We start from the raw sequence: 285,959 nt of genomic DNA on the forward strand, positions 1-285,959 counted from the left end.
TGACTTTTATTTTGCTCTATACACCTTTATTCATATTCAGTTGAACTTTGAACAACTCAGGGATCCAGGGTGCTGACCCTCCGCACAGTCAAAAATCTGAGTCACCGCTCCATATCCTCGGGGTCAACCAGCCTTGGACTGTGTGTTGTAGTGTGTGCATTTACTGAAGAAACTCTGTGTAAAAGTGGACCCATTCAGTGCAAACCCATGTCGTTCAAGAATCAACTGCATTATCTTCATAATCGGGGGGGGGGGGCGGGTGAAGAACCAGTAACTTAAAAAAAAATTATGCAAAAGCATTCTTTGATCATCTTAAAATCTGAAGTGGCAAGCCCATGTGTGGATTTAGGAATTCCTCACCTAAAGTCAGGGACATGTTCCTTGTCCTAGTTTGGTGTTGATTTACCTAAGCTATGATATTTTTCTTTTGCTAAAGGGCGGCAAAGAAGAACCTGGATGTAATAGATACTTGCTGTTTTGTTTGTTTATTTGTTTGTTTGGGGAGGGAGGCTGCTGCATTTTTGGTTACCCAGCACCTATGCTGTCTCTTCTTTTCCTTTCAGAGAACCAGCTCTCCTCTGGAAAAGCAATCTCCACACTCCACACTCAGCCCGTAGGCTTTGGGTGAAAGTGACTCCAGCACTGGCTCCAAGGCTGTGCATGTGACCCAGATATGTCCAGTCAGAGCATACCATTCCCATGGCCTAATAATCTGCCCAGATAAGAGAATGAGGTGGAATTCTGACCAATGAAAATCAGATCATGGATTTTTCCAGGTCAATAAAAGACTCTGTTGGGCTAGAACCTGGGAGGATATGTCTGGAGCTACTAGCCATCTTACCATCATCCACAGTCAACGTGGACAGCAGAATTACATTAAGAGGGATGAAAAAATGTTACCTCCTGGATCATACTGGACTTGGAGCCCAATTTTTTAAAAGAGTAACAAGTAACATACTATGGATCTTAGACTTATCTTGAATTTTCCAGCACAGGCTCTGGATAATTTAATTGATATAGGAATTAAATTAATTGAGTCTAATAGCACTAGCTAAAAACACTACTTATAGGTATGGGTAGAATTTCATGGGTGGAAATACCCTAAACAAGAGGAGGGTTGCTAGGCATCCTGTGTATTTGGGACATGTTCTATATTTAATGATTTTGTCTTGCTTCTTGTATTGGCCTAAGGACAGCCCAAATGTCTCATAGTCAGCTTTTTTCAATACATTACAAAAATTCAGCAGTTAGAGCTATTCATTAAATTATCTGGGCGTCCTGTACTTTCATTTGCTAAATTCGGTAAAATTCATTTGTTAAATGACTACTAAAGAGTCATTCGACCCCTACAACTTTCCACGCTTTGGCCTGTTCTATGGTATCCTGCTAAAGGAAGCCCAGTTTTAAATGAAGTTTTATGAGTTAATAGGTTTCCCTTTTTGATTAAATTGGTTTGAGCCAGGGTTTTAGTCTCTTGTAACCAAAAGAAAGCTAACTGTCCCCATTTAATTATAGAACCACCAACATCTAAGTTCTATAGCCTAATTAAAATAATAACTATACTTTATTCATCACTTCCTGTGTTCAAGATATTTTAAATACATTATCTCATGAATAAGCCTACCCATCCTTTGAGACAGACATTATTTTCTCTATTTCACAAATAAGGAATCTGAGGCTCCATGAGGTTAAATAATTATCCCAAATCACACAGCAAGATGGATAGAACCAGGATACCAAAACACCAGCCCTACATTCCGCCACTGTACCACACTACCTTCTGGTCTAGACTTAGAGTTCTGAATTTTGGTCTCACATCACAGACAGAACTCTTTTGTTGGGCTTGGGTTCACTACTAGTTGAGCTAAAATAACCCCCAGAAAGTCTAACTTCCCACAGATAGCTCTGGTTGAAGCCAAGCATAGGAAAAGCTCACAGATAGAGCCTCATTTAAAGTGGGTGGAGGAAGTCTCCTCGGTGCTACCATTTTCCTCTAACTTCCCAGAAGCTATCAAGATCTGACAGCAAGTTTGGGGCTCACTTGAGTCGTGTCAAATGCCCATCAGCATCATGCAACCTCCAAAGCATTAATCAAAGCTGACTCCATTGGTGAAACTGGCTGGATAACTGCAAATTTTCCACTTTATAAGCACACTGTCTTACGCTGTCTAAGATGGACATGAGCTATCACCAGATTTCCAATAAATCATTTCTGTTTCTTATACTTATATGAATATATAATAAAATGGTTCGTGTGCATGTACCCGTGAGATGACATTCAATATGCAGTTCATCTCGTTTGTTATTTCTCACAGTAACCCAACATCCCTCCCAAGCGGCTGGGCCCGTGAGCCATGGCCGCTGGGCCTGCGCATCTGCAGCCTGTGCTCCGCAATGGGAGAGGCCACAGCAGTGAGAGGCCTGTGTGTGTACTGCAAAAAAAAAAAGAGTAAGTGGGTACAAGACACCGAATAGGGTGCTTCCTCCACACCCTACTGATTCCCAGCCCCGCTGCCATCCCCTGCCCTGCATCTTTGCCCCCAGAATCTCAATTTTGTTTGAGTTTCTAAAAGCCAAATGCTCCAAAGAGGTTGGGTCCCTGTCCAGCCCTACAGGTGACTCTGGCTGAGCCTAAATCAATCATGGCAATCTTACCCACCTCTGCCAAGATTGGTTTGGGCATGTGTCCGAACCACAGCTAAGAGAGGCTGGTAGGAAGGTTTCCTCATTCTTAGGAAGGTTCTTCCCTTCTTGCCTTTGGACATGGGGGTGTGAAGATGTGATGCCTGGAACTGATGCAGGCTTCTGTGAACACGAGGTGAGGGGAGCCAAGTGAGCTTCGGAGAGCCGAACCCCCTGAGCCCTGCACCATGGCCGCGGGTGGCTGACTGCAAAAGTGGTTCAAACTTCCAGCCCTGCCCTTTACAATGTGATATTGAAGCTCCTCCTACCACAAGGCAGAGTCTATTTCCCCATTTCTTGCGTCTGGGCTGGGCTCGTGATTTATTAACATCTTACGGAAAAACCCAAACGAACTTTTTGGCCAAGCCAATAACCAATAGTATGCAGCAGAAGTAATGCCCCAATTCTGAACCTTGACCTCAAGAAGCCATGATGCTCCCACTCTTGCTCTTGGGCCCCTGCGTCCACCATGAGAAAAAGCCCAGACCACCTGCTAGAGGGATGGGAAAGACAGGCACAGAGACCTCAGGCTCCCTGGCCAACAGCCAGCCAGTCCCCCAAAGCAGAGCCACCTGATGAACCAGAGCTGACCACAGCGGCAGGAGAGGCACAGGGCAGGCGGGACCAGAAGAGCTGCCTGGCTGAGCCCAGCCTAACCTGCTGAACTGCTGACTTAGGAGCTAAAAATATCAGCTAATGTTTCAACCCCTAAGTTTTGAAGTTAGTTACAGAGCAATAGCCCTCCCTCCTCAAAACCCCGAGTTCTATGAGATGATAAATGTTCTTTGTTTTTTTGCTTTTAAATGCCACTGTTAGGGCTTCCCTGGTGGCGCAGTGGTTAAGAATCCACCTGCCGATGCAGGCGACATGGGTTCGAGCCCTGGTCCGGGAAGATCCCACATGCTGTGGAGCAACTAAGCCCGTGGGCTACAACTACTGAAGCCCACATGCCTAGAGCCCGTGCTCCACTACAAGAGAAGCCACCGCAATGAGAAGCCCGAGCACCACAATGAAGACAACAGCAACTAGAGAAAAGTCCACGCGCAGCAACGAAGACCCAACGCAGCCAAAAATAAATCAAAATTTAAAAAAAAATGCACTGTTATATGCAGCCAATAGCTTCCCGATACAGTGCTGTGAGGAAAAGCTGAGACAAGGCCCCTGCCCTCAATGAAATTATAAGCCAGTTGAACTTAAGACATACTTTTCAACGAGGCTCTTTGAGGTGAGGGGCTGATGCCCTGTGTTTTTGTAGAAGGGATTTGAACATGAAGATGTGCATAGCAGTACAAGGTCACCTCCACTAAAGACACAGTGAGTGGACCCGTCCCTAGGAAGGCTTCATGAAGGAAGTAGGGCAAGTGCGAGGTGGGCCTTGAAGGAGGTTTGGGGTTTAGAGAGATGGGGATATGAAGGGAGGTAGAGAGAAGCAGGATCCTATCTGACCCTGGGAAGATGGATGTTCCATAGGGACCTGTTGTGGGAAGAGGTGAATGACCAGGAATGGAGCTCAGATGTGGTGCTTTAGGGCCTGAAGGACACACACCAGAAGAATAGCTTTCTCAGTGCAGGGCCAGGAAAGGTTCATGCTATGAGGTCACAAGGCGGACCTGGCACAAGCCATTGTCCCCTGTAGCCACCCTCAGAAGAGTTTCAGGGGTCATCCAGCCAATGCCCATGACCTCAGAAGTGACCGGGCCTGAAGAATGTCTATCTACCTATTCATCCCTGGGCCCTTTACTTCCTCTTACCCAGGGGGCTTACTGCCAGCCTAGGGTGGGGTCACAGAGTTAGGCCTTTAACAAAGGTTGCATTGTAGGCTGAATGGATTTCACAAGCCTAGAGAGAAAGTAAGAGAAGTCCCTGCTTCTTTTGAGTTGCCAAGGTCTGTCTCATCTCCTTCTATGTCTGGGCTGCCTGGGTCTGAGAGGCATGACCTCAGGCTGCAGGGTGACACCCAGCTCTTTGCAGGGTCATCCCCCTCGGGGCCTGGAGAGGAGACAAAAAGGCCACCCCTCCCCCGTTCCCTGCTCCCAACTGCAAGCATGAAGGCACTAAATAATCCCCAAACCAAACCAGCTTCAGAATTAGAACCCAGGGGAAGAGGGCAAGTATTATTTATTTTGCCCAAGGACATTTCTTTCTTTTATGGAGCAATGATTATGTGCTAAATATATATTATCTCCATTAGAAAGCCCTCATGGTAGTTCTATAAAATAAGTGCAATGATCCCCATGTTATATGATGATCCTCATGGGGCACCAGGCCCCAAGAGAGAAAGAAAGGTGCCCAAGACCTCAACGCTAGCGAGTAGGAGAGGCAGGATTTGAACCCACCAGGTCTGAGGCTGCATCCGTTCTCTCCCCGCGAAGCCCTCACACGGTGCCAGGCGACCATGGCCCCTCAGAGTCGGAGCTACCACACGCTTTCATAGGAGATTCGTTGTAGAGGCGTTGTGTCTTAGGTAAGAGAGAACGTGAGTTCGCACTTTAGACTTCAGACCCAGCTCTCTTACAAAGTAGCCGCCAAAGCCGTGTGGCCTTGGGCTGATCAAGTAATATCTCTGGACCTCAATAGACATTTCTTCAAAGAAGATATACAGAGAGCCAACAAACACATGAAGGAATGCTCAGCATCACTAATCATCAGAGAAATGCAAATCAAAACTACAATGAGGTATCACCTCACACCAGTCAGAATGGCCATCATCAAAAAATCTACAGACAATAAATGCTGGAGAGGGTGTGGAGAAAAGGGAACCCTCTTGCACTGTTGGTGGGAATGTAAACTGATACAGCCACTATGGAGAACACTATGGAGGTTCCTTAAAAAACTAAAAATAGAACTACCATACGACCCAGCAATCCCACTACTGGGCATATACTCTGGGAAAAACATAATTCAAAAAGAGTCACGTACCACAATATTCATTGCAGCTCTATTTACAATAGCCAGGACATGGAAGCAACCTAAGCATCCATCGACAGATGAATGGATAAAGAAGATGTGGCACATATATACAATGGAATATTACTCGCCATAAAAAGAAACAAAACTGAGTTATTTGTAGTGAGGTAGATGGACCTAGAGTCTGTCATGCAGAGTGAACTAAGTCAGAAAGAGAAAAACAAATACCGTATGCTAGCACATATATATGGAATATAAAAAAAATGGTTCTGAAGAACCTAGGGGCAGCACAGGAGTAAAGACGCAGATGGACAGAATGGACTTGAGGACACGGGGAGGGGGAAGGGGAAGCTGGGACGAAGTGAGAGAGTGGCATGGACATATATACACTACCAAATGTAAAACAGATAGCTAGTGGGAAGCAGCCACATAGCACAGGGAGATCAGCTCGGTGCTTTGTGACCACCTAGAGGGGTGGGATAGGGAGGGTGGGAGGGAGGGAGACGCAAGAGGGAGGAGATATGGGGATGTATGTATATGTACAGCTGATTCACTTTGTTATACAGCAGAAACTAACACACCACTGTAAAGCAATGATACTCCAATAAAGATGTTTTAAAAAAAAACATGAGAAAGGGAAGCTGGAGGATGGATCAGACCCCTTCCCGCTCTCGTGGTTGGGAGGTTTTCCATCTCTTCCACCGAGAGACTAGCCCAGACCAAACTAGGAACTTCTGTCCCAACTCACGGCTTCTTGGAAAGAGGCTCAGGGGGGTAAGAGTGACGGGCCCTTGGACCCACTAATAACCCTTCTCTCTGATGACACCCAACCAGAACGGTAAAGATTCACCAAGCCAGCCATTCCAGGCCCTGGGAAACTACACCTTTGCTTGCTTTGTTCTGGGAAAGGAGAACCCGTCATCCACCTCTTCCCTCCTTCCAAATCCTCTCTCCTCTCCCCTGGCAGAAAAAGCTGCACAGAGTTGTTGTATTAGAGCAGCAGGCCAGAGCGGGGGCCCAGCCTTGAGAGCACAGGACATGCCTTTCCTGAAAGTTGGTCCTTGGGGATCAAAAGTCATGAGGACATTAACTGACCCTCCACACCAACCCTCCAAAGCAGTTAACCTGCGGTGGGCAGGCCGGGGAGAGAGAAAGAAGGGCACTCCGAGGACGTCTGCCAGGTGGTGGTGTCACGTGTCACAAGGCTGCTGAGCAGGTGAAAGGAAGGAGGGGACCTGCACCTGCACCTCCTCCTCCTCCGGGGCAGCACTGCAGCCTGCAGCGTCCAGAAGCCAAACCCCGCCTCCCGCCCGCCCCACCCTCCTCCCTGCATCCCAGGGACCAAGGAGGCAGGATTCTGACACAGAGAGCCTGCGGTCCCTGGGAGCCGGTCCAGGGTACAGCCTGCGCGAGGGAAAAGCTTTGAACAAGGAGAGGAAGAGGAACGAGAAACAGAGGTCGTTGCTTTGAGTCGGGGAGAGTTTGAGCCAGTAGAGTTGGTGTGCTGGGCAGAGGATGGCGGCAGGCCTGTGCAGGTGCCTACTTCGGTCTTCCTCTCCCTGGTCCACCTTGGTAAGCGCCAGTCCATCCCAGATGTCCAGAGAGGAGACCCACCACGGCAGGGGCTCACAGGAAGGGCTCAGGTGGGCCTGAAGGTTGTTCTGGGGGCGGGATGGGAAGGGAGTGGGTGCAGGAGAGAAGCTCGGGTGGTGAAGGCAGAACTGGGATGGGAGGTGAGAGATAGGGAGACGCAAAGGGGGGCCCTGGGCGGCTGCTGTGCTGGAGGTAGCTCTGCTCACTCCCGCCAAGCGCTAATGCAGAGGATCAGCCGTGAAGGGTGAGGTCTGGGGCTGGGCGTCAGACCCCTGTGTCCCTCGGGGTGTTGTCTGTTACGGGGGGTGGAGCTTGCGGAAAAGATGTGTTGGCACATTTCATGAGGAGGCTTTCCGGGGAGGAAGAGGGGCTGCGGTAGAAAGGATTCAGATGAGAATGAAAAGAAAGAGCTTCCACGCTAGAGAGGCAGCTGGTGGAGGCTAAGATGATTCTCTCCTGGAAGGTCCTCTGGGAGGGGAGGCTGCCCTTTCCCAAAGGGCCTGGCAGGACTGGCCTGGGCTGGGCAGGGAACCTCCACTGGGACTGAGGGAGAAGCTGTGCAACCTTGGCCAACTCAGTAAACCTCTGTGGGCCACGGGAAGTTATAAAAATGCCCGCTCTACTGACCTTAGTGGACTGTTGTGATATTCAGTTGTGAAAGAGCTTTGTAAAATGTCAAGGGCACTTAAATGTGAAGGTGTCAATCATTATCGCCAGAACCTCTTAGACTAGCGGTCCCCAACTGTGGCTGCACCCTACAATCTCTTGAGAAGCTCTTTTAAAAACGTTGCTCCTGGACCCCATCCAAGATGAATGATTCAAATGGGGCTGGAGCAGGAAGGAGTTAAGACAACAGAGGGGGCAGGAAGTGATACTTTTTAAAAAGTTTCTCAGGTGATTCTGAAGCCCTGGAAAGGTGGAGACCCACCACCTAAGCCCTCCCCAGGCTTCCTGAAGATTATCACGTAGTGCACACGTATTAGAGAGGCTGATCCTCGGCTTCTCCCAGATCTCCTGCATCAGAATTTCTGGGAGGACAGGCAATCTCTGTATTGGACACGCAGTAAGGCAGCCTGGACCCTCATTCTAGGATAAGTCTGTCGATTCCCCCCTTCCCTGCAGATTGAATAATCACACCGGCGGGTATCACACTGCTCCAGACAGCGTGGGCGGAGCTGCTCTGGGAGGGGAGGTGCCCTCCTCGAGGCATATGTACGGACATGTGTTTCTGGGACAGGGTCGTGCTAGACAGCACATCCCATCCCATTCCTGCTCCACTGAGATGACAGCCCAATTATAACGTGACAAATTTCCCAGCCATAGAGGCTGGGAACCTTAAGCAGAGGAGGATGCCATGATGAGTTATCCATGATAATTACAGCCGTTAGCAGGGTTTTATTGTTTTGTCAATAGATGTCCAGGCTTTTCTGGTCCACTCTCTCTGCTGCCTCTGTTCCATTCCTAAGATCATACAAGCGTGTGCGCGCACACACATGCAGGGGTGAAGAGGATTCAAGGAGCGGGGGACTCACACCAGGCAACCGTGTTACTTGGGAACGTGGCTGGTGTAGAATCACGTGATAAAGATGACCTTAGGACCAGTGGCTCTCTGGGGATTGTTCCCCATCTCACGGGGGCAGTATTAGCATCACGGTCGAGAGCAAGGATGCTGGAGCCAGACTGCCTGGGGTGCAATCCTACCCCCCACTTTCTAGCCGTGCGATCCTGGGCCAGTGGCTCCCCTGGGCTGGGGATGCTCACAGCGCTGCTGGGAGAGTAACTGAGTCAGTACACGTGAAGCTCATAGAAATGTGGCTGCACACACTACGCTGGGGAAGTGTCTGCTGTTCTTTTTTTTTTTTTTTTTTGCGGTACGTGGGCCTCTCACTGTCGTGGCCTCTCCCGTTGCGCAGCACAGGCTCCAGACGTGCAGGCTCAGTGGCCGTGGCTCACGGGCCCAGCCGCTCCGCAGCATGTGGGATCTTCCCGAACCGGGGCACGAACCCGTGTCCCCTGCATCGGCAGGCGGACTCTCAATCACTGCGCCACCAGGGAAGCCCTGCTGCTCTTAATTATTGTTGTTTCTGCTGTTGTCTTATGATAGGTGAGGAAGCTGAGGCCAAGAAAATAATTGGCTCCATTTATTCATGACGCTTGACCCTTGTGGGAACACAACCTAAGGAGACAGTCATAAATGCGAATACTTATCTACAGGGAGAATGTTCATTGAAGCATCATTTAGAACAAAAAGCTAGAAAACAACCTGAATGCCCCACAGTAAGGGATAGATTACCAAAATGATGGTGCACCTATGTGCTGGTTATATAATAATTGCATGAGAGGGGCTTCCCTGGTGGCGCAGTGGTTAAGAATCCGCCTGCCAATGCAGGGGACATGGGTTTGAGCCCTGGTCCAGGAAGATCCCACATGCCACAGAGCAACTAAGCCCGTGCGTCACAACTACTGAGCCTGCGCTCTGGAACCCGTGCTCCACAACAAGGGAAGCCACCACAATGAGAAGCCCGTGCACCGCAACAAAGAGTAGCCCCCACTCGCCACAACTAGAGAAAGCCCGTGCACAGCAACGAAGACCCAAAGCAGCCAAAAATAAATAAATAAATTTATAAAAAAAATAATTGCATGAGAAAATTAGAGACATAACATGGAGGTTGTTTTTTAATGAAACACAAAATGGTCTCACCAGAGATACAGATGCAGAGATAGAGCTAGTCTGGAAGAAAAACCCAGTAAAATACCGACACTGAACGTCTCTGGTTGTGGGATTTGGGATACTTTCATTTTCTTCCTTATATTTTTCTGAATTATACTCATTTTCCATAATGAGCAGATACTACTTTTAAAGTCAGTAAATAAAATGTTTGTTTCAAGCCATTTGCTCAAGGTCAGACAGTATACTCGGAGCCCACGTGGGCTTTCTCTATCCACGGCCAGGGTTCTGCTGCTTCGTCAGGCTGCACCAGCAGTAGGAAAGGAGACTAAATGGATGAGGATGATGAACAAACACCAAAAGGCACCAGGACCTGGTGTGCCCGTGCAGGACTGGGACCCGGCTCGGGGGGACCCTGGCCCCGATGTGCAGCCCCAGCTCCCGGGGCTGAGCTGGACAGGCCTTACTATTCAGACCACTGCACAGCTCAGTGGGACCATCCCAGCATACAACCCAACGCCTGCCCTTGGGGTTTCCCAGAAATGGAAAGAGCCAGCTTCTACTTTGAAGATACCAGAGAATTGTACCAACTTTGCTTTGCTTTGTCTTTTCTACAGGCTCCCTCTGCAACTGGGGAGCCAGAGACCCAGAGGATATAGGTCGGCATCCCTGCTGGTCTGCATCCCCTGCTTTTCCATAATATAGAAGCATATCTCTGTGCCCAATGTTTTTCCAGTCATAAAGCCAAGGTGCTGACGCAGCCAACACCGAGGAATGTTCATCTGATACTTTGAAATTTAAAAGATCTGGAAATCCCTGAATAACTAAGATAGACTTCATCTAAGAAAAATGGGAAAGCAGGGAGGGAAGGAGGGAAGAGGGAGAGAGAAAAAGTAAGAAAAAAGCAGAAGGAAGAGATTTATCATACTTGGTATCACATAAAAAAATAAGACATTGTTTTCAAAACTTTGCTATAACCTGCTCAGTATATGTTTAAGTGTTAAGTTCTGATCTTGTAAAATAAGAGACTGGAGTAGATAGCCTCTGAAATTAAATAATTCTATATAAAGTTGAAATTTTAAGTTAACTCCAACTCTCTTTTTAAAAGATCGCTCTGGTGGTAAAAGCCAAGCAATAAAGTTTGCCAAGTTATGGAGGGAACCAGCTGTACATTTAATGAACCGGCTTGAGCAACCACAGAATTTTCAAGCAAAAGCCCAAAAATTGTCTAATGCAACCACCTTACGATACAGATGAAGACACCAGGACACAGGATAATACCGACAGCGAATACCAGCCCAGTGCCAGGCACGCAACTTGCTCAGGGTCACAGCAAGTTAGTGACAGACCCAGAATTAAATGATTCCCGCCTTCCCCGCAGTCCAATTGTTCTGACTCTCGGTGGATTTAAAGATGAAAGAAACAATCAGTTATCAGAAACTCCTCCTCACGGCCCAAGATATCCAGAGAAGGAGCAGATACAGAGGTGACCGCAGGTCAAGAGCAACCATATCCTGTTTCCTTTTGCCTCTGAGCACACAGGGAAAGCATGGAAGATTCTCATCCTGGACTGGCTGGTAGAGGAGCAGACAAGAGCATCAGACCTCTCCTGCGATGAGCAGAGATGAGTCAGAGGTAAGGAGCCCTCGGGAACAAAGAACACCTAGCAGAAAGAGCTTCCCAGAGGACTTACGTGCCAGCACCAGAGGAACCCAGTCCAACTGGGAGGGACCGACGCCTGCAGTACCTCGGGAGACAGCAAGTGTGTGTCGAACTTGAAAACGGTATTTAGGAAAATGGAAGAGAAGCCTCTAACCCTGGTTACTTAGAGCTCACTGCTAGGGTTTCTTTGTGTCTTGCTCAGATGGCGAATAAGATTTCATAAATAGGATAAGTAGTAAAGGCTATACTTGGAAGTTTCCATTAAAAGGCCTGGTTTAGTTGGAAAAGTGCTTGTGAATAGAAATGCATGTCCGAGAAGAGCTGGGACCTGAACTCATGACTTCCTACCACAGGCAAAGGCCTGTTCCTCTTCCTGAAAAAACTCAGGATCTTTCCAGAGTGCCTCCTGCATGTTGGAAGCATCACGCAGAGAAGGAAACATTTCCTGAGTCTTCGTTATGCCAGGCACTAAACCCTGAATATACATCTTGTCTCCTTCACTTCTAGCTGTGGGGTTGTAGGCAGGTTACTTCACCTCTCTGAGCCTCGGTTTCCTCATCTGTAAAATGGGGATAATGATGACCACCTCATAGGGTCAGTTGTGCACAGTGATGTCATTTGGGGAAAAAAAGGAAATGTATGTCCTAATCTTTGGTTTGGTTCACAACATGCATGGAAATCAGGCTGCTAGCACCATAAGACAGCACTGTTAACTCAGTCATCCATCTGGCGAAGTGTATCTGAAGTATGGACACTTGCAGGCAAAGTAGAACAGAAATTCCAAATCTAACAAACAAGAACAACCCTTACAGTTATTTTTCTCAAAGACTTCTACTTGAGAAGAAGGTCAGCAGGGGAGAGAATGTCTTCTTCCACAGTATTCAGAGCCTTATCGAATCACTGATTCTAGAAGCCTCTTCACAAACTCAAGAGGCGTGGGGAAAACTTTAAGAGGGTTGATAAGAAGCTACACAACAGTCCATTTGAGAAAACGTTTAAGGGCTGAGGTTTCATGGACTCCAATGCATCACCATGAGCGTTAGATCTCTGAGTTTCTCAAAATATATTCCTTGGATTACAGTTTTTGTGGGACATGAAGAGAAGTTCCCCACCCCACCCCTGCAAAAGAGGTGGAGCTTCCATAGTAAAAAAATAATAATAATAATAATTTAACAGTACTGGTTTAAGAAGTGAAATACGTTTATTTGCTGCAGGACTTCTCAGAGCCTTTAATCTGCACATATGCCTTGTGTATCTCTAAGAGGCAGCATTTCTGAAGCAGACGTAGTGCCCAGGGATTCTTTTCCCACAGGAATGTCATTGAGGACTAGTGCTCTATAGATCACAGTGCGAGGAAGTGGCAAAAGATGCTATTCTAGGTAATATGGGCAGTATTCATTTCAGTAGAAGACAAAATGGAAGGAAGGAAGCTTAAAGTACCACAGGAGATGTGTAACTGAGATAGGAGAAAAACTTCCCGACAACAAAGGTTGTGAAGCTCAAACACATGTCCTTGAGGGGGTCTAGGTTACGGATCCTCTTTGGGGATGTTTCAGAAGAGGCCTGGGATAATTAAGAACTCACTCTAATGCAGGGCAGAGTAGTGGATTCCCTAACTTTTGGAAGTCTCTTCCTGCTCAATGATTCCATGTCATTTTGTCTTATTCTCTACTTATTCGTCATTAAATGAGTTCAGCTGACTTCTCTGTAAATGAAACACATTCCTGAAATGCTGTGTGTAAAAAAATACATTCTCTGAAAACTGAGTCATATTTTCCACCTGCTTGTGTTGTAGTTCCAAAGAAGAATGTCGCTCGACCCCAAACATTTCACTAAAGGCATATTTATGAGCTGCTGGGCACTCAAGGAAGCATCCACCTGGGCCCAGAAGCCAGGCAAGTAACGAGCTGAGATACACGATCTTTCCACACTCACATCACACGTTCAGTTAATTCCTAAGTGAGTTAGAAGTTCCCACTGCTCCCAGGGATTCTGGATGGATAAGTCACCTCATTGCTTATGTTCTTTTAAAAGGAATTTATCAGAATCCTTGGATATTCTTTCGCTGGCTTTTTTAGCATGGAAGCAGTTTTCAACTCTAACATGGCATTAAGCCCCTTTACGTGAGTCACCTCTGTGATAGTCAAGTATCTGATGATTGAATGGCTGAATCGTGGTCAGGGTTAGGTCAGGAAGTCTAAATCTGCAAAGTGAGAGAAACTATGATATATCTCCCAAAGGACTGCTGTACGAAAGCTTTGAGTGGTTTCCACTGTTTCTAAAGGTTGGACAATTTTCAGAGGCTTGTTGCTGCCTTGGCACCCCACTGAACAAGGGGAAGAAGAAAGAGACCATGGAAATAATAACCCTCTCTGATTGGGTGCTTGCTACATGCCAAGCCGTGTGATGCACCTCGCTTAGCTTTATCTCATGAAATTCCACTAGCCACCATGAGGGAGGCCACCACATTCACGGTCCAATTTTACAGAGAAGGAAACCAAAGCTCAGAGAGGTTCCCAAAGTCCCCAAGGCCACAGAGCTGCACAACCAGAGGGTGATGGCAGCAGTGGGTGCTGACTCCCAGGTTGGCCGACATCCCCGCTTCCTACTTAGTTAGAGAAAACAAGAGAAACTAGGGGCTCGGAACTGTGTCATCTCTCCCATCCCGCCTCTCCTGACACAGTGATAGGCATGGAAAGCGCAGTGCTGCACCTGGCAGGTTCAGTACCTCGAGAGCCAAAATGCAGTAAGAAAGAGAGGAAAATGGTAAAGAGTCTCTTAGAGTTCTCACTTTTGAACATACATTTTGAAAACTATACCCTACTTCTGCTAACGAACAAAAAGGCTCTTTCTTTCTCAGATCTGGTCAGCGATCCCCACCCTTTCTAATACCAGAGCATTCCTTTTCCCACCACTGCAGGAAGGAATTAGGATGGTAAGTAGTATGCCACAAACTAGCTGAGGTTCATTTTTCTATAGACTAGGTATTCTCATGTAAATTTAGCTATATTGTGATTTTTTTTAATGTGAAAAGGCCCTCTTCTACTGAAAACATCTCTGATAGGATGTGAGTCTATTATTATTTTTTTAATTTTATTTACTTTTATTTTTGGTTGCATTGGGTCTTCATTGCTGTGCACGGCATTTATCTAGTTGTGGCGAGCGGGGGCTACTCTTTGTTGCGATGCACAGGCTTCTTATTTTGGTGGCTTCTCTTGTTGCGTTGCGGAGCACAGGCTCTAGGCTCAAGGGCTTCAGTAGTTGTGGCATGCAGGCTCAGTAGTTGTGGCGCACGGGCTCTAGAGCACAGGCTCAGTAGTTGTGGCACACGGGCTCAGTTGCTCCGCGGCAAGTGGGATCTTCCCAGAGCAGGGCTTGAACCCATGTCCCCTTCTTTGGCAGGCGAATTCTTTTTTTTTTTTTTTTTTTTTTTTTTTGCGGTACGCGGGCCTCTCACTGTTGTGGCTTCTCCTGTTGTGGAGCACAGGCTCCGGACGCGCAGGCTCAGCGGCCATGGCTCACGGGCCCAGCCGCTCCGCGGCATGTGGGATCTTCCCGGCCCGGGGCACGAACCCATGTCCCCTGCATCGGCAGGTGGACTCCCAACCGCTACATCACCAGGGAAGCCCGGCAGGCGAATTCTTAACCACTGCGCCACCAGGGAAGCCCCGAGTCTATTATTTTTATACGTGTGTGCATGCGCACGCACACACACACACTCGTGGCAAAAACAGCAACTTTTTAGAAGTGCGTCTATTGGAAAAAGTGAGGCAGACAAGCATTAAATGGAAGCCATGATGGGTTTCCTTTAAGCCTAACCTGATTTCATTTTTTCCACACTCCTGGAAACGGTAAATATTTGGGGGGAAGGGGAAGGAAAAGGGTTACAGCATCCTTTTAAACTTGGGTTTTCAGCAGTGAAAGCTCTCCCGGTGAAGGAGGACCAGCGTGAAATCTACCCCTCTCTTGGAATCCTGAGGATTTGGGGCTGACGGTAACTCAGAATGCTTTTGAGAATCTCCACTTGAATTCTAGCCCTGAGATACTGTAATGAAATTATACTCATAAAGCAGTGAGAAGAGGAGAGACGTTCTTATCTGTCTCCCAAAGCGATAATGCTGGACATGATTCCAACTCTACAATTATTTAACTTTCGGCCAGTAAATCTCACAGACATGAGCGTTCCCCTGGGAGCTGAAACTCGCTGGGAAGAATCTCAGAAGAGGGGCAAGAAGGGAACTGGGGCTGACCGTGGGGCCGTGATGTCGCAGACAGCTGACAGAGGCAGAGCCCGTGCTGCGGGGCCTATGTTGACCCAGGAAAGCCACGTGGTCCCACTTTAGGAATGCCTGCTCTCAATTCTCTCCAGTCCCAGCCAGCAGGCATGGGGGACGCCTAGTGATCTGACATCAGGAAGTCATCTTCAGATCGGAGATATCTAAACACCGCAGTTTGTCTTTTTCTCATTTTAGACGGAAATCCTTAATTGTTTCACACATCTCCCTGCTTACGTAATTGGACAGAGCACATAACTTTTTTTTTCTTCCAGATTGAATGGTTTTATTGCAATAATGCTAACATCGGGTGCTGAGCGCCTACACAAAGGTGATGGCGGGGAGCCCCAGGGGACAGAGGCGGTGTCGTATTTATACGTTGCCCTAGTGTGTACTTGATCGCTGCGAGGCCCCCTGCTCTCCTGCAGCCACGTGACTGTCTCTCGTCTGGAGCTGTGACTGTCTCCTCTCCCGCTGCCAGCCCTCGCCTCCATTCCCACTGTCTATGTCTGACAGCCACCCTCCTCCCACCCCGACCTAACAGTCCGCTGTGACTCAGTCCAAAGCGATCCCACAGGAGGGCTTCCAAGAGCGGCCACACACGCCAGAGTCCACCGGTCACCAGATGAAGGAGGCCGGGTGCCACCTGTCCCTGCACAGGGCACCCGTTCCATCTCTGATGTTCCCACCTGCGGTGGAAATGCACACATAGGGAGAGGTCTTCCTCCTACAAGGAACCCAAGGTTGTGGGCACAGTGCAAGCGACAGGGGCCCCAGCCTCCATAGGCACCTGGCAAGAGCACCCGGCCCTTCCAAAGGGACTGAGGTTGAAAAACTGAAACACAGGACCAAGGAGACCAGACCTATTGTTTTTCAGAAGAAAACAAATATCCAGGTCTGCATGTGAAATCTTCCAACTTTTCTTGTATTTTGTTTTATTTTTTTATTCTTCACATCTTTATGGAAATGTAATTGTCATGTCCAATATTTCTTAGTGTCTCATCATATTTGGCCCACACATTACCGATTTAAGACATCTGGTCAGGAGTAACCTGCAGAGTCTCAGGTAAGGCGCTTTGTGATAGCTGTCTGGAATGCTGTACAAACATTTAGCATGACCTGCCCTCTAAAGCAGACAGCAGTCCTGCATGGGCCACAAGCTTTTTTTCCCCAGCACACCAGACTTTTGTCTCTTCCCAGAAATGCCAAATTGCCCTAAAGCAGCCGGCAAGCATCTGTCTGATTTATGGCTCAGCTACCATGGCCTCTGGAAACTTGGTTCTTTCTGCCCCTAGTCCTGTGATTTATAAGTGATCTGTAACCCAACAGTAACTTCTCTTTCTCTCCCAGGGCAACAAAAGGCAGAGAAGGGCCTAGAAGCGGATTTCTGTTTCCCAGGGCATCAGAAGTCGGCACTGCTGGGTAAGAGGCCAACCTTCTGTATTCCTTCCTTCCTCTATAAAATACAGAAGTCTCAAATAACCTCCAGCTTTCCTGGTTTCTAACCTAAGACAGTTTCCTGCAGCCCAGTCACTAAATTTAACGGAAAAAGTGAAGCCCTAAAAGGTTAAAGAACCTCTGACTCAGTGAGATTAGATGCCAGAGACTGTACACAAACCTCTTTTTCCCTGCACAAAAGTACCTTTGGTCTGCACTAGGGTAACACTTACAGGTCCTTCCTTCAAAATCGAGGAACTGGTTGTCTGATTAAGGATTTCTTAGCTTGGCCTGCTGCCTGTGCCCCCTGGAAAGTCAGGGGAGAGAAATGAAATTAAAACGCACTAATTCCGTGTCCTCCTGGACAGCTCTGCTGAGGAGTTTGGTTGGGTAGGAAATGAATAAAGGTTTTTTTTAACGTTTAAATAATCCTTAGGTTTCCATTTTCCATAGAAAAATATACTTGCATTGGAGTCAGAAAACATTGAGCTCTAGGCTCAGCTCTGCCCCGATTGCCTGTGTGACCATGGGTCCGCCACTCCTCTTGTCCACATCAGACCCCTCCTTCATGAAGGGGGGCATTTATGACCACTCCCAGCTCTCTCATCTGTCCATCTGTGACCCTGGATACTGCCCTACCCAATAGGCCGATGCTCATGGGACGGGGTTGAGTGAGACTCTGCATCGTATTTGGCTGGAAACCAACCAAAAAGATTACCGGTATATCCACCATATTCTTACAAGACATATTCAGATTACTTTCTCTATATTAAGTGATGTCTTAAGTATAATTTATTTAAAGAGATTCTGCTGTGAATCCTTTAGGAAAAGAGCCTTCTAGTTAAAAAGCTTGCTATCCTGAGTCTATTTTTATGTCATATTTCATTTCAGTGTTGGTTTCAGAGAACAAAACTGCAGTCAACTGGGACCCCCTTTCTTTGAGGTGCAGGTGGCTGGTCACCCCAGGTTGCTGGTCAGTGTCACTGAGGCCCCCTAGGCTGCCTGGCAGAGGGGAGAACGGGGCTCTGCTGAGAGCGTCTGGCCTGCTAACCCTTTCCCTTGCAGCCTCACGACAACCAAGTGGGGCAAGTGGAATCTGCTTCCTTATTTTGCAGATGGCAAAGCAGAAGCCTGGAGAGGTTTAAGCGAGGTGCAGCTAACAGACAGTGATTCAGACCCAAGTTCTCTGACTCCAAAAGCAAGGCAGCTCTGAATCCAGGATGGGGAAGGCAGTGTCGCACGGGACACTGTGGTGGCTGTGGGAATGAGCTGAGGGTGCATACGGCGTTCTGGCCCGAGTCAGGACCCCCAGTGCAGCAGTGGCCCTTCCGTCACAGCAGAAGCAAACGGAGACCCACAGGAGTCAAGGGAGCAGCGTCTTCCGACTCCGGGGTCTCCTGTACCCTCTGCCTGAAAGGAAGAAAGGGCAGCTGGAAAACAGCTGAGGAATGTCAGCGGGTACCCCACCGGCAAAGGGGAAAGGGCGCAGTGGGACATGAAAGAGGGATGCTGAGGGCGAGGACCGGGGGAAGTGGGAGTTTGAAAGCCGCTACAATGGATGAAAACTCTGAGCCGGGTCCAGCTTCTGGGTTCTGTCCCGAGGATTAACTGTGAGACCCTGCATTTGTCCCAAGGAAGAGGACACGAAGAAGTGTGGGAGGAAGGCTGTAGGAGAGTCACCCGCCGAGGTTGCTAAAATGTGAGGGGAGGAGAAGAGTGATGGAGTGAGGAAAGGCCCTCTAGAAAGATGTAGATGCAGCTCCGTGCCTTCAAAGCCCCAGAAAGAAAAGAGCATACGATGCTTGCTGGTTTTCCATCAAAAAGACAAACTGGCATGTACATAAAAGCCTATGGGGGACTTCCCTGGTGGTCCAGTGGTTAAGACTTCGCGTTTCCAATGCAGGGGGCCCAGGTTCAGTCCCTGGTCGGGGAACTAAGATCCTACATGTCGCACGGCATGGCCAAAAAAAAAACCAACCAACCAACGAACAAACAAAAAACAGCCTATGTACACATTTAGGAACCACGAATTCATTCTCTCTTCTTGTTTAGTACCAATCAGACCCTCACTGCATTCTGTTCATTACATCTCCCCTGAGGGCGATGGACCACAAGGAAGCCGGGTGCCCTTGAACCTGCCCTCTGAGCCTCAACTGTCTGATCTGCCAAAGAGGAAAACAATGCCTAGCCTTCCCACTGCATCTAGCTGTTGAAGGATAACAGCATTGATAATACCAACCTCTGGATCGTGCTCACATATGGCTGTCTATCACACTGTGTACACAGTGTTACATGGTGTCACATATTACATATGGCTGTCTATCACACTGTGTACACAGTGTTACATGGTGTCACATATTACATAAACATTGTACCTATACTAGCTCATCTAACCCTCAAAACAGCCCTGTGAGACTGGCCCCATTATGCCCCCATTTTACAGAGAAGGAAACTGAGGCACAGAAGGTTTCAGAACTTGGTCTACATCACCCAGCAGGTGAGTGGCAGAGGTGAGATTTGAACCCAGACGATCTGGCTCCAGAGTCCAGGCTCCCAACCTCTGTTACACGACACGATGTCTGAAAGGACTGAACGTGTTCAAGATGCTTTTTTAAGTGAATGGCGCCATTCTCATTCCTGTTAGGACCACTCCCATGGGAGAGGATGGATTCCCCCGGTGGAAGTGGCACTGCAGCCTCAGATCCACAACGTCGCCAGCCAGCGCCAGCCTCCGGGAAGAGAAAGAAGGCACGGCCCCGGCCCCTCCTGGCCACGGGACTGTCCTCCTTTTTTTTTTTTTTTTTTCCAAAGCACAATGTCTGTGCTGCCAAGAGCGGGTTTGTCTCCTGGAAACCGCGGTTGTCAAGTCCTCGGAGCAAGAGCAAGCGTGTCAAAAATAGCAGCGTCGCAGACAGCGCGGCTGCAGTCTCCTTTGAGATGTTGGTTTCACTCTCGCCAAAGAGACGGGGTCTGTCTGCGTTTCCCTGCACCTGTGACAGAGGCTGCTTAAGGCTCCAGGATTTTTCTAGGGCCGGGCAAAGAGTGTCCGCCAGGCGCAGGACAGACTAAAGGAAAAGCCCCTCCACAGTAACAAGGATGAGGTTGGAGGTGTGCTCAAAAAGAAGAAAAAATTGTCACAGATAAACCATAATGGAAAAGAATATGAAAAAGAATATATATGTATAACTGACTCACTTTGCTGTGCAGCAGAAATCAACGCAACTCTACTTCAATAAAATATATTTTTTAAAAATTGTCATAAACCCCATCAGGGCTAGGCCACCAACAGGTTAGGTGACAGCCAAGGTGAGACCAGTCTTGATGGTACTTACTATGGTGTCTGCCTCTTTTTTCTCTCTTGTTCTGGGAACGAGCAGTCACTCGTTTTGCATAACCTTTCCCAAGTGGTCACTGAGAGGCTTCCACTCCTTCTTTAGGGAACCAAGGGGATGAGGACCAAGATAGCTAATGAGGACCTGCTGTAGAGCACAGGGAACTCTACTCAGTATTCTGTGATGACCTATATGGGAAAGGAATCTAAAAAAGAGTGGATCTATGTATATGTATAACTGATTCACTTTGCTGTACACCTGAAACTAACACAACATTGTAAATCCACTAGACTCCAATAAAAAATTTTAAAAATATATGGGGCCAAGGGGTGGTATGAATGTCTTTCTCTAGGAGTTCAGAGCAAAAGGAAGGGAAAGAAATGACCCTCTCCAACCCCACAAGGACCTCGAGCCCAGAACAGGAAAGAGGTTCATCGGGGCAATGTGGTAACACGAGAACTAAGAGCTCATCTGTCCTCGTCCCCAGCGGTCTGCATCCAGAGGTTCCCTTTCCCGACAAGCCCTAGGCTCCAGTCTTATTCTGGTCCAAGAGAGCCACGCACCCCGGGAAGCCCAGAGTCAAGTGGGTTGGAGAGAGGAAATCTTTTGGTTTAAAGAATGGATTTCTTTTCCTTCCCTAAGTGACCTTGACAAGCTAGAATTAGACCAAACTTTGCTTCCCGGGGCAATAACGCACAGTCAAAGCCAATCAGAGCCAGCCCGGAAGGTCCCAGCCAGATTGTCCCAGGAGGACAGTGTTCTCTGGAAATCGATCTTGGCATTTATGGAGAGATGCCGGGGGACAAAACACTGCCAAAAGCGAGGGCTCAGCCAGCGGAGAGGAGGCATGATAAACAGCAGGACTGGACGGTGTCATGTGAGGAAGAGCATCCTGGGCAGGGGTCGGGGGGTCGTGGTGAAGGAAGGGATTAGCGAGCAGAAGGCAAGAAGGAGCAAGAGAGGAATGACAGGGACTTCCCTGGTGGGCCAGTGGCTAAGACTCCGTGCTCCCAACGCAGGGGGCCCGGGTTCGATCCCTGGTCAGCGAACTAGATCCCACATGCTGCAACTAAGACCTGGCCCAGCCAAATAAATAAATACTTTTTAAAAAGAGAGAGAGAGAGAGAGAGAGAGGACTGACACCCGATGAGCACTCCTGGAGGAGGACGAGCTAAGGGAAGACTCTCACCCCTACTTCTTCTGTTTCCTGGAAGCACCACAGCCTGCGGGGCCCCATCAGCGGCTGGAGGGTGGGGACCAGGCCAGGAGAAAAACACCTTGACTCCTGTGTAATTTCTTAAGGAATTCTGAGTTTCCAGGTACAGAGATAAGGTAGAGGTTTCTGCATTTGGTTCAGTACATGCTAACCAGGCTCTGCACGGACTAGGAATGGCTTGGCCCGTCTTCAGAGCAAAAAGAAAGGGGCATGTCAATCCCACAAAGGTTTCATTGTCAAAATTCAAAACAAAAGAAAACAAACAGTCCTTGGCACTGGAAGGGAGGAGCAGGCAGCAACTGCATGAAAGCTCTAAAGTGTCCCCGTGTGGCAGAGAGAAAAAACTGTCACTCCATCCTGAATATGCAGTCTGGTCCATCTTTAGAGAGGCTTAACCTCTAGATTTATAAAACCAAATCATCTCCCAGACAAGAGGTGAAACTCTGAGGTTATTAGTCTCATGTCACTTTTTTTTTTAACAATTCAGTGACTTTTTGGGGTTGCCTTATAGAGCTGTACAACTGTCACCACAATCCTCTTTTAGAAAATGTCCCTTACCCTCCAAAAGCCACCTGATATCCTGATGCAGGTGAGACCCAGCCTACACGACCTCCAGCAAGGAGATGCACAAGCCTCCCTAGGGACCGGTTGGTGAATCTTATCCCATCATGCCAAGGAGTGTCCCCCGCACCCTGCACCAATGACATTTATGTCCTTTGCTTTTCTTCTACCTTCAGTGGACAAGAGAGACAGCTCTGAGACCCTTCGAGTGAATTAAGGGCAGTCAGAAGGTCGCCCTTGAATTAAGACTTTTTCCAGTCTAATTCCACTCTATGCCTTCCTCCTAAGCCCTCTTTTCTGTGTTCATTTCACTTTTTCCACTGTGCCATTGTCTTGAACCTTTCTGTGAGCTTCTTAAGGTTGGGGGACCCTGAGGTGAGCATAGTCCAGTGCTACGCAATCAAAGTATTTCTCTGAAATGTATTGCTATCAGGTTCCTTCTCTCTCTCTCTCTCTCCTCTCTATTTTATCCTTGCAGATTCAAGAAATTTTGTCCGAGACATTTTCTAAACCCACAGCAATCTCACCTTGCTCCAGAAGCTCAGGACTCTGCCCACAGAGGTGAGTACCCTAGGAAAGGATGCTGTACCAAGATGACAGGAAAAAGGGAGTCCTCCAGCTGGAGAACAACCTTCTGAGCAAACACCCTAGGTCATAGCCATCCTAGAGTCCAAAGAGCAATCTCAACTGAAATGCCCCAAGGTGCTCCCAGCCCCTGAGAATGTAAGAGAGAGACAGAGAGAAAGATACACAGAGGAGGAAGAAGAGATTCAAACAGCAGATGGGGGAAAATCAGAGATGTGAGAACGAAACAAAAGGCAGAGAAAGTGACACTGAATAGAAGAAGGAAGGGGAAAATACAGAGAAAGGGGGTGATCAGAAGGGGATGAGGGGTACTTCCCTGGTGGTCCAGTGGGTAAGACTCTATGCTTCCAGTGCAGGAGGCTTGGGTTCAATCCCTGGTCGGGGAACTCGATCCCACCCGCATGCCGCAACAAAGATCCGGCGCAGCCAAAACAGACACATAAATGATATATATATATACGAAGGGGATGAAAGAGGGAAGTAGCAGTGTGGGAACAGAAACAGAGAAGGAGAGTACAGTAGATGCACACAAAAACACACAGAGAGCGAGGTGGCCGCTGAGGAAAGGAAACCAAAGCCTTCATCCTCCCCCAGACACGCTCTCTCCCACCCTCTCTCTGCCCCTTCCCACCCCTGTTCTCATTTGGCCTGAAGGACTGAGCCAGAACGAAATTCCCCAACAGGAGAACCTACCTCGGGTGCAAAGACGGCCAGCTGTCCCCTTCTCTCCTGGGGCTGATCTGGCAGGAGGCACCTCTCACGTCTCAGCTGAGCTTCACAGATCCAGGAAGACCTCTGGGTGCTCCTGTGGGCCCGAGTCAGGTGTAACGATGACCTGAACCCCTCTGCTGGCAGCTGCGAAATCGCCACCCCAGCTGTCACAGCAACACGGGGCACAGATTGTCACGGCGCTCAGGGAGCAAAATCCACATCAAGAGGCTCAGAGTCAGAGGGGGGCACTTGGCAGAATCCTTCACAGCAACTAGGTCAGGTCACAGCCTCTCAGTTTTCCTTCGACATCTTAAGATGAACCACCTATGAGATTCCTCCCAAGAGCTAGACTGTTCCTTGGGAAACAGGAGCATCATTTCTCTGTCTCTCTCAGCGCTGGGAGGAGCCTCTCTCTGAGGACGTGAGTGCTCCACAGTGCTATTATGAACTAAAACTAGTAGGACCCTTGGCGAGGCCCAGCTTGACTGCCTCTGGAGAAGCTAGTCCCCTCCGAGGCCATTTCAAAAACAATAATATGGACATTGGTTTAACTGGCAGTTGCTTAGCATTCAAGTTTCTGAAGACTCGGGTGGGATGAGGCAGCTTCAATGACTGGGTGGGGAAACCAGGAAGAAAGGTCCAGATAGGAAGCTTTGGGGACCTGCTTTCCCCTTCATTTTCTGAAGGTCACGCATCCCTGTCCCAGCCCTACCAGCCCCTAAACCCGTATGTGAGAGGCGTCCCCCTTTCAGAAGCTGGGAATACGTAGTCTCCTGTTCTCCCTGGCTGCCCAAATCAGAAGATAGAGAGAACAGTCTGGAAGGTTGCTACGGCAACCAGAGTCCCTGGAGAGCCCAGCACTCCATAAACCCTTTACTTTCGGGCCTGCTCTGACTTGAAAAGGAAGTGGTGATGAGGATGACACATACATACATACAGAGACACATGCATACGTGTTCCAACGTTACCCTCGCTGGGAGCATCCCTTTTGCCTCTGGGTGGGCCTTCTCTTTCCCCCGAATTGCCAGGAGTCATATTCCAAAAGACATTTGGAAACCTGGCACTTTATGGCCTCAGAGCAAGTGTCTGAATCATGAGCATCTCCTACTGCATTCCAGGTTTGGAGAAGCCAAGCTCCCAATCAAGATGATGTGTCTGGCCCTAAAAGGATCCCACTGGATCGCTCCAAAAGGAGCATCTTCCTTGCCAAAGGGTAAGAAGAAAGACCAAGGCCCAGTTCAAGAGGCTAGGGAGGGATTTAAAGAGCTAATGGCCCAGAATGGCGTGTGCATGGGCTCTGGATCCAAGGCAGGAACTCTCAGGGGAGGCCTTGCCTATGGGGCATGGGGAAATGTGGTAATGAACTAGAAACCATTACGGAAGTTCACACATTTGCATAGCATCATCCCCAGCCTCCCAGATGAGTTCACGGGCCATTCCCCATGAGGTGGGGGTGGGGGGAAGACATGAATGTTCCCATTGAATGGGTGGGGAAACTGAGGCACAACGAGGGACTGTGGCACCCAAGTGACCCTGTAAAATGTGGCAACATCCGGACAGTGTCTCTCAAGAAAACCCTCAAGAGGCCGTCCCTCATAAGTTTGCTCTTTGAGAAAAGATTTTTTAAAAAATTCTTATCAAGCAGCCTTAAAGCCTAGTTTATAAAATTAAAAACTCATTAACAGTCCTTCCGGTTTCTGAACTGTACCCAGGAGAGCTCAGAACAGTGCATCACAGTTGATCAAGGCAACAAATGAATGACAATGTGATGAGGGGACAGAAACAGGGGTTCACAGCGGAAGAAGACGACTTGGTCCAGGTGGCACCTTACCCGTGAGAGCTGTGGGCTGCAGCTCCAGGGCCAGAGCAGGAGAATGTTTGCTTGACTCAGCAAATACCTCTAACAGTGAGGCTGTCAGCAAAGGAATAATGCTTCTTCCTTACTCTAAACCACCTGTCTCATTGCCCACAAAATGGAAAAAAAAGCCCACGCTAGCATCCAATGTGTGCTTTTACCTGTCTGTGGGTTTAGGCTGGAGTCTGCTTTAGAGAGCCTTCAACAGCAATCCTAAGTCAGACTCCCAGGAAGAAGGGTGGAGGGCTAGAGAGGGTCGGGGGACGTGAGGGAGAGAAATTGGCTCTCTGCAGAAGACTCCTCTGCCCTCCAGATGGCACTGTCTCCGTGGCACCTCTCTTCTGATAAGCGGTCAAGCCAGGTGCTTGATTATATGCAGCCATTTCTCCCAGCTCTGTGGGTTCCCCTTTGCCAGTTCCTCTGCACAGGAAGAGTATTTGGCTCTGAAGGAGCCTTCCTGGAAGCTCGAGAGAGTCAGGGGATCAGAGTGGGGAGAACGAAGTGGAGACCAAAGACTGATGTCTACTGTGCCAGATCGCACCTGGAAGAATCCATTGGCCCCTTTGGTCCAGGACTGACTCTCACATCCTCCAAATGGCCACGTGTAATTGTAGTTTCTCTAATTCCATCCAAGATTAGAGATGTAAAGCATATTATTAGGCTGGGCAGCTGAAGGCTCTCCCAGGGGTCCTCTTCAGGAGGACCAGCCGGTGTTACAGGGCGCTGGAGGAAAACAACAGGAGAAGTACTGTTTCTGTCCACCCGTTTCTGCCAGTTACCATGTGGCCAGAAGCTAAGACAGGTGCATGCCCCAAAGCCACAGATGCTAAGGAGAAAAAGGACCCAGGTGTGCCTGGTTTCCATCTTGTCAACATCGCTCTTCCTAGAGATACTACAAGTCCCAGACATGAAAAATCAGAATCTTGAGGGAGGAAGGTCAGATGGAAATCTCATCCATGTGACAGGAGATGGGCACGAATGGGTGGCACCGTTAGAGTTTGGAAAATGTCACTTAGATGGAGAAACCTTGGATGCTGCAGGGGTCAAGTAACAAGATTGAGAGTCCAGGTGTGTGGTCCTGGCGCCAGCCACTGGGTGTAGGGGAGGGAGTCAGGAAGTCACCTGGAGCTGGGGTGCGAGTAGTGGAGGATGACAAGGAGCCCTAAGGGATGGTTTGCTCAGTGTCCTTCCTTCCGTGCAGGCCCGGCCTGCATCCATCACACTTCCGTGAGCATCCTTTTCTCTGCATATGCCCGATGTGGAGTGGGAAGGTAGCTGGGTCTCCGCTCCCGGGTGGCCTCCGAGAACTCAGGCTTGCCGAGTCCATTGTCAGCTGCCTTCAGGTCCGGGGCAGGCTGCCCACAAGTGACATGGGTGTACTGGCCTTGCTCTTCCTGCTCGGTCTCCCGGTGGTAGAAGTAGTTGAAGTTGGAGACGATGACGGGCACGGGCAGGGCGATGGTGAGGACCCCGGCGATGGCACACAGCGAGCCCACGATCTTGCCCCCCACCGTCATGGGGTACATGTCCCCGTAACCTACTGTGGTCATGGTAACCACCGCCCACCAGAAGGCATCCGGGATGCTGGGAAAGAGCGAATCGTCATCGTCAGCCTCTGCGAAGTAGACGGCGCTGGAGAAGAGGATGACTCCGATGAAGAGGAAGAAGATAAGCAGGCCCAGCTCCCGCATGGAGGCCTGCAGGGTCTTGCCCAGGATCTGCAGCCCCTTGGAGTGGCGGGACAGCTTGAAGATGCGGAACACCCGGACCAGGCGGATCACTCTGAGGATGGCCAGGGACATGGCCTGCTGCCCGTTCTGGCCGCCGCCTCCGCTGGCTGACTGCTGTCCCTGCTGCTGCACCAGCTCGGTGCCCAGGGTGATGAAGTAGGGGATGATGGCCACGATGTCGATGAAGTTCATGATGTTTTTGAAGAAGTCCGTCTTGCTGGGGCAGGCGGAGAAGCGCACCAGCAGCTCGAAGGTGAACCAGACGATGCACAGCGTCTCCACCAGGAAAAAGGGGTCGGTGAAGAAGGAGCCCCCAAAGGTACTTAGTGGGGATGAGCCCCCTGCCCCCATCCCCCCGGGGGTGATGCCAGGGTGAAACGTATAGGAATCGTCTTCATCCTCCTCTTCCTCCTGGCTGCCCCTGGACACCGGGGAGACACCACCACCATTGCTTCCGCCTCGACCATCTGCGCGGAACTGCGGCAGCGTCTCCAGGCAAAAGATGACAATAGAGATGAGGATGACCAGGACCGAGACGATGGCGATGCCCCGGGCGGGCCCCGAGCTCTCCGGGTACTCGAAGAGCAGCCACACCTGGCGCTGGAAGGGCTGGGAGGGCAGTGGCTTCTCGTCCACGCCACCCTCGGGCAGGCAGCCCTCGTCCTCGCGGAAGGCAGCCAGGGCCTCGTCCCCGAGCTGGTAGAAGCGGATCTCCTCCAGGAAGATGTCCAGCGGCACGTTGACCGGCCTCCGCAGCCGGCCCCCCGACTGGTAGTAGTAGAGGATGGCGTCGAAGCTGGGCCGGTTGCGGTCGAAGAAGTACTCGTTCCTCAGCGGGTCGAAGAAGCGGACGCGGCGGCCGGGGTCCCCCAGGAGCGTGTCGGGGAACAGCGACAGGGTGCGCAGCTGCGTCTCGAAGCGCAGCCCGGAGATGTTGATGACCAGCCGCTCGCTACTACAGCAGCCGCCGCCGCCGCCGGCCTCCGGGAAGTCTCCGGCATCCTGTTGCTCCCCCTCCGGCCCACGGACCTCCCCCGGCGCCGCCAACGTAAGGGATTTCTCCGATCGCATGTCCCCTCCGCGGTGCGCTCCCCGCCACTAGGACGGCGCCCACGACACGACCTCCCGGGCGCGGCGCCGCCTCCCAGCTCTCGGCGGCGCCTTCTTTTCGGGGTGGGGCTCGCGGTACGACCGACGTCGGGTCCCTAAGCCCCGAAGCCCCGGTCTTCGCCGGGCTAGGTCTGGGCAGGTGACCTGGGCGCGGAGGGTTCGACTCCGCGCCCCTAGTTATCTGCGCCCGATGCTAGATAGAGCTTGTGGTACCTGGAACCGCAGCCTGGCGCGTGTGCAGCTGGACGCCAGGAAAGGAGCGTGGCTTCGCGCCCCCGCCTTCCCCAGACTGGGCTCCGGGACGCGGGGGTCCGCCCTCCAGGCCGGTCAGCACGTCCCAGCTCCCGCGGCGCTCCTCCAGCAGCTCCAGACCCCCGGCCGCCGCTGGGACCCGAGCGCCAGATGCGCCTCCCTCCGGCTCGGCCAAGACGCCTGGCGGGGCTCGGCCTCCGCCCTACGGCCACCGCGGACTCCGCTGGCCAAGGTCGCCGTTCCCGCCGCCGCGGCCGCCACCGCCTCCCTCCGAGCCGCGCCGCTGGCCTGCGAGAGGGCCCTGGGGCCGCCCCGGCGCCGGGGCGCGCGGACCCACCTCCCCAGCCCTTGTGCCTTCGCTGCAGCCGCCGCAGCTGCAGCGGCTCGGCTCTCCGCTCTGCCCTTCCTTCCCAGCACACTCTCTCCAAGTGACGTGGCAGGCCCCGCCTGCTGCCCCCTCCCACCCCACTCGCGCATCACACCCCTTGCCCGGCCAGGGGCCGCGCGAGCCAGGGCGCGGCGAGCGGACGCACCCTCACCTCTCCAGTACGCTTTCCCGCGCTCTCCTGGCACGCCTCTCCCTCCCGCACGTCCACATCCACGGCCCTCTAAACAGGCGCAGGTACCCTAATGCCACACCCCCCCGCCCCTGCAAGTCGCTCTTCTCTCTTCGGTTTAGGGAGCTGACCTGCGCAGTGCATCTCATCAATAAGAAAACACCCCTCACCGCCCCCCCCGCCCCCGCCCCATGGCACAGAGTTCTGTGCCTCCACTCACCCAGAAATTTAATGAAAGAAATCAAATTATATGTTGTCCTTCCGTATTTACGAAGACCTATTTGCCAGCTTCTCCAATCTCTACTTAAAAAAAAAAAAATTGAGGAAGCATGTTTTGATGTCTTGAGAGCTTCCAATTTAAATTGTACTCCAACGTCAGTCCCCAGAGAATCCCATACCTCCCTTTGCAAACCCGGCAGGGCGAGGCCACCATTCTCCCAGGATTGCAAAGTGATAGCAGGGAAAAGGATAGGAAGTCGTTGGTTGCCTTTTCCAACAGAAGTTTTCCAAGGGAGTCCTGGGAGTTTGGGCAGCAGCCCCAGTGAAGAAAGAACCAGAAGATGGTGGCATCTCAGAGGTAGCATAGCCCAGGGAAGTACATCCTGGAATTCATAAGCTCCCAGCCTCCCTGGGAACGAAGGAGTGAATGAGAAAAGGGGGAAGGGGGGAGTGGAAAGGGCCTGCTGATTAAACTAACAGCTGCACTTCCTGAGCACTTAATACGTACCGGCCACCTTCCAGGTGCTTCACCTGCACCACCTCACTCCCTCTTCACAAAACTATGAGAAAGATGGCCTCTGTTCCTAAGTAATGTTACAGCGAAGACCCACGTGGCAGTATTTGGGTAGGGACCCAAGTTTGTTGTAGAGACTCTTCCCCTAACTCTCCAGGAGGGAGGAGGTGAGAATGGTTTTCCATCCATTTCTACCAGAGGCCCTATCGTCTTCCATCACTGGATCACACAGGTTGGGGTCTGCTGGGGGAGCTTTGGTCTGATCTTTTCACACTACCACTGCCAGGTAGGGTTGACGTTTGCTTCTCTGTGCTTCATTTTCCCCCTTTTGGGGTGGCTGTGGACAAAATAGTTGCTGACAACCAGAAGGTGTTTGTGTGTAGCTTCTTGTGCTCTTAGATCATTGGTAAGAGTTCATGGATGATACTGATGGGAATGATACATAAGGTTACTCTCAAACCACAAGATTCATGTGAGAGTTCTTTGTATTGCATGGAGTGTTTGAAAACCACAGTGATTCACTCCCAGCGCAGTGGGGGCGGGGGTGGGGGGGTGGGAAGGGGGGTAGGGAACTAAGTGTCCTGGACGTTTAGGGCAGAGGTCAAGTGGTGAGTGGGTAGGAGACAGGCTGCCACATCACTGCTTCATCCTCCAGTGTGGTCCCTCACCAGGCCCGCAGGGCAATTGTTCTTCCGCTTCTTTTCTTTGCTTATCCTGTTCATTTCCACTCCCTCCTCTCAGCTTGCATGTTTCAGTGAATGGCCAGAGAGCAAGTGTACCCAGTCACTCAGTCAATATTTTTCCTATTCACAGGCTCTATAATTAATCAATTTAAACTTTGCACTATTAAGTTGCTCCATTAAAAAAAAAGAAATATTTTAAGGAAAGAAAGGGAACCTACATATAAGCTATGTTATATGATATAAGTATATCATATATTATATGATATACTTATAACATAAGTATTATATAACATAGAAGATACTCTTTTTTACCCATGTCCAATTATCTGTAATTCTTTTCTGGGTGGTAAATTGACTCACTCATGATCCCTTTTGTCATCTTTTGTGGTCAGTTTTTACAGTGAAATATTCATTTGCATGTTTGTTTTCATCATTTCCATTTTTATCCACGAGGTTATCAACTAGGTCAGTAACTCTTCCAAACAAACCTTGGAGAAACGTGGGGAGGAACCTGCATTCTGCCAGGAGGGTGCACAGTCTAACGTGGTGGCGGGAATAGCCCTTTGAATACCACTTGGGTTAAGGCTGCCAAGCTACAGGCAGAGCTGATGCTCCATGGTTACTTTGACATGCACCCCACAAGGCTCTGCCCCAAGACAGGTTTCACTGTGCTTGAGGAGTTTCCCCTGGAGGGAAAACCCATTAACAAGTTCATGAATCAGAGTTCTGTTTTTAGTTCTTTTGTGAAAGAGACTGTTTCTTAGCTTTAGAAAAGCCCTTTTTTCTAGATCTTTCCTCTCAAGCAAATATTAAGGGTGAGTAAAATCACACCTTTGGAAGTGCCAGTTCCTATGTGAAGGAAGACAGGAGGAATAACCCCATCCATAGACTGCAACGCCACCTCCAGTGACTGGTGAACATTTCCCCAGAGTTCACTGAGCCCCAATTTCATGAAACCATAGGCTTTTCTAATTGTATCTAAATCCAGACATTTTCGCTAATGGTAGGAACCATTCATTTATTTAACAAGCTTTCATTGAGAAGCTACTGGGTGCCCACTATGTGCCAGGTGCTGGGGATTTAGAAGTGACCTGGACAACCCACCTGCTCTTATGAGCTTACATTTTCGTGCAATAAGTACATGACATTCTAGATAGAAAATGTTAACAGTAAACAATCAAGAAGATATTTACATATTGTAGTAAATGCTCTGACGAAAATAAATGGGATGCTGAGTCAGAAATGAACCTGGGGATTCTGCTTTGAAGAGGGTGGTTGGGAAATTTCCCTCTGAAGAGGTAATATTTCAACTGAGAAATCAAAGATGAGAATGAGCCGGACTTGCTAAAAGCACGGAAGAGCATTCCGGGCAGACAAGTTCAAAAGCTCTGAGCTAGACAGGTCATGGGTGTTCAAGATGCTAACCAAAGCCATATGCTGGGAGGAGAATGAGCAGCAGGGAGAGATGTACAAGATGAGGCTGAAGAAGGAGCGAGGGGTAGGTCTTACAGGGGGCAGTGTTCAGGTGTTATCTTAGGATGTTGGTTGTGAAGCCAGTGATGTTTCTCAAGAGGAGAAGAGACATGACATGATCTACATAGAGGCTGTGGGGGAATGAATTACAAAGCCACAAAAGAAAAAATCGGGGGACCAGGAAATTGCAGTGATTTGGAGAAAAGATGATGATGACTTGGACTAGAGAAAAGGTAGGGTGTATAGAGATACAGAGGGAGGGAGTGGGGTTGGGGAGATATTTAGGAGATAGAATTAGCAGGAACTGGTGATGGATAGGACATGAGAAGTAAACAGTGGATGCCAGGTTTGGGATTTGAGCAACCAGGTGGGTTGGTGGTGCCATTTATTGAGAAAGGGAAGATGAGAGACTAAACAGCTTGGGATCAATCAAGACCCATGTCGTTTTTAGACATATTCATGTGGAGAAGCAAATTACACATGTGAACAAAGACATCAAGGAGGCTATTGTTCATCCAGGTCTAGAATATGGTAGAGAAATGTATGATTTACGAATTTAAAATATTTAGCAGTGTTTAAACCCCTGGCATTAAAGTCTCCTAGAGAAACAGAATATGGACGATGAAGAGAAACATAATCAAGACCAAGTCCTTCACAGCAGTCTACGATTTACCATTCAAGTTCAGGAAGAAGAGGAGCCAGCAAAGAAGACCAAGGGGTTTTCAGTGGAAAGGAAAGGAAACCAAGAGAAAGGATTGTCCTGGAAACCAACACCTGGGACCAGACCCCAGGGGTCCCAGCCTCCCAGACCCATGCAGACCTCCCAGCTGAAAACATATCTACATCAAATTAGGGGTGCATGGTGGGAATAAAATGGTGCCAATAGGGAGGAACCACCTAAAAATGGACGTATGTACCAAGATGAGCAGATAAAATGTGGCAGATAATTTGATAACCATTTACATTTTTATCTTTGCCTGAAAATGTACTTATCCCAGGTATATAAATGATCATTCTACTCTATTTTAGAGGTTTCTTTTTTTTTTTTTTTTTTTTTTTTTTTTTTTGCAGTATGCGGGCCTCTCACTGTTGTGGCCTCTCCCGTTGCGGAGCACAGGCTCCGGATGCGCAGGCTCAGCGGCCATGGCTCACGGGCCCAGCCGCTCCGCGGCACATGGGATCCTCCCAGACCGGGGCACGAACCCGTATCCCCTGCATTGGCAGGCGGACTCTCAACCACTGCGCCACCAGGGAGGCCCTAGAGGTTTCTTTTATTACATTTTCTACTTTGCTCTGTGTGTGCATGTGTGTGCTTATCATTACCCCAGGAATAAGATCCTTGTAGTTTTCCTTTGGGGAGACTTAGCCTTGTTTCTCTGAGTAATCTCTGCAAATGGTCCTTCTCACTGCCCTATCTCTCACAGACACCTGTGGAAGGAAAGAATGGTAAGTGGTCAGCTTCCTCAGTTCCTACCTGTGCACAAGTATGTATACACACACCCTCCCTAAGAAGAATCACCCCCCTCTCTAGGTTTCCACTGCAGATGGCTTGGGAAAGGGATGATGAGTCAGACAATGTGTCTCATGACCATTTCCCTCCTTCTGGGCTTTCGCTGGGACTAAACTGACAAGGGGAAGGACAAATGTAAACACATAGCTTGTAGATAAGCATCATTTATAATTAGCTGCTTAGCCAAAGTTTTTGATGATGATGATGATGATGATAATGATGATGATGATGATGACTGTGATGATGATGATCCCAACTACAAAGTGTGATGGAGATAATGATGCTCCAGAATCCACTAGAGAAAAATCTAACAGATTTTACTTGAGTGAAGCTGTATATTGGGAAAAGAATGCATTAGACATCTGTGTCTTGCAAATCAACAGCCCTAGGAAATGAGTAACCATGCCAAAAAATAAATCTATAAAGAACGTTTGGGACTTTCCTGGTGGTCCAGTGGTAAAGAATTCACCTTCCAATGCAGGGGACCTGGGTTTGATCCCTGGTTGGGGAACTAAGATCCCACATGCCACGGGGCAACTAAGCCCATGTGCCACAACTACTGAGCTCATGTGCCTCAAGGAGAGAGCCCGCATGCTGCAAACTACAGAGCCCACCCGCCCTGGAGCCCACACACCACAACTAGAGAGAGAAAACCCTCACGCCACAACTAGAGAGAAGCCCGCGAGCTGCAGCGAAAGATCCCACATGCCGCAGCTAAGACCCGACGCAGCCAAAAAAAAAAGAAGAAAGAATGCTTTACCAGTCAGGGAGGATCCAAGAGCACGTGTCAGTATTACAAGTTTGCAGCTGCTTCTTCATCCCGTTCCCCTACTGTGGTATCACTAGCGCTATTTTCCAAATGTCTCCAGCTCTCTCCCTTTCAGGAAGGTGGGGAACCGTACACTCTAGCTCAACTGTGGCTGGACCAGTCCAGTAGTTCTAACCCATGAGTTGTAAGCAGAAGCGATGCATGTCATTTCTGGACCCAAATATTTAATTAAAGCCTCTAGAGCTTTCTTTATCCCAGCCACAATGGCCAGAATCACCCATGATGGTGGCTGCTCTGGCAGAGTGAAGTCGGTTCCAGAGTGAGGTGACCTGGGACAGGGCCCCCAGACAAAGCAGCAGGAACATAGCATGAGTAAGAAAAAAATCTTTTGTTGGGCTTCCCTGGTGGCGCAGTGGTTGAGAGTCCGCCTGCCGATGCAGGGGACGCGGGTTCGTGCCCCGGTCCGGGAGGATCCCACATGCCGCGGAGCGGCTGGGCCCGTGAGCCATGGCCGCTGAGCCTGCGCGTCCGGAGCCTGTGCTCCGCAACGGGAGAGGCCACAACAGTGAGAGGCCCACATACCGCAAAAAAAAAAAAAAAAAAAAAAAAATCTTTTGTTGTTCTAACTCTCTGATATTTGGGGATGGATTTGGTACCATGACATAATCTAGTCTATCCAAACTGATCCACAATGATACCCAGAATCGAGAAGGTGCTGTAACCAAAAGCTAAAATTTGTGTCATTGGTTCAGGGGCCAGATAATGGACAGTAAGGACACTTTATTGGAGGCTGTTATGGACTATCTATGTTCTGAGTGGCAAAATATTTGAAAAATTGTTGCCTGTGATAACTTAGAAGGCAGATAATGTACCTAAAAACTGGCACATCTATGAAGAGGTTAGAAAACAGACTGTTAGTATCACATGGTGGCTACCATTGGCAGACAGAGCTGAAATGGACAAGAGAGAGTCCAGAAATGTGGGGATCTTCAGGGTTGGCAGAGGCAACTGCTGCTCATTCCCAATCAGATGTAAACAGAAATTGAAAGCCCTCTGTGGCAGAAGGGCTGATGAGGACTCAGCCTTGCTTCATGGAACAAATCCATCGTAGAGCAGTCGCGCCCGTTGTTAATACCTCTGAAGGAAATAAGATGTTGTACAAAAACATAATTAAAGTTGTGACTTCCAAAAAATTATTATTTGAATTAAACAAAGTGGCTTGTGGGGAGGGGAAGAAACTAGAGATGTGTAACCTCCCACAGAAAACTAATAGGCTCAAATTATCCACTGTTAGGTTGAGCTCAAGAAGAACCATGGGTGTGGTTATTGACTAGGGGCACTGCCTGGACAGATAGAAGAAAGTCTAAGATGATTTACATCAGACATACCACCAAGGGAACCACGACATGGACTAAACCATTCAGGACTGTTCAAGACTTGAAACAACTTTTAGGCCCCGGGCCTCTCACTGTTGTGGCCTCTCCCGTTGCGGAGCACAGGCTCCGGACGCGCAGGCTCAGCGGCCATGGCTCACGGGGCCAGCCGCTCCGCGGCATGTGGGATCTTCCCGGACCGGGGCACGAACCCGCGTCCCCTGCATCAGCAGGCGGATTCCCAACCACTGCGCCACCAGGGAAGCCCAGGCCCCTAAATTTTTATGGTCAGGAAGCAGACAGAGAAACCTGCTCAGTCCTCAAGAAACATATCATCAGCAACGTCCATCTCAGACAGGACCAAGATGACAGAGAAAAAGAGGTGTTCCAGAGGGAGAAGCCAGGGGATCGAGAACAGTGAGCTGGGAATCCCTCCCAAGGAGCCACATGAGCTCCTAATTCTGCTAAGTGGAGTTCAGAACCACAGCAGTCCAGTGATGGCCGCAATGCTTCCATCTCTCCCCCTTCTGAACAGGAATATTTATTAAGGTTATCTTATTCCAAATCAACCCTTGTCCATCATGTTGTGAGAGAGGGAAAGATAACATGTCTTTGGTTCTCTGAGTTTCTGAACTAGGAGGTGCCACGTCTGTAACTGATGTAGAGACCAGAACATGTCCCTCTGAACACAGAGACTACTACCCGCCGCTGGAGGTCCTAGACTTTGAGCTTGGTACCTGGAATGGATAGGACTTTCGTGTTGTCTCCCTTAGAGAGTGAGTAAGTGTATTTTGCCTGTGAGGGTCAAACATTTCATGATCAGGAGGGCAGACGATAGTAGGCATTGCTGTTATTTACCAAATATTTCCATCTCTCTACCTTCTGAGCACATGGTAGGTTTGTGTCCTTCCTGGTCCACGTATGGCGGGCCAGGGTCACGTGACTAGCTCCAGCCGATGCATTGTGATATGTGTCATATCTGGCCTGCAGCACTGAGTTTCCCAAACTCTTTTCCTCTGCCATAACAATCCAGAGCCCTTGAGACAGTGGCCGCTCCATCAACCTAGGGCTGCCAAGAATGCCAGTGAAGCATGTGTAGTCTGAGAAATAAATAATCCTTCAATAGAACCCACTGAGAGGTATGGGATGTTTATTACTACAGCTAACCTAGCCTCTCCTGACTGATACACCTACTTGTTTTCCTGCTCGGAGATACATACAACAGAGGTCATTAATGTTCTATTTTCTATGACCACAAGAAAAAAATTGAACATAAATCATGAAATTCATTACAAAAGCTTAATTTTGGTCAACTCTTTTGTTTTTGTTGTTGGCTACTTCTCCCCCCACCATATCATGCTGTAGAGGGTATGCTCAGAAAAGATAGAGAAAATATTTTCTGGCTTCTTCCACCACTGGAGTGAAGTACAAGTCCACGAAGAGATTGATCTGGAACCTTTGACACAGTTGGAGAAATTGTATCTCTTGTTGATTCTGCTAACTGCGGACTCCGTGAAGTAAAAAAGTTCTCTTAGTTCTGACGGCAAATGAAAGGACTTTATGGTTATAAGAAAAATAAAGCCCAGGATACAGTTTGTGATGGAAGCTAAAGGCAAAGGAAGTTCAATTGCTTTGCATCAAAACAGAAGTAAAATGATTTTCCGTATTCCCCCCAGGGTCAGGAATTGCAGGAACCTAAAAAGGAAGAAATTGCGAATTCCCTGGCGGTCCAGTGGTGAGGACTCGGCCCTTTCACTGCCGAGGGCACAGATTCGATCCCTGGTGGGGGAACTAAGATTCCACAAGCTACTTGGGGATCTAAGATTCCACAAGTCGCATGGCATGGCCAAAAATTTTTAAAGAAAGAAAGAAAGGAGCACAACATTGTAAAGCAATTATACTCCAATAAAGATGATTTTAAAAAAGGAAGAAATGAAGAAAGGAGAGAAAGAAAGGAAGAAAGAAAGAAAGAAAGAAAAAGAAAGAAAGAAAGAAAGAAAGAAAGAAAGAAAGAAAGAAAGAAAGAAAGAAAGAAAGAAAGAAAGAAAGAGGGAGGGAGAAGGAGGGAGGAAAGTAGGGAAGAAAAAGAAAAGAAAAAAATAAAAAGGAAGAAATTAGAGAAGGTTGTCTGTCGAGTAGGACAGGTCCCCAAAACAAGTGGGAAGGCAAGGTCTCAAAGACCTCGTGAGGTAGCCTGTCAGATGCAGAAATTGGAACTGGCATGTCTAATGTGCACTTTTAGGCTGTTTTCTCTTCTGGGCTTGGCTTCCCTTTACAGTCTTGGAGAATGAAGGGGCTGCTTTGGAAGAAAAGATGGGGGAGGTTAGGGAGGATTCTACAGAAAGAGGAGACCCCACTAGCATCCCCCACTCCCCTCTCCCCTTTGGATGCAAATAGACAGATGGGAGCAGTAGGGTGAGGCTGGGGCAGCTTTGTGCCTGGTCCTTTCCAAAGCGTTTATGCTTCCCTCCCCCCAGGCACACTGGAAACAGAGAGCCACTGTCCCTTGCCCAGTGAGTCTAAGCTGGATGTAGCGGGGCCTCCAAGGTGCTGCTTCCCTTTCTGAGGAGCTAAGAGGGTGATTTTCATGTTCTGGTTCTTCTGCTTTCCCGATGGAATGAAATAGCTGGGGCTAAATAATGCAACATTCCCAGTCCACTGATGGTAGCTTCTCTCTTTTTTTAACTACAGCCTCTACTTCGCTCTGAAGAACAAATTATGTTTTATGGCCTTTTATAAAATATTCATCCTTCATCCCAGTGCTCTCGGTGGTTCAGGAAGCCTGGCAATGGCCTGGGGTAAGGAGGACCTCATTTCCCCCAAGACACAATTCCCAGAGGCAGGTGGGCTCTGACCACATGGACCACAATGCTGGCTGCCAGGTTGGGAGCAAGGATTACAGCATCCCGTTCCACAGAGCTGGACTTTCAGGACACCTGGAAGTCGGGGGCCTTGGGGGCTGGAGGGGAGGAGGGTGCAAGGGAGTCGTGCTGCTCTTCCTGGTGTCCCCACGCTTCGTGCCTTCCTTCTGAAGATGCTGAAGGCTCACCAAGCATCACACAATTCCTTCTCCTCTGCACCCTCTTTTCTGAAATGCATGTGTTGCTCCCCCCCAGGCCTGGGTCCAGGACACCAGCAAGGGAGTCAGAGTCCAGAGGAGGGGAGGCGGCCGTGTTCGGAGGGTGTGGTCGGGGTGCAGGGGGGAAGAGGGAGAGGTGACAGCTGTTTTCTCTCCATGTACGTTTCCCATCCAAGTGACCAAGGGACACGGGTTCATCATAACATGAAGAACGCCCTCAGTTGATCACAGTGTGCAAAGGACTGTCACATCCAGACTTTACAGTGTGCAAAGGACTGTCACATCCAGAGCCTTGAGCACTGAAGTTGGAGTTGGGGAGCCCGACTTCCAGGCCTGGGTTGTCCAGTGATCAGCCCACATCACTGCACTTCCCTGGGCCTTGGTTTCCTCACTTGCACAGTGAGGGGTTTATACAAGAGGACTCTGGGGTCTAAGGTAAATTATAATCCTGGTTCTGCAACCCTCAGACTCTGGATGTGTGCTTCTAACCTTAGGTTGGTACCATTTCAGAGGGTCTCCAGACATCTGCCACTGTAGGTAGAAAGAACCCCATTTTCTCCAAAAGCAACAGCATCAGCAACTCCCGAGTAGAGCGGTTTTCCAACGCTGGTCTCACACGGCTACCCCAGGTGTCACCCACCAGGCCCTTCCCACAGCAGAGCGAGGAGTGGGCTCTAGGCAGCCCTTCCCGTTGGCCCAAGACCTGATTCCTGGAGGTGATGCCCAGGAGGACGTGTGTCACCAGCTGCAGGAACAAGACCACAGAGGCAGCAAGAGGATGCACACACCCTCATCACCCAGATGCCACTTCCCCCCATCTTCGCACGCATCCCTGCACCACTCCCTACGGAGACATGCTCATCTGAGGATAAGATGAAGGCTCTTACACTAACAGCCCAAATTGGAGAGATGAAAATTACAGGAAAGGACATTTCCAATGGATTTGTCATCACAGAGTCTCAAAGTACTCCGTGTCTCTCATTTATCCCAGAACCTATCCATCTGAAAAGCGCAAATTAGTTAATGCGCACATTTTCTATTAGCCAAGGCAACCGTAGGGCTCCTCAAGCTGTATTAGCTGCTAAATAGAATTCTCCCCTCAGTCCAGGGTGACCTGAGCAGTATTTATGAGTGGGGAGAGGACAAGAAGGCAGCTCCTTGAGAGGGCTATCTCTGTGCTGACTCATCTTGTTTTCATCACCTGCTGTCCTGGCAATGCATGCTGGTGACCTGAGAGGTAGTCATTCATCTACTTAACAGTCTATCTAATGGGGGGGGGGAAAGTATATACATACAGACATAAGTGTATAGACACATGTGCACACACACACACGTATTTAGAGAGACAGACTCCTCAAGCAGCCCTAGCTGTTTTGGGATTCAGCCATTCAAATCATTCTAGCTGAGACCCCAGACATCACAGAGAAGATAACAGGACATCCCTGCTGCAACTTGTCTGAATTCCCGAGCCCCAGAATTGTGAGCTGTAATGATACCAAACTGATATTTGAAGACAGTAGGTGTCGGGTAACTTGCCTTGCAGCAAGAGATAACCAAACCCCTCGGAGAAGCCAAGTAACCTGCAGAGAGTATATCAGCTAAGAAGTTTTACAGTGGAGGTTGCAACCCAGCTGAGCTGTGAGGACAGACAACCTCCTGGGAAGTGAGTGGGATGGTAGAGCTCAGGGGAGCCCAGAACTTTCCCGAATGCAGAGTTAACCCCCTGCACTTTCTCTTCACACACACATATACATCCACCCCCACCCCCACACCCACATACACACACACATATACACACACCCCCATATACACACATGTACACACACCCACACCCACATATACACACAACCATATACACACATATACACACACACCCATATACACACATATACACACACACACATACACACAAACACTCACACACACACACGCACCCCTGGGCATCGTATTTCACTATCTCATCACCAGAAGGGAATCCTTACAGGAAAAGGACAGGCATGAAGTCCCTTATTTAGGGAGAAAGCATCAGCTTAGCTAATCCAAGTCAGCAGACTTTCGGAATCCGGGTCTGGCTGATGTAGGCCACACTCTAGCCACGCTCTGCGGCACAGAGAAACCAGACATAAGGTTCCAATTTGAATTCCATTTCCATGAAAAACACGTCCAGCCGAATCCTCCCAAAGCCAGGAAGGGGCCCTGCACTAGGGAAGAGCCCTGCATCCTTACAGAACAGGTCAAAAACAAGGAGATGGAGAATGGGGAATGGGGGGCAGGCGGGGGGCGGGCGCCATGCTGTCCGGAAGCTCTGCGCTTTTCCTGTAAGTTTTCTCCATGTCGTCGGCTCAGGAATTGGCAGGGGAAGGGGCAAAGTGATGTTTTGGAAACAGGAAAGGGAAGTCACAACTTCTTTTTTTCTGGGGGGGGGGCACTGTGTGGCACATGGGATCTTAGTTCCCCATCCAGGGATCGAACCCGCGGCTCCTGCAGTGGAAGCGTGGAGTCTTAGTCACTGGACCACCAGGGAAGTCCCGGGAAGTTGCGATTTTTGATACCTTCCATGTGTCCTGATTCTATTCTCACTTGGGGAAATAGCAGACCACGTGAGCATCCTGGGTTCCCTTAGAACCCTGGGTAGATTGGGACCCAGCCTTTGGGACTTGCACCACGAATAGTAAAGAGGATCCAAGAGGATTGTGGAGTAATTTACAAGGTCAGAGAGAAGGCCTCTGACATTCTAACTGCAGCCGCCATACCTAACTGGGTGGCTGGTACATAACAGACACTCAATGTTTGTTGAATAAGTGAAAAAAATAAATGATCTCCATACAACTGCCCTGATGTCAAGTTCCTAAAATATTAGGAAGTGGGCAGCCTGCTCCCCATCCAGACGCCTCTGATCTTCTGAGGAAGGCGGGATGCACCACAAGGGCGGGGCTCCTTTGCCCACTGGTAGAGCACAACCTCGAGGGAGGTGAGGTGGAAGGAGCACAGGCCAGGTGCCACTCCCCAGCTGTGTGACCCTGGGTGTGTTTCCCAACCTCTCTGAGCCTCCGTGTTCTCATTTTTTAAAATGAAGCTAAAATGTCTTTTGGTCCCAAATTAACGTGAAGAAGTTTGGGATGCTTTTCATCAAGTAGAAACTTAATAACTATAGTTCCTTTCACTTTCCCTTGGGTTGGGACAACTCCAGGGATATAATTTTACTGTAAAAATCTATAGCCCTAGGTTTCTTACTCTTCCTTCCACCTCCTTGCCCTTGCAATCTGGGTACCTGACAGCCCAGGTGTGAAGATTCACTTTGGGGGTGAGGCTGTACGTTGGACTGATATCTCATCTCCCCCACTGCAGGCAAGTTACTTACCTAATACGGACTGCCAATTCCTCACCTACGAAAAGGGAGTCCTGACAGTACCTCTGTCACTGTAGTTCAAAGGATGTCTTCGTGAATTGGTGGGTTGTACCCCATATGGGCTAGCCTGCACTCCATACCCAGCACCATGCACCCTGGCGTGGCTGCTCATCAAATAATGAGGAAGGGGCGTCTTTTTTTGATTTGTGCAAAGGTTCTCTATGGGCTAAAGCTGGCCCTGAGCTAGTATAAAGATTAAATGAGATATAGCAAGAATGTCACTCACCCTTGTTCATAATAGGAGGAAGCTTTAAAAATATATCCCAACTCTGATTACTTTTGCTCACTGCTTCAGAGCTCTAGAAGTCTCTCTGTTGGTCTCCTGCCAGTGATGTGCTGGAGCTCATGCTGACTCACAAGAGCTGACTGCTAGCAACCCAAGTGTCTATCAACAGAGGAATGGAGAAAGAAGATGTGGTACATCTACACAATGGAGTACTACTCAGCCATGAAAAAGAATGAAAGAATGCCATTTGCAGGAGCATGAAGGCATCTAGAGATGATCCTACTAAGTGAAGTGAGTCAGAGAGAGAAAGACAAATATGATAGGATATCACTTATATGTGGAATCTCAAAAAAGCACAAATGAACTTATTTACAAAACAGAAACAGATTCACAGACATAGAAAACAATCTTAGGGTTACCACAGCTTCTAGCACTTTCTCTCCCACTCTCTGCCCTCTCCCCACTTCTTCCTCTCACTCCCTAGTCATCTTGCCTCTGCTTCTGGGGATCACTCACCAATGACCCCCATGTTTGCCTAGACTCTTGCCTCTCACGAGGTGTTTCCAGTTTGCCTGATGAACCCTAAGGGAACCCCGTGTAGCAGGCCAAGCAATCAGCATCATCCATATTTCTAACACGAGGACCTGCTCCTGAAATCCTTACTTGAGCTGCCTGCAGGTCCTGCAGCTCGTTAACGGCGGCGCCATGACTAGGACCCAGGTCTTTGGCCTCCAAATGGGGGCAAACCTCATGAAAAAGGCCTTCCGATTTGCGTCTGCATGAGGACAGCTTTATCATGCTGTCTGGGATGCCTTCCCCAGATTTCCAGTCATCTCCTTGAACAAACTAAGCACTTTTCACAGCATCAGTTAACTTTGACAAACGATTGCTATGAGCCGGACACTGCAGGGGTTTTACATACATTATCCTTTTTTTTTTTTTTTTTTTTTTTTTTTTTGCGGTATGCGGGCCTCTCACTGTTGTGGCCTCCCCCGCCGCGGAGCACAGGCTCCGGACGCGCAGGCCCAGCGGCCATGGCTCACGGGCCCAGCCGCTCCACGGCATATGGGATCCTCCCAGACCGGGGCACGAACCCGTATCCCCTGCATCGGCAGGCGGACTCTCAACCACTGCGCCACCAGGGAGGCCCACATTATCCTTTTAATCCTCACCATTCTCTGAAGCTCAGAGAGGTTAACAAACTTCTCCAATTCACCAAATAGACAAATGGTGGAGTTGGAATTCAAACCCAGGTTTTTAACACACAGTGCAACCCTCTTCCTGAAGGAGATCCACCATAAGGAAAAGCAAAATAATCCAACAGAAGGGCAGTCAGAGCTCTTCTCCATCCAACGTCTTCACTGATCGACTCTGAATGGTCCTCATCCCTCTCCTTCCTGGAACAGGGACCCTACGGGCTCTAGGACCGGGATCCTGAATCCCAGGTTCTCTGTCCTCACAGCCAGGCTCCTCCTCTGACTCCTCCTCCTCTAGCTGTCCTCTGGCTCCTGGGCCAAGCTTTAACCTCCTCTCTGCCCACTCAGCCCCAGACCAGCCTCCTCTTCACGTTCACATCCTCACTCTGAAGCAGAAGCAGCCTACAGCCCTCCCTCCCGCAAGCAGACCAAGAATAGCTCGTGGCTGGATAAAAGCTCTGAGTCCCGAGCCACAGGCATGATTTCGCTTTCACGTGTCATGTCCTTCCTTTCAAATGACCCCCATTCATCACTCTCAGCCCTCATGCACACGGCTCACCAGCTCTCTTTGGCTGACGCTGTCTTGGGGATCATCAGAGAGGGACTTGCTTCCCAAGCCACCCTTAGAGGCCCCTCCCAACCAGCCCCCCCGCCTTCAGATCGCAGAGTTCATTACCGAGCCCACTGCATCTCTCAAAAACTGGACACTTAATGGAGATGGATCTGTCCCCCGGGCTGGCTCTGAAAGCAGCATGCTCACTAAAGAGTTTCTTCTTGTTGTTTTTTCCAAGGTAGGGCTTGAACTGATAGAAAGGGAGAAGAAATAATCTTCTTATTATGTCTTAAAAAAATAAAGACTTGCTCTAATAAAATCACCAGCCCTGAAATATGCAGGCAGGGAGATGGAATATCTTCCATTCCTAATTAAGTTCCCATAATGAGGAGGAGGCAAAGCAGGACAGCGGATTGGAAAGGCATCAGGGCCCTAACACTTGGAAGAAACACTGTCTTACTTCATTACAAGACGTTTCCATGAGCAGTCTCTCTCTTCTCTGTTCAAGTGATTTGCATACTCCCTTACATAAGCGTCTGAATTAATCTGGACCTTTCTCCTAGGTCACATGGCATTTAATTCTCCTTTCGATGACCTAGGTTGCCTTATTTATTCTTCTAAATTATCTTGTCCAACTTAACCCACTCCTCTCCTACTTATCACTCCTGAGTCAGCTTCTATTATCCCTCCATGAGGGGAATTAGTGTGTGTGAGTTTAAGGATGGGGGGAGGGGGGGCAAGTAATCGGAAAAGAAGCAGCGAAGGAAGATGAGGAAGGCCAGGGACTCTGCTACTATCCGATCAGACAGGAAGCAGCACCTCCTGGCAGAAAGCTGCTCTGTCCTAAGTGTGCCGGCGCTAATGCACTATTTTCTTTTGAAGTGTGTTTTGCCGCTGCTAATGGACTGTTTCTTACTGAATCTTGTTTCCTGATACATTTAAAGAAACCATGAAGGAGGGGTGCTCTCACAACCCACAACTCACGTTTCCTTCCTGGAGTGTTTGTTGTCTTCTGAGGCACTCTTCCCAAGGCTCAAAAGACCACATTCAGCCCTCACATGTACGAGGCACTGCTCTCAGCGCTAGAGAGGCACGGATCTAATTTAACTTTCGAAACTGTTTTATCCTTATAGTCAGATAGTTGGGGAAAGACTGACCAGGTGTGCAGTGAACCATCTCCTTTTCATCCTGGGTACGCAGCCGGACTACATTTCCCAGCTTCCCTTGCAACTAAGTGGATGCAGCACCATGTGACCACATTCCGCCCAGTGGAATGTGGGCAGAAGGGATGTGGGTCCCTTCCCGGGCTAGCTCATAAAACTATGCAAACCTGAACACTCTCTCTCCTTTCCCCATCTTTTGACCAGATAAGGAGGATGCCGAGGACTGCAGGGTGGAGGGGGTTGAAGGAGCCATAAGTTGGAGGGATTCTGAGTCCCTGAGTCACAAAGTGGAGCAGAGATAAGCAGAACACCTGTGTTGCTGTTGTATGAATAAGACATAAACTTTTATAGTGTTAATCTAACTAAAATGTTGGATACAGCAGTTAGCCTACCCTGGCTAACACATCCCCCATTCTGTAGACTGTGAAATTGAATTATGACTGAATTTCTGTGACTTCCTCCAGTTCTAATGCTATTCAGTGGCAGAGCTGGGATTCACAGGCAGATTTTCTGGCTAAAACCAGTGCTTTTGCTGCTGTCCCACAGCTGCTTCATCATCGCTCTGACACTGCTTTCAGAGAAGCAACAAATCTGCTGAGAGAGGCGATCATCTCATACAGATGCACTTACAGCTCATTGATGCTGTCCTAATTAGGACCGTAATGAAGATGACTCTGGGGGAAAAAGAGACACGGAAAGCAGGGAAGTAATCAGAGCCACGTCCTGGGCATAATATGTGGAGAGATTCTGCAAAGTCACCTTTGAGGACCTCAAAGCAGCCTTAGCAACAGCAGGCACCAGGGTTAGCCCAGGGAGGTTGGCAACAAGGGTATTAAATGGCTGCAGTGTGCTCATTTGAGAAAAAGGTAGACCATGTGTATTCCCTGGGAGGAAGGAAGCCCCAAGCACGCAAGGAAGAATCCCTGGAATGTCACCCTGCATGGCCGGCACATCAGCACCATGGCTCCTCTGTTTGAAATCCTTCAGTGGCTTACTTGTGGCTACAACATAGAGTCCAGCACCTTAACTGCACCCAGGGTCCACCATGATTTTCCCATTCTTACCTATCCAGCCTCAACTCCCTTCCTTAAGGACGGCACAGGCAGAGTGTGGGCAAGCACCTTATGCTCCAGCAATTTAGACTATTCTTAACTCCCATGCCTTCCAGGTCTTTGTAAACGCTGTTCCTTCTGCATGGCCCCTCAGTCCCAGCCGCAGCCCCCTTAAAGCTCAGGCCGGGTGTCCTCTCTTTCTCCAGCCTGGGGTGATGCCCCTGCTCTGTACCCCACAGCCCCCCTTTGCACACCCACATTACAGGGCTTGTCAGATTGCTGTGCAGTTGCTCACTCTTGTCTCTTACCAGACTATGCATTGTGCACCCCTGATCTCCCAGCTCCCAGCAGAGCACATGGAACATAGTAAGAGCTCCACAAATGCGAGGTGAGTGCAGGGGTGGATGGCTGAATAAACAGGATCCTTAAATAAATTTACTTGGCCCCATAGTAGATAGAATAATAGCCCCTGCAAAGGTGTCCACATCCTAACCCCTGTAACCTGTCACTATGATATGTTACACGGCAAAATGGAATTAAGTGTGCTGATCAACTGACTTCAAGAAAGATGATTCTGGAGTCCAGAGGGGCCCAATGTCATCACAAGGTCCTTTAAATTTGGCAGGACAGTCAGTGGTGCAGTGACACAATGTGAGAAAGATTTGATCAGCCACCGCTGACTTTGAAGGTGGAAGAAGCCACAAGCCCAGGAGTGCAGGCAGCCCCTAGAAGATGGAAAAGACAAAACCAAAACCAGAAAACAAACAGAAAAGAAGGAATGTCCCCCTCGGACTTCCAGAGGAACACAGCCCTGCTAACACCTTGATTTTAGCCCAGTGAGACCCATTTCAGACTTCTGACCTCCAGAACTGTGAGATAATATATTTATGTTGTTTTCAGCCACGTTTGTGCTAATTTTGTTTCACAAACCAGAGAAAACAAACACAGACACTTTTAAATGGCATGCAAAGTTCCAAAAGAGAAAACAGCTATTCATCTGTCCACATTATTTGATCATCTATGCACAAGGCACCGTGTTAAGATCTAGAGGCGTGCAGAGCTGAATTGGAACAAATCCTACCCGTTCGGGGAATGTGGGTGTGGGGAGGAGTGGAGTGGGTCTTGACCTGCCACTGAAAGACACCTGAAAGCATGAAAAGAGGAAGGGAGCTGAAAGTGGGAAGGAAATATCCCAGACCTGGATCTGAGACCAGATCTCTCCTTGCGCAACACAAGCAAATGTGCAGACGGGGTCACTGCAAGAGAAGAGGCTTCGAAGGCAGCCATGTAATGGGAGCTCTGCAGCACGCTGTCTGGGAACACATATGTAACTCACATGTAGTTTCCTATTTATGGGAAAGAGCTGTCCTTGGTGACAACCCTGTGGAAGATAAGGGAATGAAAATCACGGAATGCCAAAGCCACAAGTCACTCTTGTCCAGTTCCTTCATTTAACAGGTGAAATAACCAAGGCTCAAAGTGGGAAACACCACCTTCATTCTGAAGCCTTCCTTGACTCTGGCCAGACAGGTGTAATCCTCCTCTCGTGGATGTTTCCTCAGCCCTGGGTTCAGATCTCGATGGCAGTAATCATTACAGGTGTTATAGTGTGTGTGTGGCTGCCACATCCCGTTGTCCTGTCTATTTCTTGAAGGCAGGGTCTAAGCCATATGCGTTATTTTATTCCCCTTATCAGTGACTAAACATAGTAATTGAAAAATAAATGTTTGTTGAATGACTTAATGTAAGATCCCAACAGGGAAAATCAGATAAGCAGAGACTTCCCAAATCAAGTGACCAGAGATAGAAAGACATTGGTAGCAACGTTCTTCAATAAATACATATCACTTCTGAGCCTAAAGGAAAGTTGTATTTTAACAAAAGTGATTCAAATTCATGTTTTCTGTTTGTTTCAACGCCTATATTTTTCTATCCTGCTACCCTCTTGGATATGCAAGTTGTAGTCCTCATTCAGTCACTCACCGGTTGTGTGACCAGGAACTGGTAAATTAATCTCTGAGAGCCTTCGTTTCTGCCTTTGTAAAGTGTGGATAATGATGCTTATTTGTTCAAGTTGTTTGGAGGATGACGAAGGGCATTTGCACAGCCCCCAATGCCAAACGCCTAGTAGCTGCTCAATAAATGTCAGCTATAAGGAGCATCCTCCAAGGTGGGGAATCCCTTTGTACTCAGCTGGGAGGCACTGACCCCATCATTACAGACCAGACCCAGCCCTGCAGGCTCCCTCCCACCACACCTGGGAGAACAGAACTCTTTTTTCTAACACACCTCCCTCTGCCTTCTTCCTTTTTCCTTCTCGGAACAGCAGCCCTTATGGTGAGCTGGCCAGCTGAGGAAGTGCTCTATGCCACCTAAAACTTGTGCCCCAAAGAGACTCACCCACACCATCGTTCCAGAGTCATCTTCTAAAGCCTGTATGAGAAACTTCTGTCTTTCAGCAGATAACTCCTCTATATCCAGAGATAATGAAAAATGCTGGATTTCTTGGTAAAATATTAAATTAAAAAAATCAAGCTACAACTGTATATAAAATAAGGTCCTAATTTTATAAAATGTATAAATAGATTCAAAGAAAAAAGATGGGAAGGAAATAAGGAGAAATCTATAATTATTACTTCAAAGTGATAAGCTGATGCAGGCTTTTGTAGCTGTTTGTTTATTTGTTTGGCTTTGCCTTTATGTGTTTTGGAAATTTTTACAACGAAAAATAAAATGTGAGTATTATTTATTCATTTGTTTCTCTATGCATACCTGAGGGAGAAGGCAGGATAAAGGACGTTTCTGTTGGCTGCTGTGTTCCTCGCAGGTCTACACTGTCTCTCCCCCAGGGTGGGCCCCCATCTCTCCTTTGCCCTTTCATGCCGTCCAGGCAAATTCATTTTTGGCATTTTTGCTCCCAGTTCCATGTCTCTGTTCATTTGCCATCACATCCCTGGGACCATGTCAGGCTCTGGAGCAGAAAGAGTCCCCCTCTCCTCACTCGCCTCCTCCAACCCCATCTTCCTTGGAAGGCCTCCTGAGCCTGAGGCAGGACTGAGAGCCTCCTCCACCACCACCCCCGCCCACCCTGTTAGCCCCCTCCCCAATCCACATGGGCCTGCTTCCCTTTCTGCTCCAATTATATTGATTCAACCAAGTGTCAGAGAAGTAGAAGTAAAAGTTACGACAGAAGGTGGGAAGGGTGGGGGAAATGGATGAAAACCATAAAATCCTAAAAAAGCATGATTAAGTTTGCATAACCCTGGTGAATCTAGGCCACACAACTGGCAGCTACAGAGTCTCAAAAAGACACAACCAAAAGGGATTCAAATGGTCCTTTTTCTCTGACTCCTAGTAGGAGACAGGAAAACGTGTATCCAAAACAGAGGAAACAGATGTCCCTTCCATGAGGACACATGTTCTCCAAAGAAAAGCATTGCATTACAAGGTCCCTTACAGACCAGAGAAGAAAAACACCCCGTCTCAGGGTACGCAGAGCCCTGTCCCAGAGCCATCCCTGCAGGGACCTTATTTACCTTGGCTTTTCTGTTCTCTAACTCACAGACTTACTTAATTAAGCACTCTCTCTCTCTGGCTATGTGTCTTTTTGTTATTATTCAATGTATTTAACTAAAATAAAACAAAAACAGTTCATCCATTTCTCCCATCCCCCCCAACCCCCTGCCTCTGACAACCACCAATTTGTACCTATGAGCCTAGTTTTATACGTGTTTATATATGTATATTATATAAATACATATAATATCATATATATATGGATTCTACATATAAGAGAGATCATACAGTATTTGCCTTTCTCTGTCTGACTTATTTCTTATAGCATAATGCCCTCGAAGTCCATCCATGTTGTCACAAATGGCAGGATTATATTCTTTTTTATGACTGAATAATATTCCACCACATGTATGCACACACACACACACACACCTTATTTTATATATATATATATGGAATTTATCCATTTTTTCTAGGCTGTCCAATTTGTCAGCATATAATTTTTCATAGTAGCTTCTTGTGAACCTTTGCATTTCTGTGGTATCAGTTATAAAATCTCCTTTTTCGGGGCTTCCCTGGTGGCACAGTGGTTGAGAGTCCGCCTGCCGATGCAGGGGACACGGGTCCGTGCCCCGGTCCAGGAAGATCCCACATGCCACGGAGCGGCTAGGCCCATGAGCCACGGCCGCTGAGCCTGCATGTCCGGAGCCTGTGCTCCGCAACGGGAGAGGCCACAACAGTGAGAGGCCCGCATACCGCAAAAAAAAAAAAAAAAAAAAAAAAAAAAAATCTCCTTTTTCATCTCTGATTTTATTTATTTGAGTCTTCTCTCTTTTTTTTCTTGGTGAGTCTAGCTAAAGTTTTGTCAATTTTTTTTACCTTTCCAAAGAAGCAGCTCTTAGTTTCTTTGATCTTTTCTATTATCTTTTTAGTCTCTTTAGTTTCTTTGATATTTTCTATTATCTTTTAAGTCTCTAATTCATTTATTTCTGCCCTAATCTTTGTTATTTCCTGCCTTCTACTAATTTTGGGCTTTGTTTGTTCTTCTTTTTCTAGTTCCTTGAGGTGTAAAGTTAGGTTGTTTGAGACATTTCTTGTTTCTTGAGGTAGATATTTATCACTATGAGCTTCCCTCTTAGAACTGTTTTTACTTCATCCCATAAATTTTGGTATGTTATATTTCCATTTTCATTTGTCTCAAGGTATTTTTTTATTTCTCTTTTGATTTCTCCTTTGAACCATTGCTTGTTCAGTAGCATGTTGTTTAATCTCCACATGTTTGTGAATTTTCCAGCTGACTTTGTGTGATTAATTTCTAGTTTCATACTGTTGTCAGAAGAGATGTTTGATATAATTTTAATCCTCTTAAGTTGATTAAGACTTGCTTTGTGACCTAATATATGATCTATCTCAGAAAATGTTCTGTCACATGAGAAGAATATGTATTCTGTTGCTTTTGGATGGAATATTCTGTAAATATCTGTTAAGTCCATCTGGTCTGATGTGTCCTTTAAGGTTGATGTTTCCTTATCAATTTTCTGTTTTGATGATCTATCAATTGATGTAAGTGGGATATTAAAATCCCCTACTATTATTGTATTGCTGTCTATTTCTCCCTTTAGATCTGATATTATTTTTTATATTTAGGTGCCTCTATATTGGGTGCATAAATATTTACAAATATTATATCTTCTTGTTGGATTGACCCTTTTGTTATTATGTAATGCCCTTTCTTTGTCTCTTATTACAGTCTTTGTGTTAAAGTCTATTTTGTCTGATGTAAGTATAGCTACTCTAGCTTTCTTTTGGTTTCCATCTGATGTTGTCCCATAAGTCCCTTAAGCTATTTTCTCTTTTTTTTCATTCTTTTTTTCTTTTTGCTGCTCTGATTGGGTGAGTTCCACTGTCTTGTCTTCAAGTCCACCGATCCTTTCTTCTGCTTCATCTAGTCTGCTTTTGCACCCCTATAGAGTATTTATTCAGTTTAGTTATTGAGTTCTTCAACTCTGTGACTTCTATTTGATACTTTTGTATATCTTCCATCTCTTTGTTGAAGTTCTCACTGTGTTCATCCATTCTTCTCCCCAGTTCAGGGAGAATATTCATGACCATTAGTTTGAACTCTTTATCAGATAAATTACTTATCTCCATTTCATTAAGGTTTCTTTTCCCCCTGAGGTTTTATCTTGTCCTTTCATTTGGAACATATTCCTCTGTTTCTTTGTTTTGCTTCCTCTGTGTTGGTTTCTACAGAAGATGAAACAACCGCCCCTTCCAGTCTTGAAAGAGTGGTCTCATGTAAGAGATGAACATTTTCCTTCAGCCCTACCTCAACTCCTGGTTGTCTTTTAAGCCTCTGTGCTCGTCCAAGCAGCCTATTATATTTTTAATAGCTCCCAGTAGTTGAGGGTGTGCCAAGACCTCTGAGTGTCCCAAAGGGGAGGATCACAGTCACCACCTAGATCCAGGCTAACTGGAAGCCAGACTCTCAGGCATCCGCTTTTAAACATATGCAAATACATACAGTCTCCTGGGACCACAAGCATAAGCCTCACTGTCCAACAGGTCCAGGTGATCTGGAGGTGTCCCCTGTGTGGCAGTCACAGGTATCAGGGCTCAAGATGAGTGTATAAACTCTCTTCTGCGTGATACCTGTGAGCTGCAGCAAAGCAGAGGAAGAAAGCCAAGATGGCATCCACAGCCTATATTCCTTGAGAGTGGTTCCATAGGCCTCTAAATGTGTGTCAAACCTGAAAACTGCCTTTCAGGCCAAAGGACAAGCAAATAGTCCTTCTTCATAGAAAGACTGTGGTGTATGCCTCAGTCCACAGCCTGAGTACCCTGGGGGTGGTAACCTGCCAAGAATCATCTCTTCAATCATCACAGTCCCATGGGACTCAGGAACACAAGCCCCCTGGCCACGAGAGACAGGCAGTCTAAGGGTGTACCCTGGGTGGCAACTGCAAAATCCGAGATTCCAGGCACAGAAACCAGGGCACTGGATGCATGCAAAGCTCCCCTCCAGGAGACACTGGCCTCTGGAGCACAGCAGAGGATGAGTGCAAAGATAACGTCACCCTCCGAGGTCTCAGGAAATGTTTACAGTCAGCCCTTAGCTGTGTGTTTAATCAGAAGGCTGCCCCTCTGGCTGCAGTTATAATAATCAGCTAATAGGTCTCCAAGCTCCAAGGGGCCTGTTGCCTCTTGCTATGCTCTGGGGGTGGCAGCTGTTTAAGAACTCTTTCTCTCTCAGTCACCATCCTGGGGGACCCAAGATTGTAAGCCCCACTGGCCGCCAGAGCCAGGTGATGTGGAGGAGTCCTCTGGCACCAGTCACAAAAATCAGGGTGCCAGCCTGGGTTGTGAGCTCCTTTCTGGTGACACCAATTATTACAGTCTCTTGGCCTCCAGGGCCAGGTGATCAAGAGGTGTGCCCCAGGCAGCAGCCACAAAAATTCGGACATGGACGTGTGCAAAAGCATCCATCCTGGAGACACTGATGTTCAGGGAGCACAGCAAAGGGAGAGCGGAAGACCGCACCCACCCATCAGCATCTTGGAGAGCAGTCCAGCAGACTCCTAGATGAGATGCTAAATTAGATGCTAGCCCCTCCAGCCAATGCTTTAATATAAGCAGGAGAGTGTTCTTCCTTTAAGTCTGGAGGCAATGGGCTGCTCTGAGCTGGGCCATGGGATGGGCAAGTCTAAGTGTGGGAGCCCTTTAAGAGCCATCTCACAGATTGCTAGTCTTGTGGGTCTCAGGACCCAAGACCCGTGGGTTTTCAAAGCCAGAGGTTTTGGGGGGTTCATGTGTCCCACATGTCAGGATGCCTGATGTGGGGTCAAAACCCCTCATTCCTCAGGGAGAAACTCTGGGTTCTGAGTTCCCTCCCAGCTGTGAGATGCACACCAGGGGTGGGGTTTGTGTGAGATTGTGTCCCAGCCTCTCCTACCTGCCTCGATGTGGTTTTCTTGTTTGCCAAATGTGACGTTATCACTCAGCCAGTCTTTAGGATTTTTAAGAGGAAATGGTTCCATGTGTACCTGTAGACTCAGTGTATTCATGGGAGGAGGCGAGTTCAGCATCTTCCGGCATTGCCATCTTGAACCAGTCATGCAAGCACTTTTAATACAGTGGTTTCATTTATTCCAGCTGCGGTTTCAGAGCTGACTTGCATCCCCAGTCTAGAGGTCATTTATAGTCACAAATATCAGGAGTGATGACAAAGTTGAAGGTATTACTTATTAGAATACGAGTACAAGAGAATGCCTGATTCAGTCTAAAGTTTTCTCAAGTTGAAGGTATTACTTATTAGAATACGAGTACAAGAGAATGCCTGATTCAGTCTAAAGTTTTCTCAGGTTGAAGGTATTACTTATTAGAATACGAGTACAAGAGAATGCCTGATTCAGTCTAAAGTTTTCTCAGGTTGAAGGTATTACTTATTAGAATACGAGTACAAGAGAATGCCTGATTCAGTCTAAAGTTTTCTCAAGTTGAAGGTATTACTTATTAGAATACGAGTACAAGAGAATGCCTGATTCAGTCTAAAGTTTTCTCAAGTTGAAGGTATTACTTATTAGAATACGAGTACAAGAGAATGCCTGATTCAGTCTAAAGTTTTCTCAAGTTGAAGGTATTACTTATTAGAATACGAGTACAAGAGAATGCCTGATTCAGTCTAAAGTTTTCTCAAGTTGAAGGTATTACTTATTAGAATACGAGTACAAGAGAATGCCTGATTCAGTCTAAAGTTTTCTCAAGTTGAAGGTATTACTTATTAGAATACGAGTACAAGAGAATGCCTGATTCAGTCTAAAGTTTTCTCAAGTTGAAGGTATTACTTATTAGAATACGAGTACAAGAGAATGCCTGATTCAGTCTAAAGTTTTCTCAAGTTGAAGGTATTACTTATTAGAATACGAGTACAAGAGAATGCCTGATTCAGTCTAAAGTTTTCTCAAGTTGAAGGTATTACTTATTAGAATACGAGTACAAGAGAATGCCTGATTCAGTCTAAAGTTTTCTCAAGTTGAAGGTATTACTTATTAGAATACGAGTACAAGAGAATGCCTGATTCAGTCTAAAGTTTTCTCAAGTTGAAGGTATTACTTATTAGAATACGAGTACAAGAGAATGCCTGATTCAGTCTAAAGTTTTCTCAAGTTGAAGGTATTACTTATTAGAATACGAGTACAAGAGAATGCCTGATTCAGTCTAAAGTTTTCTCAAGTTGAAGGTATTACTTATTAGAATACGAGTACAAGAGAATGCCTGATTCAGTCTAAAGTTTTCTCAAGTTGAAGGTATTACTTATTAGAATACGAGTACAAGAGAATGCCTGATTCAGTCTAAAGTTTTCTCAAGTTGAAGGTATTACTTATTAGAATACGAGTACAAGAGAATGCCTGATTCAGTCTAAAGTTTTCTCAAGTTGAAGGTATTACTTATTAGAATACGAGTACAAGGGAATGCCTGATTCAGTCTAAAGTTTTCTCAAGTTGAAGGTATTACTTATTAGAATACGAGTACAAGAGAATGCCTGATTCAGTCTAAAGTTTTCTCAAGTTGAAGGTATTACTTATTAGAATACGAGTACAAGGGAATGCCTGATTCAGTCTAAAGTTTTCTCAAGTTGAAGGTATTACTTATTAGAATACGAGTACAAGAGAATGCCTGATTCAGTCTAAAGTTTTCTCTTTTTAAACTTAGGTTAGTTGTCTCTCTTCTTGCTGCTATTTCAGGGGAAAGCACTGCCAAATCGAGTTTTTCCATATTTGACTCACAGGGATTGACAGTAGAAGTTGATCCTTTTATAACAGTGGTGCCAACAGTTGGCCTAGTATAAGCGTTCGCAGCCAGATTTTCAAATTCCAGTAACCAAGAGCCCATAATGAAAAGACTCTCTCACTGAGGCCTCTGGCCAAGGAAAGCAGGAACCTTTGATATCCTCTGGAGCCAAAAGGATCTGAGGATGGAGTGCAGACAGACAAGAGTCCTGGCAAAGAACTCAACTGGGTCCACTTATTCAAAGCATGTCTGAGATGAAGTCTCTCCACTGCTGGGTTTGCCAGACCACTCCAGCCTAGGGCCAGGGCAAGCTGGATTTCAGAACAGTTGCCTGTTTATTCTACCACATTGCACTCTGTGAGTGACCGGCCAGCTGGTCTCTTTGCCCAAAGAGGCCCAACCCAGCCACAGCCAGGACCACCGCTCCCCCAGGGGCCTTGGCTGTTCCATTAAGAATCTCTCTTCCTTGCCTTCTGGGTGGAACTGGTCCTGGATTGCTTTTATATTTTCAAACCTCTCTGTACATAAGCAGGACGTTTAGAAACACTCAAGATGGCCAGGGAGCTGCTGTGTTGGCCATTGATTCTCACTTGGAGAGCAGTTCTGATCAGTATCAGTGGACCTGCTTCTGCCATGGCTCTGGATATAGCCCAGGACAGCCGAAACCTCCCTCTCTCTATCTCTAAGAAAACTTGGCTACAGGGAGTTCACACTGGTAGGGGTGAGGTAAAAGAGATGCCTTCACTTTTTAGGGGTGTCTCTTATTACAGTCTTAAGAAATCTTCCCTGATCCCAGAGTGTCCAAGGGAGAAAGGTGAGTCTCATAGGTGGGGACATTATTCCCTTTGGAGAGTTCTTCTCAGCCTCCTAAGGGCTGGGGTAGGATCCAAAAAAGAGTCCTCTATGGAAAACAGCCTGTCTGTGATTAAAGATCTGTTGGGCAAAGTGTTCATGAGTAAAGACCCCCTACTGTTCCCTCTAGACTGAACAGAAAGATGCACAACAGCAGGGTTGCCCTTGATCAATAGAGCCAGTGCCTGCTCCCCTGGAGCTGAGTTCATCCCAGATGCAAAGGTCTTAACATCTGAGGATGGAGACTGGAAAACCTCAGGCACATTGAGAAAGCCAGAGTCCTCCTGCAGGGAAGGGACTAAGGGCAGAGGCAGCCACACTTAGAGGCCCCTTCTCCTGGCTCTTTCACACATTCCTGCTTGGTCGATCCCCAGGCTCAGCTACCAACATTTCACTACTTGCCATTTCCAGAGCTCCCTGAGGGCTACCCAGCACCGCGGGGCCTCCTGCAGCTGCTACTGCAGGCAAGACTAGCCCCCTGCCCACCCCGCCACTTCCATCCCCTGCAAGATCTGCTGCCCTGTTAACCCTAGGGCAAGCAAGTACCACTGCTGGTACCCACACAGCCACACCCGTCCCGCAGGGTCCTCCATCACCCAAATTGGCTGTGCAGTGGCCACACCCCTTTTGCCCCCGAGTCAATTCCTTTCCGTCCCTTCAGTCTATCTTCCCTGTTCCCTAAGCCATGATGGGCAACTCCGGGTGTGCAGTGTTCTAGCCCAGTGCAGCAAAGCGAGGCTCGGCAGGTAGCCAGTCCCTAGAGCAGTAGCCCTCCCAGGACCCAGCGTCTGGCTCCAACTGGGGAAGGGAAGCCCTCATGAGAGTGGCAGGATCCATGGCTTAGAAAGCAGAGCATCTGTCCTAGAGCCTCTTCACAGAATCTGTGGCACCTCTGCTGCACCCTCTACAAATCTGTGCAGAAAGACTCCAGCAGGTGGTGAAGAGGTTCCATGATGGGGTTTGGGGTGGGACTTTTGGAAGAAAGGGGTTCCCCAGATTATGATGCTGGAGCTTTTTGCCACTGTCGTCGTAACCCATGGTCCTAGATTTTGACCTTTCCCACACGGATCAGAGGAAAGTGGGGAGATACACTTTACTCCACCTTCAGCAGAACTCTCCTGCCCTTGAGAGAAGCGCTTGATTAAAAAGTCACTGGGAACAAATTGTTGAAGATACTTATAATCGTGAGAACCACTGTGCCCCAGCAGGAGCCCTCCAAGCACTGTGTCCAAGCTGCTGTCCACGCAGCCATAGCTCTCCCGGCCAACCACAGCCCAGGTACACACAGACTTGAGAAGAAAAGACCACTGGGAAACTCGTTTGTCAAAGGCAATTTTAAAAGCTTGGCAAATGTGTGACAACATGGATAGACCCGGAGGACATTATGCTAAGTGAGAAGCCAGACACAGAAGGACAAACACCATGTGATCTCATTTACATATGGAATCTAAAAATAGTCAAATGCATAGAGGCAGAGAATAGAACGGCAGTTGCCAGGGGTCGGAGAAGGAGGAAATAGGGAAATAATGGTCAAAGGGTATAAAGTTTTAATTATGCAAGATGAGTAAGTTCTGGGGATCTACTATACAGTCTAGTGCCTATAGCTTACTATTCTGTATCTTATACTTAAAATTTTCCTAAGAGGAAAAATCTTATGGTGAATGTGCTAGTAATAATAATAATATTAATAATAATAATGGCAAAAGAAAACCTTGGGAGGTAATGGATGTCTGTAGCCTTGAAGGTAGTGATGGTTTCCCGGGTTATACTTACCCCAAACTCGTTAAATTGGGTGCATTAATTGTGTACATGTCACTCATACCTCAATGAAGTGGCTTTAAAAATTTTGGCAAAAAAGAAAAAAAGAAAAAGGACAAAGTTTTTATAAGGAAATCCTGAAAGAAACTTGTTTGATTGCTTAATGGAAAACCCAGGGCAATACATTGGGGGAGACCACCCTGTAGGTTCCAGCAATGTTAAGGTAGTATTCCCAGTAGTTTACCAACAGATACTATCTTTGGGTTTCAGGAACAAAAATTAGAACTCTTGAGAATTTTCAGGAATTCCCCAAATCATAAGTTATTCTTTAAGTGTTTCTAAAATTAATTATACTCTTTACTCATGGATATCTAAAAAGTTGTATAATAAAGAAGAAATATTAAGCTTAGTAGTATTTATGAAAACTATAGTCTTAGCAAATATTCAAACACTAGCAAACATTACTGTGTATTATTTAAATAATGTAACATTCAGATCTCCTAGTGAGAGGTTAACTAGTTAACAGCACTAGTCAGAATAATACGTTGAAATTGCTCAAGACATATTTTGCTCCCCAAATTTATTATTTCTTGGAACACCATTCCAAGATTTGTATAAAGTACACAGTGCATAAAAATGTATCAGAAATTAGTAAAATTCATTAATTATTATTTTATTTGCGACAATTACTCACCATTAGAGACAGGCAGGTCACAGACACTTACAACATGGCTATAGTTTATGGATGACAAACTGGTTAGATCATCACTGCTTTTCTTCTGAGTGTTCCTGTCCTGGTCTCAGAAACTATCACCCTTAACCTTGGACTCTATGTGTCAGTGGTTCCTGCACTCATGTTCCATTGCACTTCAATGGATTCCTTCAAATCAGTAACATCTCTATGTCACTTATAAAGCTTTAATTCTTGCAGGAGAATTATAGAGTTTTTTCTTGTTTTCCTAACTTTTCAACTGGTTTTCTTCTTGAAATTTGAAATTTGGAAAAACACAGAAATTTCCCAAGCAATGCTGGGAAAGAATTCTCACATGGAAACACTAGTCAAGATGAGCTGCAAGCCTGGTGGGGAAGGCCCATCAGCAGGGCCCCTGGAGAGGAAGTAGAGAGCTTGGTGGGGGTTGGGGGGAGAAGCTGGGACTTGGGGGTTACAGCCAGCCTCAGGACAAAGCACCTGCGAAACCAGGAAAACATAAGCCCATCTTCTGCAATTTAGCCTTGGCTAGAAACTATATTGGAAACAGAAACCACCAGCCTCATTTAGTAGTTAATGAAGAACCTTTAAAGAATGAAGAACATTGACAAGGTACTTGGAAAAGACAAGTCCTGCCCTTATGGTAATGACTTCTCAGAGAAAGAAGGAAAATATTGGGAATACTGAGGCAACCTCTTACATCAATTAAAAGGGAAAACTACACCTATTTCTTATCTTGTTGTCATAAAGTTGAGTTTCTGCCTAGGGCTTTTTGTTAAGAAGGCCAAACACCCTTCTGGTAATATTGAGAGATTTGATTTTTATAGTTCCATGGACAGTGGACTTGAAATCTTGAGACAGGTTTGTTCCTTGAAACTACACTTATCAAAATGTTTGCAGGAAAAAAAAAACTGTTTGTTAAAATTATAACAACTTAAAGTCATGAGAAGTTGATTTATTCACCAAGCTTAGTGATAATTTTCCCCAGGACATTACTAGCCTAACTCTATTTCACTTAACCTCTATAAAAGGACTTTGCAAGTTTCCTTAAAATTAGGAAATTAGCTAAAAGCACATTTCCTATTGTAAAAATGGATTACAAGGAAAATAAAAAGACTCTATAAGAGATTAAATTTAGAACTTCTAGAATCTCAATTTGTTATGACTCAGCCCTCAGCCCTTTATCTGTTAGGTTTTGCACAAATGAGGAAGGTGCTTGTTCTAAAGAGCATTGGGATGTTTGAGGCTGGTATGGATGATGCTTGGGGCCTGGAGAAAAGGGACCACCAGGCCCAGGATACATGACCACAGTCTCAGGCGCATCTCTCTTGAAAAAAGTGCCAGAATTCAAGAGAAACAGCAGTGCAAACACGAGAAGTAAATCAGGACACCTGTCCTGTCTCTTTAATCTCCTTTACTCGGGGGCAGTTCCTCAGTCCATCTTTTTTTATGACTGACGCTTATGAAGCATAAAGACCATTTATTTTGAAGAATGTCCCTCAGTTTGGGTTTAACTGATATTTCCTCAAGATTATAGATTCAGGTTCTGTACTGTGGGCAGGAATACCACAGAAATGATGTATTCTTCTGGGAGCATCATATCAGGAGGCACATGATATCCATTTTTGCTGTAACTGATGATGTTACAGCATTAATTATCTTGTTAAGATGGTGTATGCCCGGTTTCTCCACCATGAAATTATTATTTTCCCTTTGTAGTTAATGAATATCTTTTGGGTAGTTACTTTGATACTATGTATGTATCCTGTTTCTCATCACCCACTAGTTTTAACATCCATTGATAATTCTTGCCTGAAACAATTTTAATTATGGGGGTTGCCAAATAAATTTCTAATTCCATAATTTCTCCTACATTTATTAGTTGGCTTTCTACTATCAAAAAGAGCTTTACCTTTTTCCCCATTCATTCATTTATTCGTCCATCTATCTATCCATCCATTTATCCAATCACTCATCGGTATGGACTCATGGATTCTTGTTTTATTCTATGGCTTATAGTCTATATAATAAAATCATTGTTTAGTTTAATGCTCAAGTTGTCTTAGATTTGACCAGTGGGAGCCCCTGGAACCTGGCTGCTGTAGTCTGTGACTTGTTCCCATCACTCTTTGAGAAGTTCCTTATTTCCCAACACGGGAAAATGTCCCAGTCCCCAAGCCCTAAAATCAGCTATTTCTCCAGGGAGCCCTAATTCCTTTTACTGGAAAATGTTAAGAAACCAAGATCTGGATGCTAGATGCTAAGTGTTCTCAGAGGGTATGTGCATTCAGTTAAAATATCAAAATACAGTTAAGTTCACTTGTTTTTATTTGTACTCCATTTTGGGTTTCCTCTAACCTTATTGGTTTTACCATATGTGTGTTTTGAGCATATGAAATATGACGTGGTTCTAAAAGGCTACAATTATAATTGTAGTTTGAAAAGTGTCACTCCCCTGCCACACTCCTTCTATCCTGTTCCTATGCCCAATCCTTTCCACCCTATTTCCAACTACCACCACTCATTTGTAACCAATCTCATTAGTTTCTGGTTTATCATGCAGATTAACCAGAAAGGAACAGTTACATGTATCTTTCCCCCTCATTTCTTACCTAAAAAACCCATACTCTAGACTGTTTTTCTTCTTTCACACTGGAAATCACTCCATATCCATTCAAAAAATGGTCCTCATTCTTTTTTATAGCTGCACCTCATTGGATGGACCACTCTCTGATGTTTGAGCATATGGTTTGTTTCCCACATTTTGCAATTACAATCAATACTGCAAAGAATTATTTTGTACGTAAGTATTTTCTTGTTTTTGGAGCTGTAAATACCTGAGGTGGAATTACCGGCACAAATAGAAAATGCACATATAGTATTTTTAGATATTGTCAAATATCCCTCCCAAAAGGACTGTACCAGTTTGCATCCCTACCATCAAAGTATGAGATTGCCTGTTTCCCACAGCCCTGCCAACCAGAACGTGCCATCATTTTTTTTTTTTTTTTTCTTTTTGCGGTACACGGGCCTCTCACTGTTGTGGCCTCTCCCGCCGTGGAGCACAGGCTCTGGACGCGCAGGCTCAGCGGCCATGGCTCACGGGCCCAGCCGCTCCGCGGCATGTGGGATCCTCCCGGACCAGGGTATGAACCCGTGTCCGCTGCATCGGCAGGCGGACTCTCAACCACTGCGCCACCAGGGAAGCCCCCTCATATTTTTTAATTTTCACCAAGTTAAGTAAAAAATGATCTCAGTACAGTTTACATTTGCATTACTCTATGAATGAGGTTAAACATTTTTTCTTTTGCTTAAGAATATTGTGTCTTTTGCCCATTTTTCTGTGGGGCACATGCTTTTATTAAAACTTGGCTATGAATTGCATTTTCCCTTCAACATGCTGGGCAGAAGCTAGAAGTTCTACATTTGCTTAACATGTATCCTCTTCCTTAATTTTTGCACCATAAAATCTTAAATTGTGGTAACGTTTTAGTCCTTGATATGAGCGTGGTCACTGCGAAAATTTTATCAAACTGTATGTTTATGACTTGTACATTTCTTATCTGAAAAACTCTTAGCTGATTTAATTCTGCACTAAATTATCAATGTCTTGTCTGCCTAATGCTTAAAGGAAGCCTGGTAATTCCCAGAATCATACCCAAGTAACCCTGACGTGAAACTAAGAGGAAAAGGTGACCCTCTGGAGAAAGGACATACTTGAAAGGTGAACCCAACAACACAGCACACACAGGGTCATCCTACTTCCCCTCCCACCGTGATGCTCACTCCCACCAGCCCCTAAGACCTTGCCAAAGCTGGCACCCCTAGACAGATCCTCCTAACTCACCACTTACAAGAAAGGATTTGTCCAGTGGGCAGCTGTAAGGACCCCTGGTCTTTAGTACTTACCTACAATCCCTTCTTTGTTTCCCAACGAGTGATGCCTCTCTGTTTCAAGCCTCATTTTCTCCATAATTTTCAGGGATGGTAGAAGGAAACAGGCAATCAAGCCTATTAAATGTTATAAGCTCCTTAGAGAAAGACTTGGAAGGACTTGGATTTTTCCACCATTCTCATGTACTAGGCAGAGTGGAATTGGTTCGTTAGGTGTGTTCTCTCCTATCCTCAGCCCCTGGAGTCTCTGTTATGGGAGAGATGGGGTAATCCAAAGAAAGCTGCTGTGAGGGGATGGATGGAGGCATTTTTTTAAAGATTACGCATCGATTTGCTGCACCTTTCAGGACAGTCCTGGCTGAAGTCACAGTAAACACACACACACACACACACACACCCCTTCTTTCTCTCCCTCTCCTCCACTTTGAGCAGCATTGGGAACAGAGCCCATTCCTGTGACAAGAACCCAGGCTCTCTGAGGATCACTGGGCGTTGGTTTGACCCCCAGTTTCCAACAGTGTACTGGAGCGTCCACACTTGTGTGGTGCAGGTCTGGAGAGCAAACATGTAGCCACCTGAAGTGTCCCTCTTTGTCTCCAGACATCGTTTGGTGGTTCTGTTTAGGACGGCTCTTCCCTGGATGGAAGGAGAAGAAGTGAAGGTATTGAAGCGCCCTGGTAGAGCATCATCTCCCTGCTGTGCTCAGAGAAAAGCCCAAGGGCTCCCTCAATCCTCTGCGAGTCATCCAGTGGAGAAACGAAGCCAAGTGCTGAGTTAGATCACCCAGTGCTTTCTCTCCTAGTCCCACCGCAAACTAACCCCAGACCCGGGAGTAAAAATGCTGTGCTGGGTTCCTATGTTCTCATCCATATCTCCTGAGCTGGAAGCATCAGGTCAGCATGGCTGGCAAGACAGGATGCAGCTTGAAGAGCCGTGGCCCTTCTCCACTTGACCTCCTTTCTATGTCTTCATCCCTGAGCCCGTGACATCCATCAGAACTCTCCCCAACTCCACCGCCTCCTCAGCAAGGGACTCCAGTGATGGGACTGGAGTGGAAGCTCTGTTCAGGATTCTCAGCCTATTTTCTCCACCTGTTTTCTCTGGGGAGGGAGGCAGTTCCTGCCTCCCCTGTTGTGGGAGCTTCACCAAGGTTTACTGCTGGAAACAGTAAGGGCGTTAAAGCCAAAGAGTCTGGGTTGGATCTCTGCTCCACTGTGAAGAGAGAGATGTGGGCAAATTACCTATGCTAAGTCTCAAGTTCCTCATCTCTAAAATGGGTCTAGAGTTGATATCCGGGTTAACGTTGGGGTTAATATTTATTGAGCTCTGTGCCTGACGTGGAAGATGTGCCATGGATATTAGTTCATCTCCATCTCTCCCCATCCTAATGGGGAACAGGGGAGGGAGGGCATCCTTCTCTGTGCTCCCTTGTGCCACCTCCAACGCCCCCGACCTCTTTGCTCCTGCTCACCTTGACACTGACGGTCATGCCATCTGTCCTGTTCCGTTCTCCTAACTCTTCCCTCCCCATGCCCCTCTCCACCCCTTTGCAGGAATCTACCTTAGTATCTGGGTGAAGTGGTCCCCTTTACCCTCAGAGCTCACAGCATCCATGTGGACGTCTGGTGAGAAGCCCGGATCTCACTGCTCCACCTCGATGACCTGTCCCCACCTCTTGTTTGCTTAACACCAAGCAGGGCTTCAGCTCTACATCCAAATCTCTGCTCCCTCTCTGACCCCGCCTCCTGTCCTCTCATCTCTTCCAATCGCCAACGGCCCCCACCAACCCTGCTCCCCCAATCTCACCTGCCCCCGTCCCTGGCCACCTTGGACTCCCTCTGGCTACCACCTCCCACCTCCCTGGGTGCATCCATCCAGCATCGGTCATTCAGGGCTGCCCTCCTATTCTTTTCTATTTTTTTTTAACATCTTTATTGGAGTATAATTGCTGTACAATAGTGTGTTAGTTTCTGCTTTATAACAAAGTGAATCAGCTATATGTATACATTTATCCCCATATCCCCTCCCTCTTGCGTCTCCCTCCCTCCCACCCTCCCTATCCCACCCCTCTAGGTGGTCACAAAGCACCGAGCTGATGTCCCTGTGCTATGTGGCTGCTTCCCACTAGCTAGCTGTTTTACATTTGGTAGTGTATATATGTCCATGACACTCTCTCACTTCGTCCCAGCTTCCCCTTCCCCCTCCCCGTGTCCTCAGGTCCATTCTCTACGTCTGCATCTTTATTCCTGTCCTGCCCCTAGGTGCTTCAGAACCTTTTTTTTTTTTTAGTTCCATATATATGTGTTAGCATACGGTATTTGTTTTTCTCTTTCTGACTGACTTCACTCTGTATGACAGACTCTAGGTCCATCCACCTCACTACAAATAACTCAGTTTCGTTTCCTTTTATGACTGAGTAATATTCCACTGTATATATGTGCCACATCTTCTTTATCCATTCATCTGTCGATGGACACTTAGGTTGTTTCCATGTCCTGGCTATTGTAAATAGAGTGGCAATGAACACTGTGGTACATGACTCTTCTGGAATTATGCCCTCCTATTCTTGAACTGCCTGCATCACTCCCACCGCTCCTTTCTCTGGGCCCCGTTCCCAGACCACAGAGCGCTCCTGGAGAAGGTCCACCGACCGAGCAGGCCTGGCCCCTAAAAGGTGCTTAGAACAGTCTGGCCTCAGAGCTTGGCTCGCTCCATAGGGCTGCTCTTCCAAGCCTCCTTAGCACGCTTTGTCCTGCTGCCCCAGCCCCTGTCCCTCACTTTCACTAAATGCCTTTATTTTTCCCTTTGTCAAGAAGACCTTGCTTCCAGCCAATCTAGCCCCTCCCAAATGCCATGAGCAATCTCGGGGTACTGCTCAGGGGTCATCTCAAAGGAGCGGCCCTGCCTCTGGCTCTACGATCAGCCCCCTGTGCTTGGAGCCCAGCCATCTTCGATGCCAGAGAAACAAACACCCTTCCTGTCTAACATCCTTCTCTTATTTCTCCCTCTTGGCAGATTCCTTTTCTATGACTTTAAATATATCCAAATGTCCCAATATTCGAGGGGAAAAACAGTTCCTTAACTCTATCATCTTTTTCAACCAGCATTCAGTGTTTTTCTCCCTTTCAGAATCAAACTTCCCAAGCAGTGAGGCAAAAACAGTGGATAAGATTCTGTGTTTGAACCCTGGATATTTACTACGCTATGTGACCTTGGAATATTATTCGACTTCTCTGTGTTTTAGTTACTTCATAGGTAAAGTAGAGTTAATGGTAATACTTCTCATAAGATTTGAGTAAGGACTAAATTAGGTAATGTTTAACCCAATGTCTGGTACATAATATGTACTCAATAAATATTGGCAATAACAATTTATTGTGACCTTGCAGATGAAATCAATGGTCTTTTTTTTTTCCTATTTTCTCTCCACTTCCATGTGACACGTACTTTGGCAATATTCCTATATGTCTTCAGACTCTTCCCCTCTGGTTTCTCTTACATGTGTTCATCTGGATCTTATACATTTTTGGTTTGGTTTTTATTTAAGAGGTATGGCCTGCCCCTTTTAAAAAGATTTTTTGATTCTTTTTCACTTGTACAAAAAGAATATGTGCTCATTTTTTTAGCTTAAGATAACATTGTCTATATGACTTTTATACCCTGTTTTTGAAATTTAACATTATATCATGTGCATTTTCCAGTGTCATTCACTTTTTAGAAAACACACTTTTTGAGAATATAATTTGAATGACTATATAATATTCAGTTCAAGGGATGAACAAAAATTTCCCCTACTGTTGGACATTTAATCTTTCCTAATATTTTGCTATAACTATTAACATATTTTCTATATTAATCTTGATCTACATTCTATATTATTCCTTAAATTAAAATATTGTCTTAAAAGAGAATCAGCGGGCTTCCCTGGTGGCGCAGTGGTTGAGAATCTGCCTGCCAATGCAGGGGACATGGGTTCGAGCCCTGGTCTGGGAAGATCCCACATGCCGCGGAGCAACTGGGCCCATGAGCCATGGCCGCTGAGCCTGCGGGTCCAGAGCCTGTGTTCCGCAATGGGAGAGGCCGCGACAGTGAGAGGCCCGTGCACCGCGATGAAGAGTGGCCCCCGCTGGCCGCAACTAGAGAAAGCCCTTGCACAGAAATGAAGACCCAACACAGCCAAAATAAATAAATTTATTTTTTTTAAAAAGGGAGGACTTCCCTGGTGGTGCAGTGGTTGAGAGTCCGCCTGCCGATGCAGGGGACATGGGTTCGTGCCCCGGTCCGGGAGGATCCCACATGCCGTGGAGCGGCTAGGCCCGTGAGCCATGGCCGCTGAGCCTGCACGTCCGGAGCCTGTGCTCTGCAATGGGAGAGGCCACAACAGTGAGAGGCCCGCGTACCGCAAAAAAAAAACAACAAAAAAAGGGAATTAGCACCTTAAAAGGGGGCCTAATCAATTTGGGGGTTCTGGTTAGTGTCAGACCTTTCTGGAGCTGTGCACTCCAGCACGCATGAGGGCCCTCCCTCAGGGATCTCTTCCTGGTCACTTCTCAGACCCAACTACGAGTGGCTGCCTCCTTCCCACGACCTCTCCCAGAGATCCTCTGCCATCACTCTGTCCAAAAGACTTCTGAACGATGACTGTCACTCAAATTCTCCATTATATCAGCTTCGTCTCTCCTCTCCCCTCCATGCTCCTCATGTGAAAGGCCAGATACCTCAAACTGACCTTCTCTCTCCAAACAAGCCCCTTCTCATCGCTGGCACCATCTCTCCTGTGGTTTTCAGAGGTCAGAACCTCTTCTGGTTGACTCAAAACATTAATCATGGAATTGGAAGACAACAAAGGAATTATCGAGCCTTCCCTCCCTCTCAGTTCTGGGAAACTTCTTTGGTAACTTTTTAGTAGAATGAATGTGCGATGTGTGTCTACAAAGAAAGTAGAGCACAAAAGGGACCCAAGATTCCATCAAACATCATTTTCACATCTGAAAGAGCTGTGGTCCTAAGAGATAAGATGGGTATGGAGAGAGTACATGGAATGAAGGGACTTAAACCTGACTTGAAATCAGGCAATGCACCATGAGCGACATCAGTGTCTCCCTCTTTAACTTTTGGAATTCTTGACATAGTGATCATACCAAGGGACCCAGCCTGGACATCAGAGTGGTGGGCTGGATTCCCCTGCATGTCCCGCAGATCCAGATCTCACACCAGCCAAGATCTCTATTCTATCAGCAACTTCAACCCACTAAGAAAGTAAGTGATCTTCCAAAATTCTCTTGGAAAGACAACCTTCAAAATGTTTGGGATGTCATCATCGTTTCTTTAGCATAAGTACTATCTGGAGATTTAAGATAAAGTTGAGATGTGAAAGGAATCAAACACATAATAATTGCTAAAGATTCTGTGTACATTTACTATATTAAGTACTTACTATGTTTAAGAAAAACGGTCTTACAGATTAACCTTTTGATACCAATTTTATAATGTGTAATTAAATAAATCTGTGATTGTATGTTAAAATTTTACTGGATTGAAAACACTTTTGAAACATTTAACAGAACTTAAGAAATCATTCAGTTTAAAGTCAAGATCACTGAAGTTCTTAAAAAAAGAAAATTTAATGTATTAAATTTATAAATACAGTCTGTAATGTTTAAGGGAATTTATTAAATTGAAAAACCCCTTTAAAGTTCTCATCACAAGAAAAAAACTTGTAACTGTGTGTGATGATGACCATTAACTAGACTTACTGTGGTGCTTATTTTGCAATATACATATAAATCATGTTATTATGCTGTGCACCTGAAATTAATATAATGTTATATGTCCATTATATCTAAATAAAAATAAGTAAATAAATCAAATACTACAAATAACTTTATACTCATAAATTTGAAGAAGTGGAACAGTTCCTCAGAAACCATAAACCACCAAACTCAATCAAGACAAAATAATCTGAATAGCCCTATATCATTTTTTAAAAATTCAACTCATAATTTAAAAGGTCCTGAAAAAAAATCCAGGTCCATATGGTTTCCCTAAAGAATTCTGGCAAAAATTTAAAGATGGAATAACACCAATTAAAGACAATCTCTTCCAGAAAATCTCTTCCAGACAATGTCTCTTCCAGAAATTTGTCTCTTCTGTAATATTTGTCAACATGACTAATTTTATCAACAGAAAGAAGGAACACTTCCCAATGCCCTTTATGAGACAAGTATCAACCTGATACTAAAAACAAAGACAGTATCAAAACAAAAACAAAAAAACTGCAGACTGTTATCTCTAATGAACTTAGACCAAAAAAAAAAAAAAAAACTTCAACAAAACATTAGCACAATTGTTCACATAGGTGCCTATATATGTTTTCCTGGAGACAGTCCATAGCATTCCTCAAGGGGTTATTAGCTTTAAGTGAGCAATTACTGTTAGACTGTCCATGTCTCTTACAATGTGAACTTAAGGTAACACAGCACCAAGATGCTCAGAGATACATTCACAAACAAAGCATTATCCCCCTCTCTCCCTCAGGACATCCCATTCCTGCCAACGTGGCTTAGGAATGCAGCTCCGACACATAGTTAATTCACATGTAGACATGGTCAGCCATGTCTCTCATGCCACTGTCATGTGACTTCTGCTGGATTCCCTCCACCCTGTTCTTAGTCAATTGATGATGATGTTAACAGGGCTTTTACATCATTGCCTGTCGAATTGCATCCTAGTGCTCCAGACTCTCTGATTATCATTAAGAATAAGGCTAATCACACAGCTAATAGTATTGAACGCTTTCTATGTGCCAGGCACCATGCTAAATACTTTAAATATATTATCCCATTTAATCATCTGCACAGGCTCGTAAAGTAGAAACTATCATCTCCACTTTAGAGATGAAGAAACTGAGTCTCAGAGAGGATAAGAAAATAGCTAAAAGTGACTGAACTAGGATTTGAAGGCAAACTCTTAACTTAAGTTACACCACATTCCAATATCTTTTCCCCTTGGCTACCCCGCCTTAGTCAACAGACTCAGTATTTCATGCCCAGACTAGAAAATTTTCTAGTCTTTTCCCTATACACTGCTACAAAATTAATCTTTCTAAAACACTACTAGATCAAATCTGAACCTCTCAGACTATATTTTAATATATCCATCTTTAAAAAAAAAAAACATTTGACTCACCGGTTTAAAATCCCAGTGTATGTGCAGTCTATTTTTGACTGCCTTGGAACATGGCTCTAAAGTAGGTTTCTCCTCTTTGCCAGGGTGTGTCAGACAGCAGTCATCAATGTCTGTCTCAGCAATCAGTGGTCCCACATAGACTTCCCCAGTTGGGTGGTAGTAGACATTCTGCAAGAGGACAAGGGGATTTGCCATGGAGACTCAGTGGGGATGCCCTTGACATTACAGAGGGCATAAAGACTGCTCTTGGTTCCCTAGACACCCAGTCACCACGGGGGGACCACTGAACTTCCGTGGGTAACAAAGAGTCACCTCTGCACCCTTCTCTGACCACCCCTCATCCCCAGCTGATTCTAGAAAGAAGACCAGGAATGAGGGAGGGACACTGACCTGCTTCCTTCCATACAAAGGCTCCAATAGAGTCAATTCCTGCATAGATGAGGGAGCTTATCTTTGAAAACAAAAACACAACACAACTGAACTTCAGAAGCTGTCATTATAAGTCCCAGCTAAGGGCTTGTTGTCAGGAAACCTTTCAAATTCTCAGTCTCTCACTGCCTTGCTCAGTGAGCTTGGACAAATAGGTTGTTTCTGTGTCTCCATTGTTTTCTTTTCTCAAATGGAAATTCAATCTGTCCTGCAGACCTCAAAAAGTTCCTGTGAGGGCAACATGCAAAGTAATGTGATAGGCGGAAAAAGTCCCCTGGGTGCACCCTCCACGCGGTGCCAGTCCTCTCCTACCCCATGGAGAGACTTCCATTCAGCCTCTCTCTTCTCTAGCCCTCTGTTTCCTTCTCTATGGAAGGAACCACAGGTAGCATCACCTGTCCACCTTCCAGGGCATACAAGGGGGAAGTGGGTGGATAGGAGGGGCGGTGGGAGGAGGGGAAAAGGAAGAGATTGGAGGGTTTTTTCCGATGAAGATATGACCACGGAGAATGAACGTGCCAGAGCACAGCCTTTCTTTCTATCCTCCCTGTATCTGAAACGCAATGACTGCTCACATGAACTTGGAAGTGCTTGGTTACCCATTACCAGGGATGCTCAGCACCTGCTTCCCCATCATCTAACACCAAGTCCAAATCTGGCAAAGGCTACCAGGGGGTGAGCCACAACAGACTCACCCTGCCGGGGCATGGAAGATACCTGGGAACTGTACTGATGGCAATAATACATGATCAGCTGTTGCCTGGAATAGCTCCCTGGTCCAGGCAGACACTTTCATCCAATGGGTTTTTCATCTGAAGGAGCAAAACACAAGACAACACTGTTGGAAAGAGGCAGAGAAGGAGGGTCCCCAAGCCTCCCCAGGCCCTGCATTTTGCCCAGTACTCTAAGGACGCCAAGGGGTGTGGGAATTTGGGATCCTGGCAGCTACTTTCTAAGCTGAAGTGAGGCTCTGCTGTGATGTCCACTTCCTGGGAACACACACACCCTCAGAGCATCAGAGCATATATAAAGAAGGGGCTCCTACACCTGCAGTCAGGTGGGTGAGGCCACACGCCCTGACTGGCTGAGAAACTGTGAGGGTCAGAGCAAGGGCTGTAGTTTGCAAAGTAAGTAACCAGAGGCGGAGAGAAGGAATAGATGGGGACTGGGGAGCAAGAGAGGAAGGGAAACTGAGAGGGTTCAAGGGCAAAAAGTTGAGGAAGGAGTTGGGGGTAGGTAGGGAATCGGGGAGGATGGGTTTTGGAAACCCTTGTCCAGGCAGTCATGCGATGATTCAGGTCTCATGGTCTTTTATATCCAAACATTTAAAATCTGAAAGCAATTTCATGAAACCTACTCTTCCGTAGCCCGCAGTGCTGTGGATTGGCTTCAGGACTGGATAAACATTTTTCAGATACCAGTCAAAAGTTTTGCATTTCAGTTTCTTCTGGAGTGCCATTCTGGAAGAAACGTCTCCAAAATCAATTCCAGAGTTCTGCAAATAAAACACGGAACATGTCTGCACCTTGCAACACCCTTGACTCCACCAAAGGGTAGGGATAATGCACGAGGGAATTGAGTGTTTCCCTGCTTCCCTGTAAGATATCCTTAATCATTTATAGTTTTCCAGGGAATGTGGAAGAAGCTTGACCCCTAGGAATATCTGCTAGTTTCAAAGGCACTTGCAAGGCCTGCATAGCGGGGTTTACGTCTCATCATTAGCAAGCTGATGCAGACTGCTCCTGTTTGAGATAATATTCACATCAACCAGGCACAAAGTACTCCTCATGATGTCCAGAAAAGGCTTCCAAAAGGAATATTCTGGCAGCAAGATTTGGAGGTTAAAGGAGATTTTCTAGAAGTGGTATCTGTGGCCAGTGAAAGTGGAAGAATGCTTCAGCCCAGAGCCACAGCTCGGGAACAGAGACGACATGTCATGCCGACCTCGGGGACTAGGGCTAATGATGTGGCCTTAGCCAAGAAGGTCATCTTCGTTCACGTGCATCCAACAGGATTCCGGTGCCTGCTCCCACCATCCCACACCCCACCTGCCATGTTTATGTCCCCTTTAGACAGTGGATCCATGCCCAACCCTGCCCCACAAGGAATCCCCCAGTATAGATGACGGATGAAGGACATGGAATCTAGAAGTTTCCTTGGTTTGAATCCTATCTCTGCTCTTACGACCTTATTACCTTAAGCAACTTCCTTTCCACTCTGTGCTTCAGTTTCTTCATCTGAAAACTTAAAATAATAAAAATAAGCCTTACACAAGAGGTACATTGTGACGAGTCATGAGTGCCTGGAACTTAGTCCTGGGACATAAATGCTAATGTCATTATCCTCACCCTATCGGGACTTGACTTTAATTCTGTAGGGCTGGGATGGCACTTCTGCTTTATCCCTTCCCATTTCCCGCCTTGACCACCACCTCTTCCTCCTTCATCCATCTCTGCTTCTGTTCAAGTCCAAGACGAACCTGGAGAGGTATGTTCCAGGTCATGTAGACCATGTCTTTGTACTCACCCATCCAGATTTCAGCCACTCTCGTGGCGTTATGCTTCAAGGGAATACTCAGGTCCAAGGAGTAGGGCTTGTGGTGTCTCTCCAGGTGGGCAACCCGAGAGCAGGGCAAGACCTTGACTCTCCCACTGCATTGCCACACCTGCAAGAGAAGAAAAAAGCAAAATCGCCTGGGCAGGCTGGACCCATGGCCAGAAAGTGCACAGCCTGTGGACTCAGAGACCACACTCTGGAGCCACTTTTTAAAGAGTGTACATTCAGTCCTCCTACTCCCATCTCTACGCACCCCCAAACTATTCATATAAAATAATCTTCCTTAGACGTCTACCAAACTGCTTCTCTCCTGTCGCTCAGACAGCGCCGGAAGTCCTACCTCCTTCAGGAAGTCCTCCTGAAGGAACCAGAGGAGGGCCCCTGCTCCTTTATCCCCAGGGAAAATGCAGAAGTCCTGAGGTACGCCATGGCCTGGGCCAGTCTCGCTGGACTTAGCTTCGCATGACTGCTCTCTGCCCTGGTGCTGGATGTAAGGCAATGTGGTGGACAGACTCTCAGGGGCCCCCATGAGGCCTGACTCCTGGCATTCACGTCTCCCTAATCCCCTCCCCTGAGGGTGGGCTTGAAACCTCCTTCTAACCAATAGGCTATGACAAAGAGGACAGCATATGCACGACTACATGTGTGTCATTACGTTACATAAGCAGGTAGTGTCCATCTTGCTGGGAGATGCACTGTCTTGCTGGCTTTGAAGAATCAAGCCGCCAAAGGGAGAGGTCACATGGCAAGACACTGAGGGCGGCTCCCACTGAGAGCCAGAAAAAGCTGAATGCTTCCTCAGTCTGGAAGACTTGACGGAACTGATTGCTGTTAGCAACCACACGAGCTTGGAAGCAGACCTATCCCCAGCCAACCCTAGATGAGAACCCAGCCTTGGCCAACGCCCTGACTGCAGCCTTACAGAAGACCCGGCTGAGCCAGGCATGGGCTCCCAACCCACAGGAACCATGAGATGATATTGCTTTGAGCCACTAAGTTTGTGATGATTTTTTTTTTTTTTTTTTTTTTTTTTGCGGTACACGGGCCTCCCACTGTTGTGGCCTCTCCCGTTGCGGAGCACAGGCTCTGGACGCACAGGCTCAGCGGCCATGGCTCACGGGCCCAGCCGCTCCGCAGCGTGTGGGATCTTCCCAGACCGGGGCACGAACCCGTGTCCCCTGCATCAGCAGGCGGACTCTCAACCACTGCGCCACCAGGGAAGCCCTGTGATGATTTTATTACACAGCAATTGGTAACTAATCCAAGTAATTCTTGACCAAGAGATCCCATGACTTCTTATGATCTAATTATAAAATTTGTCATCCTGATGGATACAAACATGCTTGGCAGCCCACACATTCTAATATGTGGCTTAAAATGTATTCTTTATGCCAGTAGATGACTGAACTGTCTAGTGGTATTATATCGATACAATGGCTCCTGTGTGTTCTCTTCATGGTTGCCCAAGTGAGTTGCATTTTCTGGGAGCTATTAGCCCATCCAGCAGTGGTTAGCAACCTACCACACTCATGTCTGTGGGACCCCCAGAGCAACTCAGGTCCTGCTGGTTCAGTTAACACCCGGGGTGGGGGGGGATGGTCAGTCCCCTTATCTGACTTTCAATTTTTTTTCACCCCTTCCTCTACTTCTGAACCCACAGCTTCCCCTCCCTCACCATCTCTACAATCCAGAATAGCAAAGTGAAAAATAGCCAGGCTTTGAAATCAAAATGACCTGTATCAAATCCATCACTGCACACCTGGCAGCGAGGGGGGGGAAACCTGCCCCCTCCCTGAGCCTCAAGGGGCTCAGCCACAAAAGGGCTGCCAGGAGGACTAAATGGCACCATCTTCTAAGATGATAAACTTGAAGCACATCTTTGCTTCATCCTCCTCCTCCATTTCACCCCATTGGTTCCCAGCCTCATGGAGAGGTTCCATCTAGCTTGTTTTCAGACTTTATTTTCTGTAGATAAACATTTAAAAATCCCAATACAACTTTCCTTCCATTTTCCTAAAAGAGTTTTCCAATCCACAGGCATTTCAGGGAGAAAAATGAACAGTGGGCACAAGAAACCTTAAATTCAAGTGAAAAGATAAAAGTCAGAATTGTCATCGATGAAGCAACTTTAACTCTTATCCTGAAACAATAGGTTTCAGATTTTTCTCTCTCAATTTATTCCCACTTGCCAACTGCCCCCTCCTCATTCTCTCTGTCTGTCTGTCTGTCTCTCTCTCGCTCTCAAACACACAGAGACATGGAGCTTCTGCTTATAGTTACAATGGCTTACTTTGTATCACAAACTATCCTGATGTTTCAGGAATTTAACCCTCACCATGTAAGTATTATGATTACCCCCATTAAAGTAATGTGTCCACATTTACCAGCTAAGAAATGACAGAGCCTGATTCTGATCTCAGACAGTGTCAAGCTCTGGTACACTGCCAGTAATACACAGGGTGCCGGACCAGTGCTGAGGGCATCAGCCTGACTCTCCATCTCTATTTATACGCATTCATGTGCACCATCACTGCGTGGCCTCTAGATGTCAGAATAAAACACCCAGTGCATCTCTGATGTTCTCCAAGGTCTACTACTGTTAGGAGAAATATATATCCTAACAAGTGCTTAGAGGTTTGAAAAGGCAAATGGCCACACACACAAACAAAGGAAACTGGATACGGGTAAACCATTTTATCAAGGAAAGGAAAAGAACGACCCTTCCCTGACACTCCCTCTATTTCCAGCAAAATCTATTTTTCTGAATCACAAAGTATTAAAAGAAATAGCATTTCTTGCAGAAGATGAAATGAGATGCAGAAGGGAGAGCAGAGAAAAGCGTGATGAACTCAGAAATGATATGAAGGGCTTTGGGTCCTAAGTTGGAGAATTGAGGTTCCAGGCAAATTCATGGGATGCTCTGGTGGGTAGGAAAACCCAGCCACAAGGAACTTGGGTCATCCTCAGGACTTTGCTAAGTACCGTGCATAAAATAATGATTTCTGCATTTACGTTTTTTGTGCTGGAGACTAATTGTACCCCCAATGTCTACTCCCCGCCCCCTACATTTATAGTTATAGAAGGAATAACTGGGCACATAGCCAACTAGCTGAAATCTACATTTCCCAGACTCTTTTGCACACAGGCATGTCCGTGTGACTTGTCGTGGCCAATGGGATGTAGGAGAAATACAACTTTCGGGGAGTGACCTTAAAAACAAACAGCGTGCTCTCTCTTTCCCCTCTTTTCTCTTCGTACTGATGAGAATACGGATGTGGTGCTGAGGGTAGCAGAGCCATGTGATGGAAGAGGCTTGGTTCCCATCACCCTGGAGCTGCCCTCTCAGTCCTGAACTGCTCGTGTTCAAACTGTTATAGGAAATCAATATCTACCTTGTTCAAACCTTTGTTATTTTGGCCTCTGTCACAGAAACCAAACGAGGATTCTAATTAATATGTTTATAAATCATTTTAAATTACTTGCCACGTTTGAACTGCACTGTCATCCTTAGGAGGAAGATGAAACAAGGATGCTTCTCTTCATTTCACAAATGGGAAAACTGGTCAAGACTGCTATGCAAACAAATTAGTTTTCTCTGCCAAGGAATGATTGTGGCTTAAGGTAGAACCCAGAGGGGGACTCAAAGTTTATTTGTTAACATACAAATGTGGAGTCCTCATTGGGTGCTAACTGGGTACGATATATGGCTGTAGGGTCATCAGTCTCAAGCTGAAAGACCTGACTAAGCTTTAGACAGGAAATTATCTTGTTCCTCCAGAGTCCACAATGGACCAGAGGTCACCTGGCCTCAAGCACAGAATTTTTAATCTGGGGGAAGGGAAAAAAAAGCCATGTTATAGAAGCTCAGTCCACAGGGTGTTAGCAGAGCCAGAATTAGAACCCATGTTCAGCATTTTTCACAGTGCAACCCTGACATACTTACTATAATTTTTATTGTCAGTAACCACTTACTGAATGTAAGCCACGTGTCACTAGCCATGCTAGCTGCCTGATGTAGCAGGTATGCTGCTTTGGCTGTCCATACAGGGGCAGGTTGGCTGCCCACACATCTGTATCCTCTGGTCCCTCTCCCCATTCTAGTTTCTCTTTGACTGGTCTTGTAGAGAGCCATCTGTCCCAAAGTTGGTTTATCTCAGGAGATGCTTGGAAAATGCCTGGAGTCCTCAGGGAAATAGGGACACCATCTTTCCACCCATATCACCCAGATTATACAGACCTATACCAGAAAGCTCCACTCCAGAAGCTCCACAGCCCCTCCCTAGTGACTTGGAAACATGAGAATTTGCCTGCCTCTTGAGCCAATGGCATTCATCCTTGTTCCAGGGTTCCACAGATCCTACTACCTTCCTATTATTTCCCCTTCTGCTTTGTCCCATAACGAGAATGGAAATGCACCCACCCTCAGTCTAAGTTCCACGTTCTCCCCTCTATAGGTCAGCATCCCACCATCCAGAGATCCAATCTCTCCCAAGAAGAGCCTGTTGGAAGCCAGGATGCCCATGATGGAAGGACTCCTGCAGAGCACACAGCAAGAGAGTCACTAACCCCTCGACGAGGAATGGGTCAGGATGACGGTGAGGGCTAGGAAGCCCAGTGATGGCTTAGCCTTCAAAATTCTCTCTACCCAAGCTTCTTCTTATCCTGAAGGCTCTCCCCAAACCCTTAGGCTGAACTAAGTGCATGGAGCCTTCCCTTCTCAAATTATATTGAAATGACATCTTTTTCATCTTGGTATCCCTGCTTCATAGCCTGATAAATGCTTGAAGTGGCCAAGATATTTTCTAAAACATTATACTCTTTGCTTTATTTTGCTTGAAATTCCTTAAATAGACAAAGTATCTGTGATTTCTTATCTGGGATCAGCTTCTTTTTGCTCTATCCCCTGTCCTTCTCCCCATCTCCTCCAACTCCTCCCACCCCACTCCCATGACTACCACCAAAAACAAACAAAGCCCAGACTGCCCATTCCTGACTTCCCATGTGCTAATCAAGCTCCCTGAGCCCACAAAGACTTACTTCACAGGAGCGGTGACATCATGCAGATCAATCCAGGCCTTTGGCAGTGAATCATAGTGGCACCATCGTTCCCAATTAAACCTGTCAACTGCTAATGCATACTTAATCCAGTTTAAAGGTGTCAAAAAGAATGTTGTCAAACACAGGAGACACGACCACGGTGCGGTCTTCCTGAATCTGCGCCAAGATGGGTTCTGCCCTAAAAGAACAGTGTGTAACCCAGGCTGGATGTGAGGATAAACAGCAGAAGCAAGCAGACAAAGCTGCTCCAAGCACCTTGCCCTGACACTGAGCACCTTCTTCATTCAGGCTGCCCTGGGTGGTGAGCAGAACTCCCCAGAGTCCAGAGAATCTGCAGTTTGGGGGATAGCTGGGGTGGCTAGCTGCTGACCCAGGTCAAGAACAGATTTGAAATTAGTACCCAAATATCACCCCCAAGCCATTGTGAACAGGACCATCAGTATCTGCCTGAATGTACATTACCTCTTGGGTCTTCCTGCTTCCAAAATAATGTCTCTTTACTATCTGATTCCCCACATTCTCCAAAGAACACAGCTCTCTTTGTATCAGGTAACTTCATGGGAAAAACCTTAGGAATTACCAGAAGATAACCTCTTCATTTTACAGATAAGGATAATCTCTTCATTTTACATAAATGTCTAGTTTGGTGAAGTGACTCACTGAAAGTCACAAAGTATTTGGCAAAATCAGGGTTGGTATCCAGTTGTCCATATGCCAAGTCCATTGCTCTTGGGTTTTTTTTTTGTTTGTTTGTTTGTTTTTGCGGTACACTGGCCTCTCACTGTTGTGGCCTCTCCCGTTGTGGAGCACAGGCTCCGGACACGCAGGCTCAGTGGCCATGGCTCACGGGCCTAGCATGTGGGATCTTCCCGGACCGGGGCATGAACCCATGTCCCCTGCATCGGCAGGCGGACTCTCAACCACTGTGCCACCAGGGAAGCCCCAAGTCCATTGCTTTTTTGCTAGCACTAAACTACTTCTCCTAGCCAACCAAAAGCATCCTGTCTTTGGAGCTTCCTTTTGCTTGAGGTCTGGTGTTGACTTTCCCTACTTCCACAATATCCTGTCTTATACTCATCGTATGTACAATATTTCCTCTCTTCCCTTTCCCAGAAGGAGTCCCCTGGAGCCTTGCCATCCAACGTTCACTTCAACATGAGCATCCAAGATGGCAAGCACGTCAGCCGTGGCCACCTCTCTGCCGGTGTTGCGAGCAGCAGCAAGACCTTTTCTCTCGGTGTGCCGTATTATTTTCAGTAGTCCTGGAGACTTCTGGTTGTAAAGCTTAATCTTCTCATCCAAGTATGCCTTTAATTCTCATGCCAACCAAATGCACACCTATAGAAATTCTAAATGCAATAATCAATGCGGTGCAAAAATTTTATACTATTGTAGAGTAGTGGTTGGACTGCCTCCAGCACAGGATGGACAGTTGTACAGCCTTGCCTGAGAAAATAGTGTTTCCCTACCCCTGCTTCTCCTCTCCCTTCCATCCACAGGATTAATGTTCCCAATCCTAATTTTTCCATTGAAGTTAAACTATCTTAGCATCATAATACTGCTATTTGCCAGGCACTGTTACATGTGCTCTACGTGTATTGAGAAATTCTTACAGGAATGAATGCAGGACTTCCTTGGTGGTGCAGTGGTTAAGAATCTGCCTGCCAATGCCGGGGATATTAGTTCGAGCCCTGGTCCGGGAAGATCCCACATGCCATGGCGCAACTAAGCCCCTGCACCACAACTACTGAGCCTGTGCTCTAGAGCCCATGAGCTGCAACCACTGAGCCCACACACTGCAACTCCTGAAGCCCACCTGCTCAAGGGCCTGCGTGCTGCAACTACTGAAGCCCACATGCCTAGAGCCCTCTTTCTGCAACAAAGGAAGCCATCACAATGAGAAGCCCATGAACCACAACGAAGAGTAGCCCCCGCTCGCCGCAACTAGAGAAAGCCCGTGCACAGCAACAAAGACCCAAGGCAGCCAAAAATAAATAAATAAAATAAATACATTTTTTAAAAAAAGAATGAATGGGACACACCTGACCTAACTAAGGTAGAGGTGCTGATGGACAGACATTGCTGAGACAACCTGGAACTTCTTCTCCACAGCTAAACTCTCAAGGTTTTCTGGAGAGTACATAAACAACTGAAATTGTTTTGTCTTGTTTTAGGTATTCCTACTTGACCTACTCAAGGACCAACTGGGACAGAATACCCAGACGAATCTCCTTGCCAGCTTCTAGCTAATAAGTTTATCCCCAACATTATGCAAATAAGATTCGCTATTTCCAGATTGTTTACAGTTTCTTCTTCTCTCTCTCTCCTCTCTTTTATAAAGCCTGTCTATGCATTCATATCATTTTTGAAGTACTTGGATTAAATCTGTTGACACTTGATATATTTGACCTGATGCAAATGAGGCTTCACATCTAGGGGGAAAAAAGGAAGGGGGTACATCTCTAACATCGATTTGTGGCATTTCAATCTTACTACCAATGATACTGAAGTAAACAAGGAGGATAACCCTAGCTAACATTTACTATGGGCAAGCCCTAGGCTGAGGACTCTACATGTATGATTTAATCCCCAAAACAGTCCTATCAGGAAGCACTATTATCTGTCCCATGTCACAGATGAGGAAATGGAGGCAAGAGGTAGCTGAGAGACACCCCCCAAAGTCACGTGAACAGTAAGTTTCTCTTGTGGCCTGCATGGTAGAGACGTCCAAACATTTTCCTCAGTTTAACAAAAAAAAGATTTTAACACAATACATAATTCAGTGTAGGCCCAAACTGGCTGATATTTCCATGGTTACTGAGAGAGAAGGTGATTCTTGCTCCAGTGACACCCGTCAAAGAATGACCAACGGGCCTCCCTGGTGGCGCAGTGGTTGAGAGTCCGCCTGCCGATGCGGGGGATACGGGTTCGTGCCCCGGTCTGGGAGGATCCCATATGCCGCGGAGCGGCTGGGCCCGTGAGCCATGGCCGCTGGGCCTGCGCGTCCGGAGCCTGTGCTCCGCAACGGGAGAGGCCACAACAGTGAGAGGCCCGCATACCGCAAAAAGAAAAAAAAAAAAAAAAAAAAAGAATGACCAACAATTCCCTCTGCTGTGCCTATCCAAACAAATTATCTCTATGAATGGGTTCCTGACCCAAGTAAGTGGGATGTTATATGATAGGGTCCAGAGCAGCTGAGAACCTTCTCTGGCTTCTCTTTGTGTGTCCACTCTGTGTTTGTAAACTTGTTATCTTTCAGTTTCATTGCTCCACAGGAAGGAGTCTTGAATTAACTCATCTATTTCCGTGGAATGTGGAATTATAGAACCATTGCTGTTGGGGTTTTTTTATCCACAGAAAAAGACATCTTCCAGCTCAGCACTTGCATTGGCCCCCTGACGAAGGTGAGTCCCAGAGAAATGTAACGTTTGCCTCACATCATGTCAGAAGCAGGGAGTGGAGCCAGGATCTCTTCAGACTCTAGAACAGAGGTCTTTCTAATCAAGCTCCTATTTCTTGCTTGAAAACCAAGTGTGAAACTTGGTATCAGCCTCCATGCCCAAAATGGAATGAAATCTGCCATCCTCTTTTCTTTGGTTTTCAGTGGAATTTTGCTAAAGAAGTGGACCTATGTTTTGTGCAGTTATATTGGAAGGACAAAAGAGAAAGGTATTTAAAAGCAAGAAAGGGGGTATTTTCAGTGTCTGGAAATCCAAAAGGGAAGGTTAAAGAGGTCATTTGTCTCTTCTCCTTTGGCCAAACTGCCCTTAATTTGATACTGCAATAATCCATCTGGTACTTAAAGATCACCCAGAGAAGGAACAAATTCTGCCTCACATGGGCTGCCACTTCACAGCCCTTATTATTAGAAATGTCTTCCTTATTGCTAGCCCAAATCTCTGGCTTGTGACTCAGTTCTAGTTTCTTTTATTTGATGCCCAAATTTAATAAAATGAAGAGCTAACACTTGCTGAGAGGTTACTATGCGCTCAGTGCTATTCGTAATCCATGTATTATGTCAGTGAACATAGTGGCTAAAGCTAGGGCTCTGGACTCTAAAGTTTACAGTCAAATTTCAGTTCTGACACTTACCAGCCATTTGACATTGAGCAAGTTTCTTGACCAGACTATGCCTTAGCTTTTTGCATCTGTGAAATAGGCAAAAAAAAGTGGTTCCTTCCTCATAGGTTGTTGTCAAAATTCAAATAGTTAACATACATAAGGTATTTAGAACAAATGATGTTAGCTGCCATTATTATCTCTTTAATTCTCGCTCTAGTCCATAAACTCATGATTATTCTCTACATTCATGCTTTGCAGGTAAGGAAACGAGCACAGAGAAGTTAAGTTACTCAAGGAATCAAGCTTTTAAGGGAGGAACCAAGACTCTGAAATCCATAAAGTGAAGACTCAAGTGTACTACCACCCACTTCACCACGTGTTGTCCTTGGTGGGCTGGACCAGCCTGGGGAGAAGGGCAGGACGGGAGCAAGAGACCCTGCCACCTCCAAAGAGTCTTAGCACCCAGAGCTCCCTTTTCTCCGGGCTTAATTACCCAGGAAGATTGGGGTTTCCTCCGAGGGAACAATTCCAAATCCTTTCTTGGTGTCTGGGGTCTTCCTTTGGACCCACTTCGCTCCCTTGGGTCTCCCTCATGGTGCACAGGACGGGCACAGGTGGCTTTGGAGTCACACAGCCCTGGGCCTGACTCAATGCAGACTCGCCACGCAATTGGATCACACTGTGTCACCTCTCTTGGTTTCCTCTTCTGTGTGAACAAAAGGATGATCCTCTGTCTTGACTTGGGAAGATTAATGTACCCAGCACAAAATGATCCCTCAACAAATGACCCCTTTCTTTTCCCTCCATGAGAAGTCCAACTTCTTGTCCTAAACTCTAAAACCCCTTTCAGCCTAGCACAGTCCATAAACGGTCATTTTTACTACTATTCCTTGATCAAGTTGCTCACCATTTGAGCTAAAATCGTCCACTAAGATGATCTCCTTCAACAATTGAGAGGGTGTCCAGTTGATGATGCTGGTGATGGCTCCTTGTATAACAGAGAGAGCTTCATCCATGAATATGAGAATGACACTGAGAGATGGGCGTTGTGAAGGATATCTCTTCTGAAGACACCTCTAAGAGATTTTTTATAACCATATTACTCTTTTTAATTACTTAAACATTACTCTCAAAGTCCCTCTTCTCTACGTATGATGTTATAATCTATCAATCAACTCACCAACCCCCAAACTCATGAGGAAGGGGAACTCTCAGTTGCTTATCACAGTAGCAAGAAGATTTTGTATTTGTTTGTCCAAAATTCTCCTGTTATGGGGATAAAATGCATTTCTTTTTGATCAACCTTCAGTAGACGCTTCCACTTGAACATTCAACGCGTCCCACAAAGAATCCCTATTCTTCCCTGTCCCCAAATTATCGTCCTTGCCAGAGGGCCTCCTTCTGCCATTGCCACCACTCTTTCTCCAAGTTCTCAGACCTTCCGTCATTTTTGACACAATCCTCTCCTTCACCACTAAAGAGAGGCGGCCAACTGTCCAGAGATGTGTGCTTAACACATTTTTTAAGTGTCAGAGTTTATATGTATTAAATGCTTTACCGTATGCTAGGCACTGACCTACTCTTCTTTTTTTTTAACATCCTCATCAAGATATATTTCACATACAATAAAATTCACCCATTTAAAAGTGTATGGGGGCCTCCCTGGTGGCGCAGTGGTTGAGAGTCCGCCTGCCGATGCAGGGGATACGGGTTTGTGCCCCGGTCTGGGAGGATCCCATATGCCGCGGAGCGGCTGGGCCCGTGAGCCATGGCCGCTGGGCCTGCGCGTCTGGAGCCTGTGCTCCGCAACGGGAGAGGCCACAACAGTGAGAGGCCCGCATACCGCAAAAAGAAAAAAAAAAAAAAAGTGTATGGGATGGGGGGCTTCCCTGGTGGTGCAGTGGTTGAGAGTCCGCCTGCCGATGCAGGGGATGCAGGTTCATGTCCCGGTCCAGGAGGATCCCACGTGCCGCAGAGCGGCTGGGCCCGTGAGCCATGGCCGCTGAGCCTGCGCGTCCGGAGCCTGTGTTCCGCAGCGGGAGAGGCCACAACAGTGAGAGGCCTGCGTACCGCAAAAAAAAAAAAAAAAAAAAAGACAGAAAACGTGGAGCTTCTGGAAGGAAGGAGATAAGGGAAGGGATGGAGAAGAAGGCCACCTCATTTAGGGTTGGTTGACCTGAAGTGAAACCCAAAACAGCCACCCACTGAAAGCTTGGTTATTGTGCTAACTTTGTGGCAAACGATGAACAGGAAGTCCATGCTTTAATTTACCAGCTAAGTTAGCACTCAGAGATGGACAGATACGACGGTGGCCTTTTGCATTTTGAACCTCAAGTGCGTCCTCTATTGAAGAGTGTGCTGTTGGGGAGAAGATCAGACGTAAAGAGGGAAGGCTGGCTGGACTACGGGGTGCCCTGGGCCCGACAGAAAAGCCAACAGAGCCGTGTGCCGTGTTGTACAGCTGGCAGCAAGTCAGGGGAATACCACACTCTGCTCAAATGGTGTTTCAGACGTTTACCATGGTTTACCATTAAAGCATGGTCACCTTCCTACCGTACAGCACGGGGAACTCTACTCAATACTCTGTAATGACCTATATGGGAAAAGAATCTAAAAAAAGAGTGGATCTATGTGTATGTATAACTGATTCACTTCGCTGTACACCTGAAACGAACACATTGTAAATCACCTATAGCCCAATAAAATTTAAAATACTTTTTAAAAATTTTAAACAAAACCAAACCATGGTCACCTTGCCTAAACCCAGCTCCCAAGACACAATGGCAACACACCTTCAAAGGTGTCCCCAGCAGGGGTCACAGTGGTCATTCTCAGCAGGCGTGACACAGCCCCTGGAGGGCACCCCGGAAATCTGTGGGTGCAACCTGTTTATCACAATGATGGTGGGGGACTATGGGCATTTAGTGGGGGTGGACATAGCACAGTAAGTCAGAACACACAAATCAAGACTTGAAACATCTCACGTGACTTAAAACCCCATTTACACTCACCTGAACTGAAAATTTAACTGTTTGACAGATATAAGGGATTTCTGGTACGGGGTTAATATATGTTGAGTTTTCTAAGAATGTGATTTACTATATAAATCTAGGGCAAATTAGATTTTGTTTTGTTCTGAACTTTACAAGAAGCTGCTCACTAATTCAGAAGCTGACATCAGGAAGAGCAATGAAACTCTCGGCAGTTAAGTGGCCAAGAGAGACGGACCCTCTCTGCAGCCCTGAAGTCAGGGAGCCTGGGTTCAGCCTTCACCCCAACACTCCCTGGCTGTGTGAACTTGACCTTGATTTAACCCTTTTGGGTCGCCACAGGTTGTGGTAAGGATTTCGTGAGATGGTGCAGGTAAAGCACACATCCCAGTCCTGGCATTTAGTGACCAATAAATATTAGCTGCTAGTGTATCATGCATGGGTGACCTACTCCTCTGGCCACATCAGGCCAGTGTACCTGTGTGCCTATGGTGACTGCCCACAGGAATGCAAGCAGTTGACCACGTCACTATGCCCTTCAGTGCAACTGTGCTCACATCACCACTGGAGTACGTGTTATTTTATTATGGGTGTATTATTCTCCTTTAATGCCTTGTTTATATGAGATAAGCCATTATGTTTTGATTACATGTTAGATAGGTTATAATAATAACAACTTTCATAAAAGAATAACTAATAAAGGCTGTATTACAAAATACAAAAAGGGGGCATCGGGTGTGACAGGAAAGAACCATCTTGGGTACATTATGGTTTTAGAGAAAGCAAGCATGCAACAGCATGGGTTAGGATACAAACCAGTGAGAAATAGCATTGCTAGAACACACGGATACTGTACATCACACAATTATCATTTGTTTCCAAATCAAATCCACCCATCTGTGTGCCTGCTGGCTGGCTTGTGGCTGGCAGAAGTATCCTCCAAACCAACAAGAGATCTCTTAACTGAGGAAAAAAAGTGAAGCAGGGTTGGACTCCTTTCCCTAGAGCCCTGATTCTCACGTATTAGTGTGCGTGAGGATAAACCGGCACGTTTAATGAAGATAAAACTCCTGGGCCCTTTCATCAGACTCTTTTTTTTTTTTCAGATTTATCATGTAATATTGTTTTATTTTTTTCCTCCAGGTTTACTGAGATTTAATTGACATGCATCACTGTCTCTAGAGATTCTGACTCAGCAGGTCTGGGGTGGGGCTCCGCCGCTTGAATTAGTAACAGGAGTCACATTCCTGAGATGCAGCGTTTTCACACCACTGTGCACAAAAATCTCCCAGGGACGTTTTAAAAATGCAGATCCTGATTCAACAGGTCAGGGAGGGCCTGGGACCCTGCATTCCCAACAAGCTCCCAGGGGATGCTGACGCTTCTGGTCCAGAAATCACACTTTGCATGGCACACTTTTGTCCATCTGGGGACAAAAGATTCTGGAGCATGCAGAGGGGCCAGGGAGAGAAGGCACTTCAGCACTCACGTTCCTCACTCCGCAAGGCTGAGACGGGCGTTACTATAAACGAACAGGGCTTCCACTGACCTTCCCACCCCACAGGTTGAGGCGCCGCACTGCAGTGGGCTGCGTGACCAATCCTGGGCCGCCTAGGAAGGGGGTGCGTGAGCTTCACCACAAACCCTGGGATTTTTTCATCATACCGTCCTGAGGGACTTGCCGACACTGAACCAACTGTGCATCTGGATCTTGGCCGTGTGGTTGACAACTTACACAAACAGTCCTAATTCCTTAGTGCTGGCACTCCTTTACGCGGCAGAGGATCCCTGTACACCCACGTGTCTGAAACCATCTAGAGGCTGTCCTAACCGCAGGCAGGTAGAGGCCTCGGCAAGTTCAGATCTGGGCAGAGGACTGTAGAATTATTGCAGGTAGTCGGAGGATCCATGGCTACAGACAACGGTTTTCCATGTACGTACTATATTTTAAATGTGTGTAGAGATCATTAAGATAAATGTTTAAAAATACCCAAAGTGGGGCCTCCCTGGTGGCGCAGTGGTTGAGAGTCCGCCTGCCGATGCAGGGGATGCGGGTTCGTGCCCCGGTCTGGGGGGATCCCATATGCCGCGGAGCGGCTGGGCCCGTGAGCCATGGCCGCTGGGCCTGCGCGTCCGGAGCCTGTGCTCCGCGACGGGAGAGGCCACAGCAGTGAGAGGCCCGCATACCGCAAAAAAAAAAAAAAAAAAAAAAAAAAAAAATACCCAAAGTGTGGATAAATTCAGATTAGTTATGGGACATTCATTGTGTCTTTTCTCAATTAGTGTTTATTAAAAGGCATCATATATCACACGGGGGCTTCACAATATTCTGACCTTAAAAAGCGGTTCTCATCTTCCGGAACATTCACAAGGAGTGGCCTGACAGAAGGGCATTCAAATCTTCCAGGATTTCAGAGAATAAGATATATATGTGTCACTATTAAATATATAAATTTAAAGAAAATAATGCTCAAATTCTAGATGGCTGAATCTCTCCCTTTGTAAATCAAGAAAGAAAATGTTGGCAAAGAATTTGATCTCAGATGTTTTAATAGGGGCTCTTACGCACGATGCACAGGATTCTCTGCCAAAGGTGGTCTGGTCGCTAGTGACCCGAATGACACCAAAAACCAAGGGCAGCTCAGGGGCCACTAAACAGTGACTGTCTTGGCTGGCTTCACATCTTCAATCTCAGAAGACAGCCAGCGGTACGTGCGGTGACGCCGCAGCACCTCAATGGCCTTGAGCTCCAGGGGCGTGGCCTGAATACCCAGGTCTTCCAAGCCGGGCAGGTGAGGCAGGGTCATGTCTGTGATGTGCACCTGTGAGTAAACAAGACGCGCAGAGAGCGCTGAAAAGCGGCCAAGGACCTGGAGCGCTGGCCTCGCAAACACTCCAACCCGCAGGCCGGCCTGAGTCCCGCGGCTGAGACTTCACTGGTTTCAAAGGATACGGGGCAGGGGTTGATGCCCAGAACCACCGAAAGCAGACCACAGAAAAGGGCTCGTGGAGGGAAAGGCAAGTGTCAGCTCAGGGTCTATCCGCGAGTACAAAACCCAGGCTCCGGTGAGGGTTAAACAGCAGTCAGTCTGGGTTGGAGCAGACAGGTCATCACATCTGTGAGGCTCGGTAGAGAAACAGGCTGAGGCAAAACCAGCCCATCGTGAGGATCCCCTGGGCCTGTTCTCCGAGCACAGCTTTCTGCCTCAGTTTTGCTGAATCAAGATTATTCAGCGACAATCCAAGAACCTTTGTCTCCAGCTCTACTTAAGCTGGCTGACTAATGCTGACTATAGATCTCAAAATCCAAACCCACCTTGTTTGCAGGGAAGGAGGGTGAGCCCTGACATTCCAAAGACCCCGGCTCATCCTCAAGCAAACGAACAGGCTCGGTCTCCACCCAGAGCAGCGTGCACCCCCATCCTCCCACCTGAGCACGTCTGCCATCCTTCCACGGAAGAGCGGTCAAGCTGTCTCCCCAGATCAAATCCGGAACCCAGCAGCCCGCTGCCCCAACACTTCCTCAGTGACAAATGTAAGAGGCGCATCCGTCAGACACGCTGAAGCGTCCTGGCCATCAGTTCTCCCGCCCGATCTTTCCTGAACATAGAAAGGACGCCTTGGGATAACAGCTGCCTGTTCACGTCTGTTCCCCAAGGACTATGCTTCCATCTTGTGAATATCTTAGCTTTCAAGTAACATTCAGAGGACACCCTGGCTGTTGCCTGTTGGTAAAAGGCCAATAGGTTTTCACAGGCAGAGACGGCAGAGTGTGTGTATTTTATTTTGTACCCTCCCTGGAAATACTTCTACATAAACACTTCTACACGCAGCGGGCAGGCGATCAGTGAGGGAGACCAGCTTGGAGACAGCGAGACAGGAAGGGGTCAGCGCACTACAGGGGCCAAGAGGCAGCGGGAGCTGGTCCAGAGGCTACGGAAGGGATGAGCTACCCTCCTGGATCAGAGTGCGTAGAGTGATTTCCTCTACCCTTCTGGAAGTGGAAAACTTTCAATGCTATTATAAACATTTGCATAATAAAAAGCTGAATAAAAAGGTAGGAAGAGGGAGGTGAGATCTAGCATACAGTTGGTTTCCCATCAATACCTGCTGATGGGCCAGACCTGTGCTGTCCAATACGAATTTAATAAAGCTCAAATCTTATTTCTGCAGTCACACTAGCCATGTTTCAGGCGTTCCACAGTCACTGTTGCCAGTGGCTACTTTCTGAACACTAGAGATGACAGAACATTTCCATCACAGCAGGAAGGATGGGACAGTACTGTTTACATGGGGAAGGAAAGGAAGAAATCATGGAGGACTTCCAGATTTTTGGCTTGAGCAACAGAGAGAACAGTGATATCCGTAACTGAGCTGAGAGGGGCTAGGAGAGAAGCGGGTTTGCCATTGTACTCTCGGACGAGCCGTGTTTCGGGTAACTATTACACAGCTAAACAGATGTGAGGCCTGCAGCTGGGTGGGCAGGGAGGCCATCCAGGGCTGGAGTTGAAGCCGCTGCCAGGAGCTCACAGACAGCAGCCGGAGCCCGGGGCGAGATGAAGGTCGCTCAGAGAAAGAGCAAGGACAGGAAAGGGCTGAGGACAGAGCCCTTGGTCCCCACCTTCAGAGACCAGGGACAGAGGGTGAACCAGGGAGACCGAGTGAGCACGAGAAGCAAGAGAATGTGGAGAGCGCAGGTGGAAACCGGGGTTTCAAGAGGACAGGAGCGGCGCCTCTGACCAATGCGGCTCACAGATGGGGTGAGGGCAGGGCAGAGTGCTGACCGTGGAGTTGACGGCACAGAGCCCACAGGTGACCGGGAACAGAGCCGGGCTGGGGGAGACACGGAAATAAAAGCCAGGAGTGCGTTAAAGCAAGAAGGAGGTAAGAGGCTGTCAACCACAGGTAGAGACAGCTCTTCTGACGAGTCTGATGCACACGGACGCAGACAAACAGGGCAGCGGCCAGACACGATGGGCCCAGGGAGGGACTTCGGCCTTTAAAAAAACACAGAGCTAGTGTTAAGGCATGTCTGTCTGTATGTGGATGGAGATGATCCAGCGGAGAAAGGAAAATTGAAAATGTCAAAGATAGGACCCCGGAGAGGCTGGGCGTGGGTGCATTTTGTGCACGAGGGAGGGGCTGACCTCAGACACGAGGAAGGCAGACAAGCACGTGGCAAGCTCGACACTCACTCACCCATCTCCGCGGCTCTCTGCCCGGCATTCGCCCGGGCAAGTGTTCATCACCCTCATACTCACCCGCTTCACTTTGTCCCTCGTGGTCCAGGGCTCAAACGGACTCATTTCAAAGAGTCGACCTAGCCATCTGGAAAGAAGAATGAACAAGGCACATGTGGTGAGCGTCTCTGCTCGATGTTCAAGCCAAGCAAACAAGGGAGGCTGCCGGGGAGCCAGGAAGTCACTGCAGGTTTTTAAAGAAACGAACAAACATCCGAACCTCCTGGCCCCAGTGCCTGGGAGGTGGCCTCGCCTTTCAAGCCAACAGCCTGATCGCCTCACCGTGGCTCTCCTAGGCTCCCACCAAAGGGACAGTGGATCGGAAAAACTTACAGTACAGCTGCCTCAGCAACAAGACAAACAAAAAAGATCCAACGTTCAGTGACACCTGTCACATTCAATCAAAGTTAAGCCCCAGACGCTCAAACAGGCTTCTGTCAAGGACACAGGGCGAGCCAGGCAGTATGCAAGATAGAAAGCGTGAGCCTTAAAAGTAGGGGACCCGAGAGAACCAAAAAACCCAAAAGTTAGGAGATGCCTAAGATCTACGGTTCAAATGAGGAAGCCAAGAGAAAACCCGGACAAGAGGGGCCACCTGCCTCCTCAGCACCATCTCTTCACCCTACTGAAACCCGGGCGTCTCCTTATCTGCCACCTGAGTTCCTGTCTCACGTGTCTTCAGGACAGGGAGGTCCCTAGGAATTCCTCGGGGTCCCCACAGAGGACTGGAGGCAGAGCGGGGAGTGTGTGCTTTGAGCAGCAACCACCCCTCCGGCCAGGCCGGCTCTGCTTTTATCTGATTGTCCTAATGGGCCTTTAGGTCAAAAGTCATCAAACCCAGGGCTCCGCAGCTTTTTAAAAACCTGAAAAACATTCCAAAGGGAGGTATAAAAAAATGAAAAAGGAAGCTGAAGATTGGTCAGAATTTCTCCAGGAACCTATGTTCAAGCCTCAGATTCCAGCCAACCTGTTCCAATGGCAACAAAAGGACACTTCACTGACTTAAAAAAACAAAACAAAACATACCGCTTACAATCCTCTGCTCTGGTTCTACGCTAACACATCACCTCCAGTCTGTATTTTCGGGTCCTCGGGGGCCACGCCATGGGCATATGCCAGCTCCAAGATAAGCCTCAGGTGTAGGCACAACCGCGAAAGCAGCTCCCTGCAAACTGGCTGATACCCTTCCACTGTCCCGAGGCCCGCACCACAAATGACCTCACCGCTAGCTCCAGTGGATGCCCTTTTGTCTTTATCTTACCTGACTTTTCTACAGCATTTCATTCCATAAACGTTAACAAAAGGCCTACTGTGTGCCTAACACTGTTCTAGGTGCTGAAGACACAGATGTGAACAAAATAGCAATGCTCCTCTCCTTAAAAGGCATTCCCTCCTTGAAGCACCCCCTTTCCTTTGGTGCCCAGGAGGCCAAAGTCTCTCCATTTCTCACTTGAGCCTCTGATTACCCTCTTCTAGCTCCCCTGACAAACTGCTCTTGCTCTGCTGGTCCTTTAAATGGAGATACTCCTCAGCCCTGATCTTCCACTCTGCCCCACTCACCTCGGAGTCACTGGGAGTGTTAAATGAGATGAAGAAGGCAGCCTGAAAGACGGAACACTCCCAGTAAATATTACCATCACACTGCTTTCTGTCTATCTCTCTGATACTTCTGTTAGGTCAGAAGCTTTTTTGAGGGTTTACTGTAACATCCTGAGTGCCTGGTACGTTGCCTAAGACACAGCTGGCAACAAGAAATGTTTGTTGAATGACTGAATGACCAAATGAATGAAGAAGTGAGCTGCTGTGTTGCTTCATCAGTCAATCTCTGGCAAACTGGATGTGAAAGTCTCCCTGACCAGGACCGCAGTGTGTGATCATTCCAAGATGCTAAACCTACAGAGGGGAGAAGTGAAGCAAGAAGCAGGAAAAGCAAATAAGGCAACTGTAGGAAGCGGCTGAATTGACCTGGCTCCTTTCCCCAACCCCGGGATCAGACGGCCTTAATGAAGGAAGGCCCCTTTCCCCCTCCTGGGTGAGTGGATGAAACAGAGGGAAACGTGATTGCTCCTTCACATGACCTGCCAAGCAAGACGCTGCCAATTAAACTCAGTGGCTTCTAACAGGAGAATCTGAAGACCTGTAGATTCAACCTTCCAACACAGTGTTTTTCTCACCCACAAATCAACATTCCCTTTCTTAAACTCCTCTGGCTCTGTCCTAGATGAATGTCAAGATATCAGAAGCACCTCCTGGTTAGAGATTCCCAGATTTCACCGCAACGGACGTACTCCCTCTAACCCCTGGGTGGGAGCATTACAAACGAAGTCTCTAGTTAGCTCTTTTCTAGAAGGCACAAAAAGCAGCACTTTACTTACTGATATACAAAATGTGGCAGAGGGTATGCCAGGAAGGGTCTGTGAGCCACGGCAAAGATGTACTGCACCAGGTCAAAGAGGACGTACCGACTGGGCCTACAAACAGAAAATTCACAGTTCTTCAGATTATTTGCTCCCCACAAACTTTCGTTCTTAGTTTTACAAAATAACATCTTTCTTATGAAAAAGGAAACACATACGCACTATAGGAAATACAGATTAGCACAAAGAAAGATGAAGTTAATAAACTTAATATATAATAATAAACTTAACTTCTCATCCCCTTATATTTATATTTTAATTTATTTTAAAATTTTATTTATTTCTTTTTTGGCTGCATTAGGTCTTCGCTGCTGTGTGTGGTCTTTCTCTAGTTGCAGCAAGCGGGGGCTACTCTTCATTGCTGTGTGCGGGCTTCTCATTGTGGTGGCTTCTCTTGTTGCGGAGCATGGGCTCTAGGCACGCAGGCTTCAGTAGTTGTGGCACACGGGCTTTGCTGCTCCGCGGCATGTGGGATCTTCCTGGACCAGGGCTCGAACCTGTGTCCCCTGCACTGGCAGGCAGATTCTTAACCACTGCGCCACCAGGGAAGCCCGGGTCTTAGTGTTTTAGTTTTAATTAATTCAGTAAAAAGGTCTTAAACCTAGCTGTGACATGATTGAATAATTTCAGGTAAGTCACATAGCTTAACTGTGCCCCATTTCTCCTGAGAGCGAATTTCAACAAAGAGAGCATACAACAAATGATCAGTCTTGCAAAGCACTAGAAACTGTACCCTAAGCCAGCCATTTCCAACCTTTTGGGGCATCGTGATAATCTAGCAAAATTAATTTGATTTTGCAACTGTACTTACTCCCTAAAAGTGTTTTGTTTGATTATCCTTTGATATATTAAAAACATCACTGGAGTAGCACAAAACCATCCTTGGGGGTCACTGGACTATGGCTACATAATAGTCTAGGGCAGGGGTTCTCAGACTTTGGTGACAGAAGAATCATTTACTCAAGCAGATTCCTAGGTTCCCTCAATTCGGATTTAATATAAGCATTCAGGAGCTTCTGATAATGATGGCCTTTGGATGGTTCTTTGAGATATACTGGCCTCAGGGCCAAGACAGTAAGGTTTCTGGAATAAATATCATCCAAGAAAGGCACTGAAAAATGCAACCAACAGACCTGTGAGCACCATGTTTAGAAATTATTGTTGTTGTAAATCACGGTTCTTTCATTTTAACAGGCTGCGCTATTTTAAAGTCAAACTCCAGCCACCTACCCAACAAAGGCAAAAGTTTTCCCTCTGGCATCTGGATCCTTAATTGCATTAACAATTCCTTTGGTGACATCCACAATCTACAAGAAATTATAACACATGTTTATGTAACTGTTGAAAGAGAGAGAAACAGAGAGAGATGGGGGAGAGAAAGGAAGAGAGGGAGGAGGGGAGGGAGGGAGGAAGGAAAGCAGGCCACATGGATCACAACAACAGAATGATGACGTCATTGTTTTCAGAACGCTCCTAAAAGAACCCACCTCTCAAGAGCTCAGGTAACCTCCACATGGGAGGGTCACCTGAATACCTTCTCCAGTCGGAGCACGTTAGCTTCTCGGGCATCCTGGCCTCTCCCACCGGCTCCAACCTCACCCCCCCACCCTCCTCCTCTCGCTGTCACTGTGCTATCACAAACCATTAGTCCAAACCACACAGAACTGCCAATATTCTACCATTTCAACTTTTAAAAATAATAATAATCTTACATGATTTCAGACCCCATGGTTTTCACTAGGGGTGATTTTGGCCCCCAAGGGACATTGGCAAATGACTGGAGGCAGTTTTAGTTGTCACAGCTTGGGGTTGCTACTGCCACCTGGTGGCTGGAGGCCAGGAATGCGGCCACACATTTCACAGCAGCCGCCATGGCAAAGCGTTACCGGCCCAGGAAGTCCACAGTGCCCCAGCTGAGAGACCCTGGTGCAACACAATGTGGACTCCAACATGCTCTCTCACCTCTGGGCCCCCGTACACACCGCTCCCTCTGCATGTGAATCATCTTTAGGGTCTCACGTAAGATGTCATTTCCTTGGAGGCCTTCCCTGACCCTCAAGTCTGGAGTAGGTGTCCTCTGACATATTTACGTAAAACCCTCTCCTGTCATAGCACTTATGCTTTATGACAATTGTTTTGCTGACCTGCCTCTGACCATCTTGAGGACAGCAATGTGTGTCTGTGTCGTTAGCATCTCAATATTCCCAGTGAAGTGCGGTGTGCCTAGCACATTAAGGGCTCAATACAGTTTTCTTAAATGAATGAACAAGTGAAGACAGAGAATATATGTACCTCTTAGGTAAACTGAGAGGCAACTAGTCAAAGCAAGCTGACAAAGATGAAAATGATGGAATTACAGGATTAGGATAAAACTGGAAAACCGATCACCTGACTCTTGAATTCAGAGAAAGCTCCTTTATCCAGGGTACTTACATATACTGGTTGTTTCACTGTCTTCTTGCCCAAGGCAATAAGAGGGACACCACCAAACCATCGAATACCTGGCAGAAGAAAGACAACATTCTTAGAAGGCCTAGGCTGCCTGAAGACCCACGCATCTCCAGGTGCCCCAAGCTGGCATAACCATTTTGTGTAGTAAAAATAATGAAATAAATGTAGCTAACTCTGAGGCAGTTAATGATCCTACAAGGGGCAGCCATTTGTTTTTCACACAACAAACATAGAAAGTAAAAGGGCCAAATGCTTAGGGACACAGAGAACAAGGGAACGCAGTCAGGCGGCTTGTCTACCTGTCTTCCACTCTGCAGTGCTAAGCTCATGGCCACTCCCAAGACTGCACTCTACTTGCACCCTATTCTAATCAACAGATCAGCAATACAACTAACCCAGAGAAAGACGTAGGTGGAAATAGGAATTTAGTGTATGACGAATGCAGTACCACAAATACGTAGAGAATGGAAGTATTTAATAGATGACGCTGAGATAATCATTCTACTCTTTGAAGGAAAAAAACAAAAAAAGAAAGAAATGGCTCACATCTTGCCATAAGCCAAAACAAAATCCCAAGTGGCTTAAATGTAAAGGTAAAAAAAGATTTTCTTAAAAAAACTTTTTTTTTTTTTTTTTTGGCCACACCACGCGGCTTCTGGGATCTTAGTTCCCAGACCAGGGGTTGAACCTGTGCCCCCTGCAGTGAAAGCGTGGAGTCCTCACCATTGGACCACCAGGAAGTCCCTTAAAAAAAACTTTTAAAAGTAGAAATTATTTATAAGAGCATCCAAAAGGACAAAATACTTAGGGAAAGACTAAACCAAGTTGGTTAAAGACTTGCACACTAAAAACTACAAAACATTGCTGAAAGAAATTTAAAAAGACACAAATGGAAAGACATCCCATGTTCATGGATTGGAAAACTTAATATTGTTAAGATGTCAATACTACCCAAAGCAGTCTACAGATTTAATGCAACCCCTATCCAAATCCCAATGGTGTTTTTTGCAGAAAGACAGGAAACTCCATTCTAAAATTCATATGGAATATTAAGACACCCCAAATAGCCAAAACAATCTTGAAAAAGAAAAGAAAAAGAGTTGGAGGTTTCACACTTCCTGATTTCAAAACTTACTACAAAGCTACAGTAATCAGAACAGTGTATAGTGATCAAAACAGTGGCATAAAGACAGACATAGACCAATGGAATGGAATAGAGAGATATAATCATTGCACATCTGGCCAAAAACTTTTTGACAAGGTGCCAGCACCATTCAAAGGAGAAATGATAGTCTTTTCAACAAATGATGCTGGGAAAACTGAATATCCATAGGCTAAAGAATGAAAGTGAACTTTACCTCACACCATACACAAAAACTGGATCAAAGACCGAAACCTAAGAGCTAAAAGTACAAAACCCTTAGAAGAAAACACAGGGGAAAAGCTTCATGACAACGGATTTAGCAATGACTTCTTAGCTATGACACCGAAAGCACAGGCAACAAAAGTAAAAATAGACAAACTGGATTACATCAGAATTAAAAATTTCTGTGAAACAAAGGACACAATTAACAGTGTAAAAATGCAACCTACAGAATGAGAGGAAATGTTTGCAAATCATACGTCTGATAGGAAGGGGGTTACTATCCAAAATGATTCAACAATAACAAAAAACCACCCAATTAAAATATGAGCAAGGACATGAGTAGACATTTCTCCAAATAAGATATACAAATGGACAACAAGCACATGAAAAGATGCTCAACATCACTAATCATTAGGGCAAAACCATCAGATATTACCTCATACCCATGAGGATGGCTACTATCAAAAAAACAGAAAATAACAAGTGTTGACGGGGACATGGAAAAATTGGAACCTTGTGCACTGTTGGTGGAAATGTAAAATGGTACAGACATTAAGGAAAAACACATGGTAGTTCCAAAAATTAAAAATAGAACGATATGCTCCAGCATTTTCACTTCTGGATATATATCCCAGAGAACTGAAAGTCGGGTCTCAAAGAGATATTTGTACACCCATGTTCATAGCAGCATTATTCAGATAAAATAATGCAAAGGTGGAAGCAACCCAAGTGTCCACTGACAGACGAACGGATAAACAAAATGTGGTCTATACAGACAATGGATTATTATTCAGCTTAAAAGGAAGGGAATCCTGTCACATGCTACAACATGGATGGACCTTGAAGACATTATACTAAGTGAAATAAGCTAGTCACAAAAAAGACAAACATTGTCTGATTCCACTTATATGAAGTACCTACAGTAGTCAAATTCACAGACAGAAAGTAGAACGGTGTTGCCAGGGGCTGGGGGGAGGGGGGAATGGGAAGTTGTGTGATGGATACAGAGCTTCAGTTTTGCATGATGGAAAGAGGTCTGGAGATTGTTTGCAGTACAATGTGAATACACATAACGGTACTGAACTGTACACTTAGAAATGGCTAAGACTGTGTGGTCTGCTCGGGCTGCCACAATAAAATACCACAGACTGAGTGGCTTATTTAAACAAGAGAAATTTATTTCTCTCATACCTCTGGACACAGCAAAGTCCAAGATCAAGGTATCGGCGGAGCTGGTTCCTGGTGAGAGCTCTCTTCCTGGCTTACAGGCAGCCGGCTACGTTCTCACATGGCTTTTCCTCAGGGCACACAGGGAGGGAGAGAATGATCTCTCTCTTCCTCTTTTTCTGAGGCCACTAATCCTGCAGGTTAGGACCCCACTCTTATGACCTATCACGTGTGTCTGACAAAGTAGGATGCTACCTCTTTGTCTTTCAAAACCAACACCTAAGTGACTTGGAAAACAGACTGAAAGTGAGGCGCCACTAAGAAAACTGGGGCTTCGTAGGCCAAGTATAAATGAGGCACTGACCCCACGCCAGGTGCTGTAACATAAGCTAGCTACCCCATTAACCAGCACACTGGACCTCAGGTAGACATCATCATGTTCATCTTAACGGATGAAGAAGCTGCTATATTCAAAGACCTGCCAGAGTCCCAGAGCTGGTTAGTCCCAGGACCCAATTCACAGTCAGGTCTCGAACTCCCAAGTCCATGCTCCTTCCAGGCATCTAAGCTGCTTCTTTGGATACAGAGTGACGAAGATCACGAGAGGGACCATGCTGACTGGAGAAGGAGAAACTTTGGGGAGAAAAAGGCAACTCGAGGAGAAAAAAATACAACCTCCATCTTCCAGTCAGAGAACATAGTTTGCTTGTGATTAACTTCAACCTGGTTAACCAGCATTCCCCCTCCAACTATTAAGGAAGAAGACATACTTGCAAAATAATTGAGGAATCGATCCTCTCTTCCAAAGATGTCCGATGGCTTTATGATGGTAGCTTCTGGAAATGTGTCTCTCACTTCTTTCTCTCCAGCAGCCTAAACAACCAAACACAACAGAGCTCTGCGGTGAGTTAACGAAGCTCCCACTCCTTCCACTATGGGGACGCTACGCGTATTTCAAGGTCGTATTTCCTCCAGGTTAAGGGAATCATATTATTCGTAACACTCAGCTACGGTCACCCCCCGTCCCCACCCTTATATTCAGTTTCGCTTGCCACAATTTCAGTTACCCGCGGTCAACTGCGGTCCAAAAATATTAAACAGAAAATTCCAGAAATAATTCATGAGTTTTAAATTGTGTGCTGTTCTGAGCGGCGTGATGAAATCTCATGTCATCCTGCTCGGGCCTGCTGGCACGGGAATCTCATATCGTCACAAGAAGAAGGGTGAGTACAGTCAGCAGATATTGAGTGAGAGAACGGGGGACCACATTCATGAAATTTTTATTATAGTCTATTGTTATAACTGTTTACTTTATTAGTAGTTATTGTTGTTAGTCTCTTACTGTGCCTAATTCATACACGAAACTTTATCATAGGTGTGTGCATATAGGAAAAAGCAAAGTATATACGGGGCTCAGTACCACCCTCGGTTTCAGGCATCCACTGGGGGATCTGGAATCCATTCCTCATGGTAAGGAGGAAACAAGTCTACACAAAAGTTTTTTAAAAATTACTAACACATAAAAATGCTCCACCTCTTAGAGCTCTTTGCTGGGTTTCTTCCCATATTTATTCTAAGGAAGTTTATGCGGAAGAAGAAAGAAGAAAAATCAGAGCAGACTCACTTCCTAGACAAGGTGCAGATGCCAGCACCTGGTTCAGCCATCCTGCCTACCCGCACCCGCTGCGGGTAACATCAGAGCCCCGGTGGTCTTGGACCTCCGTTTCTTGAGCTTCTCAACTCCAGGGACCTCGTCTCCAGCCCACTTCAGCCACTCTCCACTTGGAGGCCTCAGACCAGAACAACCCAAGCGCCCCTCCTCTGAGCCCGACATGAAGACGTGCCGCTTTCAGATGACCAGCTCCTGGGCTGCCAGCCTGCTTGTTCTCTGCTCCTGAGATGTGTTCCTTCAACTTCTCGGGGACCCCGGTCCACTGGGTCTGCCCTCCTCCACACCAATCCCCCCGAACGCCCCTTGCCCCAGATTAGATTCCATGGCCCAACCTGTCCATCACTCTCTTAGCGACACTGTAGACTACTTGTCCCTTTGTCCTTTCCTCCACCCACCAGGCAAAATCCCAATCCTGGAAGAACCCCACTAGCCTCCTTCTTTAAGCCATGCACTCCTGCTGCCTTCAGAGCTACAGGAAAATAAACAAGTACAAATCATCAATTGGTAACACATAAATTCCTGTCCCCAGTTTTAACCGGGCTCGTACCATTTCCCAGAAATAGGGTTTCCTTCTAATTAGTTTACATTTCCAGTTGACAAATTTCAAACCTTTTCTGTTCTATTCAAATTTCTCCCTTATGTTCCCCTCTTCCTTCCAGTAAATGACTTCATCTTCTAAGTCAAGGAGAAAGTACAGCAGCAGAGAGAAACCACCTGGTGTTCCCAGTGCTGAATCTGCAAAGCCAGGTGCACGAAGCAACATTCTCTCCTCCTTCCTGACCAGAGTGGAGGAACTCACCTCCTGTCACTTTCTCAGGAACCTGCCCATCACTCCCGCCCACATCTGCGGTCAGGCTCCCCTTACCTGCACCTTCCCACCAGCACTTCAACAACGTCAAGATCATCTACCTTAAGAGGAAACAGGAATTCCAACTCCACACGCCCCCCCCCAGCCTCCTGCCCCCCTCCCTCCTCTTAGTGAACCACCCGAGGACGATGCTGTCTTCCTGTCCCTGCTGCCTCCGCCCCTGCCTGCTCTTCACTCACTGCTGCCCCGACACCTGCTCCAACTGCTCTTGATAAGCCCACGAGGACCTGCGGTGTAGACCCCGGCTGACCCTGCAGCTCTGACTCACCTCTTCATCTTCCCCCCGCTTCTGTAACCTCAGACTCTCCTGGTGTCCCTCCTGCCTCTCCGGGTCCACCCTGCTCAGTCCTCTTGTTTGCTTTTTGCAGGTGCGTCCTTGTCCTCGTCCCCCAGACCCCCCGTCAGTGCTCCTCTGGGTGCTGTCCAGAGGTCTCTGCTCTCGACTCATCCCCATGAGGCCACCTTGTCCCCTCGTGGTGCTTCAATTAACAACAAACAGTGGGGATTCCCACGTTCATATCCCCCACCACACTCCTTCTTTGGAGCTCCAGGATCTTGAGCCTCATTCTCCACTGGGACCTGGGTGACTTGACATGCACTTGAGATGCAACCCGAGTCCAAAACTGGATCATCCTCTTCCATTCTCCACAGATAATACCCCTCAATTTGTGCTACACATTGGGATTACACAGGGAGAGGTGTAAATACTGATGCCCGAGTGCTACCCCCAGAGCGGCTATTTCCATTGGTCTGGGTGCCCTGGGCATCAGGATTTTTCAGTCCCCTCCATGATTCTAATGGGCCACTAAGGCTGAGAACCCTGCCCCCAGCACCCGGTCCTTCTCAAGGGTTCCTCATTTTGTTCAACAGGAACACCATCCATCCAGGGGTTTAAGCCTGAGGGCGGGGCACCGCCGAACCTTCCCTCACCCTCACCACTGACTACCCCACCTCCGCCCCCTCCAAACAACTGCGAATGCGGGTGATTCTCTGAATGCTAGGGCAGAGGCAGGCACGGGCTTCACTCTCTCACTCCCTCTCTCTCACTCTCATACAGAGAATATTGTGTACGCTGATTTATGACTTATAGTAAGCCTTACGTTAAGTACGGTAATGACGGTGAACAGGCCTGTAAAATTTTTAAAAAGTATTAATTTTGACTTCAGGTTAAATCGTTGCTACTTAAAAGTGTAACTATTGATATTATGAATTCCAGCAATAGTATGAAAACCAGCTTATCACGGAACGCTTTGAAATCTCGAGTCGGGTGTTCTTAACCAATTCCTATTTTTTCCTTCCCGAAACTTTGATTTGGAGGTTGTTTTTGTAAAGATTCCCCAAGCTACTTTGCAACACCTAGTGCATCTGGAATTATTTTCCTCAATGGACTAGAAACTAGATGTGGGCTAAGACCATCTGTGTTCTATTTACCCTGTATCCCCAGCACCTACTACAACATGGAGCATGTAGTAGGTGCTTAATAAATTATTTGGTCAATTAAAGAATGCAGTGGAACCAAAAGCTGGAGCCAGTGTCAAGGAACTCTGCGGTCCTTATCAATCTGACCCAAAGCAGGCTGCTTACGGCAGGAACCAAACGCTGAAGGCATTCCTGGGCACCGCAATCCCTGCTGAGTCCCTGGTGATAAAACATTTCAGGTTACAGACCGACTCCAAACCAGGCTGCTCAATCCCTAGGCACAATCTGGACCACAGTGGGGTTTCTGGGAGTCCAAGAAGCCTAACTACAATGTGAACAGCCATTTTCCCTGGCAAATACTTATCCTGTCACCGCCAGCCTTCACATCACCCATCCAAGCATGGCATAAGACCATGACTCTGCAAGGGGTACGAGAAAGAAGGATGGTCCTGTAGCTCTGGTGGCTGACACAGGTATGACTCTTATGCAGGAAGCACACTCTACCTTTTGTGTTTACTCTGTAAGTCTATGATGTGCCAAGAAACTTTACACCCTGGACGGTGGGTAAGAGTATGATCTACCCATCTTTGAGGCCGCTTAGCACAGTTCCCTGCAAACAGAAGGCACTCAGCTACAACTCAGCCACACAACAATCACATTCTGGATATGGAGAATTAGAAATCCCCCTTGATTCTGGATACATCAGTGAGAAACCTTTCTCACTTAAACTCACGTTTCCAAGGGGCTAAGAAACTCAAGCTCTGTGAACCACTTCCCAAATCAACTTGTTCCTTACCTTATTTCTCAGATACTTAGAAGAGCTTTTAATATCGGCATTCAGATGTGAAACGTGAATAAATTTTTCAACTCCAGCTTCCTTGGACACTTGAGCGATTGCTTGGGGAATCTTTACAAAAACATCCTCAAAATCAAAGTTTCTGGAAGGAAAAAATAGGGATCGGTTAAGAACACCTGACTCGGGATTTCAAAGCATACTGTGATAAGCTGGTTTTCATACTATTGCTGGAATTCATAATATCAATAGTTACACTTTTAAGTAGCAACGATTTAACCCAAAGTCAAAACTAATATTTAAAAAAAATTTTTCCAGGCCTCCTCACTGCCATTACCATACATAATGTAAGGCTTACTATAAGTCATAAATCAGCATACATACTAATCTCTGTCCTCAAGGAATCCCAAGGCTGAGGCCCTTTAAAAACATCTGGCTGCACTGATTGGGTGGGGAGGGGAGAAGTGCTGGGTGCTGGAGGGGAAATCACTGCTCACCCCCAGGCCTTTGCTTTCCTCAGGGGAAAAAAAGGAAACTAAAAAAATACATCAGTGCTTGCTTTGGCAGCACATATATTAAAATTGGAACGATACAGAGAAGATTAGCATGGCCCCTGCACAAGGATGACACGCAAATTCATGAAGCGTTCCGTATTTAAAAAAAAAAAAAAAATCAGTCACCAATTAGATCCAACAACATGAACTAAGTGCCTGCTCTGTACAAAGCACTGTTAGTCATCACGGGGGCTATAATGTTGAATAAGACCCTCCAAGTCATCAAAGAACTTAAAAATATGTGATGAAGCAGACATATCTAAATAAGTCTAAGTCAAACTTTCATAAATGTGAAGAAAGAGGTGTGAACAGAGTGCTGCGGAACCACAAGATTAAAACATTATTTGTTGATAAACAACCCACACAAGGGCTAAAAAGAACTGTTCAAACTGGTACTCATGCCATCTTTGATTAACAACGTGGAGAAGAGATCGAGAACACTGATCATGCGAGAAAACCCAGTGTTCAGCTTGTCGGTCAGTGGAACAGGAAAACCCTCCTTCCTAACCCCACCCCAGCAGGTGATGACACCCACCACACTGGCACAATCCACAGTGGCTTTTTATTGCTTCTTATACTAGACTTACCACCAACTGAATCCCCGGCTGGGGGAGGATAGGGGTTAGGTGGGGAGAGTGGTCACTGGCTGTGGAAAGGTTGTTCAGTCAACACTCATCGATGAACTAGTAAAAAATGTCACAACTACAATCCCTGGCATGTTACGTGCCCAACAAATGTCTACTGAACCTTAGGCCAGCTTTGCAAAGGAGAAACGAGGGTCAAAGACTTACCTGGTTTCCCATTCTCGCCCAACGAGATTAATGACCACGTTGCTGTGCTCCACAGCTCTTCGGATTGAGTCCCTGTCTCTCCCGTTCCATTCCTATAACAGCAAGAGCCAGTCACATGAAAACATCAGGGGTGCACCCTGGCACAAAACACGTCTGTAGCTCCCCCCATCAGCAAGATTCACAACGGGCCATCTGTTGTCAGCACGAGACGGTGCCATTTCACACCGGCTCCACTGACTACAACAGAAACGCTGCTGATTCTCTGGCTCTTCTGGAAACGAAGAGGCCAAAGCACACTTTCTTCAGGTAATAGCAGGTGACACAACTAGAAAAGACACTCTTCATTTTCAAGGGGCAGAGCAATTTTTGTCCTCCCAACTGCCCCGCAGTAGCCTGTAAAGGAACCTAGCAATCAAGTCTCCCTTCCTGAATGAAATACAGCCAAAGAACCGAGGATCATTTGGGAGGTAAACTGAATTTCCCTTGTTAGCACCAACCAGTTAGACGGGAGATAGGAGGGGTGTCTCTCAAAGGTTAAAGTTAAACTGGGAATACTCATGACTATTTTCTTTACTCATGACTATTTTCTTATGTCTTTTTAACTCTTTACTCTTTATCATCCCAGATCTGGTCATCTCTGCTTTAAAGACATGAAAACAGCACTCAGAGAGAAGTGACCTGCCTATCAGTTCTGGGCGAGCCGATGGCAGACTTCGGTGGAGACCTGCACTTGTGAGCAGTCGTTTAGGACTTAAGTCAGATCAATTGTGTCTTGTCCAAAATAGTGACAAGGGACTAAAGACCCCCGGACAAAGGTAGAGCATTTTCTATGTTAAAATGAAAAATACAATTTTAAAGCATTTTGAAGGAAGATAATAAGTAGTATGGATTTCTTAGTTGTATCTGTGAGTGAGGGGGGTGGGAGGGAGAAAAGAGGGGAGAACGGAAGAGAAGTGGGGGGGCTGGGGGAGAAGGAGAGACAGCGAGCAATAGAATGCCTGTGCAATTTAGAAAAGAGAGAGAGGGCTACAGGAAGCAGATTCAAGGGCAAAAAGATGAAGCCCTCGGCAGGCAGCACTGGTTACAACTGACTGTGGCGAACGCGGTACAAGAGACAGAATGCAAATTCCACTTTGCCATTTACTAACAGTGTACAAATGCTCTCTCCAAACTCCATGCAAAACTTGAAAATACAACCTACCCCACAGGGTTGCTATGACGAGTAAGTGAAATATACAGAAAATCTGCATCACAGTGAGCAACACACTCAACCAAAACAGCGCTCTACGCATAACGAGCTTAACACGGCCTTTTCAGAGAAGATGACACGGGTGGGAAAGGATGAACCCAAGAAGACTCAGAGGGGAAGAGCTTGCGGCATAACTGCATGAATGGCCCAAGAGTGATGCCCAGAGAGTAGCAGTCAAAAGGAAATTGAGGGTGGGAGGGAGGGAGACGCAAGAGGGAAGGGATGTGGGAACAGATGTATATGTATGACTGATTCACTTAGTTATAAAGCAGAAACTAATAAAAATAAATAAATAAATAAATACTTTAAAAAAAAAAAAAAAAGGAAACCAAATTCCCAGGAATAAAGGCCCAGGGGCACGATCAGGTTGGTGAACCAAACGGCTGTTCAGACAGCAGTTTCCAACAGAGACTCAAGTGGGGAACTCGGCACCCCACACCCAATGTGGTCCATCCTTCTCAAAAATAAACAACAACAATATAGTGAGGCATCCCCCCCGTTACAACTTTCCTGGGCTTCCCCTTTCATAAACATGACCGTATTCAAAGTTATGCACTTTGTGTCTGTATGCCCTGTTAAGACTGAGTTCCCTGTGGTCTTGTTCAACAAGACACACTCAAAGCTTAGCTCAGCGCCAGGAACGGAGCAGACACAATAAACATCCGTGGAAAGCATGGAATGCATGCCATTCAGCTTAATTCCAATGACTCCACATTTGCAAGCCGGTAAAAGTTTTCGTCCATCACTTGTGAAATACCTCAATTTTGAGGATTGACAAGATGACTGATAATCATCAGTCACAAAGAACTAGGAAAAGGCTAAGCTCCTCTAACTGTAATACCAAGCAGATACTTGAGAATAAGATTGTGGAAAAGAAAAACACTTTAGAAATAAGAAATTTCCAATATAAATATTATATTTAGCTTGTGAACCTTCAGTAAAGAATAAATGAAAATGCCATTAAAAATAAGTCAAGGGGCTTCCCTGGTGGCGCAGTGGTTGAGAGTCCGCCTGCCGATGCAGGGGATACGGGTTCGTGCCCCGGTCTGGGAAGATCCCACATGCCGCGGAGCGGCTGGGCCCGTGAGCCATGGCCGCTGAGCCTGCGCGTCGGGAGCCTGTGCTCTGCAACGGGAGTGGCCACAACAGTGAGAGGCCCGCATACCGCAAAAAATAAAAAAAAAAAAAAAAATAAAAATAAATAAATTAAAAAAAATAAGTCAAAATTTAATGAGGTCACAGATAACCTATGTGAATAAAATAGATACTAAGGATATTTAACAAACATTTTTTAAAAGAGGAAAGTGTGTCAGTGGAAGCGCTCAGGCCCAGGCAGGATGATGAAAGTAAGAAAAGTTAGCTACAAGAACAGCTGACCCAAGCACCCAGGCCCGGAGTGTTTCTCCATAGGAAACTGCAGGCACTGGGACAACATCATTCTCTGTGAAAAGGGCCTGTGTACTGTAGGATACTCAGCATCCCTGGCCCCTGCCTAATAAACCAGTATGGTCTCCGGTCACTGTGACAACCAAAAGGGCCCACACATTTCTCATCACTCCCTTGAAGGTTCTCCCCACACAGTTCCCCCTACCCCGCTGGCAAGTGAATGCTCAGGAAGAACTGTTGGAAGTCAAGTCTATCCAAGCCAACCAAGTTATAAAACACCCTATTTGTGATTTTCTCTATCGAAGTACTGTCCAAGAGAAATATAACACGAGACACGTATGTAATTCTAAATTTTCTCTTAGCCACTTTTAAAAGAATAAAAAGAAACAGGTGAAATTCATTTTAATATTTTATTTCACCCAATTTATCCAAAATACTATTTCAATATGTAATAAATGTAAAAAATTATTAACAATATATTGAATATTATCTTCTTCGAACCAAGTCTTTGAAATCTGATGTGTAATTCACACTTACAGCGCACCTCAATCCACACCAGCCACGTTTCAAGGGCTCAAGAGCCACACGTGGCTGATGGCTACTGGCCAGCATAGGTTTAGAGCAGAGGTTGGCAAACTATGGCCCACAGGCAAATCTAGCCTGCAATCTAGCTTTGTAAACAAAGTTTTACACAGCCACTCCCATTTGTTTATACTTGTTTATGTATTGCCTGTAGCTGCTTTTAGGCTACAAGGGCAGAGCTGAGTAAACATGATAAAAAGCCTATGACCTGCAAAGCCTAAAATATTTCCTATCTGGCCCTTTAGAGAAAAAGTTTGCTAACTGCTGGACTAGGGTTTACAAGAATGGCCTGTGAATGGAGGATGCCCTTGGTCCACTCTGGGATGAAGTTGCTGCTTTATTATACTGCCTCTCTAGGCTAAAAATGACCTTAGTAATTTACATTTATCAACTTCAATAATCAGTAACAGGGGCTCTTACCAGAAAGATAATCTGGCCCAGGTCACCCATCGGGCGAAGGTGCATGGTATCATATGGCTCACACCGGTAGGGGACGATCACTTGTGACCCCATGCGACCTAAAAAAGAATGGATTGGAACAAGGATCAGCGTTAACATAATATGGTTACATTATACAACAGTGATTTTGTAACATTTAAATTCTAGTATGATAGGTGAATTGATTCTATTTTTAGTAAGAAACATATTTTGCCATGCTAGAGATGTCATAACTTTTCAGAGCCCCCTTTCCTGTATTAACGTCCTATATAGGAAGTCTGGGCCTGCTCATAACGTACAACAGACCAAAATTACATAAATCCAAGATAGGAGTAATTCAAAACACCATTACAATGAAAAGAAACAGTTCTCATTAGGCAACTGTAATAAATGGCTTTGGAGTACATTGAACACAAGGAACTTTACCAAGGTGGTTGACAACATAGCGGCCCAGGAATCCTGTTGCTCCAAACACAGTGGCCACAATCCCACTGACTGAGGAACGCCCACCTTTCCCATGAGGTACGAGTGCATGATGAAGCTGGCGCTGGGGTGGGCCATGAAACACAGATGTGGCTATTGTAGTAACAGAAGAACCTTAAAGAGAATCCCAAAATATATATAAAATTGACCATGAATTCAAACAGCTTCTTTTCCTAGAAACGTGACATTATTTTGCTATCAGTATTTTCATTTACTTAGGTTACAGTTTAAATTTAACTTTTATAATTTAAGTAACAACAGCAATAATAAACAGAAATTATTGGGCCTCCCTGGTGGCGCAGTGGTTGAGAGTCCGCCTGCCGATGCAGGGGATACGGGTTCGTGCCCCGGTCTGGGAGGATCCCATATGCCGCGGAGCGGCTGGGCCCGTGAGCCATGGCCGCTGGGCCTGCGCATCCGGAGCCTGTGCTCCGCAACGGGAGAGGCCACAACAGTGAGAGGCCCGCATACCGCAAAAAGGAAAAAAAAAAAAAAAAAAAAAGAAATTATTGCAACAAAAAATCCATAGGACATAAGGAAATGTATAAAAGTTAGAAAGCAAACTCCCTGCCCTATAGGATGTAATTTACCTAAAAAGATCAATCATGTTAAGAAAGATAATAATAAACAGTTACAAATTAAGAGAGTATAAATCTCTACATGAAAGGAGCAGAGAGAATGCAAAGTAAAGGTGCCACAAGTTAGAGAATCATGAGGAAGAACTCCTGAATAAAGTGTTTTGAGAAAGATTTGAAAGAGTAATAACAGAAAAGATAGATTTCCACGTGAAACACGTAACACATCTAACAACGTAGGGGTGGGAATGAATAAGCCCAGCGCAGGGAACAGCAAAAGATGTACCTGGAACAGACTGTAAAACTGATGATGAATGAAAAACAGAGTTGATGATATGGGTTGGAGATAGAGGTAAGAGATTATTTTTTTAAAAGAGTACAGTTCAGGGGCTTCCCTGGTGGTGCAGAGGTTAAGAATCTGCCTGCCAATGCAGGGAACACAGGTTTGAGCCCTGGTCTGGGAAGATCCCACATGCTGTGGAGCAACTAAGCCCGCGAGCCACAACTACCGAAGCCCGCAGGCCTAGAGCCCGTGCTCCACAACAAGAGAAGCCACTGCAATGAGAAGCCAGCGCACTGCAACAAAGAGTAGCCCCCGCTCACTGCAACCAGAGAAAAGCCCACGCGCAGCAACAAAGACCCAACACAGCCAAAAGTAAATTAATTAATTAATTAGTTAAAAAAAAATAAAAATAAGAGTACACTTCAGACTTAATAAACAACTAATGAAAATCATCAAAAGTAAATAAGTAAGTAACTAAGAAAGTATCAGTAAGTCTGTTCTGTTTTCTAGAGCTGACTTTCCAGTGGCACTCTGCCCAGAAACCACTGATTTTCCCATCCAAAAGTATGGAATTGGAGAAAAAGCCTAGCTTACCGAATAGCTACTGCAACCACAGAGACTAGAAACAAACAATGCGGATCAGACACATAATAGTGACACAATAATAACGTATAAATAACAGCTAAACTTACAAAGGCACCTGGCATCGTTCTTAGCGCTTAATAGACATTATTTTATTTCACACTATCTTTATTGCCACTTTACAGATGAGGAAACCAAGGCTCAGAGGGGTTACATGACGAACCCAAAGAGCCTGCAAAGGAAATTGAAAAGTGGCCCAGTGAGGTGAGAGAAAAAAACAAAAGAAAATGGTGTCCAGAAGCCAAAAGAAGAAAGTGATCGATGGAGAGAATAGTCAACTCTATCAAATGCTGCTGAAAAGTGAAGTAAGAGGAGGGCAGAGGACCCTAGGATCTAGAAGAGGTTGGCTGTAAATGGCCTGAACAAGAGCAATTTGATTGGATTAGGAGAGTGCGGCAGGGAGGTCCTAAGAGGAGTATCGAGAATACTTCTCAGGGGATACGATGTAAAAGGACAAAGAAAAATGGGACTAGAGGAACAGGAAGACAAGGAAGGGTTCTTTTTTTTTTTTTTTGCGGTACGCGGGCCTCTCACTGATGTGTGGCCTCTCCCGTTGCGGAGCACAGGCTCCGGACGCGCAGGCTCAGCGGCCATGGCATGTGGGATCTTCCCGGACGGGGGCACGAACCCGTGTCCCCTGCATCGGCAGGCGGACTCTCAACCACTGTGCCACCAGGGAAGCCCAGGAAGGGTTCTTTTTTTTTTTTTTTTTTTTTTTTTCTTTTTTTTTTTCTTTTTGCGGTATGCGGGCCTCTCACTGCTGTGGCCTCCCCCGTTGCGGAGCACAGGCTCCGGACGCGCAGGCCCAGCGGCCATGGCTCACGGGCCCAGCCGCTCCGCGGCATATGGGATCCTCCCAGACCGGGGCACGAACCCGTATCCCCTGCATCGGCAGGCGGACTCTCAACCACTGCGCCACCAGGGAGGCCCGGGAAGGGTTCTTTTAATATGAAAGATTATAACATATTTAGATATTGATGGGAACGACCCCGTAGAGGGGAAATGTTAATGACTCAGGAGAGGGGAGGAAGAGGGAAGGGAGGATGGGATCAAAGGCCAAATGACGGAACTAGCCTTCCATCAGACCAGGAGAAGCTCATACACTGTAAGAGGAGGGAAAGCAGAGAATTATCCCAGCTCAGCTATTAGATTTTCATGGTGGGAAAAAGACTGTTCCCATCTGATTCCTTTCTGTTCTCTGTAAAGCTAAGAATAAGACAGAAGCACGTGTTAAAAGTTTTAGGAGATTGGCAGTGTTGACTAGTCATATGGAGAAAGGGAAAGCAAATTTCCTAGAAAAAATGTGCTGAAAATCCACTATGTCCCGATTCTTCTCTCTCCTGAGCATCTCTCGCTCCCCGAGGCCTCAACGCCTCCACATTTGTAGGAATGCTTTTGATTTAGAAAGTGCCTTTATAAATACTACTTCACTGAATCTTCTCAGAAACTCCCTGACGTTGTAGTATGATCATTTCCACTGTGATGCGCAGAGTCTGAAGTTGAGACCGATTAAGAGTTTGCGCAAAGTCATAAAGTCAATCCATGAAGAACCTTTTCTCCACTACCCTTTACCCCCATCCTTTTCAGATTCCTCCCCCGCCTTCCCCCCAATATTTCTTATAACCCCAAACCCTTACAACTCTATCAGTACTGAGTTTATCGATCTTCCACATGTCCCCCTTCTTCCTCTCCCCTTCGCGTTGCTCACGTTCTCCCAGCGAAGACCACTTCCCAGGTACACAATTTAATACGTGAGCCGGGGAAGGGGAGAAAAAGGAGGAACTGGACAGAGGCAGCTCCGGACCTAGAAAAACCAGGGTGCCCAGGGACTCAGCGCGACCGCTGCACCACGATGCCACTCCCAAAACTTTAGATCCGCATCGTGGACTCCCGATCCGGGGCCGCCGTTCCCGGTGACACTTACGTGACATTGGCAGGGCCCTGACAACTCGGGGGTGAACGGCGGCTGCCATCTTCTCCCACAATCCCCCGCCGCCGGCGCTCGGCCGCCTACGGCTACTAAGCTGGGTCAAAAGGCATCTTTCCCGGCTGTCTGCGCAGGCGCTTACCGGGAACGGAAGGGGCGGGTCCGAGGTTAGGGTGAAGAGTGGCTCGGAAGAGTGTTGGGGAGAGAGCTGGAGGGGTGGGGGGACGCGGGAGAGACGGGGAGGAGGGGAAGTAGAAAGAAAGGAGTCTTAGGGTCGGAATCTCCGGTCTGGAGTGCACCGTAAAGATAACCTCGTATTGTCGAGGAACGTGAAGTTTACAGTGGACCGGGGACTGACTCAAGGGCAAAATGGCAGCACCGCAGCTCTCCCGACTCTCAGTTCATTGTTCCCTGAAAGTGTCCGACGGGGCGGCCCCGGTGAGGCGGGGAAGGAGGAGGCGTGGCCCGTGCGCTCGGGAAGCTCTTCAAGGAGAAAACTCGGGCCCAGGGGACTGGAGGGGGCGGGGACCAAGAGAGAAAAAGTGAGGACGAGAAATAGAAGTGAGAAAGGATGCTGTCGTGGAACCGGAGCAGGTTCCGTCCGGAGCCTTGGCTCTTTCTTGCTGTTCCCTTTTCCTGGCGTGTCACCAGCTCAAGTGTTTGCGGGTAGGTGACCTCGGAGACGACTTGTCTGACATCTTCTATCATTCCACCTGTCCTTTAATTACTCTGATTTATCAAAGCCTTTATCTCACCACCTGACATGAATCCAGGGATTCTTAACTTGGACTGCCACCCAGGAGTGGGCTTCAGGGGACTTCCCTGGTGGTCCAGTGGTTAAGATTCCGTGCTTCCACTGCAGGGCGTGCCCGTTCGAACACTGTTCTGGGAACTAAGGTCCTGCAGGCCGCACAGAGTGGCCAAATAAAAAAGAGTGGGCTTCAGGAAGTCTACGAACTTCCTGAAATGTCATGTAAAAAGTTAGTGGGCGTGTATGCCATTTGCACATTTTTCTAGGAAGAAACTCAAGATGGCTCTCTCTAGAGCAAAGGTTTGTAATTTTTTTTTGTAAACTGTGGATCCGTTGGGAGTCTACATTGTTCCAGAAAGTATAATAGTATCTAGTGCTTATGGAAATTCCAGAAAGGTAAAGCCTTGCATTTTTGAATACTTTCTTCGGGGCAACCTCTCAAGCTCCCTGAGTAGGAACAGCGATCAGCAACGTGTCGTGAGACATCTACCTAGGGCTTATCAGAAAACAGACTCGTTTGGGGGAGTCTTTCTAGATTCGTTCATTTCTTCAGTGCTTTGTGTTTTCAGGAAGAAAGGAGTGTGCGTTGCTGGGATGGACAAAAGACATGTAGTGAGCAGAAGTGCCCTGTTATTAGGCTTGTAAGGTTGGTTGGTCCCACTCTACCCCACCCCCTCCGCTTACTGAAATGTCATCTTCCACAGTGAATTGGAAGAGTAAAGAAACTCTTGAAGAAATTTTATCAGAGAAGTTTACTAATGCTACACTCATATTTCTTGGTCTCATCCTATGTTCACTCAGGACTTATTTTGCTAATATTTGATTCTGGAGTCAATATGAATAAAAACATACCTTCCTGATTGTGATAAATTGATAGATCCCTTTATCATTGGCCGCATCCTAACACCTGTGTAATACTGCCAATTATGTTTCACCTCCAAGTCAAACAGTGCTTCACGTTCTCAATACTAGTTTCAAGGTGGCATGATATTGCTGAAACAGCATCGATTTAAAACTCAGAATGTTAGAGCCCAGTTAGAGCCCAGGTATGTGTTGTGAGCTTCTACATCTGTCTAATAGGGAGGAGAACACTTGTCCTGTTTCCTCAGAATGCTACCGTAAGGATCAAATGACACGGACATGAAGGCACTTTGTCAGTTGCAAAGTGCTGTATGAGTGTACGTGTGTTCTGTTCACATCGCACTCAAGTATCAAAATCATAGAATGTTAGAGCTGGAGGGGATCTTAAGAGATCAGCAAACTCAATTTCTTTATTTTAAAGATGAAGAAACTGAAACACTATAAAAGATTATCAGTAGATAAGTAACCTTGTTGAAGGAAGCTTGTAAACCAGTAAGTCGTTTTTGAATTCATTAACAATTTTAATCTTTATCCTGTAGCATTGTTCAGAGAGTCATTAAGAGTACCTAAGGTAACATTCCAAAGAGAGTGTACTGCTCATAAAGTCTCCTCAAGCCTAGAAATGGCCAACCGAATGCTCTTGGTCTGATCAACCTCAGTGTGGTTCCTCAGGTCGAGAATTGCAGAGGATGGGTTAGTGCTACTGCAGCTGTGACCGTCTAAGATCCATTATAACCCAGAGGTGGTCAGTTTAGGCACAATATCTCAGAATGTTTTTTTATATATAAAAGTTAAGATGCTTATAATCAAGAAGAGTCCAGGCTGGACCCCACAAAATGAAGTGATTCCATGGGCTTTGCATAGAAAATTTAGTAGACCCTCAATTCTTTAATTTCTTATTCTCTGCACCCATCTGGATTTGTTCCTATGTAATACTTACTTTGTTCTTTTAAATGGGATCCATTGGCATAAATTCCCCCTCCCATATCCCCTAACAAAATTAGACACTTAAATGAGAAAATTAATCTGGAGAAAGCAAGGCCAGTCCTTCCAAACTAAGCATCCGAGCCTTGGAATGTATCTTCACCCCTCCCCTTGGCCTTTGATCACTCAGTTTCTGGTGGCCTCACCACTGTTGCCATGGAGACAGTGATATCACCAGTTGTGATTCTGATGTCACTCTCCAGTCCCAACAAGGGGGAGGTACATGGAAGGCTGGGGGAGGAAACAAGATCTTGAGCTGAGCATGAACATCCCAGCATCTTCATTGACTTTAAAAGTATATTCTGGAGTCTGATTATGTTTCATCATTCCAGTGCTGCAGAGGTAGGAAATCCCACTGGACTGAGAAAACAGCCCATTTTCTGATCCTCTGTGGTTAAAAGGGAGAATTCAGTGATAAGTGCTGGGCTAACTTTCAATGTTCAACCTCGCCTCCCTCTTTGCCCGGTCCATTTTAGTTTCACATCAGAATCTTCTGGAAATAAATGAGCCTCTCCCTCAGTACCATGAGAGCTGAACGTACTGTCTTTGCTGTTGAAGTTTTCATTTTGTTGCAGATTGATCAGATCTCCTTGGCCATACTTTTGGGGACATGAGGGGGTCTTAGGTCTGCTTTCCGATTTCATGATGTGACTGGAAGCTTGACTGTGTGCTGACTTTTCCTATTCACGTGTGGCTGTTCCGAGAGCTGTTGTTTTGGGGGTTTTTTTGTTGTTCTTGTTGTTCCCAGTGCTCTAATAGCAAAATCAGACTGGTATAGCTCTGAGCCCCGATTCTCACCCACTTCCATTCTCTCACTGTTAGTTCTGACTCCGTGGCTAGACAACAGAGAACTGGGGGAAGGCAGGCTATATGTAGCTCTGGGGAGAAAATGTCTGTACTAACAGGGCAATGGAGGAAGAGGTTATCACTAAGGGAAAGTGAAACTATAGGAGATCCACAGGAAAGCTGAGCAGTGAGTGGTACCACTGAGAAAAAGATACACACACACACACACACACACACACACACACACACACACACACACACACACACACACACACACACACACACACACACACACACACACACACACACACACACACACACACACACACACACACACACACACACACACACACACACACACACACACACACACACCCTCTAATCCTTATTTAAACAAAATCGCATGAAACTGATCTCATCAACAACCAAATTTATTGAGTGTCTACTATATGCCAGGCACTTAGAGAAAGGGAGTGAGAGAGAAAAAGAGAATGGATGTAATAGAATATATACTTCCTTTTTTAAACTAGTAATAAAAACTAGTCAAATAAATTTCAAAACTTGATCAGATATGTATCAACCCTGCAAAAGCTTCATGTTTGCTGCCCATAATTTGAGTTTTTCTGTGAGTTTAGGAACCTTGAGTAAACAAGAGCTCATCCTTATGATGAATACAGGAAACATGTCTCGAGATGGAGCTGTGGTCTGGGATACAGCACCATAACTAAGCCCCTGTATTGTTGTGCATTCCTGATTCATGATTTGCACTCCTCAGTTATCTCTGAGGTAATAATCACATTGACATTTTTAAGGAACATTTTAGGTCAGTCCTTCCATTGTCCACAGGGTCTCTCTATTGGCCATAGATAAAATTCTTAGCTTCCAGAATGTTAACCTGCAGAGCTGTAAATATTTCAATGAATATATCCATTGTGTTTTTTTTTAATTTATTTATTCTATTTCTGTATTTTGGGCTGTGTTGGGTCCTCGTTGCTGCGCACAGGCTTTCTCTAGTTACGGCGAGCGGGGCTACTCTTTGTTGCAGTACATGGGCTTCTCATTGGGGTGGCTTCTCTTGTTGTGGAGCACAGGCTCTAGGCACATGGGCTTCAGTAGTTGTGGCACGCGGGCTCAGTAGTTGCGGCTTGCAGGCTCTAGAGTGCAGGCTCAGTAGTTGTGGCACATGGGCTTAGTTGCTCTGCGTCATGTAGGATCTTCCCAGACCAGGGATCGAACCCGTGTACCCTGCATTGGCAGGCGGATTCTTAACCACTGCGCCACCAGGGAAGCCTTATCCATTGGTTTTAATATTCCTTTTATGGGCCTCAGTTTCCTAATCTTTAAAATGAGTATGTTACAATAAATGGTTCCTAAGGTCCATTTATCTTCACATTGTATATAGTTAGCCTTCTTTCCTCATCAAATTTAATAGATAACACAAAGCATCCTTTGTGTCTTTTATTTTCCACCCTAACTCCAGGATATTATTCACCAACTTTGAGGTTAAGAAATGGATGAATCCACTTATTGGCTCCATTAATCTCTAGACTCTCCTCTCTTTTCCATTTTGTTATGAGACATGTATACAGATTTAGGAGTCTGAATATCACTATCATCCAAAGGTATTTAAGTACCTCCTTATATACACTATTATCCAGGACAATTTAGGGAATTGAAAGTCTAAAACAAACGTCATGGATGCAGACAAACATACAGAAGATATAGAAAATAGAATAAAAACCTCAGGACATATGTAAATGGAAGTGTTTGCTGAATCTATATAACGAGTAGGTGTGAAAGAAGTACAAGAGTGCTTTTGAGGTATTGATTTATTTGTTTTATTGGGATAGAAGGTCTATTAGTAAATCATTGGATAAATATTTACACCTTCGATAAGTCTCTGGGGTGAACATATCCCCAAAAAGAGTCAAGCTTCATGCAAGTCTTAACCAGCCTAGCAAATCTGAGCAAGTCATTTCTTTTTTTCTCAGATTCTCCAACTTAAGAAAGAAAGAAAAATTGAGCCATCTAGAATTAGAAATAGGCTGTAGTCATATATTCATTCTTTCAGCAGGCAATTAGAAGGAAAATAATTGATCTGGAAGCTGGTTTTGAAGTTAATTATGAATTCCCTTTGTAACATGAGGATGTGTATTCCTCCCGAGTCCTCAAAGGAACGCCTACAAAGTGTTTTGATTTTTTGTTTTATCTTTTTGGCCGCTGCCATGCAGCATGCGGGATCCTTAGTTTCCCAACCAGGGCTCTAACCTGCGCCCCCTGCAGTGGAAATGCTGGAAGCGCGGAGTCTTAACCACTGGACTGCCAGGGAAGTCCCAAAGTGTTTTGAGATTCATGAACTCCGGGCACTTATTCTCCATTCTAGCTACTTATCTTCTGACTTCCTATTTAAGCCAGATTTGAGATTAGGCTAAAAACTGTCAGTGTCCTCGTTGTTAAATAAGTCTGTCTACCAATGATTTGAAGGTGGAGAATAACAGTAGTCATTTCAGAAATTACTGGCCAGATGATGAAACGTTTGTTGTCATGTAGGAACCATCAGACTGCACCAAGAATGAGATCTGGAATATGAATGTGAATGTCATTTTGTGCTCATCACTTATGTATCCCATGTGAAAAATAATAGGTCAAATCATTATTTGGTAATATGAGCAATAAAGTTCATATGTAAAGTCAGCCTTTTTTATTTGTGTCTTTCCATTGCGGATTCCTTATATTTCATGGCAGGAGGGGTGGATAGACTTAGGAATAGTGAAGACAACAAGAAGTTAATCCTGAGCTTTCCTCACAGCTCAGAACCTGTCCTCAGTAAGAGTAAGTGACCCCACAACTTCCTTTCTGTACTTCATTTTCATCCTTGCTTTTTTTTTTTTTTTTTTTTTTTTTTTTGTGGTACGCGGGCCTCTCACTGTTGTGGCCTCTCCCGTTGCGGAGCACAGGCTCCGGACGCGCAAGCTCAGCGGCCATGGCTCACGGGCCGAGCCGCTCCGCGGCATGTGGGATCTTCCCGGACCGGGGCACGAACCCGTGTCCTTTGTGTCATCAGGAGGACTCTCAACCACTGCGCCACCAGGGAAACGCCTGGTTTAATTGTGCTATATAATCTAAAGTCAGTAGATCCCATTGACTTTGTCATTTTCTATTAGAAGTAACTCATTAAGATGAAATGTAAACTAGAGATTAAAAGACCTGCACTGTCAACAGTCCAGGACAGCCTGTTTCCAAGTCTTCTGATTCTTTGGCCAAAGAACAGTGCCATCCCTTCCTTTATGCATGGTAATGGTTCAAGGGTTCGAATATATACACAAAATATCGAGCTGCTGAGAAACCATACGGGGTTTAACTTAATTGACATTAAAAGCTTCCTTGTTAGAGTTTTTAAAAAACATTAAAATAAGGTACCAAGAAGGTTAGGAAATCTCAGAGAAAATTTTTAAAGAAAAGAATAATTATCTTTCCGGAGCTTGCAAGTCTATTGCAGAGAGGATCTCTCCATATAAGCCCAGGCCCAGGGGTTCTCAATTCTAGATGTACATTAGAATCGCCCAGAGAGCTTTTAAGAATTCAATGCCTACATTTCCACACCCTAAAACCGCTAAAATAAGACTCTATGGGGATTGGTATCTCAGATACAGTATTTTTAAACAGTTGATCCTAAGTTTCAGTATTTTTAAACAGGGCGATTCTAAGGTCTAATCAGGGTGGAAAACCCGTTGCTTATTCAAGGAATCTATTGTATTACGGTATTAGGAAGAGAAAAGAAAGCTGTTTCCCCAGCTCAGTAATCTAAGTTAGTGGGGTGTGAAAACGGGAACGCATTCTTTTGGGAGCAAAGAACAGGTAGCTCTTGAAAGATCTTATATTTTCTTTTTAGTAATTACCCATAATGTTATGTATAACAAAAATAATAAATCCACTTACAATTAAGTTTAAATCGTGTGTAATCTGTGTTTGAGTTGTGTTGGTTTTATTTGTGGGGGAGATGTATACCCCACCACGACCTAAAGTCCCTTAAAGCAAATATTTCCAATTAACCAGATATTCAACCCTTAATAATGCTCCATTTATTTCAAGCAATTATTTTTACAACACAATTTCATTGTTAAAAAAATTAGGTTAAGCTTTTGGACTTTATTATAACAGAATTTTAAACCAGTATATTTGTTGAAATTAAACTATAAATATATATGCCTATTTCACAAAGATGTTTGTGGGGCATTGGGGAGGAAAAATTGGCCATCTTATTCCACGTTGCTTATTAAGAAGTATAGATCTAAGCAACATTTATAACAAAAGAAGGGAAACTTCAGTGTGGAAGCCTGGTAATGGCATTCTGTCATGGAAAAAGAGGGCAGAGAGAAGCTTCCCGTACTTGTAGATTAGCAGTAGGCAAATAGGATAATTAGTCATGTTTCCAAGAACCAGCAAAGATGTGGTGCTGCAGAAAGTGGATGAGACTAAGGCCAAAGGCCAAGGAGTATATGGATTAGGGACTATGATGCTCACTTGTGAGAGGAGGCAGTGAGAGCAGCAAGTATAAGCAATTCTTTCAAGAAAAATGACTACAAGTGAGAGAAGAGAGAAATAGTAGTTAGAGGAGGCTTGGGAGGGAAGAATACATGTCAAATAAATTTCAGCTTTCTGGAAGACCAGGTAGATGGTGGTGCCATTACAGAGGTTAGGGAACAGAGCAAAGAGTTGGGAAGGTTCTGAAAAAATCAACATCAGCAAGGACATCACTGCCTCCAAGGCCCTTTGGATGGTGCATATGACATCTCCCTTCTCCTGGCATTCAGATACTTGGTGGAACCTTGGGGAATGAGAATTCCTCCAGGACCCCTGGCTAATTGGAAGAGGCATTAAGGAAGCCCTTAATCTTAAGGAAGAGATACTAGACTTACTGCTAATATAAGTAAGTTAGTGCTCTAGGAATTAACTACAATGAAGCCTACGTTACTGTATAAAGTTGGTGGAGGCAAGAACAGAGAGGGACAAGTCAATTAATTCTATTCTGATCACACTGAGCTTTGAGCATGTACTGAAAATCCAAGATCTGGAAGGTCTGTCCAGCCAGGACACAGAGAGCAGGACATGTCTGCTTAGGTTCATTCATGAGCAAATCTATATCAAGCACCTCTAGAATACACCAGCCTCTGGCCTCTGCACTAGAGATACATGTGCTTAAGAAATCTTCCTGCAGTTGGGAGCTGAGGATGAAGAGGTCCAGAGTTAAGTGGGTGTGGAGTAGCTCTTGGGACAGGTCTCTGTGGAAAGCATCTCTCCTGTTTTCCACATCTCAGCCTTTTACCTTATTTCTCCTTCCGTATAACTAGCCCTTTTGATGACCCATTCTTATTTTTTTTCTTCTTCCAGATGTCGGATAGGGTTGACTGGTTACAAAGCCAAACTGGAGTTTGCAAAGTTGATGTCTATTCCCCCGGAGATGGCCAACCTCAGGACTGGAAAATGGTAAGTGTCAGCCGCCTTATAAATACTGAGTTAGGAATATGTGCCATTAAGACTAGCTTTATTCTCTCCACCACCACCTCTTATTCTTGAAGATGAAGTTATTGGGGGGAAAATGAACTCCTTTAGAACAAGTGATATTGTCATTCTGCCTACATCATTCAGCTTAGTATCAGGAACTGTAAGTCAGAGTCCCGTCAGAAGATGGAAACCGCACCAGTAACTGAATATTAAAAACCTGTTCAGTAAAAAGTATTTAGCTAAGTTAACTACTAAAAGCTGTGAAAGAAGACTCAAAGAGTTCCAGAAGCAGCAAATGGAGAAAGCAGCTACTTCCCCTAGGCTAAAAGAGTAAACAAGGAAGAAACTAAGGCTCACGAAAGCTCCCTCGCCCTCAACCAAGGCTGCTTCAGATCTCCCTGGAGAGAGTGAGCTGCAGCAGGACAGCCACCTGCATCCCAGTGGTGCTGAAGACACTTGCCAGAGGGTACGGGGGGCCAGAAGGGAAAAACCTCCCACCTGTGATGACCACGTAGTGCCCCACCAGTGCCCTCTGTCAACAAAGCCAGCTGCCAAAGGAGAAGTGTTTAAAGAGTCCAGTTCCAGAGTCACAATGCAAGACAGAAAAGGGTGGACTTGGAGTTGAGAGACAACAATGAATAACTGGCACAGACACTGTGCTGAGTCTTAGGGTCAGAGATAGAAAAATAAATTAGAATTCTCTCCCTTTAAGGATCTCACAATCTAATGGAACCCCCTTTGTAATCCTCATCCTTAGTACTAACATTTATCAAACATCTGCTCGCATGTAACGTTACATCATCCATATTCTGTTTGTCCAAAATCTATTTGGTCTGCCTTATATAGCCTAAGAAAGAAAACATTAACAAATCTACATTAAGACATTAGGACATACAGATACTAGATACCCAATTAATGTAGAATAAGTGCTAACCAAAACTGCTTCCACTAGATCTTTTATTTACTTCTTCCCTTTTCTTTAGAAAAACAACAAAAATGAGTTTCAATATTAAATCAAATTAACAAAAATTTCTCGATTTTTCAATAAGTGAGAAGCACTGTAGTGGATGTAGTAAAGAATGAAACAATTTCTGTCCTCGTAGACTGTATCATTCATTTGGGAAAATAAAAAATACACATGTGCTCTAAATAACTAGTAGACACCAATTATAAGAAGTTCATGGTAATTTGCCAAATGGATTTTCTGGACAGTAATTGCTCTGCATGCTTAAAGAACAGATCATTTCGAAGTGGGAGATAGGGAAAATTTTATAAAGTATGTTTAATTGAGTTAGAGGTGAAGAATAGGACGGGAGGTATATGTGTTGACTTAACACTAAGCTACTGAAGCAGAAGATGGCTGAATTAAACCCCTTAACCCTTTTCATATTCTCCTTCAGGGCCATGAAAATTTTCCCTGTTCTTAATTAAGAAAGACTCAGAAATAATTGGGCATCCACCTTCCCCAACTGTTCAAGATACTAGTCTATAAGAAAGTTAAAGGATGCAAGAGGGCAAAAGGTTTGGAGGAGGTGGGTGTTTGACTGTCAACTCCATCAATAGAAAAAGAAACAGGGTTAGTATTTCCGCCAGTCACTCTGACTTCATCAGCTACTTCTGCAAAATTCTTCTGGATTGAGTGGAATAATGCACATAGGGTGCACACATTTTAGTTTAAAAAACATAAATAGACAACTGAAAAACTAAAACACACCAAGCTAACACAACTCCTTAGACTCCATCACGAAGCTCGATGCTGTGCTATAGGGTTTTTCCTTAATGTTCTGTGAAAAGAATTGAAAAGGATACAAAGTAAAATCTACATCTGCATTATAATAAGACTGTACACGTTACAGCCTAATTTTGGAAACATGCCTATTTGCAAATAGTGTGCGCCATCTGTAAAAGTAGGTAACATTAAGGAATAATTTTCAAAAAAAGTGCAAAATCGAGACTCCCAATTAGATACAAAAATGAATGCATGTTAAAGATTTTTTCAACTAATTAATGAGGAAATTGGTGAGACATATTACACCCAGTTCAAAGGAGAATTTTTTAAAAAGGTATACTTACAGATCAGGAATGTTGAAATGAATGTGCAAATCAAGGCAAAACTGGCCTCTTCCACAGCTAAACCTCCACTGGACAGAAGTTACATGTTTGTAGACACACTGAATTATTTTGCATTGCTATCAATTATCTGCAGCTTACAGAGTTGTAAAGTAGCTCACACAGAATCAGAATCAAGTTATGTGGACGGCTATATGCAATGCTCAGTCTACAGACTATGAACTATAGATAGTGCATAGTTTTCTAATGAAGCACAAATTTTTTTCCTACACTTAGCTCCATTTTTATTGCAAAAATCTCAAAATAAGATAAATTTTGATCACAAAATAAGGCTAGTCTCATCAGATTTGGTCTGATTATTTATATATTTGCGGCAACCAGATAAGCCTTAAGTTTGCTTTACTGGAACTTTTTATAAAGAGTCACAGATTGGCCTTTAACAGGATCTTTGTTTTTTATTTTTGGCTGCATCGGGTCTTAGTTGCAGCACGCAGGATCTTCATTGCAGTGCACAGGCTTCTCTCTAGTTGCAGCATGTGGCTCCAGAGCCATGGGCTCTGTAGTTTACGGCACGTGGGCTCAGTAGTTGTGGTGCGAGGACTTAGTTGCCCCGTGGCATGTGGGATCTTAGTTCCCCAACCAGGGATCGAACCCACGTCCCCTGCATTGGAAGGTGGATTCTTAACCACTGGACCACCAGGGAAGTTCCAAATTGGCTTTTAAAGGCCTCCATTATTTGCTGTCCTGAGAGCAGGGAGTCAAAACTAAGAAACTCTCTCCACCAGGTTTCACCTGCAGTCCCTAGAAAAATAGGCATGTATTCTATTGGATTCCTGTGAAACTATTGTTCCTAAATATAGTCTCAGCCACTTACATTAATCATAAGTTTTAACCTAAGTACTTTCCAATCTATTTCACAAAGAAACCTGGGAGAGAGGAGGTTTACAATGGTGAACTGTCACATAGCAGCTGAAGTGCAGACTAACAGAGCTTATGGACCAGACAGGACGACTCTCTACAGACACACACATCCCTTATTACAATCTAAGTGGCAAAAACAAACACATTCATTAACAGACCCAAAGGTTTAACCTATCTATAGTAATAAAAATAGAAAGCAAAAGCATATAAGTTATGCTTAGCTATTAGTGTTTCACTATTCTGTCTTACTTAGAAATGATCTAAGTATCCAGTGAATATCCATTAATTAGCTCAATTTAATACCAGTCCAGTGTTTTAAGTTACATAAGGATGTTGGAAATTTATCATCAAGCTGACATACTATAAAACATAATAACTGTTGAAACAAAGTTTGTCAGGATAAATATTCAATTTGATTAAACACATTTATATTTTTCATGATCTTAAACATTAAGTACAAGTAATACTAGCTGATTGGATCTGCATAACCTGTATAAGTTTATGAAGAGCACGTCAACATAAAATAAAAATGCACACTTAACATTATACCTAACTCTGGTAAATCAGAAAAGACGTAGCTGTTTATTGTTTTGTTTTGGTTTTTTTTTTGCGGTATGTGGGCCTCTCACTGCTGTGGCCTCTCCCGCTGCGGAGCACAGTCTCCAGACACGCAGGCTCAGCAGCCATGGCTCACGGGCCCAGCCGCTCCACGGCATGTGGGATCTTCCCAGACCAGGGCACGAACCCACGTCCCCTGCATCGGCAGGTGGACTCTCAACCACTGCACCACCAGGGAAGCCCGTAGCTGTTTTTATTAAACAAAAATTATTAAACTAATCTTATTTACCAAAAATTTACCCAACTATGTGAACTTAGATTCCTAAAATATTTCTGAGTTAGGCTCTATAAGAATACTTTTTCCAGTCAGAATAGAGATTCTTTTGCTCAAGAAAGTTTATAATATTAACTTGTTAATACCATGTGGAGGTAGGAAGACATTATTACTTACACTTAATGCTTTTCTGAATGGCAGACACATAATGATTCGAACACTGATAAATAGCTTAGAGCCTCAATTCTAAACTTTGATCCAGTAGATTCAAATGTCCAGTTTTCAACCAAAAAATTTCACAAGTCATACAGAGAAACAGGAAAGTATGGCCTATTCAAAGAAAAAAAAAAATCAATAGAAACTGTCTCTGAAAAAGACCCAATGGCAGATCTACTAGACAAAGACTTTAATATGACTGTCTTCAAGATGCTCTAAGAACCAAGGGAAAGATGTGGAGAAAATCAAGAAAATGATGTATGAACAAAGTGGAAATATCCATAAAGAGATAAAAAACCTAAAGATAAACTAAAAGAAATTCTGGAGCTGAAAAGTACAGTAACTGAAATGAAAAAATCACTAGAGGGATTCAAAGGCAGATTTGAGCAGGCAGAAGAAGGAATTAGCAAAATTGAAGATAGGACAATGGAAATTATCAAGTCTAAGGAACAGAAAGAAAAAAAGGATTGAAGAAACAAAACAGAGCCAGAGGGCTCTGTGGGACACCATCAAGAGAACAAACATGCAGCATGGGAGTCCCAGTAGGAGAAGACAGAAAAAAAGGGACAGAGAGAATATTTGGAGAAATAATGGCTGGAAACTTCCCAAATCTAATGAAAGATGTGAACATAAACATCCAGAAGTTCCGTGAACTCCAAATAGGATGAAATCAAAAGACCCGCGCTGGGATACATCATAATCACACTTTCAAAAGGCAAAGACAAATGTAATATGGGTAGAAGTGATGTTTGTTACTTCCAGGCCTGGACAACAAAAGTTTCTCATTCAGTCCTCCACAGTCTCTGGTGTTTCCCATACACTGGCTCGAAGGAAAGATTCTGAGTCCCTAAGGAAGGGTGAAACCATGCAAAAGCAGAGCCTGAGTCCCTGAGTCACTGCAAAGAAGGCTGCTCATCAAATGCCCTCTCTAAATGATGTTACACACAGACACTATATACATATTGAATTGTTTTATTATAGTTTATGATACACATCATTCATCTCCCCTACATCACCTCTGCAAAGTGGGCTATCAGGTTGGTCCCCCTGGTGAATAGTTTGTATGCTGGAACCCACTGAATTTTCCATTTCTTGGAAGTCTTTGCTCTGACTCCACCACCTTTTCTCTGTCCCTTTCTCAGACATGCATACAGGCAGCTCTCTTTCCTACAGCTTCCTCTTAAAGCTAAATCTTGTCCTTTTAGAAGTTCACCCTTGTTACTGATCTCTGGTTCAGAAAAATAATTTTTTAAAAGATTCATACAGAAACTCAGTAGTCTCTTCACACCTCCCACCCAGGCTGATGGGAATGAATTGCAGGACACACCCCTAGCCATGCTCTCTTCCAGCACTTCTGTTTTCACCCAGAGCACTACTTCCCATACATGTAGGAAATCAAGTTTTATTCCCTAGTACTCCACAGCTGGTTAACCATGTTTCACCACATTACCCTAACGATCAAGCTTCTTGACTTCTCTTCCTCTTCTCTTACCTCTTCTGAAGACTAATCTTCATTTGACATGTTTAAGGAGTACTACCTGTCTGATACATTCCATCCCAAGTGTACACATTATTTTGTGCATATTATCTCGTTTAATCTTAATCACAATCATATGAGGAAATTATTTAAAAATAATAATAACTACCATATGATCCAGCAGTTCCACTTCCTGGTATATATCTAAAGGAAACAAAATCACCATCTCGAAGAGATATCTGCACCTCTGTGTTCACTGCAGCATTATTAACAGCAGCCAAGACATGGAAAACAACCCAAGTGTCCATTGATGGACAATGAATAAAGAAAATGTGGTTCATATATACAGTGGAATATTATGAGAAGAAGGAAATCTTGCCATTTGTGACAATAGCTGCTAAGTGAAATAAGTAAGACAGAGAAAGACAAATACCATATGATCTCACTTATATGTGGGCTCTAAAAATAAAAAAGAACACATAAACTCATAGGTGCAGAGAACAGATGGGTGATTGCCAGAGGTGGGTGGGCAAAATGGGTGAAGGAGGTCAAAAGGTACAAACTTCCAGTTATAAAATAAATAAATCCTGGGGATATAATGTACAGCATGGTGACTATAGTTCATAATACCGTAGTATATATTTTGTATATTTGAAAGTTGCTAAAAGAGTAGATCTTAAAAGAGCTCAGCACAAGAAAAACATTTTTGAACTAGGTGTGGTGATGGTGGACGTTTGACTTCCTGTGATCATCTCACAATACGTATACAGATATCGAATAATTACAGGTGTTGTACACCTGAAACTAATGTAATGTTATATGTCAACTATATTTCAATGGGAAAAAAACCCTTTTAGTCATGTGTCAAAGGTAAACACAGAAACCCAAAACTCACCTGTCCAGAGGTTAAAGAACCCTTCTCCTTCCAACTAGGCACAAAATTCCAAACTGATTTGAGCTTAAGATAGGCAAAACAATACTAGCAAAATAGATTTTCTGTTGTCTGTCACCAACAGAGAATAGATCTCTATAAACCATTAATCCATTAAAGAAATCACCAAATGGTGATGCAATAAAACCACATTCTCAAGCATTGCTGCCACCGGTGATTATTGGCCATGGAAAAACCAAAATGAAAACCAAAACCAAAATTCGTAGAGAGGAAAATTAAAACTAGAAAAACAGAACGTTTGCAAACTTCTGTTGCCCTTTGCATTCACCTTTGGGGGCCTAAGAAAAGATGCACCTGGTACACTATCCTCATGATGACATTTACCTCTGTTAGGCAAATCTGTTGGACATCTTGGCAAAGACTTCCAAAACTGTTAAAAGATCATTTTCAGAGAAAGGTGAAATAATGACTCTCATATGAATATTAAAATAAATTGTGAAAGATTTTATTTAACTCATTAATGAGGAGCTGGTGCAGTTCAAAGGAGAATCAAAGGAAAAAGACATATATAGATCAGGAATATTGAAGTGAATGTGCAAATGGAAGCAAAACTGACCTTTTCCACAGTGGGAGAAACAGTAAGTAATTCTTCCCTGGTCAGAATTAATATGTGTGTAGACAAGAATTATATTGCATTGCTATCAGTTATCTACAGTTTACAGAGTTATCAGATATCTCTGAGAGAATCAGAATCAGAAAATGTGGAAAGGTATGCTATAGATTATGCATAGTTTTCTACTAGAGCACAAATTTCCTTATAGTAGCTATTATTCAAATTAGCAGAACCATTTAGGAGGACTTTGAACCAAGCTCTGTAGCCCAAAAGCAACTTAAACCAGTCTGTAGAGGTCCAGCTGCTTTTCTCTTCTTCCCAAGTCATCCAAACATAACAGAATACCGTAGGGGTGGAGAGTGCCAATTTTAGAATCCAAACTAGATTTGAATACTAGCCCCCATCGTGTAGGAGCTGTGAGATGTTAGTCAGTATTTAACTTCTCTAAGCCTCAGTTTTCCACCTGTGAAACTGGAAGAGGGATACCCACCTTACAGGGTATGTATGAGAATTAAATAAAATAACATGCATAGAGCACTAAGCACAGTGCCTGGTAGACCTAAGTATTTAACAAACAGTAGCCAGCAATTCTGTAATACTTGGTAGTTAAAATACCAAATTATTCTTTAAAGACGGGCAGTACTTGTGGTCATCCCCAGATAGATACAACTCGTCATTACAACGATCCCTTACATTTGATGGTAAATAGGATACTTTTACATACATTCTTATTGTAGCCTATGTTCAAGTGAAGATTATAGATTACAGTAGGTAAATATATAAATATGTCTATGTGCTTATCACCGCTAATGTCCACCAAAGAATCTGCATTCACTCAAAACTAATAAATTGTCCACAGATACTAACTCCTCAATTACAGATCAGATTTTTAACTTAAGTCATGTCCAGGAGTCCACTGGAAGCCATTGATCATATCAGATTGTGCTTGTGTAGCCCAGTAAAGTGATGAATTAGGCACAACTGTCCTTGAATTTTCTAATTTTTTGAAAACTGTGCTGGAATAAGAGACCTAAATAAAACAGATCAACCATTAAAAAATAGCAATTAATAGCAATACATGAAATCTCTGATTCAGCTCAAATGCTACCTCTGTAGCTGCTGACAGTCAGATCTTTTTTTTTTTATATAAATTTATTTAATTTATTTTTTGGCTGCATTGGGTCTTCGTTGCTGCTCACAGGCTTTCTCTAGTTGCAGCAAGTGGGGCCACTCTTGGTTGCGGTGCACAGGCTTCTCACTGCAGTGGCTTCTCTCTTTTTTAAAGTATTTTCTTAAATTATTTATTTATTTATTTATTTTTGGATGCGTTGCGTCTTTGTTGCTGTGCGCGGGATTTCTCTAGTTGCAGCAAGTGGGGCACTTATCGTTGCAGTGCCTGGGCTTCTCATTGCAGTGGCTTCTCTTGTTGTGGAGCGTAGGCTCTAGGCGCACGGGCTTCAGTAGTTGTGGCACGCGGGCTCAGTAGTTGTGGCTCGTGGGCTCTAGAGCTCAGGCTCAGTAGTTGTGGCACACGGGCTTAGTTGCTCCACGGCATGTGGGATCTTCCCAGACCAGGGCTTGAACCCGTGTCCCCTGCATTGGCAGGCGGATTCTTAACCACTGCACCACCAGGGAAGCCCACAGTGGCTTATCTTGTTGCGGAGCATGGGCTCTAGGTGCGTGGGCCTCAGTAGTTGTGCCACACGGGCTCAGTCGTTGTGGCTCACGGGCTCGAGAGCGCAGGCTCAGTAGTTGTGGCACACGTACTTAGTTGCTTCACAGCATGTGGGATCTTCCTGGACCAGGGATCAAACCCATGTCCTCTGCATTGGCAGGTGGATCCTTAACCACTGAGCCACTGGGGGAGCCCTGACAGTCATATCTTAAGGACAGATGTTTCTGGAGTCAGTATAGTGCAGTGGCCAAGAGCATGGGCCCTGGAGTTGCCTGCCTGGGTTGGAATTCCTCCTCCGTCAATGATTATAGCTGTATAACCTCAGGTAAGAAACTAACTTAAATCTCTCAGTTCTTCAATTTCCTCTTCTGTAAAATGTGGGTAATAAGAGAGCTAGCATTTAAGTTTACTGCCAGAATAATATTAAATGAGATAACAGGCCTAAAATACTTGCAGCAGTGCCTGATACAGAGTAAGCACTCAATAAATGTCAGTTACATCTGTGGGGCTGATGGAGCAGTTAAGACTTGAGAGAGGCGACCATTTTTGTAACTGATCTTTGAGGTTGTCCTGAATATCCCATATCTTTGCTTTGTTATAGTTGGATGAATCCTTGTCTGTTTTTAAGGAAGCCTCACATGATCCCATCAGAGTGCTCAGCTGGCTCCGCAGAGACCTGGAAAAAAGCACAGCAGGGTTCCAAGATGTTAGAAGATTCAAGCCTGGAGAAGCATCATTTGGTGGGGAAGTGGTCAACTCAGGAGACCCAGGCAGAAGTTTCAGTGTGGACTATTCTAACACCACCACCAAGGGCAGTCGAGGGAGATTGCATTTTGAGATGAGTCACAGAGAGAACCCTTACAATGGCCCCAGTGCCCACGTTGGTAACAGGAGCTCAGTAGACGAAGGTTCCTTCTACGCCAGTCGCCTCACAAATCTCGTCATAGCCATGGCCCGCAAGGAGATCAACGAGAGGATTGAAGGCTCTGAGAACAAATGCGTCCATCAGTCAGTGTACATGGGGGATAAGCCCGCACCCAACAAAAGCCTGAGCGAGGTGGCATCAGAGCTGGTGAACGAGACTGTCTCTGCCTGTTCCACAAACTCCACCTCGGATAAGGCTCCTGGCTCCTGTGACAGAGCCTCAGGAACATTACAGAGTCCCCTGAATTTAAAATACAAAAGTGCTTTGAAGATCAAGGACAGCACCAAGGAAAGCAGGAGTCCAGACGACAAGCCTTCTAAGAAGTCTTTCTTCTATAAGGAAGTGTTTGAATCTTGTAACGCAGGTGATGCCCCAGAGGGCGGAAAGTCCTTACCCGCACAGGGAGAGATGTTCAGAGAGCTGGAAAGGCCTGATGACTTCACAGCTTCTGTCAGTCAAGGGATCATCACCTATGCTAATAGTGTGGTATCTGATATGATGGTCTCCATCATGAAGACACTGAGGATCCAAGTGAAGGACACGACCATCGCCACCACCCTGCTAAAGAGGGTCCTGGTCAAGCACGCGGAAGAGGTGGTCTCAGATCTAATTGATTCCATGATGACTCACCTACACGATGTCACAGGGGCCCTCATGACTGATACGGACTTTGTCTCGGCTGTGAAAAGAAGTCTCTTCTCTCTTGGAAGCCAGAAGGCTACAGATATCATGGATGCCATGCTGGGTAAACTCTACTCAGTGACATTTGCCAAGAAACCTCCTGAGACTGTCAGGAAAACCAAGGACAAGTCTGAGAGTTATTCCCGCATGTCCATGAAAGGCATGAGTGACCCTAAAAACCGAAACATCAATTTTGCATCCATGAAATCTGAAAGTAAATTGAGGGGGAAAATATGCTCTCCTGCACCCAAACCCGAGAAGGAGAAGACTTGTGTTGAAACTCTGGGTGAGCACATCATCCAAGAAGGACTGTCCCTGTGGCATAAAAATCAGCAGAAAGAAGGAAAATCTCCAGGTTTCCAGTGTGCACCATTTGTAGCTTCCAACAAACAGTATAAGCCTGCACCAGACTTTCCCTTGGGAGTTCCTTTCGATCCTTGCAACCTCAGACCCTCTGTACATCACCCAGAGAAACCGGAGAATTTTATGTATGATTTAGACTCCTGGGCCAAGGACCTGATCGTATCTGCCTTACTTCTGATTCAGTACCACCTGGCCCAGGGGGGAAGCATGGATGCACAGAGTTCCCTTAAAGCTGCTGGCAGCACCAGCTTGCAGGCCAACAAGTCCCCTGCAGTTTCTGATGAGTCTGGCCTTAGGTCTCCTCATATGGGGGTTGACCAAGAAGAAGCAGAAAAGAAGGATCTAATGAGCGTTTTCTTCAACTTCATCCGGAACTTACTCGGTGAGACCATTTTCAAGAGCGACGGTAGCTCTGAACCCAAGCCAACTAAGGAAGAAGACAGTCCCCAGTGTGAAAGACCTGTAACTCCTTCTCCCATCAAATTAAACGAAGGCGATGAGGCTGGAGGTACTTTTGCTGGGCTGACCAAGAAGGTTGCTAACCAGCTAGATGACCCCATGAACGGGCAAATGGTAGAACATCTGATGGACTCAGTGATGAAGTTGTGTCTCATTATTAAAAAGTCCTGTGACTCTCCGTTGGCAGAACTAGGAGATGATAAGTCTGGGGATACCAACGGGCCAACTTCAGCCTCCCCAGATAGTTTACATGTGTGTTTGCCAACCAAGGGCACAGGGACAGCAGAGATCCTCCTGAAGAATGCTTATGAAGCTATCTATAACAAATTGAGAGGTATATCAGGACAGCTTCCCGAAGGGTGTGCCGCACCCCAAGTGATTGTCAGCAGTCACAACCTAACCGATACGGCTCAGAACAAGCAACTCCAAGCCGTTCTTCAGTGGGTGGCCGCCTCTGAGCTCAATGTCCCCGTTTTGTACTTTGCTGGTTACGATGAAGGAATCCAGGAGAAGGTAAGGAAGTAGAATCGGGAATTTGGGAAGATTTATTAGGGGTTAATTAGGGTTTTAAGTTCTTTTTTTCTTTCTGAATGGAAAGAGAGCCATGAGAAGGGTAGAGTGGGGACAGTAAAAATTTGAAGCTCATGCCTCATGGTAGAGATAATGGGTAAATTAAAATTCCATTTTGCCCAATAGGAGGCGTATCAAAGGGTAAAAGAGAGAAAAATCATTTTTTTTCTTTTTTTTTTCTGCGTATATTGATGGAAATGCACAAATAAGGAACCTCCAAGAGACTTGGTGAAAGAATCAGATCAAGGTCTGGGCTCAGGCTGAATTCTGCATACAGCTTTGCCCAAAGAATGAGAAGGAGCTGCTGGGAAGCATCCCATCCTGGGGATGTGTTGCCGGGCTGGGGAGGTGGAGTGTTGAAGGGCTAGACTGTTGGCCTTTTCAAGCCTGTCATTCCTCTCTTAGCTGGTGGTCTAGGAAGTGTTGGGGATTTGAAGGGATTCAATAAATAACATCCCTCTTCCCCTCACCCTGAGTTCTGAATCAATTGAGAAGTAAGACCAAAGAATAAGGCAGATGGAAAATCAGCTTCTTACTGTTCTTGTTGATAAAGGTAAGTGTGCCTTTTAACTCCTTTCTTCTCCCAGTTTAGGCCTTGGAACTGCTCACTGAAGGGAAATTTGGGGTCCAGAAAGCTTTTGTTTATGTAGTTGCTGTTTCATGCTGGTGTGGGAGAATTAAGAGAGGCCATCTCCACAGCACACACACACACACACACACACACACACACACACTCTCAGGATTTTTTATTATTTTCCCTCAATTGAGAAAAGTAGAACAGTGGCATTTTAAGTAGTAGGAGGTGGCACAAGAGGCTGGGATGATTTATAAAAAGCATTCATCTTCTTAGAAACCAGAGGACGTGGAGGAAGAGGCTTTCTCTTTTTAATATGTGGTATTAGGAACCCTTGTAACTGGGTTACTTGGTTTATCTGATGACCGGGAAGACACAGAACTGTGTAGCGTACAGAATAGGCCACACTCAGCCTAAACGAGAAACCTGTGTCATCTGTAGCCTTGCTACTCATGTGGTCTGTGGACCAACAGCATTGGCATCGCCTGGGAGCTCAGTACAAGTGCAGAATCTCAGGCCCTACTCCTGACCTACTGAATCAGACTCTTCGCTTTAGCAAAATCCCCAGGTGATCTGTGTGCATGTGCCATTTGGGCTGAAGGGCAGAACATGGAGCTCCAATCTTAGATTTATCCCTAAGAGTCCTCGGCAAGTTCTGTCTCTTTACAGTTTTTCCAGTCTGTACAACAGACAACTGTTTTGGCGCATAGTAATTCGCGGAGGGGCCTGTATTCACAAAAGCTTTAGAGTGATGAAAAAAATCTAAAAAGCCTAGCTTTCATGTGTACAGTGTGTGAAACAGGCTTTGTTCTGACACCATCTTTTAAGTCATCCTCATCATACATACCATACATAATACATTCTGATTTTAGATTATTTTGAATTAGAAGGTCTATGATACAATTCTCTGAAATGAGGACAGGAGACTTGCAGGCCTCCTTGTTCTACACACACGCACGTCTTTGCCCAAAGTAAAGACTATCATCTGTTTTCTTGAAGAGTGGGGAGGATGAGCAGCAGCCCATCCAAACTTCACCTGAGTGGATTTGCACCGAGCATCAGTGTATTTTTAAGAACAGCTGCATGAAGTATACATCACAGAAACTACCTAAAAATGAGTCGCAATTTGTTTGCGGAAAGAGATTTAATTAACATATGCAACTATTGTCATGCTGATGCAGGTGATTGAACCTGGTAACACTGGGATGCCCATGAGCCCAATTCCTTTAAACAAATTTGCATCCATTTTTGAATAAGTAATGTGTGCGTAGTTCAAAATCCAAAGGCACAAGAAAAGATGCACACTTCACATTAAGGGCTTTATCTCCCATCCCATTGCCCTCCCTGGAGAAAACCGTTCTGATCACTTTCTGGTTTATCCTTCCAGACATGCTTATGCATGTACAAGTTCCTACTTACATACACTTATCTTTTTTTCAGTCACAAATGGTAGCCTTTTTTCTACGTGTATGTGTTCTCCTCTGCAACATGTAGAGTTGCCACATTCTTTTCTAATGGCTGCATGTTCACTGTATGCGGGTGCTGTATGTAACCACCCTTCTGTGGGTGGACATTCCAGTGACCAGTATTGTGCCGCTATACGCAGCGTTGTATGCACAGATCCAAATGTATCCGACCGTGGGCTTGTGGGTGTGATATGTACTCCCCAATGCCTTTTATAGAGCGTGCACCAAGAGTATGACAGGGCCTCTTTCCCACACTTTAACCAACAGTCCATTCCAGACTTGTGACCTTTGCCAAGTGTCGCCTTACGTTTCACATATCGTATTAGGAACGAGGGTGAATACCATTTCCTATGTTTAAGACCCATTCTTCAATTTCCTTTTTCACGGATGAATTACTTGTTCATGCCCTCTGCCCATTTTTCTGTTGGGTTGTTGGTCTTTTTTTCTTTATCTCTGAGAGTTTTTGTATATACAAGGAAATTAGCCTTTGTGATATTAAATGTGGTATTTTTATCATTTGACTTTTGATTGGGGTTTTTTGTTTTTTGTTGTTTTTGCCATACAGAATTTTTTAAATGTTTGATGTAGTCAAATATGACAGTTTATCTTTTATTTTTCCTAGATTTTGTGTCGTATTTTGGAAAACATTCTCTACCACAAAATATTAACAAGACTTCACCATGTTTTTCTTCTAGTACCTTTATGATTTTTAAAAAAAAATGTTTAAGACTTTGATCCATGTTGAATTTGTTTTCATATAAGGTGTGATGTAGGGATGCAATCTCTTATTTTTTTCCAGATAGCTCTTTTTTTTTTTAACATCTTTATTGGAGTGTAATTGCTTTACAGTGTTGTATTAGTTTCTGCTGTATAACAAAGTGAATCAGCTGTACATATACGTATATCCCCATATCCCCTCCCTCTTGCGTCTCCCTCCCACCCTCCCTATCTCACCCCTCTAGGTGGTCACAAAGCACCAAACTGATCTCCCCGTGCGATGCAGCTGCTTCTCACTAGCTCAGATAGTTATCTGTCTGTGTTTTTTTTCAAAGCTTTCTATTCTATTCCATTGAATCATTTGTCTATTCCTACTAGTTTAATACTATTTTCATAGCATATTGATTAATTACTGTAATTCTATAATATGTTTTAATATCTGATAAGGACTAGAGACTCCTTATTTCTCTGTCTCAGAAATTTTCTAGGCTATATTTCTCAGTTTCACCACCAGCCATAGGCAACCATCAACCTGCTTTCTAGCATTACAGATTTGCCCTTCCGACATTTTATATAATGGAGTCATAAACTATGTAGCCTTTTACATCTGGCTCTGTACACCTAGCATAACGTTTTTGAGGTTTATCCCTACTGCAGTATATGTCAGTAGTTCATTTCTTTTATTGCTGAATATTTCATTTTATATGTTTTCTCTATCCACTCACCAGTTCATGGACATTTGGGTTGTTCCCACTAGTTGGCTATTATGAATAATGCTTCTGTGAACATTCACATGCACATCTTTGTGTGGACATGACGTTTTCATTTCTCTTGGGTGACAAGGAGTGTAGCTGCTGCATCTTATGGTAAGTATACTTTCTTAAGAAACTGTCAAACTGTTTTCCAAAGTGGCTGTACCATTTTACGTTCCTACCAGCAATTTTTGTTGATTTCAGTTTCTCATTATTCTTTTTTTTTAAATTATAGCTGTTATAGTGGTTTCTGACTGTGGATTTAATTTGACATACATACATTAAAATGACTAAAGATGTTGAACATCTTTTTTATGTGTTCATTAGCCATTCATATATATTCTTTGGTGAGTTGTCTGTGTAAGTCTTTTGCCTATATTTTGACTGGGTTACAAGAATATAAAGTTACGAGAATTCTTTCTGTATTCTGGATACAAGTCCTTTATCAGATATATATGATTTGCAAATATTTTCTCTCAGTCTGTATCTTGTCTTTTTACTTAATGGAGTGCTTCAAAAAGCAAAAGTTTTTAATGATGACATCTAATTTATCACTTTCTGCTTTCATTGCTTGTGCTTTTGATGTCGTATCTGATAAATCTGTGCTTAACTCAGTGGTTCTCAACTGGAGGCAGTTTTGCCCCCCAAGGGACATTTGGCAATGCCTGGAGACGTATTTTTTCGTCACAACTGGGAAGGGGGTGTCTAGGGGGAGAGGCCAGGGATGCTATAAACATCTACAGTGCACAGAACAGCCCCTCAACAAAGAATTGCCTGGCCATAAGGTCAGGAGAGCCAGATTGTGAAACCCTGACCTAATAACCAGGGTCATGAAGATTCTCTTGTTTGTTTTCTTCTAAATAATAATTTCAGCTCTAATAGTTAGGTCTGTGACCAATTTTGAGCTCATTTTCATGTATAATATGAGGTAGGTGTCTAGATTCTAGATTCATACTTCTGCGTGTGGGTATGCGGTTGTCTTCAGCACCTTTGACAAAAAGACAAATGGACATCTGGCCCTTTTGAATTCTTCCCCCTTTATACCAACAGAATCACCATAAATGTTGAGGTTCAAGCTCTCTTTTGATTGGTGTTTTCATAGTACGTCTTTTTCCATAATTTTACTTTTAACTTACCTATATCATAAAATGGTACAGCCACTTTGGAAAACAGTTTGACAGTTTCTTAAGAAAGTATACTTACCAGAAGGTGGTTCACATTACCATTTTCCATAGGCATCGTAAGTAGGGTCATGCTTTTTTAATCTATTCTGACAGCAGTTGGTGTGTTTAGACCATTTACAGTTAGCCTAATTATTGATATGCTTGGATTTAGGCCTATTATTTTAATGTTAGTTATGTTTATTCTCTCTGCTTTTCCTGTTTTTCCTTTTGTTGCCTTCTTTTGGGTTATTTAAACATTGTTTAGTTGTCCATTTTAATCTATCGTGTTTTTGTCTATATCTCTTTGTGTAGTTTTTTAGTGGTTTCTCTGGGGATCACAATAACATACCTAACTTTTCAGAGTCTAACTAGAGTCAATAGTTACCACTTAAATTGGAATGTAGAAACCTTCCTACCATTTAGGTCCCTTTACTCTTCTGCCTTAGGTTGCAGTTATTTTATGTATTTAGTTGCAAAAATCCTTAGGCAATGTTATTTTTGCTTTCAACCATAAAGCACATTTTAAAGAATGGAGGCAAATCGTTTATTGTTTATCCTGAGAGTTTTACTGTCTCTTTTGTTCTTTGTTCACTCCTTCTGTTCCCAGTTTCCTCCTGATACCATTTTCCTTTTGCCCGAAGAACAAGAGTGCATTTTCTGGCAATGAATTCTCTTAATGTAATCCGAATTTTTCTTTATTTGACCTTCATTCCTGAAGTATATGTTTGCTGGACATAGAATTCTGGTTTGATAATTCTTTTCTTTTCTTTTTTTTTTTTTTTTTTTTTTTGCGGTACGTGGGCCTCTCACTGTTGTGGCCTCTCCCATTGCGGAGCACAGGCTCCAGACGCGCAGGCTCAGCGGCCATGGCTCACGGGCCCAGCTGCTCCGCGGCATGTGGGATCTTCCCGGACTGCAGCACGAACCCGTGTCCCCTGCATCGGCAGGCGGACTCCCAACCACTGCGCCACCAGGGAAGCCCAGTTCTTTTCTTTTAGTGCTTAAAAAATGCCGTTTCACCTCCCCTGTCCTCTATGGTTTCTGACGAGAAATCTGCTGGCATTCGAATTGTTGTTCCCTTATACAAAATGTGCCATTTTTCTCTGACTGCTTTTAGATTTTTTTTTCTTTTTCTTTAGTTTTCAGCAATTTGATTGCAGCAGGTCTTGAAGTGAATTTCTTTGGGTTCATGTTATTTCAGCTTCACTACGCTTCTTGAATTTGTCAGTTATGTCTGTTGCCAAATAGGGGAAGCTTTCATTAAGTATGTTTTCTGTACTCCCCTTTTTCTCCTCTCCTTCTGGGATTCCAATGACATAAATGTAAAACCTCTTGGAATTGTTTATTTCCTCAGTCATTTTGAAAGAGGTTTAATCAATCTCTTACCCCATTCAGTGCGACGCATTTCTATTGCTCTTCAAGTTTACTGGGTTTCCTCTCTCATCTCTGTCCATTTAGTTTTCAGTTTGGATTTTGTATTATTGTTTAGTTCCAAAATTTCCATTTGGGCCTTCTTTATATGTCCTTTTTGCAGAGACTTTGTCTTTCCATTTGTTTCAGGAGTATCCTTATGTATTGGGTTGGCCAAAAAGTTCATTTGTGTTTTCCCTAAGATGCTATGGGAAACCCCGAACGAACTTTTTGGCCAACGCAATACTTCAGTCTTTGCACAGAATTTCCCCTGAAACAGCTCCTGATATTTGTCCTGTTCATTTGCCCTTTGACCTTCTCAGACAGTCAGGTGCAGAATGCACAAAATATAAAATTTGATTAGTTTGTTGCTGCGAGGATTCCAGGTGGAATACCAGTGTACTCTGCTCATATTAGAATACTTGCTTTGGCTCATTTTTTCTCATTTTAAGCTTGGGAAGAGGATTAAACATAGGGTTCAGAGACCTGGATATGAGTATTACCTCCGCTAATTTCTAGCATTGTATTACTGACAATCTTCACCTCTCCAGGCAGCATTTTCATGGGGGTTGAATGGATCTTTGAGTCACCTTCCTGCTCTAACATCCCAGTGTTGTCTGGTCTGTGGGGCAGGGAAAGCAGCACCCACATTTGTCCTTTGTCTCTTTCTCTCCTGCCCTTGTCAGTCTTGGGACAATGATGGGGCCCGTTTTATGATGTTACAGTGAACTTAAGAACTTCAGAATCCTGAGAAGGCAAGAACACCATTGACCAAACACCCACTGGCAGCAGGAAGCTTTTAGTCTTAGTGGGAAATCACATTTTCCGTATCACGGACAGGGGGATGTTACTTAAATTAAGGGCGATGTAACCACCTTTCTTCTGTCAGACGGGCCAGCGAGCGTCCCGGTTATGGACATCTCCTCAGTGTCTCCCTCGAGGCCCTCCCGCTGCAGGGGCTCTTTTGCCCTCGCCTTGGCAGCCCTTCCCCGCCCTCGGTGGGATGCTCTGACCCCCACCACTGCTTTCCTTCCCTCCCTCAGCTACTTCAGCTCTCGGCAGCCGCCGTGGAAAAAGGGCGCAGCGTAGGTGAGGTCCTGCAGGCGGTGCTGCGCTATAAGAAGAAGCAACAGCTGGACGAGGCAGTGGACAACGTCATGCAGCTGCAGCTGCTGGACTGGCTGCTGGTGAACCTGTGATGGGGCCGCCGCTGCTCTCCCCTCTTCCCGCGCTGGGCCCGGCCCTCGTCCCCTCCCTGCTTTCTCACCTCCGCAGCCCCCGCCTCCGTATCCTCACAGAGCCCCAACGTCACCTTCATACCACTCACATCCAAGACATGTCATCTTGTGCTAGTCCCTGGATTTTGCAGATTTTCCTGTCCATGTGAGCAAGGACATAAAATAAAAAAAAAATTACAAATAAATGGCTTCAGGTATTTTGTTTCCTTGGCATCCAATGGGACAGTAAGGTGAAGCAATCTCAGCAATGAAAAAAGGATCCGATGGCTAGCAGAAGAAAAATACGGCCGGCCTGAGAGACCCCACCAAACGCCATTTGGCCTGTTGTCTTTGGATCCCCCCGGCTGTGCCTTGCGGCTCCCCTGCTTTCAAGTGGTCCCTAAAAGTAAGCCACAATTTATCAAACGTCATTTCAGCCCTTTATAACCTTGTAAATATTTTTCAATATCCAATCTAAATCCTCTTAATTAGGATTAATTAATCCTCTCTGTCTCCGCAGAATAACTGTCCACCTCAGCTTTATCCATGGTTGCAGACAGTTGGTGTCAAAAAAGGTCCAGAATACCTGAGTTCTGTTGCCAGTTCTGTACCTTTCTGGCTGTAGGACCTGGGACAAGTCACCTCTTCTGACACTGCTCTGACTTAATGTCCACGTCACCCCACTTTAGAAGCATTTTCTGAATTTTACATGCTCCAGCTATTTTTTATTCTCCATCCTTCCTTTTAGAAACTTCCTCCTCCTCTGGTTTCTAGTTTCCCTATTTTTCTACATCTCTCGGGCTCTACTCGACTTTGTCAACCCCTTACATGATTGTCTTTCCCAGGACTTTCTCTTGACCCTCTGCTACTCTCTACTATCTTCCCTAGGTGATCTCATCCAAACCCATAGCTTCAATTACCTGGTGTCTCCCTTCATGGACAGTTACACACTGATTAAAATGAAAACTATGAAGCCGTGTGTGATGTTTATGATGTTACGATCTTGAGTCTTGTACACATTTATCTGTACTATAATTACAACCATATACAGACTCAGTTCGTGTAGGTAAAGACTAGAAGGGCAGGTGGTGGATGAGTGGATACCTCCCGTAGTTTGCTCGTCTTCCGTCCTTTGGGAAACCTGTTGTCCCCTACTCCACGTGGTCCTGGAGAAGCATCAGTCATGGCACTGCCACCACACCACACCACACTGTGGGCTTGTGACCCAGACTGGCCAATCAGAGGATCCCAATATCTCAGACACAGTGATGAGTTCAAATCCGGTCAGTCATCTCTGAGGCTCTCCTACCAGCAGGAGGACTGCATCTTTTGACTGGCTGAGAGTGGTCATCTTAACTTCTGGGTAGAGCTTGTCTTCAGAGTGAAGTTAACCGTAAAAAGAAGCAAGACTAATGGGGGAGAGGGAGTCTGAGCTCCATGATCTTGTCTGAATTCCTAGATCTTGCTGTGTCTACACTTACCCCTCCTGATTCCCCAGTCACATAAACCAATAAATGTCCTTTGTTGTTTAAACTAGTTTGAACTCAGCTTCTGTCATTTTCAAACCAGAATCCTGACTGTCTTGGGCAAGAGGAAAAAAGTGGTTTTTTAAATTATTTAGAGTCCTCTCAGTGATGCTGCAACACTGAGTACTTAACTCTCTCCCCACCCCATCTCCCCACACACGCACCCATTGTTGTATTTCATCGAGGGCATAAGGAAGGAGCATGGGTGCAGGGACACCCTTTCCAATCCCTCATCATAGGAATCATGCCAATAGGCCATGTGAATAGAAGTTTGTTTGTTTGTTTTAAGCCTTTATGCATTAAAAAACAACAGTCTTAAGTATTGTACAATATAAGTGCCGTCTCTAATACAAATCACGGGTGGAAAGGAACAGGACACAGCCTCCTCTCGGGTCACACAATAGGTGGTAAGGTGTTTGTGTTCTTGGGGGAGCAGTTTTTGTTTTGTTGTCCTGTGGAGGTCTTGGACTCCGCTGGCCCAACAACTGCCTCGGGCTTTCCGGAAGCTTCTGCTATATGAGGCAGCTGGACTTCAGCTGTGTGCTGGACAGAGCCCCGCTGATTACCTGAATTCTGATCCTGTTTAGTGGCGCCTTCTTTGATTTTGTCTTTAGTCTCTATTTGAAGGATCACCTCTGCCAAAGAGGAGAGAGCAGGAACAAGTAAGTGTTCAAATATGAATTATATTCTAACCGTCCATTAGGCTCTAAATCATTTTGGGGAAATCTGGTTGTAATGATACAAAAACAAGTCATTTGTAAAGCACATTCTGTGTGCCAGGCACTATTCTAAGCCCTTTACACTTACTGGTTCCTTTGATCCTTCCTGCAACTAGAGAGAACAGGCATTATTCTCATTCTCATAAATGGAGAAACTGTGGCACAGAGAGGTTAAGTAAATTGCCCAAGGGCCCACAGCTCATAAGTGGTAGGGCCAGAATTTATCCTAGGCAACCTGACTCCAGTGTCCAAGGACATAACCATGATGCTATATTGCATATAAAAGTTACTTGTATAATTCCATAATCTGATAAAAATTCAAAAGGTAATTATAGGGCTTGCAGAGCAGGACACATTGAAAGGAAAGGAAAGGAGGCGAATAGGAATTGGAGATAGGAGAAACACGGAAATTCCTAATGATGAGAGGGCAAAAAAAAAAGGAGAATCCAGCCACAACTGAGTTTCCTGAAAGAGGAAAATCCCCAAATTAAGAAGTGGCAGGCCAGTAGTGATGAAGCCAGAATAATTAACCAAGGTTGAGCTCAGAGAAATTGGCATGCAATCCTCCAGAGATGTCTGACCCCCTGGATTATGGAAATAGGACTGGCTATTTGAGGTACTGTACCTTTTTTGCCCAAGTGATGTTGCCCTTGAACCTTGTCCTTCCTGGCCTCAGAAGGGAAACAGAGACTGGATTTCCTCAAGGTCTGAAGCCTGGGCTGTGCTTTGAGGTTCCACGGCTCATGAATCCAAGCATGCTTGAGGGCCTGGTCAGGGGTCATGCGAAGAGAAGGCTCCCAGCTATACACCAACAAAGCCTAGCATCGGTTAGGGTTTTACTTCCCTTTTTAATAATGAAATATTTTCAAAGACCCCAATAAAGAACCTAAATAAGATATAAAAATGGTTCATTTTTAAAGAACCCATTTAAGCTATGTTAAAACTCAAAGATACCATAGAACAGAGCTTATGACATATAGTTTTAAAGTACCTGGAGGCAACTATTGGAAATGATCTTTTTAGAAAATGTGTATGACAAGCCAAAGAATATCTCGGAGCCCAAATTCCGTTACAAGAAATATTATAGAAAATCCAAACCAGTGGGATTTACGGTTTAATAAACTAAACATCAAAATGAAGAGATGCTTAATTGTGATTCCCAAACTATGGAATTTGGACCTCCAAATATATCACAAAGAACATTATAGAACACTAGAATATTAAGATCATGAGGGGACTTGGAGGTAATCCAAACTGCTAATGCAGTAACAAAATACACTTGACAAAATACACTTGACCCACCATGGAATCATCTTGCCTTTCTTGAGTAATTATAGTAACATGGCACTAACTCACAGAACTAGCTATTCCAGTTTTTAAAAACTCCAATTCTTTAAAAGTTCTTCATTTTCATTGAGCCAAGATTCACTTCTCAGGAACTTTTAGCCCAGTAACTCTGACCCGGACTTAAATTCTACCCATTAGCATCATACAGAATGAGACAACTAATCCATCTTTTATGTCACAACCCTTCAACTATCTGAAAACACTTACATGACTACTAATTATTGATCATATGACATGGTCAGCTCCTTCCTAGATAGGAAAGCTCAGCTGTTATCTAACTGGTGTCCATCATGCTGGGAATAGCTACTAACTGCAAGGAGATGGCATTAATATTTCAGACTCATCAAGGTCTAAACAACTCAAGTTCCCAGTTCTTTGTCCAATGAACTGCTGTTAAGCTACACCTCGCCTCTCCTGAACTCCTAGAGTTAGCCTATAAAACCTAGACGCAGAACTTTACATTTATTCCTATTAAATCTGACCCAAAAATTTTAGTCTCTCAAAGACTTGCTAATTAGCCAAATATGAAGTAATAAAACAACAGGCCCTGACAGCATGACTGCCTCTTACAAGGTGTGAGCAACCAGCCCTTTGCACTAAAAAGGAGAATAATTTCATTCTTGGCTCTGAGTTTCTGGATTACCCACCTCGGTCTCAGTACTGAGTTTCTGTTACGAGTTAATGGCCATTCATTCTATCGCCTCAGCAAGAGGCTGGGGTGGAGTGGGGGTCATGATGGGGCACAGGATCCTTCTCTATCTCCATTTTTCAGATGGGTAGCATGACCCCGCAGATGGGAAAACTTCCGGCAGTCCCTGGTGGTTTATTTTCTGAGCTAGTACCTAAACTCCAGATGCACAAATGCCAGAAGAGTAGTATTTTGCTAAAACTACTTCATCCCGCTGAAGGAATGAGAGAACATAAAGGTATGGTCTTCTAAAAATACTAAACAATTATAGGACTAATACAGCTGGAAGAGACCTTAGTAATACCCCACTCTACAGAAAAGGAAACTGAAGCCCAGAGAGACAATGACTTGTCCAATATCACGTGGCTAATTTATTTGCCACTCAGTGGAGACAGACTTGCATAACCTCTTTAAAATTGGTGACAACAGCTAGTATTTTCTAAATACCTTCTAAACTAGGTACTGTTCTAAGGTGCTTTGTGGACTATTGGGTTTTTTTTTTTTATCAATACTATGACTTGGGTGAAGTACAGAGCCTACTTTCTAAGATTCAAAATATGCCTATAGATTCTAAAAAGCTGTGCACAATAAATAGTTTATAGATCACCCTTTCCCTAGTTCCCTAATAGGAGAGGATTTAGACTCTAAACCCTAGGGGAATGGGTGGGAAGGGGCCTGAAAGCAGCTTGTACTGGGCATGTATGCGAATAGTTATTGATACAACAGACTCTCTGGAGACCTTGGCTTCAGTTCATGAAGGAGAAAACATTGAGGACTTGCCTGCAGCCTTGCTTCCAGGCGGTCAGGGCAAGAAGGAAGCAAGCTCGACCCGCACGCTGTGTAATCCAGGGCAAGTCACTGAACCTCTCGAGCCTCAGGCTCCATGTCTCACAACATCAAATCGTCTGTCCCACTGACCACACAGGATGGACAGTGGAGAGAGCAGGCTGATGAGGCAACAGATAGGAAAGCATCTCGTAGACTCTAAAGATCTATGGTCCGTGTTTATTATGTCCCGTGACTGCCTCCCAGCCCCAGACTTTCACCAGCAAACATGTGGGAAAGTACAGTATTGAAGAGGAAGCCCAGAAGCAAAGACACCCTGACAAACTCACACCAAACACTTTCTCAGAAAGTCCAGGAAACTGGTGTCGTAGGTTTTCAGCACCATGGTGAGATCCTTGGAATCCGGGTATCTTTTTTTTCCCCCTGTTGTTGGTTATGTTTTAGGAAAACCTTTGGAATCTTTAGAGATATAACATTATGTGTTTAGTTCCAGGTGTGACTATGCATTGGTCACATCACAGCTGTTCACTCAACCATGCTGCTTCTGGGAGTGGTCTCTGCAGCTCTCCTGCCCCCTCACACACAGACAAACACACCCGCAGTCTTAGTTTAAAATAACCACACGTAAATTATCCAATGAATACAATTTACTTTTACAAATAACTTCCTACTACTCGGCATGTTCTGAGCCACCACCTCCTCCTGGAATCAATCAAATGATTTTAATGGTTTAACATTAACCAACGTAAAATAATAACGATAATGATAATGATGACGAGGAGGAGGAGGAGGAGAATAATAATAGTAAAGTAAATCTGAAGTGACAGAAACGGTCTGCTCTGAACAAAAAGCATGTTGTCCATTCTTGGCTTATCTATGCCCTTGATCCTTCCTCACCCCAAAACGTGAGAATTTGGGACACCCATGAGGAATAACAGGAAAGTCATTTTAGGAGAAGGATTGACTTTCAGAGCTCATGTACAAGCCACACAAGCAAGTTAACCTCATTTCTTATTTTTACAGTCGCGTCAAAATTTTGTCCATAACTGGAATGATCAAACTTGGTGGCTTAAGACACTGCTTGGAATGATTTTCTTCAGCCATTTCCACTGATTAAAGCCCTCACCAAATGTATCTTCTGTCATTGCTGAAAAGAAACCCCTGAAGACAGGTCCAAAGGTGGCCTGAGAACACAGTGCAATGCCTTGAAGGCAAGACCACTCGTTTGGACATCTCGGTCCTGGTGAGCATGTGCAGAAAGGTGACCATATATGCTCACACCTTGTAAATATACATGTAAAAGGGCGGATATGTATATACACACATGCAAAATTGACACATTTCATGAAATTCTCACAAAAACTCGGGGTTCATACAATAGACATCCTGGAAGGTACATAATGAAATGCTTCTAATTACTTTTGCAATCAATATAATTTGCAGGGCGTCCAACAGAACACCTGCTCTTACTGAATTCCTAGAAGAGCCCATGAATGTGTGTATGTGTGTATATACACACATGGGTATGTGTGTGTTTATATAGAAAAAAATGGGCTGGGGGTACTGCATAGGGCACAGGTCCTGTGAACTCCTTTCTGACTGTGGCACCAGGGCTCCCACCTTATCCTATACTGTCTTTTCATAAATGGCCAAAGAAGAATTAGATTCATGGGCTTACAAATAACATAGCTCCTACAGTCATCCTTATGTAATGGCTTTTCTTGTACAAGTTTTTCCTACCTCTCTGACCTTCCCCAATATCTCATTATTCTCCACACCTCCTCTTGTTGCCTGGAGCATCTACATATCTTGCTACCTTTGAAGAAACAACTTTCCTCTTAATTAAGGGTATTAACTAGGGGTGGCTGGGGGCTGAGGACCTCTTGGCAGCCCAAACCTGGGGAAGGGAGAGCCAAGAACTTAAGTGGATACAGTGTTTCCAAACTTGCCTCATCACAAGCTGCTGTAAAAAACATACAGACTCCTGAGTCCCACCTCAAACACACTATACCATAGGAGGATCCTGGGGATTAGCATTTTTCCCAAGAACCCAAATGATTCTTATAATCAAATAAAATTTGGGAAACACGGATGAGGATGCAGCTCCCAATAACGTCCTTTCTTACGCAGGAAGGGAAGATGTGTGATTTTGCTACCAAAACCACACTCGGAAGCCTAGTGCTGATGGTAAAAATCGGGTACTCTATGAAATGGACATGTGTATGTCTTTGGTACCCTCTTACCAAAATGCCTATATTCCCTTCCTTTTGATTCCCCCAAGTACAGTCTCTTGAGTTCAGGGTTATAGGCTTGAGATGTGACTCTTCCCACATTGTCTTTGTCTAGCAGGAGGGAACACCAATGCTCCTACTTGTCTTTCCCTAAATCCTCTGAAATCCAAAAGGCTGAATTAAAAGTGGTGGATGGGAAAAGTATATCTGGGGTCCAGAGACCAGTTCCATTGCCCCCTGCATAAGTTATACCAGCGAGTCAGACAGAGCCTCTGCTGCCATCAGACTGCTCTGGTATGGGGCTGACCAATCCGAGTGGATGACAGTCTTGGCATTGGAGGGGGATCCTGGAGGACCTTTTCTTGCCAGACCTTAAAATTTTAGTTTCTGGATCGTGGGCTCAGGGCTGTGGCTTTTTAACCAACTGGTACAGAAATAGACTGCATTTTAACCCCCAGGTGGCTGAACCAATATATACCGACTGCCCATCAACATGACTGAAACACTTTTGTCCAGGAGGGTCCCCCAGGGTGGTGTTTTTTGACTTTCCTATTGATGGGACAAGATGTGGAGAGAAATTATGTGATTTGTCTAACCATTTTGAGGCCACTGCTGGGTGAAAATAAGAGGCAGGAGGGCTGGGAACAACAGTGTGAGCCTGTGCACTAAGCTGACGACACTATCGTTCCAGATGGCAGGGAGCCCGTCTGTGGAGCCCTCGTCCCTCACATCTGGCTTCACTCCACTAGGCTGACATTAGGGCCACTATGGCTTTTTGTACACGGGAATCCCTTAGCAAAGGGATTTTAGATCTGAGACTGGCTTCATCTTCTGGTTCACTGTGGCCCAGAAGCCCTGCCCAAGTTGGACTTCATTGATCCACCGGTCCGTCCTGTACAGCACAACTTGGCTTGAAAGACAGAGGATCATAAAATCCAGAGTCTGGGAACTGGGATGGGGGGGTGCAGCATGTAGGCTGTGGATGAAGCTTAATTCCAGCAATAAGGCAGATGTCCTATACAAAATTGACAAGCCATAGCTGACAGCCCTTGCTTACACATTTTACACCAAAGTTGCAATGAATCTGGAATAGTAAGGGACTGGGGGATTAAGAGAATTTCAGCAGGAAAGAATAAGGCTCCGTTAATGATAAACTGCAGCAATGGAATTTTCCACTATTCTTGCAAAGACGCTTCTGCTCTTTGATTTCCTTCACCGTGCATAGTGCGAGCGGGCAGGCAAGCTGCTAGGGGAGGTGGGGAGAATTGTTAGGAGAGGGTAGAGTTCTAATCTTTTGGGGTTTCAAGATCTGCTGATAGGCCTTCTGAGCAGGAACCTGGTCATTCTCGGCACCTGTGCATCTTCACTGCCGAGACCTCGTTCCCAGTGACTGCCCCACCCATCTCCATCATGCACCTGGTACCACGGCTCAGCATCTTTTTACTTTTCTGAAAGAAACCTCTAAGCACAGTCTGCCTTTTGGGGTGGGGCCAGAGGAAGAGCATCATATGGGGTGTAGGGCATGGAAGGTGTCTTCCAGGGCTGGGAAACCTCATCAGCTACAACAGGAAAAAGAGAGTCAGACCTGGGACTCCCCAAAGAATGTCTGTCTCCTGGAGGCCGTCTGGATGAAGTGGGTTGGTGGCAAGCCCAGCACCTTCAACAAGGACAAAGCAGTGGATTCACTCCTCTGGAGTCACACATTCCAAGACTGTTAGAACTGGGTGGAACTTCAGCTAAACGTTGTCTTCTACAGATAAGGACCCAGGATATTAAGCGATAACCTCAAGCCAGTGGCAGAGCAGGTCCAGAGCCTGAGACTTGACTCCTAATCCAGGGCTGTTTCAGTATCCCGAGCACTGACACCACCCACATTATTCTAAACAGACATCAGCACCTACTAGATAGGCCACTCGTGAGAGCAGCCAGATCCCACTGTCCAAGCAAGTAAACCAGTGCAGCTGCGGACCACCCCTGAATTAAGGAGCGACACATCCCAGCTCAGAGCATGGGAAGGGAGGAAAGGAAAAGGAGGTGGAAATCACCAGATGGGCATCAGACCACGATATGACAAAATATCTTCTGAAAAGACAAGAGTAACACCTGCTTGGTCACCTTTCCCCACTGCAACCTATAGGGGTGCACACAGAAGAGAGAAATGACAGGCATCCCCCTCAGCTCTGGGCCCCTGTCCTTGCAGCCAGGTTCCCAGGTTGTCTCTTCATGACCCTGCCCTCCTGTTCCTCAGCCTCACTGACTGAGGTCAGGAGGAAGCTGCAGTTCTGGGGCAGGAGGAACCTCCACCCAGATCCCATGCCCTCCATTCTCCTCGGAAATTGGAGGATGATTGGCTCAGGGATGCTTCACTGAATCATCCATCATCAACCTTAGAAGCCATGGACTCTGGTCCCCTCATTTTACAGAGATCCAGACCAGGGAAGTGACTTGCCAAAGGAGGACTAGCCTCCAGGTTTACTGATTTCCAGGGCAGTGTTCATCCCACCATAGCTATCACTTATAGCTACTACTAACTAAATTATTTGAATACTTTATTATCAGTTTCAACCATAAGATGAATCTCTACATTAATTCTCAAGGATGTATGTGTCTCCCCAACCAACATTTAACTTTAAGACAATCTAGAAAATGGAGATTTGGGATGAATGGATAGATAGGTTGAGAGAGAGGAATTAGATATGTCTTTGTTCAGAGTCAAAAATATCTTTGTTGCCTGGGGAAATCCTAAAATGTGAAATTTCTGATTTTTAGGATTATTTTCTCCTATGTTGTCTAATTTGGCTTAACAAGATGTCTTTAAGTAAAAGAATAGCAGGTATAATAAATAATCATATGAGAGTCTTGGTAAAACCTTTTCATTGGGTGATATTCTTCCCAGAAAGTTAAGATGGTAACTAACAACTGAACAGTGCACAGATTTCAATGGGTGTCATGTCAGCCTGGTTTTTAGATTCTTTGGACTATATTTGAAAGACTGGTATAACAGTTTTATTTTAAATGTCACTATTCACAATATGCTGGAAGTTACATCCTTTGCAGTTACTTAAATTTATGATAAAAAGGTTAGATGTCAACTCAAAAGTGTACATAATTTCAAAACATCCAACCCTGTCCCATAAACAGATGCAGGCCATTGCCCTAGAGTGAGTCCGATGCAGCCTGGAGTCTGAGAGCGGAAGTTACCCATCCCGAGGGCATTGGCTGGAAGGCAGCCGGGTCCCCCTCACCTCCATGATGCAGGCTAGCTGCTCCCCCTCGTTCTCCCCAGGAAACAGGGGGTAGCCCATGTACAGCTTGGCCATGATGCAGCCCAGGCTCCACATATCAATGGCCATGTTGTAGGGATGGCCCAGGATCACCTCTGGGGATCGGTAGAACCAGCTTTGAATGTAGGTGTAGACTGCAGGGGAAAGAAAGAGAAACCTCACGTGGAAATCTCCTCTCCAGAGCACGCTGCTCCACATATCTGCTCAGGCGAGGGTGGACAATAATTAATTAAGAACCCCCCTTACCCCCCTGACTTCTTTTCACTCTCCAGGCTTTGCAGGGAGAAGGAAGTACAAATGGCCAGCACTTATGAGTCCCATCCCACATCTAATCTCATCACATCCTCAGAGCAACCTGATTATCATGAGGGGTTGTTAGCCTCATGTTACTGATAAAGAACTCTAAAGTAGGCATTGTTCTAGAGAAGTAAATTTGTCAGGCAAGCTTTCAAAAAAGAACACATAAGACGAGTATAAAGCTAAGTTTTCAAATTGTCTGATTAATCTGGGTTAGACACCCTCTGAAGTATTGCGATTTGGCAAGGGAAGACGTGTATGAAAGTTGAAAAAGAAGCGTGCAAAATGCATAATTTAAAAATGTATATTCCATACATTATGTGCATTGTGTTATATAAAGTATAGAAAGAAAAGTTCAACAAAATCTCAGCAGACGAGGATGTACAGAGGATATTTAGTATTGCAGGCAGCCTAGATTTTACAGATGAGGAAACTGAGGTTGGAGAAATGGGACATTACAGTTATTTGCAAATGCTGTTAACTGGTTACCTAGATGGGGGCAGGGCAAGGGATTTTGTAGTCACTTCTCTGTTGTTTGACTTGGGTACAGTAAGGATGTAATAATTTTTAGTGATTTAAAACAAAATAAAGATTTAATAAAAATGACTTTGTACCCTGTCTGTTTCCAAAATGGACTTGAGGCACTTTGCAATCAAAGTACAAATACACAGGAAAGATTTTTTTCTTTTCTGTACGTGGGCCTCTCACTGTTGTGGCCTCTCCCATTGCAGAGCACAGGCTCCAGACGCGCAGGCTCAGCTGCCATGGCTCACGGGCCCAGCCGCTCTGCAGCATGTGGGATCTTCCTGGACCGGGGCTTGAACCCACGTCCCCTGCATCGGCAGGCAGACTCTCAACCACTGCGCCACCAGGGAAGCCCAACAGGAAAGATTTTTTAAATGAATTTAATGACAAAGGAAGACAAATACAGTATGACTTCACTTACATGTGGAATCTAAAAAGTGAACAAACAAAAGGAAAGAGAAATGTCTATTTAGGTTTTCTGTCCATTTTTGGATTGGGTTGTTTGTTTTTTTTGATATTAAGCTGCATGAGCTGCTTGTATATTTTGGAGATTAATCCTTTGTCAGTTGCTTTGTTTGCAAATATTTTCTCCCATTCTGAGGGTTGTCTTTTGGTCTTGTTTATGGTTTCCTTTACTGTGCAAAAGGTTTTAAGTTTCATTAGGTCGCATTTGTTTATTTTTGTTTTTATTCCATTTCTCTAGGAGGTGGGTCAGAAAGGATCTTGCTGTGGTTTATGTCATAGAGTGTTCTGCCTATGTTTTCCTCTAAGAGTTTGATAGTGTCTGGCCTTACATTTAGGTCTCTAATCCATTTTGAGTTTATTTTTGTGTATGGTGTTAGGGAGTGTTCTAATCTCATTCTTTTACATTTAGCTGTCCAGTTTTCCCAGCACCACTTATTGAAGAGGCTGTCTTTTCTCCATTGTATATTCTTGCCTCCTTTATCAAAAATAAGGTGACCATGTGTCCATGGGTTTATCTCTGGGCTTTCTATTCTGTTCCATTGATCTATAATTCTGCTTTTGTGCCAGTACCATATTGCCTTGATTACTGTAGCTTTGTAGTATGGTCTGAAGTCCGGGAGCCTGAATCTTCCAGCTCTGTTTTTCTTTCTCAAGATTGCTTTGGCTATGTGGGGTCCTTTGTGTTTCCATACAAATTGTGACATTGTTTGTTCTAGTTTTGTGAAAAATGCCATTGATGGTTTGATAGAGATTGCATTGAATCTGTAGGTTGCTTTGGGTACTTTAGTCATTTTCACAATGTTGATTCTTCCAATCCAAGAAATGGTATCTCTCCATTTGTTTGTATCATCTTTTATTTCTTTCATCAGTGTCTTATAGTTTTCTGCATACAGGCCTTTTGTCTCCTTAGTTAGGTTTATTCCTAGGTATTTTATTCTTTTTGTTGCAGTGGTAAATGGGAGTGTTTCCTTAATTTCTTTTTCAGATTTTTCATCATTAGTGTATAGGAATGCAAGAGATTTCTGTGCATTAATTTTGCATCCTGCTATTTTACCAAGTTTATTGTTTAGCTCCAGTAGTTTTCTGGTAGTATCTTTAGGATTCTCTATGTATAGTATCATGTCATCTGCAAACAGTGACAGTTTTACTTCTTCTTTTCCGATTTGGATTTCCTTTATTTCTTTTTCATCTCTGATCGGCTGTGGCTAACTTCCAAAAGTATGTTGAATAATAGTGGTGAGAGTGGGCAGCCTTGTCTTGTTCCTGATCTTAGTGGAAATGGTTTCAGTTTTTCACCATTGAGAACGATGTTGGCTGTGGCTTTGTCATATATGGCCTTTATTATAGAGGTAAGGTCCCTCTATGCCTTTCTGGAGAGTTTATCATAAATGGGTGTTGAATTTTGTTGAAAGCTTTTTCTGCATCTATTGAGATGATCCTATGGTTTTCATCCTTCAATTCGTTAACATGGTAACAGCAGGAAAACTAAACAGGTGAATGACAACAGCATCACCTGGAGGAATATACAGTCTGGTCCCTGCAGGACACAGACATTCAAATACAATGTTTTAAGGAGCCAAGTTGATTCTGAGTCTTCAAGGACAAGTAGGAATTAGCAATGGAAAGAAGGCAAATAAGAACCATCTGAAGACCTGGAGCCACGGGTACTAGCACCCAGTGTGGTGTGGCAGGGGGTCAAAGGTGAACGTGGGCAGCATGGGACAAGGTTGAAGCAGGGGACAGGGGCCAGCCTGATTCGAAATAGTTTGTGAACTAAACAGGCTAAGGGGTATGTGTGTGGATTTTAAGCAGAGGGGTGTTTGGGCTCAGATTTTATTTTAGGAAACTCCCTCTGGCTAGAGTGGCTTGATGGGTAGGCCCGAGTAGGTTACCAGTCAAGGCAAGGATGCCCGTTAGTAGTCAGAGTAAAGGCAGCAAGTGGAAGGAGAGAGCGTTTTTGAGAAACGCAGGAAATGGACTAGAGCTTGCTGAACGGATGTGAAGGGTGCAGGTACCTGAGGCACCTCTGCTGACTGAGGGTGATGCTATTTACTAACAGAAAATATAGGAGGGAAAACGCCTGGGGAGGGGGAGACGTTATTGATTCAGTGATGACTTACGTCAAATGATCAAGTGGTCTGTGACAAGAGCAAGGTCTGGGCTAAAGATCCTGACTTGGCAGTCACTGTCACACTGGTGACCATTGGAACTTGAAGTTGCCCAAGCTTTGAAAGAAAAAAGGACCAGGGGGGAAAAGAATGGAATCTCACAGAATATGGTATGGTAGTGAGAGCCGTGCGTGTAGGTGACACAAAAGATTAGCAAGCCAGAAACAATGAAGAGTAGGAAGGGAGGCGGGGAGAAAAGTACAAAAGAATGGTGTCATACGGGCCCAGAAATAAAATGTACTAAGCAGGGTATAATGAATAGGGTCTATAAGATAAGGTGAGAAAGTGTACCCTGGGTTTGGCAACAGAAAGGTCATGAGTGCTTTCTGCAAGGCCAGTTTTGACACACTTTAAGGTAACTTTCAGTGGAAACTACTAATATCAATAGCATAGAGAAAACAGGTTCATCAAGCTGGTCCAGATGATTAATTAATATCAGTACTAACACAGGGTAGGCTCTTAATAAGTGTTTATTGTTAAACTGCAGCATACAGAGTACCTCAATACCGTGCCCCTGGGAAACATGTTTCCAAGAGGGGGTGGGGTGGGGTAGGTAAGGGGGTGTAAGACAGTAGAAAATATACACTTGATAAGAAAAAATATATATAATAGCAGTAGGATCATAATTCCTACATAAAATCATCACTTTAATCATAATTCTAAATACTTATCTTCACATTACCATAGATATTTCATTAACCAAGAAGAACTGAGCTAAGTATTATATATTTTTTAATGGTTAATATGATTCAAAGTATTTTTATTAAAAATTGAAATTCAGTTTGGTTGAAGTTCTCACCATAAATATAAAATACCTATCACTATTTTTCTCACAGTGAATTAGGACCTAAGCTTCCTAAGGGGCTGTACTATCTAATACAATAGGGGTGACAAGTACTTGACAGCCACCCTCTAAAGCACGGGCTTAATGTAAAAGTGACGACTTTAAGAAACAGCTCTTCCCCTTTATATTTACAACAAAAAGGCTAACATTTTTTTGCAAAGCACTCATTTTATCATAAAATGTAGACAGTTAAGAGACAGGTGGATGCATTAGTATCAAGGAAAAGTGCATATCACAACTTTTTCACTTTTATTAAAGGTTTTGACAATGAGGGCTTCATAAAGTGTCACGAAATTCTATTTGCTATCTAACCATCTACTTCCAAGTAGGAGACATATGCTATAGTATAGCAACTGTTTTAATATGGAAAATTATTCTGAATTCTCAATATAAAAACATTTGGCTAAAATATGAAACATCGTTGCAACAAAACTGACAGTGCAGGTTAAGTAACTTATACGATTTCAGAAATGTCTCCTGGGAGAAATGGGAACCTTCCTTTTGCCAGATAAACTCTACACAGTTAAATGTCAGGTGCCATAAACTAGACAAAGCCAGAAAGAAGCATCGGGCACGTTACCAGGAAAGAACAACGTGTAACGGGGACATCCTCCATGTCAAATCGACAGCCACGTAATGACAATGACTTATTATATACATATAAGGGAAAGACAATATGCTCTTCAGAAGGGAATGACATTCCAAGATAATTCTTATAAACAAACCTCTTACTGAAGTCTCAGAGAGCTTTTCAGAGAACGATCACAAAACAGGTAGAGATCATTTATACAACTTCAAAGGATTCATTTATGTTACAATACCCTCCTCAAATATAAACACAAATATAAACATGCTTATAAAAGTGAGATCTTCTTGATCAAACATTTTCTTGCCACTACACTCAGCTACTAGCAGCATTTGGATGCAAAGGTTTAACTCGTGCTAATCGGGACAAGCCAAGGCGGAGACTCTGAGTTGGAGACTTCACAGACACTCTTGCCAGTGGGCTACGGCTGCTGCTTCCAGACACCGCTGCAAGAAGACAGATCACCTGATGCTGAGAACGTCAGAAATCTCGTACCAAAGGTCAGTTTATAAAACAGAAGAGGCCAAAAAAAGTAGTTAAGCATTTTTTCTGCTATGCAGGTTCTATCAAGTTACATATTAGATCAAAAGAATGGGAAGTACTAAAGAGCAGAAAATATATAGCATTGCCTATTTTCAAACATCCTCAGAGGCCAAGGTAATGACACCGAAACTTTAAATGTGAGAGCTAAATAGGAAAGTTAGGAGCAAAGAACACTGATTGTAAAGACATAAAAAAATGAATGGAATTATAATTTCTAAAGTAGTAGCAAAATCTAACGCATTTTTACAAAATTCTACAACTTTTACAAGTACTCCTTACAGAATCTATTTTTTCAAATATCACATAAGTTTAAATATGACAAATACCATTTTTCTTTATTTATACTAGTTTCATTTATGCTACCACTCTAATAGAGCAATCATTTCCAACGAGTATTAAATTTCAGAATTTATCCACATGTATGTTCGTAGCTGATCATGATTTTAGCCGTAATAAGTACAAGTGTGTGTACTTTTTTCATACAAAGGTTTTATGAACATTTCCATGTTTCCAGCCATCTGACTTATCATACTTAGTTGCACATACGTGCCACATATTGATCAAATTCCTACAACAAACTTCTGGGTTGTTTCTAATTTTTCACCACTTTTCTATAAATGGCTATAAAGAAATCACTTACTACTGACCACTTACTACTTTTCCTTCTTTTGAATTCTTTTTAAGGATAAATTCCCAAGATTAGTTCCTAAGTCAAAAGATCGATTTATTTTTATGGCTCCTGTCAAGTTGTCCTGTAAAGGGATTATAAATTTATAATAAATAATTATACCTGCTACCCCACAACCCAGAGTGCACTGGTTGATACAGCTTTATTATCTTCTAGTTTGAGAGGTATAAAACAGTATTTTATTATTTTAATTTACATTTCCTTGATTACCAGTGAGGCTGCAATTCTTTTCATATTGGTTTCTAGTTGTACTTCTTGGGGGCAGTGGTATGTTATGTCCTTGGCTCATTTTCCCATTGGAATCTTGCTGGTCTTCTCACATTCGTATAAGACAGGAGGCTAGCTGGCAACCTGAGGGTCAAAGCCTGCTCTCAGATATACTGTTTGGTCCACATGGTGTTTTAAAAAGTCCACTTTTAAGAACTAGGAGATTTCACACTAAAATCTGTACTTCTGGCTCCTCTTGAAAAACTCAGACGTGGAAACACGAGGCCCATAATCCTGCATGTTGACAACCAGGTGGAGCAGAGGAAGGGCGGCTTCCTTCCAGAGGGCACGCGCTCTCGAGGGCAGCAACGCCCGCTCACTCACGCTTCCTCCCCAGGCCCGATTCCCTCACCTCTGTCACCTGCCCGGCCCTTCCCCACAATGAATTTATAAGCACTTTGTGTTTTATGACGTGACTCTTGACCCATTAATCCGTTATTTCTTTTTTATCTTTTTGCTGATGCTACCTTCAAATTTCTACAGTCATTATATCAATACTTTTAAAATTCTTTTGTTGTGGAATCACTAATTATTCTCAGAAGAAATACACTAAGGATTATCCTTGAACTGACAAAGCTTCATTATTTCAATAACTAATCTTCCGGGACTTTCCTGGTGGCTTAGTGGTTAAGAATCCGCCTGCCAATGCAGGAGACACGGTTTCGAGCCCTGGTCCGGGAAGATTCCACATGCCGCGAAGCAACCAAGCCCGTGCGCCACAACTGATCCTGAGCTTTAGAGCCCGCGAGCCACAACTACTGAGCCCGCATGCTGCAACTACTGAAGCCTGCGCACCTAGAGCCCACACTCTGCAACAAGAGAAGCCACCACAATGAGAAGCCTGCGCACCGCAACGAAGAGTAGCCCCTGTTCGCCGCAACGAGAGAAAGCCCGCGTGCAGCAACGAAGACCCAACACAGCCCCAAAAAATTTTTTTAATAAAATAAAAATAAATTTTAAAAAATAATATGAGGAAGTGCTCATATGTAACATTTACAACTAAGAAAAAACAAATCTACTAGTGGTAATTTTCCAAGCCCCTGCCCTTGAGCAGTAAATAAATATACCGTACCTGGTGGGACCCACTTAGGTCTCTTGCTTTCAGCTGGAGGACTTCGTATTTGTAACGGCTTCCTAGTGGCCTCTGAAGAAGGAGAAACCTTTTTTGGTGAGGGCCAGGATTCTGACTTGACAGCAGCAGGAGCAGAATCTACTGAAGTCACTTATTTGAAAAATATACGTAAAAAAGGGGTCACAGAGGAAGATAAAGTCTAGCATGTATGTGCGAAAATTATCAAGTTACATAAGCTTATAAGAATTAAAGAAGCAGAATCATAAATTTGAAAAACTCATTAATCAACATTTATTGAGAGTCTAAGAATAGCCATCTTTTATGAGCATTACATGCTAGGAAGTATGGTAAGCATATCATATACATTACCTCTAACCCTTACAGCAACTCCAATACAGAAGTGACTATCCCTACTGTCAGTTAAGGAAACAGAGAGGTTAAACAATCTGCCTGTAGTTTGAGAGCTAGTAAGTGTCTGAGTCCAGAGTCCACACTTGTAATCATCACACAATAGTGTCTTATCGGAATACGTCAGTGAGACATTTTATTAGGTTCTAGGAATTTATGGTCCAATCACTAGACTCTAGTAGAAAGGGCAGAAAAGTACAGAGATGCATACAGTGCAACGTGGTGAGAGAGATGACAGACTCTAGAGGTGGTCACGGGGCAGGGAACCTACATCTAGAAGCATCTTGCCAAGGGCAGTGTAAAAGCAGACCACCTAGACGGCTCTATGGTAACCCAGGTGAGAGGGGATCAGGGCCTGAACTAAGGGGGAGAAAAGAGGGAAGACAGCAGAGTGGATGGCTTTTAGTAATTAGTAGGGGGAGGCATGCTGGAGATGAGGGAATAATCATGACTGGCAAGTTCCTGTCAGGAACACACCATCTGATGGCACCATTTACCCAGAGAATGAAACAGAATGGGAGTGGGTTTGGGTTTTTTGTTTGTTTGTTTTTGATGGAGGGAGGAGAAGCAGAACACAAATTCACTTTCAGATAATGCTTGCTTCGAGATACCTAAGTGGCATCTAAAGTGCATGTGCATATGAACATTTTCACTATACTCTTCTTAACGTTAACATCTACATTCTCTAGGTCAGCCCCACGCCACAGACTTTTCTGCCATGATGGGAACGTTCTGTATTTCGTGCTGTCCAATACGGTAGCCACAAGCCACATACAGTTAGTGAGCACTTGAAATGTGGTTAGCAAAACCAAGGAACTGACTTTTAAATTGTATCTAATTTTAATTAATTTAAATATGATAGAGCTACTTTGGCTAGTGGCTACCATATTGGACACCACAGCTCTTGCAATTTTCTCTATTCAGGGAAAAATGATAACACCTGCCAGGTCAGAGACGCTTAGAGGTTATCAGTACATTATTAGTGGGACTAGAAATATAATCCATCTTTCCAAATTCTTAATCGCATTATTTAGCTGTTAAACTTTACTTCTAATATTACATAGGAAATTTTCTCGGGAAGCAACTTGCTCCAGGGTATATGGAAGACTTTAAGCGGCAAACTCCAACCTGGAAACTGAAATTTTATTTTTAGTTTTTAGAATGTTTTGGTGAGAAAGCATAAACAAACATCTGAAGAAAATATGAAATATATTCATGTTAGGTTTTTTTCCTATTGTCAATGACTTTTTCCTATCAGTTTGTGGTAGGCAGTCCCTTAAAGAGAGACCTGTCTCCTAATTCCCAGAATGTGTGCACATGTTACCTTACACAGCAAAGGGACTTAGCAGCTGTGACTAAATTAAGGATCTGGAGATGGGGAGATTATCCTGAATTATCCGATGGCCCCAGTGTACTCACAAGGGTGCTTATAAGTCAAAGTGAGAAGTAGGAGAACGAGAGAGTTATGTGATGGCTCTGAAGGGAGAAGTGGACCACCCGTCAGACAGCAGGCGGCCTCTAGAAGCTAGAAAAGGCAGGAAAGGGGGTTCTTCTCCCCTTGAACTTCCACAGAGGAACAGAGCTCTGCCAGCAGCTTAATTTTAGCCAAGTGAGGAAAATTTTGAACCTATGACCTGCAGAACGGTAAAGTAAAAAATTTGTGTTGATTTAAGCCACTAAATTTGTGATAAATTTTTACAGCAGCAATTGGAAACTAATACACAGCTTTATCCCTAAAAACCCCTACATTTAAAATCTAATTTCTGGAAACCAGATGAATTTGCCAACTGCAAAAAAAAAAAACACCAATTAAAACCTGGCTAATTGAGAATACAGTGGTGGGAGGAATATGACTCAATCAGTACTTAGTTCTCATTTCTTAGTAAGTACTCAGCACCAGTACTCAGCACCATGCTATTTAAGGTGAGAGCAACGCCCACCCTTAATGAATGGGGTCTGAATAATGGAAAGTTTAGTTTCAAACAGTACATATATTAAACAACCAAGACATAAAAATACCTATCAATAAGTAAAACAAAGCAGGTTAAAGGAAGCTATATTTTACAATAATCTATTGTATATTATGAACTCAAAAATATCGTAACTTCTTTTACACAAGAAATAAATATTCCACATTCAAGTCGTCACAAATTCCAAAAGTTTTATTGTGAAACTGGTTTCTCCTAACTGAATTCATTCTGAAGAAACCACAGGGCCCTAAACACATGACAAAAGCGTTCTCAACTCAAAGACTGAGTCACGTGCAACAGCAGAAAATGAGAATCATGCCAACTTCCCCGTTTAATCGTGTGGAGAAAATGTGGTCTAATGGACAGATTTACGCTCTGAATAGACAAGCCTGGGTGCAAATTCTAGCCCCTCGCTTATGAGCTATAAGAATTCCAACAAACGGTTTAACATCTCGGAGCCTCAGTTTTGTTGCTGTGAAACGCAGGTGACAGGAGCCACTCAGAGGGAGGCCCAGCATGAAGGGGGACAAACAGTCCGTGCTGGGGGGGGGTCAGTGCCCCTATCTGCCCTTCTGCCTTCCCCACCCCAGCCTGCTCTCTTCCACGGACCTTAACAAGAAACGAACGCTGGCAAAAGGTTAAGGAGACTAAAGGCAAAGGTGAGAGAAGCACGGTAAGCAAGCAAGCAAGCATATCCAGTACGAAGTGACGTATGGGGGACTGCTCTTACCCACATCATCCCGTTTGGATTTGGCTTTCTTCTCTTTCTTTTCAACTGGAGATTTCCCTTTCACTTCTTTCTTTTTAATTTCTTTAACTTTACTTTTTCTCACAGTGAAACTTTCATCATCTTCACTCTCACTAAAATCAGAATCGTCCTCAGAATCCTCACCTGAAACAGAAGATCACATACCTCATCTCTAAAAGGTTCTAAAAAGTGAGGCTTCTGGGACTTCCCTGGCGGTCCAGTGGTTAGGACTCCACGCTTCCACTGCAGGGAGTTCAATCCTAAGATCTAAGATCCCAAACGGCGCTCAGCGTGGCAAAAAAAAAAAAAAAAAAAAAAAAAAAATGGTGAGGCTTCTAGTGCCTCAACTTCATTTTCTGCACCAGATTTTCCAGGGGCAAAACAATGCATGGTGCCTGGGTCTGGATCCTGGCCCCGCCACTGACACGTCGTGTGACCTGAGATAGGTCCCTAACTTCAACGTGCCTCAGTTTCCTATGTATAAAATAGGGAGAACCCTAAAACCTGCATCACAGGGTTGTTGTGCAGATTAAGTGAGTTAATATAGGGAAAGAATAACATCTGGCATATAGCGAACAGAAGAGCATTGCTTGCTATTGCTATTATCATTAATTTCCCATCAGTAATCTTTACTTCTGATTTTACCAGTTTAACTCAGCAACTTTTGAGAAGAACGGCTGGGTATAACATTAGCTGCTCTTCCAAAACGATAACCTTGATGGTAATAATAACCGTATGCCTTTCCTTAATCACACCAACTTCAACATGCCGGAACAGAAACCCACTGGGAATGGAGAAGAGACTGACCGTACCATAACCATCTTAACTGACAATCCTGTGTATGATTTCACCTGGGACACACCTCTGATTTCCCACAAACTCCTTTCTATTCTGCATGGGATGATACAAGCCAGTGATGGAATGTGTTAAGTAGCTACAGCTTCTGGAAAAAAGCATAGAGAATACTCGAGAGTGAAGCAATGATTCTTCTATTTTTCGGGGGAAGAGAGGATCAGAAAATCATGTCCTGTAAATACTAAACTCTGAAAATTAAGTGTAAATAAGGATTAGCCCTATATTCATAAAAAACCTTTTTACACTTTTTTATACATTATTACAAATGCAGTACATGCTTACTGTAGAAGATGCCGACCATACCAAAAAAGTATTAAGGAAGAAGAAAGCCCACTCCCTCATCTCCTCACTCAGAGATAAACACTGTCATACCCACCATATATAATATCTACCTATCTATATGGAATAATATATTTTATGTAAAAAAAATATATATATATGAAAATTTTCAAACATACACAACAGTAGATAATAATAAACTACCACCCAGATTCAACAATCATCAACATTTTGCAACATTTGTTTCATCTACCTATCTTCTCTTCCCTTTCCTTCGCAGAGTATATAAAAATAAACCCAAGACACTGCATTATTACATTTCCACATGCTTCAGAATGCATCTCTAAAAAACACGGACTTATAAAAAACGTCATTATCATATCTAACGGTATCAACAATAGTTTCTTGGAATCATCTTCTATCCAGCCCATATTAGTCACTTTTAATATAGAGCAATATCCCATCCCTTTTCCTCCCATGCCTTTGACATGTTGAAGCAACCAGGTCAGTTGTCCTATGGAATGTCCTACATTCTGGATTGGTCTGTTTTCTTCCTCATGGTATCATTTAACTTACTCTTGCATTTCCTGTGAGCTGGAATTTTCTCAAGGCTCAATTAGAATCAAGCTCACATTATTATTATTATTACTTTTTTGGGCAAGAATACACATCATAGGTGATGCTCTGTTCTCCATATTATGTCAGTCATATCAGAAAGCACAGAATGTATGGCTGCCCCACTCCTGGCTGGTTCAGCTGACGCCAGCCTGAATTCTCCATTGTAAATATCCTCGTCAGCCTTCTATTGATGATCTTTGCCTAAATCAACAATGTCATTACAATCTTCAAATTGTGACGTCCTTATTCTATCACTCTTCCCACACAAATAAAATTTTAAAAACAGATAATCAACCCATGTATTCACATAATAGTTACCATGTGATACAGAATTCACCATATAAGGTCAGCAGATCACATGAAGGCCGCTATAAATAGTACCTTGCAAAATCAAATAATTATTTCTGGATTCCCAAGAGGATCTAGGTTCAGGGAGGGCAAGCAGTGGAGAAGTTTCTCCAAAATTTCAGACTATAGAATCTAGGAGGATACAGCTTCCTATAACCCCAACAGTTATGGTATCTCACGTGTTCTTTTCTTGGCTTGAGAGGAGGAGCAGGCTATAATATAAACTGTAGGAGCAGGCTATAATGCTATTTAAATAAACTGGAGGTGGGGAAATGGAGTTCCCAGAATCCCAAGTCACTAGCATCTCATACTGGGAAATCTGGAAGGCCCAGACACTCAGGTTATAGATTTGGGGTATCTTTAGATGTCCTTAAGAAAAGCCTTGATTCTCTCCATTTTCACTTTTCTTTTCCCACTGAAGGTCACAGAAGTTCCTTTCTCTTCTCATCTAGGGTGAGCCAGTGCAGGAGGAAAACTCTGAAATGTCACTTAAAGAAGGGACTCTGTCCCAGATAACTCAGGTTGTCTGAAATGAATCCAGCAGCGCATTCAAGTATAATAAACAACCAGCTCTGGGCGGATGGGAGAGTGAGTCATTCTTGGCTCAGGGCAGATGGAAATAAACTGGTAGTACTGCTCCTTGAAGGACACTGAGTGTATCAGGGAACATGTCTGTCCTTCCATTTAAGGTAAAGCAGGCTTGAGACCCTTCACGATCTGGCACCAGGCAGCCTCTCCAACCTCCATCACATTCTGCCTTCCCTGCAAACCTCACTGAACTCTGTGTGTGTGTGTGTGTGTGTGTGTTTCTACGTCTTTTTCTTTTGTTTCTTCCAGTTTTATTGAGATATAACTGACATGCAGCACTGTGTAAGTTTAAGGTGTATAACATAATGATGTGACTTACGTTCATCATGAAGTGACCATCACAAGAAGTTTGGTGAACCTCCATCATCTCGCAGACACAAGATTAAAGAAATCGAAAAAAATGTTTTTCTTGTGATGAGAACTCTTAGGATTTACTCTCTTAACTTTCATATGAAACACAGAGCTGTGCTCATCATCTTCATCCTGTTGTACGTTATATCCCTAGTGCTTATTTATCTTATAGCTGCACGTGTGTACTTACTGACTGCCTCCATCCCATTCCCCCTCCCCCAACACCTGCCTCTGGTAACCACAACCCTGATCTCTTTTTCCATGAGTTTGTCTGTGAAGTATAATTGACCTACAACACTGTGTTAGCTCCTGGTACACAACACAGTGATTCGCTATTTCTATACATTTCACAATGATCATCGCAATAAGCTAGTTACCATCTGTCACTACACAAAGATATTACATAATTATTGAGTATATTCCCCACACTGTACCTTCCATGACTCATCTAATTTGCAACTGGAAGTCTGTCCCTCTTAATCTCCCTCAACTATTTCTTTCCTCTCCCCACCCTCCTCCCCTCAGGCAACCACCTGTTTGTTCTCTGTATCTGTAACTGTTTCTGTTTTGTTGTTTGATCATTTGTTTTGTTTTTTAGATTCCACATATAAGTGAAATCATACAGTTTTTGTCTTTCTCTGTCTGACTTATTTCACTTAGCACAGTGCCCTCTAGGTCCACCCATGTTGCTGCAAATGGCATGTTTTCTATGGCTGAGTAATAGTCACTGTGTGTGTGTGTGTGTGTGTGGACACACACATATACAACATCCTCTTTATCCCTTCATCTACTGACGGGCACTCAGGTTGCTTTCACATCTTGGCTACTGTGAATAATGCTGCAGTGCACATGCGGGTGCAGATATCTTTTCTAATTAGTGCTTTTGTTTTCTTTGGATAAATACTCAGGAGTGGAACTGCTGGATCCTGAGGTGGTCCTAGTTTTAGCTCTTTGAGGAAGCTCCAGCACCACTGAGCTCTTGTATGTGCACTTGCCTGTTCTGCTGTTTATGCCCTTTTATCAGTCAGAAGTGCTATTTCACCCCTAAATGCTACTCATTTTTCAAGGCACGGCTTAAAGGTCACCTCCAGATAAAGCTTTTCCCCCAAATGCCATAGCTGAATTGAACTGTCCTGTGTATTCCTCAAGTTTGCAGACACCAAACGTTTAGCAGTGCTTTGCATACATTCATGGTCTCCAAGAACTTTCTACTGACTCTCCATAGGGTTAATTTTGAGTTAGGACATAACCTACCAGTTGCAAAGTCTGGTTCGGAGTCATCGGCACCGTCGCCGTCACTGTTTTCCAAAAGAATCTTCCTCTGCTGGACCACGGCTTGGGAAGCCGCTTTTCTTCTCCGCTGAGAACCCTGGGAATCATCCTCCTCCGTGATCTTATCCAGATCTTCAGGATAAAAAAAAATCAACGAAACTTTTTGTGCCAGGTAACATTTAAAGAACTGTGGAGTAGACTTCTATTACACCTGCTCTTTTTATTTGCCCAGCTTTGTCCTTCCTGTGTTTCTAGTAACAGACCACACAGCCCAATCTGGGTCAATCATAATACATCAGTCTCCTGGCAACAGTCTGAGTTAAGCAAAAGTCCAAGGCCCACACTGGAAGAGTCTTTCCCCAAGAATTTTCAAAATGGAGCTGGGAAGATAGAGCCCCTTTCTTCAGTGTTCAACTGATGTCAACTAGAAGCCATGGGTAGTCGTGACCCTCCACCAGTGAAGAAACTGGGTCTGCAGTTAAAAGAGAGGAAAACTGAAACAGAAAGAAACAAAGGAGAAGGGGTGAAGAGAACCTTCACAAATGTGAAGACCTTGGTTCTAGTTACAGTTTCAGGAATTTAAATAAGAGTTAGAAAATGTCGATGGAAAAAATATTATTAATATCAAAAACTTACCTAAATAATCACTGGCTACACTGCAGTTGGAGATATGAGGAGGCTTACTTATTGCTTCTGTTTCACTATTGCCATGTTTGTCAATGTCTAAATATAAGGAAGAAGAAAGCACCCTAATCAACCAATGTCTAGAAATAGGAAGATAAGTGCTAAAATCTAATACCATTTAGATACAGATAAATGATCCAGACCAGGGGTCCCCAACCCCTGGGCTGTGGACTGGTGCCGGTCCGCAGCCTGTTAGGAACTGGGCCACACAGCAGGAGGGGAGCGGCGAGTGAGCGAAGCTGCATCTGTATTTACAGCTGCTCCCTATCCCTGCCCACCGCTCGCATTACCGCCTGAACCATTCTCCCCCTCCCCACCGTGGAAAAACTGTTTTCCACAAAACCGGTCCCTGGCACCAAAAAGGTCGGGGACCGCTGATCCTGGCTCAAACTAGCACAGTGACTTTACTTGGCGAGGCTAACATATGGTTAGGAAGTTTTGGCTCTGAAATCACACAAACTTTAATCAGACTTAAGTTCAAATTCAGGCTCTTAAATCGGCAATATACCAGGGGAAAGTTGCTTATCCTCTACAAGACTTAATTTCCTCATCTATAATGTGGAGATAAAAACAGTCTGGGGGGCTTCCCTGGTGGTGCAGTAGTTGAGAATCCGCCTGCCAATGCAGGGGACACGGGTTTGAGCCCTGGTCCGGGAAGATCCCACATGCCACGGAGCAACGAAGCCCGTGTGCCACGACTACTGAGCCTGCGCTCTAGAGTCCACGAGCCACAACTACTGAGCCCGTGTGCCACAACTGCTGAAGCCTGTATGCCTAAAGCCCGTGCTCCACAACGAGAGAAGCCACCGCAGTGAGAAGCCCGTGCACCGCAAGGAAGAGCAGCCCCGGCTCACCGAAACTACAGAAAGCCCATGCACAGCAACGAAGACCCGACGCAGCCAAAAAAACCCCAAAACCAAAAAAAAAAAAACAGTGTGGGGATTAAATGAGGCTATTGTGGGGAATTAAATATTGACTGAATGTGGAAATTGCTTATTGTGGTGCCCAGCACAAAGGAAACAGTGGACAAACATTAACTATCATTTCTGTGTAGGCAGATCCACGCTTTTACTAATGTAAAGCCTCTTCAATCATTATCACAACTTTAAAATGATCTAGAGTATTTTAAGAGAACTTTAAGTCATGATGATTGGTATTATTACTCTTGGAGAAGTGGTACTTCCAAGGAAACCTTGCTATACGATGCCACGATCTTTTACAGGAAAGAGATTTTCATTTTCTCAGTTTTAGATACATGACAATTCTCTTTTTCAGTTTCTTTGACGCCTGATTACTAAAAGGGCCCCCTAATCAACACTACCTCACTTATTTTCAAACAGGAGGCACTACTGACTTAAACATCTATACCCCTAAATAAGCAAATGGGCTAAAAATATCCTCCAAGATAAAAGAAGTTAGGCCAAAGCAGTTTAATCCAAAAAGCAACTGAGCAATTTTAATGTCTTTTCCGGGAATAATGATTTCTGCTTCTCCAGAATATCAATATTGCCATCTGCTGACCAATTGCCAGAAAAATCCACAGATAAAGCCAGCAGTCATAAATCTATCAAGTCTACTGAGCTTGCTAACCAAATTAGTACCTTTAGCCTCTGTAAAAAATAAAAATTACCACCATTAGATTATGTTTAACTAATCTGAATTTGGAGAGGAAGAAGGTGGATTGTTCGGATGTATAGGTCAATTTATTTGATCATGAAATTAAATTTTCACTGCATATAAAGATGAACTTTGGACATGCAGGGTCATAGTCCACGTCCTCCAGTTGAATCTGAGTGTTAGGCAGAGAGGTATTTATGTGTGGATGAGATTTATGCAACAGAAAAAACAACTGAATCCAACAGCACCCTCTGCAAATTGTTCCTTTTTTAGTCCAAAGTTTTAAAACTACATTCTTCCCTCTGCAAAGGCTCATCCAACGAAATGATTACAAAAGCAATAAGAAGGCTTTAAAGATAATTATCAAAAATAAAGTTACTTTTATCTTGAGACTCCTCCACATCAATGGTGACGGCTGGAAGTTCCTTCACTGATAAAGCCAGTGCGACTTCTAGGTCTCTCTGGTAGAGCTTATCATCTAAAGGCATTCTAAAATAGACACACAAATAATAATGAGTTTGTAAACTATCAATCTCAACTAAAATCTGAGATTTTCCTCAGTGACTAAGAGTCTCTTTCCAACCTCAAAAAGATGTTCTTCAAAAATAATCATGATCATAATTGCTCCTTAACGTTAAGCCTCCCGAAATGTTAAGTGTCATGTTGGACCCAGCAGAAAAGATTTGAAATAGGAGCATCACGTGACAATGTCCATTTCATTGTGATGTCTCTTCCTCACCACCAGCTCCGTCCAGGTGGGAAGCACCTGCCCAGCTGAGAACGGACGTGGCTCAAACATCACTTCCACTTAGAAATGTTCCTTGACCTCACCCACACCTCTTTAGACAGCTGTTATAGCTCCTTTATTAAATTGAAATTACTTTTTTTTTACATCTGTTCCACCCAATCTGGATTTTGACAAATATTTCAGCAAGTACTTACTCTGTGCGGCATTGCACTAGACAGGATATTAAAAGTGCCCTCAAAAAGTCTGCAGTTAATGAGGAGGTAGAAAAACAAGTCCCATAATAATTACCCTATATAAAAAGATTACCACGTCTCCTGTTCAAGGTGGTCAAGAGTGCTATAGTGCTTAAGAGGAAGAGAAAGCAAAGAAAGGTTTGAAAAGGTCTGAAGGTAAGAAAAGGCTATGTAAAGGAGGTAATACTGAGATGCACCTTGAAGGATTTATTTTTTAAAATAACAATTTTATTGAGATATAAGTCACACAGTATAAAATCCACCCTTTTGAAGCATACAATTCAGCAGCTTTTAGTATATTCAGAGAGCTGTGAAAGCATCACCACTATGTAATTTCAGAACACTTTCATCAGCCCAAAAAGAAACCTCATATCCACTAGCAGTCAGTCCCCGTTTCCCCATCCCTAACATCTGGCAACCACTAATCTACTTTCTGTTTCTGTGGACTTGTCTATTCCAGACATTTCGTATTACTGGAACCATATAATATGTGGCCTTTTGTGCCAGGCTTCTTTGGCTCCCTACAATGTTTTCAAGGTTCATCCATATTGCACAATATATCAGTACTTCATTTCTCTTTTTTTTAAACATCTTTATTGGAGTATAACTGCTTTACAGTGGTGTGTTAGTTTCTGCTTTATAACAAAGTGAATCAGCTATACATATACATACATCCCCATATCTCCTCCCTCTTGCGTCTCCCACCCCTCTAGGTGGTCACAAAGCACCGAGCTGACCTCCCTGTGCTATGCGGCTGCTTCCCACTAGCTATCTATTTTACATTTGGTAGTGTATATATGTCCATGTCACTCTCTCACTTCGTCCCAGCTTCCCCTTCCCCCTCCCTGTACTTCATTTCTGTTTATTGCTGAATAATATTCCACTGTATGGATACATCACATTTCACTTATCCAGTCATTGGTTGATAAACATTTGGATGACTTCCATTTTTTGGCTATTATGAATAATGCTCCTATAAATATTCACGTACAGGTTTTTGTGTGGGCATAGATTTTTATTTCTCTTGGGTATATACCTAGGCTGGGTCATATAATAACTGTTTATTTCAAGGAACTGCTACTCTGTTGTCCAATGTGGCTGCACCATTTTGTATTTGCAGCAGCAATGTGTGAGGGTTTCCATTTCTCCACATCCTCCTCAACACTTGCTATTGTCTGTCCTTATGCTTACAGCCATCCCTCTGGGCATGACATGTTATCTTATTGTGGTTTTGATTTGTATTTCCCTGATGGCTAGGGATGTTGAGCATCTTTTCATGTGCTATCAGCCATTTGTATATATTCTTTAAAGAAGTGTCTATTCAAGTCCTTTGCCCATTTCTAACTTGGGTCATTATTCTTTTTATTGTTGGACTGTAAGAGTTCACTATATATTCAGATACAAGTCCCTAATGGGTTCTATGATTTGCAAATATTTTCTCCCATCCATTGGTTGTTTTGTTAACTATATTTTAAAGGTAGTACAAGAAGCTCAAAAACAAAAAAGAAAAAAGTAAGGAGAAGGACACGGGCTAAGTCTCTCTATGTTAATTAACTTTCCTCACATTTATTGTAGCAGTAAAGCATCACACGTCCTACGTTCCATTTGTCAGTATCCCTCCTCCCCATAGTGCAAGTTTGGGGCCTCTTGGGGCTTCCTTCCCTCATTTTACCCTCTCTCTTGGTACTGACTAATGGAACTCCAGGGTGAGTCTAGAAACCACAGGTCCTGCTCACTGCTGGACAAAACTCAGTAACATAAAGAGAAAATATTTTTTATCTCTAGAAAAATACATGGTTTAACTTTTTTCTTCCAGTTTTACTGAGATATAATTGACATCCAGCACTGTATAAGTTTAAGGTGTACATTACAGTGAGTCACAGTGATCTGACTTACATGCATCATGCAATGATGACCACAAGAAGTCTAGGGAACATCCATCATCTCATATGTTACAGATACGTGGTTTTAAATCTCATAAAACTGTCCTTACAAATGTAATTTTTAACAAAGTAGTCTTGTAAAACCTGAGGACTGCAGAGACAGGTACTAGGTCTTGTAAATGCAAGTCATACCTTCTAAACTTGGTAATTATGATTGTCTTAATACTTAAATGGATATTTTCTCATACATTTGTGAACTTAAAGAAGTTCGGAAAGTCAGAAGGGGATTAATGGTACATCCCTGTTCTCCTACATGCACTAAATAAAATAAGACCCATGATGGCTGCTCAAATTCCAATTCAGACCAGGAATTTGAATTTATCTCTCTTTTAAATTAACACACCTAATGTCATATTTACTGTATGTCTTACCTCTCACCTTTTTTTAGGGGTTTTCTCTTGCAGTGGGATGTCTTTTTCCTGGAGATTCTTCAGTTTAGGTTCTGGTTTTTCTAGTTTTAACTCCCTTTGTGTAGTTCTGGATTTTTTATTTAACGGTGCGGTTGCAGGAACAAAATCATCTATTCATGTGTGAATTAAAAATAAAAGAACATATTAAATTGCTTTTCCTTAGGAAGAAATAAATAAAATTACTTTCTTGGTAGCTGAGATTCATTACCATGTGTGTTCAAGTTTTAAACATAAGCAAATTGGGGCTTCCCTGGTGGCACAGTGGTTGAGAATCCACCTGTCAATGCAGGGGACTCGGGTTCGAGCCCTGGTCCGGGAAGATCCCACATGCCGCGGAGCAACTAAGCCTTGCACCACGACTACTGAGCCTACGCTCTAGAGCCCGCATGCCGCAACTACTGAAGCCCGCATGCCTAGAGCCCGTGCTCTGCAACAAGAGAAGCCACCGCAATGAGAAGCCTGCGCACAGCAACGAAGAGTAGTCCCAGCTCGCCGCAACTAGAGAAAGCCCGGTAGCAATGAAGACCCAACACAGCCAAAAATAAATAAATAAATTAAAAAAAGAAAAAAAGCAAAGACAAGCAAATTGTTTGCTTTCCACAGCTTAAAAAATACTGTTGGTATACTGTTTGTCTTTATTCTCCCTCAAGCTTTCCAACTTTGTTTTAGTGGCCTTGATTTTTTAAAATATCAATCTATCAAAAACTAATCCCCCCAAAACCTGCAAAGGCAATTAAGCTAGTATGTGTAAGTGGCAAAGAAAAGAACAATTAATTAAAAATCTGCAAAACCATTAGAAAAAATATTAAAATTCCCTTTATAATTTTATCATATTGACAAGTGGAAGAAAATGATTTTTGGCAAAGGGATGCTCTTTTCCAGCCCATTCTGTTCTCCCAGTCTTCTGCCCTACCAATCCTCAGAAGTGAGGTAGTTCTTCTGTTGACACTCAAGCTAAGACTGCTGCTCTAGCATTCTAACTCATACATGACACATGTACGGATACCTTCATGTGCGTGTAGTCTGAATCACGCACTTTCGCATTTATTAATACCTGTCGTCTCTTTTATGCTTCCCCAGGTAGGAATATAATACTTTGTGACTCGCCCCCAACCCCCATGCCACAGTCTCCAGAATACAACGAGCAATTTATAACAATTTAGTGACAGATTGATGACAATAATTAAAAAGCTAGAAGTTATACCCTATGCTCTTTTCTCCCAAGTATTAGACACATGTAAGACTGGGCTCAAGGTGAAAAACAGATTCCTTCAAACAGAGGAATTACTAAATATCTGACCTGCAGAAAACTCCAATGGTCTAAGAAAGAAACACAAAACTTACCTTTAAGTATAATGTAATCTAACAATGTTTCTCAAACTTTTTGACCAAAGTTCTCTTAATAGCAGAGACAAGCAAATATATATTTTTATATATTTTTTATATATATTTTATATATATATATATTTTATATATATATTTTATATATATATTTTATATATATATATTTATATATATATATATTTTATATTTTATATATATATTATATATATATATATATATAATATATATAAAACACAATAGGGTAAAGCTCATGCCTGAGCTTTCTTCAATGTCTTGTTTTATTGTACAATTAATGGGGATTTCACATTATATTCTGTAACACATTTGTGTCTCAGAAAGACAGTGTGTTCTTCTTAGAGGAAGGGATAAAAGGGTACAAATCCCACAGTGAGAAACATGGACCTCACAGAGTTTAGATCTAAGAAGCCATTTTACCTTGCCCTATTTGGTTATGATCTATGCCAATAATTCTTGTCAGTATAATTATCAACATAAGTATCCTAAGTGCTTAGAATATTATTTTTCCAGGCCTACCTCATACGCAATTGGTACTAACCATATTTTAGCCATACACACACACACACACACACACACACACACACACACATCCTATAAATTGTGAGGAAATAAATTTCCAAATGTTTAAAGAAGACATAAGAAGCTCTACTTACCATCACTATCAGAGTCCTCAAACTGGGAGTAATTGACTGGCTTCTTGTGCCTGTAATGAAAACAGAAATTTTCAGTTACACAAATGTCAATTTCTCACCTCCATTCTTTAAGGTCATGAATAGTCTTGAGTAAATAAAAATATGTTTGGATTCCCTTAAGAATATATAAATTAAGGCCCTGAACCAAGATGGCAGAGCGGAAGGACGTGCTTTCACTCCCTCTTGCGACAACACCAGAATCACAACTAACTGCTGAACCATCATCGACAGGAAGACACTGGAACTCACCAAAAAAGATACCCCACATCCAAAGACAAAGGAGAAGCCACAATGAGATGGTAGGAGGGGCACAATCACCATAAAATCAAATCCCATAACTGCTGGGTGGGTGACTCACAAACTGGAGAACAATTATATCACAGAAGTCCACCCACTGGAGTGAAGGTTCTGAGCCCCACGTCAGGCTTCCCAACCTGGAGGTCTGCCAATGGGAGGAGGAATTCCCAGAGAATCAGACTTTGAAGGTTAGCGGGATTTGATTGCAGGACTTCAACAGGACTGGGGGAAACAGAGACTCCATTCTTAGAGGGCACACACAAAGCAGTGTGCGCATCAGGACCCAGGGGAAGGAGCAGTGACCCCAGGGGAGACTGAACCAGACGTACCTGCTAGTGTTGGAGGGTCTCCTGCAGAGGCAGGAGGTGGCTGTGTCTCACCCTGAGCACAAGGCAGCAGAAGTTCTGGGAAGTACTCCTTGGCGTGGGCCCTCCCAGAGTCCGCCATTAGCCCCAACAAAGAGCCTAGGTAGGCTCCAGTGTTGGGTTACCTCAGGCCAAACAACCAACAGGGAGGGAACCCAGCCCCACCCATCAGCAGACAAGAGGATTAAAGTTTTATTGAGCTCTGCCCACCAGAGCAACAGCCAGCTCTACCCACCACCAGTCCCTCCCATCAGGAAACTTGCACAAGCCTCTTAGATAGCCTCATCCACCAGACAGCAGACAGCAGAAGCAAGAAGAACTACAATCCTGCAGCCTGTGGAACAAAAACCACATTCACAGAAAGACAGACAAGATGAAAAGGCAGAGGGCTATGTACCAGATGAAGGAACAAGATAAAACCCCAGAAAACCAACTAAATGAAATGGAGATAGGCAATCTTCCAGAAAAAGAATTCAGAATAATGATAGTGAAGATGATCCAGGACCTCGGAAAAAGAATGGAGGCAGAGATGGAGAAGATGCAAGAAACGTTTAACAAAGACCTAGAAGAATTAAGGAACAAACATCTAGAAGAATTAAAGAACAAACAAACAGAGATGAACAATACAATAACTAAAATGAAAACTACACTAGAAGGAATCAATAGCAGAATAACTGAGGCAGAAGAACGGATAAGTGACCTGGAAGACAGAATGGTGGAATTTACTGCCACGGAACAGAATAAAGAAAAAAGAATGAAAAGAAATGAAGACAGCCTCAGAGACCTCTGGGACAACATTATATGCAACAACATTCGCATTATAGGGGTCCCAGAAGGAGAAGAGAGAGAGAAAGGACCTGAGAAAATATTTGAAGAGATTATAGTTGAAAACTTCCCTAAAATGGGAAAGGAAATAGCCACCCAAGTCCATGAAGCACAGAGAGTCCCATGCAGGATAAACCCAAGGAGAAACACGCTGAGACATATAGTTATCAAATTGGCAAAAATTAAAGAAAAATTATTGAAAGCAGCAAGGAGAAAATGACAAATAACATACAAGGGAACTCCCACAAGGTTAACAGCTGATTCCTCAGCAGAAACTCTACTAGCCAGAAGGGAGTGGCATGATATACTTCAAGTGATGAAAGGGAAAAACCTACAACCAAGATTACTCTACCCCGCAAGGATCTCATTCAGATTCGATGGAGAAATCAAAAGCTTTCCAGACAAGCAAAAGCTAAGAGAATTCAGCACCATCAAACCAGCTCTACAACGAGCTGGAGTAGCAATACTCATATCAGATAAAATAGACTTTAAAATAAAGAATGTTACAAGAGATAAGGAAGGACACTACATAATGATCAAGGGATCAATCCAAGAAGATTTAACAATAATAAATATATATGCACCCAACATAGGAGCACCTCAATACATAAGGCAACTGCTAACAGCTATAAAAGAGGAAATCAACAGTAACACAATAATAGTGGGGGACTTTAACACCTCACTTACACCAATGGACAGATCATCCAAAATGAAAATAAATAAGGACACAGAAGCTTTAAATGACACAACGGATCAGATAGACTTAATTGTTATTTATAGGACATTCCATCCAAAAACAGCAGATTACACTTTCTTCTCAAGTGCGCATGGAACATTCTCCAGGATAAATCACATCTTGGGTCACAAATCAAGCCTCAGTCAATTTAAGAAAACTGAAATCATATCAAGCATCTTTTCTGACCATGACGCTATGAGATTAGAAATGAATTACAGTGAAAAAAACGTAAAAAACACAAACACATGGAGGCTAAACAATATGTTACTAAATAACCGAGACCACTGAAGAAATCAAAGAGGAAAACAAAAAATACCTAGAGACAAATGACAATGAAAACACGACGATCCAAAATCTATGGGATGCAGCAAAAGCAGTTCTAAGAGGGAAGTTTACAGCTAGACAAGGCTACTTCAAGAAACAAGAAAAATCTCAAATAAACAATCTAACCTTACACCTAAAGGAACTAGAGAAAGAAGAACAAACAAAACCCAAAGTTACGAGAAGGAAAGAAATCATAAATTTCAGAGCAGAAATAAATGAAATAGAAACAAAGAAAACTATAGCAAAGATCAATAAAACTAAAAGCTGGTTCTTTGAGAAGATAAACAAAATTGATAAACCATTAGCCAGACTCATCAAGAAAAAGAGGGAGAGGACTCAAATCAATAAAATTAGAAATGAAAAAGGAGAAGTTACAACAGACACCGCAGAAATACAAAGCATCCTAAGAGACTACTACAAGCAACTCTATGCCAATAAAATGGACAACCTGGAAGAAATGGACAAATTCTTAGAAAGGTATAACCTTCCAAGACTGAACCAGCAAGAAATAGAAAATATGAAGAGACCAATCACCAGTAATGAAATTGAAACTGTAATTAAAAATCTTCCAACAAACAGAAGTCCAGGACCAGATGGCTTCACAGGTGAATTCTATCAAACATTTAGAGAAGACCTAACACCCATCCTTCTCAAACTCTTCCAAAAAATTGCAGAGGAAGGAACACTCCCAAACTCATTCTATGAGGCCACCATCAGCCTGATACCAAAACCAGACAAAGATATTACAAAAAAAGAAAATGACAGACCAATATCACTGATGAATATAGATGCAAAAATCCTTGACAAAATACTAGCAAACAGAATCCAACACATTAAAAGGATCATACACCATGATCAAGTGGGATTTATCCCAGGGATGCAAGGATTCTTCAATATACACAAATCAATCAATGTGATACACCATATTATCAAATTGAAGAATAAAAACCATACGATCATCGCAATAGATGCAGAAAAACCTTTTGACAAAATTCAACACCCATTTATGATAAAAACTCTCCAGAAAATGGGCATAGAGGGAACCTACCTCACATAATAAAGGCCATATATGATAAACCCACAGCAAACATCATTCTCAATGGTGAAAAACTGAAAGCATTTCCTCTAACATCAGGAACAAGACAAGGATGTCCACTCTCACCACTATTATTCAACATAGTTTTGGAAGTCCTAGCCACGGCAATCAGAGAAGAAAAAGAAATAAAAGGAATACAAATTGGAAAAGAAGTAAAACTGTCACTGTTTGCAGATGACAAGATACTATACATATTGGAAAAGAAGTAAAACCGTCACTGTTTGCAGATGTCATGATTATTATACATAGAGAATTTTAAAGATGCCACCAGAAAACTACTAGAGCTAATCAATGAATCTGGTAAAGTTGCAGGATACAAATTTAATGCACAGAAATCTCTTGCATTCCTATACACTAATGATGAAAAATCTGAAAGAGAAATTAAGGAAACACTCCCATTTACCATTGCAACAAAAAGAATAAAATACCTAGGAATAAACCTACCTAGGGAGACAAAAGACCTGTATGCAGAAAACTATAAGACACTGATGAAAGAAATTAAAGATGATACCAGCAGATGGAGAGATATACCATGTTCTTGGATTGGAAGAAACAATATTGTGAAAATGACTATACTACCCAAAGCAATCTACAGATTCAATGCAATCCCTATAAAATTACCAATGGCATTTTTTACAGAACTAGAACAAAATATCTTAAAATCTGTATGGAGACACAAAAGACCCTGAATAGCCAAAGCAGTCTTGAGGGAAAAAAACAGAGCTGGAGGAATCAAACTCCCTGACTTCAGACTATACTACAAAGCTACAGTAATAAAGACAATATGGAACTGGCACAAAAACAGAAACACAAATCAGTGGAACAAGATAGAAAGCCCAGAGATAAACCCATGCACCTATGATCAACTAATCTATGACAATGCATATACAATGGAGAAAAGACAGTCTCTTCAATAAGTGGTGCTGGGAAAACTGGACAGCTACATGTAAAAGAATCAAATTGGAACACTCCCTAACACCATACACAAAAATAAACTCAAAATGGATTAGAGACCTAAATGTAAGACCAGATACTATAAAACTCTTAGACATAAATCACAGCAAGATCTTGAGTAATGGAAATAAAACACCTCCTTGAGTAATGGAAATAAAAACAAAAATAAACAAATGGGACCTAATGAAACTTCAAAGCTTTTGCACAGCAAAGGAAACCATAAACAAGACGAAAAGACAACCCTCAGAATGGGAGAAAATATTTGCAAACGAATCAACGGACAAAGGATTAATCTCCAAAACATATATACAGCTCATGCAGCTCAATAATAAAAAGCAAACAACCCAATCCAGAAATGGGCAGAAGACCTAAATAGACATTTCTCCAAAGAAGACATACAGATGGCCAAGAGGCACATGAAAAGCTGCTCAATATCACTAATTATTAGAGAAATACAAATCAAAACTACAATGAGGTATCACCTCACACCAGTTAGAATGAGCATCATCAGAAAATCTACAAACAACAAATGCTGGAGAGGCTGTGGAGAAAAGGGAACCCTCCTGCACTGTTGGTGGGAATGTAAATTAATACAGCCATTATGGAGAACAGTATGTAGGTTCCTCAAAAAACTAAAAATAGAATTACCATATGATCCAGCAATCCCAATACTGGGCATATACCCAGAGTAAACCATAATTCAAAAAGACACATGCACCCCAGTGTTCACTGCAACACTATTTACAATAGCCAGGTCATGGAAGCAACCTAAATGCCCATCGACAGACAAATGGATAAAGAAGTTGTGGTACATATATACAATGGAATATTACTCAGCCATAAAAAGGAATGAAATTGGGTCATTTGTTGAGACGTGGATGGATCTAGAGACTGTCATATAGAGTGAAGTAAGTCAGAAAGAGAAAAACAAATATCGTATATTAATGCATATATGTGGGACCTAGAAAAATGGTACAGATGAACTGGTTTGCAGGGCAGAAATTGAGACACAGACGTAGAGAACAAACATATGGACACCAAGGGGGGGAAAGTGGCAGGGGATTGGGGGTGGGATGAATTGGGAGATTGGGATTCACATGTATACATTGCTGTGTATAAAATGCATAACTAATAAGACCCTGTTGTATAAAAAAATAAATAAAATAAAATTCAAAAATTAAAAAAAGATGTAGGGAAATGAGCAGTAAAAAAAAAAAGAATATATAAATTAAAAACATGATTTACATTTTACAGCAAGGATTTAGCATTAGCTGAAAAAGGTATAACTATACTGGATATACCTGATAAGGAAGAAAGTTAATTTAGATAACACATAAAGTAAGAACAATCAATATAATTAACACTCAAAGTTTATACAGTGTTTAATTGCTGTTGGGCATTTAGAAGTTCCTATTGTATGTATTCTTTTGTTTTATACATGCATTCTGTCTTCCCTATTAGATTATAAACTTCTTGACACTGAAAGCCATTTTCTTTTATCTCCCACAATATTAAATAATGTTCATTATGCAATGGACATTTAAAACATGGTGAGTGTCTTTGTACTTGACACCTGAAAACGAACTACTTTAGAGGGCAATATACACTATATTACACTACTTTAGAGGGCAGTAGAAGAAAGTGATATTCAAAGTGAATAAAATAATTTCCTTCCTCCTTCCCCTGCACTAAATGAAACTCTAGTTTTCATTTTTATCTTCTGCCAAGTACCCAAGTGTGAATAACCCAGTTTGTCAGTCAGTTGTTCTTTCAAGTGAAAATGGTGTTCTATGAAAAAGAGGCTCACAACTCAAACAACCTCACAAGGTGTTTTTCTTAAGACAACCATCATAGATGTGAGTGCTTTATGCGTCCTTCTCATCATCGCCTCACACAGGATATTAAAGCCAAGCATATTCTTGTTAAAAATAGAGTTGCCAGGGCTTCCCTGGTGGCGCAGTGGTTGGGAGTCTGCCTGCTAGTGCAGGGGACGTGGGTTCGAGCCCTGGTCTGGGAGGATCCCGCATGCCGCGGAGCGACTAGGCCCGTGAGCCACGACTACTGAGCCTGCGCGTCTGGAGCCTGTGCTCCGCAACAAGAGGCCGCGATAGTGAGAGGCCCGTGCACCGCGATGAAGAGTGGCCCCCGCTTGCCACAACTAGAGAAAGCCCTCGCACAGAAACGAAGACGCAACACAGCAAAAAAAAAAAAAAGTCTTTATAAAAAAAAAAAAAAAATAGAGTTGCCATATGATCCAGCAATCCCACTCCTGGGCATATACCTGGAGAAAACTCTAATTCGAAAAGATACATGCACCCCAATGTCCATAGCAGCACTATTTACAATAGCCAAGGCATGGAAGCAACCTAAATGTCCACCGACAGATGAATGTATGAAGAAGTGTGGTATACATATACAATGGAATATTACTCAGCCATCAACAAGAATGAAATAATGACATTTGCAGCAACATGGCTGGACCTAGAGATTATGATACTAAGTGAAGTAAGTCAGAAAAAGAAAGACAAAAACCATATGATATCACTTATATGTGGAATCTAAAATATGATACAAATGAACTTATTTAAAAAAGAGAAACAGACTCAGACATAGAAAACAAACATGGTTACCAAAGGGGAAAGGGGATGGGGAGGGATAAATTAGGAGTTTGGGATTAGCAGGTGCAAACTACTATAAATAAAATAGATAAGGACCTACTGTATAGCACAGGGAGCTATATTCAACATCCTGTAATAGACCAGAATGGAAGAGAATATGAAAAAGTATATATATATATGTATGTATATATAAAACTGAATCACTTTGCTGTACACCAGAAACACATTATAAATAATTATACTTCAATAGAATTTTTTAATTAAAATTAAAGTAGGGCTTTCCTCCTTCTCACTCTCTCTCACATTGCCATGTTCATTTTCCGTCTCCTAACTTCATCCCTTGACTAGACTGCAACCTCCAGCACCTAGTAAATATATGTATCTAGTAAATATATACCACCAGCACAAAAGTAAATATATTCAAAACTCTACTAAATGAACGGCTGACCCTAGGCCTCCATGCTGCTCAACTGAGATTAACTGGAGGAATAGTTTCAAACAGTACATTTAATGGAAAACACAGAGGATCTGGCGCCAGCTGGCTTAGGTTTGCGTGTTATCCTGTAACTTACTAGCTGTGTGACTCAGCTAAACTGGCTTTCGTGCCCAGAATTTTAAATTGATAAAATAGGGAGACCCAAACTTTCTATCTCAAAGAAGTATAGGGACGAACAAATGAAATAACACGTAAGCAGGAGCTTGGTGAAATGCAAAGCGCTGTAACCAGGCCTTATTTGAACGGGGTGGGTAAAAAAAACGGCAGTAACTGTCAAAGGAGCCAAGAGAAGGAAACAGCTTGGATGCTAGGACCTTTCCGAGGAGCGGCAGCTCTCACTGGAGTCTAGAGCGTTTAGCTGTAGGTCCCACCATCGCTACCCTGGTCCTCGGGCCCTTTCCTCCATCCCATACAGGTGACGCGGCCTACAGCGTCCTCCTGCCTTTCCTCCCCATCCGCGCCGGATGCCATAAACTACTCACCTCGCAGGCCGCACCATGGTCCCCTCCAAGGCTGGAAACCTGCAGCTCGCAGGCTCCTGTCGGCAGCGGCGGCGGCCGTTCCAATTCCCGCGCAAAACCAGACTTGAAGCTCTCCGTCCCGCCGCCAGTCCTCCAATCCTCTCCCGCCATCCCCGCGGGCGCGCAAGCGCTCTGAGAAGCGCGCGTTAGTTCCCGCCCCCTCCAAGCACCGCCCTTCCGCATCCGGTCTGCCAGAGCCGAGCTGGTGCTTCGCCGCTGCACTTTCGTCACGACGGTGACCGCTGCGCCGTCTCTGAAATGGACAATAACAGTAGAAATACACCTTTTTACACTTTTTAAATGATTCAACTAGGTATTATGGAACAAGGGGACACTTAGACCGAGGAATTTTCCACGGGGTGCCGGGAAAGGGGAAAAGATGCGGACGAATCTGCCGGAGCTGATCTTCCGGCTGTAAAAACAAGGCGGCGGTCAGCTGACGGTTCCTGCACCGGGGCTGGTTGACAGCGCCGGGTGTGCTGACAGCAGGAGACTCGGAACGAGGGGAGGTGAGCCCGCGACCGGAGGGAGGAAGCCCCCTCAGACCGAAACCCTCTAACTGGGGGCTGATCCCTTCACTCGGCCGTGGCTTCTCGGCTCTTTGTCTGCCCTCCCTTCCCTGACTCATTTAAGCCTCAGAACCTCCACTCGACTGGGGCTGCATGAGTTCGGTTCAGCTCTCCTCCTCGCATCCCATAATTGTACGGAAACCTTGCTTGATTTCAGCCCTGCTGTTAATAACAGATCGCGGAGAGAGAGCTAAAGTATCAATTTGTTGAAACACAATACGGCTAAAGGTTGAACCAACTGAAACCAGAGCTAATGGTTTTTGTTTGCCGAAAATTATGACTCGAGACAAGATGAGACCATGAGCCCCTATTTCCGTAATTTTCGGTTCCCTGCAAAATGTTTTTTTTACTGCCTTTGCCTGCATCATGTGTGCTCATTTAGCAGCCTTTGATTTTTTTAACTGATAGAGCTTCCTGTTATTCTTTATTATTTTTACCAGCTTCCATTTATTGGTCATCTTATGTTTGTCGGATGCTTCGTATTTATTATTTGATTAAGCCTAATGACAGTCCTACAAGTTAAAAGGTTTCCTGGGGCCTATCTCAGCTGAGATGTGGCCAAGGAAAGAAGAGCAGTAAGCGTGTGCTGGGCAAAGGAAAAACATTCGGAAAGGTTGGGAGTGGAACGAGAGGTTTGGTATTGAAAGAAGTTTAGTATGGCTGGAAAATAAAGTTTGTGGATTTGTGTGTTGGAGAGGACGGGGTCCAGGTGCTGAAATAAGAGTTTGGAGGTATAAGCAGGGGCGTGGTAAGCTCCGTTAACGAGTTTGTATTGTATCCTGAGTCGTACAAGGAATGTCATAGAAGGATTTTAAGCAGATGAGCAACATGGTCAGATATGCACTTTAAAACGATTGCTGTGACTTCAGTGTAGAGAATAGTGTGAGAACTGATTTGACGGGGAAATGCCTGGGGACAGGAGTCCAGTTAGGAGGCTAATAAATAAATCTTCAGTTGCTGTGTTCTTTTTGACTAGATTTTCTTCTTTATGAATAGTGTCCACTTTGCCTTGTGGGCTGTCCTGTACTTTCCACTTTCTCTGTATCTTTTTCCTTCATGGAAATCTTTCCAGCACCATCTCCCTTCTCTCCACCCCCAATCAGATCTCATGCCCACCACCTCTAAGCTCTTCAAGATAAATTGTGGGTCCCTGATCTGTTTCTTTGACTTTGTATTCACCAACTGTTTCATGAACTGTATCCACCCACCATGCGTCTGTTCCTAAGAATCCTCTCTGTTCTTCTCTCCATGATCCTTACCTATTCCTGAGAACTCTGCCTAGGAATGCTAAGTATTTTGTGGGCATAATTTTTTTCTTAAATGAAGTTTAGAAGAACCTTTTCCTTAAAAAAAGAAGCACTTTGTTTTCATCACGAAGATGAAAATGCAGGGATAAACGTAGGGAAATAGAATAATCAGCTCAGAGTCACACAAATGAAACCTCTGAGTGGGGGAACATCTTAGAAGTGGAACAACAATAATGAAACATCATGTTTTTTTTTTAAATGGACTTATAACCCGCTGAGTTTTGTTGTTGTTGTTAGTTCTATAGAAATCCTGCCAAAGAAGATGAAGAACAACAGAGAGAGGGAATTTGTGTATGAATTCAAAGTGGGAAGTCAGTGCTTAGAACTGCGGGTGCCTCTCAAATTTCCTGTTCAAGAGAATGCGAGTCATTTACATGGCCGTCTGATGCTGCTGCACAATTTACCATGCTTTATAGAAAAAGGTGAGGATTGATTTCTTTTAAAATATCCCTTCGTTATTTTCCTATAGTCTCTGTCATTAGAAGTTTTATATTAGAAACCATAAACCTAAGAAGCATTGGAAACAACCACAAAATGTGAAGCTTTCAAGAATAAAAAGGTTCCCCAGACCTTTGTTTTATGGAGTATTTTTTTCTGTATCCCTTGTAATTGTTTATTAGGCATTTTAGTATAAAAATTAAAATTAAATATGAAAAATTCCAGGGTCTGGATTAGAACTCTTAACCTCTTAATGTAGTTGGATGGATTCATAAGGCATGTCAGCCATCACTAGCTATGTGCTAAATGCGTTGCCCTTTTAATGATCCGGTCCTCAATTCCTGAGATGTCATGGGAGAGAAGGGGTACCTGTCTTTCAATAATCTTTGCTCACCTAAATTAATTCCATAAAGTCATTAGTAAAGTCTGTATTAAACCATGTTAAGAGGTCTGTGTTCTGTCTACAGATGAGGGACAATGTTTTAATTGAGAATATGTTGGATCATAGAAGGTCGAAGTTACAAGGGAACTTCGAAACTTTCCAGCACAATCTCATTGTACAAATAAGGAAACTGATACCTAGAAAGGTTAAATTATTTGCCCAGCGCAGTGATTCTCAAACATTGTTCCCTGATCAGCAGCTACAACACCACTTGGGACCTTGTTGGAAATGTGGATTGTTGGGCAGGCTCCACCCAACTCCCTTTGAATCAGGAACTCTGGGAGCGCATGCAGCAGTCTATTCCAGTAAGCTCTTCAGGGAACTCTGGTGCATCTTAACGACTGAGAACCTCTGGTCCAAAGTTATATAATGACAGAGCCAAGACCAGAACCCAGGTATCCTGGTTTCTATGCCAGTGCTCTTCAATCAGTCTTTTTTTTTTTCAAAGCAGCATAAAGCAACAAATATGTAGTATCTTGTCCTTACCGTTACTGTCGTTCAGGGATGCAGGTGCAACCTAGCTGGGTGCCTCTGACTCAGGGTTTCTCATGGGGTTGCAGCCAAACCATTGGTCAGGGCTACAGTCTCATCTGAAGGCTCTACTGACAGAGGATTGTTTCCAAGATCCCTTGTGAGGTTGTTGTCAAGCCTTGTCATGTGGGCCTCTTCATAGGGTCACCTCAGGACCTGCAGCTGGCCTCCACCAGGGCCAGCAACCTAAGAGAGTGAGGGAGCAAGTGCCCAAGATGAAAGCCGTGGTCTTCTTATATCCTCAAAGCAGTCTCTGAATAGTGTCTCTAAAGTTGGAATTGTAGATCATCTGAAATAAATCAGTTTTAATATGCTAATCACTCAATTTCTCTCTCAGATTCAAAGACTGTAACAATATATACCCTTGAAAGTTATATAGGAAACTCATTTAAATACAGAAACCTTTAGCCGCTCTAAATCTGTAGGAGGTCTTTATGTGCTTTTCCCTACTCAGTTTCAAATAAAGAATCAGGCTTAAGAAATTAACATTTTTAATTTTTTTTAAGATTCTTTTTGATGTGGACCATTTTTAAAGTCTTACTGAATTTGTTACAATATTGCTTCTGTTTTATGTTTTGGTTTTTTGGCCGTGAGGCATGTGGGATCTTAGGTCCCCAACCAGGGATTGAACCCACGCCCCCTTAACCACTGGACAGCCAGGGAAGTCCCAACATTTTAAGTTAGTATCAGGGTTGTATATCAGAGTTAAGAATTTTGACCGTTCAATAACCTGTGATTGTAAAGAAGAATAATTGTGAGATTAGTTAAATGATCCCCTAAGCTGATTTTATTTTAGTTAGACGTTCTCTTAAGGGTTAAGGGTATTCTCATTGTCTCATTCTGTTAAGACACTATTTTAGTTAGACATTCTGTTAAGCTTGATAAAATAAAGTTTGACATTGGAATGTGCTTAGCCAGGTAAAATGTTCCCTATTTATGTGTACTGACAATGGTATTTGTTGTCCCTGTTACAGACTTAAAAGAAGCTCTGAGCCAGTTTATCGAAGAAGAATCCCTCAAAGATTATGACAGAGATGCTGAAGCAGCCCTGGAAGCTGTGAAGTCAGGTGCAGTAGATTTACATCAGCTGGCAAGTACATGGGCCAAAGCTTACGCGGAGGTAAAAAAAGAGATCACATTGTAAATTTTGAGGATATTCTGAACTTTGATGAAGGTTTCTTTCATTGCAGCTTTATTGAGATGTAGTTGACGTGCAACATGGTGTAAGCTTAAGGCATACAGCATAGTGCTTTGATTTACACACATCACGAAGTGATTATCACAAGTTTAGTGAACATCCATCCTCTCATATAGATACAAAATTAAAGAAATAGAAAATGAAATACTTTTTTGTGCGGAGAACGCTTAGGATTTACTCTCAACAACTTTCATATATACCATAAGGCAGTGTTAATTATATTTATTACATTGTACATTACATGCCTAGTACTTATTATAACTGGAAGTTTGCATCTTTTGACTGCAGTCATCCAGTTTCCCCTCTCCCCATCCCCAGCCTCAGTTAACTGCAAATCTGACCTCTTTTTCTGTGATTTTGTTTGTTTGTTTTTAAAGTATAGTGATGGAGGAGACAGAGAAGTCCAGATGGGCCTGGATGTGGAGTAGTTTCTCCACAGGCCCTTACTCAGTGCCCATTCCTCTCGGCTGTCACAGTCTCCTTTTTAGGGTCACCTCTCCTGAGGGAATATGGCGCCAGTTAGGTCAAATAAGAACTCCGTTCAGTGCTTCTCGTGTAGGTAGCTTCTGCCTATTCACAAGGCTCACTCTAGGCTGGGTTTTAAATTGATGCTGAAAATTATGTAGTGAGCAGATCTGGTTCATGGGGTTTCCAAATGTCTGGTGTTACATAGGGCCAAGCAGATCCCTGTGATTTGGCCCTGGCTCCTTCCTGCAAAACTTGAGCCTGAGCCTGATGTGAATTTGGAACAAGGCTTAAGTCACACGGGCTGGTTATAATTTCTAGAGCAGTGCCAGGGTCTAGAGATGTAGAGCGGTTATGAGAATGCGGGTTCAGGTTTTCAGAGGCATGAGGTAGATGAAATCCGTCTTCTAGATTCACCTGGTCTTCTGAAACTCTTCTATCCTGATCTGGCAGTCAATCGAAGTATAAGTGAAAAGAAACAAGGGGGAAAGTTTACCCGATTGACCCAGTTGAAAATACCTGTTTCTGTCATTTATCCATTTGTTTTATTTAAGGTAAATTATTACTCTTAGTCCTGTCATAGATTCCAGTTTTTGACATTTTCACTTTGAAAAGGGAAGAATTTAGAGTATTGTTTTTTATAGATGTTCGTCTGCAAAGGTCAATAGTAGAAAAACTATTTCCACTTTTGCCTTTCAATTGTGTGACCTTTGAAAGGATACTTCCCAGCATGCCCGTTTCCTCCCCTGGAGAGCACTCTGTGCGTCAGATATGCTGGCATGGCACACGTCTGGGGACAGGCGTCTGTCCTCTGGATGGATTTGTGTGTGTGCTTGCGGTACCTCCATTCTGCCTCTCTGCATGTTTCTGTTTTTCTTGTTTATTGGTGTTCACTGAGTCCCTTTATCATTTTGATAGCTACTGTTTTCATACACTTTAAAACATGCTTACATTTTATAAAGAAAACAATACTTGAAAAGTTCAGAGTAAGAAGATTGCAAATGTACATCTTGATACAAAATCCTATGCGTGAATTGGGTTTTCAAGGTCAGTGTTATTGCATAGGTAACCTCATTCTCTAAATATATAGCCTACAAAACCTTTCATAGCAATATATTTTTAATAATGGAAAGCCTCTTCTGATTATATAATTAATATATGCAAGTTATTCTGTTATGCAGCACCTTAGAATACAAAGTAAAGGTCTTCAGAAGTCCCACTCTGCCAAAACAGCCCCTTTGAGTGTGTTTGAGTTTCACAGAAATGGGATCTTAGCTTACTTACCATTTTTTTTTTTTGTGGGCACTTCCTATTTCTTCCTCCACATTAACGCCTTCCCCTTACCCCTGCCTCCAGGTAACCCACATTAACAGCTTAGTTGACATCTTTCTGTATTTTTTTTGTATATTCAGATAATCCTATGTAACCTATATACACATATATAGATGGAGGGTCTTTCTGTCCTTTGATGTACAGAAATGGAATCATAATATATGCACTTCTCTAGTAGTGTGTTAATAAATAAAAATACTACATCAAGATTTAAGACTATTCGTGTCTCATCTCGTAGACAACATTAGAGCACGCAAGGCCCGAGGAGCCCAGCTGGGATGAAGATTTCGCAGATGTGTACCATGACCTAATCCATTCTCCTGCCTCTGAAACTCTCCTAAACTTGGAACACAATTACTTTGTTAGTATCTCAGAACTGATTGGCGAAAGAGATGTGGAGCTGAAAAAATTACGAGAGAGGTATTTCAAAGTTCTTGCATTATCATAATTAAATGTTAGGTCATCAAATATTGATGGGCTGCAGAACAGCTTGTTCTCATTTTGTTATAAAATTGAAGAATCGAATAAAAAGAATCTTTAACTTTAGAAATTAATTTTCTTATGCATTTAAATCTGTCATTTCATCTGGGAAGATGAGGTCCTCATAGGTTTATAGAACTTCTCCAGTGATTTACCTAAACAAGTACGGTGGTCTTATCTCTTCTTAGTTCTAATAAGAGGAATAGCTTACCTCTTTTGAAGGTCTGCTTTGTTCCAGGCACTGTGCAAAGTGCTTTGATTGCTGTCTTAGTTCAGGCTGCTCTTGAAAAAAAAAAAAATACCACAGACTGGGTGGCTTAAACAACAGAAATTGATTTCTAACCGTCTGGAGGCTGGGTAGTCCAAGATCAAGGTGCCAGCAGACTCCATGTCTGCTGAGGACCCACTGCCTGGCTTGCAGACCGTGCCTTCTTAATGTCGCTCACGTGGTGTTTCCTCAGTGCGTGCTCCTGGTGTGTTGCTCGTAGACAGACAGCTGTAGTACCTCTTCTAGGCACTAATTCCATCAGGACGGCTCCAACCTCTTGAGCTCACCTAAACCTACTTACCTCCCAAAGGCCCCACCTCCGGATACCATCACATTGCGGGTTAGGGTTTCAACATATGAATTCAGGGGAGACACAAACATGCAGTCCATAACGGATACCCTGTCTCACTGGATCTCTTAGCACAATCCTACTGTTATCATCCCCATCTTACTGAGGCAAAAATTTGATTTTCTTCTAGTTCTTTATTATGTAGCCAATCGTATTGTGAACATACTTGAAGAATGAAATACAGATTGGATTTTTTTAAATATGTAAGAGTATAATTACCTAACAATAATGAATTACCTTCTGTTGAACTACATTTGTTTGACTTTTCCTACCAGGACTTCAAATAATATAATCTTCATCTCATTCTGAATCTGTCCTTTGGGAATCTGAATTAACTTACTAATTATCTGCATTTACTGGTACTTCATATACATTTTCTATCGTGGAATGGTTTTTCAGCAGGGGTTTGTTTTGGTTTACGTTATTTTTTGAAATGTCCTTTGGCCAGACTTCTTGATGGGGCTTTGCTTTTCCCCACCTAAACGTATAAATAGTATTTGAATACATTTATTTTAAGAACAGTTTTATAGTTTATTTTTCACAAGTCCAAACTGGTAGCTTAAAAAATAAAAATAAGCTATGTTCCCTTTAAAGTAGGTAATATTTTTTGCAAAGGTGAACAGTATAACTAATGGTGAGTTGGAATTCATTGATGGAAGTTCACCCACAATTTTGGTGCTTAATTCATTTATCTAATTCATGAGCAGAAGTGACACCTTTTCTCATTTCTCCTTTCCTTTTAATTCCATTTTACATCTTTAAAAGAACTTTTCTCAGTATAGCATCAATTGTTATAATGATCTTCTTTCCTAAGTTTGTTCGAGGTAATATACAGGTTGTCAGAATCACCCCACCAGACATACTGAGCCAATAGATTGTTAGTATTTCATCTGAAAAATAATAAAATTTTCTTTGATCTTAATCATAGAAAATATATATTGTATCATTAACTGTATCATTAACTACTTGCACTTCTAAAACATTTAGGGTGAAATAAATGTTCGTGAAATTTTATTTGTTGAATTATTATTTATTGGTCTTCTTTTTCCTCACTGGAAATTTGCTTCTTTTAGCAAATCAGATTCAAGATATTTCTTTGAAACTTAAAAGTGGCAATGATACTCTTTATCCACTAGAGGGAACATGTGTAATGTAAAATATTAATATATTTGTATCGAAGTTTATATTTATTAATGCTTAGTAGTTACTTCTGTTTTAAATAACAATCTTACTTGCAAGCACATCCTTCACCTGACCTCTAGTAGTTATTAAAAAATTAATGGGGTCACCTGCCCACTTATAGTTAAGTGGGAATTAAGTGATATGGAATATTTAATACTAGAAGGTATACATAGAAATGTATAGAAGTATAACATATGAATGAGTTTCATTTATCAAATACATATAAGTATCTTAATCAGTTGTTATAAATAAGTATAAGTTCTCTTTTAAGAGCCATTTACTTAAATTGACTAGAATGATAGTAAAATCCTTTTAGTTCATGTCTGTGTTTCGTTGTTTACAAGTTTGTTTGAAATATGTTTCAGGACAATTTTTTTAAATACATTTTTATTAGAAGATAATTTTAATGAACTTACTAAAATATAATACACATACAGAAAAGGCAATAAACGATAGGTATACAGCTCCATAAATTTTCACAAAGTAAGTACACCCATGTGCTCATCTCTCAGATCAAGAAATGATTTCCAGACCTGCAGAAGGCTCCCTCCTGCCCATCCGGCAGTCACCACCCATTTCCCCCATAAATAACCATTATCTGAACTTCTAACACCACTGATTAGTTTCTCCCGTAGAGGAAACCATATTTAATTTCTGTACGTTTATTTGGATAAATGAAGAAGACTAAAATGTATCTTCAGAATGTATTTCATATTCCTCTAAAAAGGGAACCTTGTGACTTAATACCAGCTTGATTCTTAGAACCTAATTGGCAGCTTCTGGTTATAATATAAAGTACCTTTTGAAGGTTGAAGTCACTTTAACTCATGTTCAAATAAAAAGAAAATGTATTTAAGCTGGAATTGCAGAGTATCTTCTTTGTGAAAATCTGCAGCCTCTTAAATATTAGCCATGGAAGTTGAAAGATCACCTAGATTTTGAATGCTTTCATTTATGCACTCAATTTAGATTCCAATTTAGCTGCACAAATGACGTTGTTGATATTATATGACATTATCATTATTATTTCCACATCTCCATTGGCAAGGCTTCAAAGTGCCTTCCAGGTAGTATAGTTGCCCTAACTGGACGTAGTCCTAGAAAACAAAAATTTTCTTTTGACTTTGTAGAGGTTGTTCAATAAATCCAGAGTGGTTGTATTAAAACTTTGATGAATATATCTGATCTGCTTTATTTATGGTTCAGACAAGGCATTGAAATGGAAAAAGTGATGCAGGAACTGGGAAAATCACTGACAGATCAAGATGTAAATTCACTGGCTGCTCAGCATTTCGAATCCCAGCAGGTGAGTGAAGTATAATGACTTTTGGGTTGCATTTTCCACTTATTTATTTTTGTAAAAAAAGTAGTTAGTAGTGTACTGTCTCTTTTTAGGACTTGGAAAATAAATGGTCCAATGAATTAAAACAGTCGACTGCCATACAAAAGCAAGAGTATCAGGAATGGGTGATGAAACTTCATCAAGACCTAAAAAACCCCAAAAACAGCTCTCTCAGGTATTAATAGGGTGTTGTTTTTATTAGATGAAGGTCATTGTCAGTAATAGTTTGTATTTATTGTAAAACTGGACCTTTTTAGTTGTAGATATTTTTAAGTTGCCGGTGAAAATTCAAGATAATTTATACTTCTTTTAACACCTTTCATTTTATAGACTTTATGTGGATGATTTGCGGGGTGGGGCGGGTAACTGGCTGTTTTACAGTAGTGATTTCCCCGCTAGAACTTAGCCTTGTAAATCTTGTGGGTGTGTATACCTAAATACCGCCATTACCGTCTCTTGTTTCCTTAAGTTGGTTTCCTTTCAGTGCAATACACACTGGTCGACTGCGCCTTAAATGCCAAGCACTCTTTAAGCAGAAGAGCAAAAAAAAGATAACTGCCCATGTGGAGCTTATATTCTAGAGACACTGACCTGTGAATAGAACAGTACTGTACAGAATGATGTGTGCAGTAACAGAAGCATGTACAAGGTACCGAAATAGTCTAGAGGACTTTCCATAAGTCACAATTTGTGTGGTGCCTTATGGCCTAAATACATTGTGTTTCATGTGTTGCCCTAGAGCTCGACAGTGCCTGTTCTTTCCTGGCTGTGTACTCACCTTTGAGAATTTCTTCTTTCAAATCCTAAAGTATATCCGATTGGGAATATATTTAGTACAGTATAATAATCCTATTTCCAGCATCTTCTAGTGTATGCTATAAACATTTAGATATTGCCCTTTATTTGTCTAATGTCATTCTCCCCCACCTGTCTTGCCTTGAAGACAAAAACCATGTCTGTTTTTCTGCTGTCGTATACCCAGGTCTTTGTCAAGTGTCTAGCTCTTGACACAGGCATATAAATAAATATTTATGGGATGGGTGTAAACCAGGCAGAGGGATGGAGTATCATTAAACTATTTACCTGACACAGTCTGTATCATCTCTTATTATATTCTGTCATTTGTGTTGTTGTTTTCCCCAAGACAACACCTTAGAAATATTTAAACAATTTTTTATAATTAGAAATGGGATATCCTCCTGGACACTAACATATATATCCCCCTCATTTCAAATGAAAATAGTGCTGAATACAATACAAGGGGACAGGTGAGGCGACAGACAGGCTGGGAACACCTGTGTACTATAAGGTCCAATGGTGTTTCTCAAATTGCTGGTTGCAGTCTGCCAGGGACCATGCTAGATCCTTTACTTTCCAACTGGACTTTTAAAAATGACAATAAAATGGAATGGAATTGAATGGAACAGAACTGAATAGAATAGACTAGGGAAAAAAATATCAGCACGTTACTCATGTGTGCATGGAGCCAAAATGTGAAATATGTACTCTATATTGTGGTCAAAAAAGTAGGAAGTCATCAACCTATGGAAGCTAAGAAAGCCTCTTGCTGCAAAAATTATCTCTGGCTTTACTCCTCTAGTTTCAGAAATTCATTCTGTAGGATCAATACCTTTGTGTAAATATTGGCCTCTAGCTGCTGCTGCTTTAAAAACCAAATATTCCTAGGAAAGAGTATTTTTACTGTGACTTGGTTAGTTTGCTTTCCTTTTTGATAGGGATTTCCTTGGGGAGCAGAAACCCGTTTTCAACATAACTACGTATAGAACTCCTGTGTGAGATTGATCAATTTAAAAAATTTATTTATTTGTTTATTTTTTTAACATCTTTATTGGAGTATAATTGCTTTACAATGTTGTGTTAGTTTCTGCTGTATAACAAAGTGAATCAGTTATACATATACATATATCCCCATATCTCCTCCCTCTTGCGTCTCCCTCCCACCCTCCCTATCCCACCCCTCTAGGTGGTCACAAAGCACCGAACTGATCTCCCTGTGCTATGCAGCTGCTTTCCACTGGCTATCCGTTTTACATTTGGTAGTGTATATATGTCCGTTTTTGCCCTTTTGTTTAAAGTCAGGTCTATTGAAGGATAAATTACATAGAGTAAAAGTCACTTGTTTTAGGTTTACATTTTGATGAGTTTTGACAAACTTAATTAGTCATGAAACCATTACTGCAATCAAGACATAGCATTTCCTTTTTATACCTTTATATTAACCCCCCTTCCCCTTGCCCAGCTTGTGGCAACCTGATCTGATTTCTGTCCCTGTCATTTTGATTTTTACAAAATGTCATATAAATGGAATCAAGCTGTATGTAGCAGTTTGTGTCTTTCTTCCTTCACTTGACATAACGCTTTTGAGACTCATTCATGTTGTTGCATTTATGAGTGGTTCTTCCCTTTTTATTGCTCTGTTATTCTTTGTTTATCCATTCACTCAGTGGTGGACATTCAAAGTATTTCGGCAATTATAAATACAGCGGCTATAAACATTCACATATTGGTCTTTCTATAGACATATGTTTATAATTTTCTTATGTAAATACCTAGGAGTGAGATTGCTGGAAAACATGGGAAGTAAAATCCATGGTGTGCTTAATTTTATAAGAAGCTGGTTCTCCAAAGTGGCTGTACCATCTCGCACTCCCACCACCAATGTGGGAGGGTCCCTGGGGCTCCTCACCCTCCTCAGCACCTGGTGGTGATATTCAGCAATTCTAGTAGGTTTTGTAGTGGCGTCTCATTGTGGTTTTACTTTGCATTTCCTGGACGGCTACTAACATTGAACATTTTTTCACGTGCTGATCTTCTATCCATACCTCTCCTTTTTTTTTCCATTATTATTATTGAGTTGTGAAAGTTCTCTATATATTCTGGATACAGGTCTATCATCAGATATATGTTTTACAAATATTTTCTCTCATGCTGTGGCTTGTTGTTTCATTTTCTTAATGGTTTCTTTTGAAGAGCAAAGTTTTTCATTTTAATTAAGTGTAATTTATCAATTTTTTTTTTTTTTTTTTTTTTTTTTTTGGCGATACGCGGGCCTCTCACGTTGCGGAGCCCAGGCTCCGGACGCACAGGCTCAGCGGCCATGGCTCACGGGCCCAGCCACTCTGCGGCATGTGGGATCTTCCCAGACCGGGGCACGAACCCGTGTCCCCTGCATCGGCAGGCAGACTCTCAACCACTGCGCCACCAGGGAAGCCCTAATTTATCAATTTTTAAATGGTTTGTTTCTTATCTCAGTTATCATTGCCTAATTCAAGATCACAAAGGTTTTCTCCTATGTTTTCTTCTAGAAATTGTATAGTTCAAATTTATACATGTAACTCATGATGTATTATTTCATATATATTATATGTAAATTTAAATATATCCACTATAAAATAGTAAATAAATACATCCACTATATATATGTTGGTCTGTAACTTTGTTTTTCTTATAATATCTTCATTTGGTTTTGATATCAGGGTAATGGTGGCATCATAAAACGATTGGTGGTCTGCTGATGAGCCTGTCAAAGGAATTGACATCTGTGATCACCAATCTGATAGCATGTTTTATTTCTAGTACTTCTCTCTTTGCTGAAATTCCTTATCTGTCCTGTGTGTTGTTTTACACTAAATATTTTAGCATGTTAGTCATAGTTATTTGAAAGTCCCTTTCTTTTAGCCCCAATATCTGGGTCATCTCTAAGTCTGTTTCTGTTGATTGCTTTCTCTCTTGACAGTGGGTTATTTATCTATTTTTGCTTGCTTTTTTAGGTCTTTCCCCCTCTCTGTTTCTCTCTCTCTTTTTAAAACTGAATGCTGGCTGTTGCGTGTATTAGAAAAGAAGAGACTGAGGTCAATTGTACTTATGCCCAGAAATGAGCAGGCCGTTAATGTGAAGGTTATGGAAGTCTAGTCAGCAGTTGGGCTGTGTTTGGTTTCTGCTCTTCAGTCCACCACAGACTTCATTTTCTACAACAGTGCACTGCTGCCAGTTTGTGTTGAGAGTGGGGCTTTGGCTTCTAGACTGTTCTTCTCTGTCATCCTGCTCCACCCTCAGCTTTCAGTAGCCTTTGCAGGCCTGTGCCACAGCAGCAGGTCCCCGTGTGTGCTGTTGCTCTGCCCATCCGCCAGCAGTAGACTAACGTTGTTGTTACTTGATGCCAGGCTCCTGGTCAGGGGTGGGAGGCGGGTCTCTGTGGTCTTTGTCCAGCTTCAGTCTTAGGTAAGTCCAGCAGATCTGGGCCTTGGGCTTGGGGCACTCTTAGCACATCTGCCTGTGCCACCGAGTGGCCTGTCTCTTCTCTTGCCCTGCCCCCAAGGTTTTCTTGGAAGCGCCTGGTGGAGGCCAACAGGAAAGAGTTTGCAAGAGCATATGCAAAGTCCCCTGGTGCCTGGAGCTCATAGCTGTTCTAAATGGACATGCTAGCCCATACTTGACCTTCAAGAATTTGTTAACATTTTAGCTGATTTTTTCTTACCCTCTTATATACATTACAGCAACCCACTTCTACTGTGCTCTGCCCAAACTGAAAACTATCTGTGTGTCCTGTCTCTCCTTCTAAAGCGTGTCACACTTCAGAATTTAGTTTCTTGGTTGCCTTGTTACCTCAAATCTCTGATGACCTCCAGAAAATTTATGATCTTATGGGTTATCTAGGCTTTTCTTGCTATTAGCATGGGAACATCATTCTCTTGTGGCTTTCTGTGTCCTAAGATGAGGATATTTTATTAATATAAATTTATATGAATTTACTTTGGGGTTTAAATTTGCCATATTTACTAATGAAGTCAATCAGTGACGCTAATGAGACTGTTTGGATTTACCCCAAAAATGTAGTCAGGGGCGTGGATGACTGTTACAGACTTATACCATCTTCAGCTCACCATGAAATTTGAATTGAACAGTTGTACAGTTCTGGTGCCTCCATGGAAACCTTTTCCGGAAGTGCAAGGGCAGAGTAGAGTGAAGAGAGAAGTCCTTTAATGGGAGACTGTTGGTGGTGAAAAATCAGGAAATGGTAAAACAAAAAAAAAAAGAGAGAGGATATGAATACATCAAAACGAGCTTCATCTTTTTTTATTATTTGACATTTTAATTTTTAGTTTTCATTTCTGTCACTTCACTTATTTTCTAGTTTCGCCAGCCCTAAGGCTGATAGAGGATATATTAAAATGTCATTTTAAACATATTAATGTTAGTCACTTCATTTAATCATTTTCTTAGGCTACTAAGAAATATTAAATGATGACATATAATCGATATTGTAATGACTAAAAAAATATGCATCACTTACTGAAAGAAATAACCAAAGAAATGAAAGAATAAGTAGGAATTTTACAACCTGTGTTAATGATCTTACTTGTCCCCATGGACAAAGGATAAATTTAGGAATAAATTAAGTGCTACTTTCTGCTGTTTCATCTCCTTTCACTGTAAAGCTGGCTTTCCTTTAGGAAAGGTTTTTGACAAACATACAAAAAAGAAAAAAAAGCATATCAATAATTTTTTCAATTTCAGTGAGGAAATTAAAGTTCAACCGAGTCAGCTCAGAGAATCCGCTGAAGCAAATGGAAGGATTTATGAGGAACAGAGAAAGTTAGAAGAAAGTTTTACCATTCACTTAGGTAAGTATATTAATTTTTTGCAGTCACAATTTATTGTAACCTGTGAAACATTTTTTAATGCTGTAAGAGAAAAATCCCTAGCATATGAGTAGAATATACCCAGGTTCTTTTTATTAAAAATCATGTTCTGCTCCAAGAAAGCCTAGGGTTTATTGGCTATAAGTTTTCTATTTTAGCTCATATATTATTTCTTTGCAAATAGAAAGATGAAATGTTAATAGTTATTCAAATAGAAAATTGCAAGGCCCATTTTAATTATTCGTAGCACAGATTTATCTGGATTCTTGCCACAGAGATTTGCCTCCTGCCCTGCTGGCTTTCTGCAGCTGTCTAAGTATCTTTCTGGGCCTGTTGCCTACCCCCAGGAGCCCAGTTGAAGACCATGCATAACCTGAGGTTGCTGAGAGCAGATATGCTGGATTTCTGTAAGCACAAGAGGAGCCACCGAAGCGGTGTGAAGCTCCACCGACTCCAGACAGCACTGTCGCTTTACTCCACGTCCCTCTGTGGCCTGGTGTTGCTAGTGGATAACCGAATCAATTCATATAGTGGTATTAAAAGAGGTAAGTTAACATTATGCATACTTATGCCATTAAAGTTCTCCATTTAATGCCATTCTAAAACGAAAGGAATTAGTGAAAAACTTAAAAAAAGGCATGAGTCACCCCAGTATTCAAGTAGACCAAACAGCACACATACCCAGACACTGCCATTTGAGATTTGTTTCATACTTTAGCAGGCCTAGTGTGCTTCAGGTATTTCATTTTTCTTAAAATTCTACCACATTGTAGATAATACTCTTACAGGATCCTTGTTTCAAGGTATAACAAAAAGAATAATCAAGATATAAATGTATTTTTCAAAAAGGAGCAGATCCTGACTCAGTGAATTTTAGTTCATCCATTTGTCCTTTTTTTCTTTCTTCTTTTAAATAACCTATTTCTTAAATATGCTAGGTAAAATTCTACTTTCCCTCTTAGTACAATTAATTTTTTATGATTATTAAAAAAATTTTAATATATAAAGTATATTCAAATGTATAACTGTTTTTAAAAGAAGCTTGAATAGAGTTTATTTTCTATTATAAATAAAAGAACCTTATATTTCTTAGCACTTTTGGGGACTGGATTATGATCAAAGTATATATTATTTAAAGAAGGTTTGGACTTATATTAAAATTTCCTTGCCTATTAATTGTTTACTCTTCTGGGCGATTGAGAGATTAAGTTTCTGATCAAAACCAAATTGTTGTCCCCTAACTTAGTAAGACATAATTATTGAAAGGACAAGTATGAGAAGTTGTCCTTGTGAATGCTGTATTCTCTCTCTGCTAGATCTCATTGTCTGTAAGTAAATACTAAATACTTGATACTTCACCTTTAGAAGTTCGTAACTGTGTTGGGTCCCTTAGATTTCGCCACAGTTTGCCAAGAATGCACTGACTTTCATTTTCCCCGAATTGAAGAGCAGCTGGAGGTTGTCCAGCAGGTGGTACTTTATGCCAGAACCCAGCGCAGGAGCAAGCTGAAAGAATCACACGGTCAGTGAAACTCAGATTTTTAAAAATTTCACTTTCAGGGTGTTCTGTCCCTAAGCACTCTCCTAGCATATGGGCCATCTGAAGTAGAGAGAGTTGTATTGGTGGGAAGATGCAAGAAAGAAATTAAGAACAAAATTCAAGGTCTTTAGAAGCTTGAATTCTGTTCTTAATTTCCTTGTTTGTGTGATTTTGTTCAAGATCCTTAGAAAAACTGTTTTTAAAATTCAATTCCATAGTTATACTTGAAGTAGGCACTCAGTGGAAAGTTGGTGATCTTTTGATCCAAGTTCTGCATCTCTAAAATGGATATAATTAGTACTATAAAGGACATTGAAATCATAGGGTAAATAGCCCAAAATATACACTTTTTATATGTTCCATCTTTGATCCACTTAGGTAGCACAAAGTCAGTTACAAGAATTGGTTTTGGTTGTTCTTTTAAAAAATTACTAAGTTTAGAATTATGTCCTGCTTTTTCTATATTTATCCACAATCTGAACATCCTTCTAGGAAATTTACTGGAAGATGATTTTAAAGCTATGGAAGAAGTTCATGGCATTTTTCTTGAGAAGATTTCTATTTATGCCTAAGGAGACCTTAGGGAAGACATAAAAGAAAACAAATTATGGAGTAGTTCTGCTATCTTTAATTGAAAAATGAAAGTTTAAAAAGTAGTCTTTTTAAAAATTAAATTGGTGCCATAAGTCTGTTTAGTTAGGAGCTAAAAAATATAAGAGTAGTATTCATTTAAAAATATACATAAGGTATGTTTTTCTTATTTTTCTGACATTTCATGTTATGTCACAGGCATAAAATTATAATACATGCTTCTATCTGGCTTGAGTGCATACTCAGTGTTTTATTATTTCTTATGGAAACTTGATGTCTTGCCCAGGAAATAAAATACGGCAGGGTTTTAAACGGTTGCTGGTCAGACCTTTAAATCTACTTCTGGTACTTTGGATGTCTGTCTTGTTTGTTTGTTTTGCAACTGCAGTGTTTCAAAGAAACCCTTATATACTTTGGGTTCACATGTTTTGTATCTTTTAGTAAACAGAGAGAGAGACTGCTGTATCTTTGCTTGGTGTCTTTGTTCTCTATCCCATGAGGAATTCCTCCTGTTCTCTTGATGCTAGAATTCTAGAATGCAGCTCTCTAGGCTCAACTTGATTAGCAGTCACGGTAGTTTTCATGTTTATTCAGTAGATTTTTAAAAAAACATTTTATTTATATTTTAATCATTTCTAAAATAGGTAAAACAATCTGCAGATTCACAATTCAAACTGTACAAAAGAGCATACAGTGAAAGTCTTTGTATCTCTGTCCACCAGCCATCCAGTTTCCTGCTCCAGAGGCAGCCAGTGCTGTGTCACATGTACCTTCCGGACATGTTTATGTGTGTGTGTGTGAGCGGGTGTATGTGTGTATTTATGTATTTTGCCTTTTCACACAAATGGCAACTTTCTCTGCACACTTCTCTGTCCTCTGCTTTTTTTCACTGGATAGTTTATCTTGGACATCATTTCATATCTGTACAGAAAGAGCATCCTTAGAGCTTCTCACTGCTGGATAGTGTTCCCCTGCAGGATATCCCATTAGTGATCAGTTCTCTATTGATAGACATTTTATCTGTTCCAAAGTTTTGCTCCTATAAGTAATAATGCATGAATAACCTTACACATATATCGTCATGCGTGACTGAGCATATCTATGGAATAGATTTGTAAAGAGAAATTCCTGAGCTAAAGGGCACATACATTTGTAATTTTGATAGTGTCAGCAACTGCTCTCCATAGCGGCCCCACCAGTTTGTATTTCCACTCCGGGTAACCATGGCTTTGTAGTGGCAATGTCTGTCACATACAACAGAGCCAGGCTGAGTCTTGGGAAATCGGTGTGGAAGTGTATCCCAACGAAGGACCTTTCAGAAAATTACAGTCTGTCCTCTTATTCTTCTGCCATCTCCTTCCTCCATCTCATTCAAACTAGCAAGGATGTGATCAGACACATTCAACTATTATTCTTAGTAGTAACTAAAAGCATGAAGATTGAGATCATGACAGGTGTGGGAGAAGGCGGAGGACGCAAAGTTTATTTATGAGAGGAAGTTTTTAAACCACATACGGTTAAGGCAACGTGTGTACATCATGGTAGTATTTTGTTCTTGTTCAAGCAACTATTTTGTGGTTTAAGTGAGTCAGTGAAACAAGTAGGTTTATAAAAGACTACTTTCTTAGAGGAACCCGTGTGTTATAGAAGAGTTTTGCAAAAATACTTTCTCCATCTTTTCCTTTTCTGAGCATGCCCACGTGTTTGTTCTACACGTTTACATCCTGATACGCAAGTACTGTCTAGTCTAAGACATTCCATTGTTTTTCTCACTGTGCCTATTATATCAGCATCTTTATATTTCTGTGGTTCATGATAAGCCAAAAGCAACTTCATTTTTTGTACATGTTTTATACACATTAAAAAAAATTAGCCGTCTTCTTAGTATTACAAGGTATTACCATTGAAACATGGAAAGGGAGATGGACTATAAACTGTTCTTTCTTGTTTACTTAGTAGGGATTCTGTCTGTTCATATCCTATGTGAACAAAATTAGTCTTCATTTATCGTTTTTTGTTTTCTGCGCTGTGAGCAGACATTTATTCGAAGCCTATCAATTACATGGGTCTGTATGAGAATCAGACTGTTGCATTACATGTGGATTCTGGCAACACGGAGTCTTCTCTCTATGCTTCTCTCTCCCTCTGTCTATTTATAAAATATATGCATTTACAAGGTATGATGTTGTAAATCAGTTACTCAAAGTAGTCAGTGGGTAAAAATATTAGGTTACTTTTATTCAGAACTTTTTTGAAACCATAAGGCTCCCTTGGTATTTTCAGTTTACTCATTTGAAGTTCTGTTTTCAAGTGATTTTCTGATGTTGAAGGCCATTTCAATATAGCTTTATATTTAATTTGAATAAATATACAGCCTCTTAAAGATAACTACTTTGAATGCTAATATTCATCCTGCAGTTTTCAGTTCTCATAGAATTCTTATAAAATTCAGATGTATCTTCTATTAAAAATATATGTACATATATAAAATAATTTGTGTTCAACCATAATAATGAACGATCAAATGCGATATATCTTATTTTACCAACATTTATCCCTCAAAGTAATATCATGCCTCCTAAAAAGAAAGAAAAACTATTGAATATCTGAAGAAAAATATTCCATTTGAAACAGAATCTCACCTGTCTGTTTGAAAGAAATTGTATATAGTGTTAGATAAGAAGTAACAAATTTCAGGAATGGGCTGAATAGCAGGTGATTCCTGGTGCTGCTAACCACTAGCTTATCGTCCTAAACAAGTTATATCAACAGCAGTGACTCAGATTCTAAAAATAAAGCTGGCCACCCCACAACTGTCCAATGAAGTTATTTTATGTGTAGTTCACTTAGTGCCCTGAACATCCCAGATGAAAAATAGGGGATTGGCAAGTCTAAAGTGGTCAAGACCACAGGCTTTGGAGTCTGAGCATGTGGGATCAAGACCTGGTTCCACCACTTACCTGTGCCTTCCTCGCTAATCCTCTGTTCCCGTGTATAACGTGAAGAGAACACCAGTCCCTCACAGGGTTGTGGTTAGAGGGATTTTGTAAGAATTAAATGAGACCATCCATGTAAAGCATGTATCTGACTACCTGGCACCTAGAGATCCTTAGTAAATCTTTGCTGTTGTTGTGGTTGTTTGGGGAATAGTAGTCGTAATGTGCTTTCATATGTTATTGTGTTCTTTCCCGTTGCATTACTACCTTATGAATAGATTCTGGAAACCGAAATGGAGGAAGTGATGATAAGACTAAGAATGCAGATAGAAACTATTTAAATATTTTACCTGGTAAGTATTATTTTACTTTAAACTGCAATCTCCTTATAATCACATACATTGAAATCATCGATTTGAAACATAAGTTCTTATGGTGTACCTTATACAATTTTTGTTGGTCAGTGTATCACTTTAGAACATTGTATCTATCATCTATAAACACACTGTCACAATGTTCTGCAACTAAATCTTTATTCTTATAGTAGCACTGACTTTTCCTGGATCCATACAAGAAAACTTCCTCAAGCAGTTGCATACGTCTAATCATTATTTGCTATTTCAAATGTCCTCTTTTATACATTGTTTCTTAGTTTCTTAAATGAACCAAAGAATAATTTTTACTATGAAATAAGCAATACTAAATAGAGATGTGAACAGTTGAACATGTGGAAAGAACACGGGTCGTCTGATTTAGAACCTTTCTTTTTGCCATTTCCCCATAAATTTTCCTGCTTTCCGTTTCTTATCTGCTTTATTATTCTTGGATATATTGTTTTATCCACTGGAAATTCACTCTCTTGATCCTCTTCCAGGTTGAATGCACTCTGATGATCCTTGGCAGTGTTTGTATGACAGGGCATAACAGGGAAGGCCTATTTGTAGACGTTATAAGTGTAAAGTCTTTTAAGCCAAATGGTAAATGTTGCAGGTTCATAAACAACCAAGTTTGTTTCCTCCCCCGGATTTTCTACACATAGGTCACATTCTGTTTAATCCTGGTGCTCATCTTGTCTCCTGGCCAGTTCGCTTGTGGTCGTCAGCTTCCGAATATGCTCCCACCTCAGATAGCCCACCTTAGTGGATAATGTTAGTGGCAGATTGCGTCACCACATGCTGTTTCCTCCACTATGTGGAACAGGAAACTGTCCTCCGCTCCATCTAAAAATACCTTCATTGAGACAGGATTTATTGTATTTCTCTTCGTAGATCCATAATTTAAATCATCTATATTTTGTGGCTTTCTTAAAATGTGCCAATCTTATCTGTTCCGGAGGTACCAACGTCTGATTTTTTTTAAACTTAACTCTTTACTGCTGTATTTATTTTCCTTCTTGCTCCTTTTTGGAAAAAGCCTATAGGTTAGTATCTCATTATTACCAGCAAATCAGAAGACTGTGTCAGAAGTCCTCATTAGCAGAGAAGTAGTGACAATTCAGTTAGCTATGCTGATAGCATCTGAATTTCCATTTGGGTAAAGGATGCTGCATGGCCAGGAAGTGTACAGGAGGAGAGAAAGATCCAAATCACAGAATGCTTTTAGATTTTGAAGTTGCAAAGAAAAAGTTTGATTTATGTATCTTTTAACCAGTGGGTTTGCTTTATCATTATCTAAGTATTTGTAGTTTATATCATCTAATTCTCAAAACGATTTTCTGAGGAGAGCAGTCAGGCATTATTTTCCCCATTTAATTCACGAAGTACAGAGGATCTGTAAGTTGAATTGATTTGCTCAAGATCATTCCGCCAATAAATGCTAGAGACCAGATCTTTTTAACACCCAGTCTGGTCCTTTTTATGTTATTTTGATTACTACTACCAGCTCCGAGACCCCCATCTTACTAACGGGTAAAATGAGGCCCAGGACAGGTTATCTGAGGTCAAACGAAGCAGTGCCAGTTTGGGGATTAGGAGCACCTGACTTGTCCACTAAGTCCTCAGCCTCAGTCCTGGACCGTAGCCCATGTTTAATGCTATGAGTACCATCACGTGAACCATCAGTAGGAGTTCAAGAGGTGAGACGCTTCATTGGATATACTGGGTCTCTGATAAGCAGTCTGCGTCTTTTATTGCCTGCCAGGGAAATTGCTATACTACTACTCGCCGGACAATTTTTTTTTTTACTTTTCCTTTGTCTGGTTTGTTTAGATCTGTCACTGGCCTTTCTCTTTTTTTTTTTTTTTTTTTTTTTTTTTCTTTTTGCGGTATGCAGGCCTCTCACTGTTGTGGCCTCTCCCGTTGCGGAGCACAGGCTCCGGATGCGCAGGCCCAGCGGCCGTGGCTCACGGGCCCAGCCGCTCCGCGGCATATGGGATCCTCCCAGACCGGGGCACGAACCCATATCCCCTGCATCGGCAGGCGGACTCTCAACCACTGCGCCACCAGGGAGGCCCTCTCTTTTTTTAAATTTATTTATTTACATATTTTTGGGTGCATTGGGTCTTCGTTGCTGCACGCGGGCTTTCTCTAGTTGTGGCGAGTGGGGGCTATTCTTCGTTGCAGTGCGCGGGCTTCTCATTGCCGTGGCTTCTCTTGTTGCAGAGCACGGGCTCTAGGTGCGTGGGCTTCAGTAGTTGTGGCACGAGGGCTCAGTAGATGTGGCGCGCGGGCTCTAGAGCGCGGGCTCAGTAGTTGTGGCACACGGGCTTAGTTGCTCTGCGGCATGTGGGATCTTCCCGGACCAGGGCTCGAACCCGTGTCCCCTGCATTGGCAGGCGGATTCTTAACCACTGCGCCACCAGAGAAGTCCCTGGCCTTTCTCTTTTACTGCTTATCTAGTTCTTTTATTGTATAAGTTAAAGACAAAAAAAAGACCTCTGCCTGGGGCCTTTCAGTGGCATCCATGGGCACAGCTTATGTACACTAGTAATTGGAAATGGTTAAACATTGTGCCAAAGTATATTCAATACTTCAAAATTACTATATGTTTATAAGTAAATATAAGTAAAATCCTAAGATAAGGACTTTGAAGCCAGGATGAGCAGAATTTGTGAGGATGTGGGTTAGCGATAGAAGAATAGTTCTTAGAAGAGCAGAGTTTTCCTAGAAGGACGTAACAGATTTTCCAGTGAGGCCAGTGTGTTTATAAAAACATATTTTTATATATTTTATTTATATTGACAGAAACTGCAGAATATAAAAGCCAATGTCTAGCGTGGCTACATAGAAGATAGAGTGATTGTAGAAAGCCTGGATGTTAAGGTTTGATAAACACTGTGCCGGCATTCAGTCCAAAACATTTGTTTCCCATTCAGTGAACAGATGCTTACTGAGTACCTTCTATGTTCCAGGCCCTGTTGTTCCATGTGCCAGAGATAGAACATTAAACAAGAGAGAAAAAAATCCCTACAGTCACAGCATGTAAACAGTGGTCCCTTTAAAATAACCTCATAAACAAATAACAGAAGAATTTCAGTGCTGAGAAGAACATAGAACAATGTGAAAGAGAATAAGTGAGGGGTGAGGGAGTCCTATATCAGTCAGATGGGTCAGTCAAGGAAGACCTCTGGGAGGAGGTGACCTTCACTCTGAGGTGTGATTGGCGAAAAGCAGTCAGTCGACAAGAATCCTGGGGGAAAGCCTCTCTCGGGGAGCAGCCCTGGATCAGGAACAAGCCCTGTGTGTCTGAAGATCTTAAGCAGAGTCTGTGTGGCTGAGGCAGGAGCAGAGGGTGAGACAAGAGGACGGAGTTTGGATTTTTTCCCAAGTGTCGTGTGAGCCACGTTAAATGGGAGAGTGATATAATCTGATTTATACTTAAATCGTTTTAACTGCAAATGTGGATGTGGTTTGTAGATGGGCAAGACTAGGAGCAGAGGTTAATTAAGAGGCTATTACAGAAACCTAAGTGAAATGATGGCAGCATGAACTAGGGTGATAGCAATAAAACTGGAATGCTCAGGTTTGAGATATTTGAGGTATATGTTGCAGATACACTGAAAATAGTTGGTGGTGAATTGGATTGGGGAAGAGGCAGTGAGAGAAAGAAAGTAATTAAGGGCAACTCCTGGTTTCTGTCCTGTGCAGCTAACGGGAGGGGGACTGGACCCCTAAACCGTGATGGAGAGAAGCAGGTTCAGGGTGCAGGGAAGACAGGTCATCAAGGAGCCTGTTTTTACATGTTAAGTTTGAGTTCAGTACCACGTTTTGAGCATTTACATCAATATAGCGATGACGAGTACTCATTTGACCTACTTATGAGTAAATAAGCTTGGTGGTCTCTTCGTACCAATTTAGGAACCTAAGGTACATTTGGCCTCTTTTTTCATCACCCTTCTTTCCAAGAATGAAGGAGCACTAATTATATTTGCTTCCTGAGTCCAACAGACATTCCTGATAACACCTCTGCTGGTTCAACACACTGGCTGCCCACTACAGTTGTTTATGAAGCCCACTGATGAGTGTGACTTACGCATTTGAAAGTCATGATTGTATCTGCTGTTCACAGGAGAATTTTACATTACTCGGCATTCTAATCTCTCAGAAATACATGTTGCTTTCCATCTTTGTGTGGACGACAACGTGAAATCGGGAAACATCACTGCTCGGGACCCTGCCATTATGGGTCTCCGAAACATACTCAAGGTTTGCTGCACCCATGACATCACAACAATAAGTATTCCTCTCCTGCTGGTGCATGATATGTCAGAGGTAAGCAGATAGAAAAATACCAATGTTTTCTGAAAATGTTAAGATATTGTATAATAATAATAATCCACTTTACATTGTAAAAGCTCTGTTTAACTAATGAGGCTTGGCATCTCCTATCAGCATCTCCTATATGTCATCAATAGAATTGAGTGACATATAACATAAAACGGAATAATCCTTAACCATATATGTTCAGAAGAACTCTAGCATTATCCTATAGTAGGTAAACTAGAAAGCCAGACTTATTTTTAGCTTTGGATAAGGCATGTGCCCCTAATCCTCCCCCTTCTCATCTATTTTTGTCTTAAGTAGCTTTAGATTTACCTCCACATTTGTATTTGGCTTTGGCTAACATTAAAATTAGTTTGCATTCTCTGAGTAGGCATTAATAGGCAATAGAAAGAGAAGCTAGATGACGGGAAGAAGCCAGCCTCATTTTAACGTTTTCTCAAGGATGCTCTTAGGATAATACAAGTGCTGGCTTCTATGACCAAAATGTGGCGTAATCATTCATTCATTTTATGATGTACTGGACTTTATTTTACGTTTTTAATTTAAAAATCTCCTTCCATGGCTGTTTGCTTTCTCTCCTGCTTTCGTCCCTTACCTACATAAAAACTGGTTAGAAGGGATAAGTTGTAGAAATACAATACAGAGACTAAAAATTCAACTTCAGATAGTCTGGAGGAGCAAAGCAGCCTCAAGACAAACGGGTGCAGGCAAGTCCCTCTGGGAGAGCCAGTGGCCCACGTGGTGAAGGAACCCATGTCAGCAACATGGTGCCTGCTTGTTTTGAGTGGCACTTTTTTAAAAAGCAAAATGGCTAACTGGCAAGTACAGCTTGTGAAAGGAAGGAAGTTTGATCATCGATTATTAAAAGTTATTTACCAAAGTAATAGATGTATATAAATACTGTATCATAAAGCGCAGGGTAAAAGATCTGATATTGTACTTTTTAGAGTGACTCAGTCCCCAGTTAGACTCATCACATTATAGGGCACCTCATTTTAAATGCAATACTCTATATAAACACACACAAAAAAATCAATTCCATATAAGACAGGATGATTTTAAATGATTTCCCACTTACAATTCATTTGTATTTTTTACCAGACACACTATCGTTTTGATTAAAAAAATTCTGGTTCCATCAGATGCAAGCTGCATCAAACTTTTTAATTTCTCAGCCTCAGTCATACCTAATACGGCATTAGGAGAGATTGACCAACATGTTTTGTTTTGTTTTGTTTTTCCCACTGTAGCTTTATAAAGTTTTAGTCCCATCAGGAATTTTTAGCCGTCGTTAGCGTCACTAACTAGTCCATCTATAAAAGAGTCTTTGGGGAGTGACAAAGAAAGTTTGTGATGAATTCCAGCCACACGGAAACATCCAAACATTCCTGCAGCTGGACTCCTGGTTAACCAGTTTATAAAAATGGTTATATGTAGGTGGGAAACAACCTCAAAAACAGTGTTTCCAAAAGTCACTAAGTTCGGATTTACTTCCAGACATCTGATACTATAGCGTGCCCTCTCCCACAGTGTCACAAAGGTTACAGGTTTTAAATTGGGACAGCCAGCTGCAGAACATTAAGTCTGTTTCCAGAGTGTCCATTTTAATTCACGAAAGTATATTGAGCCACCATCCTCCCATTGGTCGTATTTAAACATCCATTCGGGTCAAGAAGTTTATCCTACAAACTCAGACAACACTGCACAGGATATAGAGGCAGTATTTGTCTTAGCTTTCGTGCAAGGATCCCAAAGCATTTCAGCTCTTGTTTTCTTCCTGTAACAGACTTGCCAGGCTCTCAGTTCCCATATTGCAGTGTGTGCAAGGTAATGATGACAGTGTCGGAAACAGTCCGTGTCCCAGCGTCGATAAAAACAGCTGTAGAAATGAATTGCAGTTTAAAAAAACAGGAAAGGAAAACATAATCTATCGGCAAGAAGGAAGACATCCTGCTCTTACCAATTTTATCTCTGTAGATCTTTGTGATCTGAAGACACTGTCATCCTGGAGTTCAGTCTAACCTGATAGACGGGGAATGAACGTGCAGGTCACGAACCCCGAGTTCCTGACCTTTCCTTTTGTTTGTGCTGTTAACTTGTTGAATCATTTGGGACTGAAGGGTTTTAGTTGTTACAATTGTTGTGGTTGATGCAGATGTTGTTCTTAACCTTTTATTAGCATATAATACACATAAAGAAAAGCACACATAAGTATACAGCTCACATTTTCACCAGCTGAACACCAGCATCGCCAACGCCCAGATGATGAAACAGAACGTCACCAGCCAGCACCCCAGCGTCGCCCTGTGCTCCCTTCCCATCGCTTAACCCACATTCCCTCCCTCCACCTTTGAAAAGCATAGGTTAGTTAGGTGTGTTTTTGTAATTTATGTGGGTGGAATCCTATTGTACATACTCCCGTATCTGGCTTCTTTCACTCAGTATGGTGTGTGTGAAATTTATCCATAGTACCGTTTGTGGTTGTAGATTGCTCATTCTCATTGTCACACAGCGTTCCACTGCATGACTGGACCACAGTTGTTTAGTCATTCTACTATTTGTGGACATTCGGGTGCTTTCCAGGTTTTGATTATTGCGACGAATGTTGCTGTGAACATTCTAGAACATACGTTTTGGCATTTCTGTTGGATACATACTTAGGGATGGAATTCGTAGACGGTAGGCCAGGCACCTGTTTAGCTTTGGTAGATCCAGTCAAATAATTTCCCAAAGCTATTGTTGAACGTAAAAAATGAGAAAGACAGACGGCTGTTTCTCACCTTCTGCTGATGCTTATGAAACCGATTCATATGAGTGTGTCAGGAACCTCCGAGGCACAAGCTTGAGATAAAGGATAGTCTTGCAATTTCCCTCAGGGGTGCATAAACCCAGGAAATAACTCTTATATCTACCATCTAAGACACACAGTGAAGACCTAAAAGTATATACCAGTTAATCAGCTCTGCAGTTCAGCCTTACTCTAATTGGAAGATTCAGGTTAGGTAGTCAAAGTGCAGCCACTAACTTTAGATACAAGATATTGTCTGTGATCATAATTAGAACTGGCATCCTCATTTCAATTTCACAGGTTTAGAATTTACTCTGTGTGTGCCGTGCCCACTTATCATCTAAAGTATAGCCACCGGGCCCAGTTTCCTGCCTCATTTCCGAAGTCTGAAGTGTTTCACATGATCCGTTCAGCTTCTTCAATGGATTTCTTTCACATGTGCTCTCACAGATGTGACGCTAAGATTTAGTCACTTGGCTGTTAGTTAGAACTCATGATCAAAAGCGTTCTGTGCTTACCTGACCCACTGTGTTGTAGACGCCACCTACTGTATAATATATACTAAGGGTTACTTCCAGAAGAGAGCTCCTTACAGGACTACAGGCCACATCCCACGATGACGCCCAGTAAATCATGTCTTCTTGTGACCTTGTTGACTTCTAAAGCTTGCGGTTTAGAGTCCTCAAAGCCATTCTTTTCAGGTGCTGGTTTCGATCAGAGAACAAATGACGGGGGTGCTTGGGATGGAGCCTCTGTGTGGGCAAATGGGGGTTTTAAAAACCACCTGGGTGTGTATTTATGCAGGTGCCTGCAGCTTTCTAGTTTCCTTTCTGATCCACCTGCTGCTAAGTAGCGCTAAGCGAAAGTAAACAGAATGTGAGTGTTCATATCATCTGAAAATTAAATTGTCTGTCACTTCGAAGGTATCCTGGGATCCTGCCCGGAGCTGGTATTTTGGTGTGTTCTCTGTATAGCACTGATGAAACTTTGCGTTAATTCACATCATTCTGAAGAGTTCGTATTAATTTGGCTCATAGATATTTGCTCTGGACCGCGCTATTAGCCACACATACCAAAAGCAAGAAAGCAAGATATTGAGGGATAAAAGGGGATGATCTTTGGAGAAGTGGGGCAGTGAAGGGACTTGATTTTTTCCATCTACTTTTGGTCAAACCACTAGAACTATCCCTGTTCTAACTTGTGCTTCAGTCTTTCATCATTTCCATCATGATCCTGACTTTAATACAGTGGGATCATATGTATTCTGTATGTTGGTGCTGAAGCCTGGCCCTTCGGAAGCTCTGTGCTCACACTGCACAATGGTTGTCCTCATGTAAGCAGTGCTTAGCCTTGGCCTTAGCCTGAGATGTTTCAAAGGCTAATCGTAGATGACAATAAATTACAGACAAGACAAGCTACTGTCAGATAATGCTTTTTTATATGTAAAAACGTGCTTTATTATAATAGTATGAATAGTAATAATTCCTTGATTCTGATTATTTCCATGGTATTTTGAAAAAATGTTATGTTTTAGAGTAGCATTTTAAGGTGATGCAAATACTCAGTTATACTTTAGCATTTATTCCCACATATGATCCTTCAATAAAATGTTTAATGCAAGTGAAGGGTAAGTAAATAAAACACCACTAATGAAAACCAACAGGAACAATGAAATCTAAAAACAGATACACAAATACTTTGGAGGCACTGGAATTGTGAGACACGGACCATAAAATAGTTGATTACTGTGTTTAGAGAGCTTGAAGACAAGCTTAAAATGTCTTCAAGTAAAAAGATGCTGGGAAAAATGACCTAGCAACTACAAAACTGAGTTTTTAGTTACTGAAAGAAATTTAAAAGACCTAAATAAATAGATATACTATGTTCATTGGTTGGAAGACTCAGTACTGTTATCTGTTCTCTTCAAACTGATCTATAGATTTAAATCCCAATCAAAATCCTTATAAGGTGATTTTGGAGATAAAGCTAATTCTAAAGTTTATATGAAATACACAGGACCTAAAACAGTCAAAACAATTTTGAAAAAGAACAACGTTGGGGAACTTACAGCAATTGATTTCAAGGCTTACAAGCTTAGCAAGCTACAATAACCAGTAAAGTGTGACATTGGCAAAAGAATAGACTGTGGATCAAAGGAACGAATAAAGAATCCAGAAATAAATCTGTACATATATGGTCATTTGATTTACAGCAGATATGCCAAGGCAGTTCAGTGTGAGAAAGTGTAGTGTTTCCAACCAGTGGTGTTGGAAAAATAGGGTATTCATACAGGAAAACAAAAAACAAAAAACCTTGAGCTTTACCTCACAATCATACAAAAAAATTAACTTGGATCATCCATAAAATGGATCATAGACCTAAGCCAAAAAAGCTAATAGTATAAAACCTCTAGAGGAAAACACAAAAGAAAATCCTGGTATCAGATTAAGCAGAGATTTGTTAAGACACCAAAAAAGCATAAACCGTAAAAGAAACGCTTAATAAATTGTACTTCATTAAGATTTAAAACCTTTTCTCATCAAAAGATACTGTTAAGAAAACGACAAAATGCAGGTCTCAGACTGTCACGTGACCTTGAGTGGTTTACTCTACCTTTCTCAGTGTCCTAAACAAAAAAGTTTATAAAAGTTGTTTTTTGTGAGATACAAATCATGTATATTGTAAAGTTCCATGTAAATGTAAGACATTATTATTGTAGTTTTCAGAGCTATCAGCATTTCCTCTTAGCCGCAAGTAGGTATTTCTTAGTCACCTTGCTCCCTCTGTACATTTTTTAAAACTAGGCAGAAATAAGCCAAAAGACAAAAACTTGCCACTCCGTGCATGTGTGTACTCCCGTAAGGCACCGTGGCTCTCTTGTAACAGCCTTGGCAGTTACAAGGAAATATTCTTCCTGAACTTTGAAGCTAAGACGTATTATAAACTTAATTTAAACATCAGGCAATTCTACTAGTCATTTTTATAAGCTTCCAGAGTCTTGGAAAAGAGGATTCTTTATGTTTTAGCCCTTTTGGCAACTAGACCCCTTTTATTTATCAATCTTAAAAGTATCTTGGACACGAAAAAGTAGTTTCCTGGGAATTCCCTGCAGTTCAGTGGTTAGGACTCTGCACTTCACTGTTGAGGGCCCGGGTTCGATCCCTGGTCGGGGAAGTAAGATCCCGCATGCCGCAAGGCACAGTCAGAAAGAAAAAGAAAAAAAAGTAGTTTCCTCTCAAAGCCTAATTCTCTAGCTACAGAGAAAGTCACTTTCTTTTTAAATTTCCATGGATAATAAATGATTCACTCACTCAACCTGTATGCTTGAGCATCTGTATGCTCAGTATTGCAGGAGGCATCATCATAAAGGTAATAAAGGTAAATAAAAAGTGGCTCCTGCCCTTAGAGAGCACACACCTTAGTAAAGAAGACATAGATCCCATCTCCCTACCTATTCCTCTACCACCGCCCCCCACCCCACCCCCCCAAAAAAGACAGAGTAAAATGTGATCATGGAGATAAAACAAAAACAAAGTACTTTGGGAGTTCAGAGACACCATTTGTAGCTGGGGAACTAGGAAGTACTTCATGAAGGAGAGGACGGTTAGGGAGGGAAGAGCAGGTTTCAACAGATGGGAAGAATGGGGAGGGCATTCTAGGCAAAAGAAATGGCTTGAGGAACATAGGAGGAGCGGGTGACAGGCATTGCAGATCATGTTCAGGAAAAGGCGGACAGGCAGGCTGGAGTGAAACCTCACTTTTTAATTTAAAAGTCATAGAAGCTGAGATAGTTTGGGTTCTGAGGTAATTAGCCTTAAATACTAAAGAAAGTCTTAGATGTTATTCATGCGGCAGTAGGAAGCAATTGCAACTTACTAAACAGGAGTCTGATGTGATCAGAAAGGTATTTCAGATAAATCAGCCAAATCAGTTCGAGGGGGAAATTCTGGGGTCCAGGAAACTGCGTGGGAAGTGATAGCAATAACTAGACCTGAGATTGCAGAGACTGTCAGAGATGGGTGAAGGCCTGGGATAGCTCAGTGACACTCAGCCCAGGAGAGGGGCCGGCACGTTTCATGAGAAGTGTGAATAATGCCGGAGAGGCCAATTAGAGCAAGACTGAGAGAAGGTTAGGTAATTATAACCCAAAATATAAAGTAAATATCCATGAGTCCAGACTGATAGAAACAAATGCTCGAATAAGTAAATGAATAGGGGAGAAGAAACAAACCTCCCATGCAGACGAATTCCAAGTAACTTATGTAGGTACTCCATCCTCAAGGAGGGGAGCACAAAATCTCCACCTCTTAAGTGTGGGCTGCCCACAGTTAGTGACTTCTTTCCACAGAGGTCAGAGGGGAAGGTCAGGACTGGGGACCTTAAAAACACCACCCCAGCCAGGTGTTCCAGGCTCACATCACTAGTCATAAATCACATGGATTATCTACCCTTGACATAGTGTGATGAAAATGAGACTTCACCTCTGTAGTCTTCCTGCCCAAATCCATAGCTTCTGTCTAATCATGATGCAGACATCAAATTCTAATAGGGGGCGTCCTACAAAATACCTGATCAGCCCTCCTCAAAACTCAGGCTCATCAAAAACAAGGGAAGTCTGAGAAACTCAGGGCAAGAGAAGCCTGGGGCGACGTAATGACTCAATAGAGTGAAGTGTCCTGGATGTGGTCCTCGAACAGAAAACGTCATTAGGTAAAAGCCGGGGAAATCTGCGTGCACTATGGATTTGAGTTAATAATAAGATATCAATAGTAGTTCAGGTTTTTTTCTGGTTTTTAAGTAATTTGTTTATAGTACTGCATTTACAAAGAGAATAGTGCACCCAGTAGAAAGAATAAAAATGTATTTGGGGTTTAATTTTTAACTGACTGCAAATAGAAATCCTTTAGTGACCTCATGGCAATTTGACAGTTATGATTAAGTTCAATAAAAGTACATGGGGTACTTGGAAGATCAGATTCTAGCTGCTTCCTTCTAACAGCCTCTGATTCATCTGGCTCTTTAAATGATACGGGCTAAAGCCCTTATTTGGTGAGGAAACATTTCCAAAATGAACTTTTAGGTTCTCTCTTAATTTTCTCCTGTCAATTGTTAAAAATAGGACTTTCTGTGTCTGTGTCTGTGTGTGTGTTGGTTATTTCACCTCAGTGTCATCACCCGAATTCCTATAACTTCACAATTGTGATTTTACAATGTAGAAAAAATTCAGTTGTTGTAGTCTGCTATTGCTTTAGATGTACATATCGCTGAAAACCCAAAGTAGATTAGAAGTGCTAAAGGATTTTCCTGCCATTGTTTGATGTAGTCTGGTTTCTTTATTCCTTCTTTAAAAAGTTTTATTGAAGTATAGTTGATTTACAGTGTTGTGTTTAATTTTTGTTATATAGCGAAGTGACTGTTATACATATATATATCCTTTTTCATATTCTTTTCCATTATGGCTTATCACAGGATATTGAATATGGTTCCCTGTGCTAAACAGTAGGACCTTGTTGTTTATCCATCCTATATATGATAGTTTGCATCTGCTAATCCCAAACTCCCAATCCTTCCTTCCCCCGACCCCTTCCCCCTTGGCAACCACAAGTCTGTTCTCTATGTCTGTTAGTCTGTTTTTGTTTTGTAGATAAGTTCATTTGTGTCGTATGTTCTCCTTATTCTTGATAGGTACGTGGACAGCCTCACTTCTAGGGCTCTACTAATATAAGATGTTAACAGGGGAAACTGAGTGTGGGAGTGTATAGCAGTTCTCTGTACCATTTTCATAATTTTTCTGTCAACCTAAAACTGTTTCAAAAAATAAAGCCTATTTTTTAAAAGCCATCAGGGTGATACTGTTTTGGATCTATTAAATTAGTAAATATGTTAAATAATGTTTTAAATAATATTTAAGTGTCCAAATGCTGGTGAACAATATGATGAAATTGGATGATGCATACATTGCTAAATGGCTAATGTAAATTGATATTACCTTTTAGGGAAAAACTTGAATTTTATTTCACTAATCTATAGGAGTAAGTATTCCAAGAAATTATTCAAAAAACAAGACATCTATAGATGTATATGACTTTTTTTTTTTTTTTTTTTTTTTTTTTTTTTTTTTTTTTGCGGTACGCGGGCCTCTCACCGCTGTGGCCTCTCCCATTGCGGAGCACAGGCTCTGGACGCACAGGCTCAGCAGCCATGGCTCACGGGCCCAGCTGCTCCGCAGCATGTGGGATCCTCCCAGACCGGGGCACGAACCCGTGTCCCCTGCATCGGCAGGCGGACTCTCAACCACTGCGCCACCAGGGAAGCCCTCATCTATAGATGTAGATACACACATGCATCATATACATAAATATGTCCACTGCAATGTTATTAACAAAAAGGGGAAATTGAGTTATAAGAGGCCATTTAAATAAATTATGATGCATTAACTCAATAAAACAGCAGTTTTTAAATTGTGTTCTGAAGATACCCCCAGGATGCTAGCCCCTTCTGGGGGTCAGCAAGACTAAAAATATTTTCATGATAATACTAAGACATTCTGTGCCTTTTGCATTCTCATTCTTGCATGAGCGTCATTGAGTTCTTCCCGAGGCTGTATGATCACACAGCAGATTGATGCAGAGGCAGATGTGAGAGTCCAGATGTCTTCCGTGAGGCCAGGCATTAATGAGAATTGTAGATATGTAAGGCATTGCCCCTCTTCTGACTCAAATTTTTTTGTTTTGGAAAATATAGTAACTTTACATTTAAAAAACATATGTTACATTAACATATGGTGGGTTTATCGTTTTTAAATGAAATTAATATTTTAATTTTTTTCTCAGTTTTAATTTCTAATTCAATAAACATCAGGAGACAATCCACATAGACAAAAGCTCAGTGCAGTCCTCAGTGATTTTTAAGAGTGTAAAAAAGATCCTAAGGCCCAAAGAGATGAAGGATCACCATAATGAATTAATAAACATATTTTATTGTTACAGTTACAAAGACTTGCAGCATGGGAAAGTAATTCGATAATAGTGAAAAGAAATAGAATTTAAAATGGCACAATCGCTGATCATGACCACAGAAAAGTATAAATGTGTGGGTTGGTTGGTTCGTGGCACGCATGCGCTCACTTGGTCAAGGGTTAGGAAGGAGCGTCCAAAAAAGAGTTCATTTGGTTTGTTAGGTGGCTGGGATAGGGCGCTTGCTTGTTTCTGGTACTTTGTAATAACATGTTATACACAAAAAGCATTTTTTTAATTTAAATTTATTTATTTATTTTTGGCTGCATTGGGTCTTCATTGCTGCGTGTGGGCTTTTCTCTAGTTGCGGCGAGCGAGGGCTGCTCTTCGTTGCAGTGCAAGGGCTTCTCACTGAGGTGGCTTCTCTTGTTGCGGAGCATGGGCTCTAGGCGCGTGGGCTTCAGTAGCTGTGACTCGCAGGCTCAGTAGTTGTGGCTCATGAGCTCAAGAGCACAGGCTCAGTAGTTGCGGCGCACAGGCTTAGTTGCTCTGTGGCATGTTGGATCTTCCCAGACCAGGGATAGAATCCGTGTCCCCTGCATTGGCAGGCAGATTCTTAACCACTGCGCCACCAGGGAAGCCCCAAGGAAACCATTTTAATGCATTGCTTATTCAAATATTGTACAATTTAATAGAATTATTCGTGCTAACATATTGAGAGAAGTAGGTGGAGTTCCTATGTCACATATATTTGTCTTTAGAGTTAATTATGTAGAAAGTTTTAAGGGAATGTTCATTTTTAAAATTATATTGACTAGGCTAATTCAGTTAGTTTGCATTCCACAAGTATATTCTAACAGCTGGAACAGGTTACATGCCTAAAAACCAGAGGAAATCTAGCTGAAATTAGCTAATGGTTGCCTGTAAGTGGATGGTCAACATTATAGATAAATTAAGATCTGACCATATATATATTTTTTTCTTTCTTACAAAGTTCAGTTAAAAACATGATTTGTTTTGTTTCTGTTTTTAGGAAATGACTATACCGTGGTGCTTAAGGAGAGCAGAACTTGTGTTTAAGTGTGTCAAAGGTAAACACAACCTTATATTTAACAACAGCGACCTATATTTCTTCCTTGAAAATATTGAAAGTAGAGCAAGCCAGGAGAAAGAATTGTAGCAGTTATCCCTGTCATCTGGTGCCTCAGTTAAATGGTTTAACAAGCAAATATTTCATAGCGGCTTTTTTATCTACCTTTTTTCCAACCACAAAATAAAATCTCCAGCCCTCCTCTTTTTTTGGGCCGTGTCACACGGCCTGCAGGATCTCAGTTCCCTGACCAGGGATTGAACCCGGGTCACAGGAGTGAAAGCCTGTAATCCTAACCACTAGGCCACCAGGGAACTCCCTCCAGACCTCTTGAAATGTGAGGATATTTGGACATTGATGGAGCTTACTCTCTGTTACCTTTTATTTTCTTAAAAAGAAAAGAAAATAGAACCACGTGTTTAATTAATCTTGAATAACCTGTTTTGGCTTCATTGTGTGGAGGCAAAATAGGACTTAAGAAATGATCATTACAAGTGTTTTGACGGAACTATGTGAAACCTCTCTGGCCTGGAGAAATAAGGATTGCAGAAGTTTATCTGGCCTTCAGGCTTAACCTTTCCTACAGGCAAGTAGCTACCTAAAAAGTCAAGACGTGCAGCCCCACGATGAAAATTCAGTTTATTTTCAATAAAGGACTGGTAGGTTTGAAGACCAGAACTCATAATTCAGCAAAGTCTGTTGTTCTGTTTTAGGTTTCATGATGGAAATGGCTTCATGGGACGGAGGAATTTCTAGGACAGTGCAATTTCTGGTACCACAGGTGTGTTATCTGGATAGCTCTCACCCCAGTTCAGTCTCTGTTGTGATATTCCTCGCAGACATAGCTGGGCACACTGCAGTAAACTCAAAATAGCATAAGAAAATGCTAGCAGCTTTCTGTGTTTTAAGGGGAGAAGTGTTTGGATGCCATCAAGGCACTTAGCTTACTGTCAAAGATGTTAGTATCTGTCACTCAAGGGATCTTTGATTAAACCCCAAAGCTGAACTTAACTCATCTTTCCTTCCCCGCCCCACATTTATGTTATATAGATTCATAAAGAAGGACATGAGCAGAGAATGATTCCGTGTTCTATGTAGAATTTAGCAAAACTTATCACTGAATGCACTACAGTTATCTAGGGATTTTTCTGGTAATCAGACTTATTATTTAACAGAAATAGCATAGGTTCTCAGAGGCTGGATCCAGAGAAACAGCCCTGCCCACAGCTGTGCAGTTAAATCAGCTCTGAAAGATAGTGTTCACATATTACACTCCATGTCTAGAACTACCGCCATGACTTCCATGTTTTAAAATACTTAAACATTTTTTTAATCAGTGATGATTTAACAAGTGCAAACTTTTTTTTTCTTACCTCTTAACAGAGCATTTCTGAAGAAATGTTTTACCAACTTAGTAACATGCTTCCCCAGATCTTCCGAGTATCATCAACACTCACCCTGACATCTAAGCACTAAAGCCCCTAGATTGATATCTGGCAGAAGAGGATGCGTAAACTATCCAGGAACTTGAGATGTGCTGGGATTCTGTCAAGCAAAAGACGCCCAGAAAGAGGACTTGCCACCCAAGCCACGAATCAAATCATGATAAACATCTGTTAAACGTTCCAAAATCCACATGCCGTACAGACTAGTGCTCAGCCCCTTACTTATACAGTTATTCTTTTTTTTCACCCACACACACACTGTATTTTATTTTTACAAGAGATAAACTGACACCAAGCATTGTAAATGGATGACCACAAAAAAAGCAACAGTGATTGCAATTACCAAACACAAAACACACTCACACTATGTCGTAATATTGACATTCAGTCCAGTAATCCTCCACTGTAACAGCTCCTTTACTTTGCAGTGAAAATTGATTTGTATATTTTTTGCCTCCGAGTCCTTGTGGAGTTTATTTTTTTTATTCAAACAGAAAGTCACAAAAATTATAATCATCCTCATCAGTTCACTCAGTCCCATGTAATTAATTTTTTTTCATCTTGATCTTTTGTTAGCACTTTTATGAATTCATCAGTTTTCCATTAGAGTTCTGAAAATGCTTGTTCATTCAGTTCAACAGTATAGTCAGTTACGAGAAACCTGTACTTGTCAGAGTCTTTTCCGTGAATTCCCTGAAGATGAAACCCTTTTATAGGAACATTTTTGCGAAAGCGTCAGAGTACACCCAGAACTGTCTGTAAATGACAAAAGACTTAAAAATGACCACGGTTAAAGATTTGATGAAAGTTCATTATAATGCAATTGACAAGGAAATTTAGTTATTTCTGAGATATACATTTTAAAGTAATAACTAGAATTATGACTTATAACATTATACCAGAACATATAAGATTTTTAGGTATTTCATGTAATGTCTGAAACGTTTATATTAACATATTTCCATACAAATAACCCAAAGAAAGTTGAGTAATAGTTGTTTTTTTGTTTGTTTTTTTACACTGCAGATTCTTATTAGTCATCAATTTTATACACATCAATGTATACATGTCAATCCCAATTGCCCAATTCAGCACACCACCATCCCCACCCCACCGTGGTTTTCCCCCCTTGGTGTCCATACGTTTGTTCTCCACATCTGTGTCTCACCTTCTGCCCTGCAAACCAATTCGTCTGTACCATTTTTCTAGGTTCCACTTACATGCGTTAATATACGATATTTGTTTTTCTCTTTCTGACTTCACTCTGTATGACAGTCTCTAGATCCATCCACGTCTCAACAAATGACTCAATTTCGTTCTTTTTTATGGCTGCGTAATATTCCATTGTATATATGTTCCACAACTTCTTTATCCATTTGTCTGTCGATGGGCATTTACGTTGCTTCCATGACCTGGCTATTGTAAATAGTGCTGCAGTGAACATTGGGGTGCATGTGTCTTTTTGAATTATGGTTTTCTCTGGGTATACGCCCAGTAATGCCAGTAATGGGATTGCTGGATCATATGGTAATTCTATTTTTAGTTTTTTAAGGACCTCCATACTGTTCTCCATAGTGGCTGTATCAATTTATTTTCCCACCAACAGTGCAAGAGGGTTCCCTTTTCTCCACACCCTCTCCAGCATTTGTTGTTTGTAGATTTTCTGATGATGCCCATTCTAACTGGTGTGAGATGACACTTCATTATAGTTTTGATTTGCATTTCTCTAATAATGAGTGATGTTGAGCAGCTTTTCATGTGCTTCTTGTCCATCTGTATGTCTTCTTTGGAGAAATGTCTATTTAGGTCTTCTGCCCATTTTTGGATTGGGTTGTTTGTTTCCTTAATATTGAGCTGCATGAGCTGTTTATATATTTTGGAGATTAATCCTTTGTCCATTGATTTGTTTGCGAATATTTTCTCCCATTTTGAGGGTTGTCTTTTCGTCTTGTTTATGGTTTCCTTTGCTTTGCAAAAGCTTTGAAGTTTCATTAGGTCCCATTTGTTTATTTTTGTTTTTATTTCCATTATTCTAGGAGGTGGATCAAAAAAGATCTTGGTGTGATTTATGTCAAAGAGTGTTCTTCCTATGTTTTCCTCTAAGAGTTTTATACTGTATGGTCTTACATTTAGGTCTCTGATCAATTTTGAGTTTATTTTTGTGTATGGTGTTAGGGAGTGTTCTAATTTCATTCTTTTACATGTAGCTGTCCAGTTTTCCCAGCACCACTTATTGAAGAGACTGTCTTTTCTCCATTGTATATCTATGCCTCCTTTGTCATAGATTAGTTGACCATAGGTGCATGGGTTTATCTCTGGGCTTTCTGTCTTGTTCCATTGATCTATGTTTCTGTTTTTGTGCCGGTACCATATTGTCTTGATTACTGTAGATTTGTAGTATAGTCTGAAGTCACAGAATCTGATTCCTCCAGCTCCATTTTTTTTCCCTCAAGACTGCTTTGGCTATTCGGGGTCTTTTGTGTCTCCATACAAATTTTAAGATAATTTGTTCTAGATCTGTAAAAATTGCCATTGGTAATTTGATGGGGATTGCATTGAATCTGTAGATTGCTTTGGGTAGTATAGTCATTTTCACAATATTGATTCTTCCAATCCAAGAACATGGTATATCTCTCCATCTGTTGGTATCATCTTTAATTTCTTTCATCAGTGTCTTATAGTTTTCTGCATACAGGTCTTTTGTTTCCTTGGTAGGTTTATTCCTAGGTATTTTATTCTTTTTGATGCAACGGTAAATGGGAGTGTTTCCATAATTTCTCTTTCAGATTTTTCATCATTAGTATATAGGAATGCAAGAGATTTCTGTGCATTAATTTTGTATCCTGCAACTTTACCAAATTCATTGATTAGCTCTAGTATTCTGGTGGCATTTTTAGGATTCTCTATGTATGCTATGTCATCTGCAAACAGTGACAGTTTTACTTCTTCTTTTCCAATTTGTATTCCTTTTATTTCTTTTTCTTTTCTGATTGCTGTGGCTAGGAGTTCCAAAACTATGTTGAATAATAGTGGTGAGAGTGGACATCCTTGTCTCATTCCTGATCTTAGAGGAAATGCTTTCAGTTTTTCACCATTGAGAATGATGTTTGCTGTGGGTTTGTCATATATGGCCTTTATTATGTTGAGGTAGGTTCCCTCTGTGCCCACTTTCTGGAGAGTTTTTATCATAAATGGGTGTTGAATTTTGTCAAAAGCTTTTTCTGCCTCTATTGCAATGATCGTATGGTTTTTATTCTTCAGTTTGTTAATATGGTGTATCACATTGATTGATTTGTGTATATTGAAGAATCCTTGCATCCCTGGGATAAATCCCACTTGATAATGGTGTATGATCCTTTTAATGTGTTGTTGGATTCTGTTTGCTACTATTTTGTTGAGGATTTTTGCGTCTATATTCATCAGTGATATTGGTCTGTCATTTTCTTTTTTTGTAGTATCTTTGTCTGGTTTTGGTATCAGGGTAATGGTGGCCTCATAGAATGAGTTTGGGAGTGTTCCTCTGCTACATTTTGGAAGAGTTTGAGAAGGATGGGTGTTAGCTCTTCTCTAAATGTTTGATAGAATTCACCTGTGAAGCCATCTGGTCCTGGACTTTTGTTTGTTGGAAGATTTTTAATTACAGTTTCAATTTCATTACTTGTGATTGGTCTGTTCATATTTTCTCTTTCTTCCTGGTTCAGTCTTGGAAGGTTATACCTTTCTAAGAATTTGTCCATTTCTTCCAGGTTGGCCATTTTATTGGCATAGAGTTGCTTGTAGTAGTCTCTTAGGATGCTTTGTATTTCTGCGGTGTCTGTTGTAACTTCTCCTTTTTCATTTCTAATTTTATTGATTTGAGTCCTCTCCCTCTTTTTCTTGATGAGTCTGGCTAATGGTTTATCAATTTTGTTTATCTTCTCAAAGAACCAGCTTTTAGTTTTGTTGATCTTTGCTATTGTTTTCTTTGTTTCTATTTCATTTATCTCTGCTCTGAAATTTATGATTTCTTTCCTTCTCGTAACTTTGGGTTTTGTTTGTTCTTCTTTCTCTAGTTCCTTTAGGTGTAAGTTTAGATTGTTTACTTGAGATTTTTCTTGTTTCTTGAAGTAGGCTTATATAGCTATAAACTTCCCTCTTTGAATGCTTTTGCTACATCCCATAGGTTTTGGATCATCGTGTTTTCATTGTCATTTGTCTCTAGGTATTTTTTGATTTCCTCTTTGATTTCTTCAGTGATTGCTTGCTTATTTAGTAACATATTGTTTAGCCTCCATGTGTTTGTGTTTTTTACATTTTTTTCCCTGTAATTCATTTCTAATCTCATAGCATTGTGGTCAGATAAGATGCTTGAAATGATTTCAGTTTTCTTAAATTTACTGAGACTTGATTTGTGACCTAAGATGTGATCTATCCTGGAGAATGTTCCGTGTGCACTTGAGAAGAAAGTGTAATCTGCTGTTTTTGGATGGAATGTCCTATAAATATCAATTAAATCTATCTGGTCTATTGTGTCATTTAAAAGCTTCTGTGTCCTTATTTATTTTCATTTTGGATGATCTGTCCATTGGTGTAAGTGAGGTGTTAAAGTCCCCCACTATTATTGTGTTACTGTCAATTTCCTCTTTTATAGCTATTAGCAGTTGCCTTATGTATTGAGGTGCACCTATATTGGGTGCATATATATTTATAATTGTTATATCTTCTTCTTGGATTGATCCCTTGATCATGATGTAGTGTCCTTCCTTGTCTCTTGTAACATTCTTTATTTTAAAGTCTATTTTATCTGATATGAGTATAGCTACTTCATCTTTCTTTTGATTTCCATTTGCATGGAATATCTTTTTCCATCCCCTCACTTTCAGTGTGTATGTGTCCCTAGGTCTGAAGTGGGTCTCTTGTAGACAGCATATAGATGGGTCTTGTTTTTGTATCCATTCAGCAAGCCTGTGTCTTTTGGTTGGAGCATTTAATCCATTCATGTTTAAGGTAATTATCGATATGTGTATTCCTATGACCATTTTTTAATTGTTTTGGCTTTGTTTTTGTAGATCCTTTTCTTCTCTTGTGTTTCCCACTTAGAGAAGTTCCTTTTGCATTTGTTGTAGAGCTGGTTTGGTGGTGCTGAATTCTCTTAGCTTTTGCTTGTCTGGAAAGCTTTTGATTTCTCCATCAAATCTGAATGAGATCCTTGCTGGGTAGAGTAATATTGGTTGTAGATTCTTCCCTTTCATCTCTTTTTAAGTATATCATGCCACTCCCTTCTGGCTAGTAGAGTTTCTGCTGAGAAATCAGCTGTTAACCTTATGGGAGTTCCCTTGTATGCTATTTGTCATTTTTTCCCTTGCTGCTTTCAATAATTTTTCTTTAATTTTTGCCAATTTGATTACTATGTGTCTTGGCATGTTTCTCCTTGGGTTTATCCTGTATGGGACTCTCTGTGCTTCCTGGACTTGGGTGGTTATTTCCTTTCCCATGTTAGGGAAGTTTTTGACTATAATCTCTTCAAATATTTTCTCAGGTCCTTTCTCTTCTCCTTCTGGGACCCCTATAATGTGAATGTTGTTGCATTTAATGTTGTCCCAGAGGTCTCTTAGGCTGTCTTCATTTGTTTTCATTCTTTTTTCTTTAACTTTTCCACAGGAGTGAATTCCACCATTCTGTCTTCCAGGTCACTTATCCGTTCTTCTGCCTCAGTTATTCTGCCATTGATTCCTTCTAGTGTAGTTTTCATTTCAGTTATTGTATTGTTCATCTCTGTTTGTTTGTTCTTTAATTCTTCTAGGTCTTTGTTAAACATTTCTTGCATCTTCTCGATCTTTGCCTCCATTCCTGGATCATCTTCACTATCATTATTCTGAATTTTTTTTTCTGGAAGGTTGCCTATCTCCACTTCATTTAGTTGTTTTTCTGGGGTTTTATCTTGTTCCTTCATCTGGTACATAGCCCTCTGCCTTTTCATCTCGTCTATCTTTATGTGACTGTGATTTTTGTTCCACAGGCTGCAGGATTGTAGTTCTTGTTGCTTCTTCTCTCTGCCCTCTGGTGGATAAGGCTATCTTAAGAGGCTTGATGGGAGGGACTGGTGGTGGGTAGAGCTGGCTGTTGTTCTGGTGGGCAGAGCTCAGTAAAACTTTAATCCACTTGACTGTTGATGGGTAGGGCTGGGTTACTTCCCTGTTTGTTGTTTGGCCTGAGGCAACCCAACACTGGATCCTACCCGGGCTCTTTGTTGGGACTAGTGGCAGACTCTGGGAGGGCTCACGCCACGGAGTACTTCCCAGAACTTCTGCTGCCAGTGTCCTTGTCCTCACCATAAGACACAGCCACCCCCTGCCTCTGCAGGAGACCCTCCAACACTAGCAGGTAGGTCTGGTTCAGTCTCCCCTGAAGAGACTGACCCGGGGGTCACTGCTTCCCCTGGGTCCCCATGCGCACACTACTTTGTGTGTGCCCTCCCAGAGTGGAGTCTCTGTTTCCCCCCAGTCCTGTCAAAGTCCTACAATTAATTCCCACTAGGCTTCAAAGTCTGATTCTCTAGGAATTCCTCTTCCCGTTGCTGGACCCCCAGGTTGGGAAGCCTGACGGGGGGCTCAGAACCTTCACTCCAGTGGGTGGACTTCTGTGTTATAAGTGTTCTCCAGTTTGTGAGTCACCCACCCAGCAGTTATGGGATTTGATTTTACTGTGATTGCGCCCCTCCTACCATCTCATTGTGGCTTCTCCTTTGTCTTTGGATGTGGGATATCTTTTTTGGTGAGTTCCAGTGTCTTCCTGTCGATGATTGTTCAGTAGCTAGTTGTGATTCTGGTGTTCTCGCAAGAGGGAGTGAGAGCACGTCCTTCCGCTCTGCCATCTTGGTTCCTCTCCTCTATACAGTTATTCTTAAAGTCTCTTTATGAAAAAAAAGTATCCTTTTTTCCTACCATTATGTCCTATCTGTGAATATTCGTGAGTTAAAACTTCCTATGTGTCACACACAGATACTAGGTGTAGGAGACTATTCACTACAATTTCATGGAGATATTTGACTTTTCCAAAAGATTTGAATCATACCAGGTACAAGGCTTAATTAACATACAAATAAAACCTTTCCTGTACCTTATTTTCCAATTAAATTTTAAAAATTACAAAGCAGTGAAATATACATTGCAAGTATGGATTTCTTGTGATAATTTTTTATAGAAGCATATGAGACAAATGTGACTGTTTTAAATCCCTCCCTTTCAAAAACTTGCTTTTAAGGTACTCTTTCTAAGGTTTTATAAGAGTCAAAAAAGGACTTTGGATTCTTTACCCCATCTCATCTTCCCTTTGTGACCTTGCCCTTGTCTATTAATAACGTTTTGTGGACTGGGAAAGTAGTGTGCCTACGTGTGGGCCTGGTGGAAGTTGGTCTAAAGCAGCAACTGGCAGTGTTTTAGTGACACTGAGTCAACACGGTGATGATCAGACAGCGGGGAGCATCTTTATTTCTGCTTACTGCGCTCTCAGCTTCCTTAATCCTTCGGCTTCCTGCATTACTTGGCCAATAACTGTGTCCCCATTTCTGTCTCTGCTGTTCTGCCGCCTTTTCCACTGTCTTTCCTTGTAGAACTACATTCTCAGATGCTCCCTATCCCTTACCTATCCCATCTAGAACATATTTGCTACAAGTAGTGACTACAACGAATAAAGGCATCTACAAAAGCAATAGTTTCATCCAATCCAAATTGTATGCAGATTGTAACTGGCCAGCGGACTGAACTGGAGGACCTCTGACATCATCATAAGATGGTCTGTCTTGATTCCAAGAAACAAAAAGCACTCTATTAGTATGCCTAAATGTAATAACTTATGGAAACTCTTTTGGCACAGAAAAAACTTTCTCATAGAATGTGTCTTGATTTTCTACTCAAGGAAACAACTGTCCAGTAACAACCCTAAGGAGAACACCACTCCAGACTGGGTCCATTACTCACTAACACTTTCCACATCCTTTTCCAAAGAGCCTGGTGATCCCACCAAGAACAAGGTAGGTGCTCTGTTCTTGGAGCAAGAAATTGTCTTCTGAGCATGAATGCTACCATTGCAACTGCTTCTCATGCAAAGCCAGGTAGACAGAAGACTGGTCTGTGCAAGACCAGGGTCAGAGACTGTCGAGGTTTGTACTATGACAGGTCGAGTTGAAGTGGGTGTAGTATGATCAAAAGATGTTCAGTTTATGCCTAGTCAATAAATGAGGAGTTTGGGATTAGCAGAGACAAGCTACTATATATAATATAAAAAAGATAACAAGGTCCTACCTATAGTACAGGGAACTATAGTCAATATCTTGTAATAAGCTATATGGAAAAGAATCTGAAAAAGTATGTATATATGTATCTGAATCACTTTGCTGTACACCAGAAACTAACACAGCATTGTAAATCGACAAAACTTCAGTAAAATTAAATTTAAAAAAAAATTTTAGTAAATGAATAAAAGGCATTCAAAAAGAGGAGAATCTTTTCACAGAATTCCTGTAACCAAGTATAAAGCCAACAGCTTGAAGGGTGCAGTCAGGTGCAGGGATAAGGGTTCCTTCACAGAAGGTGGGTAAGAGCTGCTACCCAGCCCTTCCTCTGTCACCTCGAGGCTGTTTTATTAGGTATGAAGTGGTGGCTTTCACAGCAGGGCAATTTAAAGGTACCATTTGGCCTATGAAATCAAAATAAATGTGTTAGGTATCTGTTTTTCACATGGTGCTATATTATGAAATATACAGAAGTGGTGAGACTGGAAAAAATCAAGCTATGGTGTTACATACCATTTTTATGAAGACACACCAAACACTAAGCCGATAACAAATACATAATTTACATAATTTAAAATACTAAATGGTAAAGATTTTAGATGAAGTCTGTAGTTTTGTATTTGGACTGAGAAGGGTGAGATTAAGACTATTTCCCTGAGTGTTCTAGAAGCCTTCCTGGACGGGAGTGGTCTCAGACACTCCGTGAATGATGTGAAGAAGATGGCTTGGCCAACTGAGAAGAGAAGGGGCATCCTCGGTGTCAGGTCCAGATGCGAGCAGGAGTAGATAAAGGAGGCGGGATACACAGCCCGGATGGTGAAGAAGCTGATCGCAAGAGCCTTCTGCGGATACCCGGCAGGGCCCGGGCCTTCGTGCAGACATTGGTGAAGACTGTCTCACTGAGCGTCAGGTTCTCTATTTGTGCAAACAGTTAAGCATTCCTACGACAGACGACAAGGTCCTCAAGGCTTTAAAAACACACTTTGGAAATGAGGCAGGCACTGAGCCTGAGGTCTCCAGTCCCTACTGCCCTTTCCTCCCCTGCCCCCATTTCTGTTCTCAAAGCACAAAACCCAGCGAGGCTGTAACCTTGCCTCGATGGGGAAGGGTGGCACCAGCTGTTCCTCGGAATGACATTGCAACGGGAATGGAAGAAATGCATGAAAAGGAATTTCAAGAGAAATACAACTTAGGTTCCCTGGGCGCTCGCAGATCTCTTACTGGCCCAGTACATGCTGTCTGCGTCACTGCCGTTGGGTCCTGGCTGATTCTCACAAGAAGAAAAAATGTTCCACAAAGGAAAGGTGAATTCACGGAAAGATTCCTGTTCAAGAGGCCCTCGGGAGAATCAGCAGAGCCGTGTTGAAAGAACGAGCAAAGTTGAAAGAGCGGCTCCACAGGCCTGTTCTCCAGCTTCTAGGTGAAGAAGTTTGCTTCTGTTACTTAGTTTTCCCATTTAGGTGAAATTGGACTGCTTTGCCTAAAAGAAGTCAGGGCAGTGTAAAAATCCTTATCATTATTTAGAAATAATAAAAAATATTATAACACCTATTGACAAAAAGTTCCATGTGTTCAGAGCCATTTAGATGGATGGTTTTCTATCCTTGAAGCATCAAAGAACCTTTCCATTATCTCCCCCCATATTTCCCTGAAATGTTCTGAAAAATTTCCCTTATCTCCCCCCATATTTCCCTGAAATGTTCTGAAAACTTTCCCTTAGCAAACAATTTGAGCAGTTAGCTGTTTTTCATTCATCAAAGACATGTCTGTGGAGCTGAGAGATAGATGGTATTAGCAAGCAATAGATAGTATCATGGCATAGGATTATCACTGTACAGGGACTTCCCTGGTGGCACAGTGGTTAAGAATCCACCTGCCAATGCAGGGGACACAGATTTGAGCCCTGGTCCAGGAAGATCCCACATGCCACGGAGCAACTAAGCCCGTGCACCGTAACTACTGAGCCTGTGCTCTAGAGCCCGTGCACCACAACTACTGAGCCTGTGCGCCACAACTACTGAAGCCTGTGCTCCTAGAGCCCGTGCTGCAAAAAGAGGAGCCACCGTAATGAGAAACCCCCACACTGCAACGAAGAGTAGCCCCCACTCACCACAACTAGAGAAAGCCTGCATGCAGCAATGAGGACCCAATGCAGCCAAAAATTAAATAAATAAAATACTGATGAATTACCAAAAAAAAAAAAAAAACTATCACTCTATAGTTCCAGGCGGGTTCACAAAATCAAAAACAGAACCTTGCCATTTTATGTTAACCTGTGAAGTCTTGTCCTAGTGAAATGTATTTTTGGAAAGATTTTTTTTCAATAGCTCAGTGACATATTTAAGACAACTCTAAGGACCGCGAATTCCAGAAACCTCAAGGTGGGAAACACAGCTTTAGAAGGAAATATTTACATGTGAATATGTTACAAAGGGAGGGTGGGGTAAGGACCACGTAGTGGCAGATTGACCTGAGTCCCGTTCAATACACAGCAAGTGTTTGCCAAGTTTCTTCTGTACACGAAGGCACAGAACTAAGCAAGATCCAGCGTCTAGAAGGCTGTACAAAGGCGATGGACTTGAGGAGCTATTTGATTAAAGTAAGAAGATTTAGACTTTTCTGTGACCTGTGATGCTGACAATCTCTCATGACCAGAACACAATCCCAACTAAAGCCCGGGAATGGATGGGTAGCCTCCTGAGGTCCCCTGCAGGACTAACACGTGAGGTCCTGTTCCATATACACAGCTACGGTTACTACTGCTGCTTTTCCTGTCTTCCCAGAAGAAGCAGAGTTCCTCCCATGTCCGAGTGTGAGAACTGGCTCAACTGCATGCTACATGCGGTGAATCCTCGCTCATCGTGGCCTCTACATTTGCAAATTCTCCTGCTTGCTAAAATGTATTTGTAACTCCAAAATAATAAGGCATTTACAAAAGCAATAGTCTCATCAACTCCAAGTTGCGTGGATATTGTCACCGACCCTCGGGATGAAAGGGGGGCCCTTTGGCACCGTCTTGGGCATCATTTGTGCACATGCACAGAGCAGCGGAAAACTGAGTCGCCGGACACACACTCCCAGCTGAGAGAAGAATTGTGACCCTCCACCTTCCGGTCTCAGCTCCGCTAACATAAACAAGTGTCCTTTTCAAGGTCTATTTCCTGCCACATTTTTTACATTTTTGTGCTTTTTCTTGGTGATTTTGCTGTTTAACATGCAAGGGTAGTGCTGAAAGGCTATCTGGGGTTCGTAAGTGCAAGGAGGGTGTGATGTGCCTTATGGAGAAAAAAGGTGTTAGGTGAGCTTTGTCCACTTAGGCGTCAGTTGCGGCGCCGCTGGTCGTGAGTTCAATGTTAATGAGTCAACAACCTGTACTAAATAAGGAGTCTTTAGAAAGAAACACACATAAGAAAGGTTATGTATTGACTGGCTGATGAAAATGTGATGAGAGGCTTGCAGGATTTGCTAACTCAGGGTCCACAGCCCCAGAGTCGACTGTCTGCCTGTCTTCTCTCGCAGGCAGGAGAGCATGGCGAGCTCTCTGTGGTTGCCTTTGGCACATAGAGAATGAAACCCGGAACACAGTACCCAAGAAGCACGCAGATCCTTTCTGGAGATGTCGAGGGATGAAGCAGAAACCGTGCAGTTTCGGTGTGACGCCTGTGTTAGTGGGCCTCTCCCTCCCTCTGTGTTCTCTTCTGCTTTCTATCCTTCCTTCCTTTCTTTCTTTATGGTGAAGTCCTGGTTCCTTGGTATCTGCTCCTCTGTGCTCAAAACTCTCAGCATGACAGTCTGACATCAGAGATGGGAACCCAGTTAAACAAATCTGCCTCAAAGACTGCCTCCCTGATTTACTTGCCATGGCTTGTCCCCAGGCGTATTAGCTACCCTCGGAAGCGTGTTTCCTCATCTGTAAGCTAGGAAACATTAATAATAGTATCTACCTCACTTAGTAGTCGGGAGGATTAAAGAAGAAAGCGCGCACGACCTGGCATATAATCATTCTATAAATATGTGCTGCTGTTATCCTGCCTTCCTTCCTTTCTTCCTTCCTGTCTGACCTTTCTCCTCTTTTCCTTCTTGCCTTTCACTGGATTGTAGGGACACGAAGTCACTTACCTCACCGTGTCCTGAGGCAGCGTGCAGCCCAATTGAGTTGGGCCGAGAACTCAGGGTAACTCGCAGGACCAGTCCGCACACAGGAAGGTACACAGTCAGTGCAGAGTGCGATGCACATAGATGGCTGTGGACGTCAAAACAGAGACACGAGCGATGCGTTGGGCCGAGAGGGACGTTGAGCCCCTTGGGAGCAGACGGCCTGGCCCTTTCTCTCTCTGGCATGGAGTGCGTATCCCCTGGAGCTTTCGTCCCTCTCGATGGGCAAGCCCAGATCTCCTGGCAGACACACAACGCCACCTGTGCCAGGAGCGGCAACACATTCAAAGGGCGGGGGGGCAGGTGAGAGTGTCAGGAGGAAGTCACAGGGTAGGTGACTGACCCTGTTTTTGAGTGGAGCAGGAAGGACTCTCACATTTTTATCGGGTGAATCTGGATTTTGGACGTCACGATAGTAGGAAGTAGTTCGGAGGTTTAAAGTCTGCTGCCCCCGGAGCAGAAGCATCGAATTTGCCCCTGTGGTGCTTTCTGCCCTGCTTCATCTCTGAGGATCTCCTGTCCGTGAGCTGATCAGCTGTGTGCTGTCGTGCAGATGACTCACTGAGGCCAGAGGATTAAATGCTGGCAAAGGATTCAGTTCCAGGACGGTTAGGGAAGGCGTCCCAGGGATGAGAGAAGAGAATGTGAACTCAGAAATCCCTGGGCCACTCCCTCCGGCTCTGCGTGTGTGTGTGTGTGTGTGTGTGTGTGTGTGTGTGTGGTGACGGTGAAGTAGGGAGGGGGCAAGAGGGCAAGTTCATCTCTTTGTTCTTTCTTAAAACCCTCTAGGCCACCTTGTCTGGTGTAGCACATTGGACGTTTACTCTTCCGTGTAAATTTTCTTTTATTGTGAAATACTTCACACATACAGAGAAGCTAGGAGAATTAGATAACAAATCCTCATTTCTCTACTACCTATATTTGTGCAGTCTTAAAGTTTTGCTGTGTTTGCTTCGGGTCTCTCTTAAGACGTGAAGCATCAAAGACACAGTTGAACCCTTGTCCCTTTTGCCTCTCCTGCATTCTGTGCTCCCTCCTATGTCAGCTATTTCTCCGTAACAAACCACCTGGAAACTTAGTGGCCGAAACAATAAGCCCTATTACTCCACAGGACTCCTTGGTCACCTCGGCTGCTCTGGTCTTACCTGGGCTCAGTCTTCAGATCCGCTTCAGTAGGTCAGGTGGGCGGCTCTGATGATCTTGGCTTGTCTCCCTCAGGTGTTTGGAGGTCAGCTGACTGTAGGCTGGAATAGGCTGACCTCAGCTGGGACACCTGGACTGTCCTTCACTGGGTCTCATCCTCCAGGAGGCTGGCCCTAACTTGCTCACGTGTGTCAGCAGATCGGAAAAGACAGTGGGATTGTGCGATGCCTCTGAGGCCTAAACTCAGAACTGACACACATCACTTGTATACCAGATTCCGTTGGTTAAAGCAAGTCCCAAAGCCGTCTCATATTCTAGGAGTGAGGTAATAGGCTCCCTGTTTTGATGAGAAGTGCTACTAAAGTCCCATAGCAAAAAGCATGGACACAGGGTGGGGGGAAAATTTGGGAATATTTCTGCTACCAATGTATCAGTCTTTCCTCAGTAGTGATTGCTGTCTTAACTTTGATGTTCTTCATTCTCCTGGGTTTATTTATAGTTTCAGTGCACATCTGTATAGTGTACATCCATGTCTATATAGTGTAGCCATAAAATGTATCATATTGAGATGTGCCGAAGGTGTCATACTGAAAGCATTATCTTCTGCATGTCACTCAACAACTTGCTTTTGTTAAATCCCATATCATGCTTTTGAGATTTAACCATACTGATACAGATAGAGCCACTTAATTCATTTTAGCTGCTATATGCTATTTTTGAGTACTCTAAATTATATGCTTACGGCCCAGTTTGTTTATTTGTTTATTCTCCTCTTGATGGACAGTGAGGTGCTTTGCATTGTGCATGCACGTTAGCTTCTCCAGGGTGTATCTCTGTGAGTGGAATTGGTGGATTCTAGAGTATTAACAACTTCGAATTTGTTAGTTCCAAATTTAACTCCAAAGTGTTTTTCCCAAATTCCCCTTCCACTGACAGTATATGAACACTCCTTTTTTTCTCCATATCCTTGTAGAAACCAGGCAAGAACTTTTCAGAAATTTTAATTTTTGCCATTCCAGTAAGAAATAGTGCCATTTGGTTTTGCATTTCTGTTGTCACTGGTGATGTTGTGTAGCATAGCATGTTTGTTGGCCATTTTGATTTCCCTGGTCATGAACTGTTTGAATAGTTTTTGAGGAACCTCCAGGCTGTTTTCCACAGTGACTGCACCTGTTTACATTCTCACCAACCGTGCACAAGGGTTCCCTTTTCTACACATCTTTGCCAACACTTGTTGTCTCTTGTCTTTTTGTTAATAGCCATTCTAACAGGTGTAAAGTGATATCTCATTGCACTTTTGATTTACATTTCCCTGATTATTAGTGATATTGAGCATCTTTTCATGTACCTATTGTCTATCTGTATGTCTCTTTGGAAAAATGCCTATTCAGTTTCTCTGCTGATTTTTTAATTGAGTTGTTTCTTTGTTTGTTTTTGTTATTGAGTTGTATGAGTTCCTTATATATTTTAGATATTAACCCCTTATCAGATACATGATTTGCAAATATTTTCTCCCATTCCATACATAGGTTGCGTTTTCATTTTGTTGATGGTTTCCTTTGCTATGCAGAAGCTCTTTAGTTTGGAATAGTCCCACTTGTTTATTTTTGCTTTTGTTGCCTTTCTTTTAGTGTCAAATCCAAAAAATCATTGCCAAGGCCAATGTCAAGGAACTTATGCCATACATTTTCTTCTAGGAGCTTTATGGTTTCAGGCCTTAACATTCAAGTCTTTAATACATTTTGAGTTGAATTTTGTGAGTGGTTTAAGATGAGGGTTCAGTTTTATTCTTTTGCTTGTGACTGTCCAGTTTTCCCAACACCATTTATTGAAGAGCCTGTCCTTTCCCCATTATATATCCTTGGCTCCTTTGTCATAAGTTAATCGACCATATGTGTGTGGATCTATTTCTGGGCTCTCTATTCTGTTTCACTATTTTATGCCAATACTATACTCTTCTGAGTACTATGGCTTTGTAATATAGTTTGATCAAGAACTGTGATGCCTCCAGTCTTGTTCTTTCTCAAGATTATTTTTGCTATTCAGAGACTTTTGTGGTTCAATACAAATTTTAAAACTATTTTTTCTACTTCTGAGAAAAATGCTGTTGGAATCTTGACAGAAGACTACATTGAATCTGTAAACTGCTTTGGGTAGTATGGAATTTTAATAATATTAGTTCTTCCAATCCTTGAGCACAGAATATCTGTCCATTTATTTGTATCTTCTTCAGTTTCTTGCATCAGTGTCTTAGAGTTTTCAGTGTAGAGATCCTTCACCTTCTTGGTCAAATTTATTCCTAGATATTTTATTCTTTTTGATGTAATTGTAAATGGTATTCTTTCCTTAATTTCTCTTCCTGATAGTTTGTTGTTAGTGTGTAGAAATACAAATGATTTTTATATTGATTTTGTATCCTGCACCTTTACCAAATTTGTCTGTTGGTTCTAACTTTTCTGGTGGACTCTTTACAGTTTTTTAACATATAATACTATGTCAGCTGCAAATAGAGACAATTTTACTTTTTTTTTTCTTATTTGGATACCTTACTTTTTTTCCTGCCTAATTGCTCTGGCCAGGACTTCCAGTGCTATGTTAAATAAAAGTGGCAAGAGCAGGCATCCTTGTCTTGTTCGTGGTCTTAGAGGAAGAGCCTTCAGCTTTTCACCATTGAATATAATGTTAGCTGTGGGCTTGACATGTATGGCCTAGACATGTATGCCTTTTTCGCATCTATTGAGATGATCAAATGATTTTTATCTTTCATTTTGTTAATGCAGTCTATCATGTTGATTGATTTGTGGATGTTGAACCATCTTTTCTTCCCTTCAATAAATCCCACTTGATCATGGTGTATGATCCTTTTTATGTATTCCAGTTTGCTAATAATTTGTTGAGGATTTTTGCATCTATGTTCATCAAGGATATTGGTCTGTAATTTCCTTTTCTGATTTGTTATCAGGGTAATGTTGGCCTCACAAGATGAGTTTGGAAGTGTTCCCTTTTCTTCTTTTTTTTGTAAGACTTTGAGAAGCATTGGTGTTAATTCTTTAAATGTTTGGTAGAATACACCAGTGGGGCCATCCTATCCTAGACTTTTCTTTGTTGGGAGATTTTCGGTTATGGCTTCAATTTCCTTACTAGTAATTGATCTGTTTGAGTTTTCTATTTCTTTATGATTCAGTCTCAGTAGAGTGAATGTTTCCAGGAATTTACCATTTCTTCTAGGTTGTCTGATTTTTTTTGTATATAATTGTTCATAGTAGTTTTTTATGATTCTTTGTACTTGTGTAGTATTAGTTGTAACATCTCTTTCATTTCTAATTTTGAGTCCTCTCTTATTCTTGGTAAGTCTGGCTAAAGGTTTATCCATTTTGCTTATCTTTTTAAAAAAACAGCTCTTAGTTTCATTGATCTTTTCTATTGTCTTTTTAGTGTCTATTTAATTTATTTCTACTCTGATCTTTGTTATTTTCTTACTTCTGCTAACTTTGGGCTTATGTTGTTCTTTTTCTAGTTCCTTGAGATGTAAGGCTCAGTTGTTTATTTAAGCTCTTTCTTTTTCCCTTAATGTATGAATTAAAGACCATTCAATTATATCAAGTTCTTAGGAATCTCTTCTGTTTATGGAGTCTGCGTGTTCTCATACACTGTTGATTGTGTCCTTGTTTGCTTTGTAATTTTTTATTATGAAGTTACCTTCATTGGATCTTTGTAATAAGTCTGTATAAACTGGCTTGAGAATTTGTCCCTCCAGAAAGGTTTAACGTATTTTTCTTTTAGGCTACCCAAGGGTATTCTTAGCCTAGGACCAAATTTTATGTTAGTTTATTAAAAACTGGTTGTTCCCAAAACACATGGATAGTGTAAACTTGAACTCCAAACCTACTCATGATATGGACTTCTTCCCCACATTCAAATCAAGCTATGTCCATGTTAATGAATGAGGCTTAACAGAAACATGCAGATTATACTTACCAATATCTTACCAGTATTAAACACTTACTCTCTTCTAAGCCCTATGCTCCTTTACCTACTGCATAAGTTTAAGATGTAAATTCAACTTCTGTGACCAAGTATCAAGGTTATGTTGGTGAAGGAAAGATACAATTTTACTTTACTTTTATATTCAAGTCCAAGTTAGAATGCCAGCTCTGCTCTGGAAAGGTATCAGGGTTCCAGGACTCCATCTTTTGTTCAACTATCACTAAGGTGCTGCTCTTATTTCATGGCCCAAGAGATCCTGCCACTATGTCTGCATTCCACTTAGTAAGAAGGGGAAAGTGGTAATGGGATACAAGCCCAAAGTCATGCACATCACTGCCACTCACATCCCATTGGCTAGAACATAGTTACATGTTCACACCTACATGCAAAAGAGTTGGGAAATTGAGTCCCTTTTTTGGGTGCCATGTCCCAAATAAAAACAGGTATTCCAATGTCTGTAGAAGAAGAAAACAAATATTAAGGACAACCAGCAGATTGCCATACCTACATTGTATCATTTTAATCTTTAAGCAAGCCTATGAGATAGATATCGTATCTGTTTTATATCTAAGGAAAAGTAATTTGCCCAAGGTAATACAGTTACTAGAGAGGAGTTTAGACTCAAAGTCAGATGTCTGTGACACCAAAATTCTTCAAAGTGCTGTTGAAAGTCAGACCTGAATGCATGGCTGGTTACATTTGATTAGAGCTCTCTGTCAAAATATTGAAGGAGACTTTGGAGTCAAAAAGACCTGAACTGATCCACCAGCAGGGCCAAGCCTAAGAAGAGGTAAACAAAATGCCAAGAGTGAAGTATATAACAAAGCATTCACTCTCAGGGGTGTGCAAGCATTCACAACCCTGAGAGTAAATGCTCCTTAAATTTGGTCTGTAGCCATCTCACTTGCCTCACCCTACTACCAGCCCTACTCATCATTTCCATTACTAACCAGATATGGCCTTGGACAAATATTTCATGTCTTTGACTCTTTGTTTACTTGTCTCTAAAGTACCCTTTCCCCCCTCGCAACTTCATAAAATCAGGCAAGAAAAAAAATGGAAATGTGAGAATGCTTTACAAATTATAAAGTTATGAAAAGATAAGATTTAATTTGATTCTTGAGAGCCAAAGCCATTTTTGAATATGAGGATCTTAATATCTTTTGGGGGGGTAAGGCAGGACATGGATGGGTGGGTGGGACGATGGAAGGAAATTAAATAAGTATGTGTTGAGTATGTCTTTTATGTCATAAACTGTTTTAAATATAGAAATATTACATAAACATGAACAAGACACATCATCTCATCTCCTGTCCAGTAGGAGAGATATATTAGATCAATAAACAAATACATATGTAACCCTATGGGAAGATAAGGGGAACATAAATGATATGACAATAAGGGAAGGCTTTTAGGATAAAATGACATTTAAGCTAAGACCTGAAAAATTAATATTAGTTAGCCAGACAGAGTACAGGAAGATGCTTTCCCAGGTTGAGGAAATAAAATGAAACAAATAAACAAAAATTTTAGAAACAGCAGTTGCAGTAAGTACACTGAGTAGGGAAACTAAATTCCCAGATTTCTGGTACAGGGAATGTACCAGGGAAATCATAGAGAGGGAGAAGTTGAAACCTACACCATAAAATGGTTTATGAGCTCCTGGGCTTACATGTGACAGCATGGATCTGATCCTAAACCTCATACTAAAAACTTTGAGAATTGAACGACGTGATAGACCACCACCCAGATTCCAGGCTGTCCACTGAGAAGCATCCATGCAAGAAAAATTCTAATAGCACTGCAAAGACTTTGAAAATGGAACTCTCATTCAAACCATAACCCACAACATGTTTGTCTGAACTTGTGGCCTGAAACAAACTGGGTTGATTTCCTGCTAGGAGAAAAATATCAACATTCTCCATAGGATTTAAACAAAACCTAGAATCTGATAACATAATATTTTAAATGTCCTGAATAGAATCTAACAACACTTGCCATACAAAGAACAAGAAAAATCTCAACTCCCAAAAGATAAGCTAAGATGGCACAGATATTGGGATTATACCACAAAGCTATTATTAAAACATGCTTTATGAAATAAGTACAAACTCTCTTGACAAATAAAAAGAATTCTTAGCCAAGAAATAGATATAAAGAAGAACTACATGGAAACTTTAGAGCTAAAAAGTTCAGTCTTCAAAATAAAGGAATCCTGAATAGGATCAGAAGCAGAATGGAGATGACAGAGAGAGGAATTAGTGAACTTGAAGACAGATCGATAGAAATTCTTCATGCTAAACAGCAGAGAGAAAAAAAGATTGGTGAAAAATGAGCTGAGCCTCGGGGGACTGTGAGAAAATAGCAAAATGTCTGACACTCATGTCATTAGAGTCCCAAGAGACGAAAGAATGTGGTACTGAAAAATATTCAAAGAAATATTGGCTGAAAACTTCCCAATTAATGAATGATATAAACTTACAGATTCAAGAAGTTCAGTAAATCCCAAACAGGATAAATTCAATGAAATCTACACCCAGACACATCATAATCAAACTGCTGAAAACTAAAAACAAACAAACAAAAATCTTGAAAGCAGCCAGAAAATAACAATGCATTACCTACAGGGCAACACCAATAGGAGTGGCAATAGATTTCTCATTAGAAACCATGGAAGCAGGAGGAAGTGGAAAAAGACTGTCACCCCAGAATTCTACCCAGTGAAAATATCTTCAGGCATGAAACTGAAGTAAAGACATTCTGTGATGAAGAAAGACTAAGAGAATTTGTTGCCAGAAGACCTGCTTTAAAAGTATTGCTAAAGGAAGTTCTTCAGACATTAAGGTTCAGGAGGAAACCTGGAGCATCAGGGATGAAGGAACAGCCACAGAAATGGTAAATGTCACGTACATATGATAGACTATTCTTCTTTTGAGTTCTTTAAAATACACTTGACAGTTGACAGCAAAAACTGTAACATTGTGTAATGAGCTTTTCAATGTATGTAGATAGTATGCACAAAACAACTACAATATGGAGGGACCTCTACGGGGATAAGGTTTCTACATCCCATGAAAGTGATAATATTGAGTCTAAGCAGACTGTAAAAACAAACAAATCCTGAGACAAGGAATTTGATGCATTCGAGTAATGAATGCAAAGAAGACAAATTTTACCGAAGGGCTATTGGGTCGTGATTGCTTATTCCTCATCTTAGACAAATTCCAAATAGAAGCTTTGCCTCATAGCTCATCCTCTCACACACCCTCATATCTAATCAATCACTAAATCTTGCATATTTCTCTCAAATGTTTCCATTTCTCTCCATTCCATTGGTGCCTTTATAGTCCAGGGCATTATTTCTTACCTGTATACCATCCCCACAACTGTCCTCCCTAACCCCAGTTTTGCTTCTTCTTCTCTCTTCATCCCACCCCAATTACCTAAAATTCAAATATCCTCATGTTGTGTTCCTGCTGAAAAGACATCCGTTCCTCCCCACTAACTTTTAAAATAGTGAACCTTTAGCCTGGTTACAAGGCCTTTCATTGTCTGCCTCCCAGTCACCTCTCCAGCCTCATTTCCTGGCACTCTCCAATCTCTTCCCTGAACCACAGTCTCTCGACCAGCATAGTAAATGTTTTAGGCTTTCAGGGCCATATGTCCTCTGTTGCAATGACTCAACTCTAGCTGTAGCACAAAAGCAGCCATAGGCAATATGTAAATACATGGGTGGAACTATGTGAAAATAAAGCTTTAATTACAGAAACAAGTGGCTGGCTGAATTCGGCTCTTGAGCCACTATGTGGTGACCCCTGCTTTAGACAACTGAACTACCTGTGGACGTGGCATTTTCTTTCCTCTTTTGAGCACTGCACAGTCTACTGTCTGGAATGCCTGTCTCCCTTGTCTGGCTACCCTTATTCATCACCAGGTCTCAAGCTGGATGCCACTTCTTCGAAGACTCCTTGGACTCCCTACCCCTCTACCTACGTTGCTGCACTTACCGTACTAATATATTTACCTGCTAGCATATTTACACAGATACTTGTCTGTCTTCTCCCACGTGTCTGTAAGCCTCTGGAGGGCAGAAACTATATCAAGCCCACACTTTAATCCCTAGTGCCTGGAAGAGTACTTGGCACATGTACGAACTAATAAAACTTTAATTTTTTCCATTGAGTGAATGGAAGGCCAGTAGCTCTCTGGCTGGCCCAGCCCCAGTCTTCAAACTTTAGAACTGGGAAAACACTGCCTGGCTAGATGGTTGCATCGTCATAGAAGCTGTGGTCTGTTTTGTGTAAGCCATCCCTTCCCTTTGGCCTGGCTTCCTCTTCCAGGGAAGCAGAGGTCCAAAATTAAGGGCCAACCCCTCTATCTCCTCTCAGACAGCACCCATCCCATCCACCGGCAGCTCAGAGCTGTCTGACCCCACTTCTGGCAGGCATTCTCAGCCACTGATTTTAAAAATAAGCCCCGTGGGGGAAATTACTACATCTCTTTCCAAAGACTGTTGTAGATGCCAAAGCGGTGGTCAATGAACCATTTGTGGTTAAGGGTGGAGCAACCACCATTCAACCAGGCATCCTGGGGACTCTCCCTGCCTGTTCAGCATCCTCCCTTTCCAGCCCATCACCAATGAAATGGGAAAGGGCAACTTTCTCTGCTAAACCATCAGGTAACTAAGTACAGTAAGTCCCCTACATATGAACGAGTTCCGTTCCAAGAGTGTTCCATGTGTTCATAAGTCCAACAAAGTTAGCCTAAGTACCCAGCTAACACAATCAGCTGTATAGTACTGTACTGTAATAGGTTTATAATGCTTTTCACACAAATAATACATAAAAACAAACAAACACAACAAATATAGAAAACATTTTTAACCTTGCGGTACAGTACCTTGAAAAGTATAGTAGTCCAGCACAAGAGCTGGCATACAGGGGCTGGCATTGAGTGAACAGGCAAGAAGAATTACTGACTGGGGGTGGGAGAGGAGGTGGGAGACGGTAGAGCTGAAGGATCGTCAGCAAAGGGAACGGGGGGCAAGCTTCAATTTCACTCACGCCTGACGTTGATGGCACAGGTTCTGGTTCCTTGCTGGATTCAATTCTATCTATAAAGATACTGTACTGTACTCTGTATAGTACTGTACAGTAAAGTACACAGAAGCACAACCACTTGTAGAGGATGCACGCACTTGACAATGTACACCAGACACGTGAACTAACTTACGTGATTGGACACGCAAATGCACATTCACACTTTTGAAAGTTCACAACTTGAAGGTTCGTATGTAGGGGACTTACTGTAGCTGAAGGGTCAACCAGGTATCCTGCTCTGATCCAGTGTTAAATCTCAAGTGAAGACCTGGACCCTTCCTGCAGGACCTTACAATCTAGTTGAAAAAACAAGAGAGGCACATGTGAACCATTTAGAGATTAGGGAAATGCATTTATTCATTCACTCATTCACTTTTTAAGGTGGCTACTCAATGCCAGGCACTGTGGGATGCTGAGTCACAAAGATGAAAAGGAAGAGTCCCTTCACTCAAGGAACAGTCAGTCTACTAAAGTTTATGCCAAAGTAGGAATACATCATGGAAAAGGTGTTAGAATAGAAGAGATCCATGAAGGCTAAGGTCAGAGAAAGTTCCATCAAGGAGGAAGAACTTGAACTGATCTTGAAGAAACTATGAGAGAGAGATTTATGAACGGAAAGAGAAAAGGATTTTAGGTCGAGGAAGTGACAGGACCAGAGGTCTGGAGAACTGAGCTGAAGAGTGGAGAAGAGAGGTGAGTAGAGGGAAATAAGCCTGGAGAAATAACGAAGGATCATATTGTGGAAGACCTTGAAGACTGGGCATTTAACTCCGAGGGTGAAGACGATAATAGCCTTCGTTTTAAAAACTGAGCTATAATTCACATGCCATAAAACTCACCTTTTTAAAGTGTAAGTTTTTACTATTGTCACAAAGTCATGCAACCCTCACCATGATCTAATTCCAAAACAGATAGTATCCTTCTGAACAGAAAATGCATGGGATAAAGTTGTGTTTCAAGCAGATCACCCCAGCTACAAAAGCAGGAATGGTTACGTGAGGAGAAACAGGGCACAGAAACAAGCTAAGATGCTCAGAGGCATGAGGACCTGGACAGGATATGACATAGTGCCACCTCCTGCCTACAGTCTTCTCACTCCATCCAGGACAGCAGGATGTGTGGCAGGATAATTTATTGAGATAAAAAGCTATGTCTTCTTTCCTCTGTATCTCCCTCCCTCATCCCTGGATGGTGCAGACATTGTGTTTCCTCATGGATGCAGCTTAGGGGAACAAGGCCAAAAGCAACTTGCCTGTAGACAACCCTCCTGTTTAGAAATTCTGAACTCAATGTTGGGATGCTGTTGGGATGAGGGAGAGCAAGGAGACCCTTTGAGGGTAATGAGAGCTGAAACTGAGAGGGCAGAGAGAACAGAGTGGAGGATTCCCCCAAACTTTGAAGAACCAGTGATTTCTGGTTCTGAGGCTAGTAGGGAACTCAGAGTGGGTGATGGTGCTGCATCTTGGAAGCTTGACCCCAAGCCCTAGGGCTCCAGGGCTCCGAGCCTCCAAAGGGACTCCTGTACCCAAGGGAACGTATGAGCTCGACTAAGTGGACCAAAGACCAGAAGGGCCTCTCTCCTAAGCATTCTGTTCTGCATAAAACTCCTGGGATTTTGTCCTACCCTGAGGAGTGAGGACCCCAAATGATGAAGGAGCCTCCATTAACCAGCATGGCAGCATGGGGCTCAGTGTCACAATTAGACAAGTTGAGGTACCGTGGACCTTCTTGAGAGCTAGCATAGCATAGTGGTTAACAGCACAGATGCTGGAGGACTGAGTCTTGGCACTGCTATTTATTAGCTGTAGAGCCTAGGTGTGTTACTAAACCTCTCTGTTCCTGGGTTTTTCCTCAAAATGGGGATAATGAGAGTCAATTACCTCACGGTGGTGTCATGAGGATTAAATGAATGAACATATGTAAAACAGTTATAACCCTGCCTGGTACATAGAAGGACTGTTTGCTTGTTATTACTAACTAATGAGAGGAAGACAAATAGTTGGGGGGAGGGAGGAGTTTCCCTATAAAGGAAGATACTATTGCATGGAAATAAGGGTGGGGAAAAGAGTAGAGGGAATGAAGAGGAAAACTAGGGTGAATATTAGGGATGAAAGAATTAAGGTAGATAACCATTTAGACATGAAGGAGAATGGAGAGGAAATAAAAACAGATAGATGGGGCTTCCCTGGTGGCGCAGTGGTTGAGAGCCTGCCTGCCGATGCAGGGGACACGGGTTCGTGCCCCGGTCCGGGAGGATCCCACATGCCGTGGAGCGGCTGGGCCCGTGAGCCATGGCCGCTGAGCCTGCGCGTCCGGAGCCTGTGCTCCACAATGGGAGAGGCCACAGCAGTGAGAGGCCTGCGTACCAGAAAAAAAAAAAAAAAACAACAACAGATAGATGGAGATAAATGAGGCTCGAGAAATAGATGGTTTGATAGACAACAGATAGATAGATAGATGACAGTAGATAGATAGATGGATAGTAGATAGATTGATATAGACAATAAAAAAATATTGAAAAATAAGTAGATCACAATGAAAACGTTATAGAGGTAGAAAAGTGGTGGCAAAAAGTAACTGATTAAATTATATAAATGAGAGAGATCAATGATTATAGATGATAAACTCAGAATAAAATATAAACAATAGCATCAGATACTAAAAGGAAAAAAAGCATAAACGGAAAACGAAAGGGAAGGTGGCGGTGAGGACCAGGTCGGGAGGGACTGGATGACTTATTCTGTGGGTGGAGGGGCTGCTCTCCCCCTGCCTGGCCCTGCCCCACTCCTCTCCACCCACCCCACTCCCACGACGCTCAGCCCCGGCTTCTCTGGTTTCCAAACCATGCTCCTCCGCTTGGGAACTCCCTGTTCTCTGTTCTGCACAGTTCAGAAATGGATTTTCTTCTGTCTGGTTTTCTAATTGCTTTGTGGATGCAATTCTTGTCTCCATTCCAGAAGACTATGTCCCCAATGGGAGTAAATCCACCCCTCACTCCAATTTCTTGGTATCTCGCCCCGTGTGGGGCTGAGAGAAAATGGGTTGAAGAAAAGTCCTGGTGTAGAAGTGGGAATCATAGGGGCAATCCAATCTCCAACTGACACTGTTACCACCCTGCAGGACATCATCAATCACCCCTGGAAGGTTCATCTCTAAAAGCTTAACCTGGAGGAGATTGTTCAGCCTGCCCTGCACAGAAAACACGTATACAGTATCTGATGGTCCTTCTCAATTGTGCCTCTCAAGGGTCCAGTCCTCTGTAATTCAGCATTTTCCTATAAATAATTGGTCTCCCTTACAAAACTGTGAGCTCCCAGAGGGCAGAGACTATGTGGATAAAGTTGCAAAAATGTTATAGGATGAGGAACTTTCCTGGTATCTCAGTGGTTAAGAATCTGCCTGCCAATGCAGGGGGCATGGGTTCAAGCCCTGGTCCGGGAAGATCCCACATGCCACGGAGCAACTAAGCCCGTGCACCACAACTACTGAACTGCATGCCACAACTACTGAAGCCTGCACCTGGGTGCTCTAGAGCCCGTGCTCTGCAACAAGAGAAGCCACCGCAATGAGAAGCCCGTGCACCACAACAAAGAGTAGCCCCCGCTCGCCGCAACTAGAGAAAGTCCACGCACAGCAACAAAGACCCAACGCAGCCAAAAATAAATAAATAAAATAATAATAAAAATAAATAAAATAAAGTAATAAAATTTTAAAAAAATGTTATAGGATGAGCAGGTGCTTGTATTCTGTATCCATCACTTTTAAGCATCTGAAAATTTCCACCACTGTGCAGTTAATGTGCTTCGTCCTAAGGACAGAAATTGTGTGGTAAAGAGAAGGGAAATCTTGGTATAAGAAAAGGGACAGGAGATTCTCTGTTTACATAGGTACTGAATATAGGACAGAGGCCCTGGTAGTATCCAGAGAGCCTTCTGGTCACCTCAGCCAAGTGAAACTCCCCCAGATTGATCTAAACCCGTTCCTTTCCTTCTAGACAAGAGGAAGGAAAAGTCCCATTCATAACCATGGACAAATAAAAGTCTTCCTCCCTGATTATATACAATTTACAGCAGAGCGTTTCATTTGGTGCCCAGGAGCCTGTAATAGCTGGAATTACCCTTGTTCCTCTTCCTCTTTGAAGGGCCAGAGCTGAGAAGTGCTCTGTGATTACGGGTCAGGGTATGACATCTCCATGCCAAACTTACTTGGCCTGGTTTTGTGTGAGTGTGAGTGTGTGTGTGTGTATGTGTGTTTCCAGAGTAAAATTTTCCCATCTCCTTGCATTGTTTCTCAATTCATAAGTAATGAATTAAAATATTTTTACCACTTCATGCATCCTTAGTGGAGAGAAAGAAGGAAGGAGGGAAGGAAGGAAGAAGGAAAGAAAGAGGGAGGGTGAGAGGGTGGGAGGGAGGGAGGGAATGGCAAAAATAAAAAGAACCATTCCCCTGCCTCGAAACCTCGCATGTGGATTGAGAACTCCAGTATCAACAGCAGAAGAGCTGAATTAGTTGGGCTGTGATGTGCTGATGTCTACAGAACAGGAGGTGAGGACCGCAGAGGAACAGAGTCCCTACATTGGGAAGGTGAACACTGCCACACAAAGGTAGTTGTGACTGGTTCTCCCCTGGAGTTTTGCAACACGTATAAAATACTAGAAACCCTAATGCTGGGGATGCAAGCTGTTTCTGTTAAGGGCCAAATAGTACATATTTTAGGTTTGTGAGCCACATGGTTTCTGTCACAACTACTCAACTCTGTAGTGCAAAGGAGACATAGACAATAAGTAGACAAATGAGCACGGCTGTGTTCCAACTAAACTTCATTTCAAAAACAGGCAGAGGGTCGGATTTGGCCATCAAGACGTAGTTTGCTGACTCCTGCCCCGAGTGATCTAATACTATGAGGACCTGGTTTTGAAAAATCTAGGAAGGAGAAGAAAAGGAAGAGGTGAAGACTAGGCAATAGTTGTTTTTAGAACAGGGACAATGTGGAGCAACTGGACGTATGGGCTGGGTGCAAAAGGAAGAAAAATCGCAGTGTGAATCATTTCTGGGTGAAATTTAGGAAATCAAGGGGGGTTTTGTGTACTTGCAAGGAAAGTATTTGTGACCAAGTACTGAGGAGAAGTATTTGGGTCCTAACATAAAAAGATTTTCTCCCTGTATCCATTATCTATTTCTGTGCAACAAATTAGCCCAAAACTCAGTGACTTAAATATTGATCATCTCCCATAATTTCTGTGGGTCAGGAAGTCAAGAGTGGTCTGGCCAGGTGCTCTGGCTCATGGTTTCCCACATGGTGAAGTCAGAGATCAGCTTTAGAGCTGTAGCCATCTGAAGGCTTGGCCTCAGCTGGAGGACCTGCTCTACTCACATGCCTGAGCAGTTGACGTGGCTGTTGACTGGAGGCCTCAGCTCTCCTCCACGTGGTCCCCTCCCCAGGGCTGCTTGAGAGTCCTCACAACATGGCAGGGACAAAGCAAACCAAGAGACCCAGATGGGAGCTACAATCTTTTCATGACCCAGCATCAGACATCATACACCTTCACATCTACCATAGTCTGTTGGATCAGAATGACCTGTCCTGATTCATTGTCGGGGGAGGCTAGCCAAGGGTGTAAACACCGAGCGGCAAAGATCAATGGGGCCCATTTTAGAAGCTGGCTACCTACCACCTAAATACAAAGAAAGCTAAAAGATGTATCTCCAGTCTCAGTCTAGGATCTGCATATTAGGATGGCTTAGGAATTTGTGTTTAGTTTGAATGCATCTGTCTAGGGAAAGAGAACAAAAGAGAACACCCAACTTAAAAGTACTTCGACAATGGGATTTATTTCATTGTTGAAAGTGTCTAGATGTGGGAGATTTCAGAGTTGCTTAATTCAGCAGCTCAACGATGTCAGGTTCTTGTTCAGCCTCCTGCATTTTTCTTGGCTTTGTGGAAACTTCATGGTCACAAAAGGGTGGCCACTGCCCATACTACGTGCATACACAGCTGCATGTGAAAGCAGAAAGAAAGGAAATCTGTTGGGTAGCCAGCTAACATTGCTTGTCACAGAAGCCTGATATGTATGGCCATGTGTGACACTCTGAATTGACTAATATGAACAGTGTATTGTAACTTTCCTAGAACCACAGGATCTCAGAAATCACTAGGTCCAGCTCCCATCAGATGTTTGCATCCCTTCTTTTGAATTGAGGGATTACACCAAGATTTCCTCTCCCATTAGTAAATTAGCTTGGGCACCATAAATATATGACAGAGCCTTTGGTCAAAGTGCAGAATTGCAAGAAAGGTAAAGAGTTGAGGCCAAGCTAGTTGAGGGACAGTCCTTGAGCCCCTGGCTATTAGCAGGAACGTGGTAAGCACTAGTCGAGTCTTTTATTAGGGGCAGCACTCTGACCACCATGGAGATGGATATCTCTCTTGCCCTGAAAGTGAGTTTCAGGAGAGGCACATCCCCCTAAATGACTTTTGCTCATAACAGTAAAACCCCAAAATTGGATAACTAAGACCCAGGGGTAAAAGTCACCAGGAGAGAGATTCCCAGTTCAAGAATTTTTAAACAATTAGAATAGACCAACAATGGATTAACTTTGTAGGGTGGTATCTGCAAGCAGCGGCTCTGTGATGAACTATAGAAGATTCTATCATAGGGATTCCTAAATAGAATGGAAAGCTGTATGAGATGACCACCAATTTCCCTTCTAACTCCCAAATCAATTATTCTTCTATATTTACTGCTAGGAATTTCTGCCTGATGTCAAGCCTAAACCTCTTTTGTTGAGCTTTCAACCTCTTTCATGAAGTTGTAGAATATTGGAGCTGATGTCACCTTGGGACTGTGTATGTCTTTATTTCTCAAGTATCTTGAGTCAGTGCTCAGTCTATTCTATCTATTCAGATAGAATAGATAAATCAATAATGTATGGCTTTCCTTTTATTATTTGAAATTTCAAAGTCATATTTCATCAACTTTCTTAAATATAATTTACATAGAATAAGATACAGTCCTTTGAAGTAAACTATTCAATAAGTTTTGGAAAATGTGTACCATCACAGTTAAGATATAGAAGATTTCCACACACCCCAAATGTTCCCTCATGCCCCATCACTGGCTGAGGACACCGCTGCTCTGCCTTCTGTCATTTTACACTTTTTTTTGGCCTGTTCTAGCATTTCATTTTCCATAGGCAGTCATAAAGTATGAACCCTTTTGTGTAAATTAGCTTGGGCTCAGCAAATTGTTTTCAGATTCATCCAGGTTTACTGCATATTACAGTAGTTCCTTCCTTTTTATTATTCAGCAGTTTTCCATTGTGTGGATGGATCGCAGTTTGTTAATCATTCTCTTGCTGATGTGCATTTGGGTTGTTTCCAGTTGGGGCAATTGTGTATACATCTGCTATGAATTTCCACATAAAGTTTACCATTTTCATGTACAAGTTTACACTTTTTGTGTGAAACATGTTTTCATTTCTCACAGGTAAAGATCTCCAGGTGAAATTGCTGAGTCGAATAGTAAGTGTGTGCTTTAACTTTAGAAGAACTACACAGTGGTTGTATCATTTTACATTCCCACCAGCAGGGTTTGAGATTTCTAAGTTGCTCCACATCCTCTCCACCACTTGGCATTATCACATTTTAAAATTTAAAATTTTCATTCTAGTAGGTATGAAGTTGTATCTCCTAGTGGTTTTAATTCACCCTTCCTTGACAAATATTGATGTAAAGCATTTTTTCATCTGCTAATGGACCATTTGTGTAATTTTTATGAAGGTTCTGTTCAAATCTTTCATTCGGTCAGGTTATTTACCTTATTATTGAACTGTCAGGGTCCTTTATTTCTCTTATGCTGTGGCTTGGCTTTTCACTTTCTCAACATTGTTTTTGAACAGCAGAAGTTTTTAATTTAGATGAAGTCCAATTTAAAAGTCTTTTCTTGTATGGATCCTACTTCTGGTGTTATACCTAGAAGTCATTTCCTAAGCAAGGTCATTAAGTGTTTTCGCATATGTTTTCTTTTGGAAGTTTCACAGTATTAGTTTTACATTGAGGTAGTTTTTATATATGATATGAGGTATGGATCAAAGTAGCTGCAATAACAAATTACTATATATTTAGTAACTCAAAACAGCACAGACTTACTCTATCACAGTTCTCTAGAAGTCCAACACAGGTCTCACTGGGCTAAGGTCAAGATGTCAGCAGACCTGCACTCTTTTCTGGAGGAAATGAAGGACAATCTATTTCCTTGCGTTTCTAGCTTCTAGGAGCCACCCACATTGCTTGGTTCATGGCCTATTCTCTTCATCTTCAAATCCAGTGATATTGCATTGCTCTGTATCTTTTTTCTGTAATCACATCATCCTCTGACTCTTTTTCTGCCCCTCTGTTCCATGTTTACGGACCCTTGTAATTACATCGGGCCCACCTGGATAATCTTGGATAATCTCCCCAGCTCCCCAAATCTTTCATTCAGTCAGGTTATTTATCATAATACTGAAATAAACAATAATATCAATAATATTAAGGTCCTTAATTTAATCACATATGCACTATCTCTTTTGCCATGTAAAGTAACTTATTCTCAGGTTCCGGGGATTAGAACATGGACATCTTTGGGGGTGGGGGAATATTATTCAGCCTACCACGTTTGTGGATTGTGCTGGCACCATTTGTTGAATTACCTTGGCATCTCTGAGGAAATCAGTTGTTTTTACATGTGTGAATCTATTTCTGGGCTGAATTCAGTTCCACTGATCATGTACCTGTCTCAATCCAATACCACACTCTCTTGATTTCTGTAGCTTTAAAGAAGTCTTGAAATCAGCTGGTGTAAGTTTTCCAACTTTGTTGTTCTCTTTCAAAAAAGCAATTAGACTATTCTAGGACTTTTACATTTCTTATAAACTTTAGGGGCAAATCATCAGCTTCTATGAGAAGCCCTCTTTTCTTTTTAACAGGTTTATTGAGGTATAATTTGCATACCATAAAATTTATTCATTGTAAGGGTAAAATCCAGAGTTTAAGTAATTTATAGAGTTGTACAACCAACACCGTAATTCAATTTTAGAATGTTTCCATCATCCCTAAAAGATCCCTCATGTACATTTGCTATAACTCCCCTTTCCAACCCACAACCCCAGGCAACCACCAGTCTTCTTTTGTGTTTATAGATTTGCCTTTTAGGGACATCTCAGATAAATAGAGTCATATAATATGTGATCTTTTTTTCTGGCTTCTTTCATTTAGGATAATGTTTTCAAGGTTCTTTTATTTTGTAGCATGTTTCAGTACTTTGTAACAGTTTCTTGCCGAATGGTATTCTGTTGTAGGAAGAGACCACATTTTGTTTCTGCCTTCACAAGTTGATGGACATTTGAAGGTTTCCACTTTGGGATAACTGTGAATGATACTGCTATGAGCACTCATATACAAGTCTTTCTGTGGACATATATTTTAATTTCACTTTATGTTTAACTTTTTGAGGATCTGCCAAACTATTATTCAAGGCTGCATCATTTTACATTCCCACCAACAGTGTTGAGGGTTCCATGTTTTTCCAGACTCTCACAAACTCTTGTTATTATCTGTTTTGTTTTGTTTGTTTTGTTTTGTAAAGCCATCCTGGAGGGTGTGAAGGATTATCTTGTAGTTTTAAATTGCATTTCTCTGACAACTAATGATCTTGAGCATCTTTTCATTTGCTTTTTGGCTATTCATATATATTCTTTGGTAACATCTACTAAAATCTCTTGCCTGTTTTTAATTGGGTTATTTGTCTTCTTGTAATTGGTTGTAAGAGGGCTTTATATATTCTGGATATAAGTTCTTTATCAGATATATGATTTACAAATGTTTTTCCAAGTCTGGGGCTCCTTTTACTTTTCTTTTTTAATACAGTAGGAACTTGTTGTTTATCCATCCTATATATAATAGTTTACATCTGCTTCTTTTACTTTATTAATGAAAGTAAAATGAAGCACAAACACTTTTAATTTTGAAGAAGTCAAATTTATCAGATTTTTAAAGTTAACTTTTGTGTATGACGTGATGTTGTTCTAGAAGAATTTGTGTTCTTACATATGGACATCCAACTGTCTCAGAGCCATTGTTGAAAAGATTACCCACCCCCCCCAGACCCACCCCAGCCACTGAATTTCCTTGGCCACTGTGTCTAAAATCAACTGACCACAAATGTACAAGTTTATTTCTGGACTCTCAGTTCTGTTCTATTGATCTATATTTCTATCCTTATGAAAAAGAATTATTTAAAAAAAAACTTACTAGAAATCTAATCTTGCAATCAAGATGGTAAGTTTTAAAATCAAGAAGTTCTCCCATTTTGTTCTGTCTCAAAAAGGTTTTCCTTTGGCTATTAGGGGTTTTTGCATTTTAATATAAATTTTAAAATTACATTGCCAATTTCTGAAAAAAAAAACAGTTGAAATTTTATAGCGATTACACTGAATCTATCACTTAGGGAAGAATTGCCATTTTAATAACACTGAGTGTTAACGATCCATGGTCGTGGAATGTCTATCCATTTATTTAGATCTTTAATTTCTTTCAGCAGTGTTGTGTCTTTTCAGTGTACAAGTCTTGAACGTCATTTGTTAAATTTATTCCTCAGTACTGTATTCTTTTTGGTGTTGCTGTGAATGGAATTATTTTCTTAGTTTCATTTGCAGGCTGTTCATTGTTAGTACATAGAAATACAATTGATTTTAATACATAAACTTATGGAACTCGCTTATTAGTTTTAATACAGTTTTATGCGGTTTTTTTTTAACTTCTTTAGATTTTCTACCTACAACATAATGATATCATGTCATCGGCAAATACAGTTTTACTAACTCCTTTTCAATCGCAGCACCTTTTACTTTTTCTTGACAAGTTGCACTGGTCAGAACCTCCAATGGCAATATTGAAAGGAAGTGAGAGAGAAAACATATTTGCCTTGTTCCTGATATTAGGGTGAAAGCATTCAGTCTTTCACCATTAAGTATAAGGTTAGCACAGGTTTTTCATAGATACCCTTTATCAAGCTGAGGAAGTTCCAGTTTATCCTTGCTAGTTCTGAGAAATCAAAAGCTGAGGTCATTGATTTGAGATCTTTCTTCTTTTCTAATATAGGCACTTAGTGCTCTAAATTTTCCTCTAAATACTATTTTAATGGAATTCCACACATTTTGGCAAGTTGTATTACCATTTTCATTCAGTTCAAAACACTTTTTTTTTTTTTTTTTTTTTTTTTTGCGGTACACGGGCCTCTCACCGCTGTGGCCTCTCCCGTTGCGGAGCACAGGCTCCGGATGCGCAGGCCCAGCGGCCATGGCTCACGGGCCCAGCCGCTCCGCGGCACATGGGATCCTCCCAGACCGGGGCACGAACCCGTATCCCCTGCATCGGCAGGCGGACTCTCAACCACTGCGCCACCAGGGAGGCCCATCAAAACACTTTTAAATTTCCCTTTAGATTTCTCCTTTTACCCATGGATTGTTTAGAATTGTGTTATTTAGTTTTTAAAACATTTGGGGATTTTCCAGATATTTTCTGTTACTGATTTCTAATTTCATGGTTGTCAGAGGACATACTTTATATGACTTGGATCCTACCATCGCTTGTTTTCTGGCCCATACCCTAATCTTTCTTGATAAATGTACTATGTGCCCTTGAAAATAATAGTATTCTGCTGTTTTGGGATGGAGAGTTTTATAAATGTCAACTAGGTCAGGTTAGTTGATAGGGCTGTTCACGTCTTCTCCATCCTTACTTATTTTCAGTCTCCTTGTTCTGTGAATTGTTGCAAGACAGTATTTAAATATTTGAATGTAATTGTGGATTTGTCTATTTCTCTCTGTAGTTAAATCAGTTTTTGCTTCATGTTTCCTGAAATTCTAATGTCAGGTGCATAATAATTTATGACTCTTATGTCCTCTTAATTAATTGCCTTTTTTCCATTATGAAATGATCTTCTTTATTTTTTATGCTATTTTTTGATATGAAGTCTACTATGACTGACATTAGCATAGACATTCCAGCTTTATTTTGATTTATTTTTAATGTATTTGTGTATTTATAGTGGGTTTTTCCTAGGCAGCATCCATTGAGTCATGCTTTTTTTATCCAATGTGACAATCTCTACCTACTAATTGACATACTTAAACTTTTTGCATTTAATGTGATTATTGATACAGTTAGGTTTAAATCTAACATATTGCTATTTGTTTTCTTTGCTCTTTCATTTTTTCTTCTGCCTTCTTTTGAGTTAACTGAGTATTTTTTAGGATTCCATTTTAACTCATTTGTTAGCTTATTAGCTGTAACTCTTTGTTATTTTTTTTAGGGTGTATAGGGTACATTTTTGACTTACACCCTATGTTCAAGTGATATTATCCTACTTCACATACAGCATAAGAACCTTACTGCATTTCTCTCCTCCTGGGCTTTCTACTATAGTTGCCATACATTTTATGCAATGCACATTCTACATATATTATAAGCTCAAAGATAAAGATAGTTGATGGATTAAACACAAATAATAACAATAATCCATCAACTATCATTTAAAGGGATTTAAATAACAAATTTAAAAATTTTGTGTTTTTGCCAACATATTTACCATTCTGGTGCTCTTCGTTCCTTTATGTAGACCCATACTTTCCCCTAGTACCATTTTTCTTCTCCCAGAAGGACTTCCTTTAACATTTCTTGCAGTGTGGGTCTGCTAGTTATAACTTCTTTCAGCTTTTGTTAGCTGAAAATTATGTTATTTTTCCTTTGTTAAAAAAAAAGATGTTTTGCTGACTATAGAGTTCTAGATTGACAGTGTTTTCAGTATTTTAAAGATGTTGGTCCACTGTCTTCTCATTTGTCATATTTCCTATGGGGAAAAAAAAACCCTGCTGTCATCCTTCCCTTTGTTTCTCTGTATATAATATGTGTTTTTTCTTTGGCTGCTTTTAAGATTTTCTGTTTGTCACTGGCTTTCAGTAATTTGATTATGATTACCTTATAGTTTTCTTTATGTTTCTTGTGCTTGGGGTTTATTGAGCGTCTTGAAACTGGGACTTTATAGTTTCCCTTAAATTCGGAAAAATATCAGCCATTATTTCCTCAAATATTTTTTGTCCCTTCCCGTTCATCAGAGACTCCAACTCCACATATATTAGGGTGCTTGAATGATGTTCTGTACAGTTTAAAAATTACCTTTTCTCTCTATGCTTCATTTTGAATAGTTTCTATTATTATGGCTTTGATTTTACTAACCTTTTCATCTGCAATGTCTAATCTGTCATTGATCCCATCCAGTGCAGTTTTCATCTTAAGCATTGTGGTTTTCATCTCTAGAAGTTCAGTTTGGGTCTTTTCTATATCATCTGTGTCTCTACTTAACATTTTTTATTTTTTCCGCATTTGGAATTATAATAACTATTATAAAATAGAATTATATAAAATAGAATTATAATAACTATTTCAATGTGCTTATCTGATAATGCTAACATCTGTGTCAGTTCTGAGTTAGTTTCTACTTTAAAATTTTTTCTCCTTATTATGACTCATACTATCCTGCTTCTTTGTATGACTGGTAATTTTTTATTGTATGCCAGACATTTAAATTTTGTTCTGTTGGGGTCTGGATATTCTTGTATTTTTATGAATATTCTTGAGTTTTTCCGGGAGTGAATTTAAGTTACTTGGAAACAGATTGATCCTTTGGGATTTTTCTTTTAATATTTGCTCGGTATTAGAGCAGCATTTGGTCTGAGGATAACCATCTCCCACTCTTAAGGTGAGACCCTTGTGAGTACTCAAACCAATGTCCTGTGAATTATTGTATATTTCCCTTTGTCTGGTGGGAACAGGCGCTGTCTCCAGTCCTATGTGAACTCCAACTACTGTGCTGTCTAATTCTTTGGGGGGAGTCTTTCCCCAGCCTTGGGTGGCTTATACGTGCACTAATCGGAACTCTGCTGATCACTCAAGAGGGTTGTCCTCCGCATGTCTCTGAGTTCTCCATGCACTCTCTCTTCTCTGGAATTCTACCCTGAAAACTCTCTTTGCCTTGGTCCCCTGAGTCAGCTTCCCCTCCTCAATTCACAGTGTCTACCAGGCTCCACCTAGGTTTCTCCTCCTGTGGCATGCCTGAAAACTCTCTTAAGATAGTAAGTGGGGCAAGTGTAGGATTCACCTTGCCAATTTCTAGTTTCTCAGGAATCACTGTTTTTTCTTGCCTGATGTCTAATATCTGGAAAACTGTTGTTTGACTAATCTTTTCCAGTTTTTTAGTTGTTTGGATGAGGAGGGTAAATCCAGATCCTGTTATTGCCTCTTGGTCCAAGTAGAAGTCTTGAAAATGTTGGGGAGAGAGTCCAGAGTCTTAGCCCAGATCCCATGTATCTCCACTGCTAAGATGTGGCTCTTCTGTGCTCTCTGCTGAGAAAATCTAGTGGTCTCCACTCTGACTGGTCTGACCACAAACAGCCCAGTGTGAGTGTTGGAAATCATTCCACGTACAGCTGTCTGGCAGGGCTTTTCCTGGTTTCATGGAGTTTCACCCTATACTTGTGTGGCTTAGTATTCAGCAATAGACTTAAGGGAAAATGCATACTGATTTCTGGGGCTCTTTCTCTACATACTGTCTCTTCTTTGGTACCAAATTCTGGCTGCCTCATTCTCCCCAAACTCTGGTCTCTGTATCCTCAACTCAGGGGCCTGTGGGCTCTGCTTGGGTTCTCCTTTCCTGCTCTGTGACCTAGAAGGTGCCTCCAAGCAGAAAGAAAAGGTGATCCTAGGGTCCATCTCATTTGTTTCCTTCCTTTCAGGGGTCACAGTCCTGGGCTGCCTGTTACCAGTATCTAAAAATTTGTTTCATCTATTTTTCCAACTGTCGCTTATGGGAGCACAAGGCCAGTACAAGTTTCTCCATCACAGTGGAAGCCGATGTCACCAGTGTAACTTTTTTTATGACAGAAGGCAAATCGTAATATCAAAAGTGGTTTTTCAAATTAATATGCCCCACCAAAATTCTGATCACACCTCCACAGAGGGCTTGGGACTTGTTTGAGAATCACTCATCTAGTGAACTCCGCAGATTCAAAGCCTTGAATTCAATACCATTTATTCAACTATGTCATGAACCTTATTATGTGACAGGTACTGTGCTAGGTTCTGAACACACAGAGACGAATAAGGCTCCATTGCTGCATCCAAGACGTCACTATCAGAATGATTACCTAATCAGATTATTATGGTATAAGTTGGTAGAGGTAGTGATAGAGAAACATGCAAAACATTCATGAAGGGAGGATGGGGGGGAGGGAAGACAGAGGTACCAAGTCCAGCTTAGGGACAGGTGGCAAGTTGTCAGGGACTGCTTCCGGAGGTGACATTTCAGCTGAGTGTTTAAAGATGGGAAGCCATTTGCCAGGCAAAGAGAGGACAGCTTGAGCAAAGACACGGAAGCAGAAGCAGTACAACGTGTGCCCAAGAGCCACTGGCCACTCCAGCAAAAGTTCCCAAAGAGGAAGAGGCAGGGGATGGAGCAAGAGAGGCCAGCGGAGGTCAGGACGTGGAGGGCCTGTCCTGCCACACTGGGGAGCCTGCCACCGAGGGCTGAGTCTTTTACGTAACTCTGTACGGTGGCCGGCAGGGTGCACCCCTGCCTCAGCCCGCAGCAGGTATTATTCGATGATAATCATGAAAAGCAAATCTGAGAAACCTCAAAACTCTGAGGCAAGCCAACATCCCTTCTGTTCCCAGGTTCCAGAAGGTTATGTGACCCGTCTGCCCTTTGCAAAGTCAGCTGAGGTGTTTGGCCTCGTGGTCAACCAACCCTGAGCTGCCGCCTCCTGGGCAGTTGGCTCACGCTCTAGGCTTGTATATGAGGCTGGAGGACAGTCAGGGGGAGAGGGGAGAGGGTGGGGGGAGAGAGAGCGGGTGAGACCCAGAGAGAAGAAAGAGAGAGAGAGGGAGACTGGGAGACACAGCAGGATGGGTTTCAGACTGAAGGGCGTCGATCGGGCAGCACTTGAACCCACGGTGGTGATTTCTGGGGTGGAGAGGATGACACGGCCCTGCCCAGCAGACTCTGCAAATCCTTGGACAACCAGGCCACAAAGCTGAGCGTCCAGCCTCACCCCTCCCCAGCAGAGGACGGCTGGGAGAGGAGCAAGGTCTCTAGTCTGAACTTCTGCTTCTAGACCACTGGTGGGCTGACCCCAGCAGAAGTCTATTTGCCTGAGCTTTGAGGGGCCCCCTGAGAAAGAACCCATCCTGGAGGAAAAGGGAACCCAACCTATTGGCTTGACCCATAACGAAGATTGGTCCTCTGCAGGCAAGGAGTCTGAATATAAAATCCAAAAGAAGAAATTCCCAGGGCACAAGTAGTTCTGGGCAGACATTCCTCTAACAAGCATCACTATAGGAAGGGACAAAGATACTGGTCCTGGTTTTGAAACAGAACATAAAGCAGCACTGGCTCCTTGAGGGCTTGGGGTCCTCAGCTTTGGAAGGAAAAGAAATACCCATCAGCGGCCCAGCAGGAGGTGGAAGACTGGTGGATGGGGTTCCTGGCAGATGCCCTGTGGTGGTCCCAGACAGGAGCAGTCACATGCTCACCCACATGCATGAGGCGCGCTCTGGACTTCTAGAAATAATTTGGGGCCACTTATAGTGGAGTGAAGCTCCACCTAAGCTGGTAGAGGTCAGAACTAGGGAAACTTGGATTAGACTTCTAATGGAGTCCCACTTACGTGGGTGAGACCTGGGGAGAGCTGAGTTCCATTAGGAAAGTGCAAAGTAGGGACCAGCTAGCAAGGTAAGACCTGACCCCTCCCACAGAAGTCCAACCTGGGGACCTTTGTTCTGGAAACGTTTTCTCTTGAATCTTGCCACTTGTAGCAAGTGTCACGGGCCCTAAATGTCAGCTTTGGACAGGGTTCTTCCTAGTCTCTCCCCTCTGCCCGTGGCCATCTCAGACCCATCAAGACCCCGGATCAAACGCTACCTCTGAACACCAGGTGTGGGTGCATGGGTGTCTGAGCAAGAGAGAGGGAGAGAGCAAGTAAGGCGGCAGCCCCACTGCCCAGGTAGCTCTGAAGGACCAAAGGTAAAAGACAGGAAGACGCTAAACACAGCTATTTTGTTTTCCACCTGATCAGTTTCTGTAATTTCCAAATTACTTTCTGTAATTCCAAAAAGGCAAATGTTGAGACTTCCCTGGCGGGCCAATGGTTAAGACTCCACGCTTCCACCGCAGGGGGCACGGGTTCGATCCCTGGTTGGGGAACTAAGATCCCGCACACCGTGTGGTGCGGCCAAAAAATAATAATAATAAAAAAATAAAAAATAGAGAAAGAAAAAAGGTAAATGTTACTTTTTCTAAATTAAATGTAAAAAGTACAAATAAGCAGCACTTTTCACAATTTACACAAGTTTCTGTGCTTTCCCTATGGTCACTCCTGAGGTGTTGGAAGTTCTTTATGTAATAACCAGGAGGCGTAGAAGGCATCCTGCCTGGTTGTGACAGAAGCCGTTCGGCTGGGCAGGTCAAACTTGACCAATGTCTACCGCGTGGTACCCCACTTGGGGACAAGGACCTGTTGTGGAAGGAGACGGACATTAGCATTTTTCCCCGCTCACCTCCACCAACTCTCAGCTCATCCAGAGAGAGTGATTGACAGCCCCAAAGGCTGCTGGACAGCTATTTGAAAGAGGGGTCCACAGAGAGGCCTCCTCCACCTGTTACTCTTTTCTCTATCACTTCACATCCATAGGGGTCCCTAAGCCCCGGGAGAAGGGTCAGGTGCAAATCTGGTAAACCAAGAAGCCCTAGCAGTTGTCAACTTAATTAGTCTTCAGGAAAAATCTATGGATATATGAGCACAGTGGAGTTGCTATGGAGACAGACCCAGGAGGCGCATTTAGAACAGGGCCTCATCACATCACCTGATAAAAATAAGACCCAGGCTTTTTAATAGAATGAATTACTTAAGTTTTATATTTAACAGGGGACAATACCAAGGCTATTACTGGATTTCAGAATATTTTAGGAATCCGAGCTGCCTGCTTCTGCATATGTTAGCAGCCATCACAATATATGCTTGGGTGGCCAGCATTTAGGAACTAGAAGGCCACGTGTCTCTCCCATCCTTGAGATGAGAGATGGTTCTTCTCACTTTGGGTTTGTTCTCCTTTAACGGGGTGAGTGATTTTCAATGTGTTTCTGAGAAAAGACTGTATTGTGCTCTGCATTGGCCCTTTGCATGTACTGTTGCTAATATATAATAACCCTATGTAGTAATGGTCTCATTTTGCAGATGAACAAATGAGGCTCAGAGAGGTTCAAAATTTTTCCAAGGTCACACAGCTAACAAGTGGTGGAGTTGGGATTCAAATCCAGGCGTCCCCATTCTGAAGCCCTTTGTTTTATAAGATGCCAACCACGATCTCTGCACGAAGAATCTGGGATGAGGTGAATCTAAATGAATCTAAAGAGAGTCACTATTTTTGTTGATATTTGGCACAGACCTTGTCATGGTTTAATCTCTCCTCCAAAGCGGTCCCACAGCGGATGGGTTCCGAGAAGAAATCCGCAGAGATTCTGACCCCCTGCTGATGAGCGCCTCTCCAATCATCCAAGGCAAGTGTTCCTTTCAGACTAACTTCTTACCATCCAACAGGCTGCCAGGCTGCCTCTTCCTTAAGTCAGAACACCAGCATCATGAACACAAGATCCCAAAGTGAACATGGGTAAGAGAGTGTCTCTGCTGCTCTTTCATGCAAGAAAATGTAAATGTATGAAATCTAGCTGGAAATTCAACATGGTGGTTCTTTTTTTGACAGTTTTGCCTTTGGATTATTCAAGACCCTCCTACTTTGCAGAGAGATGCTTTCTTTTTAATTATGGGGTTTTTTTTTACTAGTTTTCTAACGAAGGCCTACCTATGCCCACAGGGTGCCAGTCTTTCCTTGTTGTGGGAAAGATGGTGCTGGTGATGATAAAGCTGGGTGTGAGGTAATGCAGGTGACAGGGAGGGGAAAGGTGGTAGGGAAGCTAGGGGCCCAATGGTGAGGGCTATGCTAAGCAGAGGTTTGTATATTCCCTCCCCAACTCCCCACATTTTAGCAGCTGAAGGTAATGACAGAAGTCCCCTGGGCTTCAAGGGATCTGGGCAAAACTGACACGCAAGGCTTGGTGGAAATCCTAACCAAGACATCAATTCAATGGACCAGGCAGAGGAGCAGAAGGCAGGTAGACTCCACAGACTGGAGGCCGGGACCCAGGCCAGGGCAGGAGCTTGGAATCAGAGGGGAGGGAGTGGGGTCTCAGGGCAGGCCCTGAGCAGTGTGCCTCATCCTAAGAGCTTCCCCAGGCTGCCCACAGACTCCAGCATGGGTGCGTTGGGGAAGCATCCTGTGCTATTGAAATAATTCCATGAGTACCCTTGGCATGTAATGAGCTCAGTAGACTCCGTGCAAATCTAACTTCTACATCAGACCATCAAGCAGAGGTTAAAATCACAGGCTTTGGACTCAGGCCGACTTTATATGTTCTGGCTTTGCCACTTACTAGCTATGGTTACTCAGCACCTAAGCTCAGTCACTTAAGCTCTCCCCACCTCAACTTCCTCATCTGTAAAATGGGAATGAATGACATCAGTCAGATGCCAAGGGTGAGCCCCGATAGGAAAATGGCCAGTGGCCATGGCAGGGGCCAGACGCAACTTCCACCCTGTTGGCTGGGTGAATTCCATGACCGGGACGGAGAGCAGAAGGCCGACCCTAGCCTTGCCTCCCTCCACGATCCTCAGGACCCTTGGATACCGCACCCCCATCTCTGTCCTCTCTTGCTAAAGGGGTTCAGCCTTTCAGCACCCCCCCCAGCCTCTATGGCCCTCAACCATGAGCTCTTTCCATGAATAGGGTAACTCCTGTGCCCCGGTCATTGCCTGCCACCAAGACTGCCCCATCCCTGTCTTTACCCTTTGCCCTCTAAATAAGGAAGCCAGCGCTGCCAGGCCAAGAATTTCTGCCCAATTTGGGTCTTGGGTGGCCTCTGGCCTCCCTCTTCCCCGGGGCCCCTGGCCAACTCCTCCCTCCCCTCAGAGATGCTCCCTGCTCACTTCATTCCTGCTTCATAGTTGGAATGACAGTGGCTCCCAGCATCCCTGGGTGCCGGGGGTCTGGGGAGGCCGCCAGGCCCAGGAGCAGGTTAGTGTTACAGCCCTGGATAAGTGAGCCAGGCCAGCTGACGTCAGGGTGATGAAGGGCGCGGGGCGGGCCAGGCTGCTGAACTATAAAGATAGGTCAAATCAAGCAGAATCAACTCGGGTCGGAGTGAGTGGGCCAGCTAGACCGCGTCCCCAAGCCATGGTCCGTACCGGCCGCGGCTCAGCCTGGGTCCCTCCGCTCCAGACCCGAGTGCCCAAGGCAGGCTTTTGTTTCATGTCAGCAGCCTTCAACTGCCTTCCAAAAATAAGCCCCTGCCGCCATGCGGAGGGGAGGAAAACAAGAAGGGCGGTATTTTTAGGGCCATTAATTCTGACCACGTGCCTGAGAGGCAAGGTGGATGGCCCTGGGACAGAGGCAGCTCATCACTATGTCCCGGGGAGCAGGACGTCTGCAGGGCACGCTACGGGCTCTCATCTTCCTCGGCGTCCTCGTGGGCATGGTGGTGCCCTCTCCCGCGGGCTCCCGCGCCAACAGCACGCTGCTGGCTTCGAGGGGCTGGGGCACCCTGCTGTCCAGGTCTCGGGCTGGGCTGGCTGGAGAGATTGCTGGCGTGAACTGGGAAAGCGGCTATTTGGTGGGGATCAAGCGGCAGCGGAGGCTCTACTGCAACGTGGGCATCGGCTTCCACCTCCAGGTGCCCCCCGACGGCCGGATCAGCGGCACCCACGAGGAGAACCCCTACAGTGAGTGCCAGTTGCAGCCAGTTGGGAAGCTGGGGGCTGGGGCTCCAGCAGGGATAAAGGATGGAGGGGCCTCGCTCTGGTGCCTGGAGTCCTGTTTTGAAGGGGGAAAAGTTATTCTTATGGACGCCCATAAGCTTAGCCACAGCCCCTGACTCACTTTGACCCTGCCTCGGTGCAGGCTTAAATGCGCTGAGGTCCGAGCATCCTGGTGTCTTCTGCCATCACCCCACAGAGCCCCTGAGGCACTAATTCCTTCAGCATTATGGGCCCAGCCATGACCTGGTAGGACCACAGGGAACCCCCAGCCTGGGGGAGCCATGAGACAAGGGTGGGGAGAACCGGTGAGGATGCTTGGACCAAATTAGACACATGCTGCTTTTTATTTAGCTTTTCTCTTGGAGAGGAAAGGCAAGTCGTCTGCAAAATTTCCAGCTGAAGCACATCCTTCTTTTTATTTCAACTTGCCCCCTCTGTCCTACAAGTTGATGGGTTGCTGCCTAGATGGGCTTTCCCCAGGAGGGGATAGGGCTACAGGATCCAGTTTGCAAGATTTTTTTTGTTTGCAAGATTAGATGGGCTAGGGCTTCCCTGGTGGCGCAGTGGTTGAGAGTCCGCCTGCCGATGCAGGGGACACGGGTTCGTGCCCCGGTCCGGGAAGATCTCACATGCCGTGGAGTGGCTGGGCCCGTGAGCCATGGCCACTGAGCCTGTGCGTCCGGAGCCTGTGCTCCGCAACGGGAGAGGCCACAGCAGTGAGAGGCCCACGTACCGCAAAAAAAAAAAAAAAAAAAAAAAGATTAGATGGGCTATTTGTTGAAACACGAGGAGTATACATTGTTAACAAAGCTAATCAGAATTCACTTCCTTTACCCACGTCAAGGATGTGGTGTGATTAAGCCCAGATTCAAAGCTAACTTTAGGTAGATGCCTAAGTGGCCACTGTGAACTCTAACTCTGACGCCAGAACTTTCCCTGCAGAACTGGATTTTTAGCAGGACTGGCCGAGCCTGGCAGCCGATTCCTAAAGTGAGATCAAGGATGGAGGTGATGGAGGGTCTGATTTTCTAGAAGCAGGGGGACGGGCCTAGATGCCCTTGGAGGGTCACCTTTAGGTTGACGTCCTGCTCTGATTTGCACAAGCCTGGGGTAATGCAGCTCCCGTTTCTTCGTCAGGCCTGCTGGAGATTTCCACAGTGGAGCGAGGCGTGGTGAGTCTCTTTGGGGTGAAAAGTGCCCTCTTCGTTGCCATGAACAGTAAAGGAAGATTATACACCACGGTGAGTTCATCAGGCCAGGGGAAGGTTCAGGCTGCACGAGGCCTGAAGATTACGCAATTGAAGAAAATAATGCAAAATCTTGAAGAAGGGCGTGAACATTTATCTAGAATGGGTCGGGAGGTTGTGGAAAGCGCTGGTGCGAGTGAAGGGCTTATAGCTTCTTAGGGCTTATAGCTTCTTAGCTGCACGGTGAGTCAGCCTGTGCGCTGGACCATGTTTTCCCTGATCTCACCCACCAGAGCCTTGTAACGAGACAGAAACCGTAGCTCAGAGGGCTTCTGGGTCCGAGGGAAACCCACGTTCTGGCATAAAGCTGTTGTCCAGGCTTATGGTCAAGTCCGGAGCAGGAGAGGCCCAGAGAAACAGGCCTGTCTTTCAGCCTGGGCACGCTGTTCCCATGGCTCACCCTCCGAGGCCTCCAGCCTGGAGCACAGCAAGAGGAGAAGAAACGAAGCTCTTTTCCTCGCCTTCATCAGTGCGTGGACATTTTACTTTAAGGCTTTAAGTCCTCTGGTCTCTGATCCCAAGAGCTGGAGAAGCATCCTCCCCTAGGGGATATAAGACTCTCTTGGCTGGCCCCAGATCCCACCCCCTGCCTTCTCCCCATCACAGATCATCCCTGGGGGGGGAGTCAAGGCTAGCACTTTGGCTAACCTCACCAACTTCCATATTTACCAAAATCTCTGATCTCTCTGACCCCCTCATTCCTGGGTCTCTCAGCCCATGATTTGGCAAATTCCAAAATACGGGCTGGGAAAGCACCCCTGTGAAGGCAAAGAAACTGGGTGTTCTTTCGACAGAAATAAGAAGGTTAGAAAGGAAGACCTCTGAGCCATGGTCAAGGAATAGCAGAGTGGCTATCTACGGGGAGGGTGGGGGGGGGCTGTTCTACCTTTGCACGGGGACAGACAGGGTCCGAATGTGAACAGGGGGGTCTGGGATCGGCGCTGGGGTCTGGGGAGGCTGTCCCAACAGACCAGGGCTGTGAAATACCCAAACGGGGTGCTCAGCTGGCCTCGGCCTGTGATCTGCGGTGCTAGCAACCTCTCCATTTGGGTTCGTTTACGTGGAGACAAGACGTGCATTAGAATCGGGGCCTCTGAAGACAAGCGCTGGAGGGTAGGCAGGCTGGAGCTGGAACTAGGGTCCTAGTCTGTACCACCAAAGGCTCTCCTCCTGCTGACCTACAAGCATCTCCTGCCGAGCCCGGAGGCAGGTTTGCACACGGCCCCGATTCACCTGAGGCCTGGGAGAGCCAGGGTCCCATCTGCAAAGTGAGGATAAAGGTCAGATGCACCTCTGGGGGTGCTGGAAGACAGTGCTCAGAAAACATCCCCAGGGCGCCTGACAAACAGTAGGTGCTCAATACAGGGGAGTCATTTATACTGTCTAAACACTGCCATAGGCTCTGCACCCCTCTTTCCTAGAGGTGGGTCTTGTGGGAGGACCATTTGCATCCACATCACCTTGGTATCTTGTTACATGTCCAGATTTCTGGGGGCCTTCCTCAGAGATGCTTAGTCAGTAGGGCTGGAATGGGGGCCTGCAAATCGGTTTGTTTTTATTGTTTAAGTTTCCCAGGTATTTCTGAGGTGCAGGCAGGCTAGGGACCACCAGGCTACCTGGCCTTCCGAGGGCAAGGAATCCTCCCTGCCCCGGGGTTACACTAGCGTTGAGGGCTGCTGGGAGATGACACAGCCATGCGATTGGGATGCTCAGACGCCCTTTCCACCGCTCTCTGCGTATGTGATGCAGAGGACGAAGCAGCTGGAACCGAGGAGGCCCTGGTGGAGCAAGTACCCATTCTGTGTGGTGGGTGGCCCCAAAGAGCCCCTTCCCTGCAGCCCGCGTACAGCCTGGAATCCCACTCGTTGCAGAGCCAGGAACGGAGGCTGTTGGCTCTGGGATTCTACACAAGGTGAATCTTTTGGAAGGAAGCACAAATTACACCAGCCCTTATCTCTGCCACCTTCATTAACAAGCTATTTAGTATTTTTTTTCTCCTTATCCGGAAAGAAATTGAACTGTGAGCTGGGGAAAGGGTGCAAAGAGAAGGCCAATGCATCCACTTCCCACTCGAAACCTGGGGTCCCCGTAGGACGAGCCGGGGAGGCTGGGAACAGGGGACCTCACAGCGAGAGTGCTGCGGGTGGATAGAACATTCAAGGAGCACGAGGAAGGGGGCAACTCTGAAGTGTGGGCTGACCCCTGATGTCGGTGACGCCCCTGACCCCTCACTCCTGGGCAGATGACTTCAAAGGGGGTCCGCAGGGCTCACTAAAGGAGAGGAGCCCCGGAAAACGGGGGCTTCCGTAGGAGAAGCCCCGCCCACGGTCTACACCCCAATCTCCCCCCCACCCACCCACACACACACACACCCCCAGGAGCATCTGGCCCAAAGGCACCTTCTTGGAGGGGGAGATTGCCCTCCCTGGAGCCCCGAGCCCGGGCACCAGGTGCTCCTGGACCACCTATCCACTCCCTGCTACGCCCCCCAGAGGCCATTATCACAGTCTAAAAAAACAATCGCCCGCTGATCCAAAGAGCTGGGAACTCTCACTGGGTGGTGATTTCATTCACACTATTTCCCTTTAAGCCCCAAGAGCTGCCTCCCCTCCCTGTGGCTCAGCTGTTATGGCTCCTCAGTGAGGTCTCTCCTGGGGGGAGGGGACCCATGCTTGGGGGGATGGAAGTGGGAGCAGGGGCAAGGTAGGAAAATGAGAGCCAGAAAACCCACCTAGGTGGCCTCCCGCAGGTCTCATTCCTTGGAAAGAGGGGTGCAGAGCCTGTGGCAGTGTTTCGACAGTATAAGTAGCTCCACTGTATTGAGCACCTACTGTTTGTCAGACGCCCTGGGGATGCTTTCTGAGCACACTATCCCCCAGCACCCCTGGGAGGTGCATCCGACCTTTATCCTCACCTTGCAGATGTGACCGTGGGTCTCCGGGGTCTCAGGTGAATCAGGGCTGTGTGCAAACCTGCTTCCAGGTTTAGCAGGTGATGCCCGTAGGCCGGCAGCAGAAGCGTACCTGGTGTGCAGACAAGGACCCGGTTTCCAGCTCCTGCCCGCCCAGCCTCCAGCTACTGTCTTACTTCGGGCAAAGTCTCTGACCCGCTCTGAGACCAGACCTCTCTCTGCTCTCTCTGATGTGGACCGAGGCAGGAATCAGTGAGTTCCAGTCTCCTTGATCTTTTTAAAATTAAAAAAAAAAATCAAAGATCTCCACCTGACAGTGGTTCTATGAGAATCCCTGTGCTTTAGAATCAGTTATGCTTCTGAGTGATCTTGGTTTTACTGATTATAACTGTGTCTTCATCCTTTTCATCAATAGTACTATGACAATTGGCAAAGCACAGCATTTGTTTCATCCACAGAGGCCGTTGACTGTTACCTAGGACGTTACAATTGGGGAGGGGAGGACCAAGTCTTTCCCTCGCTCAGTTAGCTGCACCCCTCCCCTAGAGGAGAACGGATTCCTGAGGGGATGAGGCAAAGGGTCCCTGGTGTTAGACTATGTGGAAGGGCTGGGAGATGGGACCCCTGAGCAGGGAGGGGCTGGTGCTACAGCGAGGGGCCCGGGGGACCCTGCAGACGGTCTCACAAACAGCTTTGTCTGCAGCCTGCCTGCTACCCAGAGCGATACAGGAATGAGAAGCATGATAGGCCTGGTGGAGACATCTTCAAACACTTCTAAATTGCTGGTGCAATTGTGTGTTAGGAACGGGGATTAGAACAGACAGATGTCTTCAGAGCCGGGAGATGTTATTTCTCCTTTTCAGCTAAGGACCAAAATGTAGCAGTCAGGGACTGCAGGAGGAAAGGGTCTTAGGACAAGGAGTTTTCTGGTTTTTTCTCACCACCCGCCTCCTTATCCATCCACACCCCTCCCCAGCTCCCATGCACACACACAGCCAGGAGTAATGGGGGCAAGTGGCCCAGGGTAGGCCTAGAAGGAAGAACTTTAAAGATAAAAAGACACTTTCATTAGTCCGGGTGACCTACTGACCAAAGACGAGATGGGATGGATGTCTGGTCCACCACAGACTCTAAGGGGCATTTCCGCCAGAGGTAACTCAGGCCAAGAGACACCCCTGTGTGTACCCCCCTGCAAAACGCCCTTCTCCACTGCGAGAGCTAAATGCTTTAGAGTTTGGGTCCCCATAAGCCTGATTAGACCTATGTGGAATTTAAGACATTGTCACGCTGGGGCTTGGGACACGGCAGGCCCAGGCAATGTGATCTGGGGGAATTATTTTCATTTGTTCAAGTAATAATATACGGTAGCTGCTTTTATTAATGTGTCGTTCACTTGGCTTTTCTCAGCAGAGCTCAGGAGCCAACATTCCTGAGTCATGAGACTCAGCGCAGGGGCACGAATGGAGAGATGAATCGAGGGGCTGGTCCTGATGCCAGCTCGAGCATCTGTGTGGGCAGTGGAGCATCGGGCTGCAGGGAGCAGTTCAGGGCCATGGTCTTGGCCTCGCCCCCAGCCGCATGGCCACCTGAATACCAAGGATGGGGTGGAGAGGGGTGCAGGGAGGAGCGGGCAAGGACGAGGTAGAGAGGCTTCCAAAGCAAACTTCACCCATTTCTCCTTTCTCACTTTAGATGGACACAGAATTCGGGGGAAGGCTAGGGACGTGAGGTAGGCTAGGGGAAAGAAACAGAGGTCAGCAACTTTTTGAAAATTTGGGGTTGGGGGTTGAATAATCAAAATCTGATGATCAGAGAACGAAGCACAGTGCATATGCAACCACTGTCTTGCACATTTAAACAAATGTGTTTTAGGAGACCCAGACCTTAGCAAAGGCTGGATTCTTCAACTGGACACATTCTAGATCAGAGGATCGGGGCAAATGCCCTGAGTTTCTGGCCCCAATCGCTCAATTCCTCCCCCCCCCCACCGCTCCCCCCAGGTCCTCCACCCCAAGATCTGCATTCCTCTCTAGAGTTTACAAACCACACGTGAAACCTCTCCCTTGACCACCATCCAGATCAGAAATGAAGTCTCCTGGAAACTGGTGGGCAGGGTGCTTTCCAGGGTCATAAACAGTTAGAACAGAGGGGAGAGCAGGGGGTGGACGGGGGGAGGGACAGGACCCGGGGGAGAGAATGGACCAGTCTCTGATGCAAAGGTTCTCTCACTCCATTTTCTGGCCCATCTTCTATCCTGAATTCCCTTCCCATTTTCAATAATCTATTAACATGACGAGGTAATACATGGACGTGGTTTAAGGGGGAAAATGTGCAGAAGAATATACCACGGAAATGATGTCTCACTCTCACTGTTGTCTTGAAGCCACCCAGACCCTCCCCAGAGCAGCCACTGTTGCCAGGCCCTGTGTACCTACCATCCCAGGAAGTCCCAATGTCCCTGTGCATGTTCTCACACTGGCATCATTTTTTAAAAGCACGCAAACTGGAGCAAACTATCCTCACAATTTGAATCTTGCTTCTTCACTGAACAATATGCCTTGGAGACCATTTCAAATCAGTGCAGAAGGAGGTTCTATTTTTTATGGCTGAGAGTGTTCCATTGGGTGGCTCTCCCATCACTGAGCTAACCACTGCCCTCCTGATGGACACTGAGGTTGTTTTTGGTCTCTCACTATTACAAATGATGCTGCGGTACATGACTTTTGTACATGAGTGGGAGTGAACCAGTAAGATAAATTCCTAGAAGTGGAATTACTATCCAAAGCTGTAGTTATTATTTTATTCTAATAAATATTGTAAAATTTCTCTTTAGAGAGGTTATAACAATATACACACCAACAGACAACAAATGAGAATTCCTAGTCCCCACGCCCTCATCAATGAAAGCCTATTGTCAAACAGTGTTCTTTTTGCAACCTGACAATTAAAAATGTGATCACACAGTTATGGTTTATGTTTCTCTGTTAGGCACATGTTCTTGTGTTTAAATGCTTTTTGTATTTCCTTTTCTGTGAAATGTCTGTTCATAAACGTCCATTTTTCAGTGAGTTCAGGGTTCTGGATATAGTAGCAAAATTCAATCTATTGTGAAATATATTACAAAATATAATGCATTGTAAATATTTTTTATCCGGTTTGCTATTTATATTTTTATTTTGTTTAAGGTGATTATTTTTTTCCAAGCAGAAGTCTAATTTATTCATCTTGGTTTTTTAAATGCCTTCTAGTTTTTTGTGTTCTACTTAGAAAGATCTTTCTGACTTATTTTAAGCTTCTTTTCTCTTTCTCTCTCTTATTTATGTATTTATTTATTTACTTACTTACTTATTGCTGTGCCCACGCGTCTTTTGGTTTCTCAGTTTCCCCACCAGAGATTGAACCCAGGCCTTGGCAATGAAAGCCTGGAATTCTAACTACTAGGCCACCAGGGAACTTCCCTTAAGGTTCTCTTTTTAACATTTAAATCTTTGTTCCTTTTGGAATTTATTTTAGTGTTAGGAATAAAATCATACATCAAACTTTATTATTATTACTATTATTATGATGATTATTAAAGATAGCATCCGGTTCTTCCAACACCACGTTTTAGCCAGTGATTGGAAATGCCACTTGTATTTTATATTCATTTCAGGTCCACCTTTATTTTATGTTCGTGTTTGGATTTACTTCTGGACTGTATTTTGTTAGTTGATCCACACCAGACTATTAATCCATGTAACATTATTTCTACTCAACTTTTACCATTGATCCCAACTTTATTTTTCCCTTGTGCTGTTGCTCCAGAGTTTTGCCCATCGACAGCCTTAGGTCCTGTGGCTACCCCGACCCCCCATGTCCAGAGAGGCCCCAGGGGTGTGGGGCCGGAACCCAGTCAGCTCTGTGCCCTCCTCCCCCAGGCTCACCTCCTACTGCCACTCAGGCAGTAAATGCAGGACTTAGAAGCTAAATTGTTCTGCGACCCACAGCAAGTTTTACAGGAATGATGATTCCGGGTAAGACAAAGATTTTTAGTGCTTTTAATTTAAACTAATTCATGAATCAATTGGAGAAGCATCATTATGGCAAATCAAATTATTTTTTATTTTACTGTGTGCCAGGCATTATACCAAGGACTCTCCATGCATTATTTCAATGAATGCTCCCTCCAGTGCTAGGACGGAATTATTCTTACTGTTCCCATTTTACAGATGAGGAAGCTGAGACTTAGGAGGTAAAATCATTTGCCAAGTTCACACAGCTATGTAAGAGGTGAATCGTCACATGCTCTTTGCCTATTTTGAGGAGTTTTTGTTTTCCTACTTTGGGACATTCCTTTCTTCATTCTACAAGTGAGCACCCATAACAAGGGAGATGAAAACCTGTGAAAACAGAACTTCCTGGCGTGGTCTTCAGAAGCCAGTTGATGTGGCTGGTGGAAGCTCGCAGGGTCATCTCAAGCAAATGAACATCACAGGAAGGTACTCTGTACACAGTAACCCAGGGGCGTGAGAGGGAAAGGGGGGATGCGTTCATTCAGCTGGGGCAGAAGGGACCAGCGACTGGTACCCGACGTGTTTCCTAAACAACGCCGCCTGTCCCTTGCCAGCCCTCGCTGCATCAAAGAGAAGCCACCCCTGCAGGGGCATCCATGGGTGGCTGTGCCGTTCCAATTAGAGCATCATTCATTCAGCATCATGTGCTCCACAGGACACAGTCCTTGTCTCAGGGAGCCAGGAGTCCCCTGGGATGGTGTACTGTTTTCCGTGCTGCTGGACTGGTCCACTCGGAGCCCTGAGGAGCTGGCTCATCATCCTCCGTTCATAACAGGAAGAGGCTCTCATCCACCCTACGGCTGACAAGGCCAGGTGCTCATAGTATGACTCCTTTTAAGAAGGTCAGGCGATACCCCTAGCACAGCCGCTTAGCCACTGAGTGGGTTTTTTATAGCCGATGGCCTCAGTCGGCAGGAAGCCGTCGGGTGTTATGCTCAGCTCTATCTCTGTTTCGTTCTACATTTCTTTAATGACTAGGTCCCAGGCCGCCTGGCTCCCAGGGAGCGACCCCCATCGGAAGCCCAGAAACCCCTCCAGCCAGGGGCAGTGAGCCGGGTGGGCTTGGGAGGCAGTGGCTCTCTTTTCTAGGAATAAAGGAAGACTTGGGTGATTTATTGGGGATGAACTTGTTGATGTGTGACAGGAAGCCTGGCCCTCATTTTCTGAACAGGTGGTCCTCACGCGACACGCTCCGGAGGAGGTGATTCATCACCGGCCCCCGACTCCTTGGCACTGCTGGTCACAGAGGGAAGCAGGTTCTTCTCCCCATAAAAGTTACTGCTTCTCGCCATCTCTGTCCCTGCCGTTCCCTGGCGACCTGTGGCTGCCTAGGAGGCACTGGGCATATTGTCCAGTGAAGAAGCAAGATTCAAATTGTGTGGATAGTTTGCTCCAGTGTGTGTGCTTTTAAAAAATGATGCCAGTGCCCCCCTCTTCTGGGCTCAAAGTCAAAACCGAGAATGGGCCCCTTTAAGGGGCAGCAAACTTGGACCTTAAACTGGGAAAGACAGGGTGAGGGAACACAAGTGGAGAGACCGTTACCACATTAAACAGATGCACTGGGAAGGACTTAGAAAGCCACCCATCTCACCCTCCACTCACCGCCCCCCGCCCCCCGCCAATGCTCCGTGTGGGTGCAGAAAAGGGAATCAGGCTGGGAGGGGAGGCGCCTGCCCCAAGGTCACACAACTAGAGCCACCAAGCAATCCCCAGCTCTCTATCCTGCTGCACTAGGCCCTCCAGTAGTGGACTTGAAAAAACAGCTTCTTTTATCCTTCCCTGGTCCTTTCTCTGAATAAACCGTCATCCCTGTTCTTGGTAGAAAGTGTCCGGGATTGGCAGTCGGGAGAACCCCCAGCCCCTATGTGACACAGGCTGTCCACCCACATCCTCGGGCCTGGGCTTCCTCATCATGAAGGAGGGAAGGTGAGGGGGGACCATGAGAGCTCTGAAGGCTCCCCTGTTCTCGGCTTTCATGTTGCTGCTCACCCAGGATGGCCCAGAGCTCCTGGAGGCTGTCTGACATGGGAAAGCGAGGGGCCCACGGCAGACGTGCCTGCTGGGCCTCATTTATCACTGATGCTCTGCCGTTTGTCCATTTCTTTCACAGCCCAGCTTCCAAGAGGAGTGCAAATTCAGAGAGACCCTCCTGCCCAACAATTACAACGCCTATGAGTCAGACCTGTACCGAGGCACCTACATCGCGCTGAGCAAATACGGACGGGTAAAGCGGGGCAGCAAGGTGTCCCCAGTCATGACCGTCACTCACTTCCTCCCAAGGATATAAGGACCCTGAAGGAAGGCTCACAGGTGGAAAGCAGCGTCTTTTCTGTTGGAATTTTGCACAAGTGAACAATTCCCCCCTCCTCCCATGCCCCCCTATTCGGGCTCCTTTTGTGCTTCGGGGGAGCTGAGTCGGTTCCCTTGGCCACCGGACCCCATGACACGTGACCCAGGCAAGTGAGGGGTTGCAGCCGGCATCCTAGAATGGCAATGGATCCCATGCTCTGGCCTCATCTGAGGAAAGACGGTCCAGAGACACTTGGGGGATGGGACCTTGGACACAGGAAAAAGCAGGGAGGAAGCATGTGTGTGTGCTGATGTACATCTATACATCTTGGTGTATATCGTCAGAGCCAAGGCATCTCGGAACAGCAGGGTTCTTCCTCCCGGGGTCATCACTTCAGGAATCTGCCTGCAGGAATGTCACCTGTCAACCCAGCAGGATTGACACGTGCTCCCATTCTGCCTCTTTCCAATCACCTTTCCATTCAGAGGCCACTGACAGCGTGGGTTGCCTGGAGGTGGGGGCAGCAGCTGTCCTCTAAGTGCAGGGAGGGCAGGGTGACAGGCAGTAAGATTTAGCTGCTGACCAGAAAGCGTGGGCAGGTACTCCGGGCATCCTGCGTGTGAGGGCTCTGGGGACACTGGGACACATTGTCAGGGAGGCTGGGGGAGAAGGGATCCCCCTCTTGGAGGAAAGGGTAGAGCAGCGTCTCTGGCAGCGGGGGGAAACCTGCTCGAAGCAGCGGGAGAGACTGAGTGTTCTAGGGAGAGCCTTTCTGCCTGGAAGTCAGTGCTGCGCGTAGCTCGAGAACAAGCTGGGGCCAGGCTGCCTGCCCATAACCTTTCCTCACGTTGAACCGGGTCTTATTTTAACCTCAGATGACAGGGATCCTAATAATGGCAACCTCTTTGGCGGGGGGTGAGGGGGTACAAAATAGGCCACGAAGGAAGTAGAGAGGCTTTGGACTACAGATGCTAATTCCTCTCCGGCAACGTCCAGGAAACTCACCCAAGTTCTCATCTGATACTCTCACTTCCTTCTCGGGCGTCCTCTGCCACATGCGCTGGTGCCTGGATGCAGCGGAATCGGGCATCGTGACCTCCGGAGTTTGCCCCCTCTGACCCCCCTACAGTAGGAGAGGAGTGATAATCCCGTGAAACGGAGCAACCAAGCTGAAGCAGCTCCTTGCCGTACGATGCCTCCTTGCCTCCTGTCCTTTGAGAGTATTTAAAGAAGAGGTGCCCCAAGCGACTATAAATGTTGTCCTCCTGGAGCCTTCAGATTCCTGAGCCATTGGAACGTTCCTAAACCTGAAACCAGAGAGACCCATATCAGAGCACAGATATTTTCAGTGTCCGTGGACTGTGGCTTTGCAGAATGAGCTGACACCCTCTGCGGCTCACGGGGGCCCCAGCCTGCGAGACAAGCCCTCATCTGCTGCAAATACCTTCGCCTTTGACATACCTCTCTATTTGCAGAGGTGGCCATCTATAGATTGACCTGAGATGAGCTGAGGATAGAGGTTGGCGATCCAAGGAAGAGACACCCTACTGGCTGCCTCCTCCTCTGCCTGGCAAATATCAGGGCAGGTACACGCTGGGGGAGGAAGAAAAGACTGCACCAAGGGGGGCGAAGATGGAACAGACAGTAAGAGCTCAGGACGAGAGTGGTCGAACCTTGGATAGAAACAGGACTGAGTTGTGGTCTTGGTCAAGCCGAAGGGGGAGAAAATTGGTCCATCTTGACTGTTCAGAATATTTCAAGTGTAGGTCTGCTTGGAGGCAGGGGACAAAGCTGATTGTTTTTCAGGAGGTCTTGTCCTGAGTAACTGGTCTTTTAACAGGGTACCTCGGAAACGGATGCCCTCAGGACCTGAGCTGCATGTCAATTCCAGATGAGACGTGGTGGGCGTGTAGGAGGGCTGGGTGGACGGATGGACCATGATCTGGAGAGGAGAAGAGAGTCACAGGTCCCAAACCATTCGTCCCTTTCTTCCCAGATCTTGAGCTCCCTTGTAGGAGAAGACTCTTCTAAAGAGAGTCGAGAGCCTTCGGATGGTTAGATCTTTCCTGCAACTCCCTAAAGGCTTATAAAAGTGCCCAAATCCTGACCAGGAGTTTCCCCAAATGTCCACTCCCATCTCTCATGCTGGGAGTGAGAATGAGAAGCTCTGAAATCCCAGGACCAGCCAGGCTCGATACCCCTCGCTCTAGCACACGGGTTGTCTAAGGCTGGCATCGCTGTGGGCAGCTGGGCGTCTGTTCTCACTGGTACCAGGGCCCGTGCTGTACTAGGGGTTCCATACTTTGAAGATCACCTCTCGAGTTAGGGATGCGTCACTGACTCCTTCAAATCCTTCCCATCCAAAGGAATTCTCCCAAGGGCTTTCTCTTTGACCTGTGAGTGACTTAGACTTAGGAAAAGTCAATCCCCATCCGCAGAAGTGGGTTACGGGGCGGGAACAGAGTGAGATCAGCACAGGTGTGCAGAATCCTCTCCTAGCTGATGCCCAGCTAAGTGCTGAGCTCACCTGTCAGCCCCATCGGATCCAAAAGGCTGCAGGACAGGTGGCAGAAGCAGGAGAACAGGGGTGTCCCCGCCTTCCCACTGAGGATGTTCTAGGAATGACTCGGGTCCTCCCTCCCTCCCCCAGATCCTGAGCTTTGACCCTGGGTCATAGAGTTTTGTAGATAACGGGTCTCTCTTCCCTCCTGAACCTTCTCTAGCAGCTCCATGCAAACGTGGGGCTCCAGGAGCCCAGAGGCTGCCTTCTTCCCTCTTCAAGAGCAAACGATGAAGAAGGGAGCAACACCCGTGCACCCCTTGGAGATGGCGTCCCAGCTGGGACGAGGTTAGCTCAGAACAAACTGGGGGCCCAGGACCACACAGAATCTGCACCCTCCTCGCGGGGCCATGGAGAGAGCTCGGAGGAAACCAGAAAATGCCCTGCTAGTTCCTGCTGTTGACTACAGTGACCATTTGCTGCCTTCCAAGCCCTTCCCTCTCCGCTTCCCAGATGGGTTTGCACCTCCCTGGGAAAGCAGCTTATAGCTTTGTGATGGATACCCTGCGGTTCTCCTTCACAGCCTCCCCTCCGCCCCCATGTCCCCTGCACCTCCTGCATGCATACCCCAAGCCCCTGGTCAGAGCCGTTCTATGGCTTAAGAAAAAGGGGATTTTCTCCTGTCCTCCATCCAGGCTGTAAACCTCTCTCCTTTAGACGCACTGCTTTCTCCCCAGGCCTGGAATTCTCTCCCAGCCCCGTCCAACCCGGGACAGCTGGGATTCTCCTGCCCAGGCTGGCTCTGGTCCTCTCTTGTCCAGGCGCTCGGATCTTTCACATTCTGATCCTACAAGAGTCCTGGGGGAGGAAGGAAACACAAAAGGCCGTGAGCCGTCGGTCTCCTTCTCCCCGGGGTTGGATGTTCATTGCCTCGGCCCACTTTGGACCACAGCCACTGGTACAAACCAAATGCATCTGGCCTCCAAGATACTGGGATGTCCTCTCTGCCCTCCCTTTCCTTTTTTGCCCCTTTTCAGTGGACACAAGCTAGAAAACTCCTACGTATTTCTATCCCAATGCTTTCCCCCAAGGGCTCTGGGTCTGTTGCCACTGAGGAGGTATTCTCTGCCACCCGCCACTCATGCACCTGTGAAGTGGGTCTCTAATACTTGCCCCCCACCTCTCCTCCCAGCAAGAACCCAGCCACTCATTCTGCTACCTCCCAGGAAAACTCCAAACTTCCGGTCAGGGCCGGAAGAATAGCTAGAAACACTTCAACCTGCGCTTGCCCCTCAGCTGGTGTTTGCTCTTCCCAGGACAGGAGGGAGGGGTAATTATGCCCAGAACATCCCGAATCTAGTCCATCCTGCGGAAAGCTAACACAGTCCCATGTTTGGATACCTCATGAACTACCAAAATTCCACCATCTGGACAGCTGCATCTTCACGCGGGTTTCCCTTTCTGAAAATCCATCAGTACCTCAGACTGGGTCCCCGGGCAGAGCCGTCCTCAAGCTTGTGTCTAGTGGGTAGGAAAACTCAGACTTTGTTGTCATGTGTTTGTAAGATGTGATGCTTCTATTTTTTTAATATGTATGTGCTATGCACAAACCATATCCTGTTCCAGCAAAAAAGGAAAAGATCTTTTTATACGTTCCTCTAAACTGTTTGACTCCACCCCTCCTATTAAAACCGACGACGAATCTCTGGGTTGTGGTTGCTTCTCATCTGGATTCTTTTTCACCCCTCAAGGAGGCAGGCAGGTTGGAAACAGAGAGCATGATGGCATGGTGCTGTGGATGTTTAAGGCCAGAACTCACATGGGTCACTTCAGCCAGCTGCCGTATTTTACAAAAGGGGAGTTTGGCCCAGAAGAGAGGAGGGAGATACCGTCGACCATAGTGGGGCAGGAGCCCTGTTCCACCTTGTCAGAGCCGGTTAGGCACATTTCTGTGACTATCACGCTATTCACGCATCCACTTATTCACCCATCAAGGGACAGTTCTGGAGCACCCGTCTCTGTGCGTCATTGCGCTAGGTTTGGGGGTGTGTGAGTGAGCAAGGCAGAGACAGACCTCCGTCCTCTCACGAACTCGCATTAAAAAATAAAAATCACCCATGAGTGTGTTAAAGTGTAGATTCCCAAGCCACACTCGCAGAGTCCAGGCCTGGGTGGGCTCAGGAATCTACCTTTGTGACACACAACCCAGGCCACCCTGACGTTGCAAAGCCCTGGTCTAGTAGGATGACTGGACTCATAGGGAAAACAAAATCTTTTCATAGGTTAAAAGAAGAAGGCCAGGGCTTCCCTGGTGGTGCAGTGGTTGAGAGTCCGCCTGCCAATGCAGGGGACACGGGTTCGTGCCCCGGTCCAGGAAGATCCCATATGCCGCGGAGCGGCTGGGCCTGTGAGCCATGGCCGCTGAGCCTGCACATCTGCAGCCTGTGCTCCGCAATGGGAGAGGCCACAGCAGTGAGAGGCCCGCGTACCACAAAAATAAATAAATAAGTAAATAAATAAATAAATAAATAATAAAATAAATAAAAATAAAACTCACCCATGAGTGTGTTAAAGTGTAGATTCCCGAGCCACACTCGCAAAGTCCAGGCCTGGGTGGGCTCAAGAATCTACCCTTGTGACACACACCCCAGGCCACCCTGACGTCGCAAAGCTCTGGTCTAGTAGGATGACTGGACTCGTAGGAAAAAATAAATCTTTTCATAGGTTAAAAGAAGAAGGCCAGGGAGTTTACGGTTCTTAGCCAGGATTGCCCAGCCAGATGAGACCCCCTTTCCCTCCTCCTGAGTCCCCCTTCCCCCGCCCCAAGGCATCAGTCTGGGAATCTCCCCACAGAGCTCCTGCACCCACCCACCCCTCCCCCTCCCCCTCTTCTACCTCGTCACGCAGCCTCTGGGGGAGATTGCAACGTGCCCTCCGCTGAGTGATGCCGGGTCCTGAATAAACCTATACGCTCTTGGAAGAGCCGCCTGGTCCCATGGCCTCTGCACCTCATTCCCACGTTTATTCATGCAATTAACATCTCCGAGATCCCACTACGTGCCAGAGACCACACTGAGCCCTGCAACATCACTCTGACAAGTTATCTGTGGGCTCATGTACTCGCAAGGAAGACAGACATTAAAGAAATAATTCAGCAAACAGTGATAAGTGACATGAAAGAGAAAGTCCAGGAGCAGCACAGGGGCACAGAACAGGGTCCTGACCTCATCTGAGTGGATACATCCCAGGGAGAGCTGAGCTGTGAGGGACATCAGCCAGATTTCGGGTGGGAGCCAGCAGTGAGGGGAGGAGGGGTGCTCTGGGGGACGGAGGCTGTAGCAGGTGTTTGAAGGTGCAGGTGGGGCTGAGGGGGGAAGAGGTAGTCCCTCTGAGGCTCTGGGCCAGGGACAGCACTGAAGGAACAGAGTGAGGAGAGCTGGGCAAGACGGGCCTCGAGACAGGTCTTTAGGAGCCATAGGACGGAGTGCCTGCTGGCTAGGATGAGGTGCTTGAATAAGTTTTAATTTTGCATATCATATAATTCACCCTTTTCAAATATACAATTCAATGATTCTTAAGTAAATTTACCAAGTTGTGTGACCATCACCATAAACCAGTTTGAAACCTTTTTATGACTCCAGTAAGATCCTTCATACACATTGACTTTGAATCCCCACCTCCCCGCTTCCACCCAGGCGACCACTAATCTGCTTTCTGTCTCCACAGTTTTGCTTTTTCTATTTCATGCGAGGGAATCATAAAATATGGGGTTTCTTGAATTTGGCTTCTTTCACTTTAATCTAAAAATGAGAGCTCCTTGCTGAGTTTCAGAAGTGACAGGACCGGACAGGGGTTTTAGAAAGATCCCTGGAGCCGTCTTGTGCAGAATGACTCCAGAATGTGCTCCGCAGCAGGAGAGGCCACAACAGTGAGAGGCCCACGTACTGCAAAACAATAAATAAATAAATAAAAATAACATGTTCACAGTAGAAAATGTAGAAACCTCAGGAAATGAAAACAATCACCTCGTCACTCATAATCTCACTCCCCCAAAGGCCACGGCTGTTAGGATTTTGTTGTGTTTCCCTTCAGCCTCTCGAGTATAAGACAAAGCTAGCGTGTGGAACAAGCACGGCTGATGGGATGCTACGGAAAAGCCGTTTTATCTTCGTCTCGAAACTATAGGATCATTTCAAGTTGCAAAAGCACCTTTTTCTTTAAAGGTTTTTTTTTGGGGGGGGTTGTTTGTTTGTTTTCAAGTTGCAAAACACAGCTACAATTCAGAAACTAGAACATCAGGTAACACGGAATAATCTGCACTTTGCTCTTCATTCAGAAATGCGAGCTCCCCTCCCAGCTCCAGCGTGTCGGGCCCATCTCTTCTCTCCTCCTCTGGCACCTCCTCCCTGACTTGCGGGCTGCGGTTTCTGGCCCTTCTGGTGCCGAAGGGAAGCCGGGAGGAAGGGTAGGTGAGCAGCGAGGCTCTCAGCTGAGTGGCCCTGTCGTAAGCTCTCTGGGTCTAGTAAGTGCCTAAAACTGAGTCTCTCTCAGACTCTCAATCTCTCTGTCTGTCTCTCCCTCCCTCTCTCATTAGGGGCTGCTTTAGATTTTTCAGAGACCCTCCGTCTCTAGAGACCTCTTGCCTCTAACCTCCAGGACCCAGTGAGCTCATCTTTTTTTCCGAGGGGAGCCCTTTGCCCTCTCTTCTCCCAGCCCCCTTGAAAGCCAGCAGTCCATCCGCAGCCCCCTTCTGCCGTGTCCCATTACCTCTCTCAGCATCTGTATGGGACCCTAAGTCCCCCCGCCCCTCCTGTGTGGCCCACAGCCAGACCCTGGGAAACACGCAGACAACCCTGGCCCCTCCGAGCTCTGGGGGTGAAGTGGGAGCCCAGAGCAGCCCACCTGTCCATAGCTCTTACCGCTGGAACAGTTTGGTGGCCCCTCTATCCTGCCCGGGAGACTTTCCAGGCAGGAATCACACAGCTGCCCTCAACCTCAGGGACAAACATCCAGCCGTCTGTGGGATCTCACCTAAATCTCTCCTTTGACTTGTTAAGGCACTCCAGGCCCACCTAAAAGGCGCCCTAAAAAGGTTCCCCCTAAAACCCACTTCTCAAAATCCTCTTATTTCCCGACCCTCAGTACGGAGGAATCCCATGAATTCGTGAGCCGAGGCCACCAATATTCTCTGGCCTTTTCCATTCTTCTCCACCTGACCTGCCTGCCCAGGTTACTGAGGGGCCTCTGATCTCCAACAGTGCCAGGAAGATAACATATCTGGACATTTTTATGGTCTTCGGTTCATTGTTAATTGGAAAAACCCAGCCAAACAACAATAACAAAGCAACGAAAAATAAATAACACATAATTCCTGATTAAAAACCTTTTAAATCTGTACACAGCAATTAGGAGGGTGGAGGGAGAAAGGTAACAAAATTTGGAGAGTAATAAGAAATAACATTAATTATATTTTTAACCCTCTTTATGGATCTAAATGTACTTTTTCCTTGATAGAATGTGTTATGCGCTTCTTGATTGGTTAATAAAATTGTGTTTGCAAAACTAAGGATGTAAATATTTTGTAAGGAAGACAAAGAATACTCAACGGAAAAAGCTATTTCCCCATGTTTTTCAAGTTTTTGAAAAACTCCTAAAGTTTTCAAAAACTTCCAAAAAAATCTTTGGTAACTTTCATCCAATTTTTCTCCCACACTTCACATTGTCGTTTACCCTTCTGGCTGAGCCCTTTTCATTTCTTTTTTGCATTTGTTCCTCTGCCCTGCAGGGTCTCCCAGATGAAGTCAGGGCCTTCCATCGTCAGATCCTTTGGTACTGCCCCCTTGTGGTCACCTCCTTAATAACGACGATTAAGAGCCACTGAACACCGATGGTGATTTGGGACTTGGATGCTACTTTTAGAAATGAATAGAACATAGTCCTTGCTTAGAAAGAGCTCACAGTCCTGAGTGGAGGAGTCACCTGCCCAGCTGACGCTGCTTTCAATCGGAATACATTTGAGGTTGCAGAGGAAAAGGTGACTCAGCAGAGGGGATGGGATGGAAAGACTCGTGGAAGAAAGGACACTGGGGCTGGGACTGCAGGATGGCGGACACGTGGAGAAGAGGAAGGGTTGTGCCAGGCTCAGGAGGAGCCTGAGCACAGGCTGAGGTCAGGATATAATGACACACGGGAGGTTCCGCTTAGTAGGGGTTTAAAGTGTAGACTTGGGGGGCGGACAGGTGGAGGTGAGGTCAGGGCTTAGATGTGGCATTCAGAAGCTGCTCCATCTTAGGAGGGTCATTTAAGCCTCAGTTTCCTCTTCCATAAAAATGGGAAATGTGAAAATTGGGCATAACGCTAGTGCCTATCACATAGCACCCTTGCAAAGGTTAAATGGAATAATACACATAAAGTGCTTTGCACAGGACTCGGTGTACGGACATGTTCAGTAGGTGACAGCTGCCGAGGGCAAGCAGTTCAGGGTGTCCTAGAGGGTGGAGGGCGTGGACAGGTGTGGAGGGTAATGTAAGCTGGAGGCACACCTTGAAGGCCAAGCTCAGGAGCCCCAAATTATCCATAGACAGAGGGGAACCACCTCTGATAGGGTAGAGAACTGCTGTGTTCGTTCATTTAACTAGAGAAGAGACAGGTAAAGCTCTCAGAAACCCCGGTGACAATGACTGGGGCCAATGAGAGCTGTTGCTGAAACGATTCACCCCTGTCTCCCTGGCCTGGCGGCTTCCTTGTAAGGTTTGTCTGAGCAAGTCCGTCTGGTCTGAATTTAGCTGGGCCCAGGCTCTTTACAGCAAGGACAAGGGAGGACATCCTTATAGTTGCTCATGAAAATTCATACCCTGTATCCAGACCCCCGCACTCATCCACTACACTCCCAGGCTGAGACTGGGGGCAGGGAAAGCCCCCCAGTTACAGGGAATGAACAGGATTCTCCTGATGGTTCCTACTGGGGATAGCACACAGGCTGTCACAGCCTTTGACCTCAGCTGAGTTGTCTGGGCTGAATTTAAGTCCCCCGGGGAACAGGCCAAATTAATCCACAGCGAGGGAGCATTTGGTGTCTTGGTTAATTCTTTCTCTGGAAGCAGGAACCTCGACTATTTATCAATCTATTAACTTCTTCATCAGCCATAAAGGATGTGCTGGCTGTTCACACGGGCCCAGCTCTGAGCTGGGCTGTATTTATAGAGCATCCTTCTGAGAAGTGCTCCACGCTCCTTGAGGACTTTAGCTCATCACGGCAGGGGTGGAGGGAGGAAAGAGGGACCAGGATGCTGGTGTTTCCCTCTCCCTTTAAGGCAGAAGGATGCGCCCCCCATCAGAGGCTGGGAGACGTGGGCTCCCTGAGCCTCTCTCCAGGGTGACTTTGACTGAGTCACCTACGCTTCCCCGGCGCTGACACTGAACTCCTGGCCCCTACCCAGGAAACACAGCCTGAGCTTCACAGATGGTTCACATCCACAGCTACCCGGACCCCCGCCGGAAGCAGCTCCCTCCAGAGCTCTTTTAAGGACACTGCAGGACCTCGAACTGAATTCTTTTTTAAAAATTGTGGTCAAATATTTATAACATGAAACTTACCATTTTAAGCATGTTAAAGTGTACAGCACGGTTCAGTGGCATGAAGAACAGTCACACTGCGGGCAAACCATCGCCGCCATCCAGCTCCAGAGCCTTCCCATCTTCTCAAACTGAAACTCCGCATCCATTAAGCAATAATCTCCCATTCCCCCACGTCTCCCGGCCCCTGGGAACCTCTAGTCGGCTTTGTGTCTCCAGGCATTTGACTATTCTAGGTACCGCATATAGGTGGAGTCATACAATATTCATCCTCTGTGTCTGGCTTATTTCACTTTGTCTTCGAGATTCATCCATATTGTAGCATCAGCCTGAATTCTTTTTTTCTTTTTCTTTAACATCCTATTGGAGTATAATTGCTTTACAATGGTGTGTTAGTTGTTGCTGTATAACAAAGTGAATCAGCTATACGTATACATATATCCCCATATCCCCTCTCTCTTGTGTCTCCCTCCCACCCTCCCTATCCCACCCCTCTAGGTGGTCACAAAACACCTAGCTGATGTCCCTGTGCTATGCAGCTGCTTCCCACTAGCTATCTATTTTACATGTGGTAATGTATATGTGTCCATGCCACTCTCTCACTTCGTCCCAGCTTACCCTTCCCCCTCCCCATGTCCTCAAGTCCATTCTCTACATCTGTGTCTTTATTCCAGTCCTGCCCCTAGGTTCTTCAGAAGCTTTTAAAAATTTTTTTAGATTCCATATATATGTGTTAGGATACAGTATTTGTTTTTCTCTTTCTGACTTACTTCACTCTGTATGACAGACTCTAGGTCCATCCACCTCACTACAAATAACTCAATTTCGTTTCTTTTTATGGCCAAGTAATATTCCGTTGTATACATGTGCCATATCTTCTTTATCCATTCATCTGTCGATGGACGCTTAGGTTGCTTCCATGTCCTGGCTATTGTAAATAGAGCTGCAATGAACATTTTGGTACATGACTCTTTTTGAATTATGGTTTTCTCAGGGTATATGCCGAGTAGTGGGATTGCTGGGTCGTATGGTAGTTCTATTTTTAGTTTTTTAAGGAACCTCCATACTGTTCTCCATAGTGGCTGTATCAATTAACATTCTCACCAACAGGGCAAGAGGGTTCCCTTTTCTCCACACCCTCTCCAGCATTTATCATTTGTAGATTGTTTGGTGATGGCCATTTTGACTGGTATGAGGTCACACCTCATTGTAGTTTTGATTTGCATTTATCTAATGATTACTGATGTTGAGCATCCTCTCATGTGTTTGTTGGCAATCTGTTTATCTTCTTTGGAGAAATGTCTATTTAGGTCTTCTGCCCATTTTTGGATTGGGTTGTTTGTTTTTTTGATATTGAGCTGCATGAGTTGTTTGTAAATTTTGGAGATTAATCCTTTGTCAGTTGCTTCATTTGCAAATATTTTCTCCTATTCTGAGGGTTGTCTTTTATCTTGTTTATGGTTTCCTTTGCTGTGCAAAAACTTTTAAGTTTCATTAGGTCCTATTTGTTTATTTTTGTTTTTATTTCCATTTCTTTAGGAGGTGGGTCAAAAAGGATCTTGCTGTGATTTATGTCATAGAGTGTTCTGCCTGTGTTTTCCTTTAAGAGTTTTATAGTGTCTGGCCTTACATTTAGGTCTTTAATCCATTTTGAGTTTATTTTTATGTATGCTGTTAGGGAGTGTTCTAATCTCATTCTTTTATATGTAGCTGTCCAGTTTTCCCAGCACCACTTATTGAAGAGACTGTTTTTTCTCCATTGTATATTCTTGCCTCCTTTATCAAAAATAAGGTGACCATCCAGATGTGCATGGGTTTATCTCTGTGCTTTCTATCCTGTTCCATTGATCTCTATCTCTATTTTTGTGCCAGTACAATACTGTCTTGATTACTGTAGCTTTGTAGTATAGTCTGAAGTCTGGGAGCCTGATTCCTCCAGCTCTGTTTTTCTTTCTCAAGATTGCTTTGGCTATTCAGGGTCTTTTGTGCTCCATACAAATTGTGAAATTTTTTGTTTTAGTTCTGTGAAAAATGCCATTGGTAGTTTGATAGGGATTGCATTGAAACTGTAGGTTGCTTTGGGTAGTATAGTCATTTTCACAATGTTGATTCTTCCAATCCAAGAACATGGTATATCTCTCCATCTGTTGGTATCATCTTTAATTTCTTTCATCAGTGTCTTATAGTTTTCTGCATACAGGTCTTTTGTCTCCTTAGGTTGGTTTATTCCTAGGTATTTTATTCTTTTTGTTGCAGTGGTAAATGGAAGTGTTTCCTTAATTTCTCTGTCAGATTTTTCATCATTAGTGTATAGGATGCAAGAGATTTCTGTGCATTAATTTTGTATTCTGCTACTTGACCAAATTCATTGATTAGCTCTAGTAGTTTTCTGGTAGCATCTTTAGGATTCTCTATGTATAGTATCATGTCATCTGCAAACAGTGACAGTTTTACTTCTTCTTTTCTGATTTCGATTCCTTTTATTTCTTTTTCATCTCTGATTGCTGTAGCTAAAACTTCCAAAACTATGTTGAATAAGAGCAGTGAGAGTGGGCAACCTTGTCTTGTTCCTTATCTTAGTGGAAATGGCTTCTGTTTTTCACCATTGAGAATGATGTTTGCTGTGGGTTTGTCATATATGGCCTTTATTATGTTGAGGTAAATTCCCTCTGTGCCTACTTTCTGGAGAGTTTTTATCATAAATGGAGAGTTTTTATCTTTTTGTCAAATGTTTTTCTGCTTCTTTTGAGATGATCATATGGTTTTTCTCCTTCAATTTGTTAATATGGTGTATCACATTGATTTGCATATGCTGAAGAATCCTTGCATTCCTGGCATAAACCCCACTTGATTGTGGTGTATGATCCTTTTAATATGCTGTTTGATTCTGTTTGCTAGTATTTGTGTTGAGGATTTTTGCACCTATGTTCATCAGTGATATTGGCCTGTAGTTTTCTTTTTTTGTAACATCTTTGTCTGGTTTTGGTATCAGGGTGATGATGGCCTCGTAGAATGAGTTGGGGAGCGTTCCTCCCTCTGCTATATTTTGGAAGAGTTTGAGAAGGATAGGTGTTAGCTCTTCTCTAAATGTTTGATGGAATTTGCCTGTGAAGCCCTCTTGTCCTGGGCTTTTGTTTGTTGGTAGATTTTTTTTTTTTAATCAAAGTTTCAATTTCAGTCCTTGTGATTGGTCTGTTTATATTTTCTATTTCTTTCTGGTTCAGTCTCGGAAGTTGTGCTTTTCTAAGAATTTGTCTATTTCTTCCAGGTTGTCCATTTTATTGGCATATAGTTGTAGTAATCTCTCATGATCCTTTGTATTTCTTCAGTGTCAGTTGTTACTTCTTTTTCATTTCTTATTCTGTTGATTTGAAGGGAGTGTTCTCCCTTCTTTTCTTGATG

The 285,959-nt window shown here is 43.7% G+C and overlaps 7 protein-coding genes across 10 annotated transcripts; 3 read left to right on the forward strand and 4 right to left on the reverse strand.

The window, feature by feature from the left end:
* Positions 1-26,656: 26,656 nt before the first annotated feature.
* KCNA6 (potassium voltage-gated channel subfamily A member 6) lies at positions 26,657-28,331 on the reverse strand. The gene has a single exon (XM_082635868.1). The coding sequence runs from the start codon at positions 28,282-28,284 to the stop codon at positions 26,701-26,703; it is 1,584 nt and encodes a 527-aa protein (XP_082491994.1). The 5' UTR covers positions 28,285-28,331; the 3' UTR covers positions 26,657-26,700.
* A 35,021-nt stretch (positions 28,332-63,352) lies between these two features.
* Positions 63,353-87,063, reverse strand: GALNT8 (polypeptide N-acetylgalactosaminyltransferase 8; the record flags this gene model as incomplete). Its single annotated transcript, XM_082635341.1, is given in 14 exon segments — positions 63,353-63,373; positions 63,375-63,506; positions 70,059-70,226; positions 71,205-71,239; positions 71,242-71,299; positions 71,845-71,982; positions 72,967-73,152; positions 77,464-77,578; positions 78,081-78,184; positions 78,186-78,274; positions 79,232-79,417; positions 83,071-83,239; positions 86,703-86,764; positions 86,985-87,063. Coding segments are annotated over 14 exon segments (1,542 nt in total).
* Positions 87,064-87,399: 336 nt separating this feature from the next.
* On the reverse strand, positions 87,400-111,559 carry NDUFA9 (NADH:ubiquinone oxidoreductase subunit A9). Its single transcript, XM_082636081.1, has 11 exons — positions 111,454-111,559; positions 107,973-108,143; positions 107,529-107,626; positions 103,892-103,983; positions 102,550-102,691; positions 98,565-98,667; positions 95,244-95,311; positions 94,041-94,117; positions 92,769-92,864; positions 90,415-90,481; positions 87,400-87,975 (listed from the first exon to the last, which is right to left on the reverse strand). Exons 1-11 carry the CDS (start codon positions 111,500-111,502, stop codon positions 87,805-87,807), a joined length of 1,134 nt encoding a protein of 377 aa, XP_082492207.1. The 5' UTR covers positions 111,503-111,559; the 3' UTR covers positions 87,400-87,804.
* Positions 111,560-111,645: 86 nt separating this feature from the next.
* Positions 111,646-139,501, forward strand: AKAP3 (A-kinase anchoring protein 3). Of its 3 annotated transcripts, none has more exons than XM_082636079.1 (4): positions 111,646-112,122; positions 120,230-120,325; positions 129,641-131,980; positions 139,163-139,501. In XM_082636079.1, exons 2-4 carry the CDS (start codon positions 120,230-120,232, stop codon positions 139,316-139,318), a joined length of 2,592 nt encoding a protein of 863 aa, XP_082492205.1. In that variant the 5' UTR covers positions 111,646-112,122; the 3' UTR covers positions 139,319-139,501. The 3 variants fall into 3 exon arrangements, with proteins under 3 accessions (XP_082492205.1, XP_082492204.1, XP_082492206.1); XM_082636078.1 differs by lacking the exon at positions 111,646-112,122 and adding an exon at positions 114,335-114,394; XM_082636080.1 differs by lacking the exon at positions 111,646-112,122 and adding an exon at positions 114,335-114,394 and having other exon boundaries at positions 129,668-131,980.
* Positions 139,502-141,255: 1,754 nt separating this feature from the next.
* Positions 141,256-180,841, reverse strand: LOC309812277 (RAD51-associated protein 1-like; the record flags this gene model as incomplete). The annotated part of the gene is given in 15 exon segments (XM_082635950.1): positions 141,256-141,497; positions 142,207-142,382; positions 144,732-144,823; positions 144,825-144,844; positions 144,847-144,861; positions 148,230-148,290; positions 149,879-150,051; positions 157,373-157,522; positions 160,481-160,642; positions 164,792-164,941; positions 165,446-165,532; positions 167,490-167,599; positions 170,413-170,554; positions 172,460-172,509; positions 180,692-180,841. Coding segments are annotated over 15 exon segments (1,647 nt in total). The 5' UTR covers positions 180,709-180,841.
* Positions 180,842-180,932: 91 nt separating this feature from the next.
* Positions 180,933-218,975, forward strand: FERRY3 (FERRY endosomal RAB5 effector complex subunit 3). Of its 2 annotated transcripts, XM_082634674.1 has the most exons (14): positions 180,934-181,239; positions 182,844-183,028; positions 184,992-185,137; positions 187,251-187,432; positions 190,498-190,597; positions 190,687-190,808; positions 196,172-196,278; positions 196,644-196,841; positions 197,690-197,818; positions 201,642-201,716; positions 205,870-206,072; positions 216,862-216,919; positions 217,632-217,699; positions 218,302-218,975. In XM_082634674.1, exons 2-14 carry the CDS (start codon positions 182,869-182,871, stop codon positions 218,392-218,394), a joined length of 1,641 nt encoding a protein of 546 aa, XP_082490800.1. In that variant the 5' UTR covers positions 180,934-181,239; positions 182,844-182,868; the 3' UTR covers positions 218,395-218,975. The 2 variants fall into 2 exon arrangements, with proteins under 2 accessions (XP_082490801.1, XP_082490800.1); XM_082634675.1 differs by lacking the exons at positions 216,862-216,919; positions 217,632-217,699; positions 218,302-218,975 and adding an exon at positions 209,173-210,370 and having other exon boundaries at positions 180,933-181,239.
* Positions 218,976-261,600: 42,625 nt separating this feature from the next.
* FGF6 (fibroblast growth factor 6) lies at positions 261,601-272,479 on the forward strand (the record flags this gene model as incomplete). The annotated part of the gene is made up of 3 exons (XM_082635989.1): positions 261,601-261,946; positions 263,120-263,223; positions 272,303-272,479. The coding sequence occupies 3 exons, from the start codon at positions 261,601-261,603 to the stop codon at positions 272,477-272,479; spliced, it is 627 nt and encodes a 208-aa protein (XP_082492115.1).
* Positions 272,480-285,959: the final 13,480 nt, after the last annotated feature.

Source organism: Mesoplodon mirus (assembly GCF_964341445.2).
Source record: "Mesoplodon mirus genome assembly, chromosome: 11".
Lineage (NCBI taxonomy): Eukaryota > Metazoa > Chordata > Mammalia > Artiodactyla > Ziphiidae > Mesoplodon > Mesoplodon mirus.

Excerpts from the sequence above, each read along its gene's own strand:
- KCNA6 (XM_082635868.1), bottom strand. The coding sequence starts at position 28,284 with ATGCGATCGGAGAAATCCCTTACGTTGGCGGCGCCGGGGGAGGTCCGT.
- NDUFA9 (XM_082636081.1), bottom strand. The coding sequence starts at position 111,502 with ATGGCAGCCGCCGTTCACCCCCGAGTTGTCAGGGCCCTGCCAATGTCA. Across the intron at positions 107,627-107,972 it reads CTATGTTGTCAACCACCTTG|GTCGCATGGGGTCACAAGTG; the intron begins GTAAAGTTCCTT and ends ATTCTTTTTTAG. Across the intron at positions 95,312-98,564 it reads ATTCCTCAATTATTTTGCAA|GTATTCGATGGTTTGGTGGT; the intron begins GTATGTCTTCTT and ends TTCTTCTGCCAG.
- AKAP3 (XM_082636078.1), top strand. The coding sequence starts at position 114,368 with ATGTTTCATCATTCCAGTGCTGCAGAG. Across the intron at positions 114,395-120,229 it reads ATCATTCCAGTGCTGCAGAG|ATGTCGGATAGGGTTGACTG; the intron begins GTAGGAAATCCC and ends TTCTTCTTCCAG. Across the intron at positions 131,981-139,162 it reads ATGAAGGAATCCAGGAGAAG|CTACTTCAGCTCTCGGCAGC; the intron begins GTAAGGAAGTAG and ends TCCCTCCCTCAG.
- FERRY3 (XM_082634674.1), top strand. The coding sequence starts at position 182,869 with ATGAAGAACAACAGAGAGAGGGAATTTGTGTATGAATTCAAAGTGGGA. Across the intron at positions 190,598-190,686 it reads AGCATTTCGAATCCCAGCAG|GACTTGGAAAATAAATGGTC; the intron begins GTGAGTGAAGTA and ends GTCTCTTTTTAG. Across the intron at positions 196,842-197,689 it reads ATATAGTGGTATTAAAAGAG|ATTTCGCCACAGTTTGCCAA; the intron begins GTAAGTTAACAT and ends TGGGTCCCTTAG.